The 288,358-nt window shown below is 37.8% G+C and overlaps 2 protein-coding genes across 2 annotated transcripts; one reads left to right on the top strand and one right to left on the bottom strand.

Annotated features, from left to right (window-relative positions):
- The first annotated feature begins 109,806 nt into the window (after positions 1–109,806).
- IMPG1 (interphotoreceptor matrix proteoglycan 1) lies at positions 109,807–166,459 on the top strand. Its single transcript, XM_050709503.1, has 16 exons — positions 109,807–109,873; positions 121,943–122,176; positions 127,522–127,688; positions 127,899–127,927; positions 130,484–130,551; positions 131,364–131,455; positions 134,988–135,134; positions 137,553–137,611; positions 139,374–139,394; positions 140,746–140,999; positions 142,396–142,472; positions 143,668–144,208; positions 158,077–158,648; positions 159,598–159,817; positions 163,934–164,144; positions 166,420–166,459. The coding sequence occupies exons 1-16, from the start codon at positions 109,807–109,809 to the stop codon at positions 166,457–166,459; spliced, it is 2,799 nt and encodes a 932-aa protein (XP_050565460.1).
- A 6,325-nt stretch (positions 166,460–172,784) lies between these two features.
- On the bottom strand, positions 172,785–279,360 carry MYO6 (myosin VI). The gene is given in 35 exon segments (XM_035543169.2): positions 172,785–176,244; positions 178,286–178,504; positions 183,097–183,228; positions 183,728–183,831; positions 186,647–186,685; positions 187,130–187,159; positions 189,712–189,872; positions 192,443–192,521; positions 192,911–193,119; positions 194,479–194,629; positions 196,068–196,158; positions 197,004–197,133; positions 198,054–198,131; positions 198,216–198,346; positions 200,880–200,973; positions 202,536–202,574; positions 206,217–206,390; positions 208,595–208,690; positions 209,735–209,763; positions 209,766–209,861; positions 211,584–211,656; positions 212,110–212,201; positions 212,531–212,688; positions 219,646–219,790; positions 222,476–222,656; positions 225,214–225,294; positions 231,025–231,189; positions 232,003–232,100; positions 234,198–234,253; positions 236,236–236,341; positions 237,358–237,487; positions 239,470–239,543; positions 243,614–243,683; positions 249,877–250,015; positions 279,278–279,360. Coding segments are annotated over 34 exon segments (3,828 nt in total). The 5' UTR covers positions 249,994–250,015; positions 279,278–279,360; the 3' UTR covers positions 172,785–176,044.
- Between the last annotated feature and the right edge of the window lie 8,998 nt (positions 279,361–288,358).

The raw sequence follows: 288,358 nt of genomic DNA, 5'->3' as shown, positions 1-288,358 counted from the left end.
TCTTACTTGGAGTGTAATTTTTATTTTACTTTTTTGCCAAGTGCAAGAACAAAAACCAAGGCAACTGGGAAAACATTTTCAAGTAGAAAGTGTCATTAACATGAATGTGCTGTTTAAAAACTCTTTTTTTTTCCCCAAATAAAACAGTTCAAGATAAAGCATCATGGCTATTCTAGCTTGACCACTGTTCCAAAGGTTTGTAAATGCACCTGTCCTGGACTGTACCAAACTCTTGTAATGCTGCTGGACTGCACAAAACTGGCAACAATAGGTCAGCATTTTTTAAAAATTCATTTATATAATGGTTTTGCCACCACGTATATTTTTGCATGCAAATAAGCAGAACAAATACACTAATGAGATCCAGTTCTGGATTATATGCTCAAAATATATCAAGCCCCATGCACAAATTTTCCAGCCTGTATTTTCTTTATATAAACATTCAAATTATGTGTGCACAGTTCACAATTACTTAATTGCTCATAACAAAATTTAAGTGTATATTTTGCAATTAGCCCTATATAGTAAGAATATAATTAAAGGCATAGTTTATAGTGAGTCGAAACTTTGAGAGAGGGAAAAATTGATGGCATGGTGTTTGTATCACCATTTTATTTGATTTTGGAAACACTGTAAAGTGTTATTCTAAAAAACAGAAGACATTTAAAATATTGTTAAGTATAAGTTGCATGCACTTACCAATGGCCACTGCTCTTTGTAAAACTGTTGTTTTACGGATGGTTGCTTCATTTCCTCAAGTACCCAAACTGGTAGTGTTACATACCATATTAAGTTAAATACTTTATCAGACTTTACTTTTTAAATTAATAAAGTCTTATTTTCAAATATTATCCACTCTCCATTGATATAAACTGTCTTAGTACTTCTTCTTTGGTACTTGCTCTTCATCAGCATTGCCAAAATACCTAGGTATTTTTAAGTGGTTTGGAGTCTTTAGTGCTTTGGAGGACGCTACTTTTCTTCTGCATTTTTCTGGATGAATAAGAAATAGACCTGACCTTTAGTAGTTGTGAAACTCAGTATTCCAAACCATGCTCCTGGTTAGGAATACAGGGTCTGTAAATTTAGAAGTTTAGAAAAAAAAATACTGTATCTGGCCACATCATTTTCATACAAGGTACAATTTGGTGAACAACGTTGATTAAAAAATATTGCATTTGGAATGCAAAGGGTTAGATTTGTAGGTTTTGACAAAAATTCAAGGTGTTTCACCAGGATTTCATGTTGGTGTCTCTTAGCAATTTGGCATTTTAGCATAGTCATGCAACTGCAGTTTGGCTTCAGATGGGGAGGAGTGTCCATCACTCAATTTTCAAAGAAGGAAACCCAGATCTCCAGAGTTTCAAAAAAAAACAGGTTTCATTTGTTTTAGCACAGCAGTCCCTTGTGGACTTTTGGCTTGCATGCTTCTAATGCAAAATCTGCATTGTCTGCTTCCTCCAAGTGGACACCAGCCTATTTGGGGATGGTTACTGACCATTTGATCACTTCATGAAGCACTCAGCTCATATAGCATGTTTGAGACTGAAATGTAATGTGAGATAAAAAATATTTCATACGGTTTTGAGCCTAGTTGCAAGTATTCCCCAAATACTATATGGAATCAGAGAAAACTGCTGGTTTAAAATTACCCTAAACTAAGGCTGGTGGAAGGGAGAAGGGGGAAAGAACAGGTTTTTTGTGACATTTGTATCATAGCCAGAATTAAGAACATCACAAGGTGTTCCAATATGCTGGGTGTTACACAATTTAGTCACATTTGTTTTAATTTTGATTTTCATGTTTATAACTGTTATTCTCTTCAATGAATTTTCAGGCAGTTGATTTTTACTGTTACGAATATTTCTCATAAGGTAGCATAGCAATATTTCACACAGTTCTAGGGATGTACTTGTTAGTCTGTTAGTTATGAAAAGTGAAATAATAATTCCACCTTTTCTGTAAAATATAAAATTCAATGCAAGCTTAAGCACAGAAAAAAAAAAAAAAAAAAAAAAAAACAGATTTCAAGTGAGAATAAAGATACCTAACAAGTTTATAAGTTCTTTTGTGCAATGATCAAAAGTGAAGTGATTGAAGTGTTTCAATCCATTCAAAATCCATTTGTAGACATAAGTAAGGAAAATTCAAATGTGTTCTTCAATGGAAATAATTTCTGAGTTCTCATGGTAACCACTGTAACATATAAAAGTCAACCACAATTTTAACATCAGTTTTTCTCATAAGCTAATTTGTTGATTTTGATTCTATCGTGCTAAGAATGGTGAGCATAAAGTTACAACACTCTTTTCATATGTCCTACGAATGGAAGTTCACCTCATTTGCATAAATAGGATGAATTCTGTATATTCTGACAAAAGCAATGGATTTTGCCTTTTTTTTGTTGATGTTGTTGTTTTTCTTGTTTGTTTTGTTCTCAAACAATGTCCTCCTTCAAAAACAATCCTAGGAACTGCAGTAGGAATATACAAAAAGTAAGGTAATATTCACTGTGGTTAATGATATTACAACCCACTCCCAAATGCAAGTTATGATAAAAAAAAAATACATATAGGACAAGTTAAATTTTAACAAATTCTGCTGAGTTAGTTGAATTACAGAGAGTAAAAGGTTTTAGATATGAAACGAAGTTCAATTTTATCCCTAGAAAATATTACGAATGCAACACTGGGGAATCTGCTGGACACATCACTAATAAATATGGAGGTATGGCTTGAATGAATATAGAAAAGTTGGTGTTTTTTTCAAATCCATTTCAGCCTCTTCAGTCAAAATATGGTTATCGCGCAAGAACATTATTTTCTTATTTGCACAATTTTTGCTTTATGTTTTGACTGTCCCTCCAAAGCCAAAATACACTGACAAAGGTAAAAGTTTTCAAATTAAACCTTGAATTTATCTATCTATTTATTTATTTATTTATTTATAAGCATAAAAAGCAAGTCAGATTTATCTAAGTGTTTGGAAAGCTCATAGGTCATATCTTACCAGAACAACTGTTCCTCTCTATGGAGAAATTTTGAAAATACTACAAATAGCTTCTGCACACTCAGGATTCATCTGGCCTTTAATTCATTTTTATATGTTTGGTGTTCATATCTGTAAAATATCAGAAAGATTCTGAGATTTTACATTTAATGAAAGATTAGAAGACTTTTTCTTCTGTTTTTAGATTAAAGTTTCTCAACATGCAAACAAAATCAAATTATTTTACGGAATTGTTCTGATAGTTGTTGAATTTTATATATGTTAGGAATTGTTCAGTAAACACCTTAAAGACTGTGAAACACATTTATGTCGAAGGTTGGAAAGATAATTACACACTTTAAACACAAGCTGTGAACACAGTGGTAATTGCATGCCTTCACAGGTCTCCAGTCAGTGATGGTGAGAGTATACATTTACTTAATAATGGTATGTTATCTGGAGTTTTTATCTGCTAATGCAAGGCATGGGGACATTGCTGGGAGCTTTCGTGTCCCTAGTGCATATCCTAAAATTCTTAATAATAGCCTGTGGCAATTCTTTCAAAATATGTATATGCATTTGTGGACTGGGGAAGGGGAGGCTCTATGCTAAAGGACAGAGGGTTCTTCTTGGCTTTTGTGTTAAAAATGAGGTTCATAGTATCTTCTAATTATATAGTTTATCCAAAGCTCTAGTTCCAGTTGTTAAAACCCAGCCTCATTTTCACAATGTCCCTCATCTACATTGCTGAATACAGCTTTCTTTCTTCTTTCACAAATGTAAATTCCAAAATAGGGTGTATGTTCTTAGCTACACATGGGAAATTAGCATTTAGCACAGTTTTCCACTTTTTTTGGAAGCTAGCAAGTTCCCTACTGAGTTATGTGGGCTAAAGTGGTATATTTAGCCAAGCAAAGGGAAATGTAAAAGGCCGAACACACCAACACACTCTGATTCTTTCTGGCACAAGAGTTGAATATTATATGCAACACTTGTTTGTGCGTGTCCAAAACATATTGAGAAGAAAAACTTTTTCCTGTTATGTTTTAAAAGCAGAGTTGAATTTCCTGTCCTTATAAGTATACCCAGACTGCTTTTGTCTGGTGTTTTTCTGAGAACACAACAAGCTCATGCATGAGTAGAGGATGTGAAGGACATGGTTCAGCTGTGTATAATGTTATTCAATGACCTTTTATTTAGGATACCATAGAGTTTCTAACACACGCAGATAGCAAGTACAAAAAAGGACTTGGGGACATTTGCATCTTTCTGGAGTTGCAGCTACAAAGGTCTGGACAGATATATTCAGGCAATGGATTTCAACCCAAGGTGTCCCAAGAGCTTAAACTATGGTGTACAAAGAGATCAGTTTTGAAGACAAGAGCTGAGAGACCTTCATGTGACAAGAGCCACATTAAATAGTTGTGGTCATGTATTTATTGTCGTGTTAGCCTCGATCCAAGTTCACAATGTCTAGCTGTTGTTTCTTGCTCAGAATTGCCCCTGGCACAAACTGACAGACTCCACAGAAATCTTCCCTTCCTCCATCAACAGTTTACGTTTGTTTCTGTTTCATGTTTGTCCCATATACAACCAGTAAATTGGATACTTCCTCCAAACCATTCTTCAACAATGAGGTTAGGAAACAGTCAGGGTCCTAAAGCCAGGTGGTCTATGTCCATACAATTAAATGTTATCACCCTCCAGATGCATGAATGGATCCAAACTACCAAATAGCAATGGTTCTTCACCCATGCTTACAGATTATGCCAAAAATTTGTGGGGAGTCCCTAGCTAGTGGGGCCAAAAGTATGCTAAGGGACTGTTTAATGCCTTTTGCAGCATGTGCAATCACACCCTAATGCCCAGGACATTCTGGCCCATGTACCATTCAATTTACTGGTACACAGAGTCAGTTTCTGCAGGAATTAAATTAGATTTTCAACCCATCTACAAAAGGGCAGTTCAGCTGGATCTAACCAAGCATATTATCTGTTCTGTAGGAAAGAAAACCATTTTGTTCTGGTCTCTTTGACATAATACTTCAGACTTCACTGTCTCTAAATCCTAATCTGAGAACCCTCAGCCAGCAGCAAAGTAGCAATAGAGGGGAGGGAAGGGGAGAGGAGAGACTTTTTAAAATAACATATAGTTCACAAAAAATGTTCAGTATTAAAAGCTCCACTGCAGTGGAGCAGAGTAATTAATACTTAAGAAATCCTCCTATAAACCTGTGGTATAGGAGGGTACTTAATGAGTTAAAAACAAGTAAAGTATATCACTTTATTCTTCAATTAAAAGCTGAATTATATTCCAAATTCTTAAATCACTGAGTAACTCAGGGAGCACTGGTGTGTATGCATAAGAGTTGTGTTCTCATTTCTTTACGAGACATTTTTAGTCAGTTTAAGGTAAACAACTCACTATTTGTGTAAAAAGAATAGCATCTGCATCTGCATCTCCCCATAAGTCTACAGAAAAAATATATATATCCATAAAAACAAAAAGTGTTAAAATGAAACCAAACTCTCAGTGAACTCACAGTGTCAAATTCACTGTCATGATTGGTTTAGTAGTTACTGACTCATAGGTCAGACAAAAAGACATCCTGATGATTTCAAAGCCCACCACTATGTACTTTAAATAACTATTCAAACATAGTGTCTCCATCTGAAACGAGTACAGAAAAGTAATATTCTCTAGCAAAGGAGGCATGATGCACTGCAATTGGAACAATCCCCAAAGAGCAAACAGTTCCAAACAAAAGAGGAAATATTCTGTGACAACCTTTCAGAAGTGGCGTTAAATCAATTTTACCCACATGAAGGTAACCACAAGTAGTGATGTTGCTACTTGTGGACCTTGTTTGATACTGAAGCAAAAGAACATAAGTTTTTCTCCCTGATAGAGCAATGGTGTCAAATTTGAAATGTTTTATGAGCAGATAGCTCAAACCTTTACTATGTTTTGTTAAATATAAGGCAGTTTAGAAACCTTGTATCCCTGATGCTACCTTACTCACTAATTAATCATCTTTATTTGTAAGAACATACAGACTTGTATCTCATAGTGAGGACTAGATGACCCAGGCCTGGAGGATGTGTCAGAAGATTTGGTGAGGAACTCATGGTATGCATATGTCCTTGGATGTGCAAATTACTTAGATTAGTATACATGCTTAAATTGAAACAATAAGATAAGAAGGAGATGACCTGAGCATTCACAAGAACTGGGTTCAACCACCAAACACTGTGAAGAAGATTATTGATGACCACCAGAAGACTCCGAAAGACCACCAGTAGAAACAATTACGCATGTGTCAGGTATATTTACATATTTTAATGAGTTCTTGTAAATAGTATGAATATGTTAATTGTTTCTTGTGAATTTAATGAATATGTATATTCTGATTGCATATAACTCTGTAGCTTGAACAATTCATCATGCATACTAGGTGGAGCAATTCCCTGTGCATCTGGCAGTGCAATTAGAGAATGCCTGCTTTCTAAAACTCCTAATTGAGTCTTAGAGAGTTTCTTTGACTTTTACAGTAACAGTTTTCCCAGCATAATGCAGTTAAACATAAAAAGATCCTACAGCAGGCACCTATGCAGCCTTGATATGCAGACAAGTATTTCACAAAATAGGCATATTTAGGTACAGTAGGAAGTTCTAGAACTCCCAAAATGCTTTGGAGATAGGAAATTTATTCTCTGACGATAGTTTAATAGTATAGGAAAATGTATAGCAAGCTGGAACTGTGTTTAAACTAAAGTGAGTAGATGGGTAGAGTCCTACTATATTTGCAGTTCATTTTTAAGGCAGGGAAATTGAACTCAATTACCACTTTATATTTTTCATGACAGTTTTCAAACAGGGAAAAATACACGTTCACCTCAAACTGCAACACAGTTCCCACTGATGTAGCAGGAGGAAGTAATATCAGTTCAGAGGTAACAAACCTACACTTTTTCTTTTAAATTATGGTGCGATATTTATTCAGAAACTTGTAGTACTATTTGTTGGGGAAAATGTGGTGTTTTAGAATCACTGTGTAGCATCCTTAGCTCCTTCTCTCTCCTTCCTTTTTCCTTTTTTTTTCTTTCTTTCCTTTCTTTCTAATTCCTTATGCCCTTCTACCTAACATCATTGCAGTCTTCATTCCATGCTCCATCAAAGTGATCTGACATTAACATAGTTAATGTTTGCAGCAGTGCCAGTTGTAATGCTTTTAATCTTCAGATTAAAAACAGAATGCTCAAAAGAATATTTCTTAATAAATCATGGCAGGGCATAGGGGTCTGTGTGCCTGCACCCATGACACAACATCGATTTAATAGAATTATATTATACAAAAGAAGACCATAACAGCTTATTCGTAACCAAAGTCATATTATCAAGCCAACAACATCAGAGAAAACATAAACATTGACCATTACTATATAAAGGACCTTGTAACTATCTCTTGTGTGTGCCTTCTGCATTCCGCCCAAGCTAACATATGCTCACCTCCCTGAGTTTGGGAAGACCAGCAAGATTGCAACTGACAGTTACCATGCAAACACAAATGTGCAAGAACTAGGTAGCACATTTAAGTGCTATTAAAAATATACAAATCTACTGAGACATATTACATAATATAAGAACTCTGTACAGTATTTTAGTAACTCCTATCGCATTATGCTGCTATTGCATGATACTACAGAGAGAGAAAGACAAAGAAAGAGCTGGTTGGAGATGGTTAGGATGGACCCCACTATCCATCTGCAAGAAACCCTAGTTTCTACTTTGATTCTTTTATAGTGACCCAATGAGATGATGCACACATAGTAAATTTCCACCCTCAAATCACTGCTTCATGTGATTACAGACTTAAGGAGACTACACTGTATCAGTTACACTTAGGTCACTTTGGTTTTTCTTCCTAACCCTGAACAGAAACTTTTATATCTGCACAATCTGAGGATGGCATGTGGATGACAAAAAATAAATAAAAAAGTAATAATAATTAAAAACAACAACAAAAACTCAAGCAGGAGATGTTATCTGGCACCACCTAACAGAAAGACTTAATGCAAATGTCAGCTTCCAGTGGAACAGATTCCTTGGAAGGTAATCTTTTCATGGGACTGCAAAGAGAACAAGGAACCACTTCTCTCCAGCTAATCACATTGTAACAACAGAGATGGGGACAGCTAATCTTCACAGCTTTCTAAATGTCCTCTGGACTGTTGAAATGAGTTGGCAGCTTCTTTGCAGTTCATCACGTCCAAGTTATGAATATCTATAATATGCTCAATGGGCCTTTATTGAAGGACAGTTTTGCAGATGCATGTTCTTTCTGTTTCATAGAGATAATCTGTAAATAACTATGTAATGTGTACTGGAAGTACATTGGCCCTATTGACATGATTCTTCATTATGGCCAGTCATTCTCTCAGTGACCTGCCAGTCACCTGACCATTCACTGAAATGGCAAAAGCAGTAGGGTTTCCTTTGCTTAAGGAGATCCTCTTGTTCCTTTGGCTAGCCTAAAAGGCTGATGGGTCTGTTTCAGCCAAAAAGACTAGCTGAATTTGTTGATATTGTAAGATGTAGATGATGTACAGCAGTGAAAGATAACAGAGTAACATGGTAACAGAAAGAGAGTTAGGTAAGGGTTATAAAGACAAATCCATGACAGGGAAAATAATAATAATAATAATCTTAATGAACTGAATACTTCATGCAGAAAACTACTCTATAAACCTTTGGCACAGTTTTTCAAACTCTTCACATTTAAATAATGGCTGACCTTTAACCAAATCTAGCCAAAATCAATCTGTCTGCTATGCAGACGAAAATCAGACCTTTGTCATGATAGAACTGGAATCTTCCTTTTTTTTTTTTTTTTTCAGCCTGTGGTTTGCTTCCTTCAAATAACTTTTGGAGCCAATGGGCCAATTGTGAATCTGTAAGGGAGGTAGAGCTCTTTGTTGAGCTCCCACAGGTTTCATCAAGACAGATAGCTGCAAAAAAGAAAGATTGTATTATTGCTTGCATAATTGTCATTGCAGTTGTGTCACTGTAGAAAATGTAGTAGCATTAGACCACTTCTTATTAGAGGTTCATGAATTCATACACAAGAGAGACAGTATAAACTTCTCAACCACAGTAAAACATTCAATGCTTACATCTTACTAGACACTCTTGTCTCAATATCTTGTCATATTCCTGGTGGACAAAGAGAACAACATATTCCTTTTCTCTCTCCAGCACCTTTTGTTCACATATTTGAATATTAGTTACATGTCCTCAGATTTCTTTTCTCTAAATGAAACTGCTCTCTAGTATTATTACATAGTCAAGGACAACAAATGGTTTTAATTTTATGTTGAAAAGTTCATCTAAGAGTCAACAAACTAACTCATTTCTTGTTACGGAAGCAGGTGATGGCCAGACAGGAAAAAGACAAGTGGAATATGAGGTACATCTGTACCCATGGCTTCTGTAATTTTTAATTGTGTTCTTCTCCACGAGAAATATAGATATGTGATAACCAGACAGAAGAGTCTCCTACACCTTATCTACTGATCTGAAGTAATTGTAAGTACTGAACAGTAAGTCACTGTTCCTGGTTGAAGTTTTATTAATTCTAGCATATGGTAGAAGAAGTAGAAGCAGTGTATGGAAGATGTGTGACATACAGTACAAAAATTTTCAGCTGCATATTACTCACAGAATTCATGTGGAGGTAGAAGAGTGGAGCTCATAGTTAGCAAGCACAGTTCTTGGGTTTATACACAGAAGTAATGAAACAGAAACAGAAATTATAAAATAGTAGAAACAGGCAACCAGAATCACCAACGAGTAACATATTAGGAGTCACAGGAAGAGAAAAAATGTAAGAGAAAAAGCACAGGGCTGGGTAGCTGCTGGAAATAGTCACCTCTAAACAAATACAGATGCTAAAGGTCATTGAGTATGACATTTGGCTAAACTCAAAACAAAGGGCTACTTGTGCAGCTGTAGTCATCACAGAACTTTTAGTCTATAAAAGGCTTTCAAAATTTGATTCAATTGTTTAAATAGGTTCTTGTGTCAGCTTTGATCTTTCTAACACATCAATAAAGCTTTGAAGCCAGTTGTTATTTAAGAGACAACATCAGGGTCATATAAAGACCTCTACTATAATTGAGTTTACATATGAACAAATGTAGTAAACTTGTCAAATTTGAGAGCTGCAGGTGAAGGCTAGTATACTATTGTGAATATTTTCCTTGAGGAAAACTTGGGATTTTGATAGACGACTAATTGTTGATATGAGATTATTTGAAAGCATATTACACAAATAAAGCCAATATCAGGAGGAAGTAAAAATATTATCCCATTTATCTGAACTTGGACATTGCCTGGGTTCTCATGTGTGATGTTAATGACAGAAGACAGCAAAACTATTTGGAAAGCTCTGGCATAGCTGGGTGTGACTAGTATAAAGAAGTAGTTCTTGTGTCATGGGTCTAGGGCCATTTAAGACTCCTCAGGGTCTACCTGGATGCAACCTATTATACAAGAAAGACATGGACCTTCCGCAGGGTTGGTAGCTTATCAGTTCCAGATAGATCTCTCAGTTACATCTTCTAAAATGGTATTGGGAGCTTATTTTTAGGCATTCAAATTTCTTGCTCACGCTCAGGTCTTTTCACATCAATTCTTCACTTTCTAAACTCTGTTTAAAAGCAACAACACTTTTGTTTTAATACTAGGGTTTTCTCCACATTAGCAGGGTTTTCCAACATACTGTAGAACAAAAGACACACAAAGTAACACAAAAATGAAAGCTACCATGATCCCAGAAACTGGCCTCTCACTGATAATACTCAAAAAATGCTCAGCTTACCCTGAATGATTCTGACCTGAAGAAGCACAGATATCATTTGGACAAATGCAGTGCTGTCCATAGTTTTAAAAATTGTACTCAATAGAAATCAACCATTAAACTTTGGAAGTAAAGAAATTTTTTGAAGTGGGATAGACAGAAGGAATTTAGTTATCTATTTGTAGCAGTGACACAGAAGACCAAAGAATCTCAGCTGATCATTTCTACGATAAGGTAAAGCTACAGTGTGAACAGGTAACAAAAAACATGCAATATATTCAAGACGTGACAACTCAAGGTCCCAGTTCAATGAAGCCCGTAATCATCTATTTAATTAAAGTCCCATTGATTTCAAGATCTTTTATGTTAAGAAGGTGGTCTAGTGCTTTGCTGATTCTTTAGCTGATAAAGTAGCTTTGGTCAATAAGAATGTTTTAGGGAAGCAATTACACCTGTTTAGGCAGACAGGAGCAAAAGAAAAAATACAACTCAAACTTAAGGTATTAAATAAAGCTAGACACATTAAATGAGAAATGGAATGCACATTTTTAAAATTGGGGGTCCTTATGCACAGACTCCGGAATATGTGGATTCTCTGTTTTTAAAGTCTTCATGTCAAGACAGGCTAAGATTAAATTCTATTTAGTTTTATTTCCTTTCTAATGATCATCACAGTGCCATAGCTCTTCCTGGTGTTAAAACTGATACATCCCCTGACACATTATAAGCCTATAAATTAAAACCTATACATTATACCCTAACTTCAAAGTTCAAGGTTTAGTTCTGAGATTTTTGAAATGTAGCCTCTTTTCTGAATACCACATTTCATTACACTATCATAAATACTCTATATTTCTCTTTTAAAAATTATATTGTTATATTGTGATCAATTTCATAATCTGCATTCATGAAAGAAAGAATGAAATATTCTTCCTACTCTATTGAGTGCATGGACTCAAAAGAACTCCATGCATTTGCAAATGGAAACCATGCACTTCTGCCTGTAAATGGTAAAATGGTGAACCTACAGGGCAGATACACTGCCTACTCCTTAGCCTGGAGAAAACCATCATTGTTTGCAAAAGCATTTTTCTTTGAAATTATTAGTACAATCTACATAACAAAAAACAATATTGTAGCTATGCCTGTGAGTAAGACCAATATTAAATTGCTTTTCACTTAAATATCTTCAGCTCGAATTCTCCATATCAGTTGAAATAACCTCTTGGAAAGTCTCTATAGCATTTTAGATTTCAAGTGCATTTTGTGACTGGAAGTCCTCATTCTTCTTTCTTTGGGTTTTGTATTATCTCTAGTGACTGTATAGTTTAGCATGAGATTATTCGATCATGCTTTCTCTCATACTGTTCCCAAATCTTATTTTGATGTAACAACTATAGAAGCATATGGATGGAAAGGAAGGTGTACCAGTAACTACACCTATAAACTGCACATGTAAAAGAACAATATTATTTTAGTATTTGCTTAATACTTTGCATTGCACCTACCCCACAATAATGACTGGTTGTTTGGTTTTGTTTTTATTTTTGACAATTCAATATGCAAATTAACTACCTTAATACCCACAAATAGATGTAAGTTCAGATGACGAGAGAGTGTGAGGATCTAAGATGTTGCCACTCTCTCATCAGTGTTTTTTATCACTGGTAAAATATGCTCAACTTTGCATAAAAAGATAATGCCTCTAGGACAACAGCATGCATGAATGCACCACAACAGAAAAAAATGATGGAACACTGGGAAGAAGAAACAACTTTTCAGAGAAGGACATTGACAAACAAGCAATTAAATCAGCAAAAGTGAAAAAAAATGAAATTAAATATAAAATGCTATGATATAATTCAAAATTTTTAAAGTTAAATACATATCCAAATCAGGACACTTACAAGTTAAACTTTATCTCAACAATAGTCATCTTTAGTTTCAGAAGATATATTAGATTATATTATAAAAAAACATACTGTTTTATACTTGTATTTTAATGATCTCTGTCACAGTTTTATTATGTGCTCAGTAATTGTTCTGGGTCTAAGATGCTTGGAAGATTTCTTTACTCAGTGATGTATTTTCAACAGTCTGATTAATAGAGCATGTACTCTACATTGCCCTTTCCCAAGGGTTCCTGAGTCTGGGAAACAGCAGCTTAAGAGGTGCAGAACTTTAAACTTCTCAGAGCTGCTTTTTCCATCACAGATCAATTTGTATTTTTTAACTGTTGATACTTCCCTAAGTAGAGAAAAAGAAAACTTTCATCTTTTCCAACAGGAAATGCTCAAATGCTAATAATAAAAAGAACATTCCTTCCTATTATATCTTTTTTGTGTTGTTTTTTTGTTTGTTTGATTGATATTTTTTTTCATCACTGTTAATGTTGAGCATTTCAGATATATTTATGTCAAACAAGGAATTCTAGTTCTTGCAGATCAGGACAGCAACAGTGACTGGACAGAAAATCAACAGGGGAAAAAGAGCAATAATTTCGCAAAGGGAAGAAGAGAATGCTAAATATTTTTGCTATCACTTGCTTTGCTTGTCACCTTCCTACGTCTCAAGATAAAACCTGAAAGTGAAATTTTGGGCATCATCTCCCATCTTCTTTTCTTAAAAATGATTTGACATATTTATCATCTAGGAAATAATAGGAAACAAAAATAGGTAAAAAACTTCTCTCTCCTATTTTTTCCCCTTTGGAATTCAGGAAGAATACTACACAAAATGTTGAACAGCTCTGGCAACTGTACTTCACAAAAATATGACATGTTTAGGCACCAATGTTGGAAAATTGCAGTTAGCATAACTTTAAATACAACCCTTAAAATTGTCAGCAATTCTCTTCTCCCCCTTTCAGAACAGTTTAAACAAATGCATAGCAAATTCCTTGCAAACTTTTTTGACGTATATGCACATCTTTATTGCAGCAGTCTGAATGAATTTCTTCTGGAGAGACATTTAAAGCTGTCATAATAAGATGGTCTGCCCTAGACAGATACAAAGCGTGTGTGTCTGCCTCTACCAGCAGACAGCCCAGAGAAAGCTTTTCTCCTGTGATCTGGGCACCAGCTTTGCTCTGCCTCACCCACCTTCCCCTTCAACCTTCCTTAACTCATGCCATTAACAACAACAACAAAAATTCATTTTGCTGCCACTAGTGATGAGGGCAAATAAAATCTCTCTTTATCATCCGTGGGGTGAAAAAAAAAAATCAATTTCTCTCACACTTCTGAGAACCTTTGGATCAGCTCTGTCTTACAGTGCCTGCTTACCAACAGGAGCAAATAAGCTCCCAACATACATTTACTATTGCAAATACTCGTTGTAGATTCATTCTGATTCCAATTATCAGTCTGGTGTGAAGTTCAATAATTACAGGATTTGAGAGCTCTTTCACACAGCTTTCTCTACAGAGAAAGCTAGACACTGTGCTGAACAACAGTACAGAATAATTATCGACTCAACATAGAGCACAAGAGAGATTACACCCTATATTTACATGTCAACTGACTTTTGAAGACAAAAATAGGGGATAAAATCTCCAGAGATTCAGATCCAGATCAAAATCTCAGAGTTCTTTTTATAAACATTGTGCTAATATTAAGATTTTATTTTTTACTATTTTTTTGCAATTCAAATCTACATACAAATATCCTTAATTGTATGTTACTAAATAGTATTTTCCCTAGGTAATATTCATGCTATATTTATGCTTGTGAAGGTATTTTATTTTACAACATCATTATATTTTGCTAAATTTGATCATTTTCAGAATATTCAAGATTAATATAATTGTAACACTTTTCAAGAGATTTATTATTTCTGATTCTTGAGCATCTGGCAATAAAACAACTAGAAGCAAACAAGATTTTGTAGTTAGACTTCTCAGACATTAGCATTCAAATAGCAGTGAAAACCAATAAATGCAAATTTAAAAGACTGCTGGCTCTTTGAAACCAAAATGATCTTTTAACAGTAAACTACTTTTTTTTTCTGAGTTCTAAGCTTTGCAGACATTAAGAATTACATGTTTTAAAATTCTATCTTTGTTGCAACATGAAAAATCTATGGAAGTGACAAATGAAAAAGCTCTCTATCTATACAAGGAAACAGATTAGATTGATTAGTATTGTGTTGATTCCAACTATAGTTTAAAAATCAGGAAAAATATTTTCACTTAAATAATTATTTTAAATCTTATTTTCACTTTTCACTGCAAGTATGCCAATATAATTATGAGATTGCGTAACATAGATTCATTTAAATTCTTAGATTTTGTAGAGCCCCATGTTTAAAAATTTTCAACAACTTTATTTTAGACAACTGTTCAATTTATGATTTATAATGAGTTTCATTTTAGGCTGAAACTGGAGTTAAATTTTTACCCATAAAAGTGTTTTTTCATTGATCAGAACAAATTTAGGAACAAAAGCTTGTTTGTTAACAAGGGGTGTATTTTCCATAATTAAGAAATGTAGCATTGCTTCTGGTTTACACGCACTTCAAGACTGTAAAGCTAATAGAACCTACCTCTCTTACTTCATTTCCTTCATATGTTTGAAATTTCTACCTTTCCAAGTTAGTTTTACAACTTTAAGAGACCAGCTAACTAAACTGAGGAAGAACAATGGCTGAAAATAAATAAATAAATAAATAATCATTTTTATCGGCACCAAACATTATATTTCATCAAAAAATATATATATATTTTAACTCTTTGCTGGCTGTCACAATGACAAATCCAGACTTAAAAACAGCTTAACATTTACAGATAATTCTGAAATGTTAAAGTTTGCATTACCTTGATATTTATACTCAACTTTGCCAACTTCTATTGTTCAAACTAGTTGGGATCGTAATGTCTACAGTCTCCACAATTTGATGTGAAGCAGGCCATTTGCATGCTCCAAGCCTGAAGATGAAGTCAGATGGATCTAGGCTTGAACCAGAGGATTAATTAGCCAATGTGTGGACAGTGTAGATGAGTAGGGAGCTTGGGTTTGAGCCTGGGCTCCAACTGTCACAAACACAAAATCAATAGCTGAGGCATGCAGTCACCTAAGTATCATGGGCAGTTCATCTGCAACACAGATCCATCATGCCAAGAAAACAATGATACACAGCTTGGCTCTCTACAGACTCCATCTCTGCACTGAAAACATCTTGCTTTCTTGGCCAATTGTGGTTAATGAGGAGTATCTCCATGTCTGTCCAGAACAAAGTCAATGCTAATAAACGTCAAAGACCAACACTGGCTCTGTGCAGTGTCATGGGATGACACATGATTTGTCTTCATGCTGTTCCCAGAATTAACAGAGAGAACAGTATGTAGGCAAGCCTATAAGCATCTCTCCAGAGAGCCAGATACCATTTTGCAAGGCTGGCACTGGACTGGAGCTGGAACAACCTGCTACATCCAAGCTGCTCTGGGCAGAGCTGAATACCCACTACACTCCAGCTTCCAGTGGGGTGTATTTGCTCAAATGCAAGAACAAGCAGGTGATGGGTCCTTGCATCTGCCTGGAGCAAGACACAGAGACTCCTGAGTGACTTTGCAGGGGCACTTGCAGGGCAGCAGAGTAACACAGCCCACATTGTAGCTTCGCATTGCAGCCCACTATCTACTTCTTCCCGTTACCCAGGGAATCCTAGCACCCACAGAAGTGCAGAGCTGACAACCACAGAGGCAACAAATGTTTTTAATAAGTGATTCATGCTTTAACTATCATAACTTGCTATTTATTTCACCAAATTGTATAGGCTGGGAGGGATCTCTGGATGGAGATCACTCAGCCCAACTCCCTGCTCAAAACAGGGTCAATCCCAAACTGAACCATGGGCAAGCTGATCTAACATTCTAGTTGGGTCTGCTTCCAAGTCACTCAATGCACTTCCATTTCAGTTATCTTCTGTCAAATATGTAGAAACAGATTGTTTTTCATTTCAGAATCAAGCCTTCTTTGCAATTCAAAGCCATCCCATTCTACATAAATCTAAGCAGAAAATTCTCACCCAAAATTCACTGACTCATCTCTGTACTACCATCAAGTTCTGTTAGAACCCTTAATGTGAAATATATTTACAGAGCAATATGTATTCTTTATAAGAAGAGGACTTCAAATTATTGCAGAGACACACAGTTGTTGAGGTCTCCATGTGCAGGCAGACACTGCTTTACATAGTTTTAAATGCACTGCTGTACATGAGAGTTAATGTACAACATGCAATTGGCAGTAACCATGAGATATTAAGAGTATATTTTAGAGGAGGGAAGAAATGTGGTACTGTTTAAACACATCACATGAAGCAGTTAATCTGCAATAGTTAATCCAATAGTTAATCCAATAGTTAATCCAATCCACAGTTAATCCAATAGCAGTTAATCTGAAATAACAACACAGAACAAGCCATTAAATTGAAACAAATAAATAAATAAATCTATTAACAGTGATTTAACATTTGTTTTGTTAAAAGTATCATTTCCTGTTAATACTGAAACCGTTAATGCAAGAGCTTTTAAAATGCGTGTGTTCCTAAATTTCTGGACATCACAATCACATATGCAAACAAAATACATTTTATGAACTCCATTTTGCATGAAACTATACTATTTCAGTTACTCATGCTATCCGCAATATGTTTTAGAAATCTTAATGCATTTTGTAAGAACCACAGATTTAGGCCAAACACCTTTTGGGTGAGCTTTTGAAGACTGTGGCATTCTGTACATATTTATCAGTCAGTATAAGGAATTTGCTGCTCAGCACAAAGAAAAAAGAAAAAAAAAACTACTTCTTCTGCTTCTTCAAGAAATTAAGTGTCTGTGAACTAGAAAAAAATGACACTACATCCACTCAGATCTATTTGTAAAGGACTGTGATTTCATTTGTTCACTTCCTCAATTAAAACTGCTTATGTTTTTGAAAATCTTAGTTAGCTGACACCATTAGTGCTGAAAATTCTGCATTCATCTCCTCAGAGTTAACCTGTCAGTAGAACATAGACTAGTTTCATTTCTAGGCCCAACTAATCCAAAGAAATTAAGAATAATTTTCTCAGATATCCTGTCTCTGAAGAACTATTCTCTTATCTGAGCAGATGTACTTCCACTGTGTGAAATTATTGCTGAGGCCTCTCTTTGCTTTATTAAGATTCTTCCATAAATGAAGTATTTTCAGGGAGTGGGAAGAAATATCACTTATTCTGGACTGCCCTCTGCGATGCTCAAGAACAAATTGATCAACCATGGTATAGCCACCCGTGGAAGCATTCGTCCTGCCATGGCCTGAGGCTGCCTGCCCTTCAGCTCACTATGGGTGTTACATGCCCCAGCAGACTGGTGGCTGCATTAGGCAACCTCAAAGCCATCTGCAGGCACTTCTGCATTTCTCTTGAGACCACCTTTTAAGAGCAGTTTAGGCATACCCAGTGAGTCATTCGAAAATGTTGTACATTAATCTCCCACCTTCATAATGTACTTGTAAGATAGGGGTTTTAAACCTTATTTCTCGTTCCTCTTTTCTGAGTAGTCCATGCACAGAATAGCAGCTTATTCTAACTGCCATCTGGTGTAGTTGCATGTTTAGCTTAAATTTGAGAGTTTTGTGTGGGGGCTTGAAGGTTCCTGGGTTCAGACTCTGAAATGCTTTTAATAGAGAAATTTTAGTTCAGCTTTAATTTGAGCCTGCTCAAGGACAAAAAAAAAAAAAAACAAAAAACAAAAAAAAAACCCTTTTTTTTTCATTTTTGAATTATGAAATGGAAGGCATCAATGATTTGCAAACTAATGAAAGAAAAAGAATGTCACTGAGCAATTAATTTAAACCAAGCCCTTCCACTGAGAAGGCTGTAGGTTAATTACTTGAAATTTTCAACAGAAAGGCTTCACCAAAAAGATGTCTCAGTGACTATACATGGCACCTTATTTCAGCTTTTCATGCTTGCCAATAAAACACTGCCAACCCACTAATCAATAATGAAGTCTAAAAGAAAAAAATCCTATAAATTATGGGTTGATATACATCATAGGCTATTAGTATGCATATTTAGACATTGTTTAGTTTTAGTTGTAAACATATTAACATATATTTAAAAAAAATAATGTATTAATTACTTACATGCAGTATTTTAGTGAGGACTATCTTATATTACTCAGAGAACTAGTGCGTGCACACATGCTGTTACCATAGTGGAAGTAACAGGCTCTAAATTCACTACTACACTGTAACCTGTTGAGCATTTCACATTCTTAGACAGCTATGCCAGTCTTTTAAATCATATTTCTGTTCTTGAGTCATCAGAAACAACACATAAACCCCTTTGGAGAACTAAAAACATTCTTCTTCTTGTGAACTGATGCTTCATGCCAGTACTGGGTGCACTGTGCACTGAGACAAGCTCTTAATGTGTTTCCATTACTGCTGGGCTGGTTGTAGCAACAGGTGAGCACTGAGCAATTGTGCAAGTGCATTTTATATCCAAAAATATTACTATAGCAGTGACGGAGAAGACAATATGTGAGCACTTCAGGGCAAATGCTGCAATTTTGCAAATATTTTTAAGCCCAGCTTCTTGGCAAGGGTCATTAATTATTTTTATTGCAAGAGCATCTAGAGGCCCAGACTCTAAATACAGTTCCAGCTCGCTGGGCTACAGTGTTGCAGTCACAAACACATAGCATAAAACAATCCAGGCCATGAAGTAATGGAAGCCTTAACAAGAGGGTAGAGTGAGCTAGAGGTAGTGCTATACATGCTTCTTGTGTAGGCAAGGAACTAATGCATGGAGAGATTAAAGCCATTGTTTAGCAAAACCCTTAAGCACATGTACGAGTAACCCCACTCCTGTTCAGGAAGGCATTACTGCCAAAATGAAGGTCTATAGCCCTTTGTGTTAAATCAGGGCCTTGGTGACCTGTTCAAGGTCACCCAGTAAATCTGAGATAATGCTGGGATTTGGACTCAAGCCTTCTGCTTTTCACTAAGATGCTTTAAACAGAAACCCAGTCTCCACTTTTTGTTTTGGCTTTATCACTGTTTTGTTTTACTCCACTGTTTACAATTTTTAAATACTTACACAGAATCTCAAACAAGTAGTTAACACTATGAGTCTCAATTGCAATGTGTCTGAAATCTAACTGACATGAAATATATATGACAAAGATGGGACAAATATAACAGGAAAATAATATAAGCATAGACATGATGAGACTTTTGCTGAAAAACAGGTATGCACACAATTTTTCATAAAAGAAACTTACCATGATTCACTCTGTAAAAATTGACAACTAACTAAGTCTTCATTAGAATGGAAAAAAAAAAAACAAAACAAAACAAAAAAAAAAAACAGTAAAATAAGGTTTTGCTGAGCAAATTTGGAAAGATGCTTTCAGGAAAAGAGAAAATCAGAATATCTTACAAATACAGGTATCATCAGAGAATAGTCAGGCAATAGAGTTTTTTTACAGAAAACAAAAATATCTTTCACTCAAAACCATTCCTGGTTATTACAAAATTGATTTTATTATTAAAAAGCGGCCACTTAAAATTTACACTGAGAACAAAATATAGTAGAATTTACACCGGGCTTAATTAATTCAAGATATCTTACCTGAATTCACTGTTTTCCAATGAAGATACACTGTAATGCCTTTGACTTAGTTATATGAAATCATTTTCCACTAAAAAGCCCAGAGGCAGTTAGGAGAAAAGGCTATTACTGTACTCAGCATTTCTAAACAGCTTTTAAGCCAGTGTTGTGGATGAAATTACATACTTTACTCATAAGAGAGAAGCAATATATTTATTGATATAATGTATTGATCTAACAAAGCTTAATAGTAAATAAGACAGAGACTTAAAAAGATTCAAGATAGCAAGATACACTTGATTATTTACTGCATAGAGGACAGAGTAAGTGTCAGGGATACCCTCCCATTGAGTCACAAGGTTCAGAGTTCCCTTGCTTTGTAAACTCCTTGAACCAAAGGGGTAAGGAACCTAGGTACAATCTAAGACGTAATCTTAGTGAAGCTTTCAAAGTTTAGCAAACTATAAATTTCTTACTGAGGATCTGTTGGGGCAAGGAATCTCTCACAAGGAGTAAGGGGTCTCAGCAGCAGGTGTGACCTTGGGAGGCATCCCTGCTCAAAGGGAGATTAGAACAGAACAGAACAGAACAGAATAGAATAGAATCAATTAGGTTGGAAAAGACCTCCGAGATCATCTGGTCCAACCATACACCTACCACCAATATCACCCACTAGACCATGCTACTAGGCACCACATCCAATCTTTCCTAAAACACCCCCAGGGACGGTGATTCCACCACCTCCCTAGGCAATCCATTCCAATGCCTGACCATTCTTTCTGAGAAGAAATTACTCCTGATTTCCAACCTAAGCCTTCCCTTGAACAACTTGAGGCCATTGCCTCTAGTGCTATTGCTAGTTGTCTGCAAGAAGAGGCCTACCCCAGCTCCCCACACTTTCCTTTCAGGTAGCTGTAGAGAGCAATAAGGTCTCCACTGAGCCTCCTCTTCTGCAGACTAAACAGCCCCAGCTCCCTCAGCCACTCCTCACAGGACTTGTGTTCCAGGCCCTTCACCAGCTTTGTAGCCCTTCTCTGGACACACTCCAGGGCTTCAATGTCTTTCTTGAAGTGAGGGACATAAAGATGAACACGGTACTCAAGATGCAGCCTCACCAGAGCAGAGTACAGGGGGACGATCACCTCCCTAGTCCTGCTGGCTACACTATTCCTGATACAAGCCAGGATGCTGTTGGCCTTCTTGGCCACCTGGGCACACTGCCGGCTCATGTTCAGGCGAGCATCAACCAACACCCCCAGATCCTTTTCCTCTGCACACCTTTCCAGCCACTCTGTCCCAAGCCTGTATCATTGCATGGGGTTATTGTGGTGAGACAGGTTAGTTTTACCCTACTGATGATGTGTTGTTGCACTAGTAATCCTGCTCAGTACAAGAGGAACCACAGATTCAGACATTTGGTGTATGTGCTTGGCTGAGGAGCCACTGGAGCGAGGCTACCATCTGTGGGATTACAACTGAACGCCTCTAAATTGGAATACCCCCTAAACATAACAATACTGCAGCGCCGAGGAGCCTCGGTGGGCTTGCAATAGTCAGCCTCTCTGGCAGCTGGTGTGGAGTGCCACACGTGGTCAGGACTGGAGCGCAGATGGATGTGGCAGCACTTCTCCCCCACCATATACCGCATGTTCGTGGGGAACCCAATGCTAAATCATTCATAGACAACCTGATTCTGGGTCAGGGTTTTGTACGTAGCAGAGCAACTCCCTCGCTGTGATCTATTGAGAGTCAGCCCTCAACAATAATTTTTACTACCTGAAAGGAAGTTTTGTGGAGCTGGGGATCAGCCTCTTCTCGCAGATAACCAGTGATAGGACTAGAGGGAATGGCCTCAAGCTGTGCCAGGGGAGGCTTAGGTTGGAAATTAGGAGACATTTCTTCTCAGAAAGAGCAGTCAGGCATTGGAATGGGTTGCCCAGGGAAGTGGTGGCATCACCATCCCTAGGGGGGTTTCGAGGAAAGGTTGGACCTGGCACTTAGGGACATGGTTTAGTGGGTGACATCGGTAGTAGGGTGATGGTTGGACCAGATGATCTTGGAGGTCTTTTCCAACCTTAATGATTCTATGATTTAAAGTGCAGTACCCGGCACTCAGCCATGTTGATCCTGTCATGCAGCCAGCTGCCATGCAGAAGGGCTCTTGGGCTGTTCTCTGTTTATGGGGTAAGATGATGACTAACAGGAATATTGTTTTGTTGTTGTTGTTAGACATCTGTCTGTCAGTTTCTCCAGCACTCAGCTTGAGACAATATTGCAGTCACTATCTGCCTTGGGTTCAACAGCTACTGTTTGAGCAAGGAAACGCCAAACTGAAGGGGGAGGAAGGGGGATGGAGGGGCAGGAAATGACACCATCACAGCCAGAATAGGGAAAAAAAGTTACCCCAGTTAATGGGGTCCCTGGTACTGCAAGACCATTTAATCAAAACAGCTACAGGACAACTATCACTTCATTTCTCTGAAGTTGTTTAAGAGGATTCTTATATTTTCACTCCCCTCCCTTCCCTTTTTCTTTCAATAAATTAAATTAAAAAAAAAATCAGCTGTACAGAAAGCTAATTTAATCACCCTTTGTCACAATTGCTGAAGCAAAGTTCAGATTCAACTGAACTGACTAAAAAAAATGACTCCTTTATAGCTAGACATTTGGTTATGAAGTGTAACATGTTCAACTTTGCTGCCAGGGTGACAGTGAAGGAGACAAGTTTGTGACAGAACAGCAGAAATGAGAACCACTGCACAGACTGTGCTACCAAAGAACCAAGAACCACATGAAGAGCAGGTTTCCACAGGTTGCAGTAGCATTACTTAGCATGTTTTTATGTCTCCAAGGGAAGTAACACTAACAGAAAAATCCTCCTTTACGACATGAAGCCTGATGTCTTCTTAACTACACTGAGTGAGCCATTTCACAGAATCGTCTAGGTTGGAAGAGACCTCCAAGATCATCTAGTCCAACCTCTGTCCTAACACTAACAAGACCTCCACTAAACCATATCACTAAGGACTACATCTAAACGTCTTTTAAAGACCTCCAGGGATGGCGACTCAACCACTTCCCTGGGCAGTCCATTCCAATGCCTAACAACCCTTTCAGTAAAGAAGTTCTTCCTAATATCCAACCTAAAACTCCCCTGGCACAACTTTAGCCCATTTCCCCTCGTCCTGTCACCAGGCACGTGGGAGAATAGACCAACCCCCACCTCACTACAGCCTCCTTTAAGGTACCTATAGAGAGCGATGAGGTCTCCCCTGAGCCTCCTCTTCTCCAGGCTGAACAACCCCAGCTCCCTCAGCCGCTCCTCGTAAGACTTGTTCTCCAGACCCCTCACCAGCTTCGTTGCCCTTCTCTGGACTCTCTCGAGCACCTCCATGTCCTTCTTGTAGCGAGGGGCCCAAAACTGAACACAGTACTCAAGGTGCAGCCTCACCAGAGCCGAGTACAGGGGGACAATCACCTCCCTAGACCTGCTGGCCACACTGTTTCTTATACAAGCCAGGATGCTGTTGGCCTTCTTGGCCACCTGAGCACACTTCTGGCTCATATTCAGCCGACTATCAACCAGTACTCCCAGGTCCTTCTCGGCCAGGCAGCTTTCCAGCCACTCATCTCCCAGCCTGTAGCGCTGCTTGGGGTTGTTGCGCCCCAGGTGCGGGACCCGGCACTTGGCCTTGTTGAACTTCATACAGTTGACCTCAGCCCATCGGTCCAGCCTATCCAGATCCTCCTGCAGAGCCTTCCTACCCTCGAGCAGATCGACACACGCACCTAACTTGGTGTCGTCTGCAAACTTACTGAGGGTGCACTCGATCCCCTCATCCAGGTCATCGATAAAGATATTAAAGAGGACTGGCCCAGCACTGAGCCCTGGGGGACTCCACTAGTAACCGGCCTCCAACTGGATGTGGCTCCATTCACCACAACTCTTTGGGCCCGGCCATCCAGACAGTTTTTAACCCAACAAAGCGTACGCCAGTCCAAGCCACGAGCAGCCAGTTTCTTGAGGAGAATGTTGTGGGAAACGGTGTCAAAAGCCTTACTGAAGTCAAGGTAGATCACATCCACAGCCTTCCCCTCATCCACCAAGCGCGTCACTTGGTCATAGAAGGAGATCAGGTTCGTCAAGCAGGACCTGCCTTTCATAAACCCATGCTGACTGGGCCTGATCGCCTGCTTGCCCTTCAAGTGCTGCGTGATGACATTCAAGATAATCTGCTCCATGAGCTTCCCTGGCACTGATGTCAAAGTAACAGGCCTATAGTTCCCCGGGTCTACCCTCCAGCCCTTCTTGTAGATGGGCGTCACATTTGCTAGCCGCCAGTCGACTGGGACCTGTCCTGATAGCCAGGACTGCCAATAAATGATGGAAAGCGGCTTGGCCAGCTCCTCCGCCAGTTCGCTCAGTACCCTCGGGTGCATCCCATCCGGCCCCATCGACTTGCGTACATCCAAGTGTTGTAGCAGGTCGCCAACCATTTCCTCGTGGATTATGAGGGCCACATCCTGTTCCCCATCCCCTTCCACCAGCTCAGGGTACTGGGTATCCAGAGAACAACTGGTCTTGCCGCTAAAGACTGAGGCAAAGAAGGCATTGAGTACCTCAGCCTTTTCCTCATCTTTTGTAACTAAGTTTCCCCCCACATCCAGTAAAGGATGGAGATTCTCCTTAGTCCTCCTTTTTGTGTTGATGTATTTGTAAAAACTTTTTTTGTTATCTTTAACGGCAGTAGCCAGATTGAGCTCCAGATGAGCTTTGGCCTTTCTAAGTTTGTCCCTGCACAGCCTCGCAACATCCTTATAGTCCTCCTGAGTAGCCCGCCCTCTTTTCCAAAGATTATAAACCCTCCTTTTTCTCCTAAGCTCGAGCCACAACTCTCTGTTCAGCCAGGCCGGTCTAGCTCCGCGCCAGCTCGTCTTTGGGCACGTGGGGGCAGACTGCTGCTGAGCCATTAAGATTTCCTTCTTGAAGAGTGCCCAGCCTTCCTGGACTCCTCTGCCCTTCAGAACCTCCTCCCAAGGGACTCTGCCAACCAGTGTCCTGAACAGCTCAAAGTCAGCCCTCCGGAAGTCCAAGACAGCGGTTTTACTGGTCCCCTTCCTGACTTCGCCAAGAATAGAGAACTGAACCATTTCGTGGTCACTCTGCCCAAGACAGCTCTCGACCACCACATCTCCCACCAGTCCGTCACTGTTTGTGAACAGAAGGTCTAGCGGGGCACCTCCCCTGGTAGGCTCACTAACCAGCTGCGTCAGGAAGCTATCTTCCACGCTCTCCAGAAACCTCCTAGACTGCTTTCTCTGGGCTGTGTTGTGCTTCCAGGATATGTCTGGGAAGTTGAAGTCCCCCACGAGAACAAGCGCTGACGATTTCGTGGCTTCTGCCAGCTGCCTGTAGAACTCCTCATCTATCTCCTCATCCTGGTTCGGTGGTCTATAACAGACCCCCAAAGGGGGTCTGTTTAGAAAGGTTTAGAAAGAAATTTAGAAGAAAATTAGAAGAAATTAAATTAGAAGAAATTTAGAAGAAAATTTAGAAAGAAATTTAGAAAGGTTTGTTAGCACAGTGCCCTCAGCAGCCTGCTGAAAAACCCTGCACCAACAGGCATCGCACACAGTGGTAAAAACTCTCACTTAGACTAATTCAAAGAGCAAGGTTCCCCATTAGGCTTGCCCATAAGTGCCTACAAACCAGGTGATTAGTCCATTTCAGAATCTGCCACTGATTTTCATTTGTATATGCATACATTAAAGAAATTTTAGTGACCCTTATGCATGTCGGTTGGCACCATCCATTAGTAATGTTGTCAGACACTTCCCATTTGCAACACCTTGCTTGCTTTTTTTCTTAACCTTGCCAAGCTAAATGGGCAGAAATTTTCTAGGCCAGACGTCTGCCTGAGATCACACTTTAATGGACAAATTCTAGGAGAATAGTTCAGCTGGGAACCAAGCCAGAATAAAATATTTTTTGTTTAAATATTGAAAGCATTTATCTTTTCTTGTAGAAGTTCTACTGGCCCCTGACTCTGCAAAAGACCCATGGAATTTGGCAGGGATGAGATTTTTCATCAAGAATGTGCCTTTTGCACCCCATGTGAAAATCACCCCCTCTGGTTTCAAAGACTTTGCAAAGTCAGGGTTTGCTTGGATAGGCCCAACAGAAACTTGCCACAGGTTTTAAACTTAAAACTTGCCTGAGGTTTTAAAGCTAAAGTTCCTGAAGGCTTATCTTCACTGCACCTGTGTCTGACAGAAGTGGCAGAAAGCACAGACAAAGTTAAAAAAAAAAAAAAAAAAAAAGGTGGGGGGGGGGGGTTGGGGAGCAGCAAAGCAGAGGAAAGGGCAAAACTGTGAAAAAGAAACAGAAACAGAGATCTTGGTCAGAAAGCTATCTGAAGATACTAGGAGCAGTAAGAAAATGAGATCCGCTGTGTTCAGAGAAAGGATACATCATGCTTTATTTATAAATAAACAAATCCACATCAAAGAGAGGTGAGCCTTCTCATCAGTTCTTCCTCCTAACAGAAACAATCCCTGAATTTTAGCTGAAAAGGAATAAAAAGTGAAGGAAGGGAAAAAAGTGAAGAAAAAAAAAAGTGAAGAAAAGGAATAAACAGCTTTTTTGCAGAATTACTTCCCTGCTTTCTAGGAGTTTGATTTTCTTCAGGATACTTTGAATTTTTAATTCAGCTGGAAGGACATGGTTTGATATTGATCACCAGATTAATGAATTCACACCATCTGAACATCAGACTTTGCAGTATTGTCAGAATTAAGTGAAGCTCCATGTAATTAATAATACGATTATTTAGAAAATATGTATATTACAGAGGCAACTGTCAGTATTTATGGTTCTTCTCAACATCCTGTTTTTGTTTTTCTACATGGAACTACTTTTGTTTATCGACGTATATTTCTAGGGTATCATAAATAACCATATTTATGGTTAACACCATGTGAGTAGCAGCTTGTCCTTAAAAGCCATGGGCTGTGGGATTTGAGGGCAAATCCAATTTCATTCAGTCTCCAGTGGCCACTGCTCATAAAACTGAACATAATTTGTCACAATTGGCAACTTCAGTTGAAAAGAAACTTCAAAGTTCCCCAGTACAACAAAGGATAGAGCTGCTGTCAAACTCCACTTTCTTTCAGCTGCAGGGGTTTTGGAATGGAAAGAATCACAGCCTAATTTAGTTTTCCAAATCCTTTTCCAGGATCTAGGTATACATATATTATCCTTATTAAAGTTTACTACAAAACACAGGGAACAGGAAAACCCCACTAGTTTCAATGCAATCTGACGCCATTATATTTAGGGTTTGCTTGAGTGTCCATGGAAACTTTAAAATAAACATTTGATTGTATTACTGAAAATCTTAGGAAGGATTACTAAGTTTGGAAGAATCCTTGTGGAACAAATGGGAATACAAATCCAATGTTAAGAAGCAAAAATAAGAGATTTTTTTTTCCACATGGGAGACTAATTGTATAAAACAGTCGTACTCCAAAGATGACTGTTGCCTAACTCATCTATAGGCAATGCTAGAACTGTTGCATAAAACTGACATACATGGTAGTAAATAAAATGAACCTGTAACCACTTTCTTGTGCTGAGGCCAATTGCCTTGGCACAACTTCTACCCCTGCAGCTAAACTTTTTCCCATCTTGAAATGACGGTTTCATTAGAAACACCCCCTGCTCTACAATACACTCCAAGCAATGCCTGGACATTCACTGTGAACATATGAGTTGTCACAGGCTGCAGTTATGCCAAGGAGCGTACTAACAATTCGTCTTGTGTGGAGAGTCATAGAACGGCACTACAATATCTCCTTTGTCCTCTTATTTAATATAAATGCAAGCAAAGGTCTCCAAACATGTTTTGATGTGCTGCATGGACTAAATTGCTAATATTGTGACCTCTTTTCTGATGAAAGAGCCAGCCACCCTCCATCAGGCACCAGCAGAGGTGAAGTTCTCACTGGGTAATCCCCCAAAAGACATGCATTTTAAAAAGCAAGAGTGACCAGGGTTATCAACACTGGTCTTGATGCTCCAAGACATGGCACATGGTCCACAACTACTTTTAGAAAGACAGCCTTGATGTCAGGAAGCCTTTCAAAACATATTATGTTCAAAGGAATTCTCAGGATCAATTTCCAAATAGAGGAATAAACCAGTAAGCAAATTCTCTGCTTTCTGACAAAGCTCTTTGCCAAGGAGCATAATAGAACTAACTATAACAGCATATATTGTTTAGGATTTGTTAGCTCAGATGTGTCATTGTCGGACCTGAGCCCTCCGCACACAGATGTGAATAGGCAATTCATGATAGGCAATAGGCAATTCACAGATGTGAATAGGCACAGCAAAGATCTCTGCTAGCTCGAGGTCTTTGTACCATTCTCTATTTTGTGTTGTAGATTTTCCCTGGAGGTGGCAGCATTGATAGCAACTGCTTTCTCAAGGGAACTGGCAGGAGTACAGGGAAAGATTTTCTCTTAAGACATTGAGGTTTACTGTATTTTTCCACCCATGCAGCAGGCAATTTCAGCAATTGCTGACTGATTTTCAGGCAATTGTAGCAAGTAGATTTGATCACTGAAATCAGAAGGGCAAAGACAGTAGAGTAAGCACATGCATTGCAGAGAAAGTGGAAGAGTTTGTATGAAAGTGATAACAGAGTTCCCTGCTGGGTAAGCTTCTTTATTATCTTATCTAAGCTCAACTGCAATGCAACTGAAAGCAGGCCTGTTCACTGCAGGCAAGGCTTTAGCTCCAGCCTGTCTCTTCCATGGCCTGCCCTTTATCTGAGACTGCTTGACTCCAGCATTATCCACACCTACCCATTTGCCATAGGTGCCACCTTTAAAAATTTTGCAGGTAGCCCTTCTGTCTATGAAAAAGGACTAAGAGGTATTTTTGTCATTCATTAGCTTTAAAGAATGGGTAAAGTACATTGTTTATAGACTGTTTTCTTATGAAAGCTTTTACACACATGAACAAACAACTTCCAGTCTTGCATCTTGACATTTCAGTTACACAGAGGAATGTGAGCTAATTGTTACTTGCTAACACAAGATGCACAAGGATATCTTTTTTTTTTTTCACAAGTTCTTCCTGCCTACTAGGAAAGAAAACACAAAAATGGGCTAATTAATTTACAATTTCATTATCTGTCTCCAAGCATCACACATTTGTTGGTGAGAAATTTTATCTTTGCAATTCACACAAGTATCACCTAAAAAAGCTTTGTTCTGTTTCTCCAGTACAGTCCTTCAGCAACCCATTCACAGAATGAAATGAAATCTTACTCCCAGTGAAATCAATGGGCAGGTTGATTTCCTCCAGGATTTTCCCCAGTCTTCTCCACAAACACTTTGAACCTGTCATGTTATTCCAATCAATTTATACACTTGTTGCTCTACAATTTTTGCAGCCTCTTGGCATAAATTGAACATAATAAGGTTTTTTTTTTTTTTCTTATTTTACTTTTACCAGAACTAAAGCATGTCATAACACATTCTTACCTTGCCTTCACTGTAAAGCATTTAGATGACCAAGTGCAAATCACCTCTTGTTTCCCTTCAGGTAGTAAATTCTGTGAGATACCTTTTTTCTGCTCAGAAACATGCTGCCTTCTCACTTAACTCACTTGTTGATGACATATGCTGACACCATATTCGAAATCTACTGTGATTCTTGATCCAGTATTCTTTCAAATTAATTTTGGAGGTGCTTTTCTTTATTTTCTGAAGTCTATAATGACCATTACAATCTTTTCTAATGATTTCTTTCTAACCATAGAATCATAGAACCACAGATTTGATGATTTGGGTATGGGTTGGAAGGGACCTTAAAGATCATCTATTTCCAACCCCCCTGACATGGGCAGGGACACCTCCCACTAGACCAGGTTGCTCAAAGCCCCATCCAGCCTGGCCTTAAACTCTTCCGTGGATGGGGTATCCACAGCTACTCTGGGCAACCTGTTTCAGTGCCTCTCCACCCTCTGAGTAAAGAATTTCCTCCTAATCTCTAATCTAAATCTCACCTCTTTTAGTTTAAAACCATTCTCCCTTGTCCTGTCAATCTATACTTGGCTCCTCAGCTCTTCTCACAGAGACCAGTCCCGCAGTCAGCTTTCTGCCCCCCACCTCACCCCTAATACAGTTTCTTCTTATTACTTTTTTATATAACTTATGAACAGCTAGAACCCAGAGGAAGACTTCAGGGAAGCAAAAGTAGTACCAGCCTTCAAGGGGGAATGACGATAAAGCATCTTATAATAAACATTTTTTCTTTGACTAATGAAAAAGTGGATAAGATATTCAGATAAACCATCAGTAAGTAAACAAATGCTAACTGAACCATGTTTTGTAAATTGTACAAATTGATGAATAAATCTTGCCAAGCAAATATGGTTGGTTCTTTTGATAAAATTTAATTGCCATTTAGTACTACATAGAGTATTTGTCTACTAATCAAAGTAGGACCAGGGTATTAATGAGCAATTATTACTAGAGTAGATAAAAAGATTTGACTGTAAGTAATAAATTGATGCTAGATTGAAATACTTATTCACAATACTAATTCATCTTAGCTGAAATTTTCTTTATAGCAATAAAAACTAGACTTCAAACTTGCAAAATGCAAAGGATTATTGAAAAAATAATTGTGGACCAGAACAATCAGAATGTCCACATAAATATGCCATAATCAATGTTAAAGCCATCTTATTTCTGATTTTTAGTAATGATATGGCAGATGACGAAGCCATGTCATTTGTTTATGAAAGCAAATATAGAGTAACATAAATTGTACATAGAGGGGAAATTACTCTGGCAGAAAATGCCCTCAAAAATGGTTCAGCAAGTAATGTCTTTCCCATTTTTCTGTTTAAATTCTTTTCACAAACAATTTGACTAATTGTTTTCTGTTCTGTAAAGACTGACCTTTAAAACTTCAAGCATGAATATTGCTTGTTCTTAATTTCTTTTCTTTCCAAAAATATAATTGTCTTGATCATTTGCACTTAAATAATCATTTATTGTTAGTTTTGTGTTAAAAAATATTTTCATCACAGTAAGGATTGTGGGCAAAGTTCTTGCCTTAAATATCTCATTTATAATATTTTTTAAATTTTACAACATTCTAAATACTGTCAGTATAAACCTTCCTGAATATGTTGGTCAGATTAATGTCCTAACTAATAACAGGTATTTTTTCCTACTTCTTGTAGATGGCTGCTTAATGATTGATTTTTCTGTTTTCCAGTCTGTGATTTATCTATTAACACATCGATCTATGCAATTCTGAGATTATTCACTTCAGAGTTAGCTGCAATTCTGAAACAAAAGATGCTGTTATGACACTGTGCCACTACCATTTTCTGTATTGATTCTTTGTCTAAGTCCTTCCCATAAAAATTTTATAAACTTAGACTAATATTCCAGTGATGTTCAAGTGTTTAGTGGCATTCAATAAGATACATTTTATGCATTTATGTAATGATCATATTTGTAATGTTAATAAGCAAGCAATTTTTTTTTTAAGTGTTCATTTTAGAACCATCAAAACCTTGGCTCTCTGGTGATATCTTGATTTTATTGTCTTTCTCTTATAGGCCATATATGACATAGATGATAATTCCATAAAATTATAAACTTCATATCATGTTAAGATATTCAGTTGCAGATTCTTCTTCAATTCACCTGCTCCTAATGCAATGCAACTAAAGCAAAGGTGTTTAGTTCTGTGCTAAAGAATTATTATAACTTCTTATCTATAGGCCTTATCTATAGGCCTCTTCATAAACTAGTTATATTCCAGTGAATGAACAAGTGTTAAACAAGGAATTAAGAATGAAGCCATTTACTTGATCCTAACTGAAGAAAGAATTGTACGCATATTCTAGGCACAGACAAAAACTAAATTTGGTTAGAAAAAAATTACTTTGCATTTCAGTCTACCTTAGGTTGGGTCTAAGCAGTTACATTTCACAAAACAAGAGTATAATGAAAATAACCATATTCATATTTCTTCTTTGCAATAGTGTCTGTTGAGAAGTGTTGTGAGGTTATGGTCTCTGAGATGAACCTCAGTGCAGCTGCAGAATCATCTTACAGGCAGCTTATAAAGCAGCAGTATTAATCACTGGTGTGTTAAATAGACTATTGCTTTACAGTAATAGAAAGGGGCTTGAACTGAAATAGAACAATGGTACATAGAGGAAGAAGGACACTTAAAATGGATCCACTGAACATGCAGTGGTTATAGCCATCTGATAAATTGTAAAGCACAAATAAAAACAGAAACTTGCAACAGCAAGATAGAAACTGGTGTTTGGTGTTAGAACTCTGAACAGTAGAGGAGATAAATCCTATAATTACAACAACACATTTCCTAACACTGCATTTCATATTAAATTAAAGCTTGTACTGACTTCAGCTCATCACTTAGGAAATCTTTCCTGGCAGAAAGTCCTTCTTGTTCTCAGAAAGGCATGTTCATATCTTTCCTGACACTGCAATGAGCACAGGCTGGAACTGATAACAGTTATTTTTCACCATAAAACTTACCCTTCTGTGAGACATAATTGCCATTTACATTTCAGTTTTGCCCTGGGGTTCTAAGATTGTTCAAGTAATGTACGAACACACAGGAACAATTTCTGAATCCAGACATTTACAACATAAACATCCCGAAAGTGCTGTTTTTCTCCGGCCTTTGCAACAGTGCTCCAGTTCAGGCTCACATTCAGCACGCTCCCTGGCTTCAGCTGGCTGTATCTACTATGCCCTGCACCCATAGGGTGAGGCTGGAGTTCAGCTCAGTGTTCCACCTGTGATGATTCCCACTGTTTTTTTCTTTTGCCTAGTACACATTTACAGGTGGTAAACCATTTGGCTTGCTCTAGATTTGAATCAGTCTGAAAACCAATACATGACTAGAGATCCCAAGCTTGCACTTGACCTTAAGCCACAAGCTAAGATGACGACAGAAGGATAAACCTAGGAGACGGCAAGTAGCTGCCCCAATTGTCATTTGCTTTGTGCACCACTGGTGTTAGGAAGTGAAAATCACCCTGCTGATGAATGCCCCTCAAAGCAAGAGGAATTTGCCCCTCAAAGCAAGAGGAATCTTCCTGCAAGAGAAACCTGTTCCAACTTATTCAAGGTGCACTCAAAGATAGACCTAAGGTATAGCGACCCTATCTGCACCACTGACTGCAGCCCAGCTGGACCAGAAAGTCTGGTTCAATTGGTAAACCACCAGCTTTTCAGAAGAGACAGCATTTTATGGCTTATCTGCACCTTTCTATAAACAAGGAAGGCATTAATAACATTAGCAAGCTTCCTGAGAACAGTAAAATTGAACCAAAGGGAAGGAAATTTAAAAAAAAAAAAAAGATATATGATAATATTGGGCAGGTAATAGGGAGGGAATTCTCAAAGGAACATGATGTATTAACATGGAAAATATGAGCGGTTTTGTTGCTGTTGTTTTTAAAGGTTGAACTATCATAGGAAAGTAATGCACAACTGTCATGGACTGAAGGAACAAGATAGGTAGTTATAATAAAACGCTATTTTTAAGATTATCTGTGAGATGGAAGACAAAATGAGAGCAGAGAAAATCACCATTATGGGTCAATCTGTTTCCTTGACTAAGGATTTTATGTCAGAAAAAGAATCATTGGATTCATTCATTTCATTAATCAGATTAATTGCATTTCAAATATCAAATCTTTTTAATAACCATGAACATGTAAAAACTTTTTCCCCTTTCTCTGATGAGTTTTGCTGCTCCTGAATACTTCTGGACATGTCCTTGCCTCTCAGACATCCGATTTGCTTCTAATTTGCCAGTTCGTGCTTTCAATTAATAATGCATGTTTGTTATGTGTAAGCAAACAAAGAAACTGAAAATGAAGGCTCTTGTAGCATCAGGGATTATACGCTAATTGGTTTGTCTCTTAGTATCCTATTAGTTAATCAGAATGTTTACACTCACTGTGCTCACGTTATATGTGTGTGTGTTGCTTTTTAAATAAAGTTTCTACTAACCAGGGAAAAAAACAAAAATTCTCTCTTTAAAAAGGTCTCACTACTATTCTAGAGAGGCTGAACTGAATTCTAAGTTGCAAGATCTACAGCACAAGGAATAATCCTCATTATAAAGTAATAACATTGTGCTAGAAAATTGTTAAATTCAGCAAGTAATGGCAAACAAATGGCACATACTATATTCTTAAGTAAAATACAGTATTTTTAAGAAAATACATAGATATTTATTATAAGCATAAAAAGTGGGATTGAAACATATATTATGTATAGGAGAAGTATCCAAGTTCATGATTTAAAAAAAAATCAGTGTAGAATTTTATTTATATTTATTTAATTTTGGAAACTGAACTGTATGTTGCTTTCGTTTTTCAATTAATATGGTAATAGATTATTTTTTTTTACTAGGCTTGATGAACAACTGCAGTAACTGCCTGAGATAACTGTAACATGCATTTGACATATAATGTGGCAAACATAGTATCATATGCAGTGGACAAAACCTCAATTTTTGCCTTCAGTTAAATTTTTTTTTTGAGGGCAGAAACATCTGAAGACATGATTTGGCCATTCTAAGAGTGGAGTAGGACTGCACGTCAATTTTGAAGGGTAATGATAACAGCTAAGTTATTAGTTAAACATTTAAGAAAATATCAGCAAAATGATATAGCAGTGTAGCTACTCACTTCCTACAACGCCTGCAATTAGACTGTCCCTGCTCCCTTTCAGTTGCTTAGTTTCTTGACACTGCAAGATACCATGGTCCAGCATGTGAAATGTCTTTTAGTTACGAATAGAATTTTTAGTTACAATCAGATAAAGCAGTTTTCATAAATAAATAAATAAATAAATAGAAATCTAAGCTTACCTCAGTACCTTTACTGCTGTTTGAAATGCAGAATTGCTCTTTATAACTGCTAGCAATTATTTCAGATAATTCAATTTGTGAAAATGAATATAATTTTCTCTCTAGCTTTGCAGTTCTCTCTCTCTGGTCTCTTTCTTACAAGGCTGTTCATTTCTGTATCTGAGGGACTTCACAAACTGTTGTCACAGACATAATTTTAATTACTTTAACAACATAAGAACAAGATCAATACAGCACAGCAGGCAGAAATGCCATCTAACCTTTGAGTTCATCTTGACAACAGTCAAGGTCAGCATGCAGCAGGAGAACCAAGCTTTGATGCTTTTATTCACACTTAGCAAACACTGGGAGAGTCCTAATGAGAGTGGATGATGTATGCCCTCTCACTTGGAGCTGAATGCCCTCCATGTTGCCTTACCTTCATGAGCAAACCATGATGGCTTGCCACATACTTAATGGTGATATTTCCTAGAAATTCACAGTTCAGAGAATCACAGTCATCAGCAACAACAGCATGCCAGACTGTATACACCACCACCCTGCTGGAAAGGTTAATCCCACGATATTTAACTTTTGTGAATCTAAAAGTCACTTCCAAGCCCTCCAGTTCAGGTGCACATGCCACCGTTATCACCTGAGGGTAGTCGGTCCCTGCCTGGGAAGAAAATCCAAGTGAGAAGGCTTGAAGGGAGCCACAAGTTATAGCACACTCCCTTCTCCATGGATTGAAGATTGGGTACCACAGTACAAAACCACTGAAAAGTTTCCATGCACTCAGTCTCACAGTTAAGCTGAGAGCTGGGAAGTAGGGAAAGGATATAGGAATAGGCAACACTTTGACAACAAAGCATTAGCCTTCTGAACTGAGGCAAAGTGCAAAGAAAAACTAGCATGCCTTTTTCTCTATGAACCACACTATGATTCCATTTCTATGAGGAAATATGTTTTGCAATTTCATAGGTCTCCATGTCCTAAGAGTTATAAACTATATCACTTATAAAAATGATGTGTCTAATTATCTATCACCTTCAGCATCTGCCTGTAATGGGGATCATATACTTTACTGAGGGATATCTAAGTACCGTTAGTTTCCTGATCAACATGACTTACCTTCTCCTTTACTCAAAAATTAATTTAATGATTCAAATAAACAATACAAAATCCATTCAAAGAGGTACTTAGGTTTGCTGCCCCATCTTAAACCAGCATTTACATTCTTTGTTAGACTGGAGTCTCAGTGCACAATTTGGCAGATTCACCCCCACTGCACCTAGCTGTACAAGCCCTAGGTTAATCATTAAATAGCCAATGTAAATGCAAAGAAGCATATGCCCAGTGGCTTCATGACAGCAACTGGGACAGACATAACCAACTTTAAAAACACCCACTGAAACAAGAGCTATTTGTCTTCAGCATTTCATCTATTTTTTCAGGCAATTTTTGAAAAGAGGCTCTAAGCTCAAGTGACCTATTGAAAAGTTCTAAATTGCCGTAAGGAGGAAGATTCATCAGTCTCATGAGTGACAGATAGTAACAAAGGATTTATTCAGCATGAGACTTTGGTCTCCAAGAGCTAGTTATATCATACCTAATGTGTCAAGGCTACAGACTACAAAGCAGGAAAATCTTTGAAGATTTTAATAAAAAATAATAATTTATTTTTTTTAAAAAAAAAAAAGGGTCCTGAATTGGAGCACTGAATGAGACTGGGCAACAATGCAAAACAATGGTGGAAGAAGGGTACAGCCCACAAAAAGAACTTCTGCAAGTTGTACAGTGCTCATTGCTGCAGTGTCCAGACTACAGACACTTGGTCTTTGTAGATGAATCTGTAGATAACCTGTAGGTGATGAAGAGCCCTCTAAAAATTATCACAGGAGGGGAGCCACAAAAACTACCTAATTTTAAGTATAAGAGAAGAAGGTGTGTCCCTTTGGCTCTCTGCAGGCCTAGAGGTATCTGAGGATTCACAGATCTGAACTCCCTCCCAAATCAGGACAAAAGAGTCATTTCACTAAAAAACAAGACAGGTCTTTCATTCAAAGCAGTGTTCCCCTTTACTCAATTGCTTGTGAGAGCATCCATTTTCTACTGATCTCATGCAGATTTGGTCAAATATTTCCAGTTGCTAAGCAGTGTACACTAATTTCAAGGTATGAGAAAACCCTGTTTTTTGACACATTGAAACTATTTCCTCCCTCATGGTAAAGAAAAAATTGGCTGCTGCTCCACCACAATACATGCAGAAAGCCCTCGTCAATAGGCTAATGAATGGAAGGGGATGTAAGTATTACTGAGAGAAATCTAATAAATTGTGGGTGGACCTCTCACCTACCTTCAGCTTTGTAAAAGTGATGGTGCTATTTTAAAAGAAAAGATTATTAATATGACAGATTACACTTTAACTTAAATAGAGTGTTCTTCAAGCCTCACTAAATCCTGTCAGCGTAAAAGATTTTTTCTTTCCTTTAGACTTCTGTCAGCAACTGGATATCTCTGGCAATGGACAAAATCATATGAATCATTTTTCCTCTCTCTTCCTCTACCCTATCATCCTATCTTTAGGATTTTGATGCAGTCCTACTTTGCAAATTTCCATAGGCCACAGACTAGAGGTGGAAGGTGGCTATCAACTGCCTGCATCTGCAGCAAATGAATCTCAGCCAATATCCCAGTACAAAACCCATTAACTCTCAGCAAGGAGTAAATTCTAAGTTGTCTAGAGAAGTACAAAGGAAAATTACACTATCACTATGTATTTTCAGGGATCAACTGTGTTCTGAAAACTCAAGAGGCAAAATGCAATCTTGAAATCTAATTAATTATATTAAATACTTTATCCCAATGTAGTCTCAAAAACACATTCACTTGAAGACAAAGTCAATTATAATGTGACTTTCTTTCCTTATATATTATCATATCATACTTCCATCATTTACAGCTTAAATTCAGCATACTGTATGAAAATCAAACATTACAGAACCAGCACCCAGCACCCAGTACAAAGGGTGCCACTGTTTTCCTTCTTTTTCCTAGCTCTCTCTAGCTGAATAGCAGAGAAATTTTGTCGATTGATGAAAATATATAAACTGAAAACAGAGCTTTTTTTTTTTTAATGAAAGAGATAAAATTCCTGCAGATTTTAATTTTTGCTCTTTGTGCTGCTATCAAAGCATAAATATACAGGCAGAAAATCTTAATTATGTATGACTGTTTCAATTCTTTTTAAGGTCTTTGTTGCTTACAAGGCAGTGATTTCTGTTGAAAAGCCAGTGACGGAACAAGAAGCTGCAGGCCATGTAAATTGCTTATCTATTGATTACTCAGTAGAAAGTGCACAATCACAAAGAATGAATCAGTTTTGTATGGAGGCACCTTGAGTTTAACAATAAATGTCAAGTGTAATTTGGGATTAAAAACAGAGAAGTGAGCGACTGCCTTTAGACACAATCTGACAGCACAAATATGTTTATCAAACTGGAGGGAGCCTAACAATATCCTATTCAGGCAAATGTGACATTATCAGAATGACAGAAACATGCTGGAAATGGTTCTTCTTCTTTCTACAAAAAAATATTTCACCGAGAGTCAATGGCAAATAATGTTGCAAACTATTTCTTTCTTCAGATTCTTTCATTTATTCTTTTATGTATAAAATTTTGTTCCATGCATGATATGATGAAATGGTTCTTATTTCAATTGAAATGTCTGTAATATTACAAAGCTTTTTTTTTTTTTTTTTTTTTTTTTTTTTTTTGAGATACACGAGATACACAGTTATTCTGTGAAACTACTACAGTCAAAAGTTTAGGCACCCATATATATTCATGTCAGATCATCATCTTTCTCACACAGACTTCTCTTATGCTATAAATATTTCCAGTTTAATTGTTGATCATAGCAATGGTGCTGTTAATTGATTTCACGCTTTATCTACTCTTTACCTCTTGTAACATAGTATTAATTCCTGGGCCTTTCCTGCCTCCTCTGTAATAATATATAAATGTTACATTTTATTGATAAGTACTATGCCACCACACATGGTATCCCTATGCTGACTCTGTTCCACAAATCATGCAGAGCTGTAAAATGCGCCTTATCAGTTCTTGGAAAACTGTGTTTAAAACACAACAGAAATATTTTTAGCTTGGGGGGCTGAAAATAGTTGTGACAGCTAGAAGAGACAGCTAGAAGAGAAATACCACAAGTAACTCAATAAAGTAGAGTGTTACATGTTTAGGTATGTCACTGTGTACCATTCCATTAAAAAGAATTACTGAAAATCTAGATGAGCATCTTTTGTTTAACCTTAGGCAAACCTCACACGCTTTGATTTCCTCCAATAAAAGTAAAACAACAACAAAAGCCATTGCTTATGGCAGTTATTTGGCTGAAAATAATGGTTGTTACATGGTTGCACTAATAATGTTAGCAACAAATGCTTGGGTTGCTGAAATATACTATACAAATATAAAACTTCATTGACAATTTTTGAAATTTTCATGACACTATTACATTCACTAGTAACAAATTATTATTTTCATCTCTGTCCAGTCAGGACATAACTCCCTCCACTATGAACTGTGGGATAACAAATTAAAAAATCCTAATTTTCAGCTTGATATGAATCAAGACAGCTCTTGCTTCCACAAGAGTGATTCTTGCCACAAGTCATTTTCAGGTCCCATGTAAGTCTTTGCTATTTGCCCTAGCAACAAATCACTTCCCCCTCTCCTTTAGCAGTCCCAGCTGCTGCTGGGACTGCCCATTCTCTTGCTACAAGGAATGGCCTTGCTTCTCTTGGTGGAAATGGTACCAAACACCAGCAACTTCTGTGGGACTTCTGCTATATTACTTCATAAACACAGGAGCAATGGGGAGAAACTGGAACTAAGGTCTCATCCTGCTCTGTGGTCCCCACCACTACAAGTGCCTTATGGCGCCAGGCCCTTGCTTAGCTGGTACTCAGAGACCTCTGATTCCAGCATCTGTGAATTCAGTTTGGTAAATGTTAAGGAATACACTCAAAGTCAACAAGAGCTGTTACCAATATTCTACCACTACACGACTGGCCTTATTAATACAGACAGGTGAAGTATAGTTTGCCTTTAAGAGTACACACTTAAGAGCAAGCGTGTTATGGAGCACAGTTCAGAGTTCAAGGACTCCCCATCTCACACCTTCCTTGCATGATCATGCTCTCTTACTTATTCTGTTCTTGAGGTGGAAGGCAGAGACTACATTACCCACAGTAGAAGAAAATGAACCCATGGAGGAGTCTTGCAACTAGATCTGTTCAGGTTCAAATCACTGACTACCAGCAGGCATGTGACAAATAAGAATCAACGTGAATTTAGCTTTAGTAGAAAGGCAATACAACAGCAAAGACAGGTGTAATAAAAGAAATTTTTGAGGCTGTTATTGATCCCCAACATCATTCTTCCTTGTTTTTGTTTTAATCCAAATTAATTTTAGTAATTTCAAGCATACTGACTTGATTGATTCTGTATTTTATTTTCTCTCATTTTATTCAGATGGGTTTATTATGTAATAACTCCACAATGATTGCTAGGAAATAATGATTCATTTAATTATTTGTTTGCTTTTGATATAATAGCATTCCAGAATTTGTTTTGGAACACCACAATTCTCAATAGTCCTAGAAGTAATTTAAATTTGTAAGCCAGCATGTGCCCAATGGGCTGGACTAATAAAACCTGAACAAAAGCTTGTAAATAATGAATAAACATTTACGTTGAATAAATGTGAAACAAAATAGCCACCTCTTTCTGTTCGTTTTTCCCATTTGAAAAAGGACAAAGACCATTATTTTTCTAAATGAAAGGCAAAAAGAGTCCCAAATACCTGAATCAATAGAGAAAATTTGCCTCTTAAAATGAAGTAGCATGCTGTTCATGATGTCAGCTGGTGACTTCGGTGTTATGGCTGATACAATGGCATTCTTCCCAGAGCAGCCACAGAGAAGCAGCGTGTCATCCTGGGCAATCCAGGGCAGCAACCTCCAGCAGCCTCCTGGCAAAGCTCACAGAAAGATGGCAAAGCCCGCTGTGTTTAGGTCATGACTGAATTGAAGGGGTGAAATAAAGGCCTGTGTTGATAACCAAAGACATAGCTGACTAATAAAACATGGAAAAACATGTTGTTTATGGGAGGACTAGAGGGACCCTTTGGGTGGCTCACCAATAAGAGACCCAATAATGAAAACTAATTCAAAGCATAAATCTATAGTAGTATTAAGGGACCATAAAATATGGAGCAACCAAAAAACAGTCTGTCATCACCAAAAGAAAAACAAGAAAGGCAGCAAGGGCTGGGTGCTGAGCATCCCTTGCCCCCATATTACAGTGATCTCAGCCAGACCACTGTCTGGAAAATGCCCTTAAACCTTTTCACTGTACAGATAGTGCTTAATATTTCATTTGATCTGGAAGAGTGGGAATGCCTTCCAACCTCATCTATCCATTTTAAAAGATCCTTACTCTCTCTCTCTGCTGAAGAGAGAAAGGAGAAAGGATTTTGATCATATAGAGAAAACATTATTCAAAATCCAACTGACAAGATACATCTGTATTTTTACAGCCAAATAAAACATATATTTCCTTATAAAATATCATAGATTATGGCAACTATAACAATTTGAAAGTGGATAAAAATCAGGGGATTTACAAAATTATGTCAGAGAGGGGGTAGTGAAAAAAGTAATTTTGCTTAGAAAATCTGGGCATAAATTTTTGGTCAGGTGCTAACAATGTTTTTTAGATACATAAGTAGTTCTGAGATAACTCGAAGTAGCTACTTAATTATGAGTAAGTCAGAACAATGTTCATAACATTTTTTTTTCAGTACAAGAGATCATTATTTTAAAAGACTGCAATTATTTTTCATTACCCAAAGATAATGGTCTTTAGTACATGAAAAAGCTCGCATACAACTTGTAAAATTCACATCAGAAAATGTTTCACATAATTGGTAAATAAAAGTAATAGAATAAGAGGATGAAACATAAGACGGTGAAATCATTCTCCTCTAATCTAAGGAGGAATATAAATATGTATGGAAGAAACACATCACTGTGGACAAGCTACCATATCAGTCTAGGAGTTGATTCTGACAAGACTTTGTATCGGTTAGTATTTTTGAGAAAATGAAATTTATTTTGCTATTCCTACTTGAAAATCAGTGTGGATATTTAGTGGTTAAAGTGCACTTCCTGAAGTACTAGAAAAAAAGGTCATATCCTTCATGTTGTAAACCTTCATGATGTAAAGTTTTTGGTTTTACCTTTGGTTCCAGTAGGAGCTGAGATCTCCACAATTTTTTTTTATTTTCTTCAGTTAGCATTATCCCCTTTGTAAGTAAATATATCTTGGCACCTAGTATTTTGGGAAGAATTTGCTTAGATCTATGACAGTCTAAATTGATATTAAAACAAGGTTTTGAGGGGGAAGTAATATCTTTTAGCTTTATACTTTATACCAATTAGTATATTTCTAAAAATAAGGGTCTTACAGGGTCTCAAGCCATCCTTAAGGTCTTCATAACAATAAAATTGAGGCTGGAGTATGTATTTATTAATAAACTGATAGTGGCCTTTTTAATGTCTTCAAATTTCACTAATAAGAAATAGAATACAAAAGTTGTATAAGCAGTATCATCAATATATCACTTTTTAAAAGGTACTTGTCCCAAAGGATAATCCATTGAAGTGATTTGTTGTTGTTGTTGTTTTGTTTTTTGTTTGTTTGTTTGTTTGTTTTTAAAGCAAAACAGCTAAATTTAAAACTTCATAGCCCTTCTGCAGCAGGCATGACTGACAGGAACTAAGCTGGAAACTCTCCACAACACTGGATTACCACAAAACAACTCTACAAGGAAAACTGAAGTAGCTTCCCTCTCTTTAAATTACATTAAAAATTGGAACTCTAAATATTTAATTTGATTTTATTAAAACCTCCTATCAAAAAGAAAGATTATTTTAAGTTATTTTAATTAAATATTTATTTTCCGGAAAAAAATATAGAATAAAAAATAAACCAAGTTTTCACCTAAGCCTAGGCACTTTCAGCAAGAAATAAACTTATATTTGATTATAAATTTTTAACAAAGATAAAATACTTGCACAATGAAACAAGTTACAAATTCCTATCCATCTGCACTCATCTGTTTAAATCAGTGTCAGCTAGGGATAAATTCAGTGGGCACTATGGCTCACAAAGGCAATAATAGAGTGTTAAATGAGACTTACAGCCTTCACATAAATGAAACAGATATTGTTGAAGACAAACTGCTATTGGTTTGCCTAAAGCTATTTACAAATTCTTTTAGACCTCTTTTTTAATACTAGTAACCAACCCCAGCCACAATGAGATCACTGTCCACATAGATCTCGGGGGCGGGGGGGCGGGGGCGGGTTGCACAGAAGGTCACTGAAAGCCTTGTACAGTCTCAGCCTAGAAACTATGTCCGCTTCACACAGACTGGTGTAATAAATAGCATACATATGTGCCAGGGAACTTCTCCCTGCAGCACCACACACTGTAGCCTGCATGACTGCGTCTTGAGATGTTACCTACATTGTTTCTTTTCATTAGGCATGAATATTAATTTGTACTCTGACAACAGCTCTGCAAAACACACATCAATTCCCTCCTGAATAAAATAAATAAATAAATAAATAAATAAGAAGCATTTAAATACATGCTTGTTCATCCCTAGTTTAGGAAGGTATTTTAACAAAACTTGAACGTGCTCAAGATACACATACATGGAGAACTAAAGATTTCCATATTTTAAATAGAACAAAGACTTGTAGTTCTAGTCAAATCTAATCTGAGGAAGTCAGAGGTTCTTCTAGTTACTCCTGGATAACATGATATAAGAATGATTTGACTTTGACATTCTTTGACATTGAAGATAACTTATTGTTCATTAGACAGAAAGGAAAGGACCCTGTTATGTTTCATTTTCTTAGGACTGAAAAGTATTATGACTTATGAGAATTAGTCAAGTAAGTTGATTTGATACTTTAAAATGATAGTTATGAGACAAGTTGTTTTGACTTTATTCATTTGTAAGAATAAGGTTAACTTCCTTTTTTTGTTGTTGTTGTTTTTGTTTTTCCATAAATATAAATGAGTACATGCTTAAATCAATAATATAATGTCCTACTTTCATTATGGAGTCATAATGACCACTTGCTATAACTTAACAAGTATATAGATTTGTTGGTGTTAAAATAAAAAGCTGTTAAGAATGATTGGAGATATTCCTCAAAGTGACAATTTGATTAACTTCATTCAACTTTTTTTTTTCCAATATGTGGAGAGTTTGAACAAATTTACTGCTAGGATTAACTTTGGCTTAGCAATAATGGAAATACCCCAAATTTTATTTGGGGTTGTTGTTGTTTTGCTTTGCTTTGGTTTCTTCTTCTGTGCAAACACGAGTCCTTACAACACATCTCAGCCAAGCAACACATCTACTACTATTCCAAGCTGCAGAATTGCTGAATTACCTTGGTTTGCTTGCTGCTAATCTAGGACAAACAGATGACAGCCTCTAAGAGGCAAAGCCAGGGGAGTTTCTGTTCAAAGTCATAAAGCAGGACTGTCTGGGACAGAGGACAGAGGAGCCTTGGAACCTTCAGAGATATCAGTGTTTGATACAACTCTTGTCAGAGGACTTTCAGAACTGTGGATAAGATGGGGTCAGGCAGTCAGTTACACACTCCAGCTTGGAGACTTACTCAGAAATATACTGCAAGTTTTTTCTATCTCAGATGAAGCAACTTGAAAGGCAGGAGTTGGAAAATGGTGTCTAAAGTGCCTGCCCTCTAAACTACCATGTATTTGACACTATCAAAATGTCAGCCCCTAGGTTTTCATTCTGTCACTGACCAGAATGGAAAAAATCCTTTTGTGAAATACTTAATAATAATAACTTAGCTTGAAATCCCCCACTTTGTTTCTCCTATGGAGAGGTGAATGGTAACCATTCTTGTGTGCTAGTGTTAGAGTTTCTTTGGTATGAATCAAATGATGGGAATGATGAGTCATACAAAGCTTTCAAAAAAGACACAAATAATGATATATTTGCACTGCTTTCAAAAGCACTCATTATTGCTCCTGTAACTTATTGCGATTCAAAGAAATACTTGCAATTAATTTACAGTGAGACTTTCTTCTGCTCTCTCTTCTCAGAAAAATATTTATTTTCTTGTTCTCATAACTTCCAAGGGCAGTATAACAAGATGTATACCCCAACTGGGACTCTTCTGCTAGTCATTAAAGATCCAGTGATTAAAAGGATATTAAATTAAAAATCCTTGTTACAGAAGAATCAACCACTTGGTTTCTTTTTGAAGGTAGCTTTCTATTCTTTCTCGGTAATAATGAGAAGACAGATTTCCTACTCGCAATTTTTCAAGTAGAGGATGATTTTATCAGTTCGGTGTGCAACAAGGGAAGTAATACTGTGTGGCACAACAGCAGAAAGAAAGAACACAATAGAGTGCAAGAGAAACTTCTTTAGATAAAAGAATTACATTTTAAGAACATCTAGGAAATCATATTCGAGTATTCTAATAATGTTTTCCCAAAACATGAATTCCATTGAAAGACATACCTCCATTACAAAGAGTGTCCCTCTTTCCTGTTTATAGAGATGAACGTTGTTTCCTTCGAAGAACAAGAGAGCTTTGCTAAATTTTCGTTTCAGAATTATATGAAGACTGAAAGAGCTGTTTAACCACAATAAAAATATGTTCTTTTTCTCTGCTGGACAACCCAAATTCATAAGACCACAATCCAAGAAAAGCTAAAAAATAATAATAATTAAAAAAAAAAAAAAGTAAGGAACTGTCAGCACTCAGAACTGAATTATTTGAATTTCAAAGCACACAATAGTCATTTTGTCCTGAATAGAAAAAGGGTTATGATTTAGATAATATTTTCTATGAGGTCTTAAAATTACATGCTGCTTAACCTTTGTTAAAGGACCAGGACCATAAAGAATATTACTGCAACTGTTGTCATCACTGAAATACACATTTTCAGCCTAATAATATAATGACATAGTAGTTTTTTGAGGGAGGTTTGTAGACAGCAGTGATTTCATAGATGCTGAAACTGTTGTGTTGGGGTGGACCAACAAGTGTAGGCTTCAAAAAAAGCTGAGAGTCACTCCTGAATGCCTCGATTAATCAACAGAGACAGATTGCTATGACTCTCCAACTGAGGTGAAAAAGTGATGGGGCAAACTGTCATATCTTATTATCTTGACAAAAGGAGGTGCCTTGCCAAGTAGGTAGACAACATACTTAGCTTTTAGATGGTTAAGCTAGGTGAAATAATTTTTTTCCTAAACAATGTGAAGCACATACTTTCTAGTTCCAAGTTTATCTGTAAAACTATGAGAAGTTACAGTAACCAATAAAAACCAAACAATAATTCATTATAAACTATAATTTTGTAGCAGTGAAGGAGTAAGTGTACAAAAGGCTTTAAAACTCTAATTAATCTTAAGAAATAATTATAAAAAAAAGGACAAGTGACTAAATGTGCATTGTAATACACACAGGAGAAATTATGCTGTAGTGGTAGCTCAGAAAAATGATTCATTTTTCTGTTAAAAAAAAAAAAAAAGTGATTTCACGTTTAGACTGAACTCACTTTTTTGAATACTAGGTTTGTAAAGGGAAATTAGTATAGGGTGTCTAAGCTGGCAATGAAATGCCCAGAAATTTTATGTTGTTTTCTCTAGTCCAGCACCTTCAAAATATTGTGACTCCTCAGTCTGGCAAAAGTTTGTTCACCTCTTTTTATCAGCAGAGGAAAGATGCTTAGGAGAATGCTTCAAGGTTCTCAACTGCAGTAGAAGAGCTTACTCTTATTCTCTATCTACACTCCTCCCTATGTCTGACCCCAGAATAGGCACCTCCAGCTGCACTAGAATTTTGTTCTATTTTCCTTACTTCCTTAGAGGAAGTGATCTGAACTCCATCTCAAAAAACTTCACTTTACAATGTCTTTCCCACTGTGTATCATCTGTTACTTTCCTATCTCCTGTGTATCTAGGAGCACCGGGTTAGTTAACGAGGTACAGCTTCTTCCTCAGCATTTCTACCTCATTACTTCGACCTAATGGACAGTGTCCATGGAAGGAAGTAAAATAACCTACACAATTTTGAAAATTTTTCCAACTGAAATTGATCCTAAGCCCCGATTTTTCAAAATTCTAATGATTCACAGCAGCACCTGAATTCAGTGTGAAGAAATTTCATGTAAGATATCAAAATTCAGATCCTAGAAACCACAAACCAGTAGATGAATACACAGAATACATAGTCTTCTGGACTAAGTCACCTGCCTATAACATGAATATGAATGCTTTGTGACACACAAATTTTATACGGTAAATCATAAAGCTAATGAGAAAATATTCAATTCTTATTCCGGAAGAGAGTTTGATTAGCATGTAGAAGATAATTTATTATATATAAATGCATTATAAAAAAGCAAAATTGAGCATATAGAAATATGCTTCCATCCTTAATTCAGGCCTGTTTAGATATGTATATATGTTACAATACAAATATCTAATTTCAAGGTACATATAGTCTCAATGTAAAAAAAATAATAATTGTTTGGTTTGATTAAATATCTCATCACCATAATTTTTGAGAGGTTCCCTACCTACTTGGAAATTATGCTAAGATGATTAAAAAGACTTCTAATACACTTTTCCATTTATATTTTTAATACAGCAAGTCTCAGAAAATTTAAAAGAAAATTTAAAGAAAATGGTTTAAGAAAATGGTTTATGAAAATCATTAGGCTTTCCTAACAGAAAAAAGCTTTGAGAGTGAAAAATGTACAAAAGATGTATTTAAGATGTTTCTTTTTTAAAATAAACACTTATATTTTCCTATTAGAAACAAACAACCCATACGCTTATTGTCCCATCTTCCAGATTTAGAGAGTCAGAAGCTGGAAGCTGTATGGCCCTACTGGATATCTGGGAAATTCTGCTCTCCAGACATATAAAATTCACATTTTTCTCTCTGAAGGGCTGACAGATACAGGACTGTAAGTGGTCACTTCTGCATGATTGAATAATACCCTCCTGTACTCAGACCAGCTTGTTTTTGAGGTAAAATTACTTAGCTGGACAATTGAGTTTGATTTTTAAAAGATTGGCTAACTATTTAAAGCTACTTAGAGACTTAAAGCATCTGAATTTTCCTAGCCAAGATGGAACAGTAGAGAGAAGCAGATAAAATATTAAAGGCATAACCAATGTGGTTAATGACTGAACCCTGCTATTTATCTCATATTTACTACTCTTGCCAACAGCCATGCAACTATTTCTGTAATAGAAATAAGTAGTTAATCAGGGCAAAATCATATCAGCTCATTAATCTGCATTCAGGGATTCTTTTTTATTAAATCAATAGTTGTAAGATAAGGAAAAAAAAAAGTGAATGGAACACAATGTAAAAAATATATTTGTGACAAGACTAAAAAGAGAACAGATCACAGTGTATTCAGTCTCTGCTTTCAATCCAGGGGCAAAAGCAGGGGTAAGGCTCTTACACTCTCCTATCAAATATAATCAGTTTATGTTATTTAGTTGCTAGAAGCTGTAGTCATAGAACAAGATCTCTGCTGGAATCTGTGTAACAGATAATGATGATAAACTTTTATTACAGCAGTGCTTAAGAGTGCAAATCAAACTGCTTTCTATGTGGTACAAATGGAAAAAAGACAACACCACTGATGCCAACTATACGCCTAACTAAAAAGTACAGTGATTAATACTTTCACAGAAGACAATAACCAAGATCTCTAGATTTTGAAACACTGGGAGCACTGACATGAAAGCTTCTCTCTGTACAGAGTCATCAGGTGTAATGAAGTCAGGGAAACCAGGAAACAGAAAAGACAAAAAAAGGAAAGAGAGTGAACACAGTATTTGAAAGAGAAGGTAAAATAGGAAACAAAAAAAAAAAAAAAAAAAAAAAAGAGAGAGAGAGATAAACTGAACTAAAACAGAAAGGGAAAAAAAGCAAAACCATTTGACAGGCTCTCTAAAACTGCCTTCAAACCTTCCTCCATCTTGTTTTATATTATTGATTTAAAAGCAGAAAATATGTCAGCTCCATAATCAGAGTAGCTGCCATCTATAAACAAGGAAAATCAGCACTCTGTTGGTAAGAAGTGAGCCTGAATTCCAGGTTCTCACTAAAAGCTCCATATTCCTTCTCTGATCCCTGTTGTGGGACCTCAGGAGCTCTATAAAAAAGGCAATGTCCTCTGAGAGCCATGGAAAAATTCAAGCTTAAGTCTGTTCAGAGGATTTTAATTCTCTTTTGCTGTTCTGTTATGCACAGTTCCTGCTGCTGAAGAATATCAGTTGATAGTTGCCATGCATATCTGTAAGCAGATTTATATTTAATACTTCTAATTTAACAGAAGAAAACACAGCCACTAACACACTAACACAGTTCACTTGAAATATGCTCCTGCTACAAAAATGACATGTTCTTTATTTACCAACATCTTTAGCTTGTGATGTTTTTCTACACGAGGCAACCATCACTGTAATTCATGCTGGAGTGCTTTAGTCCACAGACTGAAACATGAGCTGTTAGCATCCTAACAGCAAAATACACAGGGCTGTCATGTCTTTTTAAAAGACATTCATCTGGTTGAACAGCCATCACCAAATTTCCAGAAAGACCTTAAAACTAAGTATTATCATGTTAAAAACCACAACCTTAAAAAAAAAAAAAAAGAGATGATAGAACAAAATGCAGTGTATATGTATCTTTTACCTCCTTCAGTTTTACCAGATTTTATAACACTTACCAGCATTGCAAACAGCATTAGGTTCATGTAAAAGAGCATTAAAAACTTCCCATTTCCCTCCTCTATAGACAGTTTTCATTAGATTTCTTAACCTCCAAACTCACTCGACATTAGAGTTTGAAAGTATGCCACTGTTTATTACTTGCCCTCTCATATATTGTTGCTCTTCTTCTCTCTACAGTTATGCTCTCATTAGGACAGATTACCTAATTTCATAAAAGGAAACGTCACAACCAAGTTCTATAATGTTGCTTCACAGCCCATCCCATACAAAGTATTTGTAAAGTTACTACATATCTGCATTGTAATATGTTGCCAGTTCATATCTTCATTTTGTGCTTCTCTCCCTTTGCAAAGCATAGCCAACTTTCATATGTAAAGAGGATGGCAGATCAATACCTTATACCCCTTTGGCATGAAAAATAATTGTCACCATCATTCCTTTTTAGACTCTCCAAACTGCACTGCTACTAAACAAAGGGTACCACAAGACAAACACCTTCTTCAGAGGATAAATTCTTGTCCCTACTGCTTCTAGAACTGAGCCACTGAAGAAAGAATTTTATATATGCATGCAACCATCAGCATGAAAATATCTGGCAAATGGGACTGTAGATAGGAGAATAAAGTTCTAGATGAGAAAGTACAAAATGAATTAATCACTGAAAACTCAAGTGTGTTATTACAGGAAGAATATTGTTTTCAGCTTAGTCCAAGATAGGTCATTTACAGGTTGAATATGTTTTAAAACATCTTCCTTTGGCAAGCCTGTGTATACACTATCATTCTACAAGATCTTTTCTAATAGTAATGAAGAAGGGGCATATCTGTGGTAAGGCAAGTAGATTATATACCAGATATGTATATCAGTTAATGCAATACATCTGTAAGAGAGACTACCAACAGTCCATACACTGCTAGAATGCCTCATAAAGGGGGGAGAGCCACATTTCTCTAGCTTATTTTTAGCATCATATTATATTAGTTATATCTAATAAAAATAATAACAAAAACTTTATCTTTTCATTTCTACACAGGTGTAATAGCTATTTAACACTTTTTCCTGTACATCTAAAAATCTAAGATATAAAAATATGCTTATATTTAAGTTCTTATAGTTCTGAAAGGTCCTTTCCTTAATTGAGAGAAATTAGAAAGTTGCAAGGAGGACAGATTCTATAAAAAGAAGAACTGGCTACAGCCCCTAACCTAACTCACATCTCCAATTAATACTTGCTAATTATGATAAAAAAAATCAGACATGAAAACCTGAAAGCTCTGATGATTTATTTTTGCATACTGATTATCAAATCAACTATTCTGTCTCTCATTTCTTCAATCTGTAAAACAGCAATAATATACTTCCTTACCCATGTCTCTCTTATCTACTTGGATTGCAGAGCCTTTGAGACCACCTCCATGCTTTGCACAGTGGGCCCCAGAACATTGCTAACTGTCCCATAACATCTGTGATAAGTCATGTCACAGATGGCAGCAGTCACAGACTAGTCTGAGTTGCTGTCAGGTTTAGGTAATTCAGGCTTAGAGTAAGAGGATGAATATAGCAAATATTACCATGTTGAACTGACCTCCCAGGTGGTATAGCCACAAATCAGAGTAACACATCCTGCAAAGATTTGAGTTTGGGTGCTAGTTATAATTAATAGTTATTAACTATATAATAGTTATAATATATATGTATTGCTATATAATATATATATATATTGCTATATAATATATATATATTGCTATATAATATATATATAATTCCAGTTATATTAATGCAGCTGCATGTTCAACCTAAGTAACTCTACCTGGCATCTAACCAGTCAAAACACATACTACCAGTTAGGTACTGCTTTGCGCGAGACCTGTTGAGTAATTTAGTCATATCAAGGGTCAAACCTTACGTGGTTCTTGGTATACTTTGTGGACGCTTAGTCAGACCACAGTAGGAATACAGCCATAGTATCATACAGAAATGGACTTAAATGATTAACCCTGGTCAACATATAGCTCTCTTCCTAATGATAACTGCAACTTTCATGAATACCTTGATTATTTTTTTCATTTTTTTTACCAAAGGCCAAATGTGATTTAAAAAAATTACATATTAAATACAAATACTAGAAGTGTCAGCCTGTTTATCAAGAATCCCCAGAAAAGATGGTGATAATTTAGTGACCAGTGCAAAGAAATATATTTTCAATCTTCTAAAAATAGTTGCAAAGAAACTACTACATCAGTGTTACATCAGCTATTTGGGGGCTAAAAAGAACATTTAAAATGGCTTGCAAATTAAATTATGTCCACTAATTGAAAATAATGTCAGGCATTACTTGGTCATTGTTTTCTAAAGAGATCTTTATCATGTCATGAAAGTATATATATGAATAATTTAATGTGTGGTGAATTCATTTAATTTTATATAGTACATTTATTCTAAACTGAATCTAATACGTCTCTATATATCTGCAACCAATTATCACTGCTGTTGGTCATCAGGGTTCTAATTTAGGCTCTATCTAGCTGCACTTTTCCAAAATACTATTTGTGAGTTGAAATTTGAATCTCATTTTAATGTTCACTATTTAATATTCTAAACACTGTAGCACAGAGCATCAAACAGTACAGCCTCCCTGTCACATAGACTGTGTGAAACATTTGTATCCAGACACATGGAAATACATAGCTTTTCTGGCCATCCTTCTGAAGTAATGATTTTCATAAGCACTTTCATGTGCTTAATCTTTAATCCTAGCACTTAAACCATCTTTAATTAAGAAAACCTTGGAGCCCCCTTCATTATTACTTGAATGACTTAACAGCTTTGACCAGTGAAATCATAGTTTTGCACCTGGCAGATACTGCATTATTTTTCAGGTATGTACTCTCTGTGTTTCAAATGAAATGGAAAAAAAAGTATTTTGTATGCAAGCAGAGAGCATTTGAGGCCAGGTGCATTTTCAACACCTTATTTTTATTCACAGAGTGCAAGTATAATCCCATGCCCTTAGCACATATTCTACCACTGTACATCAGCTACCTCCTCACAAAAACCATTTTCACCCTGCATCACAACTCAATGGCAAGATCCAGAACAAAAGCAAATGAAATGCTGTTATCCTGCAAAGTTTCTGGATAGAAAGAGCACTTACAGCAAACAATGTAGCTTGCATTACTATTCCTAAAACATTACAACTACATATTTTGCTGTTTGTACTAGTGAACATCAGTGGATTCAACTCAGTGGCTAGAGATGCTGTTGCCGCAAGATATGCACTCTTGCCTGGACCTTGATTGCTGTTGTTAGACAGGAAGGTGGAATAGCCCCTAACCAAGTGCAGTTTACAATCCAGCATAGTTATGTAAACTGATAATAATTTTCAGTTACCTTAGCATGTTTGACTGTAAATGCTTTAGCTTCAGTTCATGTATTCATGACTCTAGTTCATGATTCTACTTCAGCAGGGGAAACAACAGGAAGCACTAGCTGCCTCAAACACACAGCTTTAATCCACCTGTTTTCTTCTGCACTTCATTAATATGTCACTAATGGATATAAATTTTCCCTTACTGCTGCAAGCAGCAGTGAAGATGTGTAATATATAAACAAATTCTCTATTCTACACATATGTAGTCTGAAAATAACATGAAAATTAGCAGTGACAACTGTATAGAGCTGATATGCACATTAATCTGATTGTTTCAGACTATGCAATCTGCAGAGAGAGAAGCAAAATTTAAATGAAAAATGGGAGACTATTCTGAAACACATTTATACTGAGAAAGATTCGGGGTCATAGTAGATGAGCTAATTAAGTGTGAACATCCAGCACAGTGCTATAGATAAGAAAATAACTGATTCCTGGATGCTTAAGCCAGCAAATACTAAGATTAATGAACAGCTGGCATTTATCTCTGTAAAGAGTATAGAGAGATCATTACTGGAATATTATGTCATGCTGCGTAGTGCACAATTTAAAATAACTTGGTAAAAAAAAAAAAGAGATTCAAAAAAGGTCCTGAAGAGTAACTTGTAATATGGAAAATTAATCTAACTGTGAAAGTGTCAACAAACTCTCACAGTTTATCAATTAGGAAGTAAAAATATGACTTGACCGATGTCTACAAATATCTGTATGACAAAGATTCCTGGTTTATAGCTCCTTACAATAACAATATAGAAAGGCATAGTGAGATCGAGCAACTGGAAAACAATGAATGATGAGGTTCAGGCTAAGATTTACATATCAGCTGTGAGCCTAAATAATCATTGGAAAAATATTAGAATGGAAATGGATTATCAAGAATTTTTGCCTTTTTGAAATCATACCTTTTTCAGAACATGCTGTATTTTACACAGAAATGATAGGTTTAAAGTGCTTCATACAACCTAGGGAGTGTCACTAAATGAACAAAATGGTCCCCTCTGTTCTTAAAATTCCTAAAGCGCTAGGTATTTCTCAAATTGCAGTGTAAAAAAATAATAATCATAATAAAATAAAGTAAGGGAGTCCCCAAGAAAAATATGTTTATTGACCTATATGTTCCTAAGTCTGTATCATCTAGAACAGCATCTGATTGCATTTCAAACTTTTTCACAGTCTATTCAGAAACTGTTTGTCATATTCAGATCTGAAAGGTTAGTTCCTAAAGTCTTTTCAAGAAGCATATAAACTGAGCATCAGTAATCACCAAAGGCAATCATGAACAACAGCAAAGACCTAGAGGACATCGTTAAGACACACACAGGCAGACTGAGTTCTAACAGACTGATAACTAAGCTCTAGCTTATTATTTGATTCTTAAGAAATCTAAACAGTGCCTCAGCTATGACCATCCTGGAATAACATCTTCTACTACTGTTTATAATTTGATTTTCAAATCTTTACAGTTGTTCTTATGATGTTTGCCCTGTACAGGGTAGGAGCTATTAAGTACTGGACAGCCACCCTGCTGCCTTCTTTTGAGTTGTGCCTGCATGTCTGGGATGCTTATGAAAAGCTTGAGAACATTCAGGTTGCTAACACTCTGAAAAAAATAAATAAATAAAATAAAATAAAATAAAAAATAAAAAATAAAATAAAATAAAATAAAAAAATAAAATAAATCCTTCCTAAGTGAGTACTTTTGTCTTAATGTACTATACTCCCCATTTACCATACCCCCATCTTTGCCAGGTGGTTAAACCCTATACTTTTGGGGACAAGAATTCCCTTTTTCCTTTACTTGGCCTGGTCCAACAGGGTCCTAAGCTATGCCTATGACCAGCTGGCAATAAGAATTAAACAGAGTTAACTAACAAAATTTACAATCTTGCAATATCTTTGAAAACAGTGAAATGTGGATAGAAAGTATAATTCACTAGTTTATATTTACCATTCTTGATGTCGCCAGCTAGACAGTTTCTTTTCACTCATAGTCTAGATATGACGGCTTCAGGATTGAAAAATCCTACTTCAGTTCCTGAAAGTGAGTTCAGCTAATGTTTCTGAAATCATCAAGATATATACCATAGGTAAATAACAATATATTTTTCTCTTGACTCTCTTTATTTTGCACCTCATATTAATTGTTATTCTAACTTCTTGTAGGATGTCAAAATTACACAGGAAGTCTTTGTGTATATCTCTATTCACTCTGTAATATACTCTGCTCGCTTTTGGCTTCTGCACAGATAATGTAAGCAATGGAAGTTCTGTATGAATAATATGAAAAGAGTTTTTCTAATATAAGGAGCACTTTAAGAAAGCATAAATCTCAGAGGAAAAAATAAATCTGAATAGTTCACTGCATCAGGAGAGCACTATGAGCTAGTAACAAAGAGACAGATGGTTAATAGGAAAAGCCTATTAGCCACTGGTGATATTAAATGCTACTTTGGTAATGTTCTCGTGCACATGTGCATCCTTATTTTAAGTGAGTGATCTATCAGAGAGATACACAGCTGCATTGTTAGCAAAAGGCAGCTATTATGCTCAACAATCAGGCCAAAGTTGAAGTGGAATCTGACCCATCAAGTGAAAATATAATCAAACTAAAGTTGGGTAAAAAAATCACAATCTGCCCTATTTGCTGAAGTAAGAGGTATTACATTCAGTATTATGTGTTTAAAAAGACACTGCCAAAATTAATTAAATTTATGACAGAGCATCTTAAGTTATTCAGTATGTAAGAGGACATATTTTGATACCCATACCTTACTACTCACAATTTCAAAAACTTAAATGCTTTCAAGAAGAAGTGTGAATCCATATCATGCTACTGCACATATAATTACACTTGAGAAGATAACATGGAAAGCTTACATGCATATACTGGGCCTCATTCATTAGTTATCCACATTTTATCCTTGAATTCCATTTGTTTTTCATGAAGTGTGTTATCAATACCATTTACCTTTTGTGGTTATAAGCTTTCAGCTTTGATAGATAATAATTGGAGTGAGCTCTTCACACTATCTCCCTCATTTTCTTCCATTTATTGGCCATTTCCTAACTCATTCTATAAATTTAGTAACAAATGCAAAAACAAGCATTGGCATACCTGCTAGCACATATACTAAAATATCTCTGTCTTAACATATGGTTTAACCAGAACTAATCTCAAAAACCACACTTAAAGCTACAGGCTGCATAGGAGAGGTGCATTGATTAAGCATAGTAGAAAAGAAGTGTCATGCCATGCAAAATTAGGAGGCTCTATACCTGTCTATACCTGGTAAGCAGGAGGCCCTGCTTACCTGTCATGTGGAGCATTCAGCAAGATGGGGCAAGATTAAATGAAGTGAGATTAAGTGAACGAAGGTTATTTTCAGTTGACCTGAAAAGAAGAAGCTTCCAAGGAAAACAACATTTTGCTCTTCACGTCACCTCACCTCACCTCACCTCTCCTCACCTCACTTCACTTCACTTCACTTCACCTCTGTGCAAATCCAGTTCGATTAACTTGTCAGGACTACAAGAGTACTAATAAAAGAGGAACTTACTCATTCATGCCAACCTTGGGAGAGTAGGCAAAAAGCAATGTTCCCAAGTTCAATTAAAATAAATGCAGACAAAATTATTCTTATATTAGTGTGAGTTTCAAATAAGTGCTGAATTTATAAATTTCATTAGGTTTTATAAATTTACTTCTAATAAGAGATAAATTTTAAGAACCAACACCATTCAGACCTTAAGTTCATATCCAGGAGGACAATTTCTGGCATCAACTGTATCTGTCATCCCATGTGTCTTATCCCACCACATTAAAAGTTAAAATCCCATTATTTCTACCAACATCAATTACGTTGATCAGTGGATAGTGGCACAAAGTTAACAACTGTTTTTAAAACTTGTTCTAGGACTATGTTACATAAACTGTTCTATGAGAAGAGAAAAAAAAAAGGGGAAATGAACAAACAAACAAACAAACAAAATGATACAGTTCTGTCATTTAGCATTGTCAAGATGTTTATATATACATATATATATATAATTCAGTAAAGTTCCAGTTTGAAACATTTTCCCATATTAGTTATTTTCTGGTTTCAGTGCTATGAATCCTTCAGAATGGTAAATAAAAAATAATAATAATCTTATGTTATTTGTAACTGTGTATTTGTACGTGTTTTTGTTAATGCAGTTATAAAGGAACTTTTCTAAACTGCAAATCTACTTTATTAAACTACAAATTATTGCTGTGGATGGACTTGTTGGGAAACACCTGCTTTACCCAGCTCATACCAATGACAATATAAATTAGAATAAATGAAAAAACTTGTCTCTTTTCAAGCTACATCTCCATCTCTCTCATCTTGCTAATTGTGAGATCAAGAACATTCTAGACTATCTGTTGTACTACGTGTTCTTCATTTCACATCCATGCTTGTAAATTTATGATTCTGGCTCTACAAAAAATGATTTTTTATTTAAATAATTGGATTAAAAATTCAGGCAGGGAAGAAAAAAAAAAGATGCATTTGGATTAAATATGTAAATGTTTTCTTTAACAAAGCAAATAAAGCAATTTTTTTTTTTCATCATTTCAAGATAAATCATGTTTCTCCTACCCTAAACCAAGAAGGTGTTTTTTTTCTCTTTTTTTTTCTTCTTCTTTTTGAATACCTGTATCTTAGCAATTAATGGGATAGACCTAAAAGGCATTCACAGAATTGATGGGGAAGATGTGACATCTTTCTCTCCAAGGAGCCAAAAGCAGAACTTTCACCTAAATGTGAGACTCATGTTCAAATACATTCTTGTTCTTTTTGATGGGATTTGAACCTTCTTATCCCAGTAGAGTGTTTTTCCCACCAGCTTTATGTATATTTCTCAGTAAATTGTTCTCAATCTCTCTTCTTGACACCAATACATTTTGCAGAAAAGTATGATATACATTGCATTAGAAACAGGGTAAGAGCTATTTTATAGCCTGTAGATAGCTTACTTGCAAAATGCCATTCCTAGTCAGTGCTCCAACAACCAAGGTGCATTTTTTGCAAGTGGAATAACATGCAGGAGAGACAATGAGAGAATGTGCTTTGAATTTTCTCATGGAAAATTGGGTTAAAAAGCTACAGGAGGATCTTTGGCTAAAAGTGCTGAAAAGAAGTGCCTGCCTCTCATTTTAATGAAATATTTCTTCTTAAAAACTTGGATCAAAAATCACAGTTTTGCATTAAAGTATTTTTTAAAATATCTTAAATATATAAAATCAACTTAAACTGTCTGTATCCTGGTTGCAATGTCAATCCAGATATTTCTGAAATAGCATATTTATTTTGTCAGTTGGAGCAAATACACCTGCAAAGCTGAATCTTAAGACACACCTATTTCACTATCTTCAAATAATAAGTTGGCTCAGTACTGGATAGGATTATCTGAAAATATTACTGTTGTTAGTTCAACTTTGCACTTGAAATAACTTACGAAGGTTTGCAGATGTCTATCTTATGTTCAGCCATTCTTTTTTTCCCTCTTCTGTCATGTTTTTGCTAGCAGACCCATATTAAACCAAAACAAAACAACAAGAAGCATTCCCACACATAGGTCAATACACCAGACTATCAAATGATTGCAGTGCAGCTCCAAATCAATTGTATGATCCACAGAGGCTACAGAAAGATAATCACTCCTATTCTTTCTGTTGAAGTGTTGAAGGACACGAAATATTGACCAGCATGAATTAATAGACAATATTTTAACTATTGAACTGAAGCCTACCACAAACCCTATCACATGATAAACTTCAGATGATAAAGTACAGGAGACTGCCAAAGCAGATCTGTGAATGCACAATAACACAAGGCAGTGCAATCCCTGAAATATCCCCAAACTCCCATTTTGGCAAAATGGCCCATACAGACACAGTGAAATGATTTTAGCTACCGGTCTCAAAGGAGTATCCCATTGACACTTGAATAAATAAATAAACTGTGCTTCATAAACAACTCAGCTATGCTTATCTTAAGTATTCCACTGCTGTGAGATGGTTGTATGTCCTCCAGCTTCCTTTGGTGGGAAGGAGCCAGGCTGGTGAGTATTTGTGAAAGGGTGGACTCTACTGGAATCCACTGTGTGGCATGGGCATGCTCTGAGGAGCTTAGGAACACAGCTCCCATTGACTTTCAATGGAGTTGCCATGCCCCATCGTAGTTTTCTAGGTGGGTGTGACTTAGTGACAAGGTCATGTTGGATGGGACTTTGAGCAACCTGAACTAGTGAGAGATGTCCCTGCCCATGGCAAGGGGGTTTGAACAGATGACCTTCAAAGGTCCCTTCCAACCCAAACAATTCTATTTATTTTATGAAAATCCCAGTGCTCAGAAGCAACAAATTAAACATGTTACTTAAAGTTTGTTTAAAAACAATTCAGCAGATGTGCACATAGCCTCACAAGTACTTGAATGTGCAGCATAGGACAGCATACAATACTCTTCAGCACAGTGATCCAAAAAGTATGAAAAATACAAAATAATAACTCTAATTGAAACAAGGGGTGATTAGAATTACCTTGAATAGCAGATGTCCCTGACAATACTGGCTTAGTTAGGCCCTAAGTAAGGTCAGTCATGGACCACTACTAAAACATGTCCTTCCCAAATTTCAGTATTCCCTTTAGCTCTGGACCTCCCCTCTCCAATGCTGCATGCAATCTGTAAATCACACCAACTACTGTGGTCATTGTTTCATGATATAAATGAACAGGAACCGGATTTTCAAGGTATTATTTTTGTAGATAGGTGACAACATCCCACTTGTATTTCATTTCATTTCATTTCATTTCATTTCATTTCATTGATCTTAATTTAACCCCCAATTTTTGCCCTTCCAGTTCTCTGCTCCCCATAGGGGTGAGCAAGCAGCTGTGTGGTGCTTTGCTGCTTACAGGGGTTAAACCACAACTTCTCACTGAATGAAGAAGACAAGAGACACCAGATTAGTCATAAGTAAGCTCCTATCTTCTTGGAGCAAATTAAACAAATGCATTGTCTCAGACTACAACCAGAATGCAAAATTACAAATTAATGGTACACAAAAGAATCTGTGTTAAAAGAGCATTATTAAAGTTGCCATTCAAATGTTAGAATTCAGACACAGGAAATGATAGAACTGTCTGTACAAATATACCCTCTTCCGCTCCAGGAATGTATCATCTACAACAACATTTTGTTTCATCATCATTCTCTGAGTGCAGGCTTACCAAATCTCACAGACTCGCGCAACTGGCTCATATCACATTCTCTCCCACTGCAAGCCCTGTACCTTTCAGAGCAACATGAGACGTTCCTATTGTCCTGTGACTTCGTATCAGGTTTTCCAAACTGCATGAACCTGAAGCAGTCAGTGTGCAGCTTTCAGCTGAAGCACTGGAAGAGCTGTGCATGGTGGAGAATGTGCCACCTAGTGCTTCAGCACCATGGTGTAGTGGGTTTACATGGTAAGGTTTTGGTAGCAGGGGTGGCTTCTGTGAGAAGAATCTAGAAGCTGCCCCATGTTAGATAAGAGCCCCGCTGCTGACCAGAGCCGGGCCAATAAGCGGTATTGTTTGTGCCTCTATGAGAGCATATTTAAGAGAAGAAAAAAAAAAAAAACTGCTACACAGCAGCTGGGAGAGTGAAAGGAGTGAGGAATAGCCTTGCAGGCGGCAAAGTCTGTGCAGAAGGAGGGGGAGAGGTGCTCCAGGGACCAGAGCAGAAGTCCCCTGCGGTCTGTGGTGAGGACCATGGTGAAGCAGGCCGTCCCCCTGCAGCCCATGGAGTACCGCAGTGGAGCACGGTTCCACGCTGCAGCCCATGAAGGAGACCACGGTGGAGCAGGTGGACCTGCATCGACAGAGGCTGTGGCCTGTGGAGGACCCCAACTGGAGCAGGCCCCGGTACCGGAGCTGTAGCCCATGGAGAGGAGCCCACGCAGGAGCAGGGGGTCTGGCAGGAGCTGCTGCCCGTGGGGGACCCAGGTTAGAGCAGTTTGCTCCTGATAGATGGACCCCATGGTACGGACCCATATCTGGAGCAGTTCTTGAAGAGCTGCTGCCTGTGGGAAGCCTACAGAGGATCAGTTCAGGAAGGACGGCATCCCATGGGAGGGACCCTACGGTGCAGAGGAAGAGAGTGACCGAGAAAGAGCGGTGGAGACGAAGTGCTATAGACTGACCACAGCCCCCATTCCCTCGTTCCCCTGCGCCATTCGGGGGGAGGAGGTGGAAGAGGGCGGATTGGGGGAAGGCATTTTTGGTTTATTTCCTTTGTTCCTCACTTCTCTAGCTTGTTAGTAATAGGCAATAAACCTTACTATCTCCCTACTCTGAGTCTGTTTTGCCTGTCACGATAATTGTTGAGTGATCTCCCCATCCCTATCTCAACCCTTGAGCCCTTTTGCATTGTATTTTCTCCCCCTTTCCCTTTGAGGAGGGGGAGTGAGAGAGCAGATGAGGTGGAGCTCGGCCGTCCACCCAAGTAAAACCGCCACACATGGTCAACTACCTGTCATAGGGTCCAGATGTACAGGATGGAGTGCATTGTGAGGGAAATAACTGAGGCACGCACAATTTTTTTTTACTGCAAAACCTGTCTAATTTCATGTGCAGGATGAACTGTGCTGTACTAACAGGGTTGCCTATTTCCTGCACAGTCTTCAAACCTCATTATAAAAGCAGAAAATAAACTTACTCACAGTTTTTCATAAAGTGGTCTTTAATATGATTTCTGAAGACTTCATGGGCATTCAACCATCTTCCCAAAACACATCCATGAAAGGGGCTGGTGGCATTAACTTTGAATGACAGAATCTGAAAAAGATGACAAAGTCATAGTTTTTCTCATACCATTCTCAGGCTCCTTCCAGGTGTATTTCCCAGTCTGTCTCACTAAAGTGATCCCTAACCAGTTTGTTTTACTTCTTATTTACCCTGCTGTACAAATCTGTTCCTGATGTACTTAGTCAGCTCAGCTCATTCTTCAACTCTTCCACTCCAATTCCTGTTTTTATCATTCTGCATTTGAACACCCGACTCCCAGCTTCCCATTTCTTCCTCCTTTTTCAATTCCAACTGCAGGATCTGCTCTGTAATTCCTCACCCACCATGCACAGCGAAACTCATTATCTTGTTTCCTTGTTTTCCTAATTCGTTACCAACTGCTTTCTCCTGTTCCTTCTCCAGTTTTCTCTTCTGATTCTTCTCCAGTTTCTGCCTCACCACACTTTGAATTTATTCCATTTCCCTTTTCTTGTCTTACCCTATTCCCTACAGTAAGAACAGATTATGTGCTCTCTTTTAGGAAGCTAGGCTCACCAGAAACCAATTAAGAGGAAAGGCTTCTGAAACTTCTGTATCTCTGACCTGAAGCATACTCAAATATTTTGTAGGAGCAACAATTATTCAGCACAGTCATTTCTGAGCTATATGAACCACATTGAGTTATTCCATAGGGAGGGTACAGGGATGAGCATCATTTAGGACTTGGCCTGAAGAGAACCAGTGTGAACACAAATAAGGATTTTATTTTTTTTTTGACCATTTTAACTGTGGAAATTCAAAAAGTCTCTACTGAGTATTTGCCAATTTAAGTTCTTACAGAGATAGTGAAAACATTCTCCCTGACAAAAAGAGAACCTGTCCTCCAAATGTCTGAGAAGGTGAGAGAATTTTAAAGATATAACTTCAGAATATTATAGCATGGACAAAATAAAATATATTTCCTATGATATTTTAGTAGTGTGTGAGGAGTGAAAGAGAGAGAGAGAGATAAAAGGAAGTGGTTGAAATAATGGCTGCATTATTTTTGGCTGAAATCTCCACCCCCCACCCCCACCCCCCAAAAAAAAAAAAATCAAACATGCAATATTTCATTTCAGATAGTGGATAGTGCAAGGTTGTAAAACTAGATTCCCTTTAAGGTATCCTGCTCAGACTTGTTTCAAATTGCCCCCTATTGTAAGGAAATGCTGTGAATGGTTTTATACAACTAAGCTTATGTATCTTTTAACTTCTACATATCTGTAGAAAATAAATTATTCATTAGGAAAAAAATACAACATTCTGTATACTGCATTTATAACAAAATATAAAGCTTGAAACTCAATGTCTTTCTAGGTTCAGCAAATATTGGTCAAGAATGGTTTGCATGCGGTCATTCTTCACTTGGGAGAGAAGGATGAATTCATGGTTTCATAAAGTTTCTTTCAAATTTATTTCCTCTGATTAACATAATCCTACAAATTTTGTCATTAACATCATCAGTAGCCTAAAAGAATCTCTTTTGCATCAGCAATTTATAAAGACAGGCAGTGACTGCTCATGTTAACTGCAGCTAAATCTATCAAGATCTGAGTATTTTGCCTCTAGCCATTTAAGTTGCTACAAGTCATGCAAAGATACCACAGAAATTAAAAGATCTGAAACACTGTTGAGCCTACATTTCCACTAGCAAGAGGCAGAACACCCAAGTTGCCAGGGGAAGGGAACCTCGATCTGCCCAATTCCTATCAGTTTGATGCCAGCACCTGCAATAGATGCCCAGAGCCAGTAAAGGAATCAGAGGTCAGCGGGAGAACACCTGAAGAGCAGCACAAAGTAATTCAAAGTAATTCCAGACACTTCATCTGATAAAACTGTCTCGGGGGGGGGGGGGGGGGGGTGTGCACCTTAAGTGCCTCTGCACGAACTCACACTGCATGGGAAATAAATAAAGGGAACTGGAAGTTTTAATTAAGTTCCAGGGCTATGATATCACTGGCTTCAGTGAGACATGGTGGGACAACTTGCCTGTCCAAATTGTTGGGATAGATGGTTACAGGCTCTTCAGGAGAGATTGGCAGGGAGGGAGAGGAGGTAGGGTAGCACTGTGCATTAGGGAACACTATGACTGTGTGGAGCTGGATGATGGTGCTGAAAGGGTTGAGTGTCTCTGGGTAAAGAGGCAGGGGAAAGGCTAGTAAGGCTGATGTTATGGTGGGAATCTGCTAGAGACCACCTAAACAGGATGAAGAGGTAGAAATATTCTATAATGATCAAGGAGAAATGTCATCATCACTAGCCATTGTTCTCATGGGGGACTTCATCTTCCCAGATGTCTGCTGGAAATACAACACAGTAGAGGAGAAACAGTCTGGGAGATTCCTGGAGTATGTGGAGTATAACTTCCAGTTACAGGTGATGAGGGCCCCGCTTGACATGTTGTTTGCAAACAGGGAAGGACCTTTGGGTGTATCCTGGTTTCAGTTAGGACAGAGTTAATTTTCCTCCTAGTAGCTGGCAGGGTGCTACGTTTTGGATTAGAATGAGAAGAGCGCTGATAACATGCTGATGTTTTAATTGTTGTAGAGCAGTGCTTACACCAAGCCAAGGACGTTTCAGCTTCTCGCTCTGTCCTGCTAGCGAGCAGGCTAGGGATGCAGCAGGAGCTGGGAGGGGACAGACCCAGGACAGCTGACCCAAACTGGCCAAAGGGGTATTCCATACCATCTGACGTCATGCTAAACAATATATAGGGGTGGCTAGCCGGGGTGGAGGGGGGCCGGCTGCTCGGGGATAGGCTGGGCATCGGTCAACGGGTGGTGAGCAATTGCATTGTGCATCACTTATTTCGTACACATTATTACTATTAATACTATTATTATTATTATTATTATTATTGTTATTCTTTTCCCTGTCTTAATAAACTGTCTTTATCTCGACTCACAGACTTAACTTTCCCATTTCTCTCCCCCATCCCGGAGAGGGAGGGGGGAGGGTGAGCAAACGGCTGTGTGGTGTTTGGCTGCCAGCCGGGCTAAACCACAACAGTCCATTTGGCGCCCAACGTGGGGCACGAAGGGTTGAGATATCGACAGATTTGACCAGAGTGTGTTAAACTAAAATTGGTATAAGTATTCGGCCTGCTTAATAGTTGCTAGTCACAATGTTGATTGCTTTCATCTCAAGTCTGCTGTACCTGTTTCCCAAATTGAGTTTTATAGCAAGTTACTTTCTGTATGTGCTCCCTGTCATGCTGTTTATCCTTTCCGGGCCCTGGTTCAAGATTGTTATGGTACTGTGTGGTGTAACGATGGCTTATGAAATGATGAGATATCTGGTCATGACTCTAACGTGGTATTTGTACTCAGCACTGTCGTCGACTCTATACTTCGGAAACCATATCTCAGAAACTATTAGCAATTACACCTATTGCCTTTTTTCATCAGGGAGTCAATCTGTGGAGGGGACAGGGGAAGATATTTTTTCCTACCTGTTCACTCTCACTTCCTCCTTCACCACCCTCTTATCCCCCGAGCTAGTTACGGTAGCTCTCCAAGATGTTGAATATCCTTGGGATACTCAGACCAGCATGTTCTTGTTGTTATGTCTCCTGAATGCGCTTCAGGTTTTGTTTAAGGTTAAACAACTACTTAGGAATCTCATCCGGAGATCTGTCTTGAGGCGGGATATTTGCGAGTGGCAGGGAGTGTGGGAGGATATGGGCAGGTTTCTAGAGCAGTGGGCACCTCCAGTGTTTTGGACATTCACCCCTGAACAACTGCAAAATCCTAAAAAACTGGTAGAATGCTTGAAAAAAAGGTGTCATGACTCTGGCAGTTCCAAAGTGACACAAATCACTGTGGCGTGCTGGGGTCTGGCCTGTGCCTATCGAGCTGCAATTGATGCTACTATCAACCTAGTGACAGACCCTGCGGCCGTTCCAGTCCCGGCTCCTGCAGACATTCCAGCTCCAGCTCCCGCAGCCGTTCCATCTCCAGCTCCCGCAGCCGTTCCAGCCCTGCAGCTGTTCCAGCTACTGCAGCCGTTCCCACTCCTGTGGCTGGGTCAGAGAAACGAACTGTAGCAGTGCAAGTTGCCCCTGCAGAGGGTATTCCAACCCCTGTGGCAGACCCTGTGGCTGGGTCGGAGAAACGAACTGTAGCAGTGCAAGTTGCCCCTGCAGAGGGTATTCCAACCCCTGTGGCAGACCCTGTAGCTGGGTCAGAGAAGCGAGCTGTAGCAGTGCAAGTTGCCCCTGTAGAAAAGGTGAAAAAATGGTATAGAAACTCAGGTCGTTTAGAACGCAGACAGTCTTCTGCTAAGTCTGGGTATGGAGAAGACGGGGCTGGGCCATCAAGTGTGCAGGAGGATGAAGATGAGGATGAGGATGTCGAAAAATCAACAGTAACTACCCGAACCCTATACCAGCGTGAGCTACGAGATGTGCGAAAAGATTTTGGTCGCTGTATAGGTGAACAGCTTGTCACCTGGCTGCTCCGGTGCTGGGACACTGGAGCCAATGGTGTGGAATTAGAGGGCAGGGAAGCCAGGCGGTTGGCATCCCTTGCTAGAGATGCAAGCATTGACAAAGCAATTGGAGATGGAGCACGATCTCACAGCCTCTGGAGGCGTCTCCTGTTAGCTGTGAAGGAAAGGTATCCCTTCAAGGAAGAACTTGTATGTCTACCAGTCAAGTGGACCACCATGGAGAAGGGAATTCAGTACCTGAGGGAATTAGCCGTATGGGAAGTAATTTATAAGGACCTAGACGACGCACAAATATCCACAGATCCAGATGAAGTCCAGTGTACTCGACCCATGTGGCGGAAGTTTGTACGGAATGCACCATCATCATGGGCCAGCTCATTGACAATAATAACCTGGAAAGACGGTGAAGACCCCACAGTGGGTGAAATGGCTAAACAACTCCGGGAGTACGAAGGAAATCTCTCCTCTTCCCTACAGGCCTGCGTCTCGGCTGTGGAGAAACTCTCTGAAGAGTTCCACCAACTTAAAGAGAATTTATCTTCCCCCCCACCTGAACAAACCAGTGACCACCAACTAAAAGAGAATACTTTGGAGAAACTTTTTGAAGAGGTCCATCAACTTAAAGAGAATTTATCTTCCCCCCCCACCTGAACGAACCAGTGTCTCGGCTATTAGGGGTAAACGTGCATCCGTGCAAAGAAGACAATATGGTGGGTACACACCCCGCGCCACCCTGTGGTTTTACCTACGTGACCATGGAGAGGACATGAGAAAATGGGATGGAAAATCTACTGAGACCCTAGAGGCACAGGTACGTGAGTTGCAAAAGAAAACAATCGGGAGAAAGGGGTTCTCTGAAAAGTTTGCTGCTCCAACTTCTAGCAGGCAGTCTTTTAAACACAGAAACGAAGATTCTGACCAGGACTAGAGGGGCCCTGCCTCCAGCCAGGGGGAGGAAAGGGACAATCGAGTTTATTGGACTGTGTGGATTCGATGGCCTGGCACGTCTGACGCACAGAAGTATAAGGCTCTAGTAGACACCGGTGCACAATGTACTCTAATGCCATCAAGCTGTAAAGGGCCAGAGCCCATCTGTATTTATGGTGTGACAGGGGGATCCCAGCAGTTAACTGTATTGGAAGCTGAAGTGAGCCTAACTGGAAATGAGTGGCAAAAGCACCGTATTGTGACTGGCCCGGATGCTCCGTGCATCCTTGGCATAGACTATCTTAGAAGAGGATATTTCAAGGACCCAAAAGGGTTCCGCTGGGCTTTTGGCATAACTGCCTTAGAGACAGAGGACATTAAACAGTTGTCTACCTTGCCCGGTCTCTCAGAGGACCCTTCTGTTGTGGGGTTGCTGAGGGTTGAAGAACAGCAAGTGCCAATCGCTACCACAACTGTGCACCGGCGGCAATATCGCACCAACCGAGACTCCCTGATTCCCATCCACGAGCTAATTCGTCAACTGGAGAGCCAAGGAGTGATCAGCAAGACCCATTCACCTTTTAATAGTCCCATATGGCCAGTGCGAAAGTCTAATGGTGAGTGGAGACTAACAGTGGACTATCGTGGCCTGAACGAAGTCACGCCACCACTGAGTGCTGCAGTGCCAGACATGCTAGAACTCCAGTACGAACTGGAATCAAAGGCAGCCAGGTGGTATGCCACAATTGATATTGCTAATGCATTTTTCTCCATCCCTCTAGCAGCAGAGTGCAGGCCACAGTTTGCTTTCACTTGGAGGGGAGTCCAATATACTTGGAATCAGCTGCCCCAGGGGTGGAAACATAGCCCTACCATTTGCCATGGACTGATCCAGTCTGCGCTGGAGCAGGGGGAGGCTCCTGAATACCTGCAGTACATCAATGACATCATTGTGTGGGGTGACACTGCAGAGGAAGTTTTCGAGAAAGGGAAGAAAATAGTCCAAATCCTTCTGAAGGCCGGTTTTGCCATAAAACAAAATAAAGTTAAAGGACCTGCATGAGAGATCCAGTTTTTAGGAATAAAATGGCAAGATGGACGTCGTCAAATCCCAATGGATGTGATCAACAAAATAACAGCTATGTCTCCACCAACTAGCAAAAAGGAAACACAAACTTTCCTAGGTGTCGTGGGGTTTTGGAGAATGCATATTCCAAATTACAGTCTGATTGTAAACCCGCTCTACCAAGTAACTTGTAAGAAGAATGCTTTTGAATGGGGCCCTGAGCAACAACAAGCCTTTGAACAAATTAAGCAGGAAATAGTTCATGCAGTAGCTCTTGGGCCAGTCCGAACAGGACCAGATGTAAAGAATGTGCTCTACACCGCAGCCGGGGAGAATGGTCCCACCTGGAGCCTCTGGCAGAAAGAACCTGGGGAAACTCGAGGTCGACCCCTGGGGTTTTGGAGTCGGGGATACAGAGGATCTGAGGCCCGCTATACTCCAACCGAAAAGGAGATATTGGCAGCGTATGAGGGAGTTCGATCTGCTTCGGAAGTGGTCGGTACTGAAGCGCAGCTCCTCCTGGCACCCCGACTGCCGGTACTGGGTTAGATGTTCAAAGGAAGGGTCCCCTCTACACATCATGCAACTGATGCTACATGGAGCAAGTGGGTTGCACTGATTACTCAGCGGGCTCGAATAGGAAACCCCAGTCGCCCAGGAATCCTGGAAGTGATTATGGACTGGCCAGAAGGCAAGTACTTTGGGATATCATCAGAGGAGGAGGTGGTCCGTGCTGAAGAAGCCCCACTGTACAACAAGCTACCAGAGAATGAGAAGAAATATGCCCTGTTCACTGATGGGTCCTGTCGTATGGCGGGAAAGCATCGGAGATGGAAAGCTGCTGTATGGAGTCCTACACGACGAGTTGCAGAAGCTGCTGAGGGAGAAGGTGAATCGAGTCAGTTTGCAGAAGTGAAAGCCGTGCAGCTGGCCTTAGATATTGCTGAACGAGAAAAGTGGCCAGTTCTCTATCTCTATACTGATTCATGGATGGTAGCAAATGCCCTGTGGGGGCGGCTACAGCAATGGAAGCAGAACAACTGGGAACGCCGGGGCAAACCCATCTGGGCTGCTGCATTGTGGCAAGATATTGCTGCCCGGGTAGAGAACCTGGTTGTAAAGGTACGCCATGTAGATGCTCATGTGCCCAAGAATCAGGCTACTGAAGAACATCAAAACAACCAGCAGGTGGATCAGGCTGCTAAGATTGAAGTGGCTCAGGTAGACCTGGACTGGCAACATAAAGGTGAATTATTTATAGCCCGATGGGCCCATGACACCTCAGGCCATCAAGGTAGAGATGCAACATACAGATGGGCTCGTGACCGAGGGGTGGACCTGACCATGGACACTATAGCACAGGTTATTCATGATTGTGAAACATGTGCTGCAATTAAACAAGCCAAACGGTCAAAGCCTCTCTGGTATGGAGGACGATGGCTGAAATACAAATATGGAGAGGCCTGGCAGATTGATTACATCACACTCCCCCAAACCCGCAACGGCAAGCGCCACGTACTTACAATGGTGGAAGCAACCACCGGATGGCTAGAAACATATCCTGTGCCCCATGCCACCGCCCGGAACACTATCCTGGGCCTTGAAAAGCAAGTCCTATGGCGACATGGCACCCCAGAAAGAATTGAGTCAGACAATGGGACTCATTTCCGAAACAACCTTATAGACACTTGGGCCAAAGAACATGGTATTGAGTGGGTGTATCACATCCCTTATCATGCACCAGCCTCCGGGAAAGTTGGACGGTACAATGGACTGTTAAAGACTACACTGAAAGCAATGGGTGCTGGGACATTCAAAAATTGGGAAACACATTTGGCAAAGGCCACCTGGTTAGTCAATACTAGAGGATCTGCCAACCGAGCTGGACCTGCCCAATCAAACCTGTTACGCACGGTAGAAGGGGATAAAGTTCCTGTAGTGCACGTAAGAAACATGCTGGGTAAGACAGTCTGGGCTACTCCTGCCTCAGGAAAAGGCAAGCCCATTCGTGGGATTGCTTTTGCTCAGGGACCTGGATGCACTTGGTGGGTAATGCAAAAGAATGGGGAGGTTCGGTGTGTACCTCAAGGGGACCTAATACTGGGTGAGAATAGCCCATGAGTTGAATTGTAGTATGTTAATTATCATATAACACTGTATGTCATCACTACCATGGTTGCTATATATCATAGATGAAAATGGTGATTAATTAGAACGTATTGGAAAGAATGTAACCTGAGCATGACATAAATGGTATGGAATAAGGGGTGGATATCTGTCCTGGTTTCAGGTAGGACAGAGTTAATTTTCCTCCTAGTAGCTGGCAGGGTGCTACGTTTTGGATTAGAATGAGAAGAGCGCTGATAACATGCTGATGTTTTAATTGTTGTAGAGCAGTGCTTACACCAAGCCAAGGACGTTTCAGCTTCTCGCTCTGTCCTGCTAGCGAGCAGGCTAGGGATGCAGCAGGAGCTGGGAGGGGACAGACCCAGGACAGCTGACCCAAACTGGCCAAAGGGGTATTCCATACCATCTGACGTCATGCTAAACAATATATAGGGGTGGCTAGCCGGGGTGGAGGGGGGCCGGCTGCTCGGGGATAGGCTGGGCATCGGTCAACGGGTGGTGAGCAATTGCATTGTGCATCACTTATTTCGTACACATTATTAATACTATTATTATTATTATTATTGTTATTGTTATTGTTATTGTTATTGTTATTCTTTTCCCTGTCTTAATAAACTGTCTTTATCTCAACTCACAGACTTCACTTTCCCGTTTCTCTCCCCCATCCCGGAGAGGGAGGGGGGAGGGTGAGCAAACGGCTGTGTGGTGTTTGGCTGCCAGCCAGGCTAAACCACAACAATATTCCAAATTACAGTCTGATTGTAAACCCGCTCTACCAAGTAACCCGTAAGAAGAATGCTTTTGAATGGGGCCCTGAGCAACGAAAAAATAGTTCATTAACTGTGGAAGTAGATGCAGACAACTCAGGAGGACTATAGATCTGTTGTCAAGCTGTGCAGGGAGAAAATTAGAAGGGCCAAAAGCCAACTGGAACTCAATTTGACTAGAGCAGAAAAAGACAGTTAAAAATGTTTTTATAGATACATCATCAACAAAAGGAGGATTAAGGAAAATCTCCATACTTTATGGAATGTGAGGGGAAACATAATGATGAAAGATGAGGATAAGGATACTTAATTCCCTTTTTTCTCAGTCTTTATTAGTAAGGCCAGTTGTTGTCAGGGGACCCAGCCTCCTGAGTTGGAAGATGGTAACAGGGAAAGAGATGAGGTTCCTATAATCCAGTGCGAAACTATAAGCAACCTACTATATTATTTGAATGTTCATAAGTATATGGGGCTGGACAGGATTCATCCAAGGGTACTGAAGGAGCTGGTGGAAATGCTCACCAAGACTATCAATATTTTACCAGTGGTCCCGGCTAACCAGAGAAGTCCCAGTCGACTGAATGTTAGTGAATGTGACTCCAACCTACCAGAAGGGCAGGAAGGAGGATCCAGGGAATTACAGGCCTGTCAGTTTGACCTCAGTACCAGGGAAGGTTATGGAGTAGATCATCTTGACAGACATCACATGGCACATAGCAGGACAGTCAAGTGATCAGATGCAGTCAGCATGGGTTTATGAAAGGCAGATCCTGCCTGACTAACCCGATTCCCTTCTATGACAAGATGACCCACTTAGTAGATGAGGGAAAAAATGCATATGGTATTTACCTGGATTTTAGTAGGGCTTTTGACACTGTTTCCCACCATATTCTCCTGGAGAAACTGGCTGCTCATGGCTTGGACTGGTGCGAAGCTCTCTGGGTGATGAACTCTCTGGATGGCGTGGGTCAAAGTGAATGCAGTTCAGTCCAGTTGGCAGCTGGTCATCAGTTGCATTCTCTGGGGCTAAGTACTGGTGCCAGATTTGTTTAAGATTTTTATCAATAATCTTGATAAGGAGTTTGAGTGCACCCTCAGTAAGTTTGCAGATCATATCAAGTTAGGTGGAAGTGTCAATGTGCTTGAGGATAGAAAGGTTTTGCAGAGGAATCTGGATAGGCTAGATTTATGGGCTGCATCCAATCGCATGACATTCAACGAGAATAAGTGCTGGGTCCTGTACTTGGATCGTAACATACAGTGGTATAGGCTTGTGGAAGGCTGGCTAGAAAGTTGCCCAGCAGAAAAAGACCTGGGGGTGCTGGTGAACAGCCAGCTAAACATAAGCCATCAGTGTGTCCAGGTGGCTAAGACCAAGAAGGCCAATGCCATTCTGGCCTGCATCAGAAATAGTCTGACCAGCACGACTAGGGAAGTGAAGTGATTTTCCCCTTGAACACAGCACTGGTGAGACTGGACCTCAAATATTATGTTCAGTTTTTGGCCTCTCACTACAACAATGATATTAAGTAGCTTGGGCATGTGCAGAGAAGAGTAATGAAGCTGGTGAAGGGACTAGAAAAAGAGGCTTATGAGGAACGTCTTAAGAAATTGTGAGTTTAGTCTGAAAAAGAGGCTGAGGGGAGACCTAATCACTCTCTTCAACTGTCTGAAGGAAGGCTGCAGCATGAATGTTTGTATTTTTTCTCAGGTTACAAGTGATAGGACAGAAGGAAATGGTCTCAAGTTGCACAAGAAGAGGTTTGGATTGTATCTTAGGAACAATTTCTTCATGGAGAGGGTGGTCAAACATTGGAATGGGCTGCCCAGAGAAGTGGTGGAGTCATCTTCCTTGGAGATATTTAAGAGATATGTGGTTGTGGCACTAAGGGAGATGGTTTAGTGATGGGACTCAGTAGGTGATGTAGACAGTTGGATTTGGTGATCTTGAAGGTCTTTTCCAACCTAGATAATTATATGATTCTATAATGTTACTAATGTTACATAAAGCTTTATATTTGCCTACTAGGGAAAGGAACCAGACAGCTTGAGGTCTGCGCAGGTAAGTTAGAGATGATGTTCAACTTAGTTAAACTCTCCAGATATGCTGAAGGTCATGCAAGGCTAGATGCAGAGAATCTGGGTGGACTGTGTGACAAGAGGAATTTACAGATTTTTACAGGATTGCCTGAAGCTACCAATTTCTAGATTCCCGTGAGTCCCTATTATAACTGAATTCTAACAATCTAAGAGAAAGCTGTGATGTAAATATATATATTGTTCTAGTTATAATGCCTGCAGCCCAAGTAACTCTTATCTTAAAAGAGACATACAAATTAATTCTTCTGATAAATGAGGAAAATTCTGTTTATTTATCCAATGAGTGTGAAGGGACCTGTGATTGTGTGGAAGGATGTGGGGGCTGTTTGTTTGATTTAATGTGTATAATTTGTGCACTGAATTTTCAAGCATTCATGAAATTTCAAGCACATCATTATGTCTGTGTAGAGTTTCATGGAAGTATACTTTTGCAGACCTTAACAAAGAAAAGCACAAGAGATTTTTTGAGATATTTTTCCCTCTACATTTGCATAGAATTAAATTAAAATAAAGTCTGTAGCAAAACCTGTAACTTAAAAAAAAAAAAACACTATTCAGCAAATATGAAAAAAATACAATGAAAATTCAAGCTCTTACTCCATGACCAGCTCTCTACCTTCCTGATTCAGCCAGCTGAATATTCTCCAGATTTTTAATTCATTTTTGTGTGAGATCCAAAGCTAGATTTTAAACCAGAAGTTTAAAGCATACATTTCATAAATGCTGAGTATAGGCAAAATGTTGTTATGTAAAAGATAATATTCTAAGCTGCCAACTAGAGAAGAAAATCTGTCACCACTAAAGTGAACCTGCTTATCAAAGTCAGCCAAAACCCAGGTTAAGCAGAATGGTATAAACTGTATGGTTTAAAAGCACTTTGACAAAGGGGTCTCAGGTCTGTGTCAGGTCTGCATGATTGTTGTAGGTCATCACAACTCTGGGATGAAGGATTTTAATAGAAAAAGAAGTTTAGCATTGAAGCAACTTACAGATATGTTGCCTGTACATTGATGGTAGGTTGAGGTTGCTTATTTCTTATGAAACTAGTTATAAGGCACTCCTATTCCACACCTGGAACTGTTTCGGTGAGCCTTATCATCATGATTATCCTACCCATCAAATCCTGAAACCACTCAGCAAACCATGCTTTTATAGATCTGGCCTTTCAGAGGCATCAAGAGTAGATCAGGTTAGACTGAGGGAAATATAACCAAGGCTTGTGACAAAGTTGTGATTGCTGTGCAGACTTGATGGACCTGCCCATTCTTTTTATATCCCCTTTTTAATTCTTTCTTTTCTTTAGCATACTTCTGTCTTCATTCAATAATGTCTTGGTTTAGCATAACATGAATATCTCTCAAACTATGCTATGAAATCATGATTAATGAAACAACAAAAAATAATATTGAACAAAACATGTGACTGACATGTTCAGCTTTGGAGTGCACTATTGCTGCAGTCTTCCAGCAATGAAGTTGAGTCATTATTATCTGCAAAACTACCTGAACCAAGTCAGACAGGTGGGTTTTTCTTCTAGAATTACTCACTGGCTGAAGGAATAAAGGATTTTATCTAAACAAGAGTAGTATTTCAAAGCTGTTGTTGAGGTTGGCATACACTCAAGAACTTTAACATCCATCCTAGCCATGGTGTGATAGCTATCTGCTATAAGCTCCAAACAAAGGCACTGTTTTCAAAGAGAACCCCCCCCCCAACCAATGTATGTGCATTTACCACTTCACCAGCAGTAACTAATCACTTTCTGACTCTCCTGATCAAAAGGACAGGGAGAAAATTGTCTTCATACAACAATGAAGAGAGGGAGGAGTGCAGAGTTGCACACATTTCACAGAAGAGAAACACTGAGAACAGAGGTGAGATAAGTTTAACTACAACCACATTGGAAAAGCCCAATACAACTCCACTGGTTCTTGCACTGGGCCTGTGCTTTCTAGAATTAAAATGAAAATGTGTTTTTTTTTTTCTGTCTCTTTATTATTAGAATTGTTACATTTTTCTAAAAGCTACACATTTCCACATAAACTAATAGAAATAAAAATGACAAGCAAGCATGATCAGGAAAGAGTATATTGAGTTTTCGTGATAATTATCCATAAAAGTTTCCAATTTCTCTCTCTTTTTTTTTTTCTTGGTTAAAAGCCCAAACTGTAAGAATCAGCAAAATATTCTTTCTCTACTCATTCTCATTTTAATCAAAAGTATTTTCTTTTGTCTTTGGAGTAACGTCTCCATCAAAAAGCTACACAAAATCAATTGGATTTTTTTCTCAGTAGGGCACCATTTCATATTTCACTTATAAACCTTAATAACTTTAAATCAAGTCATCTGTCCCAAGGGAGCAGAACTTGTCAGCAGCTTAAATGTCCTGTGTGGACACTGCACTGTATGTACTAGACAAGAAAGCTGTTATATAATGTGATGTAGTATACATCTGCATTATACGAACTTTATTTAAGCAAAATTCTGACAGGTTACTCCTTATGTCACATGCAGAGAAAGTCAGGGAGACCCCACATAATACAGGAAAAAGATGAATGGATAACAGCATTGTCCAGCTGAAGGTTTCTATCTGGGAACCTATGCAATAAACATAAATGTGTTAGTTATTCTTGTTAAATTAGTCTGTGGGATTTCAGCCCTACTCCAAAGGGAAATCCAGTGGCTCATTTTTTATTCATTTTGCTGTCACCTTCATAAACCCCACCTCATTCCAAAACCCATTTTCTCCTAACCCTGTGTGCTGACCTACAGCCCACCTCCACTTCTTCTCCATTCCACAGCACAACTTGTTCACGGTCAGGTAGGGGTCTACAGTGACTGCACAGCTCACAGTCACAGTTCATTTGAATTGCTTATGTCTTCTGCTTCTTCTGCAAGAGAGGTCACCCACATGCTACAAGCCCTCAGCAGGACCATTGGATCAACTATTTCCAGTCTGCAGAGAGTGCTACTGGAGTGCTTCAAACCATACCAGCAACTGCTAAAGGCTTGCACTCTATGGCATGAAGGGGAACAAAAACCCTATTTTAGAAGATTTCTTTACCCCAGACTATTACAGCAGAGTTGTACTGGCATACCAAAGGGGTTTGAGAGTTGTCTTGGGGGCTGCCAGTTCCTGTCACTCTGTAGCCACCCTTTTTACATATACAAAAGGAAAATCCTGTTAAAAAAGAGTAGTTCTCACAGAAGTTGTTCTGTGGAGAAGAACATGGAAGCACCATTTCAAGCTCTCTTCCTTCTTTTATCTTTGTCTCAGCTATTCTGACAAGAAATTCATATAATCTCAAAGTTTAAGGGACTTAATTCCACATTCTTTTGTGACTGTTAAAAGAAAGAAGCAGAGGCAAACTTAACTAAAATGTGATGTTCAATTATTTCAATTACCACCTCCTGCCTAAATGAAGTCTGTTCCTTCAAAGACATCTGCAATTTTGCACTCATTTGCTCTTAAAATAACATTAATTATAATGGTTTCCCTGGAAATAATAAAGGAATACATGTACAATTTATATAATTACTTACATACGTTAAAAAGTTACATACATGTTTAATTTATAAATTAGTTATTTACCTTACCTAATTAATCATGCATCCAAGAACAAGTCTAAACAAATATCTCATGAATGTAAAATGAGATTTTGTTCCCATTAAAAATATCCTTTTCACACATGTTTTAAGAATATTAATATGGGAGCCAATTCTGGATGCCATTTCACAAAACAGAAAAGACAGATCTTAAGTAATTGATACTTACAAAAATCACAGTGAAGTGGTATAGCTTACAATGAAAATGTATCATGTTATCGCTTTGGTACTTTTTCTGGGTTGGGGATGATAGGTGTTGGTGGGATTATTTTCTTTGTGTGAGATTTTGCTAGTGTGGATAAATGAAATGACAGAACAAAAAAAAAACAAGAAAAGAAAAAGAGACTTGAGGAGACAGAAAAACAAGACAGAGAAGTAGAGAAGAGAATGAAAGAATGGGGCGTAGTCAGAAAAGGAGGGAAGTGACTGTGAAGCTGGCTATGGGGTTCTGTGCAGGGTCCCAGGACATCCACTGCAAAAAGCCTGCTAGGAAAAACACAGATAAAGGCTGTTATAGGAAGGCAGGCAGATCTTTGCTACTTACTCTGTATGGAAAAGGTATTTCTTCGTCTCTGTATAAGGATTTTATTTCAGTTATGCAAGATGGAAGTGAATAAAGGCCTTACAGTGGAGAATATAATTCAGTGTAGGAGGTATACAGGAGGGAAGTGAGTTTTAATTAAAGACAAAGCTGTTGTATGGTCGTTGTTACTGAATTTTGTTGGAACAGAAAATGAACTGACACAAAGTGTTACATTTCTGAAAGATCCAATTTTAATCATAATTGCACTTCTTGTATGATCCTAGGAAAACATTTCTGCATCAAAAAAAAGGCAGGTGCAGCAATTTTGAGGTGAATAAGCAATAAAGTCACTGAATTTCTGCTTAGACTGCCAGATTCCATTCAATCTTACCTATGCCAATCACCCTTTATGTATCCAGGGAGAAACAGAATAAAAGACATATAATTCCAGCATTAAAAATCTACCTATAAAAATTTCATTCCTAGAATTCAGCCAGATGAACGATGGACATTGGTAATGATATATTGCAAGAAATCTTTCCTTTCTTTGCTCTTTATATTGTGCTCCACAGCATAGATTGATGGTTTTCTGGGATAAATGCCAAAGACAGCTCTACTTATCTTCTGAATACTTCTATGCACCATACTGACTGGGTTCCCAAGATATACATTGCTAGGTACAGACTGATTCTGCATTACTATCTTGTAGGACTGACTCAGGATGACAGAGAAGAATAGCTTCATTTTCTGCAAACCCATACCGTTTGCACAAACTCCTAAGGATGGAGTTTGTCATGATTCTGCAGTGGGTGTTGGTGACTGGGTTTAACAGGATCAACATTAATGGCACCAGACATTGAAATTCTCTGCACTGCATTAGAGAACTTCATGTGTTAGCACTGTACTAAACACAGTGACATTCAGCAAATAGTGAATCAATGCCCTGAGTATATGGAAGCTGGAAAGTTAGTCTAACTTCTCATGAGAGCACTGGCTCACATTAGAAAAGCAGCTGCAGAGTTAGAGTTATGAACCTAAGAAAACATGGCAGAAATCTAAAACATTTCTGTGGAACACATCTTTTTAGTTCTGTACTCCTCGTTAAATCCAACTTTCTTTTGCCTGGTTGTTCCTCCCCACAAAACCCACAGGTCTAATGAAGCTTGATGGTTTCAGAATGCCTGTTTTCAAATTCATTTTATTCCAGAGTTGCACAAAATCTATCAGATCCCAAGCGACTGCTTATCTCCAAATCAAAATGCATACATTGACTTCATCTTTTGAAAAAATTGCAAGAATTTTATTCTGGAACCACAGTCCATATATCCAGTTACAACTCAGTGAATCTCTGGAGGACATGTGGAAGTGGTGACTGGACCTTTAAGGTATTGTCAGTGATATCATGGACAATGAAATTCTACACATAAAATAAACCTGACTTAAAACAGCTAGTATCTCTTCCTTATTTATTTCAAATAGTTAACTAGTAAAGGGGGCAGAAAATCTTAGCCTTGGGAAGACAATAAAAGCTTATTTTCCTATTAGGATCATGCTGAAGGAGGAGATGTAGGGCACCAAAGTCAGGAGATTACCCTTGCTGAATAATGAGTGATATAAAAAGTGGGTGGAAGTACTGTTGAAACTTGTACTCCTCAGAGATGTTCTATCTGAATAGTGAGATCGCTAGATAATAAGAGGTGCTGGCTTCTTGTTCCTCTCCTTCTCAGATAATTCTAAAAGGAAATCATATACACAACACCCACTCTGACCTCCGATCTCTCAATCCTTCTTTCTCTATATATATCTTATATCTTTGTCATTCTACAGTGCTTCTCCTCAGCTAACAGCTGAGAAAATTCTGCAAGTTTGGCATGGTAAAAACACCTAGACAAATAGCTAGAGTACATGTTTAAACCTCAAGCATTGCTACATTAAAAATATAATTATTTTGTTCATTGGAAATTATTTCCCTCTGCTTAATCAAGCATTGACAGAAACAGACAATGATTCCTGGAAATGTGAAAGAGGCTGAAACAGCACAAGCAATGTTATGTGCCTTCCTCTCCACTGTATTAACCAGGGTAACTCATGATGTTCTCAAGAGTGGTGAAAGGGTTAGATAGTCTAGACAAACAGAAAACAGGGGCCATGACCTGTCTCTCTGACATTTCCACTATTGTCTAAACAAAAAAATGGGTGGCTACGGGCCACTTGATCAGGAGGACCAAGCAGATGAGGCCCTATATAGACAGATAGAAGCAGCCTCATGTTCATAATCCTTGGTCCTCATGGGGGACTTCAACCACCCTGATATCTGTTGGAGGGACAGCATAGCCAGGCATAGGCAATCCAGGAGGTTCCTGGAATGCATTGATGATAACTTCCTTCTCCAAGTGATAGAGGAGCCAATGAGGAGAGGTGCTATTCTGGACCTGATTCTCACCAACAAGGAGGGGCTGTTGGGGAATGTGAAACTCAAGGACAGCCTTGCCTGCAGTGACCATGAAATGGTGGAGTTCAAGATCCTTAGGGCAGTGAGGAGGGCACACAGCAAGCTTGCCACTCTGGTCTTGCTGATACAATAGAAGAAAGAAGGGGATTCCATCCAAAGGGACCTGGACAAGCTTAAGAAGTGGGCCCACATGAACCTAATGAGGTTCAACAAGTCCAAGTGCAAGGTAGGTGCTGCACCTGGGTCAGGGCAATCCCGGACATGAGGACAGACTGGGTGAGGAACTCAAGGAGAGCAGCCCTGCAGAGAAGGACGTGGGGATTCTGATGGATGAAGAGCTTGACATGAGCTGGCAGTGCACACTTGCAGCCCAGAAGACCAACTGCATCCAGGGCTGCACCAACAGAGGGGTGACCAGTAGGTCAATGGAGGTGATTGTCCTCCTCTGCTCTGCCCATGTAGGGCCCCACTTGGAGTACTGCATCCAGGTCTGGGGCCCCCAGCACAAGAAGGATGTGGGGCAGTTAGAGCAGGTCCAGAGGAGGGCCACAAAGATAATCAAGGGGCTGGAGCACCTCTCCAGTGAAGAAAGGCTGAGAGCTGGGGGTGTTCAGCCTACAGAAGAGAAGGCTCTGGGGTGACCTCATTGCAACCTGTCAGTACTTGAAGGGGGCTTATAAAAAAGATGGAAAGCAATTCTTTGCACAATCAGACATTGACAGGATGAGGGAGAATGGTTTTAAAGTAAAAGAGGGGAGATTTAGATTAGAGGTTAGGAGGAGCACCTCTCTGATGAACGCGGGCTGAGGGAGTTGGGGTTGTTCAGTCTGGAGAAGGGGAGGGTCCGGGGAGACCTTATAGTGGCCTTCCAGTACCTAAAGGTGGCCTACAGGAAAGTTGGGAAGGGACTCTTTGTCAGGGAATATAGGGATAAGACAAGGAGAAAAGTTTTTAAACTAAAAAGGATAGATTTAGATTAGATATTAAGAAGAAATTCTTTACGCAAAGGGTGGAGAGGCACTGAAACGGGTTGCCCAGAGAAGCTGTGGATGCCCCATCCCCGGAGGTGTTCAAGGCCAGGCTGGATGGGGCTTTGAGCCACTTAGTTTAGTGGGAGGTGTCCCTTCCAATGGCAGAGTGACTGGATCTAGATGATCTTTAAGGTGTTTAAGGTGTCCAATTTTAAGGGGTTTAAGGGGTTTAAGGTGTCCAATTCAAACCATTCTATAATTTTATGATTATTCTATGATTATTTTTTCCATTGTTACTGAGCTCTTTCTTCAACCTGAGGCAGCAGATGCTTCAGGAATGGCCCATCATGGCATGATGCTACAGGGAAGGGAGTTAATTAAATCAAAAAGGTTCTCAGCTGCTTTAATACTTACATTTTTTTAGCAGACAAAAAAAAAACCCTCCTTGAGAATGGAAATGGAAATATAAATAATACATGTACATGAAGAAATGTAGGCAGCAAATGTATGTGTATTATTTGCATTTACATAATAGTACACATACATAATGCACAAGTATGTTGACACTGCATGATGCCTCCTTCTATGGCCCAAAACAGGAGAACGGGGAGTAAGAAAAGCTAAGAGAAGTCATATAGTCAGAAACCTCTTTTGAAGACATCACAGAAAGAAGACTTTCTGTGTGTTATAGCACGTGTAAAATATTGCATGTAAAATATTTAAAAGTGGAAGCTAAACAAAAATTTTCTGACAATTTTCCTTTCTGTTACAATTAGCTTTCTATGCATTTCTCTGAGTAGGAAAAGCCCTATAATGTTTTTCACTGGCCTCTTTTATATAACTAGTTTCATCTGTTTATAACAATTTCTTTTTGCTATTGCAAGCTTTCAGCATTTCCTCCAAGGCCAAGTAAAACTAGACTAAACTATAATTAAAGGACAATTCGTAGGCAGATGAGAAAAAGATGAAGAAACCAGGAATATATCAAAAATATTCTGCAAATACAGACTATAAGAAAACAACATTATTATGCTATACTATTGTTATTTTATGTATTATGTATTTCTACCAATATTTCACTTCAGTCTTTCTGTGTGATTACGGTGGTGACATTTCTGAAAGAAGCAGCTACAAGGACAGATTTATGCAAAAGAGATCTTTCTATCAGCCAAAAAAGTCACAGGCGTTGCTAGCTAGGTAAAAGACTAGCTCTGTGTTTTGATTACAAAGTCAAATAAAAAGCTGTTTAGCCCAACATCCTCTCCCTGTCTAGAGTCCAGTGCTTAGGGAAAGAGTACAAGAAACAACGTAACAAAAAGCTGAGCCTTTCCCTAGTGGATTCCACCAACTTCCTGAAAAGAGCAGATGAGGCACTTCTTCAGTCAGAAGCTGAATACAGACCATCATGTTTAATAGCTGCTTCATAAACACATCCATTGTTTTCGTTTGTTTTGAACATGATGTCTGGTGGTTTCACTTGACACATTTGTGCCAAATAGGAAGTAGAGCATTCCCAGGCATCTTTTTCACAAGCTGTGGTACTGTAATGTTTAGTGTGTTCTTGTCTGGAAATGATCCTGTACCTCTGACCATCTTTGTTTTCCTTTATTGTTCCTTTTCTTCCAAGTCTGGCATAAACAGATCTTCAATCAGCACATGCAGATGTAGTATAACTTGTTACAACAGGCCCAAGACAGAAAAAAATGTGGTTTCAGTCACTCCACTAACCAGCAATTTTCATAATTCTATAATTTTCATAATTCTAGCCTTCACCACAACTGAGCTGAAGTACAAATTTCATGTTTAAATAACCAGGTTTTAAGGTAGAGAAATTTAGTTACTTCCTTAACTCTAATTCTGGTAAATCCAAATTCATCTGAGAAATTACAGTCTGTCATAATATTAGACTCTAAGGTCAGAAACAGAAGAATATGCTTTTCAAACATGAGAAAAAGGAGAAGTTGTATATATACAACTTAATAACAAGTATATGGGAATGATTTGCCATTCAAATATACATTTCTTTAACAAACACAAGTGTAACACACCACAACCAATTGTCAATTCTTTCTTCTTGTAGTAAAAATCCTTCTAGTGCATTAAATTCATAAAAGAATTGGGGTTTAATCCTAAGTAGTATGCAAAGCATTTGACCCTCAATACAAATACATAAATTACCTGTCCATGTCTGTACCAGATATTCTAAATAATAACTTCACTGATATCAACTTTAACAAAGCTTCAATAACAAGTCATCTCATCTAAACAAAGTCATCACTCATCTAAACAAAGTAAGAGCTGTCTGATCTGTTAGGAGATGGGAGTGCTATATGCCTCTGTGTTTTCTGAACTAAGTTACACATCTTCAGGAGCATACTCTCAAAGAGTACGGTATTAACTACTATGTTAAACGCCTATTCTTTTCAGGAAGATGCGTTTGAGTTCAGAATGCACTCATAACTAGGAGATACTAACATCATTGCTTGTACTGTAAACCCTGTGTTCCCAGAGCGATTTACACATGAAAGGCAAAAAACTCTCCAGGTTGATCCTTTTTATCTAGAGTTCACAATTTGTAAGCTATTCTGAATGTAAGGAATTAAAAATCAAAATATAACACAATGCCAGCTTCAGAAACCACTGAGAACCTCCTTCCCTCTTAACACTTTTCAATATCTTTGGATACAAATAACTTTTGTAGAGAAATAAACTTATCCTTTTATCATCTTGAGAGGATAACAATGGGATTCTCTCAATTCTCAGGGTGTAATTAAAAGACTGAGATCGATACATTTATTCTCTTTTCCAATAAGTTTTCATAATTATACAAGTGCCCGAAGTGTGGTGTCAGACATCATCCTACACAGAATTTCAACATGAACGTCTTCTAAGATGTTCCATGATTATTGCAAAGTCAAAAGTATTTTATAGCTGTCATTTATTAACCATTTTAAAACCATTCTTTTACATCTAATACAGAATATTTATTGCCAAGTAATAAAACATGAATCCTAACAAAAAAAAAAAAAACTCTAATATTTTCTTGTAACTTGCAAATTTACAGGATAGACCATCTAATTTCTTTCAGAATTAGCTATATCCCAGAAATAACTACTCGATGCATAGCTTCTCTGAAGATTTTGCAAAGATGGTCACAGAAATGATAAATCAAAAGACAAACAATGACAAAAAGAACATCTCTGAGAGAAATGTTGGCTAGTTCTAACTTCAGAAAGCTGGTGGTCAGTCATGCTAAGCAAGAATGTGACAAAAAATAAATAAATAAAGTTTATTCTAGGTATAGGAAGCCATAAAATGAATGTTTCCATAAAAATGAAAACATCTTTACTAAGAAAAGCAATTACTCTGAATCCATAAAAGAAAATTAAACTGTTCCTTTGTATTTTTTTCAGATTTCTTTGAAGCTAGTCCAATTGTCTCCCTTACAGAAGTGGTTAGGTGCAGGCCACAGTAAAGCGAGGAACACTTTGCCACCGTCATTGTGTGGCACTAAAAAGCCTTGCACTAGAGAGTGATTTGGCTTCTTTTTGTGCAAGCAAAGGGCAAGAGAAAAATAATTATTACATTTACAAATATTTTCCAAAACTTACAGGCATTGATGTAACTTACTGATGTAGTGTGAATGTTGATTAAGTATTCCAGCTTCATAGGGTGAAAAGTGTGAATTGCAAGGCTTGTTCACCTCCAGGTTTATGAACTTACCTGCGTATGCAAAGATATGTTCCTTCTGCCTCTAAATGCAGCAGAAGTCCTGTTTGCATTCAGTAATTGTGTGATCACACTAAGAGTACTGTAACTGGTTCTGGGCTCACAGTGTGTACGAAAAACACACTGGAGTGAGTCCAATGAAAGCAGCCAGGATGGTCGGGGTAGAGCACAAGACGTATAACAAAAGGTTGAGAGAAATGGGCTTGTACAGCCTTAGGAAGAGAAGGCTCAGATGAGATTTTATGTAGTGTTAGCTATGTAATGGGAGGACATACAGACCACAGCCAGACAGACCCTTCCCAAAATGTGCTCTGTTCTTGCATTGTGTCTATACCTATATATTGTGGCTACATCCTAGATGTGGCTTACATCTACAGCTGCACTGGCAAGATAGTACAGGCCTGCATAGAGTCCCATGGTGATGACCCTTGGGATGAAATGACTCCATAGTATAAAATCAATTCCCAGGTATTATGAGTGGGAGGAAAATAAAATAAAAATATAAATATAATAAAATATAAAAAAATTTCTGTTCTCCCACGCGCCTGGTGACAGGACGAGGGGGAATGGGCGAAAGTTGCGACAGGGGAGTTTTAGGTTGGATGTTAGGAAGTACTTCTTTACCGAAAGGGTTATTAAGTATTGGAACGGGCTGCCCAGGGAGGTGGTGGAGTCACCATCCCTGGAGGTCTTTAAAAGACGTTTAGATGTAGAGCTTAGCGATATGGTTTAGTGGAGTACTTAGTGTTAGGTCGGAGGTTGGACTCGATGATCTTGAGGTCTCTTCCAACCTAGAAATCTGTGTCTGTGTCTGTGTCTACAGCTCAGAGGCATTATGCAGAATTTTCCTATATATTATTAGCAATAAAACACAGAAGGCTTACTTTCAACTTCATTGTTCTACTTCACAGATTAAGTATATCTTGTTGTTGAGGTGCCAAAGTCGTCAATCCTTTGTTTGCAGCTTATATCAACCTGCCAAAACTTTATTGATTCAGCAAGAGTGCTTAAACTGTTATTCCGGTGTTATGAATACAGCATGCATATTAAAGGAGATTTCTGAATGGTGGTTATATATCTGGCTTGCTTATAAAATATCTAAATTTTTCTTCTTTCTTAAGAAAAAAAAATATTGGTTTTGTAGTACGAATTACATTATCGTCAAATATCATCTGACAGGGCTACAGAAACTGGTGTAGATTGCTGCTGTCATTTTGGTTTAGCTAAGTGGAGGGAGCAAGCTTTTCAAACAGCTATTAACATTTCAAGCAACTCCAATCCCTTCCTGGCATTTCAATTAGTGGCAGACGCCAATGCAGCTGAAATCCTGCCGGCCTTACTGGACCTTTCAGTTGGTCTCACAGAGCTCTGCAGCCCATGATTTGAGGCAGTCAGCTTTTCTCCAAGCCTAGTCTGACACTCTGGTTCATGCTTGCTATCTAAAAGGAAAAGTAAGGGAAGTTTTGTAACACCAAATAGCTGTGCTTTGTCATTAGATGCTCTCATCAGTAACAATATAATATTCGATAATTCCCCGGCACCTCCCTCAACGTTAACATAGCTAGGCTCAGCTTAGAGGAACAAGGAACTGTAACTCTTCTGATATATACACATAGATACAAATTTCCCATTAATCACAGTGCTGCAGATCTGATTTACCATATTTTAAGAACATATTGGTTCGATCTTCACAGCAGTTGATAGTATATGAAAAATCATACTTCAGAAATGTTCTTAGAGGTACCTTGGTGAATACAAAAACCATTTGATTGTCATTCTGTACTAGTTTATTTTCATGCAGGAAGATGTAATAGATCAGGCAAGTTTCTCTGATGTTCACTTAGTTCTCTAAATTTAGGGGTATATAATTATGAACAGATCATGACATTGCATTTAAAAATGTATACCTTTAAATTTGACTTCAGGTATTTGCATGGAAATCAAGGTAAAAGGGCTCTTTGCATACTTTGACATCTTTAAAATAAAGAATTTATAGCATGGTAGAGACAAGTTATCATATCTCCCTTCTGAAAATACTGCAACTGTGTGTTGTACAGTCTTCAAACTAGTTTGCACTTTATATGTGGGAGAACATAGTTAAATTTGTATTTCACATTCCAAAAAAAAAACAACAAACTTTTGAAAAGCATAAGAATAACTTCAGCATTTATCTAAATGTTGTTTGAGCTCACTATAAAGCATAACAAAGTACTTTTCCCCTCCTGTCAATTGAGATTATGATCTAATTTTGCAGTTCAACTGCTGAAACTTTTAATATATACGAATCATGAAACAAATGTGTACCTCTTTTCTACAATGTTTAAGGCAAATGATTCTGATTCTGCACTCACTAGAACACTAGTTTTTGCCAAGTTGATTTTAACAAGTTTAAGAATCTATTTAAGCAATGTAACTAATATAAGGTCTGATACAAGGAGTAAAGCATTATGTATAAATTAACTGTAGTGATATAAAATAAATTGCCTAATAGAAATCCTCAGAAAAGCAGAATTACTACATAGGTTCTGCAGGCATTCTTCAGCATTCAATACCCTAGCATTGTAACAGAATGGCTTGGGATGGATGGGTTTCTGCCATAAGTACCCCAAAAGTCAAGATCAAAATAAAAGCCATTTTGGTGCAAGAATACTCAAAGCAGAAATCCAGTGAATATACATATATAATATACATATATATATTTATATATATTTATCCTAAGGGAAAGGGCTTCATGATTTTGAAGCCCTTTATCTTAAGGGAAAGGGCTTCATGCCATTGGCAGTATATTATACATATTATGTCTTTTAGTGTAGTAAAGTATACAGTATATATATTATATAAAGTATATAGTATATGTATTATGTCTTTTGTAGTGTCTGTGAGTCACAATTGCATTCCCATGCAAAATTTAGTACGTAGTCAGGACTCAATAATTGACATTAATGATAGAAAAAAATATTAAAACAGTAATTCGAATAATCAGTAAATTAAAGCCTGGGAAAGATAGCTAATATTTTAAATGTCAGATTTAAATGAACAATAATAATTAAACTAACAAACAAAAACAGCTTAATCTGAAGAATTTGGAATTAAGAATAAGAATATAGCAGAACTGGCCTGATGCTGGTATTAATAAAATTCCAGCAAACCAATTACACAGTGTTTGAGATTCAGCTGACATCTGCCTATTATATTCCTTCTTTCAAACTCTTCTGAAAAAAAAAAAAAAGATTTTTCCTCACATTTTTAAATCTTTACTGAAGAGTAACAAGTTATTTAAAGTGAGACAGCCTTCAGAAAACAAATCCCATAACTCCGAGAAGCTGGACAGTAGATTTCAGTTCTATAACCTTTTTATTCATTTTCCCAGCTTATCTCTTACGTGTGACAGGCATGTCTCTATGTGTTTGAAAATAATTTGTACTTCACCCCAAACCACATACTTGCAATCAATTTAGAACATAGTTCAAAACAAGTAGCAATAAAGTTGAATGGTTTATTCTTCTGAGGTAATTGCACGCTGCTAAAATTTTGTTACACTTAGAGATTTAGACATTTGTCTCTGTGTCTCTATCATCTGCTTCATGAACTCAACTTCAGAAAAAGTGCAATAATTTCTAAATCATCTCCTAAAATAATCTGGAATCTTGTAAAGATAGTCCATGCCACACCCCAGAGAGATGTCTTATCACCTCGATCTTCCACAACATCAGAACATAGGAAATGCTAAACAGCAGGTGTATTTGAGTGCTCACTTATGCAGGTGAGGATTTAAAAGTATCACCCCTGAACAGAAAATGCAAAAAACGGAAAACAAGAACAAAACATGGACTAAACTTGAAAAATTCCTTCTTCCATGAAACAGATATCACTCAAAACATAATGTTATTTTTCAAATTAAATGTATGGGTCTAGTAAATTTTTTCTTTTTTGCCATCATAGAAAGTTAGAATTTATTTCCTTGGTTAAACAAAATGATTTCATTAACCAAAACTTCACTTTTCATAAAGAATTGTATAAACAAACATGCAATTACTTATAGAACATTTGCTGAAAATTGATCAAAAATATCTTTTTAAAATGCAATTTAGAATCCACAAAATATGAGTAAGTACCTCATCAAACTCAGTTGTCCTAGATGTGAAGATATCTCCACTTACCTTTAATAACCAGAAAATGTACAATACAAGAAAATAAATAAAACCTGAAGCCAATAGTTTTGCAAGGGACTGGAAACAATCTCAAGAAATTATTAAAATCACATCTACTAGAATAGAAATATTTGCATAATGAATTTTCCATCAATGGCATGAAAATAGTGGGTAATATATGTATAATCTGAGTATATACTATAAAGAAACTTTAATTACAAGAAAAATATGCATACTCTTTATAGTTCTAGCAGATAAGAGGTTTACTACAGCATACTCAGATAAATTGTTTCCAAGTCAAATTGTTGTTTAATTAATCCAGAAGTGCAGTCTAAATCCTTCTTGAACAGGTAGCAAGCATCCCATCTGAAACCGGTGTCCAAGCACCTCTTCAAAGCCTTAGTGGTTTCTATAATTGTTTTTCTGCTACAGTGGACTGTACAACCCGTAATTTCTGAAAGGGATATCCATGACTCAGAAGAAATGTAGCTCCAGTGTGCTACATCTCTGTGACAAATTCAAGTGAAGCCAGAGTGCAACAGAGGTTTAGCTCACCTCAGGGTGTGGCCTATGAAATCTTAGAAATGCAAACAGATTTAATTAAATCAAAAGTAATCCCCATCAAAAACAGTCAGAGCTGTGGCATTTATTTCTCAGATATTTTCAAGAGAGGTAATGAATCCACCATATCAATTTGTAAAACGAAGAGTGGGAGGTGGCACTGTCTTACTGCTCCCTTTAAATAAGGCAACATGTTAGATCCTGGCTAAGACTGTGAAGATCTGCATTCTGACTGGATCTGTTTCAATGGGAAGGCTGGATTAGGTAACCTCCAGAGACCTCTTATAACTCATGCCACTCTGTGATTATGTTCAAGCATGCACCAGAGTTACAGTGCTAAAGAGTTTCAAATACCACATTAGAGAACAGAAAGAATATTAAAGGACCCTTCCACATAGTAGCCATCACTGCATGTACTGTATGCAAAGGTTTGTAAAACCATGTCTGATACTGCTAATTCATTAAACCTGTAATGCAGTGAGGGGAAAAAAAGACTTTTCTTAAGTATTGTGTAAAGTATATACACAAAGTAAAATTTATACTTACAGCTACAGTTATATAAGTACAGCTATATAATATTTTAAGTATATTAAATATACTTATGAATATATAAGAAGGTAGTAACATATTCCTAAAGGGCTAAAAACATATAAAACATCTTTTTTTTTTCATGATAAGTGTTGGGGATCATTGTGGTCTCTGAAAAGACAGATGAAATTTACTGTTAAAATTGTCATCTGAAACAGACCTAAGCATCTCAGCAATGGAGTCTCCAGGTTGCCTGTGTCACTGCATGGTTTGAAGTCTCAGGCCTGAAATGACCCAGAGTTACTTGTCTGGCCTCCAGCTGCTGACCCAGGAGGTCACAGGTCTAGCAGAGGCAGTGGGTCAGATCTGTCAGCAATATACAGATTGCTTGGTTCCCTTTGGGCACCTCAGATGACACAAGACACATATGGGGTAACTCAGTCTGGCCCCTAGTGATCTTTTTTCATCATCAGCTTAATTCTTCTGACCGTAGTTACTAGATCCACCAACACTGTCTTAGAAATTCAACTCCTGTGTAGATCTCTACATTGAGAAATCTGAATTTGTATTTCTTATTCTCAGTCTGGATCCTTTACTGAAACATGAAGGTGGATTTGTCTATTTGTTTAGGGGGAAAAAAAAGGGAAAAAAAGAAAGAAAAAAAAAAGAGTGAAAGGCTACAAGCATAATTTATGAGAGGTTCAGAAACTTCTCTGGAGAATTACTTTTACTACTCTTACTACTACTACTGCTACAAGTAATATTACTCAGTGTACTTTTATAGTTCTCCCCAAAATAATTGCCATTTTTTACAGTGATGAGAGAAAGTAGAACAAGTATTTGGTCCCATCTTTTATGTCTGTTTATATTTTTGTCTTTTTATGAAGAAAATACAGAAAAAAATAAAAATATACAAATAATGTGTCCTCTATTTTGAAAATGATAGTTTTATACTATAATTTAATTACTATAAATTTAACTATATTATAATTAAATGTATTCTTTTAAACCGGAATCTTGTATATAAGCAGATTCCTCTATTTAGGCAACACAATCTCATATCTGTACCAGGGGCAAATCAGTCACATAAAAATAGGTTTGAAAATGATAGATACAAGTACTTTCCCAAATTTTACTTTCAGCGGGTGCCTCATCAGAAATGCTAGGATTTTATAAATCATTTATCTCATTTAGGAGGTACAATAGATGCAGCATGAGCAGCAAATGGGTTTCATAAGAATATTGGACTGTAGATTAACATTTTGAATCAATCAATATTCATGGTGTCTCTTTAAGCATTAAAAAACTTTGCTCTCTTAAATGCTAATAGGATGTAATGTTCTGCACCTGTTATATCACCTTCTAAGTAGGGGTCTCAAGGTAATTATCAGGCATCCATAAATTAAGCCTCAGAAAATCAATGTTATATCAGATTATTCTCTTGGAAGTGAAACAGGAAAAGAATGGTTCCATGTCTTCCTGGACGTTATGCAAGAAATGTTGTAGAGCAAAGTTAACAAAACCAAAGACAATATTCCATGAAGTACATCCCACTAAGTTACGTGAAAACTCCACAGAAAGTTCAGGATCATTTCTCTCCTATTTGGGGTATTCTCTAACCTTTATTAAGGGCTCTTTATTAAGGCCTGAGTGAAAGATATGATTAGTTTCAATCATTCCTTCTAACACTCATTACATTGCATATATCAACCGTGAATTACCTTTACCATCCTACCACTCAGTTTCCTAATTCCTTCTGGAGTTCCCCTGAAGGTTATGTATAGAATCATATACAAATGTAATAGATATGAGTAATCATAATGTTTTCCAGTGGCCTATATATCTGCAGGCATATAAATACATCAGGACAAATTCTGTTCCAATGATTGTACGGTTCCTTTGAAGCTGAACATATTTCTGATTGTGCAGACCTAAACCTTTAAAAATTGTAATCAGGAAAGGGGTACACCATTGTTGTCATTGCTTTAACTGCTCTCAGTAGAAAAGAATTACTGTTAACAACCATATTGGATATTTTCCTTTTCTTTTTACATTCATTCTTGTCTCTTAATAATCAAAGTTGTAAACAAACTGAGCCAGAGCACAAAGGCATTTTCACAACATTTTTGTTTTCTGTGTCTACAACTCTATGACTCCAGAACTTCTGATAATTTTAGAAGGAGGAGTCTGAAAAAAATGCACAAATTGGAGCAGCACAAGTAAATTCAAACAATCTCTCTGATTCCAAAAGTAAAGCTGCTATTCTAGTCTTATGTAAAGAAACTTACAGCAGCCCTTATCTTCTCTACAAATAAGCGATCACTCATGCTTCAGTAACTGCTGAAAAGATGATAAAGAAGATTCCTGAAAATCCATCTTATGAGAGTGACACAAACAGAGAGAATGTTCAAAGACAGGATTTTGGTTTCATTCCCCAGGAGAGAGATTTTCAAATGGATTTTTATAAGGAAAGTGAGATCGTATGGAGAAACATTATATCAATGATTTAAAGGCAACAGGGAAGCCTATAAAGAATGAGAAGAGGTCCCCAGAGTCCACTGGCATTTCCAACATAGAGAAAACCTGTCAGGGATATTTTATTTTATTTTTGGGGGGGTGGGAGGGTAGCCAATGGGAGTTATAGAAATCCTCGAAAGGTTTTAAAGTTAAGCAGGCAATGACAGGCAGTCTATCTTTTTGTTTTAATAATATCAGAGTTCAATGATTTTTTTTTTAATAATTCCCACTGAAGACACCTCTCTTGATGGAAACAGAATTAACCAGCTAAAAACTTCTTTGTCAGTGCTTTTATTCAGATCATCAACCTTGTCTTGATATTGCTTTGTCTGGTATCTTGAAAAACTCAAGAAAATTTTATCCTATGCAAGAAAGGAAATGTTTATTATTATGATTCAAACAAGTCATTAAAATAGCATCAACTTCATTAAAAATAAACAGAAAGCAAAAAACTTTTGCAGCAGCTGCTGTTAATTATGTTTCAAATACAGTATTTTAATATAGCAATAATGTAGATACATGTTACAATTACTAGAGTAGCAAAAAGCCAAGAATGAGGGCAAAATACATACAAATTAGTAATCCCATCTAAACTCACAGATGTTGCTATGATACCACACACAAGATATCTGTATGCATAAATGACTCCTTGTGAATAATAAATGTGAACAAATACTCTGTAGACACCTTTTGAAGGTATAGGTAAGAATAGCACCTACACAAATCATCCTTCCAATTTTCAAATGCCCTCACTATCAAAAAAAGCACTTTTTAACATGTTCATCCTCCCAGAGATAGGCAAGACTTATGGAAATGAGTTAGACCGATCAACAAGGCTCCAAATCATCAAAGCCTGGCAAATCTCTGACTCCCCCAGACTGCAGCCTTGGGGATCTGGCTCAAGGGCTTTTCTGAAGGTCACACAGGATATCTGTGGATGAACAGAGAATTCATTCCAAATTTCTAAAATCCGAGAACATTATTCTAATTACACTTCCTTCAATTCCTATGCCTTATGAAGACTGCTAAGATAATTTTCCTGTATGAGCAGTACTCTGATTTTTTACATATAGGTATCTCCTGTCACTTTAAAGCTACGCCCTGCTCGGTGGCAAAATATAGGTGGGGGGTAGGGGGTTGATGGTGCTAGGTTATTTCAATTAGTTTTAATATTGCATAGGTCAGGATTATCTCAGTTACTTATTCTGTTGACAGTTTTCTTCAGGTTCTTATTCAAACAATACTCAATTTTATTTGGTTTTCGTAAGGGAATATTTGTGTAGAGGTGAGGTAATTTTCTGAACACCTGCCTTGCCTGCACCACCCCAGCCTCTCCTTGAGGAGTGTACACTTCTTATCTATGGCATGAGGAATATGTTTAACTGCACTCTCTGATTCAGTCATTAGATGTCCCTGTGCACTGTGAGGGACTGTACGGTGCATAGTGCCTGGTAAGCAAGGCAGAGTTGAACTACACTGGTTCTGGGAAGTCTGCTTGATGCATTTACACTTGTTACTATCCTATTAAATACATTTATCCTCTTTAAGGTCTGTTATTTACCATTTGGCAGAATCTAAGTGATTTCATATCCAGAAACATCAATTGGCTAATCCTAGTTAAGTAGCATTGTTCCTTTTACTCACTAGGACAAGATGTTGTCAACTGGCCTTTAAGTCAACCCTTTTGGTTTGCCCAGTTTAGATTAATCAGCTTCACCAATGAGAACTAAAGGTCAGACTGAGTTGCTCATGTGCCATGAGCATCTCTGCATCTTCCTTTCCCTCTCTGCTTGCACCTGTGCCTTTTTCCAGCTGTCTGGCATTTGCTCTCTACCCATCCTCCTTGTGCAATATAAAATCTCCTGAATAACAGAGCAGATTCTGTGGGGTTGAAAATTTGTTGATTTTCTCAGAGGTTTACAGTTTTTCATTAGACTGGAATTCCAGACTTACTAGTTTTATAGTCATGTCCCCTCGTATTTGCCACAAGTTAGTTAAGAAGCACTAAAAAATGTGAACAATGAATCATAAAACACAAACATGGGTATAAAATACTATACAGTTATTCCCTCAAGACCATAATCAACTTCAACAAGAGCACTGACTGCACAATTAAAGCAAAGCAGAGCAGTTTGTGTTATATTGAAAAGATAATTGTTTTCTGCCTTATCAGGTAGAGGAATGCATGTCCACAGTGCACTCAACAAGTGCTGGAAGTTTCAGCACCAACCATAAATACCAAAGTATCTATCCTGCATTTGTGGACATGAAATAAGCCTTGCAAATAAGCCTTGCATAAACTGAGGAGAGAAAAGGTGTTTTTCTGCCCTCTGACTTGGCAAGCTGAACTCATGCTTTACAATATGTTCATATTCTCTAATGCTTCAGCAGCTGTCAAGTGAATTTCACAAAGCCCTTTTATATTATGAAGTGGAAAATATATTCAGAAGCATCAGAATTCACTGATATTGAATGTTTTTTCTCTGTAATGAAGTCTGTGCAAATGTAACAAAAGCAACTACTGTAGCAGTGATTCTAATTACCTTTCTAAAGCACTGAAAGAAATGTTGGCATTTTAATGGCAATTTATCCTCTGCAGTTTAACAAAGATGTATGTTCCTATTATTTGCCTTATATTGCTTCAAGTATTATGAACATGTGTAGGACTGTGTAAGTTTCTCCACCCTCAAGATATGTTTCAGCAAAAATATTTTTAGTGAACCTCTTACTTTTCATTATTTTTTATATTCTGTAGAAAATACCATAAATGACCTATACATTTTTTAAAGAGTTTCTGACAAAACGTCATGATACATTCACATTTGAACCAATCTTTGTGGAGTCCAGATGCATTTAAATTCTTGTATTAAAAATAAATAAATAAGGTCTCTATGAAACTGCAGCCAACTTTTATAATCCAGTCACAATCCAAAAAAAAAAAAACAAAATCTAAAATTCAAAGCAGAGAGCTAGTTTGGCTTGGTGTTTTATTTATATCATGTCTTTGCCATTTATTTATATCATTCTAAGATTTCTGTCTCTGTAAATTGTAGCTGATAATCTGAGAAGGAGAAAAATACATTTATTACATTGAATTAGAAAACTATTAACTTAACTGAAGAAAAGCTTGTATACAGGGTTTCAGTCATACAAACACATGCAAATGTGCTACACATTGTTCACAAGCAGAAAGAGTAGTTTTGATTAGACTAATCACGTACTTTAATTATACATTAATTTGTAGAACTCAAGCCAAATATGTGATGCATTCAAGTCCTTTATTAAGAGTACACTTGGGACACTTTGTTACAGGACCCTTCAGATTATAGCTCTCCATCTGTTGTGTGTTAAGGGAATTAGAATAAAGCTAATTTAAGGGCTGAAAGGCAATGCACTTTCACTAAAAAAGCGCAAATCCAGTCTACTAAGAGGGTTACAAGAAGAAGAATCAGTAATGCAAATATAAGATACTTATCTGATGTTACTGGCTCTGTGCAATTTTCTGGAAGGAGAAGCTGTCTTCCCGTTCAGCAGATGTCCTCCCTTCAGTCTCTGCAAGTTTGCAGTAGACCCATCTGCTGCAATCCTTATCTGAATTCTATAGAAGAAAATGATTAAGTCCCATGTGGGACTTTTCAGTTACTTTCATAAAACTTTTCATAAAACACTTAAACTGACAACTATTCTACAGCATGAAATTCTTTGAGGAAAGTAATAAAACTTAACCAATGCAATAAAATTAAGCCTGTAACATATATAGCAACCCAAATTTATGTCACATTAACTGCTTTTCTGAATTAAAGTCAACTATAATATGAAAACATTTCTCCTTCTTTGTGAATACAGATGTGATTTTGAAGAAATTATGATGTATTACAGAAACCTTCCTGTATCTTTTAGTGGGCTCTGTAATGTTGAATGAAGAGCTATGTGTCTTTGTTTTATGTTTCTCAGCCAACCTAGTGGTTGTATTCAATAGAGAAATGTTATTTCTGCCAGGAGAACCACTTGTACCTCTAGATCTGGGTATATAGAATCAGAATTCTTCATCACCATGAATGACATTTTTATCCAGCCTTGTTCCCATGAGACATGCAACATGCATGGGTTCAAAACAGCTCCTATAAATTCAGATGTTTTTATTTACCAGTTTTGCTTATTTGTTTATTTTGTTGTGATATTTGCTGGGTAAACAATGTTTCCAAAGTGCTACAGGAAATCAATGTCAAAAGTCTTGCTGGTGGAATTCTAATGAATTGGAAAAAATTTACCATGTTACTTAATCTCTGTTGCCTTTGTTATTGGGAATATTTTTTGTCACATGTGATAAGACTTATTGTTAATGCATTAGGAATAAAATGAATACTGATAAGAGGCTATTACAAATTATGAAAATTTGATCAGCCTGTCATATTGTGGCAGAACAGAAGTCTGTTTCTGTATTCAAAAAAAATTACATTATGAAAGAACATGGAGTACTCTAGCTCACTTTCATAGCCGATGTAGGAATATTGACAGTGGTACTACACACAGATTTGTAAAATCTTTCTAAGATTAGACCTCAGTCCATGTCTCCCAACCTTTTATCTGACTTATCAAAATTCTAGGAGATTTAGGCAAATGTCACCTTTTTTTCTTGGGTGCTTAATGAATATGCATAACACCATATTTCATTGATTTCCATCATTATTACTCCTCACATTCTTATCATTAGGTGTTTGCTGCTATTGGACCTTCTGTTTCTCTCTCTGTTTCTTCCTTATGACCCACTTTATTTCATTCTAACATCTGCATTCCATTCTCTTTTGATTGTGTAGGTTTGTTGGGGTTTTTACACTTGGTTTCACATTATGCTTCTGGATGAAATCCTGGTCACTCTGAGGGATTTTTGCTAAACAGCTCCATAACAACAACTCATCCTTTTAATCTACACAAATCAACTTCTCTTTTCTGACCATCATGTGTCATAGTGCCTAAAGCATGTCTGGAGTTTTTATTGACTTAGACAAGTTATGTTTTTTAGCACAGAGCTTAAAAACATGTAACATTTCCCAGAGTGGCCACTGATCACTGCATATCCTACCACAGTGTTAGACTTCCTGTGAAAAGAATGTCTCACACGGTGTCCCACATACATGTTGCAGGAGTAGATTTGGCAGATTTCTGACCACAAATCCAGACAGCACTAATCCTGAAACCTGGAGTCCTGAAGATATCACTTTGAGAAACTCTCCCATTTGATTGTCAGAAGGCCTGTCTATCAACAATTTGTACAGCACCCTGCCTGATATAACTGACCCAAAACCCTGACCCGAAGCTCAGATCAGCCACAGACATCCCACAAGCTTATTCATGAAAGCCCTAAGCACACAGCAAAGTAGCTTATTAATAAGTATTTTTTTCTTTTTTTCTTTTTTTCTTTTTTTTTTTGAAATCAGCTGCCCAGATTGCATTGCTACTAACAAGGTGCAGCAATGCTATTTCAGGGATTCCCACTTAGTGAGACATTCCCTTGCATTGTTCTCAGAAAACTATTTTATTTCTCAGAACAATCAATGCTTTCCAGCTTCCAGTTTCTACACTAAGTTATGGAGACATGCCTGCCTTGGATGAAAATGAGATCCAGGGAAAAAAAATATGGAAAGAAAAATGGGGATAAGTAACCATTTGATGTTATCTTCAATATGAAGAATGGACAGAATGCTGCTTTCACCTTGTCCTTGTAGTAGCATGGACAATCATTTGCTTATTCGTTTCCTAGGGTAAAGCAAACACCCTGTGACAGAATTCCTATGAAGCAGGGCCATTTGACTGATGAAAGGTATTTGAGCAAGTAGCCTATATAGAAAGCCCACCTCTCTATATTCAGAGAAAACTTAGGTCCCAAGAAAGCAGGACATACGATGGACACATTTACCCATGTGGAGACAGTAGGGCGAGACAATATATTCAAACCCTGTATGGGCTTCCCATGACAGGAGCTACCACATAACCTAGCCCAGGATTCCACTTGGTTCTGTGCTTCAAATAAGGATGACCATGGCTAATAATTCAGTTACTGCTAAAAAAAAAAAAAGAAAAAAATAAAAGAAAAAAAAGTAACATGGATCTTTGCACTGCCTGACTGCTTCCATTCTTTTTTTCTTGTCTCACTTTCACAGGCAATGCTGAGCATGTGCTGCTGGGGCCCCACCATTAGCTGCACATAAACACAAATTGACTTCAGGTATTGCTACACAAGTTACAGAAGGTCTCAACAAGGGTCATTCAAGCTGAAACCGTAGGCATCCATAATAAACAAGGCAGTGGTAACCTTCCAAAGACACTGTTTCTTTTCATCTTATGCTATTCAAGCTTCTTGAGGAAGTAAGTTGAAGATGCAACCCAGTGCCACGTGTACCCATGTCCTCATGTCCCTATGCATGTAAAGAAATGTCAATGAGACTTGTATGTTTTAAGGGTTATGTTATTAAAGTGTTCTATAAAAAAATGAACATTTTTCATGGTAGCTAGTGCCCAGGAAACCATCTGATCCCCCAAAAAGCCTCCAGTCTAACGTGATGGTGGTGCCAGCGAAGGTGTTGAGTTCCATAAGCAGGACCTGTTTACAGAAGCAGATCTCCAACAGGCAGCAGTAAAATAGCTGCCACTAGCACCACCAAGACATGGCAACAGCTGCCTCTAATGACCTTCAAGCACTGTGTGATATTAGCACTTATTATGTTTGTTACCATAGTGCTCAGGAAAGTGGAGCTTGCACAATATATACACAGCATCCCTGCTCCACAACAGCTTCTTATCTAAATAGACAAGCTGATAAAAGCTAGCGCAAAGGATTAAATATACAAACAGAGCAAAAGGAACAACTGCCTGCAAATTTCATGTCAGCTACTCTTGTTTACTTGTCCTTTGGGCAGAGTTTAATTAGTAAGGGATTAGCTGACAGATAGTCAGAAGACGGGATGGTAAAGAGAGGCAAGGAGAGGGAGGGAGGCTGAGATGGGCGTCTGTGAGAGAGGAGGCTCAGGGGTTGCAGAAGGTGGCTGCACGGTACAAGCGAGAAGTATTCATAAGCCAGACTGTAAGAAGGCAGACTGATGGCTGCAGTGTTAACTGTAAAGGGACAGAGGCACAATCCTGTCTTGCCATGAATGGGCTTATAGCAAGGAGGCAGTCCTGAATGGTTATTGCTGTTAGAATACTCAGCCTGCCTACAGTGTGTTTCACTCAGGGGCTCATCGTTACCGGGGCATAGCTGTTATACAGAATGCTGTTTGTTTTAACATCCTCAGAACCAAAATCAGCCTTGAGCTGGTTCCTCCAAAAGCTTTTGTCTGGCTGAGTGCTGATGTGGTGCAAAAAGCTGGTGCATCCTGGCGGGTACCTATGCTCTGCTGTTCCAGATCAGATAGCTGAGGAGCCCCAGGGACCCCATCTCTTTAAATCCCCACTTATTTCAGAGCTGAGGTGGCAGGAATCCATGTAAAATGTCCTTTTCCATTTGCATTGAGCAGAGCACCAAGTCTAGCTAAAAACAAGGACTGGTTTCTGGAGTATGCTTTGTATTGTGTCATGCGGAAGCTGGGGACCAGCCATCAAAGTAGCCATCAAGAAATGGGAGTCAGAATTAAAAAGATGTCAGAAAAAAATGAGTGAAATAAATGGTCATGATAACAGAATCCAATGCAGGGGGTGAGAAGGAAGGTACAGTGGCATTGTTTCTTTTTCCTAATAAAAATGTAAGATATGCAGCCTTTCTAAATGATAATTCTCTTGTGAATTCTGAAGGCAGGGGATATGTATGTGTTGCTGTAGGCTCCAGTGAAATGTAGAGGGAAGGAGAACCTGCCAGTGGAGGGTGGCATTGTACAACATATAAGCAGCTTCTCTTACTTTGGATTTACCAACCAGGAGTAGCAGTTAAACCCCACAGCAATCCTCCATTCTTAGTTTCCAAAATAACACACAGTGGTGGGCTGGAAAGCACCTTCAGGTCAAGGACATGGAGAAGATGAGAAAACTGCAGAAAGAAGTAGAATGAAATTAGGAGATGGGATGAAATGGTCAGAAAAGAGAAGGTAGAAACTGAGAGGGTGCAAACCCGATGAAAGAAGACCAGACAGGACAAATTGTCACTAGGGCGGAGGATCAAAATGGGATGTTTGAGTAAATACTACCTTGGTGGAGAATGTAAATTAATATGTGTATATATATATATATATGGAAAAATAGATCAGAGAAAAATTGAAGGGTTAATTTAGGGTTAATTCTGGACTGAAGGGGGAGGAACAGGACCTCACCCAGGAACAACAGATTTCCTGATGCAGATTCTCCCTTCCTGCCATCCATATGCAACATCAATGCTATGTAGAGGGTAACAGCACCCTAACTGAAGGATGCAGTTTATAAGCTGGAAGTAACAACCACAATTGATCCTGCTTATACTGTGAAAACATTTTTGAACTCCTGTCCTACTTTGGCCAATCCTGTATGCTCTTTTATGAGAATGGGTCATCTTTAACTGAACATTTTTACAGTGTACCTTGGATCATTGAAGCCTAGTTTAGCAATCACTGATAAGAAGTATGATTTCAAAATACAAACCTGAACATGTGATTGACACCATTTCTAACAATGCACACAAAGGAACTTTTGCCAGACCCCAAAATTCTGTTTCAGAAATGAACAAATTCTAGAATTTATTGTTTTTCTTAATCTAAAATTTTCTTTCTTTAAAATATAATTTCAGCTTTCTATACATAATATACTCCTAACTGTACATTGAGTAAATTCTTGTTCTGTGTAGGTTAGACTTTAAAATATTTGTGTGTAAATATATTGGCCACATCAAAGAATCGCATTGAAAATACTGTTTGTTAAAGTGGTGTTGAAACAAATTTGAAAAGTTACTTGCCCATTTACAGTTGTTTCTGTTCACTCACTGTGAGAGACTTATAAAACCACAAAATGGATACAGTAGGAAGGGACGTTGGATGTCATCTAGTCTAACCACATATTAAGACCCAGGTCAGTCAGAACAGGTAGCTGAGGACCACATCCAGTTGGATTTTGAATATTTTCAAGAACAGAGACTTTACAACCTCTCTAGAGAGCACTGTTCCAGTGTTCGATCACCCTTATATACAAAAATGTATGCTTAAATGTTTAAACAAAATTTCTTGCCTTTTAGTGTGTGCTCATTGCCTTCTATCCTTTCAAGAGACACCACAGAGAAGAGGTTTGTTCTGTTTCTTTTACCCCTTCCCATCACTTACTTTAAAAAAATGTTAAGATCCCCCTGAGTCTTCTCTTCTCAAAGTTAAACATCCCAGAACTACTCAGCATGCACAGTAGTGCATGTATAATACATTTCACCCTATAAACTAGTACACTGAAACTGAAAACACTTCCAGAAATAAAAATCTGTAAGAAAGAAAAATTAATGGCAATCAGCAACTTCATAGAAAAACAAGGTCACAACCTGATTAAATAATATATGACAAATTCTCAAGCTGCTTAATGAAAATGAAAAAGCAATATTTAAACATGAGAATGACTTCAAAATTACAACTTTCAGAAACAATAAAAATATACCTTATTTTTCACAGAAAATAGTCAAAACATTTTTTTTCCCTTTAGAATGTACAATGAATAAGAGCTTATCTATTGTTTATTCTCCTTAAAGTTTATCAATAACAAAATATCAAAATGATGGGTACCCATCTCCTGAAAAAGAAGAGTAAGAAATTTTTAGCAAAGCAGTTAAGCTTAGCATAGTATAGCTTCCACCAAAAAAAAAAAAAATTGCATACATATTGTGCATATTTTTTTATTTTTCTGGTTAGGTTTTAAATTTTTCTTCTCTCAACAGTTTAAGTGCCACACAACACTGGTGCACATACTAGCTTTTTTGTAAGACCATTTCTTCAGCCAAAAATTCTTGTCTGCTAGATCAGTCTTGTGCACAGGAAATATGGTCCTTTCATATCTCACTCTCATCTGGTAAATTTAAAAAGTAAAATACTGATGAACCGGTGCAGCTGTTGTGCATGATGAGGAATAGTTGGGAAAAAAACTGTGAAAGAAAAAAAAAAAAAAGAACAGTGTTAGACTCAGCAGTAAAGGGCCAAATTTCTCACAGAGGAAATGCCAAATTTCTCACAGAGGAAAAACTAAGCTAGTATGGGGATACGAGCGCACCAAACACTTCATACTTTCCCTTCTTGCCTGCTTACTCACTTTTTTAAATATCTTCTTCCAGTTGCCATAAAATGAAGTGGAGCTACCAGCTAATCACGTCTTTCCTGCTTCTGTTTAGACAATATATATTTTAAAAGACCGCATCTCTGCATGTCTTGCTTCACATAGAGAAACACATTTGGTAATTTTAGTTTTTTATAACTGGTAACTGCAGTATTCAATTTAATTTGCTACACTGCCCAGGACTGTTTTGTGAGCAGTGAGTCCATCAACTAACTTTAGATTTAGCTAGTAGCTAAAACAAAGATTCTTTCTAAGCAGCAAGAGGAAAGCAATTTGGAAGAAACACGTTTCAGCCCAATACAACCCCCCATGATATAAACTTAAGCAGTTCCAGGAATAACAGAAAGTTGTGTATGGGTATGCAAGTAACTACGTGTTAATCTGTCTGAGCGGATGTACTGTAGTCTTTATCTCCACTGACTGGAAGCTAATGGTCAGCTTGCTGTGTCACTGCCAACTATAAATAATAATAATAATAATAATAATAATAATAATAAATAATCCCTTTTAGATGTTTAATGATACCAAAGAAAGATCATGTAACTAATAACATAAGCATAATTTATCAGAGATCATCCTGAAACAGCAGACTGTAGTATTTTTCTCATAATTGTGTTGAATTACTCAGTTAATACCATGCTTTTTCCATACCCTTATCTCCCTCATCACACGAAACAGAATCTAAATTCATTAACCATTTTAACAGTGTACAGCATAAAAAGCTTTATAAGAAAACACTGATGATGGTGTCAAGCAGGAGTTGTCAGCGATGTACCTGTAACTCCTCATGAGAATGTATGCCCACAGCATTTGTTCCCATTCTAAATAGTAAGAGGTGCTAGCACTACTTAACTGTGTCAGCAACGTCAAAACAGCAAAGCCTTTTAAAGACCCTAGAGAATGTTAGGGATATCTTTTGATTACAGAAGAGGTATAATATTATGTTCCTGAAAGGAGACAGAGAACTGCATTAATCCATCACCTGCTTCAGCTTTGTGTTCAGAATGGGTTTCCACAGAGTTTGCTGAGACTGCAGAGCGAAGTATCAGGCTCCTCACCTTGCAGGAAAAAGGTGTTTATCATAGGAAAGAGACCAGGTTGCTACACCATTCAGTATGAGCAGGAGTTGTTATAACTCCTTGATGTTAATCTTGATGTTAATGGCAGAGCAGTCTGGGTTAGGGACTATAGCTCAGAGTCTATCAGTAGCCATGTTGGACCAGATGAAAGGCCCAGTTCCATTTATGGCCAATAGCAGATGGATAGGGAAAGAATATAAGGAACAGGCAAGCATAAAATTATCCAGTTCCTAGCTTGCCCTCTCAGTGTTTGACGGTGATTAATGGACTTTGTGCAAGAGACTGAAATGGGAACAGCATATGTATCCCATTTTATGATGACCATTCACAAATTTCTTGAATTCCTTCTTATTTTTATATAAAGGAAGTAAATTTTTCAAAAAACAAATAACTACATTGGAAAATGTATTGTCCCAACAAGCTGCTGAGTCCAACACGAAAGGCTCAGGAATAAGGTAGAAATATATACCAGAAAATTAAATTGGGGAATTTCCTGTTCTCATATTATGAGAAAAACTAAACAATGTAATAATCTCCTCTACCGCTCTGTCATCTCTCTTTCAGGCCAAAGACTCCCAGCCTATGTAACATTCCCTTACCTGGAAACCATTCTGCAGCTTAGTTATTCACATTCAGCATCAGGACACAGATCTGTATCCTTTCACTGTTACTGAAATCAAAATTTTAATGATTCTGAACTATTTTGTACCACCAGCAAATTTTGTCATCATATCACTTGCCCGCCCCCCCCCCCCCCCCGCCCCTTCCAGTTTGAAACCTAATGGTAACACCTAGCTATTGAAATGGTTGCTTCTTTCCCTTAGTTCTCATTTTAAAACAAGCTGTTAATAGAGAATTTTTTTTTTATTATTCCATGACAGTTTAGTTTTTTAAGGGTGGACAGCTTAAAAATTGTTGGATATCCAAGAACATTGTATCAGCCAAATTATTCTTGCTATCATACTTATTTATTTTGTTATGAATTATATCAATTTGCCTAGTACTGAAGTTAGAATTGCTGAGATGTTGTTCTCCAGGTTAGTACCAAAATCTTTCCAAAAACTCTTTCCTTTGGTATACAGGCTGTGTTAAAGAGTGAGTTGCACAACCCAGAAGCCCAGAACTTTAACCTCTGATTTTCTTATTATTTCCTTGGATCACCGATATTTTTCTTGGCTATTTCTCTCAATATAATTCACTGCTTTAATCAAAACTAAATTATTACTCCAATTTGGCATTTACTCAAACTAACAACTAACTTAATTTCCACAGCATTTGCTGCATTACTGTTATTTTAATGACACCCCAATAGAAATGTAGGTAGGAATTTCAATGTATTATCCCAGTGTTATCACTGTGTATGGCCACCAGCAAAGGGAGTTGTGTGACCCTCTTCCAGGATACACTGGCCAAGTTCAGTCTTGAGGGGACAGTGAGGGAATTTCCAGATGAAATAGGTTTTAAAGAACCATTGATTTGAAAAGCAAGAGGACATTTGCAAGAAAAATATCTGGACACTCGTCGGTTCTTTCAGACAGAAAATATCATTTCTTAGTGTCAAACTATCTTTCCTTTATGTGATCGTATTTGGTCTCTGCTACTAAGGAGAGACATGAGGAAGAGGAATTGTCTAAGAAATATAAAGAAAAACATGAAACAAAACATAAGATTTTTTTGACCTTCCTGAGAGATATAGGTTTGTGCTGTTGTTTTGTTGTTATTGTATTTTTGTTTAGTTTTGTTTTGTTTACTTACTAAATATAAGTTTCACATTAGTTCAGGAAGAAAAAGAATGCACAATGGCTGGACAGCAGTCGTGGGCAAAATACAAATACTACCCAACTGGAAAAGCTTAACAAAAAGACAACTTGTTTTCTTCGCAACAAACTCATTAATACAGGAGTAGTGCTGATGCCTAACTTTCATATGGAAACTAGAATATCTGAAGAATAAAATAATAATTCAATTCATTTTTTTTTAATTTAAAAATTTTTTTGTGAAATAAAAATGTGAAATATTTTTGTGAAATATTTCATCAACATTTTAATTGCATGAGAAAGGGGAAAAAAATCTTTCTTACATCTAGTTTCTTGTTTGTTCCTACAGATGCATTTCTAGCTCTCCAATTTCATCCCTTCCATTTGCAGATACAGTTTGAGAGACAAGGCTTAGTTTGGCCAAATTCAGTAGCAAAGAAGGGAGTAGAAGAATCCAGGTTTCCTCAGTTTTAATCAAAAGCCTACATCTGTGTCTATTGCATAGCAGTTGCAGGATACCAGTCTGGCTCCTGCAGAGGCAGAGAAAGACTTGGGATTATTTAAAAAATACTTCATGAGTACAGATCTACCCTTCCTTGTGGTGAGGCAAGTTTCTCAGGGAAATGCAGCGCGGAAATTATAAGTAAAACAGTTTGCTTGACCAGAAGGAGAAATGACTCAGAACATCTAAAACTAGAATACAAACTTAGATGATTTAGACTGCTGTTTGGAAGAGAAAATCTGTCTTGTTTGCATTAGGAACTTGAGTTAGCTGGCACCCTGATTTCCATACCTAAGTAGGGTACCTAAAATTTAGCACTATACATAACTACTTTTAGATCGTCTTTATGTGGCAATGTCTTGAACCTCAGTCTTGCCCACCATTTACATAAAACATCTTCAAAACAGGATTCTCAATGGCCTAAATTGTTATTTTTCTGCAAACAAAGGAAACAGCTTTTGTTGTATTTAAACAACATGTCAGCATATCATTTTAGATATGTGCAGTGATTCATTGAGCTGACCATTAACAGGTCTGATTTAAAACATTTACGAGCACTTATCTTGGATGAATGGATCTTTTAGTACACAGTTTTGCCCTTCCCATGTCTTGGTAATGTATTTGTAGTGCACTATTGAATTGCAGTTGAATTTTTTTAATTGCCTCTTTAAGAATATATAATTATTGTTGACAGCAAACCAACTAGAAGAAATGCTTCTAGATTAATTAACAGTGACCTATAATTAAACACTACAGTACTTAGAGATGGAGTGGTCCCTAGATAATATTGCTTTAGCTTTAATGAGTGTTTATCATTCTTGTTTGCTTCCACTGTGCCAGTTATCAAGGTTAGTTTAAAAAAAAAAATCTTAATTAAATGGAAATACATAGAAGGCACTGCCTTAACAGAAAACAGCTTGAAATATTCATCATTTAAGCAGCATCCCAATGTATGCAGACTCGCACCCTACACCTTTTAGTCAAAGTTTACCCATGGAGCTCAATATTTTCCGAAAGTCATACCTTGACACTAAACAACACTGTGGTACCTTCTAGGATTGTTTCTGCACAGGTTTATTTTAAATTCTCTGAAAGATACAAACATGTTTTGTTAAATGTGTCTTTTCCTATATGAGAAGGGATCACCCAACATTTTTAAAAGAAAGGATTTCTGATTCTTGCTTCAGACTCCACTAACAACTCTGCATAGTAATTAAGTAAATCTCTTTATTGCACTTTTTAAAATTCAGTCCAATGCTTAAATTAGATTCCTAATGGAATTAAAGGATCACATTCCTACTAAATTCCATACGGAGTATTGTACCTAGGGTTCTCTGAAGAAATGGCCTGTGATTTCCAGAAATGCCGACCCTGCACTTTCAGAAGATGATGCTAGAAACAGTGAATTCCACTACCACAAGAAAAATTCCCTGTGCTTCCAAAAGTTGCAGATCCAGACTTGAAGCAATCAACAATGAGATAACATATTAGGGGAACTTCCATCTTTCAACTGTAACATGCTTATGAGCACTAAAGATTATGTGGATCATAGAGGTAGTCCATATATGACTATACCACATACCATATGATTATGATATATAAAATATGTAAAGTTGAATACTGGTACTGCTAAATAATGATCCTTCTTTAATACTCAAATTTTCTCTGGTATATATCCTGATCATCTCCACTGCTGGCTTTCATTGTGCTACTGACAAGGTCTTCCTAATTTGTTTTGTTAGAACAGTAAAACAATGTAAATGAAACAATATATATAAAGCATTACAAGGAGCACTGAAAATCAGAAAAAGATTGGGAAAATAAGATAAAGCAGACCTTGTTGGTCTCAGCTCAGTCTCTTTACTAGCTGGTCCAAGTAGTTAAAATTAGGCTATCTCAGGAAGGGAGGGAGGTTGTCATTGTTTAAATCCTAAGTAAAAATAGAATACTGATTGGGTTCAAATGAAGGTTGTTCTTAAAGCAACTTGAACTTACAGAGCTAGAAAACAGAGTTGCTGCCAGTCTAGATATTTCCTAATCTAAAATCCAGTTGCACAGAAATCTCTAAGTGAGACAGACATTTACAAATACCGTCCAGGTAGATTTTTAGGTTTATTGGAACACTATAAAACATTCTTGAAAACAAAAAGTATGGCACTTTTACACATTCCAAATATGTAACAGGAATAGTTATTTGGGAAACTGGAACAGAGCTGTTTGAAAACTGTATTCACTCACTGCCAGTTCTTGGCCCAGTTATAGCTGTGTGCTTGAAATATCATTTCCTACTTTTTTTTTTTTTTTTTTTTATTATTATTCTCCTTCCATGCACCACCTTCCATCCCCCACAACCAATTTGGAATCAGCTTGTGCCAGCCCTGAACATTGCTGCAATTTACTGCTGAGTCACATCATTTCCCTGCTGTCATAGAACATCATCATCAATTCTATGATAGAAATATCACAACAGCAACTTTTTGGTATGAGGACGGAGAGGGGCTTCCAAGTCAAATGTAGTGGGAAAGCAGAATATAGTATGTTCTTTCAGAGAAAGCTCTCTTCCTTTTCAAAGGAAGTTCCCTGTTTTTTGTGATCACAGGTTTGGAAATAGCACAATCATCTTTCCCCATGATTTCACCTCTGCTCGCTTGCCATACCTCTGGAATGCCCAAATGATCACTGTTTGAAGGCAATGGGCACTAGAAGAGACTTCCGTTGTTTATCGTGGTGGTGCTGAAGTCTACTGGGGTTGACAGATGCTGCTCCAGAAGGTTAATAAGATGAAGAAAGCTCTTCCAGCTGGACCATAAGAGGGATTATGTCTGAGCAGCAGATAAAAAGATTATTCCCGAAACAGACACTGCTTTTTTTTAAAACGTCATCACTCCTGTCTTACCACTCCAGTCCCCCAGGCTAGAAGTGTTTGCGTTGGAGGCATTTGTCCAGCTCTTGAATTCTGGCACCTATTCCAATCTTCACCTACTTGCAATTCAAAGCAGCCCACATCTGAGGACAGCTGAAGAAATAACAAAGAAAAAAAAAAAAAAAAGAGGGAATATATTTGGAGACTTTAATTGTTAAAAAAAAAAAAGAAAAAGAAAAAATCTTCTACTTGACCTCAACATTCTTATATCCTGCATGATTATTCTTGAAAACTGTGAATGATCAATAGACAGCATGCATTTGAAAACTGGAGTAATATTTTTGGTCATTTGCCTTGCTCTCCAAGTTCAGGAAAGCAGAGGTAAGTTCATATATAAAAGGATTATACTAATTAACTTTAATAGGTTAAAAAAAAAAGTGGAAAGATCAGGTCATTTTGTTATTATCGAATTATTTGTTTGGAATTTGGTGTCTTGACAATTCAGATAGGGACAGCACAGCTGGTGAGACAGCTATGAAGTTGGAAATGGAAATGTTGACAATATTTCTCATGTGTGTTCCCTTGGCTTTACATTTTCTATAAGAGATGCATTTTAGTTTCTATTCACCTGCATATGCTCTATTATGAAAATATATATATATATATATATATATAACTTCAAAAACAATTATATGAAAGGAACAAAACATCTGAAAGAACGTCTAAGGAAGTGTTGACATTGTTAAAGATTATCTGCTATCTTTGAAATGAAGAGAAAGTAAAATATATTTTTGTATTTACCAGCTATTATCAGAAAAAACTTCAAAAACTTTTAGAAATACAGATTTTGGAGGAATAGAACATACTGCCAAATAAACAAGAAACAGCAATGCTAAGAAGGATTATACACAGAACAGAACGAGCAGGAAAATATAAATATTACAATAGGAAAATGAAAAGGAAATATCTGCTAACATAAGTACATATTTGGAAAAGCTAAAATAGAAAGAAACCGCCCTATAATTAAAATAACATGACAAAATATATTCCTTTTGTGATGCATAGTATGATTTTTAAATGCATTCCAATAAACAGGTCTCAATGAAAATAAAATGAAGTAGTAATATGTGAAATTATTTGCAAGTAAACAGAAATACTGACAACTTTGGTGTACTTAGTACGACAGCTAGCTACTGCTCCCTTTAAAAACATCACAAAGTTCACAGCAATTTTAAAGCTTCTTCAACAACAGAAAACAAAAAATGGTGGTGTGATTTTTTCCCTGTTTGGTTCCATATGCAATTTAGATGCTTGGGGAAGGTGTTTAATTTGTGGGGAGTTTTCTTATTAACTTTTCTGTCTATGCTTTGATATTTAAAAAATTAAACTAGCAGCCAACATCACAACTGCTTTATGCTTTGCCCACGTGAATGACCTCCTAGTTTCTGTCAACTGCAAGCATATTAATTAAATGCAAAGAATATAAAATAATAAAAGAGGAGTATTCCCAACGGTATTGAAATAGAGATGGCATGAAACATAGTCTACTGTCAATAAGAATTGGAAAGTTTTATTTCCACATCACTTGTTTTTGAGTCTTGTTCTTCTGTGTACAGATTTTCTTTAAAAATAATTCAGTTCATGTATCTCATTGATATTATGTAAATCTTGTCTTGTGGACAATTACAGTACTGAAAACATGCTTGGGAAAAACTAATGCATTAGTTAACACTAGATTTATATTCTGTTGTTCTTTGATTTTACCTTTTAATTTCATGCAAATAGTTTTATTTAATCATTAATGATAGTTTGGAACTATGGCAAAAATGAGAGAATGAATGATAGTTCATCTCTGACAAGGAAAATAAGGTTTATCAAAATACACTGGTTTTGCACTTTAAATTGCATATTCTCTGATGGAAAAAGATAAATTCCATGTAATTCATGCATGGCTGATGATATCATTACAGTCTATATTTATAGTTATGCAATGAGAAAGTAATAATGTGAAAAGTGGAGTCACAGTTTCACCCATCATAAATTGTGCTTGTATGTTACAATGCATTTCCCATAAAAGATTGTCACAAAATTATAGGAGAGCATCTTGACAGAGGGGAATACAGAACTGTATATTATCCCCCTCAGAGAAGCAGTAGAAGACTCAGTACTTGGAAAATCTACCAACATTCAGAAAGCAATGCTGGATAATACACTACATATAGCATCTTGAAATAGGGAGAAAATGATTTAACCGTGAGCTAAAAGTCTTTTTTATATCTTGTATTTTTCTCCTTTCAAATATAACAAGCAACTCAGCTCCCATTGTAATATATATCAAAGCTTTTATAGTAGTCTTTTAATTTTCTAATTTTTGATGGCTTTCAAGGGAAAAATTATTTTTTCTATATATGTATGTGATAATTGGAAAAATTTCTTCCCAGCAGTTTTTTAAAATACATTTGGCATGCACAAATACATAACTGCTTTTAATATCAATACATAACAATAATATCAATAACAAATAATATCAATACATAACAATAAATGTTATATAATTATGTTATATATAGTATTTTTAAACTGTGTTGTTATCTCAAATACACATACAAATCTCAAAGGACTTAATGCTTGTCTTAAAAAATTTCTTCACCAGAGCAGGAATGCATTCAGAACTGCTATTTTATGACTGAGAATTAGGGTAGAAAAAATATTTTGAAAAGTACACATGCTCTCCCAGTAGTCTGAATACTTATATTAATCACTTATTAAAGATCCTAACATAGATGATTCGAGGCTTTTAGGACTATTCTAGTCTAAAGTACATTTCAGCTATGACAAACTAGGAAATAAAAGATTAAGAAATAAAATACTCCAATCTTAAAATAAGAATAAAAAGAATAAAAATATCCAAATCATTTTCTATTTTATTTTTCATTATGAACAAAACTATCTGAAACTCAAATTCTTGTTTTACTCACATCTGTGTTTTAGGGTGAACAAAAATGGGGCTTATTCAGAAACGTCCTTCCTAAACCTTATTTTAGGACTAAGACCCATCTCTCAGGCATTTGGAGGCTGTCCAGGAACACCTCCAATCCCACAGATAACAAACAAGAAACTGTAGGGTGCAACATAAAGACTTCAGAGATGGAGTGTTTATCTTTGACCATGGCTAGTGCCAAACTCCAGGAAATGACCTCAGGACTTGAACTCAGATCTTTGCCACTGTCCTGACACAAACTGTCTCTAATAATGGGCAGAGAAAGCGAGGGGGACAAAATCTGTGTGATGGCAAAATATATATATATACAATTAAAATATGACAGTAATTTTTAACTGCTGAATTGTAAAACATTGAACATTCACACTAACCAGCAAAATACAGACAAGCTTTGAACTCCCCAAACTATACACTGATGCTGAGTACATTCTAGCACTTGATACTAAGAATGTAAAGGAGAAAGAGAACATTCAAGAGTGCTTAGTGTTAGTTTTTAATCAGCAAGCAAATAAACTCTATTTACTCAGTCATTCTTTAGGACACAAAGGCTTTCTGTGTGCTCTACGAAATCATTTTAATTCATTCTGACTTACCACTTCCCTCTCGACTGTTCTAATTCAACAATAACTGTTGCAGACCTTCATTACTATAATTGTCCTCAAAAAAAGGGTTAAACAAATCTGTGCCAAACAGAGAACAAAGTCAAAGAATATATATCTTCAAAGAAAGAAAAAAAACAGAAAGCATTAGCTTTGTGCATTAAGATTATTCTCTACTTTCACCCATAAAACAAGGATTACCAAATTAAAGCTAACCGTCCTGGTTGTGCGTATAAACAAAAGAAAAGTAAAATATTGTTTGTTTGTTTAAACAAATGCAAAATTGTTAGCTATTTCCTGACTAAGAGACAAACTTGGATAAAAATACTAAAGTATCAACATGGAATCTTAAAGGTTAATTACAGTTCTCATCACATCCATTCCACAGTAATTAGTGAAAAATATGTGACACTATATGTGACTGAACAATTAGCTGGGAGGAGGTGGGGTGGGATCTCGGAAAACAACTGTGGACAAGACAAACATTCTTAATAATAAAATATTTTCGCTCTTTACAAACTTTTTGAAAATATATTATTAAAATATATTTTAATGTTATTTTAATTGTTTAATTATTTTAATTAATCAACTTAATTTATTTTTAATTATTTAATTATTTTTAATTATTTATAGAATTAATTATTTAATATAATATATTTAATATAATATATTTTAATAATACAAACTTTTAAATATATTTTTAATATAGGTTACAACAAAGTAACTTTACTTGGGGTCTTAACCTGCTAGAAATACAGATTATTGTTTTTGGGATTCTCCATTTCTCAGCTGACTGGGGTGTCCTAGTAGCTTTAGCAGTGCACTAGGTGATATGGCCTGGGTTCATCAGATGTAGCAAACCCCTTTTTCTTCCCAGAGGGAAAAATTTGTTTTTCCCTTTACTTTTGTACTTCTGTCCTATTCACAGTCCCTTTGGGTCTGAAATGAGAGACATTTACTCCTTCCCTATCATTCTTCCATTTTTATCAGAAATTAGGTGCATTATCCTGCATATTTTATGCATTTTGCTCTTAGCAAGCACAACTGCATTTCAAACAATTCCTTCCCTGTCGGAACGTGTGATATTAAACAACACATATCCTAAAAAGAAATATCTATCTATCTGTCTGTCCATCTGCTTGTATGTCCATATAGATGTAGGCTATAAAAGTGTGGAGAAGGGCCTTGGTACTATACTGGCATTTAGTCACTATCAGCTTCTATTTACTGGACAGACACTTCAGAATAGTAGCATATCCGGGAATCACAGAATTAACAATCACCTGGAAGTACCCCAGCACCTGCTACAGAGTATGTGTTTATATACCCTTACGTAATTGTAGCATGCCTTATCATGGTATGCAAGAATACCACCTGTTTTAACCTTGTTACCTGACAGAGCAACATCATCGTTCTCACATGACAAAGCATGAGGACCTGAGGTGTAACATAGAAACTGAAGTCGTGACCTGTATGAGGCACTAGTCATAAAACAAAACAACTGCAGTTTAGCAAGCTGAGTCTTAAAGCAACTGTCTAATCACACAGGCATCTGCAAGTCAGTAGGACCAAGATTCTTTCTAAAAATTAGAAAAATTAGGAGCTTACATAGCTAATCGCACTTAGGCCACTATGTTTATCTTTTCTGTAGTGAGGTTCTACTTTCCCTAAAATATCTCGTTTGGTGCAGAGCCAAGATCACCTGCTTATTTACCACTCTGAACCTTTACTAGCTTTCTCAGATTTTATTCAATCACGTATTAACAGTCTAAGTGACCCTGAACTTAAGTTACCTAAAGTGCCAGTTTCAGTAATTATGCTCCAAGTATATCTTTCATACATATAAATCAACACAGAAAATCCAGCAATTTCAGGCAGGAGGTAGTAGCATATTCACATTTTACTTTATGATTTTGTGGTTATGGCACTACCGGAGACAGTTCTAATGTCCTTTTCCCTCTCTTCTTCCCCATCAAAAGTGGATCAGTTGAATCTAGATCAGAAGATGGCCATGCTTAGAGCTAGGAATAGTATTAGTTGATCTCCAGATATCCTTCCAACATAAATTGATCTGTGCAGCTTGACACTTAGGCTTCTCTACTATTCAATTTGGAAGATAACTAAATTCAGTATGGTTAAGACCAAGTCATTCTCTGTCAAAATAAGAAGGAATCAATTAACTAGAGACTGTAGATTGTATTGCAAGATGAGTGCCCCTAAACTGTGAGAAAAATTGACCAGGTCCTTTTACAAAAGTCCAGGCAAAGAGATGGCACAGTGGCTTCTGGATCCTGGATGCTGGATCCTGGATGGCAACTGTCCTAATACAGCTACCTCGAAAATTCCGGTCTGCACTGTGATTCTTTGACTCATGCCATTGTGATTGTTGATATGTTGATAAATATGGCTATATATCACTGCAACTTGAACTTATGCTTTCTCACTGACTTTCTCAGAGCGTGGCTGTACATCTTGAGTAAGACTGGTTAGAAAATGAATAGCAGAGGTGCTCAAGTGAGTGTTTCATCACTGCAGATTGGATGCATTCCTCCTAGAACTACTCAAACATTTAAAGCATTTTCTTTAATTTTTTGATGCAAACAGTATCAGATCATAGAATAGGATTTCAGGCCAAATGCTTTTAAGATGTGCAATGTAATAGATACATGTTTCATACATCCGCTTTAAAAGCAATCATTCTTCAATGTTGTTTCTAGTCTGAATGTTGGACAGTTACAGGATTCAGATGTTGGCAATGAAACGGTAGATGGCATGGTATCTTCTCTATGAATTCCAGCAGCAGTGGCTAGTAGAGCTGAAGAATAATCATAGAACCATAGAATCATAGTGCAGTTTGAGTTGGAAGGGACCATAAGGATCATCTAGTTCCAACCACCGTGCCATGGGCAGGGACACCTCCCACCAGACCAGGTTGCCCCGGGCCTCATACAATCTGGCCTTGAACACCTCTAGGGATGGGGCATTCACAGCTTCTGTGGGCAACCTGTGCCAGTGCCTCACCACACTTTGAGTGAAGAATTTCCTCCTAACCTCTAATATAAATCTCCTCTCTTTTAGTTTAAAATCATTCCCTCTTTTCCTATCATTATCTGACTGAGCAAAAAGTTGCTCTCCATTTTTCTATAACCCCCTTTAAGAATTGAAAAGCTGCAATAAGGTCACCCTGGACAGTGAGAATTCTTCACCAGAATTTGCACTTGTCTGAAAGAGAAGGGATATATTTCTACTCTAAATGTGACATAAGGTGTCAAGGAAAACATAAGTTTTGTATGGTGCTCTTTCAGTTAGGAAAGAAATGTGTCAGAATCATGTGTTGACTACAGATTTTTTGTATGTTCAATATTTGTGGTTGGTACTGGCTGCAGTTATGGTGAATGCAAAGTCAGAGCTGCTCAGTATATGACAACTGTATTCACAAAAGCAGAAGAATCTTCCTGGGGCATACTGTATTTTCTATTTTCAACTGTAATAGGTAAATAATTCACCACAGTTCATTTATCATAAATTGTATAGTTAGCATAATTCAATTATGTTATTAAATTGTCTGTTTAGAATGGGAGAAAATATTATGTTGGTCTGTAATAAGGCCTAAGTTTGCATTTCATAAAAACAGTGTTTCAAACAACCATGTTCTTAGCCTACTTTCTGAAGTCAGTTGATTTAACAATTGTATTTCTCCACTTGGCATAGAAAACCACACAGATTTCTGTGAGTAGTTAGGAGGAATGGAACAGCTGTGAGGCTGTGATGTCTAGTTTAGTTTTCCAATGTTAACTACTTGCAGATACGAATTTTTTCACACTTACTGACATTCCAAAGCACCTTGGTTGATTAAAACTGGTCTTTGGTACCAAAATGTAAATCTAGGTTAAAGGGTTTTGAACAAGAAGAATAAACTTCTATTACCTAATTCTATCTGCTGGCTTTGAATGTATCACCTTTTATCACCACTAAAAAAAATAAATAAATAAAATAAAAATAAATAAATAAAATTAAACTTTTACTATTGTCATTACTATAACCATATATTTCAAAATAATTTATCACATTCTTCTCCAGATTTACTGCATACTGTTTCACTATAACCAAATATTTAATATTTTTCACAGAAGAAAAACAACATGAATATATCACATAAGGATTCGTGGAAGTCTCATCTTGTTTGAATATGATGTTAATACAGATACAATCTTTGTCTTCTGTAAAAGTTTAAAGGAGCATTGTCATGCATTCCTACCAAGAAAGAGGATTTATGAAATCCCACCATCTTCCTGAATTCTCAGGAAGGAAAATCCCTTGTTACCGAACCAGATCAAAACAAAAACATAAGCTTTAAAAGGCTGAAAATTACAGAACCTATCTTTTAAGTACCTTGATATTTGAGCTCCAAACAAGGAGCCTGGCACTCCTCTCCTGTGTCTTAGTGGGCTTGAGCACAGTTTTTGAACATGTGCAGGTAATGTTTTGTCGTGCTGAATGCAAGTGAGAGATACAGGTATCAGATTTATTGTATCTTTAGTACAGAGTCCCCACTGCACAGGCAGGGCCTAGCACCTCCTTGATATGTAAGGTAACACTGAATCTGGTATAACACAAGGTACTGGTAGGTACAGTAGAGGTTCTGTAGTGCTGGATATGTAGACATCAACTTCATGATACTTGTACAGAAAGTTTTCTAGTGGAAATTTTGAGCAACCTGATCTAGTGGGATGTGTCCCTGCCCATGGCAGGGGGGTTGGAATTAGATGGTCTTTGTGGTCCCTTCCAATGCAAACCATTCTATGATTCTATGACATAGGTCAACTGAACACAGGGTCTTCCAAGCTGGAGGCCTGGCCCTGGCCCCGGCCCTCATAGATCTTTGCCACAGTTGGATACCCAAGCCTCATTCCATAGGTGATGTTACTATTCAGTGACATTTAACACAAGCCAAGATGTCAAATAGGAATCACCTAGCTTATTGTTGCCAATATCAATTTTGAGGAAATAAAATTCAATTTATTTTTAGGATAAATTCCTTAGCCCACTTCCTCTCTTTTAGGAATACACAGGCATTCTCCTCTGGCCAGTATTCAGCTTCTTCTGAGGCTAGGCACCTATGTCAGCTCATTTTCTTTCAGCAGTTCAGTGACTGAGTACAGTAAGCCTGAAGAAGTGAGATGCAAATTGAACTCCCTCCAGTGCCTCAGCTACCCCAGGTAGACCCTAGATAAGACTCACTACCCTCCAGGATGCAATGAATGCTGCCATCAGTTCTTTCACTGTGTGCCTTAACAATAGTTAAAGAATGTATAGGACCCAAAGACAAGTACAAGCAAGACATATAATCTTGTACCCATATGCAGGACCTAGGCTGCATAAAGCGATGCCATACGTTAATCTTTCCCTGCTCATCTAAGCCCCTTCAATCTGTTCAGACCTTTCCCATGCGAATAGGATTGAGGCGATGTGGCATAAAAAGAACATTAAAAAGTATATAAGGAGAGAACACTGTCTGTCACTGTCAAGTGCCATTTGAATTTGGGGTGCTCACTACTCCCATGACAGGAGGAGACTGACTCTGAGAGAAGAGACCAGGACATTACCACTGTTTGTGCTTTCTGCACTCCATCTGGTGTTTACACTAATCAGCCCTTTCAGAGATCTCGAGATCAACTTCCATGACTAATCATCCTTGCTTTTGTTACTGGTTGAATTATCAATATGGGGGTTGTTGGACCTGCTGGCCCTGCTATATATTTAATTGGACCACATAAGCACATTTATGGCATCTTTCTTTAATTCATCCTCTTTGATAAGCTTTTCTCTTGTTCTATTTCAGTAGTTCCACTTAAATAAGCCCTGTCTTTTAATTAATAATTATTTCACTCCGAAGGCAGTATGTCTCATTTATCAATCAAGCATTCCTTGGTTTCCTAAGAATATCCTAACTTATTTTTCAGATTTATCAGTTTTATCATACATGTCAGACCTTGTGATGATTTTAATGATGAATTATTCAGACTTTAACAGATTTGTCCTCATATCACCCTGAATTCTGCTGCTAAAAGCTTTAGTTACCACATTTTAATTTCTTCTCTTTGGATAGAATGATATCTTAATTTTCAAAGGTCAAGTGAAACTACCCTGCGTAGGCAAGCAGAACAGTGATAACTGGAAACAGATAAATATGTGGTCACTTTCTTAGAAAGAAAAGCCAAAATAATAACCCTAATTCAAGAATAGGGAGAGAATTCAAGGTCGTTACAACAATCATTTGTGAAGAATCTCCTCTCTCAGTCTTATGAATAGTATAATTCTTAATTCAAGTTAATGACTTAGGGGCAAATCCTGGGGAAGAAGCAAATCCTTCAAGAAAGGCCTCTGCTCCATGCAAAAGCTATCAAAGAGCTTAATGACAAAATCCTCTGCCCCAGTTGGTCAGAATCCCTGGGCAGCTGGGCTATAGCAGTTAATAGAGCTCGTAACAGGTAATAGACTTACAACCGGCTTCTTTCCATGTAGATTATTGGTATTTTATTTTAGAAGATTTCAGGGGACTACTCTGAGATTTTACTGGCAGTGGATCTTCCTTGGTGGTAAATCTATTACTCTCTCCCCACATATCATTCAAATCATTCAATGTCCTGAATAATCTAGTGTTTGTCCCCTTGTGATTTCTGCTGGACACAAGACCACATTTTCACAGCGCAAGTTCCTTTTATGCAGTGTTACCTTTATGGTCCATGATCTGATATTACTGTGGAAAACTAGTTACTGCTAATGCATTCTATAACAAACATTATACAAGTACATCATCATTTTCATTTACTTTACAACAGTTAGATAGTTCTACTCATGCCAGCTGCTGCCTCTAGCATGTTCTGCAAAACCATAAAAATTGCCTGTTGCTTTCATTGTGTAAGCTCCTATATTTGTAAAATATTCTTCATAATCAAGCACTCAACTTCTTTCCATATCAGAATACCAAATACTTCTTAATATAAATGTCATTATTATGACTTTTACACAGAAAAAATTGAATGTTAATTCTGAAGTTAAATAAGAACTGAGACATATATATATATACACTGACATATATGCTAGAATTTCTTCCATTCTTTACTTGAAGTACTGTTCTTATATGCTTTTCCTTTATTTTTCTCTTATTGATCAGCTGCTAACTTATCTTTAAACATTTAATTAACAGAGTTTCCAATTATCAAGATAATGTGTTTTTACCTTCCTTATTTTTTCTTGATTAGTATAAGTACACGATAATTAACGTGTATTAAATGCAGCATGCTATTTCTTCTTTATCCTGCAAACTCACAGTGTTTTACTCTTAATTTTTTTTTAATATTACTCTCACTAAATGTATTTCTTTTGAACCATATTATTTCATTTTATTATCCTTTTACGATTTTTTTAAACCATTCATTAAAACAACAACTCAGGCACACATATACCATGCCTTTCTTATGTTTTCTTCCTTCAAGTTTTCCAGTTATCTACAAAATTTACCCTTTCTTTTCTAAAAAGTTCTTCCAACAAACCTCATATTCTCATTACGTTTTACTTTATTTTTCATTGTAGCATATGAAAATGCATAACATCAAATGTATGAAAATGAAACAAAATAGATATTTTCATATGAATTTTAATATCTTTATTAAAATGTATGCAAAATTTTGGGAGATAATCTAAAATACAGTAATGGCTCCTGTTGCATGATCCTGTAAAATGCTGCACTTCAGCTTGCTTAAATGTATACCTGTTTTTACTGTTAACATTTTAACATGAAATTTAGCTGCTATGTCACATAATAGAGAATCTCATATATTTAGGAAGTGTGACCAAATGAGTCTTGAGTTTTTGTGTGCAATCTAATATGGGGGTTTCTGTGCTCGATTCTATTTGGAGAACATTTTTCATAAATGAATAGCTGCATAAGTAAAACTTGAGCCTAGCTCTTCAATTTCCACTTAGTGATCTCACTTTTTTCTACTGTAGCTGTTCCACTTGTCTGGGAATAATTAAAGATCTATTGAGATACAAAGAGCCAGAGCATTCCTGACACTATCATCCAGTGTCAAAGAAGCATAATTGCAGTCTGTTCTGATTAATACATCTGTTTTGGTGAGGGATGGAAAGAGGAGTGCAGTGTGGAGTAAAAGAGGAAGACTGGAAACAGCTACTTCTTTCCCCAAAGACAATTAAACTCCTGTTCAGCTTTTGAAAGGATGTGTTTCAGTGTCTAGTTCCCAGGGCGGGTTCAAGACTATGTACCCAATGTGAAGGGAGATGTGACCTGAAGCCCAGAGCAAAGACAAGAACATCTGAAAGGGTACCCATTTAATGTACTACTATTTCTCACATTACAGATTTGTTAGTATAGACATCTTTTTATACTGCAAGCTAAATACAGACATGTTTCACATTCCACAATCTCCATAGTTACTTAACAGAGTGCTGTAAACTTCCCTATAGGGTTATAGTCTCACAAATGAGATGCTGTAGCACAAACTTCAAACACCTAAGTATCCTTTGTGGATCTAACCCAAAGACACTACTGAAAACAAGACTTAGGGCTTCTGAAGCCTTTACCCTGTGTGAACTGACAGTCACATGATGAGTTATAAGGAAATTAGTTACCAGTTTTTTGAGTCCTGGTTGCCCAGCATGATCAAAGGACATTTCTCCTCAAGACATTAATTCATTCTGTACATTGAAAACACCATTACAGTTAAACACAAAGAGCTCTCAGATTCACAAGTATTTTCCAGTCATGATCTTGCATACTGCCTATGCAATGTATCTTTATGTATGTTTACCTTTTATCTTTTCCAGAAAGCCCTAGTAAAATAAATCGTGGTGAAGCCAAACATCTAGCAGATGCCTCAGGGTCAGACAAAACAGAAAGAACAACAAAGAGGTCCAGAGTGTCAACCATAAGACGGATATTTGATATGGCAAAACACCGAACAAAGAGGTCATCCTTTTTGTCAACTGGTGTGAAAGTTTGCCCACAAGAATCAGTGAAGCAGATTTTAGCCAGTCACCAAGCTTATTATAGATTAAGAGGTAAGATAATGATTGTAGCCTCTGATTCTTCCCTGAAAGTATTGACAAAACCTAGTAATTTTTCAGAATCTTGTTTGTTAGCTCTAGAAAATGTATCTGATATTTACTTTATGATTAAATATTACATGCAAATCAGCACAGCTCAAGACAGGCAATTACCAGAACAGAATAAAACAATGCACTCAAAAGACTAATGATATCAATGTAATTGTATATTTTTCTAGCATGGCAGAACTTGACGACCAAATTATGCTTGCACTACTGTGTAAAGATGTACTGCTTTTCTTGAAAGTGTAGTAGTTACTATCTTTGCTACTCAGAATTAATCCCACCCATTCAAGACATTTAAAGAAACTATTCATCTGCCATTTCATGAATACATTGGTGTATCTGTAGTTGTATTAAGTCTATGGCAGTGTTGGTACAACACAAGTACTAATATAATTGCAGCAGCACCTGCCAAGACCTTATTTTTTAAAATCTAGAATGTTTTTTTTCTGCTCTTTCCCAAATCCCTCTCTCCCTCCCTCCCTCCCTTTCTTTTCCTCCCTTGACTGTAGAGAGCTTATAGAGTTACCACTCTAATTTTAGGTCCCTATAGAGAATAGTGCAAACAGGTTTTGATATTTCCTATCTTCCTCTCTCTCTCTTTTCCCCATTCAGTGACTGTTCCAATTTGTATTTAAAAAAAAAAAAATCATATTTTGGAGATGCAACTAGATAGACCAAATATAACTCTAAAACATAGTCAGCACTTCAGGGATGCAAGTATTTAAGGCAACTTCTACTCTCTTAAATCATCTTCATTTATGTATCTGTTCCTCTGTATAGGTCTCCAACCATTCACATACATGTTTTCTAACTTGGTTGCTCACCAACTCCCTTTCAGTGAACCAGCCTGTTCCCTCTGAAATGAAATCTGGATGTACAGCTGCAAAAATTTTACTCCAGTAGCCACTTCCCACAGGCAGAATGGACAAGCCACATCAATATCTATAGTCATTCCTATGGATACAAACATGTTTGGAATCTATTGTACGACTGAATTCTGCGCCAGTGGGCATTGGAGAAAACTCTGAAACCTATGTCAAAGAGGCTGATCCAAAAAGCCTTTCTTAAACATGAATTAATCCTGAAAATCCTCAGAACTCACTGGCTATGTCCCTGATTGGTCTTAAAACAAGGTCTCCTAGGACAGGCAGCTACCATTAACCTGAATTTAAGGAATGGCAACTGTGACATTTTCCTTTAAAACTGATGAGCATGCTACTAACATCTTTTTGGAGAGCAGCACATCACTTCAGAGTGGGAGATTGGGCTTTGTAAGCCTTGTAGTGCAAGCATGCTTAAACTTACACCTCCTCTTTCCTAGCAGAACATTATACACTCACAAACTCTTCTGAGTAGGTGTCACACAGCTCTTCTGGAGTACAGCTGAATCTGAAGTTCTTCCCCAAAAGTACACAAGAGAGCAAATGACTGCAGCTAAATAATTGGTACACTCATTCAAAAAAATTGTTTCTGTTCTCTTGAATAGTTGCACATTTTGCATTACAATGTTCCTGGCTAAAACCTCAAAAAACTTTCCTTCAAGGAAAAGATCAAAACTCATTGACTTCTGTCCTCCCAGCTGAGCATGCAAATGTACCTGATAAAAGTGATAAATGAAAAAGAAAAAAAAAAATCAGAAGTGAAAACTTTGTGATTCTAGCATTACTCCTGAAGCTACACCTAGTAACCACAGTACAAACCTTCATGGAAAGGTCATTTGGTAGCCATGCTGGAGTCTTTCAGCCTTCAATAGACAGCCTAAGAGTGGGACAATCTTATCTTCATTTTGTTTTGTAGACATACCTTCAGGTCCATTGTTTTTCTCATCTAAAGTTTAGAAGACCACTTCCACCCCTCTAAGTCCCATGAAATATTTAGAAGTGTGAAAGCACTGCGGATCATATCTGTCCTCTAGAGAATTTTACCGCTTCCTTAGGAAAATTACTTTTTTTTTTTTTGAATATTCTAATTAATTCACACTAAAACACCATCAGGAATGAACACATAACACAAAACTGCTCAGATATATGTGCTCAGAGAGTTACTAATGAAAAACCTTCATCAGGTTGAAGACAGTCCTTCATGTGGGGCAAACTGAGAACGTGCATAGAATCAGTTATGATGCCTGGCCACATGTCATGTTTATTTAAACTGTGAAAACTGGATTTTCATCAGATATTATATCTTTATTCAGCATTTGCTACACAGAAAAACAAGATGCCAGAGAGATGTGAGGAAAAAAAAAAAAGAAAGAATCTCTAACTGCTAGCTCATAATGAAAATCTTTTCAAAAGACAGCCTGTTGCTTTTTAATAATCTGGCCACCTCTGCTCCACATACAGCTGCTCTACAGGGAGGGCAGGTGGTTGCTGAGTTATTATTGGAGTGCCATAACACAGCTATGTGAGTACATCCCTACAGCAAGTTTTGAGAATACCCATTTCTAGGACTGATTACACTAATTGCAGAGACACTGGTATTTCAGATAATGCAGATAATTATCTCACCGTAAGTCAAAGCATGTATCAAGTATTGAAAATAAATGTCCCATCTCACAGTAATGAACTCTGCAAAGTAAAGTGCTAAAGGCAATCGTTTTTAAATTGCCACCAAGGCTTTATTAAAATGCTTTTTCTACTTTGCTTGAAATTCTCCTTCTCTAAAAGCATTTAACTTTAAACATTTTGAAGAAGCCTGTTCCTTCATCTCGAGTGAGTGAACATTATCCTTTTATAAAGCTGAAAATACAGCTGGCTTTGATGACGAAGAATACCAGAGGAATCACCAAGTAGCAACAGAGGCAGTCACCCACTAATGGGGCATAGAGCAATAGCTCCAATAAACTGGGCTGATGCTGCTCAAAGCACATTGGTTCTAGCTGCCATCAAGCCATGTTGGTTATCTTCTACAACCGCATTCACAGGCCCCGCAGGGGTCAACCTGCAGAAGTGGTCATTTCTGCAAGTGAGCAAGGATGTCCACACAGAACAGCACATCTTGGCCAGGTCTGTGCTAGCCTGAGCTAATCTAGCTATCTCTTTGCACCACTCAGTGGTTTTAAACATGACCCAGGTACAGACAGGAGACATTCAAGGCTTAGTTGGAGGCTGTGCAAAGTTAGTGAAGTAAAATCCAAGCATTCTGGGTGTATGGATTGTCTGGTGTCTGAACAGAGATACAAAGACTTGCGTAGTTATTGAGGTAGGCAGTAGCTGCCTGGAGGAGGGATCAGTTTACCTTCCAGAATTGTCTGAAATTAGAAATGGTTTCAACTTAAAACAAAGAGGAGACGTCAACAAGATGCTAGTAAAAGTGCACTCAAAAGTGTAGGCCCTGATTGCCAGAAAATAGTTCAAAAAAACAAGGCCAAGCCCTAATATGCATTCTGGGTTTCTATCATGCTACAGCTCAACTTTACAGCTTTCTTGCATAAGCAGTGAGCCAATGGAATTACATACAAGTACTAATCTCCACTATTACATATGTTATATACTGTCATGTACTTAAATCAGTTAGCATCCAGTAAATGAATGTCCTTTACAGCCATTCCTGAATACCATCTCTTCGAATTCTCCACCGCTGCCATATTTTCATTGTGTTCACTTTCATTTCCCTAAATAATACAGAACACTACTGTTCTCTCCGCAGCCACAGTCCTGTTAATCTTGTCTGATGTAACTTGGCATTTAACTGGGTGATTCATCTCCACGGAGGAGATTTTTAATATTGAATACATGAGTGTGTACAGTTGTCTAGAAAGGAAGAAAATGGTGTTCTTTCCAAAGGAATTTTACCCATACTAAGTCATTCAATTTTTCCAGAGGTGCTTAAAGAAACATAAAAGCCTGTATATGCTACAGGAAGTCCTTAAGACTTTGAGAAGTCTAAAAGCATTGCAAATTTAGAATGTAAGAAAATCAATTTAGCCTGCTGCATTTAAAAAATATATTTTCCATTGAAGATGGGCCAGAAGGAGGACCCAGGGAACTACAGGACTGTCAGTCTGACCTCAGTGCCAGGGAAGGTTATAGAGTATATCATCTTGAATGCCGTTACGTGGCACATGCAGGACAACCCAGTCAGCATGGGTTTATGAAAGGCAGGTCCTGCTTGATGAACCTGATCTCCTTCCATGACAAGGTGCCCTACTTAGTGGAAGAGGGAAAGGCTGTGAATGTTACCTACCTAGACTTTAGTAAAGCTTTTGACACCATTTCCCACAGCATTCTCGTAGAGAAACTGGCTGCCTACGGCTTGGATGGGCATACACTTTGCTGGGTAAAAAACTGGCTGGGTGGCTAGGCCCAAAGTGTTGTGGTGAACAGAGTTAAATCCAGCTGGAGGCTGGTAACAAGTTGTATCCCCCAGGGCTCGGTATTGGTTATTTAGCCAGGATGTGGTGGTTTCACCTTGCTAGGAAGCTGAACTCCACCACAACAGCTCTCTCACTCCCCCTATTCAGAAAAAAAAGGAGGCTCAGGGGAGACCTTATCACTCTCTACAACTATGAGGCCGTAGCAGGGTAGGGGGGCAGTCTCTTCTCCCGAGGAACGAGCAATAGGACAAGAGGAAATGGCCCCAGGTTGCACCGGGGAAGGTTTAGATCTGGTATTAGGAAAAATTTCTTCACTGAAGGGGTTGTAAGGCACAGGAAAAGGCTGCCCATGGAAGTTGTTGAGTCACCATCCCTGGAGGTATTCAAAAAACATGTAGATGTGGTGCTTCAGGACATGGTTTAGTGGTAGACTTGGCAGTGCTAGGTTAACAGTTGGACTTGATGATCTTAGAGGTCTTTTCCAACCTAAATGATTATATGAATATTGAAATCTTACATATGTTCTACTTAGCTTATTCTATGCCCAGTTAACCACTCTGATGTACAAAACTTGTATATACAGTTAAAATTTTGATTATTCAATTATGAAGACTGCTAGATTTTTTTTTTAATCTACCTCCTTGTTTGCTGTCACTGGAACATCCACTGTATGTATTTTTGAAGTGAACAAAGTGTGCTTTGTGTTTGCCCTTTCTTCATGCTGATGATGTTAGACCAAGTTAATCTGTTTTTTAAAATGAGGGAAATTACGGTCCTTAACTCAGAAAAAAAATAATCCTTTGGCATTAAGGCAAATGACTGTCAACTCAAAAATACTTAAAAGACCTAGAAATACCCAGAAGATGGATTTATTTACTAAGTACAGTTAAATGTGTAAATCCCAAATCTCTTTAAAAAGGCTTTCAACTTTACTTTTTGGTACAAAGCATCCATCCCTAGCCCCTTTCTTCTTACTCAGTCTGCCAGGAAGCTGTGTGGGAAGCCTTTCGTATTTTTCTGGATCGGATTCCTGATACTTCTGAATATCAGAACTGGGTTACTGCCTGCCAGAGGGAAACCTTCTGCATATTTGACATTGGCAAAAACTTCAGCAATTCCCAAGAGCACCTGGAAATAATCCAACGGGTAAGGATTACTGACGTTTATTTAGAAACTGAGGGAGACTTCCAAGTCGCTTCCCCATCTGCTTATATAAGGGCAAAATATTGCTCAGGAAGAGGAGGGGGCATGTGCTAGAAGAAAAATGTAAAAAAGTAAACAAAAGAGCTACAGGCTTCTGCTCAATGGTTGGACACATCCACTAGTAAAATGCTGTTTTTCTTAATCTTTTCGCAGCGAGTAAAACATAGAACCTTCCAGGAAAGGTAAGTAGCACAAGTAGAACCTCATCACTTGATGTTACTGACTTTTATGAAAAAGATATGTGTAGATGTGTGTGGATGTGAGCATATATATGGATAGCACTGTGGTGTATTTGGTGTGTGCTGTGAGAGATGTGTATGCTGTATGTGTTATAGATCACAGTAATTGAATCACAAATAATTAAGGCAGGCAAATATCTGAGTTGCCTGTTCACTTGGAGACAACACAGGATGTCTTCTTAGACTAAGCACGAATCCCTGGCAGAGCTATGGCCTTACATTAGACTAACGTAAATGGAGAAAGTGACAAAAGATTACATGCAATTCCTATAATTTTCAAAAGGAAAATCAGAGAGCTGAAAAAAGTTTATCTGAGAGGCTACTTGAGAAATAATATGAAAATGCTATGCCTTCACTTTAGCTTTCCCCTGTATTTTTACGTCATGCTCTCGTAAACTAATGTGATGCTTTATTCTGAAAAAACTCTTGGAAATGAATTATGCTTCTGATAGCACTCAGAAGTCTGAGGATGGCAGGATTAAAGTTACAATATTGAACTCTCTACATATAAATACTATAGCACATCCAAACAAATCATTGTCGACAGTTTATCTGATTTATGCATTATTTTCCTTTCAAATATTCTTAGATTTTCAGATGTAGCAAATAATCTTCTCTATTCATATGTTATAGTGTCTCATGATCACAGAGGTCTTCTATACCTTTCTTGATTATGACATGGGAGCTTTGAGTATTCTTCTTTCTAATAAATGTATTTTTAATAATGTAGGGCCCAATTAAACTCCCCTGAAAGTCCAAAGGGAGGTCTTCTCACTCAATCTAGTGCAAACAGCAGCAGCAAGGCAATAAGTGAAATGACTGATTTCAGAGTCCTTATGCTCTATGTAAACAGTGTGGTTTTCTCTAGGCACGATTCAGGAGATGAGGTAAATTCTATGAAATTAATAATATTTTAGTTGGAAATACAGGCAGTTGTGTTTATGAATTGTTGGATTTCCATCTTTACTACTACGTGGTTTGGGGAAATGTTCTGTATCTTCTGTAAGTTATCATGTAGAGATATTATTTGACTTTGTGAAAACATTCCAAATAGAAATTTAGTTCTCGCTGAATAAGATATCTAAGTAATGTGTAAGTCAGGAGTTGCCATACTCTTTATTTATGCTACTAAACAGCCAGTCTGGTCCTGTGTAGGAATGCAGCCCAGCCATCTTTTCTGTTCACACTACAAGTTTTAAATTGTCTCAGTTAACATGAGACACACATTTGTAGTGCCCTTAGGTCTTTCACTCATACCAGTTTTCACAAACACCCCACCTGCATGCACTGTCTTAATAATAGATATTTCTATAAAAATGTGCCTCATTAATTTCCATGATGGGGCTTCTTTTTTTCTCCCCACTCTACTTACAACCCAAAACAACTGAAATTATTCATGTCAACTTTTAGTAAAGAAAAATCTCAATATATGACATAAAAGATTCTTATCTAAGAACCTAAATGTTTCCAAAAGCTACAATTAATATTTTTTTAAAGTAGAAATTATTCTATAGCCTTAACCGCAGGAATCCTTAACATATCTACTATATAGTGTACTTTTTGTACATGTGTGTATACACAACATTTCTGCTTACCAGGCAAGCTAACAGACTCAGTTCCAAAACTTTTTCATCAGCATATAACTGTAAAATGACAGAAACAATAAATAATAACACTAACATTACAAAAATGAGTCCTGTCACACTTGTTATCCTGTTACCTGCCATATACTTGAAGTTTCAGCTATCTGCCTGGGGACCATGGGAGGCATTAACCCATGAATATTACATCCAGATCAAAATCTAAAGGTTCCTACTATCATCATAATATTGTCCCAGGAATCTGATTTGAAACTGTCTTTAGACTGATGATATTCTAGTGCAGGCTGACAACTGAACAAAAAGTCCTCCCATCCTCTCCTCATACCAAAGCATGAAATGCCCTTGAAACCATGAAATGTCCATTGACTATAAAATTAGAAGCCCAAAACACTCATCAAACTATCCCAACAGGATGGGATATAGCAAAGGAGATAATCAGTTGGTTTAAACAATTTATAAGGTCTTGTTCTCATTACTGCCAGTGGTCAACTATTTATAGACTTTGAAAAGAGAAAAAGAAGATTCTGTGCACTGCATTTGTCTCTGTGACTCCATCCTTCTGACTGTTCAAAGAAAATCACTCATGAAACCCCATGAGCAGAATTCCAACAGGACTGTGTGGAGGAATATATCTGATCAGTATTTTTGTTCATTTTAAGAACAAATACCGTATTGAAGAAGAGTGCAGGAAGCACGTATTTCCATAAACTGCTGAATATAAAACAGAATCTAATGGTCCATTGCCCTGTCTAATCAGCTTATAAAATATTTCACTACAAATAATTTCTTTCATTTAACTATATTTAATGTAGGTGCCATTTCTACATTTTGTTACACCTTCATCATTGTCAGTACAGCATGCTGATCACTAAATCACTCATTTCTATTTGATTGATAGGAAAGATGAAATATCCACAGAAAAAACAGGTGGCAAAAAGCTGGAAGACATTCCTTCTGTTTCTACAGGTAAAGTCAAATCTGCTTGCTGTGTAGCTGCCCATTAAGTAGAATTGCTAACATCAGTAACTCGGATCTTAGAAGTCTGTAATAGGATGAATGCAGTAGAAGCATGACAAGTTCAGTCAAGCACAATAAAAATGGTCTAGCAAAATATTCTATAAGAAGCATTTTTTGATTTCTCTACAGCATTTCTTCTATGATTCTATTCTATGATTCTATTCAAGTGTAGCATTTCAGGTTTTTTTCAGTCTTCAATGCATCTTATAAACTATGTTTTCACAGTTTCACGCGTAGTGAGTAGAGCTAATTTTGCTTCAGTTATGAAATAACATTTATAGATGCTGCATTTTGTTAACCAAAATAAGCAAATGGATGAAAATAAGCAATTACTTTAGACAGAAATTCACAGTGATGCAAAGACATTAATTTGAGTAATTGATCCATTTAGACCTACTAACACTGTTTATGTCAGAGTTCTTTAAAAAAAAAAAAAAGATAGAAATTTATTCCATGATAATAATCTGTAAATATGAGCAGTTTGATTCAACGATGAAACGTCCTGCATACATATTTTTAAGAGGGCCAAATATGGCAGAATCTTACTGATAGCAACTACTAGTGTGGTAGCTTTGCCTCCAGCTGGAAAACTTTGTCAAAGACTTTTGTTACTTTAAATTGAGACCTAAGAAAAAGTGGCCATCACAGAGACAAAGATCTCTCAGGGAACTGACAATTGACCAACACAGAAAAGGGAAGATTTTTGTCCATCTTTGATGTGCAAACCTGTTCTCACGTGATTTTATTTGAATCCCTGCCAGGTCCCCCTGGCTCATCCCTCCCTCCATATGCACCAATACCTAACGGCACGCTGCTCAATGAAATTGTCAATGACACGAAGACTCCTGTGAAGGTGAGGATGGCCTGTTTTTCTATCCCTCCGTTTGACTCACCTCTTGTTTTTGAACTCAGCTAGCAGAAAAAAGGAGGGGCAGAAACACAGGGGAAAACTTTTAAATGTTTAATGTTTATAAACCATTAATGCTCCCCTTTGTTACTGCTAGCAGGGCTGAAGGGTTTTATCAGCATCTGTTCTATAGCATGAATGATGGTTCTTTCATACACAGTAGAAAGTATAAAAATATTGCAATCACTTTTTAAATAGTCTTTTTTTTTCTTTTTTTTTTTTCTGTTAATCGGGAGCCTGTTGCATTTTTTACGCCATTTTGCAAATTGCTTTTCATTAAAAACCTTCCAGAAGCCCTCTGGAGGCAGACTGAGACCTGTCCAGGGCCCTGGGTGGGTCACACCTCTGCGGAGCTCCAGGCAGGAACCCTTGTCTTGAATTTCTCTTCTGCTTTGCTCTAAGGTTTCTTTCTCTTTCTAAAGAGTTTACCCTTCTGGAGTAGCTCTTTGGAAAGACTCTCTGGGTTTTTTGTTGTCTGTGTGCCCTCGGCATAAACAGAGGCTCATGACACCTCCTCCCCACTTGTGTGAACTCAGGGTCTCAGCGTCACCACCAAGAATTTTAGAGTGGTAATGCTGGCCAAAACCTCACCCACTGCACCACAGGAAAATGCTGCCTTTCACCATCCCACCTCAGCAAGCTTCTCAGCTCTGGAACAGGAATTGCACCAGGATAATCCTAGATAAACAGTATTTTTACTGTCTGAAACTATTACATCCTCAGGATCCAGAGAAACAAAATCATCTTAAAAGTCTCAACTACCTACCTGTATCTCAAGCCATCTAGAAAGCACATATGCCTTGATCTTGTATTTATATTGTATAATGTTACAGAACAGCCATAGAACCATTAAGGTTGGAAAAGACCTCCAAGATCATCTGATCCAACCATCCCCCTACCACCAATAACACCCACTAAACCATACTTTTATATACAGCGCAAAATATATTTTCTTTCGAAACAGAGGCATCACATGTCATGACTTAGCAGATCTGAGTTATGCAGAGCTGAGTTATGCAGAACTAATGGGGGCAGAATACATTCTTTCCTCTTTCACTTATTCTTTATTATATAAATGTCTTATTTTCTCTCTTATCCCCTGAAACATTGTAACTGCATATTTCTTCTGCTTATTCTTGGAAGCTATCAAAACCCAGGTGTTACATATGGGACAGATGTCTCCAGCAGCATTATGCCAACCCACCCAACAGCAGAAATGGAAACCCCACCTCCCTGTGGGATTCAGTCTGATGTTTGCTGCTCTGTTGGGCCAGCTTCTTCTCATAGAATCATTAAGGCTGGAAAAGCCTTTTTGACCTCCAAAACCATCTGGTTCAACCATCACCCTACCACCATTACCCACTAAACCATGTCCCTAAGCTCCACGTCCAGTCTTTCCTAAAACACCCCCAGGGATGGTGACTCCACTACTTCCGTGGGCAACCTGTTCCATTGCCTGACTGCTCTTTCTGAGAAGAAATGTCTCCTCATTTCCAATCTGAACCTACCCTGGTGCAACTTGAGGCCAGTCCCTCTAGTCCCACTAGTTACCTGTGAGAAAAGGCCGACACCCAGCTACCCACACCTTCCTTTCAGGTAATTGTAGAGAGCAATACGATCTCTCCCGAGCTTCCTCTTCCCCAGACTAAACAACCCCAGTTCCCTCAGCCACTCCTCACAGGACTTGTGTTCCAGGCCCTTCACCAGCTTCATACCCTTTCTCTGGACACCCTCCAGTGTCTCGATGTCCTTCTTGTAGTGAGGGGCCCAAAACTGAACACAGTACTCAAGGTGTGGCCTCACCAGAGCAGAGTACAGGGGGACGATCACCTCCCTGGTCCTGCTGGCTACACTATTCCTGATACAAACCAGAATGCTGTTGGCCTTCTTGGCCACCTGGGCACACTGCCGGCTCATGTTCAGGTGAGCATTGATCAGCACCCCCAGATCCTTTTCCTCTGCACAGCTTTCCAGCCACTCTGCCCCAAGCCTGTAGCACTGCATGGGGTTGTTGTGGCCAAAGTTCAGGATGCAGCACTTAGCCATGTTGAACCTCATCCCCTTGGCCTCTGCCAATCAACCCAACCTGTCCAGGTCCCTCTGCAGGGCCTTCCTACTCTCCAGCAGATTGACACTTCCCCCCAACCTGGTGTCATCTGCAAACTTACTGAAGGTGCACTCTATTCCTTCATCCAAATTGTCAATATGGACATTAAAGATGATGGGCCCCAACATTAGGGGCCCCAATCATACTCAATCATCCTGTTCTTGTTGTGCTTTCTAACTAAGGTATAAAAAGTATGGTTAAGAGTAGAATTGTCCATGAGCAAATACAAATGCAAAGAAGTGTTAAAAGAATACAGAGTATCTAACTATTACTAATAGGTATAAATAAGCAATGTCTATGCAATCATTGTAGTAAACAAAATCTTGTTCTGTGTTAAAGACTTCCATACTTTTGACAGCCAAACATGATAGAAACCTGAAAGGTTTTATTCAAAAAGTGAAAGACTTCTTCTGTAGTAAAACATACTCACAGTGGAACACAGGCATGGTATGTGTTAACATTAATGACCACAGTTGTGAAGGGACAGAAATACTGACAGAAGGCAGAGTTTCCTGGCTGGCCTCCCTGAATCACTTCCCTTAGGTGCTTGTGTTCCAAGCTATGAAATCTGAAGCTGAGCAATGTTTGTGAACAAGAATTCCCTCCTGACCCCATAATCAACAAAAATATAACGTTACATCTGGGATGATCTAGGAAATCTTTCTGAATGCACCCATAGTGACGTTCCTTCCTGTGGTCAGGGCATGGTAGCCTGCAAAGTAATTGGCTTTTGGAGATTAACATTACTAAAGCAAAAAAATTACTAATGTAGGCCAAAATTGCAAACTGTTTTGGGAATCAATAAACAGAATAACAGTACTTTTAATAGCAGTAAAGTCAACTGCACAGGAAAGGTGTAACAACAGGTAGGGCCAATTCTACTTTACTATGAGGAAAAAAAAATACAAATGTCTGAACATGAAACTGTAACAGACAGTCTGGCAGTCTTGCTTGTTGACCAAAGGTATTGTAAGGGTAGCATACCAACCAGTTTTCAACATTTGCTTGTCCCTCTCCTTGAGGTCACAAACTTTCCTCCAAAATGTCAAGCCATAACACTTTAATGACAGTGGAAACAAGAAGAGTTGGTAACTCTGCAAGAAATGGCTTGATTCTCTTCATCATCTTCATTATTGCGTATAAAAGGCAACACTCCAGTCACAGTAATAGAAACTTGTTTGCAAAGGCAGAAGAAACAAGCCAACAGATGTGTCTGGGAATCCTTGCCATTTGTAGGATATGGTTCAGAAAGCTATTTTGGGGAGGGTCTTAAAAAGGAATACTTCTACCTATTAAATACTGAAATGTAGGGAGAAAAAAATCACTTACCTTTATTTCTCCTATTTTTTTTCTCTTCTCTTTTTTTTCCAGGAACTAGGAACAAATACAGTCCCAGAACTGCCTGCAGAGCAAATGGTAGAATTCAGTGTCACTCTCACTGATCAGGAGTACACAGCTGAACTTAATGACCCCAACTCCCCACAGTACCAACAACTAGCTGCCAAATTTCAGCTACAGGTAAGGAGGTTTAGTGAATGCTGAAACGCTGGCTTTATACCTTGTTTGAGATTCATAACATGAAACTACCTTCATGGTGAGAAAAAACTAGAATCAACCATCCTCACTTAAAGTAGATAATTTCTATTGTCTCAAGACCTTCAGTTTTCCTTCATGTACAGACATCTTTTGCCCTTGTTTAGGCCATCTGTCCAGCTACCAAGCCAGCATCTTGGTCAGCAGTAGAGCCTCAAATAACTGATGAGGAGAATATTGGTCCAACTGTAACTTTAGGCATATAATTTGGGCTTAATCAGGAATTCATGGACACTACTTTGTCATAATTTAATTTCTGTAATAAAACTAATGAGAAATGTAATATAAATGTTAAAAACAATTAGCTACTGTTGTCTGAACTACTCTTCAAAGGACTTCCCATCATTCTGTTGTGCATTACCATAGTTTCCATAAGAAATGGAACATCTGTTGTGTCTTTGTATAATTAATAATGATAACTGAATGTTCAGCTATCATTTATATAGATAACAATTAATGACAAGATTCCCAAAACGCTCACTTAGTAAATTTAACAAGTTGCTCATCAGTTTCATGAGTGTTCCTCAGTGCAAGCTATTTCACTCTCCTGGTTCATTTTCAGAAAAACAGTGAAGAAAGTTTTTGCAGAACAGATAAAAAGTGGCTTCTCTGGAGATTTCCAGTATTATCCTCAAAAAGAACTGCCTGCTGACTTTGGTTGTCACATATTTAATGATGCAATTCAGCAATCTGACTTTTGAGTTATTTTATTAATTTTAAAATGTTGCTGTAGCATGCAAGTAGAATATAAGGAAGTGCATATAGGAGGAGGGAAAATGTAAAGTTTCTTGATTGTTAGGTTATTTTCCACTGTCATGAAAATTTATCTGTCCACATTAAAGAATCCAAAGCTGTTCTTGACATGAAATATTGACTAGATAATGATTAACAGTCCAGTACCATGAAATACAGCTGATGCACTTTCCTCCAAACAATTCCACAGAGGATGCATTATTACTTGCATAATTACATAAATATTACCTCTGCACCACTTTCTAGAGTCAGACCAAGCTCAAAATGAAGTAGTTACCTCAGTTCCTTTCTTACTGTCCTGTAGTGAGAGATGGGCAAAGGAATTATAGATGATAGCCCATTTTCTGCACTAGACATTAGCTTCTCTTCTGTTTGCTGGGGGGAAAAAAAAAAAAAAGACATCTAGGTTGATACCATGTGGCTGATATTGTGATAAAATTAGTGATAATATTATTGTGATAATATCCTGATTTTCTTCTACTTCTTCACTTAACTTACCTTAGAGATACAGAGAAAGCTGTAGGTCTGACTGCACACTCCTTACCAGTTCTGACAAATGCTCACTCATGAATAAATGAACTTTAAATTTATATGGGGTTTGAATGGAAATATAAAGCTAAGGAAGAAAAAAGACCTCCGCTTTTTACCTCATGTACATATAAATGATATGCTGAATTAAAAGGACCTTATCCCTCAAAAAGTTTTTTCATTTCTTTTTAAGTGCTGAACTCCCTCAGCTCCACAGGTTTTGCTAGAAGATGAAATGCCTAGATGATATGTTGTCTGATACTTAACAGGACCAGAAAATGAATCAGAAAAGAACAGTGGAACTGTGCCTTTAAAAAAATCCATCTTCTGACACAAAAGGTGTACATCAAATACTCATTTTTGTTTAGCTACAACAGAAAAAGACCAATTTGTGCTTACCAAGTCAGTTGGAGTTCAAAACATTATTAGTTATTGAGGTGCTGATAGAAACATGTTATTCTAGTCTGAAAAATGTATACAGAATTCATATTCTCTGCTCATTATTTATTCTTCATATTGACTCTTCTATTCAAAAACATGTAATTGTACAATTGTTTGCATTTGAATTGAAAATATATGAAGTGATTCTATTTGTATGAGACAGTTAAAACTTCCATTTATAAAGAAGTTCACGGATATTCTAAATACATCTACATGTGGTTAGTATTTCAAAATAATTAACAGTTTACAGTTAAAGTGATTTGAATGACAAAATAATTTATGAACCAAAACAACTGAAAATAAGAAAAACATTTTATTCAATGCATGTTGCTTGACTCCCTCTGTTATGTAAATAGGTGATAATCCAGTTAATAACTACATTATTTAAAAAAAGGCATATTTTGTACTTTATTTTGTCTATTAACAGGTAATACAGGCAGCATGTACAAACCAAATATTCTGTTTAAGTTGAGCAAAGCTGATACCACAAAAAGAGCACTTAAAATTGTTTCCTAAAGCTATTTCCAAAATATGAAAAATATAATCTAGTTATTTAATATTTGGTTTTGCTTTTTAGTAGTAGAAATTATACTGGATTAATGAGTTTATGTTTTTCTGTAGATGCAAAAAATATTTGAGAAGCTTCCAGGATTTAAAGAAATCCACGTATTAGGATTTAAGTAAGTAAGAAAATGGGACTTATATTTCTATTGGAAGAGACCTATTAATAGTGGAGTATGTATTACTACAAACAGAAAATAGTTCTCTGGGAACAATACAGTGACAATATGGAGAGAAGCACAAACACATTCAAAGTGAGACTATGAGCATTTGAATTATTAAGAAGTAGCTTTGATTCTCTGTGGGAACTAGAAATCCTACTGCAGGTGAAGTAATAAATGTTTTGAAATTGTTTGCTAGCAACATTGTATTAAGGAATTTCTTAAATGACAAGGCAAAGAGAGTTAAGAGCATGATGATTTAGGTGGCTACTTTTTTGTGTGTGGATCCTGTGCTCTTCATAGATCAAAGTGAAGGTGCCTTGGAAAGAGAAGATTGTAGGAGGATACATGTTCACACTTATAAAAGTTTTCCAATAGGTTGCTCCCAGGTATGTCAAACAATTAAAATGCTTTATTTTTTAATAGATTCCTGTTCTGTCTTGCCATTTCTGTTAGTGTTAGCTTCCTTGTATGTTTACCGCTGATAAAAGCTACTGTATAATTTTTCAATAGAGAATCTACGATTTCTTTCAAAAACTGAATATTTCATTAGTTAATGTTTCCACAGATAACACATAAGGTAAAGAGTCAAGGGAAAACCAAATTACTAACAATAATAAACAAAAAAAATGAAAGCAAAGAAAGAGAAGGAAGAGGCACAAATATGTGGGCTTATGGCACAGTACCAGGAACATTCAGCCCTTCTAGTAATATTTAATACATGTTGAAGAACATTAATATCACAATGCAATTTTAGACAAAACATATTTCTTCCCAGCTTTTCCCTCTGCAAAATTGCTGGGAAATAGGAGAGAGAAGAGCAAAACAGAGTGAAAATTATTGCTTAACATTTTGATAATGAATGTAAGAAAATAGAAGGCTGGCTACTGCATGACCAGCTGAGGAAATCTGTAGTAGCACCTCATGGTTACAACTTACATTAATGTGTTTCAGTTGTGACTCAGAGAGATCTGTGATCTGTTTAGTAAATTGGTCTTAGATCTCAGGAGCTGATAAATACATTCATCAACAAGGATGACAAGGATTGCTGCCCATCATCTATTTAGTTAGCTCCTGAGAGCTACAGATCGGCAAAGACAGGCCTTAGATATGTTGCTGTTCATTTTCCTTTGACCGTATTTCCTCATTTATTAGCAGCATATCCCAAAAAGCAATATGGACTGACAACATTAGAGATGTGCCAGACAATTCATCAAGGAAAATAACAAAATAACAGGGCATTATATTACAGAAGGTCAATATAGGCTTGTCCTCCAGAGGTGATTAATAGGTCATTACCCCTGTGACTAGGATCTGAGTAGGCACCATGAATGGTTAAGAGTAATAGTTGCTACTACTATTGTCAAAAGTGTTTACTATCACCACAAAGATATAAAATAACAATGACAGTGCTCAAATTGTGTCATTTGTAGTGGGAAATAGGAAACCTATTTCAAATATTTCAGACTATCAAGGTAAAGTAAAATTCTTGCTTTTTCACTCAAAACATGATGTTTTCCATTGTTTGGAAGGGAAAAAGTGTAATGATGGAGAGTAGGCTGTCATTTTCACACAGAGATAAAAATTATAGATGACACACAGCAGATAAATTGTCAAGAGCTGTTTTTGATGTGCAAGTGATTTACCAGTATACATGAATCTTTGTTTTTCTTTCTTTTGCAATCCTTTATCACACCTTTTTTTCTGTGATGAAATGAAGACAGAAGAAGGAGAAAGACGGGTAATTTATCTTTAATTCATAATGAAGATAGATCATTTTATAGAGTAATAAAGGCAGATAAATAATAGGTCTTTATCTTGATGTGACAAAATGAATTGATCTGTGTTCTGCTCAGGTACAAAATCTGTGATATAAAAGAGCAGGGCCAGCTTTTACTATAACCTGAAAGGTTCATGCAAACAAATTTCATTAGGACCTCTCTAAAGGGAAGGAAACTGACCTAAGAAAATTCATATTCAGATGACAAAAGATCTCTATCAGTCATAAACTTACAGTAAAAACAATAAGGAAAGTTCATATTTAAATCTTTATTTTTGATCATCTGTTTCCTAGCTGTGCTTCCATATATACATTATCTTCAATAAGTATGTAGGATCTGATTTGTTAACTCTGTTACCACGCCAGATAGAATGGCAAAGATATCAGATACAAGCTTGATAAAATGCAGGAAGTTGCTGACTCCTACTACAAAAAACTACAGCCTTTTGTTGATGCTTAGGAGTGTTCCTGAGGAATAATTTGTCTGGAACTTCCCAGAATTTCTCTTTTATACATAGTTTTAAAGGAAGGAATCTCTACTTCTTTTTCTGGATTCTTGCAATGTCATGTAAATGTATAGCACATACTAGGTAACGTGAAATTCCTCTCTCCAGCTACTAGATGTTGTAGAAAGCAACTAATGTTTTGTTATTTTTCATGTTAATTATGTAAATTTAGCATATGAAAAGTGTCGCATTAATAATAGGGAAGACTCAAGTCTTCTGCTGAACAAGTACATCTAGGGAGAAGCTATATACACTCATTTGAACTTTGAAAAACTGACTCCCATTGTGAAATGTGATTTGCTTGCCACATGAGCTGAATTTCCTGGCTGTTAAAATTAAAAAAAGTTGTCCCTGATATGATAGGATTTTTGATAATCTGTAGTTTTATGAACTTGCTAATCCCTTTTTATAGGTTCTTGTATAATTAATAGGTGATTTTAACTCCTAGTAACTGCCAGCAGGTACTTATGATTGTTTAAACCAATAATCAATGAGTTCAAATCATATTACCTGCTCCACAGGTCTCTGAGTAGTCAGCTTAGACTGAATTATGTTAGAACATTTTTATAATCTTTCAATATTGGAATTTTAATTAAAAAGAATGCATAAAAGGAAAAAAAAAAAGCTAAGGTATAGCAAAAGTAACTTTAAGGTGACGGGTTCATTAGAAGGCAGTGTATCTATGTAATTCTTACAGGAGAAAATATGTTGTGGTTGCATGAATGTTTCTGTTCGTTTGTAAAAAACAGGCCTCACCCATTAACTGTTTTTGCTGCACTGAACATTTTTGCATCTTCCCCTGGCAGATCAAGCAGCACTATAGCACGATATGTGGTAAACTTTGAGAGAGATGGCTCAGAAATCAAGAGCACTGTAGATGACATCTCAACTATTGGATCAAATAAGGTTGAAAATGAAAAGACTCTGCTTTCTCCAAAGGAAGAGAGGGAGATATCAGCAAATAAACTCACAGTAACAGACCTTCAGCAACTGGTTGCCACAGCACTCCATGAAGACAGGTCCCTGCCAGTGGACCTTGGGACACTTCGATTTACTGACGGTCAGTAGGCAGTCCAGTAGTAGGCACAAGTCTGAAATTTGCTCTTGCAAATTTATTCAGCTTCAATACCTTCTCCTTTGCTTTGCTCACAGATCATTTTCATCTGATGTATCCCAGTCTCTTAAGTGCTGCACAGCATTCAAAGGATGCAGATAACAAAGTTAAATTTTATAGCAAAATATGATTTTATATAATTATATAGCCTAACTTCCAATCACATTGAAGAATCTGTTTTTCTTGTTTGTTTAGAAAGTCTGGGTATTTTGCACACTAGGACAAACAAGAAGAGAAGCAAACAGAAAGATATCATGAATATTCACTAAATCATTCTGATTTCCCAGTATGGACAGTCTCCTTTCTTTAATAAGAGAAAAAAAAATTCCTCTAAACAAAACCTAGATTTTGAAAAGCTAAGCCTCTATTGTGAGCAAGTCATCTAACCTCCCATTGGAGAAACAAAGGTACACCTTAAAGAGCATTTGATCTCAATCTAAAATCAGTGGCATGAATCATTTTTCTCTCTGAAACAGAGAGGAAGTGTAGAAGACAAGTTTAGGATAGCACTAAAGCTTGTTCAGAAGAGCTCCAGCAGGAGGTTGAAGGGCTACATCTAGTCCAGTAATCCAGTTAATAAGCATCCCCTTTATAGCCCAACAATAATTTTTTCAAAGCTAGCGTAAACCTAGTTTTGGGGAGATGGATTAAAAATGGAGAAATTTTTCTAAATATTTCTCATATGTATATTTGTCAAAATGATGTTAAAACACATACCAGATCTTAGCCAGAAAGTTTCATCTAGAAACAGAAGCGTTTTCTTCCTTCTAAAAATGTTTAGATGAACTAATATGGTCAGTATTATTAAAATATCGTATTTGAAGATAGATTGAAGGTGCCAATTTCAGAAAAGCTACTTGCATGCATATGCGTTTAAAGAAGTCCTTTGAGAGGGTTAAAGAAGCAACTGGGCACAAAAGCCAAAGCAGTAGGAGTAATAATAGCATAGACTTTGGGTAAAACTGAAAAAAAATTAGTCTTAATGAACAGCACGATATAATGAGTCATCATAACCCATATGGATTTAACTGAGTGGTTCATACTTTAACTGATTTTAATCATTCATCCAGCTATGCCTGGTTCAGCCCTCTGCAGACCTATCCCATTTATACTAAATAAAGAATACAAAGAACACTGCATATGAAACGCCTGCTTTCTTAATAATTGCCAGTTTAAATTGAAATTTATGCCTCTCTGTTCTTAACATGTTTTTTTTTTAAAGTCATCTTTAATGGAGAATAGTTTTAACATTGTTTTTACTGAATTTACATGTTTGAAGACTATTCAGTGTGCCATTCCTGAAATATGGCTCACTCTCTCTCCCTCTTTTTTATTTTTTCAGACTCTATTAAACCACCTAGTGATTTTGATAATGATATCCAGGCCATGGTCACTATTCCTCTGGCAGGCCCTGATTTGGTGAGTTAATTCCAGTTGATTTAGCTATTTATTTCACCATGAGAAATGAACTTAAACACTGTGAAGAAGTTTGTAAATATACAGAATAATGCTCTTATGCAAAAATACATATCAAGGAAACAGTGGCTCACTAATTCAGTAGCGCATCTCAATGAGAGAAGAGCAATTGACAGGGTTAGCAAAGGTCATCTTTCTTTGATCATTTTTAAAATAAAAGGCAATGTGATTAGGATCACATGCATGTACCAAATGTTTTATATATCCCACAACATCATGCTGAATTATAGTTTGCAGGTTCCTGTTACTAAAGATTACAGTCCTTTTTAGCAATGAAAGTTAAAAATAATAATGAACCATAGTGCAGCTTGGGTTGGAAGGGACCTTAAAAATCATCTAGTTCCAACCCGTCATGCCACCCACTAGATCTTGTTGCCCAGGACCCCGCTGAACCTGACATTGAACATTTACAGGGATGGGGCATCCACAACCTCTCTGGGCAACCTGTTCCAGTGCTTCACCACCCTCTGAGTGAAGAATTTCCTCCTAAGCTCTAATTTCTATCTCCCATCCTTTAGTTTAAAATCATTCTCCTCTGTCCTGTCATCGTCTGCCCAAGCAAAAAGTTGCTCTCCATCTTTTTTATAATCCCCCTTTAAGTATTGGAAGGCTGCTATAAGGTCTTCCCAGAGCCTTCAGCCTGAAGAAGAGAACAGCCCCAGCTCTCTCAGCCTTTCTTCACAGGAGAGGTGCTCCAGCCCCTTGATTATCTTTGTGGCCCTCCTCTGGACCTGCTCTAACTGCCCACATCCTTCTTGTGTTGGGGGCCCCAGACCTGGATGCAGTACTCCAAGTGGGGCCTCACAAGGGCAGAGCAGAGGGGGGACAATCTTCTCCCTTGACCTGCTGGCCACTCCTTTGTTGATGCAGCCTAGGATGTGGTTGGTCTTCTGGGCTGCAAGAGTACACTGCCAGCTCATGTCAAGCTCTTCATCCATCAGAACCCCCACGTCCTTCTATGCAGGGCTATTCTCAATGAGTTCTTCTCCCAGTCTGGGATTGCCCCAGCCCAGGTGCAGCACCTTGCACTTGGCCTTGTTGAACCTCATTAGGCTCACATGGTCCCACTTCTCAAGCTTGTCCAGGTAATGAAAACTACTCTTTAAAACCTTTTTCCCTTTGAATTCCTTTTTTTCAGGAGGGTGCCATGGGTGCAGAACTCCCCCTGGGTTATCCTAGCCCAGCAACAGTGGGCCAAACAGAAGACATCTTGGTCAATGAATTTACAACTGAAATACCTGTGTTAAGTGGAGAGATCAGTGCGCCTGAAGACTTTGATAATAATTTTGTCTCATCTGAACCTGTGTACCCTACCAAACCGCCCAGAGAAGTATCTCAGGACAAATCTTCTCCAGCCACAGAAGATACCACTACTGGTTACCAAAGTTTCACAGTGCCTTTCAATGTTCTGGTTAGTACTGACAGTTCTCCAAAACCAGAAAATTCCTATTTGCCTCCTCCAGCAGATGAGTGGGCTAGCAATGACTTAGTCACAGGTGACTATGAGTCTCCAATGGAGCAGGCTATCACTCTGGCAGTTTATACCACTGGTAGCTTTACCCCACCTAATCTCCTGCAAGCCACAGATGAGAATACTGAAGCTCAGAGGAAGAAGGAACTGGCTGGAATAACAGAACTACCTTTGGAAGAAGCTGACCAAGATAGTCTGTTTGGCCAAGGTAAGGTGCTAAAGACTTTTACATAAGAAAGAATAGTAGAGATCCAGTTGTTATTACACATATAGTCATATGTAAGTACACTAAACATTTTTCTAACTTTTCATTTTCATTTGTTAGAAAAATATTTCTGGACCATCAAAGGTGAAAAATATAATTTGCATTTCTGATGCCCACTTCAAGAAAATCTTAATGTATTTGACTTTGAGGTTAACAACATAAAAACAACAACAAAAATAAAACAACAAAACACAAATGTAAAGGTATAAGACAGGATTTGTACAGGGTATTATGGTAGAACTTCAAAATTTCAAAAAGCCAGAGCAAAAAGACATACCAGAAAAACAAACAAATAAATGAAATCCCAGCTAACACAAATGAGAACAATTCCAGCATTTAAAACATGGAAGGTAAATTACTATGTGTTCTACAGACAGGTTTGGATGATAGCCACAAATGCATCATGAAATAATTTATTCCAAGCAAGGTGTACTCTGGCTCAGAAAAGTTTACATTTCTGCAGATCTGATGAATGTAAATACTTTTTTAAAAAATTACTATTTTTCATGTTTGTTTATTCAATTTTATTCATACAATAGGAATTTAATGGTACTCAGAGATACGAGAAAAAGATAATAATTAAAAAAAATACATGCATATGTTTGAGTGGAGAGAAGTCCGCATGATCTTACCCTAAAAATGTACGTGATAGCCGTGCTTTACACTGCTATAAGGAAAATGTTTACCATGCAAATTAAAAATGTTAGGACAAAGACTTTAGGGTCAGCTTTACGGCACAGGCATATTAGGCTTTTCCCTAGAGCAGCAAAATCTCGGTAAGGCTGATGCCTCCCTCAAATCTATCAGTGGCCTGGAAAGCCAACCTGGCCTCACCAACTCAGCATTACATCAGCAAACTTTAATTTTATTTACATTTCTAAGAAGCCTGTGCTTTGTAAGATGCAAGAGGTCACTACAAACATGTGAGTAGAATTAATTCTTGGGTGAATAATCAGATGTGTTTTGGCTCAGATTTTTGGCTGACTGTCTGAACAGAAAAGCAGAAGGCAGGCAAGAACTTCACGTGGTACTTCTAGGTCCCCAGAAATGTCATGCTCAGAGTTTCTAAGTTTGCTCCCTGCTGCAGGGAATGCCCCTGCTCCCACAGGAAGCTCTGATCTACCCCTGCTCTCTCAGCTCCTTTCTTGCTTAATCCTTGGCCTTTCACGTCCCAACCTGCGCTCCAGAAGCCTCTTGGAGAGAGCACAATGAACACTCCCCCTTCTTTCACGTTCCTCCTGACGCAGCATGCACAGAATTTGTGAAAATTCCTCCCTCCTGCCTAGCATCAACCTGTAAGCCAAGCGGGAAATGCCTGTGTAGCGTTGTATCAGTGGCACTGCTCTTTCTGGATCCAGTAAATACCATGATGTTCATTTTAAGGAATAAAGAATATAAAAGCTGCCACTTGAGATCACACACCACCGAAACCCCAAGCAGGGAAGAGCACAGAATACTCCATGGTCATGTTATTGCACATGGCAGTTTCTCTGGTAGTTGGAGTTAACTGCCTAAATGCAGTTAAATGCCTAAAATGCAAGGGTTTACCTTCTACTGAAGTAGCAGATTCTCACACATGGAAAACTCTGGAAGCATTCTGTTGTGTTTTTCAGTGGCAAGAATATCACATGTCATGACTTAGCACGAGCCATCCTCATTGTGTGTGCAGGTTTATCACATGTACTAAGTAAGAAATTTCCATTCTGTACTCTTGCTTTTATACACATAGTTTTGAAGTGAAAGAAAAGCAAATACTTTATAATTAACGGAGTGACATAAAATTTAGAAAAACACTTCTTACAAGAATTAACTGTGAGATGGTCCTGAAAGTTAAGTTTGTGATAAAAAGTGTTAAACACAACTATTTTAAAAAGCTTACTGAGAAGTCTTACAATGCTACTGATAAAAGTACAGCATACCTTTAAACAACATTTATTATTACTGTTGAAAAGTGTTACATTTGCAGGGGGGAAAAAGTCATGCATTTTTCATTCTATTCACTCATTGGGTTAGGGACTCATCATAAAACAACATAAAACTACATACCTGTTTCACGTTTTGCTACGTAGCTGAAAAACCTTGTAGCCTAACAGCTCACAGTGACAAGAGAAGTTGGGACTTACCAAAAATACAGAGCAATGTATGCAGAGAATACTAGATCCATTAGTTTTCTTCAGATCAAAAGTTGTAAAGAATTTGTTGACTGCAATATTTTACAGTTACTGCCTGAGTGCTTCTCACTGCATGGGAGGAGGGACACAGGAGATGGGCCTCTCTGGCCCCAAGGTTCAAGCTTGCTTGATTATTCCCCACTGTCAGGGTATGACCACAGTTCCTTTGGCCCTCACACAGGCTCTGTTACCTCAGGTCCAAATTAGCTGCTGTGTTTCTAAATGATCCTCAGAGACAATACACTGCAGAGGTTAAAGACTTTCAATGTCATCAGGCAAATGTCAGGACCAAGGGAAATGTTAGGAAGGGTAATACAAATGGAAAGTTCACTGGTAGAAGAAACTCAGATTTTGTCTACAAATTTTTCTCATATAATTAGAAAGTCAGAAAAAAAGAAAAAAAAAACAAACTTTTGCTTCTTCCTAAAGCCATTATTACCTGTGCCATACAGCATGTAATTTTTCACTTAAAAAGAATTGGATCTTCTGTATGTGTAGGTGTACATGAGTACGTGAGTGTAGGTTTGATCTTGTAAACATCTTTTGGGACTAACCCTTTGAACACTACTTTCAGAAATTATTTTGTTTCACCTTTGGCTTAGAACCTATCAGTCTGCAAAACAAAATGAACTGCCTAAAACTGTTTAAAAAAAAAAAAAAAAAAAAACTTCCTGAAAATAACACCCACTATCTTGCTTGTCCTTCTTGAACATGAGTTATGTCTAAAACAAGCATTAGCATATAAGAGTTCTGTCATCACCTCTGCAAATGAGCAGAAGGAGAAAAATAAGCGTTCCTTCTCTAAAAAGGTGGGATGCCATGTTAGCAATGACACATAGCAGTGTGTATTATTTTTGCTTAAAATCTTCTAGTACACAAAACATACTACATACTTAACCTAAGAGAGATGTTGTACATTATTTACTGAGTTCTTGAAAGACTAAATTGTGTATACCCTTTAAAACCTTTTCTCTTTTTATAGCTTTTTCTATTTTGGCAGTATTGTGTACAGTATCCCCTGTATTCTTTTCTTTTTCTAGATGTTGCATATTTTATAGGAAGTGGCAGAATTAGGTCTGGAAATTCAGGACTTACTTAACATTTATGATAGAGGTTTTATTAAAGTCAGCAGTACTGGTGATATTAACTGTAATATTGCAAACAAAATTCATGACTAGCAGGTAGAGATTTTTCTCACTTTGTGCTTGGCTTCATTTGGTAGCTACTAAGAAATAGTAATCTCTTAACTGTTGCTGGTGTGAAACAGCAGGAACTACTTAAATGGTGTTGTATAAGGTTGGACAGAGGATTAGGGTTTAAAGAGTTGCCTGCAATTGTACTACATTTATTCCCAGCCAATTTCCCACCCTACAATCCAAAAGATAGAGTAAATTTTCCTCATTGCATGCTTAGAACTCTATAAAACTAAATTTACGCATCTTCAGCATGAAAGGAAGAGAAGGGGAGCATAAATAGCTTAGTCTGATGTTCTTTTATTTGTCCCCATCAGCTTTACATTTCACAGATGGAGTTAATTGCATTGGTTGCGATATAACTAGACTTGCACATAACTAGAGGCTAAACATTACTACAGATTCCTGAACACTGAATAGCTAAAATCCATTCCAGCTACTTCAGTTGCACCTACCTGAAGTCTTTGAGCAAAGCAATGTTACAAAATAAATAAGTAAAAATCTGTTACAGCTCCTGGAAAGGTAGTAAGATCTGCAAACTTAAACAAAGTGCACATAAATTTCTGCGTACAAGATCTAGGGAAAAGAGAGTAAAAATCAGATGAGGAGTAAAATTAATGAGAGGTGTCCTTTTAAGTCATGCAGGGGGGATTTAGTAGGCTTGGGCAGGCAGTGGAAGAAATGAGCCAGGAGTAGGTGTATGCTCATTCTGGATGGTGATGGTGTCCGTGGGCAGTAATGGGGGGACCGGTGAGAATTAAAGAGCTGTGCTGGCCAAACGGTGATGGTTATTACTCCAGACCTTGAAGCAGACCAGAACTACCAGAAAGATACTAAGCTATCTTTAAGTAAGCCTCAAATTTGAGTTTCAAATTATGTTTTGAGATTTCTCAAAAGAACTAAGAGAAAAGACCTCATACATATTTCCAGACCTCTTATTGGAAAGTTATGAAATGCCTGGATTAGATATCAGGGTTTAAACTTTTGACTAGTTATAAAAAGGTTTTTCTTTGCTGTAGTACCTTCCAAATTTGGTCTGTCGTTTTCCATTTACAAACAGTGCAAGCAAAACTCGTCTTTTCTACTGAGATACCTTTTTGGTGTTTTCTAGCATTCTTCTTTCTTCTTTTTTCCCTCTGGTGTTGACTCATCACTTTCTCTTCTGTATGATTAAATTTCTTCTCCCTTTCTTTGCAGTCTTCCCGTGACTCTACCATAAACAGTATGACCATTCAGAATGGAAGCCCCTCATGTTACATTAGACAGCCTGTTATTTCAAAATCCAATAAAATTTCAGCATAAAAAAAAAAAAGGCAAACAAATGTAAACACAGATAAAAGTGTTCATGAAGTCTGCAACAATAATGAAATACTTTGACTTCCTAAACAGGAAGAAGAATTTTAAATTGTATTTGTTTTAACTGTAGCTACTTACAGATCATATAATGTGGGTAAAGGGTTATCCCCAAATACTGACCATCACAGAGGAAACAATATTTCTGGATATGTTATTCCAGAAATATAGGACAAAATAAAGCTAGCACTAAATTACTTCAGCTATTCTATTATACTTAATGTCTTTGTCTTACCAACTTCAAGAAACACTTGAGAGAAGAAGACTGCAGAACATATCACAATGTTTTTCCTATGATGAAAAAAAAACACAGCTGAGTATGTGGTGGTCACATCTGTATATGTGTAACTGATAAGAGACTTATTCATTTTAGTAATTGCTCTTGTGTTTGTGCACCTTTGTTGTGAGTGGCATCCTTTGATTTCTTCCTCCTGCCCAGCAATTAATTCAGTTGCATATTCCTCCTCCCTCCCTACTATTTCCTGGTAATATCTAGGAAAAAAAAATTTTTTTTGGATGTTTGGGGATTCTTTCTGCCTCTGGTTCATTCCCAACTACCTGAGGGCCGTCTGTGGTTACAATAGCTTTCTATTTGGCATAACCAGCATTGTCATGGAAATGAAAACCCCATTACTTCTAGCAAGAATGGCTCCAGATGTTCTCAGGATTGGAATTCACACGTTCTTTGTGCCAGGAATGCTGACCAGTTTATTCACATCACTGGTTATACAGGGTAAGAACTCCTATGTTTTCCTTGCCTGTTTTTCTGTTTTTCTTTGACATTAAAATGACTGACTTTTCTCAACATTCTCCATCAGATTCTCTTGGTGCCCTTTCACTGGTTGCTTGCTGATTCAGATGTGCAAAGAATGTTTTTCACGAAGGTGCTGCTTTAGTCTGATGGTTGGAAGAGTGAGCAGGTAGGTGTAGTTGTGTGATTTTTTCTCAAGCATTATAGAAAATATCGATAAAGCTATCTCTAAATTGAAGATGAGGCTGAATGCAAAAGTTTCAGCAGGCCTATATTAAGATAAAACAGGATTAAGAAAAAGTTCATTGTATGTGCATGATCAGGTTAGAATTACATATTCAGAGTACTACAGGTATCCTGAAAAGTCCTAAAGGTTTTATAGTATGTGATGAGCGTGTGGCCAAAATGTGATGAGAGCTTGCTGCTCACATGCAGTAAAAAGCCATATGGATCCCTTTGAGTGTACTCTGTAGTTATTATTGTTTTTTAAGTGTTTAAACTGCCTGCTCCCTCACAATAGTGCTCAATATTTTGAGCTGTTCAAATTCAAAATTCAACCACAATTACAGTTTAACAGGCTAAGTCAGCCCTAAGGCATCTGGTCCAAAATCACTACCAATATAACTAAAATTGAAAGGCATACTTACAATACAACATAATGTAAAACTAGCAGGATCTTCCTAGTTAGATACTTTCCATCTCTCTCTTACTCGTTGCATTTTAAAACTACTAAAAGAAAAACAGATTACCTACATCCAAGGTGCACTAGTTTAGAAAAATAAAATGGTCTTCATTCTGTGACATTCATTCCATTAGTTCCATGTTTTTCAAATATAAGTAATGGTATAGTATGGAATAATAAAAAAAAAAAGTATTCAGTGGTTTCATGTATCTTTGCATATCTAAAAGTACTCATCTGATGACAAGATTTTATGATAGCCACAGATTTTAACTTTCTAATTTCATGTTTGTCTTTTCTGGTTTTAGGTCCTTGGGTCAATATTCTACTTGAATGTATATCACGTGACTTATATTCTGTTTTTACCATTTCACAAACTAATAAACTTTTCTGATTGTCCCATGACCTACAAAAATTTGCTCTTATTTTTTCTGTCACACAGTAGAGAAAAACAGAGGAAGTGGAGAGGGATTTGGAGGATATTTTCAGTTCTGAAGGACAGGTAGTGTAACTTGTCAGAATTTGTTTCTAATCCTTCGAAAGTAAAATATATCAAAAATAGTATTCATGGTTCTAGGTTCTCCATCTAGGCAGCTCCAAAACTGTATCAGTGGCATGTAAGAATTTTTGTGACATTTGGATGGCTACTGCTTCATGTTTCCAGGCATTTGTAAAGCTCTAGGTCGTTTTCACACATTCTTTCATATTTAAAACTCATGAAAGACAATTTTCAAATTTAACTGTATACCACTGCAATTGGGACAATTGGAAAAAGAACCAGTAATCCTCCTGAAGCTATGGTTTTAAGCAAAGTATTTTATTCAAATTTGACTCTATTCCTTTGTAAAAGCATATTCATATTTGCAAATTCACTGCTTCTCAGTTTTGTTTCTCCATTTAATTCATTGATGTGAATACCAGTCAAGTTTAGACTTCTCAGTTCAGTATGGTATCTTACATGTTTACGATATATTTTAATACAATTTTAAAATGATAGCAAATAGTGCAGAACTTTAACACGAAATAGCCTTCCAGAAATGGTAGTCACAGCAGCCTCAGGCAGTTTTGATCTTTTCATTGTAAATGAAAGTGGATTTCACTGAAGTCAGTGGAGAAGGAGTTCTGTTGGTTTCACTCAACACTATAACTAGCTTCTGGAGAGTTCATATAGGCAGACAAATGACAGCCCTAGGTCATTCTGGCTCTCGTGTTCTGGTCTTACAGATAGAAAGACAAAATCAGTAATTATGTGTGTTGAGGCATTTGTTGTGACATGTTAAGTTAATGATCCTTTTCCCCAGTAGTTTTCTTAATCCTCATCTTACTTGTTCCCTAGTTAAAAATGAAAGACCTCAAACACAAAATCAGTATTTTACCTATTATATATGTATATACATGTATATGTGTATATATATACATATGTGTGTAGATATATATATATATATATATATATATATATATATATATATATATAAAAACAGTCCTGATTCAGGGATTTTGTGGCATTTCAGTCACCAACAAAATATGTAAATTTGAATTCAGCTACTTACTGTACCATTCCATCTGGTATTTATGTCAGCAGAGCTGCCCATATGGAGATTCTTACTCTGCACTGTGGACCAGTCTTTTAATTGCATACTTTTTCCTTTGTTAGTTATTTTCTTCAGTCAGCTTGTATACAAGTATATCCACGTACAGTGTAATAGTGTAATTTTCATATACAGAACAATATGTCAGTGGACTTGCGAAATTTGTCCATTGCCATTATGAAATGTCAGTGCTTATTAAGATCATGAATGAAATGAAATGCCAGGCTCTCTTAATGTACAGCCTTCTGGGCATGCTTATTAATGTAAAACCATTAGAAAATATTTTCATGACAATTTGACCTTTCACAAATAGTAACTCTTTATTCATGGTCAGTTTGAAGGGTTTTCCTCACTTAAAAAAATATAAGAGGACAAACTAATTAGATAAAGTTGTTGAAATGGCAGCCAGTTTTTCAAACAAATGTATTTTACTCCCTCAACTGGGAAAAAAATGTCTGCATATAGCACTGTTTTTACAAGGATTTAATATAACAGTGCACCCAGGAAATTGCCTCTTAATTTAGTGTTTACACATCTTTGCCAACAGCAGTTTAATTTTAGACATAAAACTATCTTCAGTACAAAATTGTCCTGCCTTGTCCATGTAATACAAAAAAAAAAAAAAACATCTGGAGATTTCAGTGAACATCTTTGTAGTTGAGAGTTAGGATTGTTGTTTTTTTTTATCACTGACAGTAGTGTTTAATTTCATGTCATTGTTTAACCTTCAATATGGTTACTCTGGGGAATACATTTGAATTCAGCATCTTACTCCATGCTCTCTGTGGGTTTCCTACACCAAATTGTAGACCAAATGGTGTGCTGAAATGAAATATGCTGAGACTAAGAATGTCTAAATCTTCAGAGTTCATGCTTTTAAACTTCTCATAAAATAATTGCTTGTGTTTTTTCTATCCTCCTGTTGTAATAATCTCATCTAAAAGGCAAACTGGGTATTACAACTAATTGCTATATGAAGAATTAATTCAAGTGTATTTTGTGTTCTATTTCAAAATAATAGATACATATATGCACATATATAAAACCATAATTCTAACTGAAAATGCAAAGGGGTCTTTTAGAGTCCAAATGCTTGGGTCTTCTTCACGTTTCACCCACATTTTTTAACTCCCGAAGATTGATTTCATCACACACTCTTATGCAGACAGTGGAAAAGCATGGCAAAGCATTTCAAATCATTTTACTCTGACACACAGAGCACAATGAAAAGAAGGGTCAGTAACCCCTTGTCTTTTGACTGATGCTGCATTGCACTAAGCGCTCAGCAGGATTTTAGGCAAGCCCATTTCCTTGCACATTGCAAGGGACTACCACCACCTCTGTGCTCAGTCACTCTCTCAGCTGGAAAGACAATGACTGATTAGTTAGAATTGGCAGCTTATGAAAACAGGTTAAATGTGCACCAGAGATCCTGTTGGTGTGCCCTCAAGGCCTTTTAAGTTTCTCTGCTTCTAATAGGATGATGCTTTACAGCCTATGTATAGTTTATATACATATATATATGAATACACAACTGCATGTATACATCTATATTCTAAACCTGTAGTATATGTTTGGTTATTCTGCTTCATACCTGCTGCAATTTCAAAGATATTTCAACGTTTCTTTCTCCTGCAGTTACCTCTTTCTAAAATACAATCTAGAAAATACCATCACAATTGTATGCTTGGGTGTGCATTGTCATGCTGTCATTGCTCCATGGAGTTGCACGTTCATCCCATCAGTAGATCATCCTGCATTAATACCTCGAGCACTAATGCTAAGAAATCTTTTCTGTATTCCCTTAACTAGTAAGGCACTCTCACTCCTTATCAGCATAACGTGTAACACCAAGAGCTTTGTAAACAGAGAACATTGCTAGGCTCGGTTTGGATTTATTGTTCTAATCTGTCTGTGTCCTTGATTACACAAGAAACATGAGGACGTGACAAGAGAAAAGCATCTCAAGTTCTTGATAAAGCATTAGGACCTCAAGCTGTGGTGCAGCATTTGGTGTTACATGCTGCATGCACAACCATGGCTCTGTACAGCACTATGCTATTCTCTTTGGGTTGCTCTCTACAGTTGTGAGGACAGGGGCTGTAGCTCTTGCATTATACCATCAGCAATGCAAATAACATATCACAACAAATAAAAGAAGACTGTGCAATTGTGCTAGTTTAAATGGGTTTTGCTGCACCCAATTCATGGTCCTGTTGTACTTCCAGATCTCCACAGTTAGGTCTCACTGTAAATGAGAATGCAGCACATGGTCTTTTTCTCCATCCCATCCAGCAAAGATGTTTCCTATTAGCAGTGTACTTCAGTGGCTTTTTCTGAATCACCAGTACTCTAAGCTCACTTGTAAAGTGTACATGTGTCAGTCATGATGCATGAGAGAGGAGATCATCACATGAAAGGTAAGCAACATTTTGATAATCTGGCAGAACACATTTCTTCTGAGGGCCACAGAACTGGGCACTCCTGATCCTCAGAGCAAATGCAAATATCCTTATCCCACTTACTTTGGTTTTAGGCTACCGCAGTTCATCGATTTCAGTGAATTCACTGTGGATACAGATGTGATTAGAATTCAACCCTAAATATAAAACCAAAAATAGGTGAAATAGTCTCAAGTGGTAAATTTTGTCACTTTTAAATCATTCAGGTTTCCAAATATACTGCCAATAAAACTGAGGCACCTGGGGGAACATGTCTTCATGCACGCAGATGAAGGCAACAAAACTGACTATAAAATTTTCCCTTATCTAATACGGGAAAGGGATACTAAATATTGACAGGGATGCATTATCTTCAATAACCTCTACTCATTCTAAGCACACAAGTCACAGAGAATTCACCTTTAGGTCGACAGCTACAACAGAAACTCTGAAAATTTAAGTGTCAAGTTACGTTAAGTTTATCATTTACCCGAAGAACTGGGCATGGCAGAGGAAACTTTGGGAGCCTCTTCCCTGGCTGAATTCAGAAACAGATTAATGGAGAAGGGGAAAAAAGAGAACAAATGGTAATACTGAATCTAAAACCCAGCAACTATGTAAGAAAATATAGTCCTCAAATTCTGTTCCCTGAAAGTGGTCAGAAAACCATTGTGGGCAGCATGCTTTGGAAACGGATCCTCAGCAAAGGGTACAAACTGTTATCTGCTGATACCTAAAAGGCAGGGAACACTTTAGACTAACTTACCATCAACCAGTTAGTGTTAAGAGCAAAATAGGCATCTTCTGTGGCATGGCACTGCTTTGCAGTTGCCTCCCCTAAAACCCAGTTTCGGGAGAACCTTGGCAGAACCCATCTCCTATTGGTTTGCTCTAATGCACCAAAGAATAACAAAATGTTTGTCCATCAGCAACAGCCATACAGGTCAGTTTGTGAACAGTTTGGAAGTGTCTTTGGTGACTGCACTACAGTCAGCTGCACGATAGCAGCAGAATCGTGAAAGAGCACGTAACAGTAGCTACTAACCTTGTCTTCAAAAGATAGAGAACATCTTGGAAGCCAATGCCTTATAAACTTGCAATATTTTGTGCATCTGGAAAGCAGTAAATGTGAAAGGAGTCCATTTCTTGGTTATTCTATCCAGGGTAGTCTACATATTTTTGTATCTAGAATGCTTGTTCATGTATACCTATGAAAACATGTGCTGCTGCTGTGATAAACTCTGTTCTAACTAAAATTTGTCCAATATTCCTCAACAATTTGCTGGAATACAATGTTAGCATCTATTGCTCAATACTTGTTAAAAGCAGTCTTAAAATACATTGTGCTTTCAGACTGATATTTTTGTAATGGAATAACATTTGCACAAGTTACTGATGTGTTGACTGCACAAATAGAAACAGATGCTGTAATGATCTTTCCAGAATGCTTTATCTGAGAAGTTCTGCTTCAGAGTATCCAGAGAAAGTGCTCTGCACTTTTCTGCAGAGCAAAGCAGAGAAAGAAAGGAAAAAAAAAAAAAAAAAAAAAAAACCTAGATCTTCCCTTGTTGAAGGCTTGTAAAACACTTATTGTAATGGACATAAAAACTTAGTAAAACCTTAGAACTGAACTGAGACTGGGAGGAGGAACACTTGACATTTGAGGTTGTTTCTAGTACTCTAGAGTAAAATTCACCAAAACTTCACCAGTGTCAGAATTACATTTCCCTGCTTAGAGTCAAACTGTAAGTCAGTGTAAAGTGTTTCCCTTTTTCAAAAAACATTCATAGTTCATATTACTCTAGTACTTAAGCACCTCAAAGAAGCCAGTGAACCTCAAAAATACTACGGGGAGCTAAAGAAATTGATTTAGATAACAGAAACTATGTAAGAGAAAAATCGGGCATCTTACATAAATTAGTTGTATATGTTTGGAAGTCTACAAAGATACAGGCACTTCAAAAGATCCAACATATTTTGGATGGTTATCTTCATCTGAGATAAATGTCTCTCTGTTGACAAAGATGTAAAAGATGACTGGCTTAGCAGGCATTTAAAAGTTAGATGCATCATCTAGAAGTGAGATCAATACCACACAACAGTGTATTCTCAAGACTCCCAAAGAGTCTAAAGCAGAAGCAAAAAGTAATTCTGGCTTTCTCACAACCTCCTCCAACAGTTTAAACATATGTCTCAGCTAAACACACTATTACCAATGAATCACCATATATGTATAATAGATAAACAGATAAAATAAACAGTAAAGGAAAAATGAAGCAGCTCTGAACAAAGAGCTAATTCTAGTGAAAAACATATCATGACTTAGAATAATTCTTTCCTACTTTGAGAGGTGTGGTCAATTTAGCAGAATGGGGCTATGCATTCCTACTAAAGCACACTAGCTTCACCTAGTGTACAAAAATATATATTAGTAAAGAAAAGAACAATATCAGGAAAGCAATGCTTTAATAGTGGTTCTATAGAAAATAATCCACTTTAGGCAGATTAATGCTTCAGCCAAGACATTGTACCTGCAGGGAGGAAGCAAAGAGCATGTTAAATTAACAGTGTCAAGAAAATAGTGATCTTGTATTAAGGTTTTCTTTGTTGAAAATATACTTTTTTTTTTTTTCCTAAAAACAGCAATACAGCAGAAGATTGGTCCTAATTCATGTAGAAGCAAGGAAAAAGAGACACAAAGACCATTTATGGGCAACTCCTATGCCATTTAGCTGCCATCTCTTTCAGTGGGACTTATTGCTCTTTCATCGTCCACTAAGAGGAAATTGATGCTTAGAGAAAGGAACAATTCATTGGAGAAAAATTTCTATCAGTTGATATGTGATTCTGCTTGCAGGGGGCTGTTAAAAGTCCAGCATGAGGAACACGCATAACTATATTGTTGGAGAAGGACAAAGTTATCAGATTGAGTAGACGTCTGCTGTTGAGACATCATAGCAAGTAGCTGCAAGCCAAATTCAGAGTCTCATCACACTTCAGATTTGGATTTAGTCTACATCTATCACAAAACTTAGGCCCATGCCAAGCCCGGTGGGGACCTCATAAAATTTTAGCATCAGGGTCAAATGGCTGCTTCAAGTGCAGCAGATGATTTCTTAGGGTTTGAATTTGATTTCGCTGCTGCTGCCGTCTTCTAGGTAAATCAGAAAAGATTATTGTACCATTTTCCTTAACCACAGTTTATGATTACTGGCAGGTAATAGCCTTAACCTCTAATGGAGGGGGAAGCAACAGAATGACTCTGGCATAGAACTGATCCAAGCAGACAACTCAAAGCTACAATCTACTCTTTCAGTCAATATAAACTGACAGTGCAATTATGTACCTTCAAAACAAGACTGTGCTTTAGGAATTGCTCAGGAAATACTTACCAAGTGTAATTATTATTTAAACACATCACCTACAGAAATCTCATCACTCAAACATGTGGATGAGGTGTTTTATTCCTGTAGTTCTTTGCTGATGGAAATTACATTTTCATGTTTAGATAGCGCTAAAGCTTGTTTTTAAAAATGCTTCAGTGGAAATACAAGATGTATGTTGTTTCCATGTTTGAGGTTTGTTATGCTTGTTTTTCAAATTAGGCATTTGTTTTTCCCCTGTTTTTCTGCAGCAGTGAAGATCATGGATGAACTAGAATCGTCGGGTGATGACCTTTTATTTACAACCAGCACTTATAAAACATTGCCTTTCTTTATTGGTGCAAGTGATCTCTCTGTCACGCAGCCTGGAGATGTTATTGTAGACGTGCTGCCATCAGAGCAAACAACACTGCTGCCTGCAGTGACCAACCCAACCTACAGCCAGTCCGTCATCATCGACCAGTCCCCCGAAGCATCAGATTCCTTGGTGCCAGCAGCTGACACCATTCCCCCTGACAGTGCCGGGACAGGAGTGCAGGATATCGCTGCTGAGTTGGATGGCATCGGTGTGGTGAGCACAGCAGCGCTGGATGAAGCAGAGCATGGCAGTGGTTACATCTCAGTGCTGACAAGTGAGCCGGCAGAAGCCACCCCAGCTCCTACTCTGAAGTATGTAACCACCAGCTCCATGACGACTGCAGCCAAAGGCAAAGAGCTTGTGGTTTTCTTCAGCCTGAGGGTGACCAACATGCACTTTTCTGATGACCTCTTCAATAGGAGCTCGACAGAATACAAAGCGCTGGAACAACAGTTCATGCAGCTGGTGGGTGAAGCAACATAGTTGGTGGGCTTGAACAATGTTGGCAATAGTGAGGCATTGCTTAAAAACATACACACACCCCATCTCTAAATTACATTAATTATTGCTCCATAAATCAGGAACAAACAGCAACAAACTTCTGTGAGAGCTGTACCTAGAGGTTTTGGCTAGGAAATTCTGATTCATGCCAGTTGGCTCCCTCAGCGCTGGAGAGCAGAGTATTTTGGCAATATCAGACCCTACTGCGATTCAGCCTGATAAGATGCATTTTTAAAGGACCCATAAGCCTGGAATGCTCTCTCTCAGGGTGCAAAGAAACACTTCATGAAGTCAGTGATCAAAGTGTTTACTTGTTCAAGAGACTCTCTCTCTCTCTCTATATATATATATGTATATGTATGCCTGGCATGTAATTTTATTTGGATTTATCTTAGATTCACATCAACAATACTGAATACATTTAAGACTTGTGTCTTTATACTGAATTTAAGAATAGGCCTTATAAAATATATCATAGTCTAGCAAAGGGAATATGATTAGATATGGATTTTCTTTATGGGTACAATAGGGCTACAGGTCAGTTCAGTGGCATGCCTGTCATGCTATGCCTTAACCTGCCTGGACTGAACATTTGAAAATAATTATGGTTGGCTTTGGAGCGTGGTGATTTTTTCTTCTAGATGAATAAGCTCCCCAACTGCTGTGCATTTTATTACAGGGAAGATTGCTGCCCGTCCATCTCAATACATTACTGAGAAAGATGCCAGAGTCCAGAAGAATATAGCAAAAAAACAGAAAAGTGAATTTGGTGGTGGAGTTTAACAGCCGTATTAAATTCAGAGAAATAAGTGTGTAATGTGTGTGCTTGATAACTAAAAGCAACTATAAGAAAAACTAATAGGGGCTAGGCATTGACAGTAAGTCAAAATAAAAGCAACTTTCTGTTTTGCAGCTACTTCCATACCTGCAGTCCAACCTTACAGGCTTTAAGCAACTGGAAATACTTAACTTCAGGAACGGAAGTGTGATTGTCAACAGCAAAATGAAATTTGCCAGAACAGTGCCATATAATATCACGGAAGCTGTACACTGTGTCTTGGAAGATTTCTGTGATGCTGCTGCCCAACGCCTCAATTTGGAGATTGACAGCTATTCCCTTGATATTGAGCCAGGTAAGATTGTGTTATCAATATATACACAAAATCAAAAGTTTCCAACTTGCTACAGCTTCAGAAAGATTACCATTTTGGAAATAATTGTATAATGAATAGCCTCCAAGTGAACGTTAGTAATATATAAAAATAAATAAATAAATAAAAGATTTTGCAGACTCAGACTCAGCTATCTGCAGACATATTTCCATACAATAGTGGGGTAGAAAGGTTGGTCTGTCCATGTACACCAACTGCTTTTCAGATCAAAAGCCAAGTACAGGGAAGCAAAAATACTCTACAATAATGGCTGGGTGAAGACAGGGATAAAAAATGCTCACATATAATTTACAGGACTGACTCGTCCATAGGAATGATGTTTTTACCTACACATCTGAGTAGGTAAAACATCATTTCTGATGACTTTTACAATGTTGTAAACAAATAATTGCTCAGGACACCATAAAGACTATCTTTCAAGGGCTATAGAGTTCAGGACAGAAGGAGTAAATTTCTAGGAATGCTAGGATTCTACAGATACTCACTGACCAAAGCATTAGCATATATAGCACCCCGTGGCTTTGTAATTCCAGAATCTCTGCTGTTTTAGTATCTTTCTCAGAGTCATAGAATCATCTAGGTTGGAAAAGACCTTCAAGATCACCAAGTCCAACCATCTACCTGACCTACTGAGTCCCTTCACGTGACCCTTCGTGCCAAGTCCAAACCTCTCTTAAATACCTCCAGGGATGGGAACTCCACCTCTTCTCTGGGCAGCCTATTCCAATGCCACCATCCTCTCCATGAGGAAATTATTCCTCAGATACAATCTAAATGTCTCCTTGTGCAACTTGAGACCATTTACTCTAGCCCTATCATGTCTGAGTTGCATCTTTTTCTTATATTGCTTTATAAAATTGAAGCCTGGATTAATTTTCAGGTTTTGTTAATTATTTCAGAGTTGAATTTTCATTGGTATGGAGAAGGAAGATGCCAATACATTAGCATGCCTTTAGCAGTTTTGATTAAGCTGGGTACAGCTGTACAGATCTCTGACAACTGAAGAACAAAATGTCCGTTTACATTTCATGCAGGCAGTTTCTAAACCACCTTCATTTTAGGTATCTCCTTGTGACCAGTAAGAGAATTGGCAAAGAAAGTAAACAAAACTGCAGCATTCGAACTCTCAAATACTGCCATGTTAACCTGATGTTCTGTTGAGTAAAGAATAAAGGATTCCTACAAACACTGAACTTTGTGCTACCACAGATTCTCTGCTTTGGTAGTAAATTTTCATTAAATACAAATTAAATTGAAAAAGTTGCTAAAATACAAAAAAAAAAAGGAAAAAAAATCTTTCATCTTCATCTATATCTTCTCTTCTGACATGGTATTTCAACTTAATTCAAGAAAACCATATCACAATAAATTTGCATGTTCTTAGAACAAAACTTTCGTGGCTCATGCGTAGTAGTAAGATATAAAAGTGGATTAAATCATGTTTAGAAATCCAGCATATCCATACAGCCCCACTTTCTTTTCATTTCAGGGGAGGGAAAAAAAAAAAAGAAGAAAAAAAAAAGTTTAGTAAATTAAGGTAATGCAAGCAAATTCCTATTTAGCGTGAAAATAAGAGCCATCTAGTGGTAACAGTGTTATCCCACAATGAAACACTGATGGGAACTGACAGCCCAAAATCTGTTGCAAGACTCATCAACTTTTATAAAAAACAGCTGTAAAGGGCTAACTACACTAGTATATACATAAATACACATAATATACATATATAAATAATACTATAAATAAAGATGTAGAAGGATTTTTAAATTACCTGTGAGCATTTTTTATTTATTTATTTATTTTTTTATCTAAACAAGTGAAAATGCAGAGAAGGTGACAAATCATGGCAGATGCATAGCCCAAAACTTCTTTTTAAGGAAAATGAAACACCGTCACAAAAAAAAAATGACCCTCTAACACAGTGGATTGCTCATGCCTAGCTCTACTCGTCACACAGAAACACACCGATACCTTTCAGCTTTTCAACACTGCAGGGCCGTAATGTACAACCATAGATAATGCTCAGATAGAGAATGTTTTTCCTTAGTAACACAGTCAATCTTTATTTCCACTAGTGTGAAGGTAAACTGTGATCATCAAATCTGGGGAGAGAGTAGATGAGACATGCAGTTAATACTTAATCAGTTATTCAGTCATCCTAACTCCTCTGTTTAGTTTTTTTTGTTTGTTTGCTTCCTGTGGGACTGTTCTGGTTTTGTTTGTCATGCAATTTTCTGCATGGGATAAGAAAAGAATCTGTAGGAACTACTGTCCCCTTTTGTGTGCCACCTGTTTTTGTCCAAATAGGGACTAAACTTTGTAATTTCCAATAACACAACTGACCAGATCAAAGTACTTGAAATAAATGTTTTGCTTTGTTGTTTTGTTCGGTTTTTATATATAGGTAAAGGTTTGACTGCCAGTAAAGTTACCTTGTGATTTATTGTACATCTTTGGTGCCCAGTTGTTAGACTTTATGTGTACATACATTTACAGTCCAGGAGCAAAGCAGTTCACAAATCAACATGCGCATTTTATATAGCAAAAGGAAATCAAGCAAGCAGAAACTGCTTTTGTTGATCTTAAATTCAGAAATAATTATTACAATAAAAAAAATAGCTACAGAACTGTAGAGGGGTTAGAAATGAACGGCTCTGCTGGATTAATTTCCAGCAGTTAAGCACATCCTGGTGTGTGTCTGAGATTTCCAGTAGTATTATAAAGAAAGTGATGCTTATTTTTCATTGAAATTAATATTATTGAGTATCTAGGGCCATGAATTGGCTCTGGAAGAAAATTTTCAGCCCAGATAGTAATTATAGTACTAGCTGAAATACCCAGTACCAATTTTTTAAAATTGCAGATTTTTCTTCTTAAGAAATTTGAAGCCCACATAACTAGGAGTGGACATTTTTCTTCTGTCCTGATGTTTTAAGTGATTTTGATTTCTCTAGACCAGACTTGAAACCAAGTTCCTCTCTAGGGCTAAGACTCTGTGTGCAAACTTCCTTTGGAGAGTTCAGGTCACTCAGGACCTGCTGCCCGGTGTAGCCCAGCTCCTATCCGTACATCTGCTCTCGTTTCCTTCTCTCCTCCCTCTTCTTTACACACACATTATTTTTTGCCTTTCTGGATTCACACATCTTATTGAGACTGTGTGCTGATAAAAACAGAATTTGTATCCCCTGTCCTGCGTCTCGTCCTTTGCCTTCTATATATATAGGCTTTAATTTATGATACACAAGAAAATGATTCCAGGAGACAAGTGGTGGTTGCAGCCTTTCCCCTTATTACTCCATCAGCATACACTTGGGCATTAATATGACTCTTTCTGATTCTTTTAGTCATATCTAGGTAGAAGCAGGGAATGGGAAAGGAGAACTAGACTTGTGTGACAGGCAAAGTCAGGGCTTTACGCTGTCTCTGACTTGGGCCATGCTATGAACATCAACAGACTCATTTTCCCTTCATCTCACAGAGGCATCCCTTACTAATACTTAAAAACAAAGAAACAAACAAAAGCACAGCAGTTTTTCCCAAAGCTAATACATCTCATCTGACAAAGCCCCGCAAACATGTATTTTCCATTGACAGTGCCATTATTCCTGTGTTGCAGTCCTCATAGTGTTGCGCAACACTCACTAAACTAATTCCCTCCCCTGGTCATGGCCTAAAGCATGCGTTTAAGGTGATTACAGCAAAAACTGCTTCTTGCACATAGGCAAGACTATAGCATGGCATGACTATATCCCTGAGTACAAAACCAGCATTTTATAGTAAAAAAAGATCAACAATATTCAAGTGTGAAAATCCCTGTCAGTAAGATAAAAATAAAATCACAGCTTAATAAGGATGGGGTAAACAAACATACAAGTAAATATAAGCTTGCATGCTTGCTGTGTCACGTAGAGAGAGAAAAATGCGTGTCCTTTTATGCCAGACTATATCCTCCCATTAACATGCACAAGTAGCAGACCAGTAAATGTGTACTGTTTTCTCTAGCTGCTGCAGAGCTTGCCAAATACTTTGGGGGTAATGCCTAAATGCGTCAATTAATGATTTACCCATCCTTTACAGCTGATCAGGCAGACCCATGCAAATTCATGGCATGTGATGAGTTTTCTGAATGCGTAATGAACGAGTGGACAAAAGAGGCTGACTGCCTTTGTAAACCTGGTTACACAAGCCAAGACGGATTACCCTGCCAGAGCCTGTGTGAGATGGAACCGCATCTTTGTGTCAATGGTGGGAACTGTGAGTTAGTTCCAGGAAGAGGAGCTGTCTGCAGGTAAATAAATGATTCTTGACATGAAGTCTGGTCACAGACCCCTAGTTCTAGTCCATGAACAAACAGGGCCAAGTACGTACTTTTCAACAGCATAAACTATGCTAATAAGTCAAGAACTCAATATTCTGATACTTTAAACTACGTTGCATTACCCTTCTTTAATACAAATAGTTTCACTGTGGATAAATCCTGTTTGACCTATTAGGTAGAACACACAGAACACCATGATCTAGCTGTTTGTCAGAGATGCATTTGAAAGTTATTAGAAATTCAGCATCATTGGCAGAGATGACAAGCACACAACCATGCATTCTTTTCAGACTTCTAGATACATCATGAAAAAATAACACATTCACATTTTTTGCTATTGATTACCTAGTAGTAGTTTAAGAAATTAAGTTTTCTAAGTAAGTCGTATTAAAAATGAAATTTATTTTCTTACAAGCACACCTATGAACACTAATCTGATTCATTCTCTCTTAATACTGACTTTAGAATTAGGTTAATGACACGTCTTTTCGAATACTTAGGATTAATGTCAAAAACAAGACTAGCAAGCAAATTATTCATATGATACTTTCACCGCAAGAACACAACTGCCACAATTCATTTTCTGCAGTGGGCATCACAGAAAAGATAGCAGAAAATTATTTTGAATTCACCACAATGACTTGCGAGAGTCAGAACAGTGTAGTGGCAGTATTTTAACTAGTAATCAGCCTGCAATTTAAATGGGTCCTCCTAAAAACATTACTGAACCAGCCTACTGCTCCAAAACCAACCCACTATGAAAAATAACCGCTTTCCATTTCAGAAAAGCCTGGATTAATGTACAGAAATTACAAAAACATCATTTAGTATGATAAAAATATTAAAAATAATACACGAAACTTCCGTGAATTACAACAAATTACATACAAACTTAATACTAGTCTCAGACTTGAGCAAACTTGCATGGTCTCTATACTAAATTATGGCCTATGAAGGGAGCATTTGCTTTAGTCAAGCACTTGTTTTGCTTGTGAATTTCCTCAGAACCATACTAGTTTTTCCATCAACTGGAAACCCTGTGATTCTCATACAATATGAGAACCTTCTCCCTCGCCTTAAAGTAGAACTCCCATTTCAGACCTCGCTAGTCAGATTAAAGTCACCAACAAACACAATATAGGCTTCAGAGACGTGTTTAGGAATTACTCCAAAACACACCTGAACTTTTAAGGTGCTAAAACACAATTATTATTTCAACTTTGTTAATTAGGCAAAGAATGTATCACTGTTTTTTTTTGCTTAACACTCATTTTCATTAATCTAAATATATTCCTTCTTCTGTTATGAATCACATTATTCCTTACAGATACATAACAATTAATTGTACTGTGAATACTGTGCTTATAATTTAACTGCATATTTTGTTTTGTTTTCATTTGAGGTACTCTGTATTTTCTGCCCTCAAGTTCCATATATTTTTCTCTTCCTCTCCCCATTTTAGATGCCCCGTACGCAGACACACGTTCCACCAAGGACAGCGTTGTGCAAAATTTGCACCAGAACCCACACATCCCTTCACTTTTAAACCTGTCATTTTTGGCTTACTAAGCCTTGTTTTTCTTTTCATCATTTTAATTATTAAGTTGAGAAGAAAAAGACAAAGAAACTTTAATTTGGAGTAAGCGGCTCATTCTTCACATTTCAAAAAAAAAATCCTCTTTTTTATTTTGTAATATAAAGTCTTACCTAAACAAAAATGTTCTGCATTGTAGAAGTCCTACTCTCAACAGCCTCACTTCAGAAAATGCTGTAAGGATTAATCCCGCTTTTGAACATGATGAACCCATAACTAGCTTTTGCCATATGGCTTGTAGCGTAAGTGCTTGTTCCAGTTCTTCAGAGATCACTGATCAAGAAGCATTACACAATCTTGAAAACACAATTCAGTATGGAGGTAAAATGCATGGAAATTCTTCCCTGTTATTCAACACACAGTCCCTCCTCAAATAACAGGTCCATCTTCGTGTTGTAGCTCTACAGCTAAACTGAATTTGATTCTAAGCTCTTCCTCATCAATTTCATGACTAAAAATACTAATTCATATATTTACTTTCCATACTTACTGCTATCTTGGTTTCATAACAGAGTTATGAACTGCTTTTCATAACTGGTTTTCTTACAGCTCTTTTGCATGGCTTTGGTGCTCCATTCTGTCCAAGTGCCTTTTGTGATTTAGTGAAATAACTAATCTGATGGTGGGTTTTTTTGTTTTAAACTGCTGCAGGTCACCAGACCAGTTTACAGAGCCAGGACTGACGAGTTAATCTCTGAAATTCTGCATTTCCAGCATCAGCCAGACAAAAACAAGGTTTGTGACTATTTTCAAGAGCTTTAAAATTCCATCTAGTTTCCTCTTTGTAAATGTTACCAGGAAGCCTCTCTGTACTAGCTCCATCCAAAGAAAAACTCATTTTCTTTGGATGTTTGATATGACAGCCACAATCCACTCTGAAGTGCTTTTATGCAACAGGGTTCAATTCTATGTATATATTTGCTAATGCAGCAGTCACTTAAACAAACAAAGAAAGAAGGAAAATCTGAAATGAAAGTTCAGCACAGAATGCAAACCAAAGGGGAGGCTTGCATAGGGATGGCTGATCCTTTAAAAATACATAGTGCCTGTTTCAACTATGTGGAGTTAAAACAAACAGGAATTTCAGCTTGAGCTGATTACCACTCATATCTCAGACATTATTTCAAATACAGGATAACTCTCGTATCTTTAGGAGGAAAAAAAAAAAAAAAGGACAGAAAGGAGAAAAGCTGAGTCAAGACTTTCTCTAAAATCATCAAATTCTCTTAATTCTGATGTAACTGATTGTGATCTCTTGAAAAGTAGACAAGAAGCTTTTACTTTTGTTTCATTTTTCTGAATCACAGCCCAACTTAAAACTAAAGAATACTGAAGAATTTCGGCTATAGCTGCTAGCAGTTATCACTGAGGGCAATATCAGTGCCCTATCACTAGATATACACTACTGGAGACAGGATACTGGGCTACGAGAATCTTTGGTTTGAGCCCACACAGCTGGTTTTATGTAAATAAAGGAAGAAGTGCTGATACCAGAGAGAACGATTTATTTTTGCCTATCTTCATCACACATAGGATTCCTGCCCAGGTCTGATGTCTTCAAGTACTTAAGATGACAGGTACAGACTGAGCTGACAAGTGAGGAGACAGGAACACAATGATAGAGATCTACAAAACAGCAGGGAGGAGCTGTTCAGAAAAGCTCAAGAACAAATTGGCTTCGCTGCTGATAAAAACAAGAACACAGACACTGGCAATTGTGTTCAAGTCCTAGAAGGAAGCATTTTGGTACACCCATCTTCAAAGAAATGTGTCTGTGGGTAGAACAATAAATGTTACTTTTATATTGGCTGAACTACTTAAAATTACTATTTGCAAAAGGGTTAAATATTTTATGAAAGGTATAAAATGGCACAACATCTGTAGGAAAAAGCTGGGCCTGTGTCATCTGGACTGTATTTGAATTGGCAAAAGTATACTGACAAAGCTCTTCTCAAGATCTAGTTAAGAAAATGAATTTAGGTGAGAAGTGAGGCAATTACAAAGTAGAAATTGGATAAAAAAAAGTAGTTGACATTTTCACCCTAAGTACAGCTCAAAATGAGCGTTCACTTCAGAGGCTTTATGTTGAATGTACTTTTAGTAACTTGGAAAAAGATGATAAAGAAGGAGGGAACATGTACATAGAACACAGCTTTCATTAACTTCCCTGTCACAATCGGGACAACTCCTTTGGGGCCAGGATTTTAAAACAGAATATGGCATTTCAGTTGAATTTTCAGAAGGAGTTGACTATCTAGAATTTTTAAGCCAAATTGAAACTTCCAATTTGAAATTTTTGTTCTGCTTTGTTTTGCCACGTGTAATGACAGCAGTGACAACTTTTTAGGACACACTACTTACAATAAGTATACCTCTGTATTTATAAAGGAGTTTAGGAAAATGGACATGAAATTCTAGCTGAAACCAATAATTTTTCAGTTCTTTCCTAAGCATGAAAAATGGTTTCAGTTTACGTTATAGGGTCCCTACATGGAAAATGCAAATCCCTACATGGATTGCAAAACTTAGTTCTCAGAGGCTGTTTTTTTATCTGCTATATCATACAGGAATTAAAGCATGTTTTGTGTCTAGATGAAGAACTTGCTCTTCTTTCTCTCTGAGCTCAGCAGAAAACTTAAGTTCTTGCAAGCTGCTGACTACCACAGTCCGGGCTCTACATAGTTAGGTCTGTGGGAACAGTACGTCTTGCTCAGCAAGTAGTAATATAGGAAATAAAATGGTTGTGAAAGTCATCTTTCTTTGGGCCAAAGCAGAACGTGACCGAGCCAGAATGTACATATGCAAGTGGACAGGCCCCTTCAGACTGAGACACGAGGCCAACAAGCCCACGTCTAGGTGGCCTGCTACGGTTGAGTCAAACATGCTGAAGTTCTTTAAAAACGATCCTGCTGATCTGATTCTCTGCTGCCTACCTCATCCTGACACGTTTTCTCCTCCTTAGAGATGGAAGTTGAAAACACAAGCTCATTCAAAATGCATCATTTCTCTTGTAATACACCCTGTCCCTATCAGTGACTCAGCTGGATGTTCTCTACTCTACTGAAAAGGGTACTGAAAAATAAGAGATTGCTTTCAAATGCTAGGGTATTACATCAAGCTGTCTGTAAAGTCTATTATTTTGCAGTTGATCTAACAGATGTTATTCTATAAAATTGTCATTTGTGCTCGTACATGGCATTTAGTGAGTGGGCTTCATTTTCAAAATGTTATCTGGCAAAATTCAATAATGGATCTAACTCTTGAAGAGAAAAAGGATCTCATCTAAAGGGTCTTCACAAACTCTTCTAAGCTTGCAAAAGACATGTACTGACACAGAAAATTGCTTGTAACAAATTTAAACAAAACCTTGGAAAACCCAGACGTATTTGACATAAAATAACCCAGAAGCACAGGCAATAAACCACTGGATAAGAGAATGGTAGAATAAGTCATTTCATGATGCTAAATCTAATTGGCATGGACACAAATCATTTATTTTCATGTAATGCAGATGGAGCCTAAAAGATTATCCCTCAGAAATACCTAAAATGTCATTCATCAAAGTTAGTGACTGCCATTTAGCATCACCTTCTGAAAAAGTGACTTTCAGTCACCAAGATGACTGAAATTATATTTGAGGAAAAAAAGAAGACTGCAATTTGTTTCATCCTTATGTCAGTCACTTGGATTATCAAGCAAACAGTATTTTGGTTTAAAATAATACAAAAACAATGCAAGCTAGCCTGTTAGAGCTCCCCCACCAATATCAGAGATTTAGTGTTTCATTACCACAATCACAAGGGAAAGATGACCTAAAATACCATCTAGATGGAAGGGCTGTGCTCTTAGTTCAAAATTTATGGCATTAGGCTTTACAGATTTTAAATTTGCTTGGCACTGTTGCTGCTCTTACACCAAAACAATGCTGAAGAACCAAACATCCCAAAGTCTAATTTATCCCTGGTGTGCTGGTAATTATGACTCCTGTAGATATTTTAGCTATGGCTTCTTTTGCAGCAAATTGCATTATTATTATTTTACAGTCAAAAATACGCTCTTCAAATTATGAAGGTATAGATAGCACTTGTTTGTCATACAGAAACACAACATTGTTACACCAGGGAGAGAAATAATAATTCTTCTCTAAACTTCATGATTTAATATGTAAAATAGCTTCAGGAGCAGGATTATCTCAATTCTCCTTAGAATGAACTGGAGACTATCTCAAAAGATTTTAGTGAGCTCTTGACTATTAGCAGTAGATAAATAATACATTTTCAAAATGAAAAATGCTTTTTAAACGTCTTACGAGAATTTCTCTTACAGGTATTCAGAATATCAAAGTCTGCATTATTCAAGACAGCAGTTCAGGTTGACAATGCATATGAAAAAAAAAAAAAACGAGGATTCCTAAAGACATATCACTTTATCTTCAAAAATCAGTACACATTTAACACATCATATTATTAAAGAAAAACAACACTATCAAGTTTATCAACTATCTGACCATGTCCAAAATTTGTCTGGTAAGAGGTCATCAGTGTTAAGATGCCTGCACTAAGCATACAGTGTGTATATATCTTAATCATATTTTTATTTCACATTCTTGTGCTAGAAATGGATTTTGCTCAAAAGTGGCATTTTTTGCTATACTGTATTAACTAATACTGTACAACCACTCTTGTAAAAATGCAGATGAAACTTTCAAGCAGACCTACACCATTTTATTAACTTTTCTTACCTACACTAGAGCAGAGTAAGCAGCAAACATGGAATTTTACGAGCTGTCATTAGTAAGGGTCTTACCTCTTCCCACAGGCTACATTTAAAGTGTTTGGGAACTTCTCCATTCTCTCCTTACTATGCTCACACTGCAAATCACATAGAAGTTGAAATTATTTTTTAATGGCTTCCCTGAAAATCAGATTCCTGTTTTTCTGTTAATAAAAGCATGATGTATATACATATGTACATACACACTTCACTGCTTAATTCCTGGTGATAGAATCACAATGGTTTGAGTTGGCAGGGCCCTCCGGAGGCCATCTGCTCCAACCCCTGCTCAAGCAGGGCCACCCGGAGCAGGTTTCTCAGGACCACGTCCAAGTGGTTGCTGAACACCTCCGACAGAGTTAAACTGTCTTCTCCTCAAACTTCTCCTCAAACTGTCTTCTCCTTCAAAATTTTTGAAGAGAAAGAATATTTGCAGTTTTCTTCATCCTTTAAGAACATGAGATTTACATTCACAACTACCTTCCTAGGAGCAAGTAGATTACTAAGCCATGCACAAACATACTTTAAATTCAGTGTATAATTTTGAAAGGTTACTATTAGTTTTTCTAGAAGAAATCCGGGCAGACAATGGGTGGTCATTAATTACTTTTAGGCTTGGCAATTTATGCCCTATGGATCCACAATCCTGATTCAAATATGAGCATTACTTTACCTTGAACATCTTTTTCTTGAATACATATATATATATATATGTTTATATATATATGTTTATATACGCACCATGCCAGTGTTGTATAACATTTAGGCACTGTTTGCTGCTTGGCACATACCAGAAGTTGTATTTACAGCTCAAAGTGAGCTTCTACAAAGTTCATGACTATACTGGATGACAGCTCCTCATTCAGATGTGAAACTTTCACATATTCAGGATAGTGGCTGATTGTAGTTATAACTCTTTTTAACTGTTAGTACCACATGATTACCACAGCAAAGACTGAACTTTAGTTTACATTATTATATACCCCTCAACAGTAGCCATTTATAAACTCAGTTACTCTAAACAATTAACTGCACAAACAGGTCTCCTTGAAAAAAAAAACAACAAAACTGATGATTGTGTACAAATGAAGGCGATGTACCAAGGACACAAGTTTAAGTTTCTACAGCTGAAACCATATTTTTAATTAGTCTATTTAACTAGAAAGTACTTTAAAACAAAACACTAAGATACTGTTTTATACAGTAAGACTTCAGAATAAAACTTCACTTTAAAAATAGTGCTTGCAGGGCACTGGATATCATCCCTGTCAACAGCATTAGCTTTTTACAATTGCTCATGTAAGTTAAGATGAATTAAGAATGCTGAAAGCATTCTTTTTTTTTTTCCATTACAAATGTATTTTTGTATGTGTTTAGTGTATTTGCATTTGTATCCATTATCATTAGGTTAAAAAATAAGTAATTTTAAATTGTGTACTTTAAAAATGATTATTCATGACTGTATTTATTTCTCCCAATTATTAATTACCAAATATATTTGCTGGATGTAAGCCTTTTGTATTTCAATAAAATATAATAAAACTATTACTTGAAAATTTCACAGGGAATTGAATTATTATTTAATCTCACACTACAATGTAGCACATTATCTTAAAGGTGATGTTTAACTGCAGTTCCAACAGTAGCTGAAAATGAAAACCACACAGAAATTGAGACAAAATTATACCTAACAAAGTCTGAATTACTTCAATTGTCTTAAATTGAAAAATAGTACTCTAATTTGGCCCTTGAAACAGTTTGATAACTTTTTCTTTTTAACCCCCAAAGCAACAACCTGTTCAAACAAAGCTTTTCTTGCAGCATATAAACTCAAAATATTAAGTGGTTTCATTAGTCACTGATTGTTATGATCTACAATGAAGGAGATGCAAACAGTAAACAGCACAGCAAACAATAAATGCATTGGTTACAGTAAAACTCTCACGGTAAAGTGATAGTAACAAAGGTTTAAATAAATAGCAATACAAGGAAGAAAATATGTTTTAAAAAATCATCAGAATTGAGACAATGGTAACAACATCAGAAGTTCTTAATATCAGAATGTTATTTTAGAGGAACACTCAAAGAGTAAAGACAAAACCTTTTCTAGAGTAGCTTTAAGCACCACATACATCTGATAAAAAGGCAGCAGGCAGTTCTAGCACTGAATCCTTCTCATACCTTAACTTACCCTTACCTTATACTTTAAATTTTTAAAGACAAAACAGTATGAGAGATGCAACTGAGATTTCAACATGGAATGTATTTATTTATTTAAATTTTCAGTACAGTATTAGAAGGTCATTTAAATACTTTAAAAATATTTTTGGGAAAAAAACAAACAAACAAAAACAGGCTTCTAATACAAAAAGGAAACAGGTCTCATCAGTGGGTGAAAGACCTTATGAACCTTGAGTAGCATTCTCTAGAAAATTCCTATTACTGGTCAGCTAGTCGGGAATGTAGCCTAGCATAGTGATTCTCTTTCTCTCTTTTTATTTCTGGAGTGTTTCATGGAGAAGATCTCTACAATGGACAACTACACTGAGAGGCAGTAAGAAATGTTTACAAAAAACAAACACACAGAACTAAGACAAAGAGTTTAGCTCACCATTTTGCTTCAAAAACAATTTTTTTCTGTGTAATTGTAGATCAGAAGGGCATTAAGATAATACCACAATCCCTGAGATCAGAGATTGATTCCAAATCAACCAGCAGTATCACTGACACAGTAGACAAGACAATGGAGAAAATCTGTAAAAGCAGATGAATATTGCCTCACGTAAAAAAAAATTAGTTCTGAAGTGAACCAAAAAAATTACTTTTGTTGCACAAAAAGATCAGCAAAACTAAAATCAGATGGTTTTGATATAGAAGAAAAAAGGTATGCTACTGTGCAAACTAAAATACCCTGATTTTTGGAATGTATCTTCTGGTTGCCTCAGGCATACTGCTGGAGCAATGCAGAGAAGTGGGAACATGTCAATTGAAAACATCCAGCCACCAGTTCCTCTTCCACTATTTCACATTTTAATTTCCCTCCCAGCTAATACTTGTTATTTAGCTAACAAGAATTCCCACAGAACCCAATCAGAAAAATAAAGTTTCCTTCTGATACCACTCTGTAGCTAACTTACTGTCTCAAAACAGCCTGCATCAAGGAAACACTGGCATAATGAAAGGAACAAACTGGAAAAATTACATTATTGATTTTATTTATTTTAAGTTCCCCACAGTTATGTTTACATACATATATACACACATACATACTTAAGTATATATATATGTATATACATACACATGTACACAAACACACTAAAGTATGAGGTTCTTTGCTTAGTGTTCAGTCTCATAAGATCTGCTTTATATATATAAACTGAGACCGAACACGGTAAGTCAAGAATTTAAATCCAGGCAGTAATAAATATAGAGTAGGGCTTCTCACCATCAGTTCAGTGATTTTCTTTTCCTTGTATCACATAAATGGCCAAAGCTTTTTGCAGTGCTAAATTTCCAGAGACCGGGATTTCTGAAACCTTCATTCCAATCCATTGACACATTAAACCAGTAACCTAAATTTCATAACAGAACCTTTACACTTGTGGAACATTGTATAGGTCTGCACACAGCTTGCTAGCCAGCAGTATAATGCATTTCTTTCATCTTCCAGGCAAAAATTACTGTCTGGTGAAGAGGGTTTTTTTGGGTAAAATGAAAATCTGTTTTCCAGTTTGCAATCACAAGACCAAAAAGCAGAGTGGGTATGCAGGGGAAGCTCAGATTCCCTGATGTAGCTAATTAATACAGAGTTAACGTACTACTCAAATATCTTTACATGTATTCCAGTAAGGAGTGCATTTAGACAAAGGCATGTAAGCACATTCTATGGTCAGAAAGGATGTACGCATCGTGAGTTCTCTGTGTACAAACTGTACCTCTTAGAAATTATTAAATATATTTATGTATTTAAAAACTAAAATGTTTAACTTTTCCAAAAAGTTTCAAACATAGTAAAATGAAAGGAAATAATTTTACAGTGTGAGCAATCTTTGCCAATTTATACATCAAGCCCTCATTTTTAAACCAGGTTGAATAAGTAATTGGACAACAAGTTACTTGCATTTCCAATTCCTAACAGAGAGATAAAATACATAATCAAGTTTAATTTGTTGAAATAATGGCCAGCATGCTGAAACAATCACGTAAGTGAATAAGACGCACCTTAAAACTGTAGGAAATTAATAATTCCTATCCACAAAATCTCTCATTGCTTGATTAAGGAACTGTTGTTACAAGCTAGGACACTTGACAGAGGAGATTAAGATAAGATTAGTGCCTGAATCACTACAATATTCCAGAATACTAAAAATTGTAGCTAAATTCAGCAGCACATGGCATTTAAATGATGCATTATGTTATTGGACCAAATTTTTATACAGTCTAACAAAAGGTACAGACCTTGTGCATCTCATTACAGTTAAAATATACAGGACATCTGAGGATCAGGTCTCAATGTTTAATTAAGTTATATCACCACCCAAAAGCTGAACATATTTCCCTTATGCTATCCTTAATCTTATATGCCTCCAGATATAAATCTTGGACAATTTTGCATACGATATTTAAATTACACTACATGGCTAAGTGAATTGTCCAATGGACAAATTTCCTAATACAAATTTGGTCAGAAAAATAAAAATCTAAAGGAGACTTGTACTTTAAAAAAAAGAAAGTAAGAAAGAAAGAAAGGGAAAAGAAACAGAGAAGTGGTATAAGCCCTATGGAGCAGCACATTCTTTGTGTACAATATTACAGAATATTGACATATACGAATGCTCTTCTCAGAACATACAAAAAAAATTTCTCTTAAACCAAGACAGAGAGTGCATTAAGTAGGAATTTATGAGTCTCAAGTGTAGGAGGATTTCCCATCAGTTTCAGCAGAAGTCAGTAAATACAGACACTAACCAGTTTTCAAATCAGGACATAAAATGTCTCAGATTATATAAAAGAATACTCCAACTTCTCCGGAACAGAAGTCAAAGCTAAGGCCTCACAATTCCAGTTATGAGATACAGCATATCCTCTTTAGTAACCCACCACTTAAAACCAACTATTTAGTGTTTTGAAGAAGAGATTTTATCAAAAGGTGGTTGCAATGCAGTTCTTTGTACTATGTACTCAAGTACAGATAGATTACTTAAAAGTGTTAAGAGTAGTAACAGAAACTGTTAAAGAAAATGCAATGTATAAACAAAATGCAACAAACTACACTGACTGAAAATTCTTCAGGGTCCTCATACCTAGTAAGGCTCTCTACCCAAATTAAACATCATACATTACAAATTAACAAACCACATGATTAATAAAATCTGTTCACTTTATATTAAACATCTCTAATATGATTATAGAATGTTTACGTCCTCTGCTGCATAGAGGAACTCTTCCCTTTGTATCACGGGCAAGGGTTCTCATCTCAAATACCACTGTGCAAAATGACCACTTATTTCAATAGGTTCTGCAGCATAGCTGTAGCATACGTAGGACGAGCTTGTCTGCTTGCAATTGCATTTTGAAGATACTGGATACCTCCACAGCGCTCCCAAATTTCTTCAAACTGTCTCGGCAAAATTTCAGCACCTCGCTTTCGAGTTAAGCCAGTCTCTTCAAGATTAAGCTCGCACATATCCATATCATCCTTACCTGAAATCATACAGGGAAAAAGAAAAACCTTTGTAAAGCTTTTACATCATTCAAAGGTTCCATTAGCAAAGATTAGATCTTTGTTAATTAGATTTCCTCTCTCAAGCTCTGGCTTGTTGATAGACTTCAGAGCTTATGAGGGAAGAAGTCTTCAGAAGGATTTCTATGCACAGGGTAGAAAAGCAGTATCAGAATAAACTAGTATCAGATGCTGAAACAGACAAAAAATTAAAAAGTGTTACAAAGCAAGCAAGAAGGAACAAAAGGGAAGGTGCCAGAAAGATCAGCATCTCAATATATTCTCCTGAAATCCACCACTGAATCTATTTTAGACATATATACGGTTTTACAGTCAACCACTGTTATATTTTTTCAGACGTAGCAACGTGACTAAGAACTTGAGACTTTTGATCAAATCACCAGTACACCTAATCTGTCAGCCTCCCATGCTAAACAAACTGATGTTTACCAAACTGTATTGCCCACATGGAATCCAGTGAAACGAAGAGCGCAGTTCTCTCACTGTATTTCAATCTTAACTTTTAACAGGTGATCTATTGAATGCGTTATTCACAACAACTATGCTACTTTTAGCTAGGGGCTTAGACACTGAACAAACAGAAGCTAGTATAATTAATTCTATTAAAAGTAATTAGAAAACTAAGGAACTTTGGTTGCTAGTAAAGCATCACTCTGTGAAGCTATACAAATGTATTACAGCCTTCTCATCAGTTCTCAAATTAAAGACAAAAACTCAAAACACTGAACTATAAACAGTGCATTTCCCCAGTACTTCTTCCCCTTTTCATTATCCACCAGAAAAGGAGGATACTAGAACGCCAACCATATCCTGAGCTGCATCAACAGAAGTGAGACCAGCAGGCCGAAGGAGGTGGTTCTCCCCCTCTACTCTGCTCTCAGGAGACCTCACCTGGAGTGCTCCATTCAGCCCTGGGGCCATAAGAAAGACATGGATGTACTGGAGCGAGCCCTCAGAAGGGCCACAAGGATGATCAGAGGGCTGGAACACCTCTCCTATGAAGACAGGCTGAGAAAGTTGGGGTTGTTCAGTCTGAAGAAGAGAAGGCTCTAGGGAGACCTTAAGAGAAGGCTCTAGGGAGGCCTTCCAATACTTAGGGGGCCTACAGGAAAGATGGGGAGGGACTCTTTGTCAGGGAGTGTAGGGATAGGACAAGGGGGAATGGGCTTAAACTAAAAGAGGGCAGATTTAAATTAGATATTCAGAAGAAATGCTTCAATATGAGAGCGGTGAGGCACTGGCACAGGTTGCCCAGAGAAGCTGTGGATGCCCCATCCCTGGAGGTGTTCAAGGCCAGGCTGGATGGGGCTTTGAGCAGCCTGGTCTGGTGGGAGGTAACCCTGCCCATGGCAGGGGGGCTGGAACTGGATGGTCATAAGATCCCTTCCAACCCCAACCATTCTATGATACATTTCATTAGCAGATAAATCTTTACCTATTCCTTGCCACAAGTAGTTTTTATTTAAAACATTTAAGATTTAAAAGTCATTCTTCCATATTAGGCAGCATAAATATTGTAAAAGCACCAGTTAGCTACTGGCACTGTACTACAGAAAGGCAGATCATCACATGCACAAATTGTTTTGATACTAACTGCTGTAATTTTTCAAAGTTAACTAAAAACCAGTCCAATGGTGAGTTTAAGTTTCTCAGTTAAGATCTGACCATGTTTTGATGCTGTCTCCAGTTCTGCTAATAATCTGAAAATAGTTAATAATAAAACCGTATTTACACGTGGATTCCCAAATAAGAATCTCTGTCCATGACTTCCTAGACTAAATGCAAAAGTAAAACATGTGACCAGTTGCACCTCCAAATGACGTTTCATGACATTTGGACAGCATCAACAGCAGCTCCAAATCCTCACATTCTGCCTAGACGTGAACTGCCGATGAAAGAAGAGGATACAAATTGCACAATTTGCATCATCAGCTTCCTTTCTAAAGGGAATTCATGGGCTCTGAACCCTCCTAACATCCGAATTCTGCTTTCAATACCAACCAGCTACAAGGAGAATGGGTGCCTTGTCAGGATGAAGTTCCATTTGTCGAGCAATCCATGGCCCATCAAAATGTGCATACCACCAACCCTTCTTCTTGTTCTGGGGGTCTTTGTATTGGTCCATGGGACGAATGAAGGGAATGCGGAAGTAACGCTGTTGTCTGTTTATTTGTATCTCCTGCTGCCTGGCTTGTAGCTGAGTTGTCAGGTTCTGTTGAGCTATTATACAGCAAAACAAACAAACAAACAAAAAATGCATATTATAATTTGCTTGATTGATCACCAAACTAAAAACAACAACAAAAAAACACAACTGGGAGACTCTAAATACAAGGCTCATCAAGCCCGAATCTATTGCCATCTCATATAATGTGTGTTCTTCTAATTAGTACAGCTACAACACTGGTGAGAAAAGTTTCACGTTAACTATTGTGCATATATATAATTCATCAATTGTCAATGGCCTTCCTAAAGTAAGTTTAGACAGAAGCAAGTAAAATATCACAATTTGCTTTAAATTAGTATTTTAAGTATAACTTTCTATATAAAATTTCTTACCAACCAGAAATATTAATCAGTAACTGTTCCAGTTTAGTCTCTTTGTAAAACAAGGTCACTGTGCAAAGCAGCATTTTCAGTTACAGTAATACAAAGCACCACACAGAGATTTTTCTTTTGACAAACAAGGATATGCAATACTGTTAGAAATCACTAATGTGTTAATAAAAATGTTGACAAAGAACTGCTTACCACAAAACAGCCTTCAAAAATAACTGTCTGCCTAAATAGTTGCGCACTAAACTCCAGCATTAGAACTACTTTCTGTATACTTTCTTTTTCAAAGTATTTATATCGGACCATTGAAGTCAATAGACCAAACTTCTCCAGGAGACAGAGTTATATGAAACCTCTTAAAAGTTTCATATAAATATTTTTGATGATCACTTCTCACATGCATATTTTGACTCCCTTGGAGTCCCACACGTTTATTTCAGACTTTGGAGAAGCACCTTCTTTTGAATAAAGACAAATACTCTCATCAACTCATCAACTTTCTTACTGTTATATATACAGTATTATAATCAGTTTTAAATAGTAAATGCTCTTACAAACAAGATCCCTTCTTTTAATAACTGTCTCCTACTAAAAGTTATTGATCTTGTTTTAGTGTTTTATAATGAGTAAGCTGTTTAAGAAATTCTGAATGTCAACCTATACCATCTCTAAAAAAGAACATCAGTATTACGAGTTTGGTGCTTTAGCATAAAGGGAATAATTAAAAGTGAGTTCCTTTTTTGTGCATTGTCCATAAAGAAACAAACCTAATTGTTGAGCTAAGATTTAATAGATGAAAAATGACAATCACTTCTAATAATTTATTTTTACAGTTATGAACAAGACTAATGGACTACAAATGTACCCTGAAACTAGTTCTACTCATATTCAAGCAAAAATAGTATTTTAAATGTGAAGAGTGGGATCTTGAAAAAAAATGTATTTTATAGATCATGTCTCCAACTTTTTTGTCCCATGTCCACATTCACAAAAACAACAAAAACATAACAGGTTTTAATAGACGAACACTACATTTATACATCAGATCTGATAAAGCATGTGTTTCATACTAAAATATAGCCTAGAGTTCACAGGACATTACTTCTGTGATCTGCAAATTGTCTGAGCATCTGTCAGAGCCAATCAATGCTTTAGTATTGTCAAACACTTTTTGTACTGGAATGGCAGCTGCTAAGACTTATTTCTAAGCCTATGCATACCTAAATCCAAGAGGAAATCTAGAGGATGGGAATGCTAAGCAGCCAATACAGCATCTGATTTTCAACACTACTGAAAGTTGCTGTTTACTCAAAAGAAACCACCACCTGAATGTTAGTTTGTGTGCTAGGAAAAGAGCTGTTAATTTAAGTTGATTCCACAGTTTTGCTACAACAACAACAAAAAAAAACACATACTGACATTAAAGCACGGTATTTAGAAGAAATACAATTTTGGAGGGGGAGGGAGATTACCCCTTCAAATAATCTACATCAAAAAATTATTTTATTCACCCTTCCCATGATGGCTCAAAGGGGAAGGAGCTCATGAAAATAAACAGTAATGTACATTAATAAATTAGCAGAGTGACATATAATAACCTTTGCTTGAATATAATTGCAAAATAGTAAAATAGTATTTTATTTGAACATTAAATTCTATGTACATGTGTAGCAAAACAGTGGATTAAATAAAATTAGTACAGAGCTCCTGAGTGTTCCTAATCTTCAAAGTTAGCTTAAATAACCGTCTCCCCACTTACTTGAGTTGTTCAAAAATGGTGCAAAATCTGTAAACAAATATTACATATTGAACAAAGAATAAAAGTGCTGATCTTTTTTTAAGTTACAATTTCTTTACCTTGTTTTTCACCAATGCTGATGACAGACATAGAAATTCTAGTTAGAAAGAGAGACATAGGTGTTGAGCTAATTATTTCTATTCATTTCCTGCTCACTGACATAAATAAAATGTCTCCTTTCCTCAACTTTTACAGATTCCCAATTGCTTCTAGTTTTCTCTGGATTTGATTTTGAAACTGATTACTTTGCAATACCTGTTTCGAAACCTCAATTGTACACATGCTAAGTACAGACTGAAACAAGTGTCTTCATAATTATTGTGGTACTTTTAATTTTTCGTATTTGTTATCACAAAAATCTTTAATTCCCAGACCTCTGTTAATATCAAAACTGCCTAGTCTAATAATAGCACACAAACCTGTTTAAATCCTGTACTGCATGTATGACTTTAATCAAAGGATAACTCTAAAATTATATGACATAAGTGAAAAGATGGAAAGAGAAAACATCATCATTTGAAGCACATATCCACTGACACCTAGAAGACTTTTAGCTTACGTATCTAAGAGATCAGAGTTCCTTCCCACTACCTTCTTGGATAATTACAGTACATAGATGTGAAATGCTCATATAGCATAATTATTTGCAATAAAAAGAATTAGTTCTGACATTATCAAGAATATCTGAAGTTTCAGTGACTTTCTTATGAACTATATTCTAAATTCTCTTCAGAAATATGAAGCCATATTTCAAGTTAAAAGAAAAAAAAGCACTCAAAAATACTGAAGAGAATGCTGCAAATTTCTCATTTTAGCTAAATGTGATGAGAATATGAATATTCTAAGCTTTACTTGCAGAAATCCAAAGATTTTCTGCTCTTTAGTATTTCCCATCAACAATAAAATACATGAATATTTATTTTAGCTATTTAGCTCCAAACAAAATTTGCGAGCTCTAATTCAAAACAACTTACTACTTTGCAGAAATGCTTGAAATGCCTTTTCACGCTGTTTTATTCATAAGCTTTCGTAAGCACCGAAAGCAACATCACAAGACATGGCCACAAGACCCCAGTCTTTTATGAGTTTTTTTCCAGGAGTCCAGATCTCCCCCGCCCATATATCTGAATGAAAGATTCCTGAAAAGCTCAAATTCTCAGGTAATGCTCAAGCAACGCCTAACTCAGTAAATGAATCAACAGAAAGAAGACACCTTTGTATAACAACTGACACTGAGAAAAAGTAGGGCACTTGGGATCTACTTTTCTAATGTCCAAGGACTGTGCCCTAAACCCAAGCTAATGGGACGTTGGTGGAAACATTCTGTCCCCATCTGCCCTTTCCTCTGCCTCTTCCCATTGCAGCCAGGACCAGAGGACAGGAAGAGAAGTCTGATTTATTGTATCAGTTTGCTGTGATTCTGTTCATCTCGTAGACTCTTGTTATAGCAGATGTACACTGGACTTAAAAACAAAACAAACAAAACCACCACTACCACCAAATCTACATACCTCCAGAAACTGGGCACCTCATTTTCAGGTTTGGCAGTGGTAACACGGTAACTCCTACACCTTCTCATTGAATTTAAATGCCAGTCACTGATTTTCATTAGTGCACTGCTTTGGCAATAAGCACCCATCTGTGAAATCAGCTGAATAACAATCTAATATGAAAGCAGACACTGCAAAATTTGTAATCCCATAATCAAAAATTGCAGTATCATCACTCATAGAATTCAGAAAAGGAAAAAGTAACCTGAAATATATAAGGCAACTTAAATGAGGAAATGATTAACTCTCTTTAAAAGCATCTGCATCTACATATCTGTATCTTAAGAAAGGGTAAAGGCAAGAGAAACCACCTAAGGCTTTTTGTTTTGTCTGGACCCCAGATGTTTTTCCTAGCACCAAAAAAAGCATACCCAGTTCTCTGGACTATTTGTGAGAACTGTTTAGAACCTCTATTCCACTCTTAGTGATAGTTCGGTGTGGAGAATTACACCTAACAGTACTCTTGCAATATTTTAACTACAGAGGTCAGAACTAGTATGAACAATCTTAAAAAGAAAGTCTCAGAAGTCTCAAAACGCAAAACCAAGGCTTTATAAATAGAAAACAAACTTCCTTAGTCTTAACCAGCACAGCACTGAACATGTAATAAAAATGCCTGTAAATGCACTACCAAATCAAGAACCATTTTATCTTTCTAACAAATGTGAGTTGGTATGAAAGAAAAAAGCTTCAGGAAGAACTATTTGGCATATCTATTGTGAACATATTCTACTTTCTGCAAAGTATTTGCCAGTTCCAATCTTTCCAAAATATTTACCTTAATTCAATATGAAAATTCTCTTGAAAAAACAATTTCCTTCAACATAACAACAAATTTTGTTCTAGAAATGTTTTCTCTGGAATACTTTCATCAAAATTATTATAAACATGAAATTCTCTCTCCTCACCATAGTCTGTGACTGATTTGGGAGCACGTTGTTCTGTTTCTGCATTGCGTTTCTTGTTCTTGGATTTCCAAGCATGATACACCTTTAGCCTTCTATGAAACTCTTCTCTGCAAGCTGCTAGTAGTTCGATATCTGTCTCAAAAATAAGAAAAGAAGGGAGGAGTGAGAAAATCAGACGGATGATTTATGATGTGTCATTTATATTTATGTTTTTCTGTATTGATACATACATACATCAGGTTGTAACATTAGTATGTTAAATCAGCAGGAAATTGAAATTTTGTAACTGAGCAGAAGTTCTTTGAAGAAGGAGTTAAAATAATAAAGTACTTTCAAAGACAACTAAAAGCTTGTATATGTTCTGTTGATTTGGTATTTTGATTTGTTCTTTAACAGTTGCATGAACCTCCATTGTAATTCAACAGAACTACACAAAAATGCTTTTGGGGACTGTGTGCTTGTTTTTAAGGTGCAAACAAAAATCTTTCCCAATGTAATAATGCAAAATCTTTCCCAATGTCTTCCTCAGGAGGGGAGTGAAGGAGCAGGTGCTGATCTCTTCTCTCTGTAACACTTTTCATATAACTAGAGCTTGACTTCTTTCTCTTTGAAATAAGAAAACAAAACTTACCACAGGATGTATTGATGGTGTCACGAAGTTCTGCATATTTCCATTTACTGAGATCATGCTTCTTAGTACCAGCAGCAGCTTTTGTAGCTTGAACCTGAGGACCTCTACAATTGTTTAAAAAATAATATGTATTAAAATATATATGTATTTCTTAAGGGACAGGTAAGGAATAGGGATTTTTACAACAGGAGGAACAGATCTTCCAATCAACACTGCAGCACACTTAACAAAACGAAAATGAAGAGCAGAAGGACTGAATTCAAAGGCAAAATAACAAATTACTTCAAGATGCTCCCATGATTAAGAAAAAAAGGAAAGTATCTTTTAAGTCCAAAATCTTTCTAAATGAATAATCTGATGGGCTGCTTAGAGATAAAAGGAATTGCCATGAATATTGAGTGCTTATGTGTAAGAAGACACATACTCGACTTATCTGTGTGTACCTCACCCCAGTTTTTTCTTGGTACTAGTCCATACGTAGAACACAGACAGAGTGGCCATACGCATTTTCAGTTCCATTAGAAAAACAGACAAGAAGGGAAAAATATTTCTGAAGGGAGAAAAGGTGTTTCTTCTCCTATTTAAAAGCTGAACAAAATCTTTTTCTTCAACACTAGAGAAAATATTCCATGCTTCTGACAAAAGTCTAATTTGAGAGAAGAAATCAATCTAACTCTATATTAATTTTATAGTGGCTATCTGAGAACAGCAATAGCTAGTCTGGAGAGGGGAAAAAAAGTCATCATTATGGAAGATAACAAGGAACAAAAATCACACTGACCAGTACTAAAAGACCCAACCAGAAACAGTTCTTTTCAAAGGCAAAAGGCTTTTATCATGTAAGTAGTGTGCAATAAAGTCAACAGCATATGAGAAACTATTACTAAAATCTCCAACTTCTTTAACAGTATGAATAAGTTGTTATATTGTATATTTTCCTTTTTAGTTAAGAGAATATAAATATATTTTCTATGACAGTTTTCTCTGGATAGATACAGCATTTCTGAAAGCAGCGATAAAAATAAATTGCATTTGTTAAATTTGATAGAATAAAAACAATCTGCTTAGCCAAATGTTCTTAATAGCAACTGCACCATCTCTTCCAGTGTAATTAAAACTACAGAATCTTACTGTTTATTGCAGCCTCAGTTTAATTACTCTTCCTCATGTTACTAATCTGAGTCAACACACAGCTTCCAGTTATGGTACATGAGAAGTCTGCTAAAAAATTACCTCTGCCTTTTGACCAGTACTAAGTACTAAGGGAAAGTAACTCTTCATCACCCTTAGCACTATTCATGACAAGTAAAAAAAATAATCATTAAACAGAGAATTCAATTCAAAATACTAATTTTAACATTTTGTTATCAATAGAACGCCGGTAGGACATTAAAGGATTGCTACTAAATGTAATTTCCGCTATCTGGTGTCTAACCTTGCTGAACTTTAATTTGACAAATCCGGAGGATTTTCCTTATTTAGCAACGTCACCTACCACTCTAAGAGTTTGCTACAAAATTTAGAGCAGCAAAACGAGGCCGTAAGACCTCTGGTTAAAGTAGTAATCTTTAAGAATGCTAATCCAATTGAACGGCTTAGCTTTTCCATTACAGTGCTACTCTGAAGAGTATCATCCTTGACAGTCACTCTTCACCACTCAATTTGACAATGTTATGCATCATAAACGGTATTTTCAGACTTAAAACACAAACTAACAAAAAAGGTCTCAAGTCAAAAGTTTCAAGTATATGAATAGTGAAAAAAAAATTGTCAAACAAGCATACAGAAAGAAGTACTGCGTTTCTAGTTCAACCATAACAAACAGCTTCTGATTTTAGTCAAAGTTTTGTGGGTTTTGCATATTAAGACTTGGCCATTGTCATTGGAACTATGTCAATATATGTAGTACAATCTGGCCGTCTAGATTCACAGACATTTATAATTATAAATTATAAACAATTATAAACAGCATTGTTTACTTCTGTTTTTAAAATACCTCTGCAAGTAGCAAGTTTAGGCAACATCTGTGTTCACAATTATCAACACTATGACTAGACATTAATCACGTAACACCAACCATATTCAGACCATACAGCATAGTGCCGTATTTTACAAGATTCATTTTTAAAAACTTCAAACAGTTTAAATTCTGATGTAAAACTTCAGACAATGAATGTCAAAAGGTTGTCTTTGCCCTCAGGTGGCACCCACACACCTAATTACTCACTGGTATGGAGGGCACTATAACCATTTCTTTCAACAGAAAATATATTCTAACATAAACAACTATGAGACTGTTACAGTAGAATTGTATTCAGATCTAACCCTGCTTCTCCCTTACTGAGTCCTTCTGCACTGTACACAAAATCTTTCATTATTTCACACAAGCAATCTCAGAAGAGGATTTTGTTTACATGCCTTGAGAGGGTTTTTAATACGCTTTTAAACAAGGCAATTTTCAAAACTTTTCATCCACTATTTCCATTCAAATAAAAAGTGAAATATTTTCTTATTAAACAAACAGTTACATTAACATTAAATAATTTAATTAACCCTCTTGAATTTGTAGAAATTCTTCTTCCAAAGATGTGGAGCCCAGTTTTCTATTATCATATCGTGAAAAGAGGAGAAACCTAGATGAATGTTATCTATCAAAATTACACAAAATACCAAGGTAGAGAAACTGTTCTTACTGTTTTTTATGTAATCAATTAAACTAGCAAAAAATATTTACTGTAAAATCAGATGATGACTGGTAATAAAAAAGGTGTTGAAAAAGGAAATTTATCTGAAATAGATCATTTACTTATCTGCTTAGCACTTAAAAAACAGAGCCCCCCTTTTTTTTTTCCAACCCATTTCATGTGTGATTTCTTTACAGGAAAGGACTGATTCCTTCAATATTGTTGTCTCACCTACCTAGACAATATTTCTGACATTTCGTTGGCCATTTGTTCCCTATAAAAAAATTGATACGTAAGCATAAAACAAATATATTAAAATAAAAACAGCCTTTATAACTGTGATAGTCTCTTGCCAATCGAGTACAAATTCAAGTACAGAAAATAAACAGCTATTGATTTTTTAAAAGTATCCATCCCAATATGTACATCGACATGATTCTTTGTTAAGATCAAATTAATCATATAAGGCAGTGAAAAACTGATGGTATGTGAAAAATTTTACACTAATTATAACCATCTTTAAATAGATATTATTAGATATATTAGGATATTAATTTATTAGACATAAGCACAGTAGGGTATATATAGAGTATTATAAATTGATTTAAAGTTTACAGATGGGGTATTAGTAAATAAGAGGACAGAATAAATTTTCTTTGAATTAATTAATATTACATTTTTTCTATTAGAGTATTCAAACGGAAAAAAAGTGCCATACGCAGTCATTTGAGGCTTTGTTCCATTGGCTCTGCAAACAGAAAATATTTATGTTAGGTAGACTATTTCCTTAGTTATCTTTCTAATAATCTGAAGCAGGAAAAGGTGGGTCATATTAACTTTTCTTCCTCTCTAAAAATTTATTATCTCTTTTTAAAAAACTATTGTTTTAAGAAGTTAATTTGGAAAAAAAAATACAAGTGAAAATCTGAAAACATTCCAATTTCTCCTTTAAAAAAATCTTTCCAAATCAAAGGTTTAGAGACATATTGTTGATATGTTTTATGCCTGGATAAGCACATCACAAGAAGTAACAACAGTCCTCATTCATTTAGCTGCTCTAGGAACAGGACAGATAGCTTCTTCATGCAAGCTGTGAAAAGGCATTGCATCTAAATGCCATAGTGAAGACACACACACACACAAACACCTACAAAAGTGCCAGTATCAAATATGCTACAAAGTAGAACTTGGATTATTCTTACACAGCTAAGAATAAATCTCATTTGGGCAGAAAAGTCTCTACTACTTTCTTCTAGATTTAAATCTTAGCTTATTTAAGAAAGGATTTACATCGCTATGTTAATTTGTTCAGACCATTCACTTTCTAATCATTCAGAAAAGCCTTCATTCTCTGACCACTACACAGCAGAGAGAAACTTGCTGTTATAGCTATCAGGATGGTTACCTTATCATCCATTTCTGGATTTCACAAGACAAATACCAGGACCAACTGTGAGCGGCAGGAAACACTGAGCTTCACTAACCTAGAGAAGTTATTGAGTTCTCTGACCCCTTCTTGTCTATATCCTCCCTTCTTCCATCTTTGAGAGAAATTTGTCAGGTGGTAACACTACATGACTTTGGGTTTACCTTCAAAGTACTATATTGCACCAAAATCCAAACAGGGAAAGCAAAAGATATCCAGAATGCTGCCTGTGAAGCAATTAATTTGGACATTCAACTGAGCATATTAAAATCATATCTGAGCCAATACGATAGCGACTGTATAAAAACTGAGGGCAAAAACACAGTAATCTGAGTTGAAGTGTCTACAAATTAATATTGCACATGACAGAAAAATTACCTACCTATGGCACGCAGGCACTAAGCTACTAAAAGTATACACCAAAACTAAATTTGAGTAGCAAAGAGAACACTTCTGGGATCTAGAAATTCCACAAAAACACTTGAGATTTTCTTATACAATCTTCTTTCAACAACAAACTAATGAAAACTCACATCACTAGGCCAGTGACATGATCATGTCCTACATACTATTTGACCAGTAAGTACTATTTTCATTGGACATTTATGCCAAATTCTCACCATAACTTATCCCAATACTGCTGTGTTCTTGATAAAGAAAAAGAAAGCCAACCCTAGCTAATGTGCAGACCCTTTAGAAAGTACCCTGGCTGGGTAGCAAAGCTTTGCTAAATATTGTCTCTGTCTTGTTCTTATCTGAACTGGGTAATCTGAAATTAGAACTATTCCTAGCAAAAGGAAGAAAAAAACACCTATTTTTAATGAACTGGTAATTGCTGAGATGTCACTCAAATATATCTTCTTATGTTAGCTCTTTCGGAGAACTACATAGAGAGCACATCTTAAAGATACTTTCTGGGGAAGAAACAAATCCACACAGTTAGAAAATACACCAACTACATGTACATTTGCTGGCTATAAAACTTCTTTAGAGGAGAAGAGAGCTACTGCTTTGCAGGCAGTGTGGATCTGTACAGCAAAAGCAGGCACTTCTACAGCACACCAAAAAATTCAAATAAAACAAAAGTTTAAGACATTTAATTTTCAAACCCATCCATGTTAAATACATTAATTCTGCGGCAATGAACGCACGGACTCTGATGCAAGTTGCAATCAAAGCAAAAAACCTTTTCTTGTCTCTACTTCTGCTCTTTTATACCCGTCCCGAGATAGCACAATACCATGGCAACTTCCTAGCGACAGAATACAGCCTACCTGCACTTTGGTACTCCCTCCCTACCCAAGGTTAAGCACAGTAGCACTTATATTACAAAAACAACATCTCGGTGCTTTCCCAAGTTCTTCCTAAGGTTCTTTCCCAAGTTCTTCCTTCTGCCGACCAAAGCAATAAGCCTTTTGGTGGCTATCCAAGTTCATGTATACTTCTGGCCCCACATGATTCATTCTAAAAAAAACCTTACCAGTCAGAACACAGAAATAATTTATTTCTGCCTTCAAAGAGGTCTTCTTGTTCAAACAAAACAAAGCACAATAGAACACACAAATTCATAATACACTATTGAAACCATAAAGTATAAAAAAGGGTACATTTTATTACTACTTACCACTGAAGAAATTCCATTCCCTACTTTAAGCCAGTCATAAAAATCATAACCTAAAATGGTTGCCATCCTTGCCAGAACTCAGAAAAGAGAACTGCAGTCATATTCACAAACACCTACTAAACTACTGATGTAGCAAGACATAAAATGACGATACTATTTAATTAATAGAACAATACATAAACAAGAGTTTAGTTTTCACAAAGGGGTGAGAGAAAAAAAAAGAGAGAAATTTAAGCTGTTAACTCCATACCTGCTCAATCCTACATCAAGCTTTGTCTCTTCACTGCTGAGTTCTGCTCCAGTCTGGGCAATTCTCATTGCAAGTTCACGATCACGACGTTCCTGTTCAAGAACTGCCTGGTGCTGGGTTTCCTCTTCTCGTTCTCTAGCTAGCTGAGCCTCAATTTCAGCCTGTATCATAAAAACGTGTAAAAAAAAATGCATTTAACTTTAATCTATTAAAAAAAATAGTACATAAGCAAAAATTAGCAAAAAATACACTAGTATATTTCTAGCTTTTTAAAATATATTTTATTATAAAATATAGACTTAAAGTTTGCCTACCATCATTAAAACTCTGATGACACAGAGCAATATGATTATTCTCCACAGCACTAACACAATACTCCCTTGATATTCTGCACTTAGCATTACAAGATTTTACAAAAGGCACTGCTTTGTACTTAGGTTTGTTGTGCATTTTGAAAGGGGATGAAGATGAACACTGAAATCTTCTGTGAACCTGATCTGGGTTTGAATTGAAATGCATTTCAAAATTTCTACTTACTGCAACAGAAAAATAATCCAAATATAATGCCTCTGCAGAACAAAGCTGCAATTGCAGCTTACCATCACTATTTAACAATGGGTCTTGCAAACATAGTAAGTAAAATGTGACCATTCAGTTCAAACTTCTGAAAGTCATATATGCCAACTCTTTGCATTGCCTTTCTTTGTGTCCAAAAGCCAACACAGGAGACAAAGTCACTTCCCACTCATCATGAATTTGCACCAGTGTGCAAGACCAGAGTGCAACACCAGTGACTTTTCCCTATGCAGATTATCTGACAGTGACTACCACCAGAAAGAAAGATAACAAGTAATTAACTATGTAGAAGAAAAAAGTGCCCTACTGGACTATGTATCTTGCTTTGTATCCAAATGCAGCAAATGTTTTTAAGTAAAAGTGTAAATTATATTCTGCACTGCAGATCTTCACATCTCAGAAACACAGATAAATACTCTCCCTAGAGATGCTCCCAATCCTGGCAGACCATGTTTTAAAAGGTTCTGACAAGCGTCCAGTTTGCTTCCTGAGTGGACACCATTTAATATATTTAAACGGTCCCCAAATGGAAACTTATCCTACCAGCTTCTCCCAAAACACTAGGCACATCTGCAATGGTCTCCAAGCAATGATTCGGAGACTAGTCAAATAGCAGCTTACTCTTTTTACGTTTAACTTCTGTAAGCTAGAATTGCTTACTATTCTAGTACAGATGATAGACAACAACTCTGGAAAGATCCATTTTTCATCAGTTAGGCTCTAATCTTGGCATTAGTTCCAGGTACTTGCTTATCAGGAATAACGGTGAGATGATAAAAAAAGGCATGCAGAAACAAGGAGGAAAATCAGTGTTAGACTAACTCTAAGGATAACAAAATATAGAAAAGGAGAAAAATTCCATTTCTGATTAATCACAGAAAGGGCTTTAGAAGTCTGTAATGATCAGAGACAGACAAGCATGCTGCCTTGTGCTTATGGCAACAGCCCCTAAAGGGAAGCTTTTTGTTTCTGAAACTCCTCTTTACCCAGGTCACACAGAGAATCTCCGAGACAACATGAAAACCAGATCTGCGTCCTAACACAAATCAGAGAGCTCATGGTGGAATCAGTAAAAAGCGTCAGAAATCAAGGCAGAGGGAGAAGGAGTAGGGTTTGAACTTCATGTATTCTACACAAATGTAGTTAAGGGGGCTACTTGTAGCCTCTCAATATTACCAATATTCTGAAAATGTTTACAAGTAAGCTGATACCTGACATGGCCTGAGTCCACACACATGACTTTTCAAAAAAAAAAAAAAAAAAAAGTGCTCCAAACTTGCCACTGCTTCTTGTACTTTCTCTGGATACCACTGAGAAGAGTCTGCCTCTGTCTTGTCTGCTTTACTCTTCCCCAAGCAGGTATTTATACACACAGAAAAGTCTATAATTATTTTTTATTATTATTAAGTGCATATTTATGCCAGGGGGTACAGCCCAAATGACAGGCCTCCAGCTAGACACTGTGCTGCTAATCACAGCCCTTTTGAGCCTGGCAGTCCCCACCAGTTTTCAGGCTACCTCACTGTCCACTTATCTAGCTCATCCATCATCTGTTTGTCTAGGAAGATGCTTATGAGAACAGTGTTGAAAGCATTGCTAAAACTGTTATAATTCCTGAAGGCTAGTCTGATTAATAAAAGCAAAGAATCATTGTTACTTTTCTATTTACTTTTATTTTCTTCATTATTAAAACTGTAAGATGCTAAAAAAAAATTATGGCATCTCATTCTGCTCTCTATTCCCATTCAGTTACGTCAACAAACACTATCAGAAGTATTTTTAGAAATATTTAAATATTACCTTTTTGGTCCTGTCTTATGTCTCAGATAAAATATACATTCTTAAACCAAAAATCTCTCCAGCTTCTGCTGACAGCAGAAGCTTCTTTATGCTTCTCATTCACATGCACATTCCTTCCTACCTGAAAACTGAATTTACCTTATGCATCTTTTCCTCCTTCTGTAGTTGTAATTCAATAATAGCACTAATTCTAGACAGATTATATTAAGTGTGCCTAATGTAATACTGCTGTATAATTTTGAGACTCATTTATAAGCCATTAGACTCCGTGGAGGTCCTACCCTGTGAAAAAGATTTTAAAAACAACAAAAACAAAACGAAACAAACAACAACAGAAACACAACTAAAACATTACCTGAATACGCTTTTCTTCCTCTTCCCTCTTTTTCCTTTCTTCCTCTTCTTGTTTTCTCTTCGCTTCAATCTCAGATTTACTATTACAAAAGAGGAAGAGGAAATGAAAATTTTTGGTGACTTACTGCAAAGCAAGTAAACGAGATATGAAATCATCCTCCATAAAATTAAGTGGTAATCCAAGAGTCTGTATAGTCCTGATGACAAGATCCTGTTAGTAAAGTCAAGGGCCTTTCTAAATCCATTTTTATTCCCAGCTGCATCATAAAATATCTTTCATCTTCTATTCTGATTACACCTGAATTAGAAATTGTCATCAGGGGAAAGGAAGTATTTTAACAGTGGATAGCACACCGCAAGTTCAATCCAAGTGACTCTCTTTAAGCACAGGGTTATTAAAAGTAACCTCATTAAAGCGCCTTCCCTACTTTCTTCTCATTCTAAGACCAGCAGCTTGTTTGACACTCACAGACGCCTTTCTTCTTCTTCCTTCCTTCGGCGCTGCTCTTCTTCTTCACGTCTCTTTCGTTCTTTTTCCATTTCCTCTTGGATGCGTCGTAGTCTCTCTGCTTCCTCTTCTTGCTGTTTCTTCTTTTGCAGTGCACTCAGAAGCTGCTCTGAGCTTCTAACTAGAGCATCGTATTCTTTCATGATCTGTTCTCTAGTCATCATAGTGGTCTGCAAAATGATATAACGAGAGGGGATAATATTCCTTTACATTTGTAATTCACTTTTTTAAAATGTGTATTTGAAAAATCTATTTGAGAACTGAAAGCACTGAGCACTGTAATTAAATTATACTTATATTAAATTATACTTCAGAACTGGGGAGCTTGAACATGCCTGCCTTCCTTCCTTCCTAAAATCCTCTGGATCCATTATTCTCCTCCCTCTAACAAAACTGTAGGAAGTAGTCTCCATTTTATCACTGAAACTAACATGATTTTTCTTTAAAACATGCCTTCATTTCTGAAACCCCACAGTTATGCCACAGAAATGAATCCTTACCATCCTAAGATGAAAACTGAGAGCCTACTAGGTACATTTTGTGTCATGTTCTTAGCTTCTATAGGGGTTATTTACAGCTCTGCCTTTTATGTCACAGCACAGTTTTACGTCTTAACATGGAGCATATTGTGAGTAACAGATTAAAAAAAGGTATATAACTTATATAACTATATATATATATATATATAAAAAACTTATATAACTATAAACGCGCAAATAACGCGTTGAAAGAAAAAATAACGCAATTGCCTTCACTACGTGTTTTCAAATTTCATTGATAGCGACAATTTAATTAATTTGAATTTTACAATTTACAATGATGCATACCACTAAAATTGTGACACGGGGTGTCTCCTCACCTTTTATAAGGGTGTATCATGATGATAACCAAGTTGTGTAATTTTTATTAGAAAAAAAGAAGTATAGGTTGACAGGCTAACTCTATTACTGCTCCAACTGTGATTTTAAACAACAAAATCTTAATACAGGACACTTAGAAGGCTATTAACATGGTATGAAACACAGAACTCAACATTTCTTTTCCTAACATTGATAAATTCCAGTGTGCTTTCATTTTGTCTGTGTGCTTTTCTTGTAAGAGACTAAGAACTACAGGCCTTGATACAAATTCAATAACTGATTTCCCTTCATGATCAGGTCTGAAAAAAAACTTCATAACTGGAATATCAATCTCCTCACTCTGTGATAAATGCTTGTAAGTTTCAGCCCTGATTAATAATAAAGGCAACAAGCAACTGACTAGCAACACCCATCTCACAAGATCAAGACACATTTTTGCTTTAAACTCTCTAGTGCCAATTTTGGAACACAGATAACAATTCCAAAATCCAGATTTACTTCAGCTACATTCACAAATAATTTTGAACCGGATGTAGTAGTGTCCACTGCCTCTGAAAAATGAGACTTCTATATTTAAATGTTTTCCTATAAAAAAGAAAATACTTTGATCTTGTACTTTAGATTAACACTTTAAAAGATTCCAGTAGAAAGAAACTATTTCTCTCATACCTTAATTTTGTTCATTGAAGCATCAATAGAATATTCCAGCTCCTTGATCTGCTTGCTTGTTTCTGCTTTTCCCTCCTTCAGAGCACTTACTACTTCATTGAACTTATCAAGTCTCTTTTTCAGTGTACGCACCTTTATCAGACCATCAATGCTGTGAATTTAAGACATTTTATTTGAGATGTTTTCAAAAGGTGACATATTTAAAACTATAGCTACCATTCACATTAAAGAGGTAGACAGGGGAGATAAACCATGCCTTCAGATAAATCTCACCATCTTTCTGAAATTCAAAAATTATCAACATGAACTAATTGAACAGCCTTTTACTAACAACCACTGTTAATATCAATCATCAGTGACCAGGTCTTTGAGCAAATGGTGACTTAAAATGGAAAAATGGATTTTTATTTTTATAGTCAATGCTTTTGTCTCGGTAACAAATCATTAGAATCACCACCAATTGAAGATTTTGACTGGAGTGATAAATTTGAGATGTGACATTGAAAGATCAATAACAGGACTGAATCAGGTAAAACTTAACTGTACAACATGGAATCAGATCATTAGACCCCACAAGAAAAAAAATATCTGGGGGAAAAAAAAAAGGAGTCCAGGAAAACTTGCAGCTTCTTAAAGAAGCAATTCTGAAGGCCATACACACAAATTACATCACTGCAGACACAGTCTTCCTAAAAAGAAATCATTGAAATCAAAAATGCCAAGGACCAAAATGAAACATAACTATCAAAAGGATGTAAAATAAATATATGTATAGTCTTATATATATGAATAAGAATCCCAGAATTAAAGACCAGACAGCTGGATCTCTATGAAAGAAAGAAAAAAAAAAGTGTCAGCAATGCTTAATGACCAATGGCTTTTCCATCAGTATTCCATGCAGTCAGATTAAAGCTAGTGGAATTACTTGATTTCAAGAGGAGGCAAGACAGACAGAACAAATAATTATAAAGCTAAAGAAGAAAGAGGGCCTATAATGGAAGGTCTGAATGAGTAAAGGACAAAAATTATTGAGCTTAAATTGCAGTTAGAGACATAACTAAGAATGCCTAATACCTAAGCTATCACTGAAGGATTTTATGAACAAGGAGCTTAACGAACATCTCTTTGGAAATGCTCAGATTTATAGAATCGCAGAACAGTTTGAGTTGGAAGGGACCTGCAAAGCCCACCTAGTTCCACCCCCCCCCGCCATGGGCAGGGGCACCTCCCACTAGATCAGATTGCTCAAAGCCCCATCCAGCCTGGCCTTGAACGCTTCCAGGGATGGGGCATCCACAGCTTCTCTGGGCAACCTGAGCCAGTGCCTCACCACCCTCATCATTAAAAAGGAAAAAAAATATATATATATATTTCTTATATGTAATTTAGGCTATAGTGTTATTTAGGCTATTCATTCTTGGGAAAGAGAGGTAAAATATGGTACCTCTCAAATCATACCTTTCAATCATATTTAGCATACTTCTATGACTGCAGATACATTTAATTCAGCATAGTACATCTCTTCTTTACATTCACAAGAAAGTATTATAGAAATATCCATTTTCTTCAAGAAAGGCATATCCTCTTACCGTGGTTTGTGTTTTCTCTTGCAAAGCCACATACGAATAGTCTTTTGTATTTTGATGCAGGCACTGGCTCGATATTTTATCTTATTTTTCACTGTAAACACACAAAAGATACTGAGTCTCAATGGTTTAAACAATTTAATACGACTTTTATATTCCTCACACGCCTGATGGCTACTGTATGTAAATAGCATGCATTGAGAGCTAGATCCACACTAGAAACCAAACACATAAGATATAAATGAGAATTGACAATCCTGTGCTAGGCTTAAAGGCTACCCCACAAAACAAGCAGGCAGAATTCAGCACCCAGCACACACACACCACAAAGAAAGAAAAATGCAATCAAAACCCCTATCACCACCAATCTCTATTTCACGCTGCTTTGTTTCTACTGCAAGCTGGGTAGGCCAAACACTTAGAAACTATATTTTGATAGTGATAGGCACTTATCTGCTTATCAGCAGTAATAACTGGAGTGGAGATGTCTGCTCTGTTACTCATGTCAATGCTTCCAAACATGCAGATTTCATCTGGAGATAACTTCTGTGCAGGCACTTCCCAGGCCTAAATAACTCCATGGTGTCAGCTGAGAGTTGAACTACTGTCTTTTCATGCTAATGTCTCTTCCCCCACAATCCTTGAGCTTGCTAGCTATTTCTGAGCAGGTGTTTACCCAGGCACTGGTAAGCACCCAAACATACAGGAGGCGGGGAGATGCAGTCTGCCACCACTTCACCACCACAAACATCAGCTTTAAGCACTCATATGTGTCCCTAACAAAAGCCAAAGAAATCTCAGCAACCCAGAAAGTGATTACTCAGAGTTCAGTATGGAAGCATCTGCTATACATGCCCTTGGCCACATTTCAAGGTGGTAATAAGTGGTTTGCTATATTTTTTAACAAACATTTAGTTTAATAAAGCATAAAATACATACATTTGATCACTGAGAGTGAACACCATTGAACTTTTTTCCAACGACTGCAGATAAGCCAGTGATTCACTCGTTTAACTAGCTCTGCTAAGTGATCTGGATCAGACTTCATTATCTGGTCGAACTCTGCAAACTAAATGCAAAACCAGATTTACAAATGAGGAGAACAGAGTGTTAGACTATATTCCTATTTAAGAGCATGTTGAGTTAAAAACCAAAAAGTTAAATATTATTAATGTAAACTACGTCACCATTATACTGGCTTTCAATTAATTCCAGTGAGCATGTACATCTGGGAGATTTGACGATAACAAGAATGACTACAGTTTTATTTTTAAATTGATGTGCTACACTTAGCATTTTGCATAATCCAACCATTTATTGAACACTAAAAATGCGTTGCCAAAATTTTTCAAAATTATTTGTTTCTCCACTTCCTGAATACTCGCTCTGATCTACAATTTCATGACAGTTCCAATTCTGTATCTAGGGGAAAATAAAAACCTGAAAACCCTTCTCAATTTTTAATCTTCCTGTAAGAAATCCAATTAAAAGCAATCTTTTCTGAAAATCCTGCACTTCTACTTTTTGATAATTATATGTTCTTCAATGACTACAATAATTTTCCTTCCTAGTCACAACAGCTCCCTACTTCTTTCTCTGCACAGCAGCAGCAATGCTCAGAATCAGAGAAAGAGATTTCAGCTACAACTAGAGTTTAGCAGAAAATTATTTATTTGCTCTGACTTGCTCTTCTTAATATTCAACAAAATAGTCTTAAGTGACTGGTACAACATCTGGGCAATTTGTGGAACACGATCATTGCTTCAGGAATACAGCAGCATTAGCAACAATACTATGAAATCAATTTTATCAATGTCAGCATTGATTTCTTTTTTCCCCACAGATTATGAACAGTGTTTATGAAAAACTCTGGGCAACCTTATTGAAGTTGGTCACATTTTCACAGGGTGTTGAACAAAGCTCCTTCAAAGGGACCTTCCAACCCAAATTATTCTATGATTCATATTCATGTAGTTCAAGAAACATTACCTTGCCGGGTCTGAAAAACACTTTGGTTAACCCAAATTTGTAATCAACTTCATTCAGTCCCAAAGCTTTAAACAGTGCCTGAAACACAGAAAACAGTTAGGTTGGTATTTTTCCCCCTTCAAAATAAAACAACAATAATACATTTTCAGATTTCTCTCTTACCTTGCAAAAGAGTCTAGGATCCAGTCGTGCCAATTTTTCAGGCAAGTATTTCTTGTACATGTTATACAGTTCATGAAATGAAGCTCGTGAAGGGAAACCACCTTGCATCAAGTCCAGAACAGACACCATTCCTAAATTCATAGAAACACATGCACAAAAGGTGGAATCAGCAAAATGCAAATAAAGCAGTGATTTTTATGATAACTTCATGGCATACGCCTCACAGACATTGTTCAGAGGCCAAACCGCAAATTTCAGCTCGGGCTTGATTTAGCCTCTAAAATTTCTTGATCATGTGATCATTCACAAAAAGTTAATACCAAACAGATGAGAAGAACTTACACAATCTTCTCCCTATCTGAGACAAAAGTAACATCTAGTCATGCAGAGCATTTTTTTTTCCTTGTCATTCTTTCTTTTTAGAAGAGTTGACATTTTGTAATTCATTTTTAAAGAAACAAACAACGCCCAGCCAGGCTTTTATTTTAAGCATGCAAAAGATATTTGTGAGTTGTGGTACATATGCAAGGTAAAATGCAAATGCAGTGCTAGAACATTTTGTGTTCTTGCAGCACTAGGTATCAGCAGATAAGATGTAATGCTGTTACTATATTTTAGCTGTAACTAGGGCATCATTGAAGCACAGACACAAAGTCAGGAAAAGGTTCGAATTACTTCAAACATTACTTCAAGGCTCTGCCAGATTTTGCCCAGTGCTTTACATAATCCTACAACACATTTTCTATTTAAGTTTAAAAGCTTACTTAGAAGTTTACCTGTAACTTGTGGCCACTGTCTTTATAGAATGTCTTTTATAGCACTGCATCTCACTGCTACTTTCTAAACTTTACATATTATGACTTTTTTTTCTTTTTTTACTAGATTAACCTTCATTTACTGCAGCTAAAGTAAGCACATATGGAAAAGTGAGCTTGTAAGACTATTGTAAAACACTGCAATTGTTATGGTAGGAAAAAAGTTTAGTTTTTTATTTTTGCTTCTCTGAAATGCTATTAACCTGAAGAAATCCACTGCTAAATATTCTTAATGGAATTCTAACTGCTGAGAAGTTATTAAGGTTTTGCAGTGGTAACATAACATGAAACACAGGTGGGCTTGTTAAAACACCAGCTCCAGAACCTAGAAATATCCCAACTTCAAAAAGAGAAAAAAAAAAAAAAGCACAAGCTATTAAACATACAAAAATACAGAAAAGAGGAAAAATAAATATCAAAGTAGTTTTGTGAATAAACACCCTATGAAGAACAACAATAACAACACTGTAATTCCCAAGAAAGCCTTTCATTCCTCTGTTCAGCGGGGAATGAGCAAAACTGTTCATATTTGTCCTTTAAAATAAAGATGTAACTTTTGAAAGTGCCTATTTCATGAATAATGAAAATATCGCATCACAATTTGTAACATATAAAGCAACAGGAAGGACTATGCTGAAGTTGGAAGCTCAGCTCCAAATCAAATTAACAGTAGTATAAAGAAATTCTGAAAAAGTAGAACAGACAATTCACCTCTAGCATACTATCTATAAAAATCAAAGAAAACAGGCATCAATGATTAGATTTCTCAGATAATACATACTTCTCTAAGTACACAAAGGGGTTTCTCACAGAAATTCCCACAACAATTTAAGGGAATTCTGTTGCTCTGGCCTGAGCTGTTGCACTATTAATATTCTGGGCAACACAAAGAGATAGGATTCAGCTCCAGATCAGGAAATCTAAGTTTCATAGAATCACAGAACAGTTTGGGTTGAGAGGGACCTTAAAGACCATCTAGTTCCACCCCACTGTTATGGGCAGGGACACCTCCCACCAGACCAGGTTGCCCAAAGTCCCATCCGGCCTGGCCTTGAACACCTCCAGGGATGGGGCAGCCACAGCTTCTCTGGGCAACACGCGCCAGTGCCTCACCACCTTTTTAGTAAACAATTTCATCCTAATATGTAATCTAAACCTACCCTCTTTTAGTTTAAGCCCATTCCCCCTTGTCCTATCCCTACACTCCCTGACAAAGACTCCCTCCCCAGCTTTCCTGTAGGCCCTCTTTAGGTACTGGAAGGCTGCTGTAAGGTCTCCTCAGGGCCCTCTCTTCTCCAGACTGAACAACCCCAACTTTCTCAGCCCGTCTTCATAGGAGAGGTGCTCCAGCCCCTTGATCATCCTCGTGACCCTCCTCTGGACTCATTCTAATATGTCCATGTCCTTTTTGTCCTGGGCGCCCCAGAGCTGAACGCAGTACTCCAGTGGCGTCTCACGAGAGCAGTGCAGAGGGGAAGAATCACTTCTGCTTCTTTTGATGCAGTTTAAGTACCAAAACATGACTTCTTACACATGCACCAGGTGTCTGAACTCTCACTAAAAGCAAGGGAATAAACAACTGATGGAAAGTAGAATGACTCTTCTTATACAGATGAGACCATATTGCTGTTCAAATTAATCAGTTCTGTGTTTTATCGACTAAAATGAGAAGAAGTTACTGAGCACCTAAGTAACTGTTTGTAAGGCATAAATAAGCTACCTCCTAGAAAGCAAGGGTTCAAGCAGGGAAATATCAATTCCATCTCACATATTTCAAACTTGGACCAATCTACAATGGCCAAGTAAATAAAAAAATATCAGAGGGAAAAGTATCAGAGGCATACACTACCTGAACATTGAAGCTGAGAGAGGATCTGGCCCCCTTCAAAATGGTGACTTGTCATCTTTAAGTTAGGTTTGATGCAGCGAATAAAACTAGATCCCTGTTACCAAAACAAAGAGTTAGCAGAATCTGTACACTTTGAAACCTCCTGAAATATGTTAGTTATTTAAGAATTACTGGGGGCAGGGGAAAGGGAAGAAATAAAACAATACCTTTCTAAAAAGAAACTGACATTCTTTTGCTCTCATATATCAATACCAAAGCTGGACTGAAAAAAAGGATGTAACTGACCTCAATACTCAAGCCATTAATTGGAACCTTGACTTTGGGGTTTTCAGTGAACTGTTTTGCTTACCACTGGAACAATCTAACTAAGATTTAGTAGCCTGGATTCTACTACACTCATCATCTCCACAGTCACATCACCTAAATGCCTCATTTCTCCAGAGTTCACATGCTACCAGTCTCCTGACACTGGAATCATGCCAGATGAACTTGACTACCCTTTTTTCTAGCTTTCACTTCTTACAATCTCTTTTGGCTCATGTCTTCATTCTCCCTTCCCTCACATGGTTTCAGCCTGCTCTCATCCCCAAATGTATTACCTCTACAGTTTTGACCACTGCTTTCTCTGTCACTTCATAGTCATCCTCTATTTAAGGATGATTTTTTTTTTTGTGAGGCAACACTGATTATTCAAATTTTTCTGTTAACAGGTACCTAATGATAACCTCCTACCTTATAAACTACAATGAAATTGGGACTAACGAAACATATTTCTACTACTGGTTTGCGGTGTTTTTCACAGACAAAAGTGAGAGAGCCCACCAAGGAATCTGTCTAGTAACAACACGTTCTCGGTCATGGGTTAGCTGAAGTCAGAGCAGAGCACCTCCAGCCACACTTTTTTCCCTAGATTGACTCTTGGTTCCACTGTGCTGTGAATGATGGAGGTTATCTTTCTTTCAGACCATCCTCATGATTTCTGTAAAACTTTAACTACGCTCCAGCACCTGTCCCAATCATTTGCCTTGTTTTTCCCCTTCTTTTGACAGACCATAATCCCCTATTCAGAACTGGTTAGAACATGCTGTCAAGAGAAAACAAGAATGTGTTCCTACAAATGCATCTTCTAAAAAAGTCAGTACGTTGAATTACATGGAGAATTCTGCAAGCTATTGAATTACATCAGCTAAAACAGCAAATTCTCGTTAGGGGAAGCAGGTTCTTTGAGTATCTGTAGCCTACCACAAAAGTGAAATAAGACATTTTAGTTCTAACTAGCTTATGGAATCTGAAAACAGAAATTAATAATTTATTGTCTTACTTCTAAGTAACATCTCTGAATCTTTTGAAAATTAGTCACCAATGATTACCAGTGAATAGAGGGAAATGAAACTGACAAGAATGGAGATTGCAGCTCAGACAGTTTTACTATTTTTTACCTAAATTGTGTAACTTCCATTCTAAAACATTTTTTTTCCAAGTTTTGCTTTTGTTTTGTTTTGAAAAGCAAATTAATATTCATCACCTGCAGAGCAGGACATTTCAAAGGTACCATATAACTGCAAACTCTGAAGCAATTATTTATCACTAGACATGAGATAACGAATTATGATTTATTTCAGAAAATGATAACCCTGCATCTCTGTATATACTTACAGTACTGTGAAGCTTCTCAAGAAGCAAATTTAACTGAGTCTGTAAAAGAAAAGACATTTCAGTAGTCTTAACAACCACAAGTATACACACAAAATAGTGGTACAGCATTACTGCATGCACGTTTATTGTCAGTAAATCAAACAGAATTGATAAATCAAACATTCACATATTTTAACAGACAAAATCATGTAAGAGTGCATGAATGGTCCTGAAGAAATTACTTATGTTTAACCGTACAACAACACCATGTGTGACCAGTTACTTACAACAACATAGTTATCAAAAAGAAGTGCATGCACATTTGGGAAAATAAAGGAAATATGCAATAAAGTTATAAAGGAAATGAGACTGAGCAGCAATAATCCGAAAAATACACTGAAAATTTGTGGAAGTCCAGATTTAATCTTTAACAAGCCTATTTGTATGTTAAATAACACCAAAAGTATATGAGATATACTCAGCTTTTCTGGGGGGGAAGCTGTATTGGCTTGAGAGTCTACATCACGTCATTTCAGTAAATGAATCTTCATAATGTATTTTTAATTCTAAACTTCCAAATTTTTAATTCTACATTGATGACAACAGACTGTAATTTTAAACTGCATTTAACTATGGGTGTATTTAAACATACAGTGATAATACCACAAATTTGCATTTATTTGGAGAGAAAAGTACAGAATTACCAGATATGTAGGATACTGAGAAACAGCTGCTATTGGTAGGGATGTAAATTGGTAGGGACTTAAATATTCCAGGACCACATCAGAAAACCAGAATTATACTTTCGCTTTATGGATGTGTCTGTTCTACCACACAGATTACTGTTGTGCTAGCCTTTCTAGTTTACTAGCAAATGTTAGGTATGTAGACTGAAGTAAGACAAAATTCTGAATGTCCTAACATACTCCTCATTTTCTGTACTGGCACCAAAATGGAAAGGATCTCACTTTTGACTGATTTTTTTAAGCTAATTGAAAGATATGGTTAAGTACAGGCAAACAGATTTGTATCGGCAATATGCATCACCTACAGCTGTCGGTCTTCCTTCCAGTAGACGCAACTGTATTTTTTTTTAATGTTTCATGGATATAGTTAGAAAGACGGAAGGAATTCCACAGGAGGTATGACAAACGTTGATAACCTCCTGCTAAGTTCTCACATACACTTTGTATCTACTTTGAATACAACCTTTATCTTTTCTTAAGCAGGAAATGCTTTATTTTGGAGAGGAAAACCTAATTTCCATCAACAAAATATGTTTCTGCTAGAGGAAAAATGTACCTTCCTTATAATCATAACTTGACAAGAAATAAGAGACTCTCTCAGGTAAATGTCACTAATGATCATATGAATAAGGCATATTGCTAAAACTACTGCTCTTTGAATTATCACAATTTAATCCATCATTACTATATTACGGTAAAACTTCCCTAAAGATTCTTGTGTAGATCTGATGAACTAATTCATCTTCATTTCCTCAACTGGTTTATGTGAATTAATTTTAATTAGTTGTAAGGAAGGGACGTGCGAAGGGCTTTGTAAAAACAACTCCCTGCATCATCTAATAATTGATGTAATTAGAAGAATTCAAGACTGACTGACACTGACAGGTTGAGAATTCTTGTTCTTATAGAGATTAAATTTCTACTCAAATAATGAAGTATTTTGACGGAATCTAAATTGAAATTTTCAAGGCTATTAGTGCTCATCAATAGTACATGTTGTGTCTGGGAAAGTAACAGTAAATGAATTACTGAAATTAACACACACATTCAAAATGCCATGAAAGTTGAAAACACTGAAAGAACTATAGATTGATGGGCCAGATCCAAAAAGGACTTTTAGTCATATTCTAGGTGCAGAGGTGAACACCAAAGTCCAAAATACAATCCAAAATGTTCCCACTCAATTGCTGCTTAACTTATGAAATGCCTCCCTTTTTACTTAACCCTTCTTGGACAACTGTATCTTTCACATTTCCACATTTACTGCACATGGAATGCTAAATCCAAGAGGAACTAAAAACCCAAATGGAAGAAAGTGGAAATTATCTCAAAAGATCCCAGTTGCTTTCATTTTGAAAATGCAATTATAAAAAACAATGGATCTCAGCTTCACCTACAACAGATTCAAGGCTGCAGGGCTTGCCCAGGAGGTCACATATCTGCATGTAATTCCGTTTTTCATTCTGTCCTCTGTTCATACATTGTATATTAAACCAATTGCTACAGCTTAATTCTACAACTGCTATATAATAAGAAGGAGGAGGAAATAATGATCAGAGCAAAACTCAAGACAGCAGAATGGCCAATTCCCAGCTAAATTCCAGAAACACTACTTTACAAGTCAGACCATCTCTCCTATGCTTCCTGCCCAAACAAAATTTATTTTTGGCTACATAACAGCACATCTCCAAAAGGGTATGAGGAATTCCCTCTGCCAGACTGACCAATAACTTGGTGCCAAGGGTCATATGCTTAGAGTTAAAACACTGAACACAGTATAGACCAGAATCAGAATACAGTTGCTATACAAAAAGCAAGTGCTGGTACTATATCCTTCCTTTTCCTCCAGCCTTTGCATTTTTACAGAACACTAAGCCACAGAATACACTTATGCAAGAAGGAATTTATCTTGCAGTCCTGATTCAGCACATAACGTTAACATGGAATAGAAATGCAGAAACTCTTTTGCTATTGGCTAGACCCCACTCAACTTGGAGATCGTGGGATTGTCTAAGGTACTTGCTTTCACCAGGGCCTGCATAAAGGGTCTACACATGTGAATTGGGGTTTTAGGTGCCTTAGGCAAGGTAACATACCAAAAATGTCACAGCACTTAATTTGAAGGCATGTAAATCCTTCATTGGATCTGGCCCAGTTGTGTTGAGAAGAGCTCTTACTGAAATCGCAGCAGCTCTATCAACAGTAAATCCATGAGATTGAAAAAGTTACCTGCAGCCCATGGTTGTGCCTGCTTTTCCTCTCTTAATTCCCCTATAGTTCTTTTTCTAGCCATCCTGAGCTGGAATAGTCCAGCTAAAATAAAACTGCTGAATGAGAAAAGGATGCAGAAAACATTTGGAGAAGACAAGGTTTGAAGGTCAGCTTTACAACAAGCAGAAGAAAGGAGAAAATGAGAAGCATCAGATTCAGGTATTGAGAAAGGAAACATTCAGCACAATGAACATATTTCTGGGAAAGCCATGACTATTGATATTTTTAAGAGGAAAAACAGTGGTTAGGTTAACTGTGTAATTTTGAGAATGGTAAACTGCAACTAATTGATATATCTTATACAGCACAAAATTAAGATAGGATGGAAGAACACCTTTTGTCACATTTAGAACTCCTGAAAGTACACAGAATTCAAATTTAGATCAAGAGATTAAACCTTTTAAAGAAAAGACTTACATGTGGCTTTGCAAAATCCTGATTTATGAATTACTGCATAATCTCGATAAGAACTATTATCAAACATATTTTGACAGAAATGTATAGCACAAGTTGAATATACTGGTTTCTTACAATTTAGTAGAAAAAAAACATCTATTTAACAACATTTTTGCTGCATGAATGTCAAGTAACCACTAATTCTCCCATCCTTAAGTTCTGCTTATTTTAAGTAAATTAGAAATTGCATATATTACAGGAAAATAGATTATTTGCTATGTTATGTTACCTTGAATTTGTTTCCCACACTGATGAAACTAAGTTTTCCAGCTTTTTGTTTGGGATCCTTGTTGTTGTTAGTGTTAGATTCAAACAGCTGTCGAACAAACTTGTCCTTGGATTCACATATAAGAGATTCAAGGGACATGTGCAAAGCATCATTATTTTTTTCCACAAATTGTGTCTGAAAAGAAAAGCCAAGAAATAATAGCACACTTGTTTCACTGATCCAATTAAGTAAAAATTGAAGTAAAAATTAAGTTAAAAATTAAAGAAAAGCTGAATTCTACAGTTTATTCAAAGATCAGCAACAATATGTAGGATAAATATTTTCATGTTACTTCAAACTTTTCATCTGGACACACAAAACATTAATGACAGAGAGGAAAGATACTGTTAAATTTGAAGGATATTGTAGGAATTATGAAGCCCTAGGTAAGGTTTAGTGCCTGTTACGACACCTGTTGTGCTTTTGTTAATGATTACACTCAATTCCATTTCCAGTATTCAGCATATCATAGAATGGCTCAGGTTGGAACGGTCCTTAAAGATCATCTAGTTCCAAACCCCCTGCCATAGGCAGGGATGCCACCCACAAGATCAGGTTGGCCAACCCCCCATCCAGCCTGGCCTTGAACACGTCCAGGGTGGGGCATCAATTCGATAGTTCTGAGAACCTTAAATAATATTAGAAGCAGTGAAAAGTTAAGATCTGTTGTGAAATAGGAACTAGCATGCACACTTTAACTGGTGGATCTAAAGTTGGGAAAATGAAATTAAAAACAGTTATCTTAGTAGTACTGCAACCATGGAAGACTAGTTGATTTAACCAAAGATATCGTCCCTTCCCACAAGCCGTACATCTCTGTTTTATTTGCCTCACTTTTAAACGTTAAGAGCTGCTTATTAAACTGAAATTCAAAGATTAAGACACTTGTATCCAATTTCACCCTAACAAAATTCCCTATCAAGAATTTGTGATGCAACTTCAATAGTTACTTTGACATTTATGAACAGAAGAAGGCAAAATTATTTTGAATGAGAGAATATGAATTTGCCAAGACATTATATAAAAGGATTTAAAGGTGATGGGAGTCAGAGGACAAACACAGGCCTTCCAAATTCCCTTGGACTATGAGAACACAACAGGAACATAAATGTAGACAGTTGAATGCCCTCACCAGAAATTAGCTTGTGAAAGCTGCCACAAGACCAGTGAGAAAGAGAAAGAAACTATGAACAACATACAAGGCAGCTGTAATCCAGCTAAGGCCCAAACTACGTAAAACCCTCTGAAGAAGGGGATAAATGAAGTCAAGCATGTTAGCATGGCTTCTGGACCAAAGCTGCCTCATACCTGATTAGCTCAGAGAGCATAGCTTATGTGCAAATATCTGGCTCTGTTCCTGAAGAAACCGTAAGGTATTAGTAACATATCATGATGAGGTAGACAGTAAACATAGACCATGTGAACATAAATAAATGCATTCCAATGTTATGTGTTATTTTGATATTGAGTCTGTGTGTGACCTTGGTTTTTGTAGCACACAGACTTCAGCTTTCTTGTTTTTAAAATGATCTACGGAATGCACCTATTTCAAAACACTATAGCAATCGTTATTCTTGGAGTACTTTGAAGTAAGAACACGCCCTGAAAGTCTGCATTTTCAAATGACAAAAAACATCTTTGGAATTAGTTTCCTTTTTACACACTGGAGTATCAGATGAGAACAATGAAGTGTTATGGATCTTTCATTTATCCTATACCCTTACTTTTTTCTTTTTTTCTTTTTTTTTTTCAAGAATTGTGTTTTAGATGTTGGCTTAGGATGTTTCAATGTTTTTGTATGATTAATAGTCATAAAAAAAGGACAAGTATTCAGCATGTATTTGAGGGTGACAATTTCAGCTATTTCATATTCTTACATTTCTACCAACAGTAGAAATGGAAAAGTAAAAAATGTGAGTTTTAACAAATAATAAACTTACATTGCATAGAACAAGCATGCTTCTGAAAAGTTCTGCTTAAGTCTAGCAACACTTCTGTGTTATGTGGCATATTCTCCTGCTGGAGATGCAGACCTCTGCTGACATAAGATTTGTAGCAGACTGTGGCTCAATATCTGTAATGTTGACACTGTTACCTACAGATTTGACACTTACACAAAATATGTCAACAGAAGCCTGTCATCTGAGAAGTTAAAAGAAATTAAAACATCAATTCTGTCACACATTCACAAAACTAATTTCAAAGTTAAAACATATCAACTTTGCCATTTCTCTTCCAATTAACAAATTTTGTTATTGTCGTTTTTACCAATATACACTGAAAAGCGTATTATAAAGCGTAACAGAAACGGCTGACTTTTTTCACTTAAGTAATATTACCGTCTCGTAGCACACTGCTCCCGCAAAATGCCGGATAATAAAGCCTTCGTCATCTCTGATATTTCTGTGAACAGCCAATTTAGACTTTCTAGGGATCTGGAATTAAAAACTTGAATTACAAAGAAGAATTACATTGGAGAGTGAGAAAAATGTATTCCTAGGATATCACCATGATTTTGCCAGGATGTTGAAAGTGATATTGCCTGCAATACAGTTGTGAAGACCACTACTATTTCAATTCAAACCAAGATATTTCAAAAAACCTGTTTTCATTCTCATTCACACCCTTCAAAATAAAATTGTCCAGGATTGCTAAGTCTACTTAGTTGGCTTTCCTTCTGCCTTTTGTCAACAATTTCTATTCCATTTATTGCACAGCTGATGACAAGCTGACAAATAGCCTTGTCATATAAATAGGATTAGACAGAAGCTTAAAAAGTTTTCAAAAGGCAACCACCTTGTTGATCATATACATACTGACAAGAATGTTTCATTGCACAGGAACCTAATTAAGCAAGCTTAAGAGGAAACTTTAAGAAAGGTAAGCAGCTGGCAATTCAATTTTATCTGGCTCCTTTTGCTTGCATTTTTTCAGCAGGGATTTTGTTTGATTGTTTGTTTTGTATTTCAGCAGAAGTCATGTATAAAAGTTGCAATGGTTCGCATTAACCTTCCACAGAGTGCTGTATGTTAAAGAATTAACGACAAATAAATTCACCTGGTGAGTTACTTACTTTCATTGCTGAAGTGTTAGCTAGACACTTCATGCAAGTGAAATCTTCTCCAAAGCGAGCAGTTTTGGAAATTAACAACAAAATAGCTCATCTGATATGAAATAGACTAAATTAAAATGTGTTGGTATTTTTCCTTTTCATGCTTTACACACTAACAGTCTTCAAACAGAAGTGAAGAATGTGGCTATACTTTCAACAGGATATTAGAATTGCTAGAAGACTTAACAAGCCTTTAGTGAACTTTTCAAAACAAACCTAATAACTGAACTTGTTGAACAAAAGCATACAGATCATACAAACTGGTGTGGTATGAGATTTCTTAGAAAAGGTTGTCATTAAATTCAGTGTTACTATCAACAGTTCCAAGAACTGTTTTATTAAAAGAAGACAGCCAACACAAACTTACAGAGAGTCTGAAATGGTCCTTGTGTTTTGGTGCACAACTGAAGTAAAATGCTGGTCAGTTGGCTGGGGAAGACGATTTTCTTCATCCAAAATATCCAGCACACCTATTAATTTTGCTTCAATCAAATCTATTAAAAATAACAAAACACAAAAATTAAATATATAATCACATACCAGAATTGAACATTAAAAGTGCAAAGTGCTACTGATCTAGTTTTGCATAACTATCTTGGGAAAGCTGTTAACACAGAAAGACACTGTAAATTAATTCTATAAATTTTAATTGTTGATTTAATCAAGATTCTATACATATTATCAAATTCTAACTTTAACACAAGGAACATAGGGCAAAGAAATATGGCAGGGATTGTTTTATTTTTACAGTGGGTCTCAAGCTCAATTTAGTCCTCTAAGTCCCATAAGTACCTGAATGCACCTGTAGTATGAACTTTATGAGATAATTGCTTGTATCAGGTAACTGCTATCACTGGCCTGGCCCAACGCCTTAAGCAAAATTATATTTCTACAGAAACCAACATTATTTTTTTCATTCACTTCTAAAGGCAGTAGAAAATCCTTTTCTCCTGACACAAGAACAGAAAAAAGGCTTAAATAGTTTAATCAGGCCATGATTTTACTAACTTACCTAAGAATACCTTATACAATGAAGAAACGTGTAAAATCTGTGGTGGGGTGTCACATGGAATAGTAAAAGGGGTCATGTCTTAGGGACTACTACTTGTATGCTTATGTAAGCCGCTCAAGCCATTTCTATGGGTGGTAAAAGACAACTTGTCTACAGTCTTTACAACCTGACCCATTTTCCCACTATTCAGAGAGAGACCTCTTTAAATAGGCATCAGGGAACCCTTTTTGATTCTGAGATTATGCTTCAAAACAAACAGGTATGGGACGGCAGGGGGAACAACACTTTTTACAGAAACATGATGGTCTCTACATGATAACAATGTTTTTGGGAACAGGCTCACACACATGCTTTAGTAAACCACTAGAAGAGGTATGGTTTGCATTCGTAGAAATCACATTTTCTGTTGCTATGTTTTTATTCCCTCCTTCAGATACATTTCTATTGCTTTTTCACGAGATGGCTAAGACGCCTGATTGACAAGAGCTATCACCTTTTGTTAAGTCAGAGTTACCAACTGCACGGTCCTATCCAACAAGGTGAAAACTTCTTCAGCAGAGCTACAGAAACTCAGAGCAGCAGACATTTTGCAACAGATGTTGAATTCTGCCACTATGAAACCTCAATCCAGCCAGAACTAACTGACTAGTTACCATAAATAAATTGCTGTAAATGCAAAAGCAAGGTCAAATTCTGTTCATAATACACCGATCTGGAGAACACAAGTTGAACATAAAGAAAACAAGTAAGCCCTTGGCCTATCGGTCTGTGCAAACCTAACAGCAACAGGAATCTCTACAGCCTATTGCCTATAATTCATTTTGCTTCTTTGCCAATTGGCTCACACAAACAAAAAGGGTGGGTGGGTGGGTGTTTAAAATAATGGAACTTTTTCCCTCAGACACCCCCACACCCTTCTTTTTATTTATCTTGTTATATTGAGGCATTCTAATTAGTTTTCTGTGAAAATGCCAAGAAATTCACAAGTCCCACCTGCAGTTATAACACACTGCAGGACAACATGGATCCATTACCAACTGGAAATGGAATTTAGAAAAAAAAAAAAGAAATCACAAGGTTTCAACAGTCATTAAAAGCATGAAATTACTAGCACTACTTATATTTTGCCTCTAACTGCTTAAAGTAGTTTAAGCTTTTTTCTCCAAGATGCTAGTGAATAGCTTGACATTTCAAAAGTACATACCTATACAGTCCTGATTATCTACGTAGCGCACTTCATTAACCCCCAGGCCTTCTTTTTGGTAAAGTTCTTGTTCCTTTACAAAGAAAAATAAGGAATAATAGTAAAAGAAAAAATATGACTCACCACATATTTTTTACCCACTGAAACTGGGCATGAACGAACACACATTTTAGAATTCCCTTGCGCAGCTTATCATATTCCAACCTCACCTCCTTAATGATATGTCAATGCTTTTAGATACTCCCATTATCTACAAGATATTGCCCAATATTTGGATGCCCCATTTTAATGAATGGTATTTAGAGTAAGAATTCTTCATTGATTTTTTTTAAGGGAAGAAGAAAGGAAGATGCTTCTTTTTGAAAAGTCACGTTCTTTTCTAGCACAATCACGTCACACAGCAAGAAGACCACCTGTGGTTGACTCATTTTTTTTATATGAGCATAATGAGAAATCTTATGGAAAATGATATTACTTTTAATATCTTTTTACTGAAAAAAAAATCAAATTTAATAATACAACATACCTCTTTCAAAATTCTTTCATTAAAAAATTGCTGCAGTTTTTCATTACAGTAGTTGATACAGAACTGTTCAAAACTGTTGTGTTCAAAGTATTCTGAAAAATAGTAAACTTCTGTGATAAACCAGCATTCCACCAATTTACATCACAATAAATAAAAAGTTTCATAGTGCTAACATTTAAAAATGTTTTTTGATATATACGTGTTTCTTTCAATAAAATAAAAGCTGTTACAGATTTTCATGTTGCATGTAAGACAGAGAGAAAAATGCTGTGGCGGATCATATTTCTATGACAAATAACAGACAGTTATATCTGGCAGCAAACCAAAGCAAGATCCCATACAATGAAACCATACGTGTGTATTACTACAGTGGTAATAACAGATTACTAGAAAAAATATTTTACTTGTTAAGAATACTTACCAAAACCAGCTATATCTAGAACTCCAATGAAGAAAGAAGAAGTCTCAAATGGAAAACACTGGTTTACTCTGTTTACCACGTGGTCAAAGAGATGACTATACACTGTTTTAGCCAAGGCATCGCGAGCATTGTTTGCTTGTTCCACTTTCAAGGGTACCCTATTAAAAGAAATAAATAAAGGAGAGATCTTACGTTTCAGAATTTCTCACTTGAAAATACTGAGATTAGGCCCTAAACTTAAAAAGAACCTTTCCTGTCTTTGTAAGTCGGGACACAAAAAGGCTGGGCTTTAAACCTAGGTACCAAGAAACAATCTTGCCAAGTTAGACTAAATATGATATTCCCAAGTTAGACTAAATTTGTTATCTGTAAAAAGAAAGACTAATGTTTCACTATCCTCATCAGCAATAAGATGCAGATGACTTCTTTCTCATTTATTAAATAGTTAGACGCTATATTGAAAATAGCCAGAAAAAGACATTTGAAACGTATTCTTATCAACAAGAATATTTCAACTATTTATTATGAGCTGCTTATTACAATAAAAGCTATAGTTCAATTTTGCTCTGACATCTTTGACCCTATGTTTTCATAAAGGCTATAACTGAAACTATAGGACTGTAAATTAATCAGTAACAAAACAACAAAAAAAATGCACAGATAGGGCATGTGATCTCATGGTGAAACTCAGACAATCCCAAATAGGAGGATTTTTTTCAAAACACTGGAAAAACAGTGAGAATTTACCTTTTTTCCATTCCTTTTTATAAAGTTTTATTCTACATTATGACAATTTATTGTCAGTTTACATTTACACTGAAATTTAGCAGTTATCACTGTCTACAGTTTTGTCAGTTTTTGTGTTTTGTTTTTTTTAAAGTCACAAGTTTAAAGACTATTAAATGCATGACAAAGAACTGTGAGAATATCAGAAATATAAATACATACTCTAGCTATACATATATGTATTTATCTATTCCATGAAGTCAGTATGACAGTGACTTGCCTAAAATGCATACACTTAAAAGCACATTTACCTATCTTACTTCCTGAATAAATACATTCCACAAGACTTGCTTTTAAATAGGTTTCAGAATAACAGACAGGCATATCAAAAATAAAAACTGTTTTACTCTATGCAGCTCAGGAGGTACTTGTAGAAGTCTTCAGAATAAGACAGTTCATAGAAGGAAAAAGCTTTATGGAAATTTTTAAGAAATAAATGAGAGAAATATGAAAAATGAACTTTTGGCTTTATGGTATGATTGCAAATTGCACTTAGATCCTAATCATGTTAGCAAATAATTCAAAGGTAACATCCCCAACAACCTGAACAGAATCAAACCAGAACAGAATCAGACTGACAAAGATCAAAAACATTGCAAAGGATTTTTACGTGTCAATAAAAAATATAAATACAAAAAGGAAAAAAAAAATTTTGAAGTACTGACAGCTGCTTGACCTAACAGTATCAAAATTTCATGCATGGAAAAAAGGCCTAAAATTTCAAAACAGTTATGGGTACACAAAGGCTTTGCACAATGCTGTATCAATGTTAAAGTAAACCCAAAGAAGAGATTTTTAGGGAGAGCGCCTTTGATAACTGATATAATTTGCTGGAAGGAACAGAGGAAGGAATGTCAGGATTTTTATCACAGCAGTCCTCTTTGTCTTGAAGACTATGGGATGATGGCTTCAGCTGTATGCCAAGAGCTCTTCTACTTTTTCTAAATTATCAGCTGGTTTCATAAACAAAACAGTTCTCCACAGGTACCTCCCTATTTCACTTCTCCCCATAACTAGCCTCGTACCCTTGGATGACTACAGCTATAACAACAATCAGTATTAAATCGAAGGTCAGCCTGCTTAGCTAAGGTGGTGGATAACCAGCTATGGAACTTTCCAAATATGCAAAAATCTACATTTAAGAAATAACTCATCTGAACTGTTCAGCAAGCCCCATGTACGAGGTGTACGAGGCTCAAGGTGCCACAGCCGCAGAACTGCTCTGTCGCCCCCTCCAGGCAGCTTTCTTCACACAGGAGTACAAAGAACTGGCAAATCAGAAAAGGAAAACTAACACTGCGCAGCTTACCCGTGTTGCATCATTTCCTCGACTTCCCAGGATACCCAAGCTCTAAGCTACCTCATGATTACTATTTCGGTATTTTTCAAAGATGATACGCCAGATGCAGAAATGTGAGACTGATGGAGATCACTTTCTATTGTGACTGATAAGTCAGGGAACCAGAGACTCTGTTCACTAAGGACACCTGCAGCTAGATTACATTAGATACTAATTAGCTTTAACACACAATCTTGTCTTCCACTAAGGATCTCCTGACTTATCTTAGGGTAACAAGTACTGACAGAAATCTTATCTTATAAATAGCAGGAAGATACCTTTACATTCCATTCTGATACGTTTAAGAGATCAGAATGCTAATACCCACGTGTCAGCCACAGGCCTATTGCATAATAGAATATACTAAAATCATTTATGCTTTCATTTCTTTAAAGTACATTAAACAACATGACAAATGGAACAATACTCCTAGAGCATGTACTTACTAAAATGACCCTATTCTTTAAAACTATCAAATTCTACCATCACTAAGAAGAATTCCAGAGACTGCACAAAGCCCTATTTTAAATTATCACAGGATGCAGCAGAAACTTGTGGGAAGAAAATGTAACCCAGCAATGCTTTTTGCACAGCTGAAAAAGCACAGAACCACAAAATAATGCTGCAGTTTCACTGACTCAGCAGATACAGAAGAGCGCTGCTACAGAACTGCCTCTCAGAACAAGTGACTTCCTTCTCATGGGCTTTTCTTCCTGTGATCTTCCTTTCCCCTCCTCTGCTCACCGGGTCTCTCTTCTCCTGTTTCTTGTCTGAAGAGAAAAAAAAAAATTTCCTTCCTCCATTTCACCTTCTCCCCCTCTCCTCTATCCATCAGCTATTCGTAAAGAAGAGGGAAGAAATTATTTCAATTTTCTAGCCATTGGTAAGGCAGTAACAAAGAAAGCCTTGCTTGGTCTTCATACTAATTTCTTCAGTGCAGTTCCCAGTGATTCACAGAGTCTGAGGCCTACGGGAAAGCTCTCTCGTGGGCTGGGAAAATTCCACATAATCCTCAAACATTTTCCAATATTTAACATCATTCAGTTTACTTACCCAGACCACATAAATTACAATTAAATATCTGTAATTTGCCCATAGTTGTCAACAGTTAGGGGAGAGAGAGCAGGTGAAATGATATCCAAAGGCCACTTCCCTTCAGTCTGATTACTGCTTCACAGCTAAAATGGCCTGGATGAAATAACCCTACCTAATGAAAGGTTTACTTAACTAAAAAAATACTTCGGTACTATCACTAAAAATGCATTTTGGTAGAAAATGTGCTACTTCAAAAGTAGGAAGAAGACTTGAGATGATGTCGGTTAAATGTTTCACAATGTAAAATGATCCACTTCGTGATGATGGAGATCTGTTGGAAAGCCTCCATGTTTCAAAAGGGTGAAGCTAGCACAGTGCATTTACAGTTTAAGAGGTGTACTGGACTTTGAATACAAACACATTATTTCTCTCTGTAAATACACTTTACATCATGGCAAAGGCATCAGCCAACAAGGTGATTATTATGGTTTTTGAGGGAGACTAAAAAGGACACAGAAATGTAGCGCAGCTGTCAAGTCTCCCTGGCAGGCCACTGCACATTAGTATTTAATAAAATCCCCAGAGATAGCATTTAGCATCCCTCTCCTACTGTTCCTTGTTGGCTCCACTGTCCCCAGCTGAACAAAGCCTTTGTTATACTCTTGAGCACAGCGATTTCAGCTGAGCTATTTATTCATTGTGACCTACTAGAACTCACATGATCTGCTTCCACACAAAAAGTCCCTAAGAAAGAAAGAAAGAAAGGAGTAGCTCTCTGGGGTGACGGAACAAAACAAAACAATGTACTTGTCAAAACTCTAATACTAATAGCAATCAGATTGTTTCTAAACCACACTGCCATAGCAAAACCTGGTGGCTATTTAATAAATAACTAACAGTCCAATCCACTTTCCTCGTGCATGCAGTAAGCCACATGGGAAGAAGACGGCGATTGTGCATTTATTAGCATATGTTTGCTTTTAGCTGCACAAGTTCAGAAAAGGCTAGAGAAAGAAGCTTAATGCATTTATCCTTTGAGATGGTGTAGGGAGTCCTCTGAATCCTTTACTGCCACCCACAAAATAAAACACTGGGGAAAAGTAAGATCCGCTGACACAAAAACACAGCTACTTTGGTTTGCAGACTATCAAGATAAATACGCTGAAGAGAAAATCTTTACAGTCATATTCCAAGGTGAACTTGAAGCTGTAGCAAAAATTATATATATGAATATGTAACAGAGCAAGTCAGAACCATGTGTAATCATCTCAGATGCAACCAGATAATAAAAAGCCAAGAATCAGTTTCAGATGACTTGTTGAGAAACCTTGCTTGACAGGGTCACTTGAGAAGTGGTGAAAGGGAAGCACCATGTGCCTTTGTTTTAGGACTTGATACGTCTCACCAAACATTCTCAAAAGAAAACTATACAGACACAGTTTATCTCCATGTTACGCATACAAAAGCCAAAACCAATCTATTCTCAGAGACTGAGTCAATAGTTCACAGAGAGCACTTCCAGCTGGGTGCCAGCTGAATCTGACACGGACATGTTTTGTTCAAAACCCTTCTGCTTCTAGTTAACACTTTCACTAATCCGGACGGAGAAATCATGAGTATGTTCATAAAAACAGTCTGACAATACTGAACTAAGAACAAAAGCAGGAAATCTCAGAAACACGATTAACATAAACTGTTTTTACAAACTGAAGACATGATCTAAAAATCCACAAGGCAGATTTTGGTTAAAAAAAAAAAAAAAGTGCAGTAATATACGTAGGAGAATTCAAAAATGTAAATGCATCAGCAGTTACAGTGGATCACAAGCTGAATTAAGTAAAAAAAAAAAAGTTACAAACTTTCAAAACCTGTAAATCTCATTCCACCATGTGTTAATGTGAGTTCCATCTGTCCTGTAGGATATATAGTTGTCTGCTGTAACTTTATCTGTCATACTGACATACTGACAAAGTTTCTGCTGGATTAACGTATCAAAGACCTTGCTGTTTTACTTATCATTTGCAACTTCAACTTTTTCAGTGGTAATCACTGTTAAGTTTTAACTCTTGCACGTCTCTTCTTTCCAAGTATAGAAAAAGGCAAACCACCAAAAAAAATCTGTTTTTCCTCTATCTAGAAATAAACCTCATGATCAGCTATTCAGTAATGTATTTACCAGAACAGCCTGTACCCATGCTAAACTTAAGACTCCTCCTGAATACGAATTACTTCAGAAGAGCTGTTGTGTTCCCCTAGAAGACATGACATCCAAACAGTGCAGGTTGTCACCAATGGTTTACTATGCCCAAACGCAGCCAGGAAGATCAGTTGCACCCTGGAGATCAGGCAGTGGGCACTGAACAGTATTCCCACCACCCCTGCTTTCTTATAATTTATGATGAAGATTACTTCTCTTGCACAGCTTTTGACCACTGGAAACCTTCATTACTCCAAATCTATTCTACCCTTTGAGGACTGAAACAACCAACGCTCTCAAGTGCTCAAAGACCTATTTTCCCCCACATAAATTTGACATAACCTAGGTGTATTAACTTACACTCGTCACTTTTACTGGACCCACTGACGGTATATACCAAGGTTACATCAGTCAGCTGTAACTGATGTAACCAGTTTACAAGTCCACAAGCTTATGAACTGTTAACAACTATTTCCATTTTATAGCATGAAGTATCTGTTTAAATAATAGGAGGAAATTTCAAGAGATAAAATATGCAAGGAACTTACATAAGCCACATTAATACAGTTAATTAACGATGGCTTTCATATATTAAACTTTGCAGTAAAACACGCACAAAGCTACATTTCTGATTCAGTAAACCCAAAACAATCTGATTGTTTCCCTACAATCAATATGAAGCTCCTGTGCATTCTTCCAGTGAGTGGATGGTAATTAGTTTCCTAATTAAAAAATCAATGCATTCAACTAAACACAGAGCTTTTAATTTGCTCAAAACTGTTTAGCCCAAATTTAGTTTGGTAAGTTTTCCTCAACTGCAGAAAAAAATACAACATATATCAAGTAGACAGTGTTAGAAAACCAAACTTTAAAACATACAATTCAGTTGTGTGCAGTTTAGCTAGCATCCAGCATCCCTATCAAGATGGATTAGACTAACAGAAAATCTGTGGTGCAAGCAGAGTTTTTCATAAGCAAATGGAAACTGTAGTGAAATTGACAGTTTTCATGAAGATCAGTTTCAGAAAAGTCCTAATCGTCATGGTATTGAAACGTTATCATCACTACCCATGTCTAAACACATTCTTTGTGATTATTTGTTCTCCATGTGCAGATAGAAAAAAATCACCTAGGAAGTTACATTGATAATAGCTTCTTGTTGAAATGTAAGCTACTTTAAGAAAGGGACAATTACTTTTTTTTTTTTAAGGCTGCTATTTACTTCAATAGCGGTTCATTCTGTCTAGCTATAAAAAAAAACCAACCACGTCTTATCTTGTTTCATTATTTTATATGTTTCTATGAAACTACATTAACTTCGCAGTTAAGGTTAAACACTTGTTCACCGACAGCAAGCAGCAGCACATTTCTGGATTGTTGTTCTTTCTTTTTTTTTAAGCTGGAACTCGATTTCAGCAGGCTTCGATGTGACACACAGGGAAAACAATCGCCCTGACACTTAAGAAGGGTGGACACAGGTAGGTGCATGATGGGGGCTCTCTCCTACCCCCAATTAGAGCATCTCAGACCTAAATACCACAGGAGCACACCACACTCATGGGACTGCTGTGAAGCCCCCATTACAAGAGATGCGCCCAAGTATCTTCAGAAATGCTTTTGTAATTAACAGCATTAACATCTCTCAAAACGGTGTGTTTGTTAAGTCTGGTAATGTAGCTAGTTTTCCGTGTAGATTAGGTATTTAACAGGCTGACTGACTTTTACTGTGGCGCTGAGGCGCGGCGGGGACTCACTCACTTGATGACCGTGCCTTTGGCGCCCCCCGCCGTGGTGAGCATGACGCGCGTGGTCAGGCTGCCGCGCAGGTCGTCCTCGTCCAGCCCCAGCAGCGCCGCGCAGCACTCCAGCGCCGTCTGGCTCCGCGCCTTCAGCGTGCAGCCCCCTGCCGAGCAACCGCCACAGCCGTTACCGCGCCGCCCAACCGCCGTAACCGCCGCCCTTCAGCCCCCTCAGCCCCTGCCCCTCCGCCCCCCTCGCCGTGTCACACGCGTTTTTAAAGCGTTTTTAGTGTTTGGTCAGAAGCGTGAGGTGACTGAAGGATGTTACCCGATTTTCTATTTTTTTGACGATGTTGAAATACACAGCACCACAAGCAAGGTTTTGCCGCTCTGCGGTGTATTCCTAACCACTTTTAAATCCTTTCCTTTTTTTTTTTTTAATATAGATCTTGAAATTCTGACTCCATATCACTCAAAAGTTCCCACATTTCCACAAAGAATGCCAACTAACCTATAATTGATAGGTTTTGCCTTTAAATGGTCCCATTTCATAGGCATACCAAAACTATCTGCTTTAAGGCGTACTTCCTAACGTTAATGAAACAGCTGCGGGTTTGCAATTTTTATGTAAAATCCTAGGAAATAATGAACTGCAATAATCTTGGAACAGCAGCTTCAGAAGAATGGAAGTTAGCATCTAGAAATGTATTCACAGATTAAAGATGTGACTAATGAAATGACTAAATATGACTACAGATGTGATAAAGACTTAATTCTCAAAAAAAAAAAAAAAACTATGCCTCAAAAAAATCTGTATTTTTAGAACATTGTTCTACACATACATTGTTCACAAGCTAACCTGCTTTTGAATGGAAGAACCATCCCAAAATACAGAAGTAGCAAAAAGCATTGCTAACACCTAGTAACTAACTGCAGCGATGCAAGCTGCTGAATGCCGATGTTCCTGTAATCCTCCTGACTTCCCTGCTATGCACAGAAGCGCCTGGCACAGCTGCCTCCCAATTGTCACACATACGAGATGAACAATTTCCTAGATAAAGAGGTGGAAGGTGCACTTGGTCCTGCTAGTCAAACATTGCTTGAGTTCCTTAACTCTGCACTGATGCCAAATCAAAGAAGTGAGGATGGAGTGCTCAGAAGATTAAGACTTACGTGGATTGATTTTGGAAGCTCTGAAACACCAAACGTACTGCAGTCTGCTCTTGTTTGGTGTTTCCTGGATATTTGAAGCAGCAACAAAACTTTAAAGGGTGTCTGGTACAGAAGTGTACTTCCTGGAGCAGTTTGAATGAACACCCTGTGTGCACACTTACAAGGTGAGAGCAGAATAATGCATGAATTTGCAATGACCATTTAAAAAATGTAAGACTTGACTCCAGGAAATATGGGTTGGAATTTCAGCAATGTAAATAACTGTTCTGGTGTTAAAAAGGGTGTCTGCTTCCCTTCTCTAACCTCTGACTTTCCATACCACTTGTAGTTCCCCTTCTCCTTGTTTGCTGGCCTCCTAAAATTCCTTCTCCACTCACATTTACATCTTTTTCACTATGTCCACCTTGTCTTATCTTTGTCAACCCCAAACTCTCACCTCACAGAAGGCCTAAGTACAGAAGCTCTCTGCCAGCTTACTACCAAGCCATGAAGCCACTAACCTTCTCTACCCTCATTGTCCTCTTATTTTCAGTCATCTTCATGAAGATGGCAAGATCAAAAATTGAAACTGGGGAGGTTCTGATATGACAGCTTCACTGTGACAATAATTAGGCAGTGGAACAAGTTTCCCAGAGAAGTTGTAGAATCTTCTCTTTGAAGTTTTTCCCATCCCTATGAACAACCCTGAACTATTTGGTTTGAATTCAGTGTTGGCCCTGCCTTGACCAGGAAATGTTGGACGAGAGACCTCCTGACAACCCTTGCCACCTGAAGGTTTCTGCAATTCTGTGGTGATTCTGTGCTTGGATCAGGAGCCACTGAATTTAAGAGGCTAATATTCCTTTAATTCTTCATTCAAAACACCTTTTAAAATGTTCTTTGATATGCCCTTTTAAAAAATTTTACCAGGCTTGGCAACAGCTATATGTGCATGAAGTAAGACTACGAGGAACTGATCTCATTTTATCTTGCAATGACAGATGAAGATCTGAATGACTATTTTTTCTCCTATAGTCATCTTTGTAGTAAGTCCAGACCAGGAGTTTCTTAATTCTTTAGGAATCTACGGACAACAGTCCTCAACTTACAAAGGCTGATTTTAGTAGTAAGGCAAAAACAACTATTCCCAAAATGCTGATTCCCCCTTCACGAGCCTTCCTGTGCATTCTGCTAGTAAGTACCAGCTACACTCGTACCAACTCCTCTTGTGAGCTAACATCTTAAAATCATTAAGTTTATATTTACCAAAAAACTTATTGCAATTTTTCTTCATCTCTTGAAAATACTTAATGTGACATTTTGGGAAGCCAAAGAACATACCGCCTTTCACTACAGATGCAGTTTCTAATTTCAAGACGTTTTCATGACATTAGCAAGAAGTTCGATTTTTTTGTTGTTACTAAAATTCAAGTAGTTTTGAGACACAAGATGTCTCTTTATATCAAAATTCACATTAACAATTTCTTGAACAATTTCAGTGAGAGTCTTTTTGCTTTCAGAGCATATAAATTACAACTTTAAAACAAGTAAGTAAACTTGACTGCAAAATGGGGCGATTAAAGGCTGAATTACCCTTCAATATAAGGGAGTGTTCTAAAGCAGTAATTCACGTGAAAAATAATAATCAAGAGACATTTTCAGTATTTTTTTACAGAAATCAATTTGTTTTTTCTAACCTGAAGTGCTCCCAGCTTCCTCAAAATCAATATTTCCAAGGTGAAGGACACCAGCCACTACTCTAAAAAGATCAAGTTTTTCTGCATCATCCAGTCCAATCTTCTTCATTGCTGTGCACATTCTGTTGAAATCTCCATGATCATCTAAGAGTGGGTCCTTCAAGGAACCTGCCTTAAGATACTATAAAACAACAAGATGAAAAAACAACAACAAAAAGATCAGTGAGTTATTTTAAAAATAAATGTAAACAATTATTTCCAGGCAAGAATACCATAACAAAAAGTATAAAAAGCATGCAAAACTCAAACTAAGTAGAAAGAGATTAGAGCTTTTCATATAATACAGGCTTTGGAAGAATCCTGATTTGTTTTGTTTATACTTCAGAGCATGACCCTTAAAACTGCAACCTACTTTCAGAAAGCAGAACTTGGAGAGTTTGACAGCTTAGGACAGGAGAGCACAGGATGGTCAGCAATGGAAAGGGAAAAGTTTGTACCTCTAAAGTACATATACCAAGGAGTATTTCTAACCTCCAGCAATTGAAAGACCACTGGGGTCCTTGTAATAGGATTACAGAATGGCTTTGACAGGCCATGGGAAAGGAGTACAGGACAAATTAGAATTGGAAGCATATTCCCTATGAGTATCCACACAGACTTACATAAAGGAATATGCTTGTTAAGATTTGCTGGTGACAAAGAAACAGTAAAATTGTTTGCCAATATTCTATTGGCAAAAAGAATAGCAGCTAGATTACAATATATCAATTTAACATTTTGCTGACAGAATTTCCTATTTTAAATACATCAAAAGTCATTTTAATAACTGTTATAAATAGTAGTGAAACATCTGCATGCAATCAAAGACTAACTGAACATGCATAGATTGATTCAGGCTTTTACAATTACTTTAAAATGTTTTCAACTAAGAATTACTCATTTAAGTAGAAGCCTCATTAACGTCAAATAAGCTAACAATTCTATCAAAACAAAACACCACATGCATCTGAAAAATTCACTTCACACAACATTTAAACACATCAATAAAATTAAACTACGTGTTTTAATTATGTAAAATGATCACCTCATCTTCCTGATAAGGAAAACACAAAAATAATTTAAGTATTAATTGACTGTTCCAGCTATTTTTCTTAAAATAAACAATCAATATTTTCATTATAATGACAGAGCAAATATTCATACCTGATTTTAAAAAATGAACAATGTATTTGAACTGAACAATGTATTCCCTGTTTAAGTGACTAGATTAGATTTTTACTTCATTGAAATTTGAACCTCTATTGCTCCTTCAAATTGACATGGCTGCAATATAAATGTATTATGGCATATGTTCCACTATTTAATGTCCAACACATTTTCAGAATTACTCTTTCAGCATGCTGTAGTTTTAGAGAAACATTTCTGCCAAATTAAGTCCTTTAGAGACATGACAGAACACCAGATTGTAAATCGCATCAGTGACCACATCTTTGAGTAGCAAGAATAAGTGAATGCTGATACTGTATGCCTACATAAATGGCCAACTTCACTACACATCTTCATTTAAGGCAAATTAGGCAAACTGAGGCAAAATCTCCCAAATATCTCAGCCTATACACTTGAAGAGTTAAGTATCTAACAGCCTTCTGCCTTACAGTATTATCATATCAATACTTCCGTATCTTGCTCTCCATCATCCCTGATTACAGAAAAGAACTTACATTCAAGACAAGGAAACTGGCATTATGTGCTCCATATTACAACATTATAAACATCAGAAACCTGGGAGTGGACTTTCCAATGCTGACCTGAGCACAGGAAGCATCTCTACTGTCCTTCATAACTACGCACAAGCTACGTACAATCCCAAACCCAAGTTCTCAAAAGTAAAAGATCATCATTGGGGGAGAGAAGCTCTTGAGTCAACTTGTCTTAATATTATTCCTCATGTAACTTGCCCTGCTATTGAATCATAAGTATGGGTTTCTTTAAGCAAAGAGAGATCTTCCAGCTATACAAATGAAAAATTCTTCCTTTAGGTATGAATAGATGAAAATTCTATTAGAGATTAGAGTGGAATTACAATGAAGTGTTTAAACAACTTCCAATACAGATATACTACCAATTCATATTAATTTCTTGAAGTGTCCTCAGGCAAACAAGCTCAAAGGCTTAAGGATATAAATTCTGATAACGCTTTTTTAAAAAATGTAACAGGAGATGGAACAAGAGGAAAAAAATGTTCTGAAGTTCCACTTGCCTCCAGGAAACGCCACTTTCTGGTGTAAGTCAGAGGAAGGGAGATTTACTTGTTTTACAAGTAAAGTTGTGCTAATATTTTAGAAAACAGTTTGGAACATCACTTCAAAAATCCAGACAGTCAAAACGGCTTTGGAAGAAAACTACTGCTTCTGACGTATTCCTAACACTATTAAAATTTAAAAAGAAAATGATAAAAAGTCTTGATAGTTTTTTGTTTTCCACAGAAGACATTCTGAATCATTAAGTGTTATATTATAAGAATGAAAAGGAAACAATTTTATATAGTGTTACACTTGGAATTTTAAGATGCACATCAAAATATATTTTTAGGACTGAATTCCAAAACCCTTACCAGTAACTATTTAGACCTATAAAGATGTGTAAAATGAACATTTCATTCCACATTGCAAAACTGTAATCATTTTCAATGCTCTCTGCATTAGTTAATACAAACTAACTGAAGATACAAAACATACCTCAGGACTCTTGCGATTTTGCAAAATCTGCTTGTCTGTTTCTTTGTTAGCAAAGTACCTGGTACAGCCCCGATTTAAATACTGCAACAATAAAAACAGAAAAAATGCACACTTAAAGGCAGAAGTGAAAGAAACTTATGCTATTATTTAATGCTCACTTTACATGGCTTGTTTCTATAACATAATAACAATACTACAGGTATTCAGAATTCATTCCTTGAAAAAGTTTTTATATTTTTTCATAATATCTAAAAAAAAAAAAAGAGAGAAGTGCAACTGTAACAAAGTTCTATTGAAAGGTTTTCAATTTTGACAACTGAAGTAGTTTTTGACAAAATGGGACATTCATTTTGTTAAGTCCCACCATCTTTTCTTTGTTTAACTCTACTAAACTTACTACATTACATAAAAGACAACTAAAATCAGGAATCAAGAAAATAAATTTTATGGCCAATTTGCAATACCAAATTTTATCCCACCAAGTTGTAAATAACATCAGATAAAATTCAGAATAACATTTATGTTCTCTGCAATATAGAAGCTTTAGATGGTGTTGTGAGGTGGTGAGAGAGAGAGGATCAAAGAAATTGTGGTACTATCTATAATGTACTTGTATGGTTGTTTTTTTCCTCACCAGTGATATATTTCTATATGCAATCAGAGACATAGCATAATAAAAACCTTGAACAGTCTTAAAAGTTTATAACCTGGTACAAGCAGAAGCCTAATTCAGAATCTGGCTTTTGATATTCATCTCAAATTGTATAGTAAAGGAGACAGATCAAGCATTCAGATGATGACTTACACCTCCAGTAAAATAGGATCATCACATCAAATTCTCTTTTCTGTTTTGTTCAGCTGAAAATAAGAACTCTGTCCAAAATCGTGGTAAGAGCTCTTTGTCTAAAGAAACTGAACTGATTTCTTGGTCTGCCCATATACAAAGAATTTTGCAACTAGACACATGCAGTTAATTCTACACTTTGATTAAAATTTATATACACAATTTAAAAAAATATATCAAAACATAAGGCAACCTGAATTCTCTTTTGGAAATCAAGATGTGAAAAAATTCAGCTTCTCATATCCATCAGCTATAGTCCAGGTGCAGATTTACTGTGCAAGTTTACCTTCAAAGCCATGTGGTGCAGTCAAAGCCACCTGGACCAACAAGGCTCAGCAGAGGATTACCTAATGACTTTGAATCTCTGAAAAGTCCTGCAGGGGAACCCAAAATATGAGCAACCAGGGCTGCATGTTCTTGTGTGGCTGTGTTCAGAGAAGAGTCGAGAAGAGGAACCTGTAACTCCTCATAGCCTTTTTGCCTTGTAAATTCACACTTCCCTAGGGGAATTGAAGGGGAAGAGTGAACTAAGGGAGAGGTAGCCCCATCAGCACTGCTGAAATTCAGACAGTTCAGGCAGGTGAAGCCAACGCAGTTGTCTTGGTTCACGTGCCCAGAGCAAGCACGGCCAATGCAGAGACAGCCAAACGCACAGGGAGGAGATTACAAGGGATCGCTTAAATCAAGGGCAGGCAGGGAAACTGGGAAAAGAAAAGAGCTTTGTTATCCCTTGTCTTTTAATGTCATTTCGCTTCTGTGAAAAATGAGAACCGCCTTAGATCTGAGATGGTCCTATTTTCAAGTCAATACAGTTAAGAGAAACCAGGCATTGAGCAAAACACACGAGTCTTAAGGCCCACACTGTCTCTAACTTGGACTTTGACTTGACAATCTAAAAGCCACAAGGAAAGTGGCAAAACAGAGCAAATGTAAAACTGCACCCCTAGGGATGGATTTTTCTAAACAACTTATTTGAGAATAAAATCTTTTCCTGATAGTTTTTCTTGACAGGCCTCCAAAAGATTAACATTGATATCTAAACACTGATCAAACACCAAATGCTAGTTAGCACAATATCTCCATCTATGGTTAGAAGCCTGATAGATTGTATTTCCTCAGTAATTAACACAAGACAGATACATAGTCAAGAAATAATGTGGTAAAAAAGTGAAACAAGCGTTATTACTTACAGCCATATTTTATGACAAAAACCTGAAGCAGCAAATGAGTGAAGAGCACAGAAAAAATAATCCTTACAGCAGAAGTCCAAAAAATGATATGATAGCATGACAAGGCAGGTGTCACTGTAAGCTCTTTGTAAATGCAACAGGCACAGTGAGTGCCTTCTGTGCAGGCGCTCGTGTTGTTCAGTACTGCACTGCACCAGCCTGATTTTAAACAGGTTATAATTTTGACATCCGCAATTGTATGTACCCTCATGAGCAGAGCTTTGATGAAAAAATTCCCGAGAGTGAGCACATGATGTATCCAGTTATAGAATTAACAATCTAGGAGCTGCAAGAAATAATTTTCAATGGAGCAGTGACTATGCAATAAAAATACATCTTTGAAAATCTGCTCGAGATTTTAGATTTAAAACATACAAAAGAATACTGCGTGTAACAGTTGGACAGTAAAGAAGAAAGCTTTGGCTTTTAGGGAGCAAGACATCTGGATACCACAAGAGAATTGCACGATGTGTATTGTACAGAACTGCAGCTCTGCACCCGGGCTCATCAGCATGCAGGCACAGACCTGGCCGGCTGAAAAGGCAGCAGCAACCTGTTTAGTGACTGGTGTGCAGCTGCCATGCCCACAGCTAACATAGGTGTCACCTTGATAACTACTGCTTTGTACAAAAGTAGTAGGAATGCTGTATCTTTAAGGCTTCTAAGCCTGTACTAAATTCTGATGAAAGTGAGTGTAAAAGATATAGGGTAAAGTAACAGATAAGCACAGTGCAACAAGTTTTATTGAGAAAATGAAGTAGTGGAAAAACACCAACAAAAACACTTAACACGGTAGCATAATGCTTTGTTAGCAGTGCTCCTCGCCTCACTTAAGAAAAAGGAAGTCTACACAGATGACAGTTAATTTATGTCTATAATTCCACATGCTCTCCAGGTTGGCGTTACAAAACCCTTACAAGCCCTAGGCAGCAATTTGCTCTGTGTGCTTTAGAAATGCCCAGAGTTCTGCATCACCGAGATTCCAAGCCAAGCATAAAGCAAGAGACAATGGAGAGATGGAGACAAATGACAGAACTCCAGCAAACAGCTCACAAAGTATCTACCAGTAGGATCTGATTTGCCAATGTTTTTCGTATTGACACAAGTCAACAAAGCACAAAATGATGTTTGTAGATACTTACAGTTCAAGTGTGTTTCTCAAAAGGATATATATATCCTTTTGATATACATAGATATATAAATCATGTATGAATAAGAAAAGTGCAGGAATGAGTGACTGCAGTCTTCACCTTACTAGTAAAATTGGTGATGACAGTCTAAAATGAGAGAAGGCTTAGAAGGACCCCAAGTGGGAAAACAGAAGCCTGCTTTAATAGGAAAGGAAAAAAACAATCAGGAAAACAATGAGAAAAAAGTTGTACAACAGTATTAGTTCAGCAAGTACAACCGTATTAGTTCAGCAAGAAAAAAAAAATGACTGCATGCCATGGTTTTGGCTGGGATAGAGATAATTTTCTTTGTAGATGTTTGTATGATGCTATGTTTTGGACTTGTGATGAAAATAGTGGTGATAACACACTGATGTTTTAGTTGTTGCAGAGCAGTGCCTACAAAGAGCCAAGGACTTTCCTCTCCTTGTGCTGCCCTGCCAGCGAGGAGCTGGGGGTGCACCAGGAGCTGGGAGGGGACACAGCCAGGGCAGCTGGCCAAAGGGATGGCCCACACCAGGTGGCATCGTGCTCAGCAATAAAACTGGGGTAAAGAAGGAGGAAGGGGGGACCACTGGGAGTGATGGCATTTGTCTTCCCAAGGAACCACTACCCGTGATGAGCCCTGATGTGCTGGAAGTGGCTGAACTCCTGCCTGCCGATGGGAGGTAGCAAATGGTTTCCTTACTTTGCTTGTACATGCAGCTTTTGCTTTGCCTAGTAAACTCTATCTCAGCCCATGAGTTCTTGCACTTTTACCTCCCCAGTTCTTTCCCCCATCTCTGGGGAGAGAGAGCAAGCAGCTGTGTGGTGCTGAGCTGCCTGCCGATTTAAATCACAACACTGCAATAAGAGAGGTGTGGAACACTGAGAATTAAATGACAATTTAAAAATAAGGGAAATAGGGTTGGAGTAACTCACACAAATATAGAAAACAAAGTAAAGATTTTGACTGGCAAGAAGGACAAGAAAGCGATAGGAAATTGCATCATTTGTCAATTGTTTTTGAAAACCATTCAGTGAAATCTGAAGCAAGGGAAATGGAGGAGAAAGAAGGAAAGCAGCAAAAAAAAGTTAAAAGTTAAATTGCAGTAGTAAAACTGTTTAGTGGAAAGATGGGAGGAAGAGAATGCAAAAGCTTAATGGTAGCACAGAAAGCCAGCCTGCTTGTGGGATTTCTACTGGAAACATAACACACAATCAGGGTTATCAGGCAAAACCACATGATCTCACAAAAGGGAAAAAATGTCAAAAATAAAGCATGAGGAGAAGAAGGGAAGGCAGTAAACAAATCAGAAGTCGTAAGAAGAGCCACACTGGACTGAATTAAAAGGTCCATACTATCCAATGCTTTATCTTTAGCCGTGACCTGCATTTCACGCCAGGATTTTACTATTCCTTTTTGAGCTGAGATGATAAAACTCTGCACCCTATTTACAAGTATAATGGTATAACACACCATTTCACTCTCATTTACTTTCCTAGTAACTCCTAAAATCCCACTCTGCTTTTTCCCTGCCACTAAACATTAAGCTCACATTTCTAAAGATGTACAATAATTCACGTCTTATTTCCTCCCAGTTTATTTTGAGTTCATTTTCATTTAGGTATGGTCAAAAGTATCACATTCAACACTGTATTTATATTTTATTGGCTACTCCATGGCTTGAGTGACTGGACCAGTAACAGGTTGTTGAAAGATAGCCAAAACTCAGGAAAAAAATAAGTAGTTCTAGGGAAAGAATAAATTAGCAGATATAAAACTTAAGAAACGGAAGCATGCTTAATGAACAGAAGTAATAATCCTGGCAGGAAACATTGAGCATGGGCTTCAGGTCAAATGGAGATAAAAGTGTAAGCTTTCAGCCTAAGGGAGTGTCAAGTCTCATCATGTAACCTGGAGTGACCAAGAACGACAGAGACTCCTGTCAGATGAAGAGAGGAATGAGAGAAACTCAAAATTGGAGAAGTACTAATGACAAATCTAGATAGTAGAGAAAGACAGAAACAAGATGTAACAGCGTAGGAAAGAGAAGTGATGTGAAAGCATATAGACTGAGAAAAGAAAAGCACAACCACCCTGTCACTGCAGTTTGATCCCTGGTACGAAGTGTGAGGTAAAAATAAAGGACAGAATTGCAGGACAAAATTCCCAGGTCCTCCTAAATGCACAGTTGGAAAAGGAAGAAATAAATGCAGTTTTTCAGATTTGATAATGGGTTACCCACAGAACAGTTGGATCACAGTCAAAGAATTTACACTTCACGCCACAAGAAGAGACCATAAAGAAATTACTAGCAGCTGGGTATGCAACAGTATATTTTTGGAAAAAGCAAAGATTCTTCAATTTTAAAAACACAGAGGGCAAGTACAGGAAATCTTCCAATAAAGATAATATGGCAGAGAGCCTTATGTCTAGATCAAATGGATTTAACAAAATAAGTTATTTTCTGAATTTTGTAACACAAAAGAGTTTGTCAAAGGTAACAGGTATTTTAATAAGATCTACGAGAGAAATCCACGTATGGCAATAATGAAAAGCTTTACAAACACTGACTCCAATACTCACCCTAAAGCTGTCAGGAGAACTTAGATACAGTTTTTCCCTAATGTCTTCTGGAGCACCAGCACAAAGCCTGTAAAAGATATGATAATTCCTCTCTTCTTTGCCTTGCACACAGATCCTAGATTTCTCCAGAAGATAATGTGATACAAATCCACCAACCACGGAGTTCTAGGAAGAAGAAATATTTTTCTGATTATCTGAATGTTTTTAGTTTACTAGAGATTCAGAGTTTTTCAATTTACAATTGTCTGACCTGGTTCTTTCAACAGATGCTGCTCCAAAGATTAAAATATGTCTATATCTAATATATATAAATCTTAAAAAAGAAACTGTTACCTTCACTATAACTTTCCCCAAGCTCATGCATTGCACCTACAAGGGCCTACTTCACACCCACAAGCAGCAATTCTATATGCAAATATATAAGCTATGGAAGCTAAAATATACCCAAAGAAAAATTTCAAAGGCTACACAGTGAGTAGTATTTTTGACAGAAAAAAAAAAAGTGTTCTATGACTTCTGTTACATACATAATATAGATGCAAGGTCCCAAAACTTCATATCAACAAATAAAAACATCAGTAATTCATACAAAGTATTAAAGCATTAAAATAGATTTATATCTGTTGATACATTATATGCAACTCATGCTTATTTGTGCACTAAAGAAATGCATAAATACTTAAGAGCAATTAAGTTATTCTTTAGATGTGCCTTTTCCCTCTTCTTGTGATGAGGAGAACAATTTTTATTCTTTAGTTATGGATGGAAGCAATTTTCCCATTGACTTGACCCACCATTTTCCAGTAATGACACAGTACTGTGTCTTTAGCTTTACTTTCAAGGTGATAATCAAATGTGGAAATCAAGGACAATAGGTATTTGATGCAAGATAGGTAAGTCTATTTAGCCTTCTTCCAATCTAGCATTTCCATTTCATGGTGAAAATCAACACTCGTATCAGTATCAAAATTCCAGTACCTTTTCGTTGAAGTGAATTTCCACAAATTTCCCAAAACGACTACTATTATTGTTGCGAATAGTTTTTGCATTTCCAAAGGCTTCCAATAGTGGATTTGCTGTTTAAAAAAAAAAAAATTAAAGAAGTGTTAAAATTTGATCAATAAACTACCAAAATGAAAGAGAGAATAAATACATATCAATGATCCACTGACCTTGTTGGGAATAACGTTTGAAAATTGAAGGAAAAGTATTAACTGTCAGGAATAACTAATTTTGCAAATTGTACTGGATATGCTGTGGTGGAATTCACAATGAAGTGCTTAAATAAATAAGACTGCAAGTTATTTGAATCAATACTGTAAGAAATTCAGAGACAATCACCAGAAATGATTCAGTGATGTTCTTCTATAGCAAGCAGGTAAATAACCAATACATAAACTCTATGATACAATACACAATTTGACATTTCCCAATGAGTTGTTATTCATAAAATCTAAACTACCCACTTATCCCACAGACAAAAATGCCACTTAAATGTCATGCATGCTGCATGTTAGATTGATTAGGGAATAAAAATACGTATTAGAAAAGGGTGTTGATTTCAAAAACAACTTTAAAATGCCCTTTCATATTAGCTCAGTTAAGTGAATGAGTTATTTTTTTTTTACTGGCTGCAGTTCTCAAGCACCTTAAAGGAAAACCCATACAGAACGAGTGGCAGCAATCTAATGTATGTTTTATATTTATATAAATCATGCATAGCTTAGGCAGTTTGAAAATGTTTAGTAGTTATGAAACACAAGGCTTCCGAAAGAATGCATTTTACTACCTCCGAAGACCAAAGAAAAACAATTTTCTGAATTGTACTAACAATAAACCAAGGAAAATATCTGCAATGTATTTTGACGCTTTTAACTAAAAAATATTAATTGGAAACTAAGTGAGCAGAAACTCAGATTTAAACCTCCACTGATGACCATCTACAAATTTGCTCCTATAAAAATTAAAATTTTATATGAAGGAATAACTACAATGGTTGGATAAATTAGGGATGATAATGCATTATTTAGCGGGGCATCAGCATTAACTTTTTTGTTTTGGCTAGGTTTTCATTTTTTCATATTTAAAGCTTATGAAAATGCAAGTATGACTTTATAACTGTCTTATTAAGACACCTTTGATAACTGTTCAGGTATCCAGATACTTTATGTAATGTTAATAGTTTTGAAGAATTGATTATGAATAAAGAGGAATTGCAAGAGGCCCTTCAGATAGGTTAAAGGCTCCTCTATTAATACAGATGCTGTAAGCATGCTCATTAAAATTGTGCTTAAAAAACTTTAAAATTCATGCATTGGATGCCATTTTAAATTTAAAAACAAAACAAAAACACTTTAATCATAATACCTGGAAGTACCAATTAATTTTATGGCATACTGCATCAGGCATTATCCAGTTCCTGGCCACTTTCTGTGTTCATTTAGCACGCAGTAGATTTCACTGAGAAATTGGTTTAAGCAAGCCTTCAGCACCAAGAGATTAAAGCCTGCAGTACTGCTCTTGAATAATCAATGGCTCAAATATGTAAACAGAAATATTTAAAGCAAAAGTAAAGATTTTTGGTTTAGGAAAAAATAAAAGTAATAAAATCCTGAAATAAATCTACTAGAAGCTATAGACTGACAGATCAGGCATTTTTAGAGTGGTTGTTTGGGTTTTGAGATATTTATGCTTTCTCAAAAAGTTATTTTCTGGTTAATTAGGAATTCCATGCAACATTAAAGATGCTCAACCGATTGACCAAAAACAAACAAAACACTCTCTTCTGACCTTGTCTGGGAATCTATTATAAAGATAGACACAATGAAAAAGAGAGAAACATTCTGGTGAGAAGGAGGAATTACGTCTTCCTGGTAGTAACAGGTATGAATGACAATATTATATTCTCCTTGCAGATTCATACAACATAAAATCCAATGTTGGGTACACGTGTGAAATTCAACTCAAAGTCAAGATCAAGTATCATATGACACCTTATTAAATAAAAGTAAAGCAAATCATAAATAAAAAATATATATATTTTAAGATCAAGGTACGTTCTGTCCTAGGAAGTCTGATAGTATTTTCATCATAGCTGATATTTTTTGACATTTCAAATTTGAAAAAAATAAAATAAGTTGGAACCTTAAATTGAATTAAACAAAATACATTACCTTCTACAATTCTATCATCAATGTCTTGGCCAGTACCATAGGACTCTGTCAAATACCTGTAAAAAAGATAAAAATAATAAAAATAAAAGTATCTTTCATGTGTCAGGTTACCTCAGTTCAACAGGGCTAGGCACCATACTTACTGACCACTTACTAAAGGGAGGGCATACTGATTATAAGTTCCACATTCCCGCATCCTTTTAAAATAAATACAATTTGACCTTTCTTTTTTTATAACAGAAATATTCTTGTAGACTTCAGATTCTTTTTCCAATACTTCAGGATATGTTGGAAATTTCTTTTAGATGAGCATATGGGAATTACACTTTTATACAAATACAGTAAATCTATTACTGTATTATCTGTATTTATTAGTAATCTCAATAGACTCATGAATTTTCACATGTATTTCCTGAATTAAAGTTCCATGCATACAGCTTCTGCATTCTCAACCATCAACGTTAATAAAAAGCCCGCATGTAGATTGTGAGATAGGAAATTGCAATACATATTTAAGGTATAGTTCAATTTAACAATTGAAGAAGGAATTTGAAAACAAATTCAAAAGTTTCTTTGAAGGTGCAGCTTTTTTTTCTTTTTGTTTTGTTTTTTTGTGGTTTTGTTTTTTGTTTGTTTGTTTGTTTTTTAAACACCACCACCACCTCCCCTGAGTACAGGGCATACCTTGTGGAAATGTATAACTAAATCTGGGACACATTAAAAACAGCTCTTGAAATAGAACCTTCCAAAAAAAGTTTAGAAACATTAACAGAGCTGTATTAGTAGTACCTTTTGCCTTCTGATTACACAAGGAAAAAGCCTTCCTGTTTTTAAAACTCAATGACATTTTGTACACAGACTCTGTGGGGGTGTGTGGCGGGGAGCAGCAGCAGTGGTGCTATTTGCCTGCCATGTAATCAAAACTTCCTTTGCTGAGAAGCAGAAGAATAACAGCCTTTGAGGACATTCCTCAGGGGATGCTCTCCCAGTGCCTGCGGTCTTTTTTTATTCTTGGCAGGATCAAAGTTGTGAGCTGTCTTCAGTTGGGACGTCCCCTATAAATATCATTACCATCACCTTGCCGCAACTCCTACAGCTCTCTGCTAAAGGTTACACAGGGGAAAAGAACAGTAGAAAGGACAGACAACCAACCAAGACAATTCTTCCTGGATGTGGGAGATAACACGACTGCTGAACATACATATGTGATGCAAGAGAAAAGGGAGTTCAAGATTTACACAGGGAAACAAGGATAAGGGGGGAAGGGAAAGCATTCACACTGCCTGCACTGTGCTTCCCTAGATAATCAGGCCACCTGTACTGTAGGTGAATTTAATGCAGCAGTGCGCTCCAGTTACAGTGCTTCAGAGTGATATAAAGCAGTTAAAGTATGACACAAATATGGTCAAAATCATTAAAAATATGTAAGGAAGAAAGGCTAGTATATATCAGCAATATGGCCTCCATATAGTTTATTATGTTTGATTTAGTATCTGTCATACCTGAACATCAATAAATAGATAAATCTCATTATTCAGTACTTATTCAGCAAATTAGGGTAGAAGTATATTATGGAATCCCTGCAGCTGTCTCAAAAATCAATAGTAAAAAAGCATGAATACTCAAGCAAACTGAAGAAACAAAGACAGGAAAAACAGACACATGCACAGTTATGGCAAAAACAAGTATGTCTTGCAAGGCACAATTAAAGTGCCTAATTTAAATTTTATCAACCACAGCACCAGATGCACGATACCAAAATGACTGCATCGTAAACCATAATAACTATATGATGTCACTGCAACCGATTTATGGTTTCTGTGAATATGCAGCCATTGCCATATGTTACCATGTCAGCATTTATGTTTAACCCTGTGAATTTCTTGTATTAAAGTGTATGTAGAAGGATACAGATAACTTACTGAATTGGGTCTTAATGCTACGTTACTGATTGATTACCTTAGAATTAACTCTGTATGTCAGACAAACACATCAACAAAAGAGATTCACTGAATAACTTTGCTCCAAAAGTACACACCTCAAAACAAATTTAGTGTTTTCTGTCTTGCCAGCTCCTGATTCTCCAGAAACTATGATGGACTGACTCATCTTGAGTACTTTCATATCACGGTATGCTTTATCAGCTTAAATAAAAGAATATATGAAACATGACAAAAATTATGTTTGCAACTCTCCTGAATATTAAAATAAAAATTAATCACAATACAAACAGGCAAATTTAACATTTTCAAGAATAAAAAGCAAATATTTTAAGTTACAATAGACTCAGTTGTAAAGTTTCTCTTTAAACTATATTATAGCTGCCCACCCTCCAACACTGACACGTTAGAGCTTAAAGTCCTTGGAAACAGAAACCTAATCAACTTTTCAGGACAAAATAAAACAAAGCAACCACGTAAAAATAAATCTCTTCTGTTAAATGCATCCACAAAACAGCTGAAAATCAATCTCACTTTAATAGTTCTTTTAAAGGGAAACTTTCAGTTGCATTTTGTAACAAGCAAAATCTGAGCCAAGGACACTTGGAAACACATTTGTGTATTTTAATTATTTTTTTGTTATGCAGCACGTACTGAAAAAAACAGCTGTTTAGACTTCAACAATTGTTTGATTACAAAACAAAGTTTAACACTCTCAGAAGGCTGTATTCCAATCAAATGCTGTATTCATAGTTTCCAGACTTTTTCTTAAACATGATTACTTTACAAGTGACTTAAAATAAGGTTTATCCCAGTAATAATATTTAAAAACATTTTCTGCCTGTAACATAATCATCTAAAAAGAAACAGCGCACGTGTGATTTGGTTATATAATGTAAGACCAATTAAAATCATTATATTTTACCAGTTTTAATTGTCATTCTTCACTTCTAAAATCTGAATTTTTTTTATTTTATGATTGTAAATTACATTAAAACTGCTTAGACATAAAACACTGGAGGTACAGAACAATCATAATTAGTTGCCAGATTCTTCAAGCTGCATCTCAAGGATGAGAAAATTTGCAATTTTAGCAATCACTTTTTATTTGCTAATAGCTTAAAGTAAACGAATTACAGTTACAGAGCCGCAGTTTGCATATAGCTGCAAAGTACTTAATGCTTGTTCTGTAAACGACAAAACCCAGACTCAATACATACCAATAGCAAAAACATGTGGTGGCAACGTCCCAAGTGATCTACCCTGGTACTTTTTAATAGTATCTGAAGAATAAAACTTGGGTATATCAAAATACGGATTCACTGCAATGAGAATGTTGGCTACGTATGTCTGTGAAGAAAACAATTAACAGCAAACAATTAGCTAGTATCCAACCAAGTGGTTAAGAGCAATTTTCTATTATTACTGAAGGGTACAGCTGAAGTATAACAATTACAATTCTCTCTAGCTAATAGGTACAAGAAGGGATATGTTTTCAGAGCTCCTCTAATTATCTTCTCAGGACTTCTGTGAAAAAGCACTTCTCAGGAGAATTTCCTAACCACTGAGCTGTGGAGTATGTCCTGAATTTGACCTTTCTCCCTCTTCTTTTAAATGATTTCCTATTGTATGAGTTGCTGGATCACGGATAAAACATCACTACTTCCTCCTCTAAACTAAACTCTTGGCTAGCACAATGCAGTCTCCTCCAATGACATTAATTTTTCACTATCAATGGAAGCAACTCAGCAGGAAGGACTGACTGGGAACACGCTCGAGCCAGGCAATAAAATCATTCAGCTGCAAGAAATTAGCTATGGCTGTTTCCACAGTGAGAAATACAGAATACAAATGCTCTGTAATAGAGAAGGAATTTGAGAAAAATCTCAAACCAGGTCTGCCTTTTAGTTTTTGACAATAAGGAAAACTAAAAAGTTTCGTACAATAAGGAAGGTCAAAGGTATCTTGTACTTAACATTTCTGAAAAACCTTTCATACTTTAGTTTTAATGGCCAGATTACATACAAGGATGAACAGATGTCTGCAGCACAGAAAAAAGCAGATTTGCAAGAAAAGATCTGGAGAAAATCAGATAAATCCTCAGCCTGAATAACTTATTTGCTTTGTTGTTACTAAGCATATCCCAAGACTGAATTTTGGACGCTATCATGACATGCTGACAGAAGATTGGACGCACAATATATTAATTTTCTTAGATGCTTCTATTTTCATCACTTATTTCTCTGATGGAAAATTCATGCACAGAGTTCCTCGTGAGCTGCAAGTTCTAATATTAGTTTTCCTCTTAGTAAGAATACAAATGTTGTTAACCAGCTCTAAAAATTAATAATAAAATAAAGAAAGAAAATATACCCACTCAGGGCAACCGGACAACATATTAGTAGCAGTGGTTTAAAATGAAGAAAAGGTTTGTGAAACTAAATACTGTCCTCCCTCATGATCAGTTCACTTTCAGAATTTATTTATTGCATTGGGGTTTTTGTGTGCGTGTGTGTTTTATTATTATTTTTCCAGGACATCATTCGAATCACTATTTATATTTACTTATTTTAAAGCTGGTGCTTGATCTTGAGCCTATAAAGAATTTATAGCTGTGTAAAGTTAACTGCAACAAAGGAAAATAACTATACTTTTTTATGTTAATATAAAAGGGTATAACTCTAAATCAATTCATTTTAGAACCGTAGGTTAACACAAAAGTTGATTATTTGAACACTGACACTTAGAAATTGTGTAGAATTATTTTTTATTATCACTAGCCAACTTTCTATAAAAAAGAAATAAGAAAGAAAATTCTTATCTTTCTTCTATTTCACAGCTGTCAGTGTCAGGGCAGATGGCAAGGACAAAATGTAATTTAGTCAGAATTCATTAAGTACAATTAGGCAATTTGATAGCAATATAAAAGATTAAGATGGACATCTGAGCTAGGAGGTGTCAGAGATGGCACCTGTTTGCTTCGTTCAAAAATAATGAAGAAAGAACCACTTTGTTAAAAGCTACTCCACTGGTGAGGTAAGTTCCCTACAGGAACAGACCTTTGTGATAGAAATGCTGTGCTGTAGTTGCAACTGAGCAGTCAAGTAGAGAAAAATCTATTGCTCTGCCTGATAAAAAAATTAGCAAGCATCAATTTGATTCAAGTCTCAAGCAAGGTAGCAAAAAATGCCTAAAACCTCCTAACTTTCTGATGGTACCATTCCTGCTAATTTTCTGTGATAGTGGAAAAATAATATTGTTTTTGTTGTTGTTTTGTGTGTTTTGAAAGGATATTTATTGTCAGATCAGTTGACATGACAGATAATACTTACATAAATTCTGTCCTTACTGTACCGAACTTTGATATTGTGAAGGAGAGTGGCTTCATTTAAATACATCAGGGAACCTGCGAATAAAAAAAACAATCATATACCATTAAGAGCACAGAACTACCTTAATGTACAGCCAAGCAACTAAGTCTTAGGACTTACTTCCTAAGTCCTGACTAAGTCCTTAAAATGACTAAAAAGTCATTTTACTTCCCCTCTCTTTGATTATAGTTTAATCCTATCATTCCTTTGCACTGTGTTGAGGCAGAAGAACTGCTGACTCAATACATGCTTTAAAAATTGTACACCTACTCCTTATCGTACAACCTAAGTTAAAGAAAGTTGCTGAACAAAGAATTAGATGACGGGAGCCTCAACACATTGTGCTCGGTATAAATCGTCAGTTTTAAGGTCCTTTTTAATGTCCTTCCAGACAAACACAGTGTGTTTCCCTCCATGCTGTCCCACGAGTGTGGAAACCAGTGCCTATCAAAATCCATAAAACCAACGATTTTCCCTTCCAGCTCCTCTCTACAACATCCACAGGGTAACACCATCTTGTTGCTACTAGGCCTCCTCAAACAAACTATTGGGGCGGGGAAGGGATGTTAACAAGACCAAGCTATTTTCTTACCCTGTTAACGTGAAATAGCTAAACTAACTTTGCCAACACGTTAGCAAAAGGCAACCCAAGGCAGAGAGCAGGCACACACACAGCATTTCAACGTGCTGGCAAATCTAGGCCTTGTTTTCAGAAACAAGATGTTTAAGACACCAGAGGTGTTGGCAGCCTTAATTAGAGAGAAGTGAAGGCGCTACTTATTACACAGCCTCGATATTCAAATATGCTGAATCCTTTATCTGCCTAAAATTTAAGTGCACAACACTATTTTGTCTTGTTACAACTGACTGACTGCCATACTGGTAAACCTTACAGATTAGTGACACTTAGGAAGTTGTAGATGGAATAAGCACTTAATGATACCCCCTACCTCACATGAGGGCAATATATGAATGGTCAGTGTACAATGACCAGTGAAGTGTAGAAAGCTGGTATCATTTCTGAATTTGGGCCAAATGGGACCACCAATGCCCTTCCTCAGGGGCCCCAGCAGAGGAAAATGTTCTAGCTCATTGCCACAGATGTGCAAGAGAGGCTGACAACTCTTATTACACGAAGTACATCTTCCCAGACACCTCACCCAGCAAGGAAGCCTGAAGCCCAGCAAGGAGTTTAACTTCTCTCTCCACCCTCCTCCTGCTGACCCGAAAGGTACTGGCAAAAGATAATGGGAGCTTCTCAAGAGCACGTGTGTTGTCTTCTTCCATCCTATAGCCTTCCTTTGGCAGTAGGACAAAGAATGGCTGTGCCTCACACCACGTGCACCAGACCAGCCTGAAGCAAAGGCAGCTTCAGCAGTGTTTTGCAGCCTCCCTCTGGCTTGTGTAGCTCCACTGAATAGCAGTACTTCCTTCCCTAGGTGACTAAATGTGTATCATTTGAATTCTCACTGTTGAGTTGAGAAGCTAATAATTGTCTTCATACCCTTAAAATTCAAAAGAAACAATCGTCTCCCTTGATTGCATCTTCATAAGAACCTCTGGGGGTGTGAAGTATATTTTAAAGGAAATAGGCATTCTAATAAAAACCTGATAATTATCCAGTCAACATAGGACCCCGAATTTTAACATGCCCCCAGTATTCTCTTAGCACAAGGTTTCCAGCCCTGTTAAAGGCATTGTGCCTGCAGACTCAGTGCAGAACAGGAGCCTGCTCCAGGGGAAACATTGCTGCCTCAATACAAGACTAAGGCTTAAGTCTGCAATTTCAAAATCTATCTTCTTTAGAATAAATCCCTTAAAAGTGGCATTCATATCCAGAGCCACAGGAAGTAACCAGAGGGAGAATTCTGCATATTCATACGGCTTATTAATAAATATAACCAGGGTATGTGCATTTAATAGTCCACATATTTATTTGCATACACACACACAAAGTTCATGGACATCATCAAGTCAAGCACTTAAAGTCAGGAAAAACCAATGCCAAATTTACACACACCGGCTCTCCTGAGTCTGCAGGATTTTATTTTATTTTTTACAATTCTTATCTGATAACCTGCCCCCCTTCTTTTCTTTTTAAAACTTGTTTCACCTCAAAATCAAGAAGTTCTGGTTTCTTTTTTTGTCCCCTTATGGTGACAGACCTCCAAACCTAAGTGTGAGGGAGTGGAAGAGGAGTGTGAATCACAAGGAAAGGTAAATCCTTTGTCTCTGTACCATTTGCAATATTTACTAAAAATTCATGTTTGAGGAAGGGCTAGATTCTCAAAAAGTCTTTCTTGCAGCTAGTGCATTTGGGATATAGAAGACCAAGAGTAGGGGCAAAAAAAAAAAAAAAAAAAATTAATACTTAGCAAATTACACCCTAGGAAGGAGTTAATCACTAAGCATAGGTTGGAATGGTAAGTGTATTATTAACTAGACCTTCAGGATTTCTCAAAACTGTATTATAAGGAGAGACGGAAACCACCCAGTAGTTTGTAAAGTGAATTATATTTATATAATAATTATTCTTAAAGATCTGTGATGATCAGCACAAATCCTCTCTGTGAGAGAAGGGAACTGAACTTGGTTTCACACATGCTAGAGATGAACATCAAGTGCTGAGCAAAAAGTGGAAATATATTGGAAAAGTCTCAATATTTGAAACAGAAGGGATTGCTGGACAAAATATTTTTAAGTTTTATATTTTAGCCAGTAATCCAAAGAAGACATTCTCTCCCATAGGATGACTGTTTTAACTTAACTGAATAGCACTTCGCTAAAATCTCGAATGACTTCCAATATCTCATTCCAAATTTCAGTTCCCTGACTAGGACGCTGAGGTGTCAGGACATCTCAGTAACGCTGCTGTGACAGACGCACACATTGAATGCATTTCCCTAACAATCATCATGTGCAGAGAAGACAGGTACAAACATCAGCAACTGGAAACAAAGCTGCCAGCTTGGTTCCACCTCTGACAACACTGCACCATCTAAGTACAATCAGAAGCCTCAAGCCTTGCCACAAGCTTTTTCTTGTTCCTTAGAGAGCAGTTTTAACAGCTGTACTTCCTGCCATGGGATACAAATACCATCCCCCTGTTCCACGATATAAATCTTGGCTCTTAAATCATCAACAACTTTCAAAGTCCTACCTGCTATTTATTTTAGAGGAAAAACAACAGAAGCTACTTTTGCCCACCATTTACAAAGTTACTAGTATTTTGGCCAAGCAGCAATCCCCATCGGAAATATTTAAAAGAATTTCCTTCACCAGATCTTCAAGATAGGATAGTCTCTGTGAATAGATTTGCTCCCGAACAACAACAGCAGCAAAATATTTAACAGTTCTATAAAAGCTGGTCCTTTCTCACTCATCTTGGTACTCTCTCCCCTCACCCTAGATTTGCATACTCGATTTGTTTCCACAGATCTAACTATAAACAAACATTATTTAACAATAAAACCTCACAACACAACATATATTACACTTCATTTTTTTTACAAGTTCACTTTATTACAAGTTCACTTCAAAGGTCCTTCTCCAGCAGCCCTCTTGTCTAATTCGCTATAACCTATTTCCCTTTCCAATGGCCTTAGGGGGTCCATATTCCTGTTTCCAGTTTTAGAAATGTTATCTTAAAATTTATTTTCAACTACCTATACTTCCACAGGAACGCTATCTGAGAAGTGGGTCGCATGCAGGAAAACGCAGTACAATAGAGCTGCTGATAAGGCAACTCATTCTTTTGCTGAGAGATTCAGTTAGCGTCAAAATGCTCAATTCAGTTGATCAAAATGCAGGTAAGTAGCACCTTATATATATATATGAAGTTAGTCAAGTAACAGCTGTACGTGGGAATAACTCATGTAAATGAATTCCTCTAAAGTGTTCAGCTGAAAATTAAAAAACACAATAAATGATATTTAAAACAGGCTTACTTTAATAAGTTTCAAGGACTAGTAAATTTCATACACAAACTCAAGCAAAGAAAACGAAAGGACTATAAGAAAAAAAACAGGGAGCTTGTAAAGAAACAATATTCTTTCCCATACAATTTTTTTCAAATGCATAATTTATTTTAAAATTCATAACTTACAGTTATCTTCCACATCCTTTTTGCTGTCCTCTTCAGCAGGAAACACTTGATTGATAGCAGCCTGGAAAGTCTGTTAGATGAAAAATACTAAAATTGTTGTCATTCCATAAAAATAGAGAGTTCAAAGATGTCTTATGTCATGTTGCAACTAAATGCACCATCATCATGCATAGTGAAAAATGAAGTTTCTAGTTTTATATCTCGGCACCGGAAATGTTACTGAGCTACCAAGTGCAGATAGGAACAGCAGCATTTGCACTACATTACAAAAACCAATTACTATAATATATATTCTTACTGTAAAAATATTTGATGCATTTTGAAAATTGCATATAGCCATTGGCATGTAACAACAGACAACACCAAAAATGAAGATTAGAAAAACAAGAATACTGCAAAGGGAACAGAACTATGAAGGACACACAATTTCCTCAGCTTTGCAAAGAAGCAAAGATAACAAAAAACAAATTATTAGTTCAGTGAAAGGACTGTATTGTCATCATCATATATTGTTTTAAAACATTCTCACTTAAAACATAAATATTCAATATATAATATTCTCTATATCTCCAAATTCTGTAGCTTTGGGTGTTGGTTTTTGTTGTGTTTTTTTTTTTTTTTTTGCCTTCAACAAACCAGTACTAAAGTAAAACAAGACTTTCCTTCAACCCTTGTACTCCAGCAACACAAAACAGCCATTTAGCAACTGCTCATATCCAACTGGAAAAATTAATAACAAACCCAACTTTGTTTATCCTCTGTTCTTTAGAAATCGTAATTTATATTGTGAAGATGAAGAAATATCCTATACCTTTTTTTTTAAAAAAAAAAAAAAGCTTGCAGAACTGTATTACAGCATCTGCACAAAGCTACTGAATATTGTAAGAACTAGGCTTTTAATTATACTTTTTATTTACAGTAGTAATAGCTTGTCTGAGCTACCTAGGAATGAACAAAAACCTTGTTGTACCAATTAAACGTGACAGAGCTGCCATGCTGCTACAGGCCTTTTCCCCATGGAAATGAAGACAAGAAGCCTACTTAATTCTTTCCCTACTAGTTTAAAAGACAACCAGCTACATCTAAAAGAATGACCCTAATAAATAAGCAAGTTTGCTTGCTTTATTAACATCGTACCCAGCAAGACAGTACCATGAGAAGCATCTCACATGAACGTTTAGAAGAAATACAGTAACTTTTTTCATCTTTGCTTCCGTACAAAAGACACAATAAATGTGACTTTGCAACTTAGACCACTGTGAACAGCCACAAATTCCAACTCCCTTTAAAGTGTCAAGGATTAAAAACATCCCTGAGCCAAAATAATTGTTGCTGGTTGGAAAACATTAAGTCTGTAATATCCCTTCCCTACAAAGCTACCATGCTATATGCTAATTATAGTCATAAATTATACTTTGCCATCTCCTTATCAAGATTCAATACAGGCAAAAAAAAAAGTGCATAAAAAGCTTTTGTAAGGGAAAAGCATCTGCATGGCGACTTTGGAACTACTAAACATCTGTCAGACCAACCTCCTCCACAATATTCTTCATCAGAGCACGCTGGAGCCGCAGGGGATCTGAACATTACCTACCTCCAAGTTTAGCAGGGTAGAGAGCCCCCTCTTTCCCTCCCTCTCAAAACATTGCAGTTGGAACATCTTACCATAATTTCCTCCCCAAGTTTGTCAACAATAAAGGTGGTTTGCATTGCATAAAGTCATATTTGAACAACAATTTCCCCATGTACTCAGTTCATTCTGCATGCAGAAGTGGAAAAGGTGAAAAAAAAAAGCTTGACTTACTTCACAAAAATCTGACTTCAGTTTTTCTTGCTTGCTGACGTGTAACTCAAGTTTAACCACTAACAAATACATATTTACTTATTTTTTTTTCTAAAAGAGTGAACATGATGTACAGCTGTTCTGTAACACTCTTCACAAAGTTTTGACAACAACATTTCATGGATCTAAACCCAGCTATACCTCAGAAGAGGAAGGAAGAGCCTTTTCACTGTCCTCACCACTCAGCCTTCTGATCAAAGATAAAGCTCACTGAAAAATTAAGGAAAACTGATACTGGTTATGTCTTCCTTCATTTTTTCACACGATGGGAATTGTGAAATGATTGCTAGGAATTGCAATGTTAGATATGCTGCAGGGACAGTCAGCTTGTGACAAATCAGATGTCCTTCTTCTAGTCCTTCCTACCTTCTGTAATTTAGTACAGTATCACATCTAACTATTTCATGAGTCGTAAAACAAATAGGCAATGTAAAAACAACTTAGCAACTGTTTTTCTGATGGACTTTTTTAGATCAGACGTGAACATGAAGCCTCGTTTAAACTATATCAACCAAGAATTTTACTCCTGTCCCGGTTACTCTACTGCTTTATGTTTAAGGTGATTACTTATCATATAGATGAGTACATTACTTAGATGTGTAGGGCTTTGAATATTGCCAAATACTACTAAAATTTAATATATTAAACAGAAAAATGGGCAAGCTATTTCATATCCGCCATTTAAGAATTATCCAAAGCGATTATTTACTCGCCCCATATTTTGAAACACATTGACTGTAAGAAGAAAACACTTCAGGCATATTTGGTCAAAGACATTTACATTAAGACATATCATCATTAGGATGATCTCATTCTAAAAAACGGACAGGATACTGATCTTATGAACCACTTACGAAAGTGGTCTCAGGAGGCAAAACAGAGGGTTTGTGGGTTTGTGGTTTTTTTCTTTTTTCCTTTTTGTAATGAAGCAGCCCTTGAAATCCAATGGCAATCTTAACTATTCTCCCAGAAACAAGATGAGTGAAAAAAGATATCTTTCCGTTCAAGCAGGATCTTCTTTCTACCATGTAATCGAATATGTGTAACCGTGCCTTCCTTTATATCTTCTAGATACAGACACAGAGACATCCCTACTCTCAGCTGCATTCTACAGAACAGCCTAAAGCAACACAAACTGTTCTTATGATGGACAAGAACCTGTCTCTTTTGCTCAAGCAAGCAGCACTCACTGCTAAAATACTGCCTTTGCTTGGAAACACTGAACTTTGGACATTCTGATCCTTACTTTCAGAATACATTTATTTATTTATACTTAACCTGGGGAAATGCCATGCTGGTTATTCAGAACATACTGGAACAGCTTTCTGGGACCCCTCAGAGTCTTTCTCAGAGCCATAAAGTGCTTCTCAGGTGACTGCAGCAGGAGTACGGACTGGTGTCTGCAGCAATATTTGCCTCCCCAGTACTGCTAGGAACTGATCACTAGAGAAACTCATTAGCCGCCCCCCGTGCCTCCGTACCACAAGGGTCCCAGAAAGGCATCTCAGGGTGTATCTCTCCCTAGTCACTAGATTCAGATTTGCTACCTCCAGGAAAAGAATAAATTCCCCATTTGACAATTTCACTGGGATCTGCCTTCTCCCTGTTGTAGCATCAAGCAATATAACATAAAAGCTATTTTCTCGAGGCTGGGATTACTGATAAGTTCCAAAAAGTACATTCTGAGTAAAAGATGTGTGAATGCAACTCTAGCTGAGTCTAACAACGGGCTGTCTTTCTATCTGCCTCCTTCCTGGCACACCATCGTGGGACTGCTGGCAGGACATAGCTGCAGGGCTGAGCCCCCTTCCCTCTGCTCAAATTCAGAGCTCATCCTCAGGGCAGTGCTCCGTCCCTAAGAGGGACAAGGCTCATTAGCAAACCACTCTCCAGTTTCCCCGTTTTCTTCATAGTTGTAGCATTTCAACCTTGCAAGCCCATGCTTTTGGGAGCAACTCTGTCACATAACACATCCCCTGTTCTGATAACCTCTCAGCGCTTGCATTACTCCTTCCTGTACAACGCAGTCTCAGTGACTCAGATCCCCACCTCTCTTCAGACATCCAGCTTTGGCACAGACATATAAATGCTCTTGTTAACTCTGGATGGGCTGTGGTACCCAAGAATGCTATTGCTGCTTTGTAAGTAAATCGGTATGTTGGCCAACTACCTTCACCCAGTCTGGACTGGGTAACTTGGTTTCACAACACGAAGAAATCTTTGACCACGCTTGCCCTAGGTCTTCCTTCCTCTTGCTGCTGCTTGCTGCCATCCTTAAAATTTTCCATGTCTTCACTGTTAAGGTGGATCCATTCTCTGACCTAGTTTGCTGTGCCACATCAGCTTGCCAGCACAGCTGAGAGGGTGCTGCGCTGCCACGCCACAGCTAGCTACGGGCAGGGAAGGGAAGGAAGACTTTGAGACAGCGTGAAACTGCTGCCTTGCAGCATTTACTGCAGTTATTAACAACTTATTTTAATTAACCATTAAGTGGTATAAAAGGCAACAATCAAGAAATGCACACACACACATTTCCTTTTCAGTCTGTGATCTCCAGTAAGGTACCAGCCTCTACAGGGTGTACATATGACATGTTAATGATCCAGATTAAAAAATAATAATAAGTTACACTGCCCGGGTATGTTTACAAGATCGAATTACTCATCTCCTCCCTGTAATTATCATGGGCAACTCTGGAGCTGCTAGATCACTCCTTCTTACTGAAGAGCACTTTTGAACTGTCATTTGGAGTAAACAAAGTTGATAATAATGGGTATAAATGCTGAGCGCTTCAAATTAATGGTCTAAATGCACAAAAAGTCAAGAAGCAATGAGAAACATTTCACTACAAAAGGAAATCAATGACACCTTGAAAAGACTGAGAAGGTAATCAGCAAAATGTTTTACTCCACTCTGTTAATATAAGGAAGTTTGATAGTTAGAAATAGAGGACCATAATCTCTGGTGGATTTAAACACCTAACTGTGAAGTGTTCAGTCCCTTACAGAAATGAGCTGTAAGCCCTTAACTGATTTGCTTAATTCAAGACAGCCATAAACAGAGTAACAAACTTTCTAGATGACACAGATTGTTCACTCAAACACCAACCAAAAATATCAGTATTTTAGGGTAATTTTTTTTGGTTTTATTAAAAAAAAAAAAAAAAAGGAGGTTAGAGGAAGGCACATATATTAGAAATAAATAGTGATTCAAGAATATCCTTATCATCTGTTTCTGTTTCTAATATATGAACTTTTGCTCTTATCACATCAGAACCACTTGGGGATATAAACAGAAATAGCACTGGGGGTCAACATCAGTTAAGTCAGTAAAAGATCACTTAAACATGGGTTTAGAATTTTTAATATATTTTTGTCTGAATAATTTTGTTCTTTCACAGACTGAAGAATGCATACTATTACTAAACCCAAAGACCTTATCTCACAGACACAGATATCAGATCTTTTTATTTCTAACGAAAGAAAAATCAACTTCCTCTACAAGACTTAAAAAAAAAAAAGTCTATAAACATTCCTCCCAAAGGAAGAACTGCTGCATAACCTTTTGATCTGTGACAAAGCATTCTCTACTATTGTAGACATGAAGAAAAAAAAAGTTTTACTAAAATAAATTTGCCTTTCCATATCTGAAGTTACAAAAGTACAAAATTGTTAGAACCAGCATACCACATATTCACAAAGACCAAATCACAACTTTTAAACGGTGTATAATCTTATTCCAGTGAGTAAAACCCAGAATGCTGACCATCTGAATTAGGATAATTAATAGTTACAAGGCACTTCCTGTAAAAACTGACATTTAATTAAGATGTGCTAAATCCAAAAGATGTCATGATAAACGAAGCAGTTTGAACACACTAATTATGACTTCACTTTAAAAGCTGCCTTTATTTTGCCTTTAATTTGCTGTAGCAATTCCATGGGACCTTTGTTTGACATTCTTGTTTCAAAGTACTTGAAGTAAGAGGATTCACCACTCAATCAGTAGTCTAACAGAAATGTGTCTAATCTAAGATAGAGCCTAGGACACTACTATAGGAGTCTCTGTGCATCTAAGGGAGAAGAGAGAAGCTAATCTCAACAACAGACTCTCAACAGTTTCAAATTTAGAAAAATAAAGTACACAGTATTGAAGCAAATGGCTATGGAGATTCAGTTGTCTTCTCTTTCATGAGCACGTACCCACATGCAGATAATTGACAGAAAGCATCCCACTTCTTTCCAGTGGGATATTTCATTTGCAAGGCAAGTTAAAGCTAAACAAAGTTCCTTAGCCAAACAACAGAGCAGAATTTTTTTCCCCCACTCATTCAGCCTGCATGTAATCGTGGGTATCTGCAAAAATTTGGCCTACAGGTAAAATATTTTTGTAAGGTTTTTCTCACTTGTCAGACACTTACCTTGCCTTTCTGATTCAGAGGCTCAATAGTTAAGTTGTCAGTACCAATGTCCGCAATCATGCCCATCTGAAACCCATCAGTTGGGTGTGGAGCCCAAACGGGCTTCCCGTCCTCCATTGTGGGATCTATCCAGTATTTCCTGTAACAAAAAATATATATATAAAATTTAAGAAAAACATTTAGTATACAAATGTAGTAAGCTATCAGGATTTACTACACAGACTTTAGCTTATGTTTATTTACTTCTGTTATTCAGGGTGCAAGTAGCCAGAGCACAGACTGGAGCCAGCCTGTCAGGAGAAATTCTTCCAGCCTTCTTCCATCCTGTGACACTTCACTTACAGAGGACTCCTCCCTTGGACTGGGGTATGAAGAAGATTCAAGGACAGATAATTTCTGGGTGGTCCACAGACTACTCTCTACAGCTCTTTGATCCCCCTTTTGGTTCACAAGTTGGGGAAATTGGGCAATCTCATGATCAAAACAGAAGTACAGGACAGAGTCAAAGCTAAGTCTGTGTACAAGCACTCTTAGTGCTTACATGCACCCATATGGACACATACATACTCATGGGACTAACAAATGCCTGTACCTGATTCAGTGTGCAAACACCTGAATTTCTGTAATGGGCATATGTCCAGGCAGGTGAGCAGCAATGTAGTCTCCTGTTATTTGAGACAAGTGAATGTGCACTCACTTTTCACGTGGCTGGGCACGTGGCTTTTAAATAACACTTACTACATATTCCCAATAGATAAATATATTAATTTATCACATTATTAGCTTTTGAGACACTGGCCTCCAATAAAGCAACATTAAAACCCTGCCTCTTGACCTTTTTTTCTGTTAAAATATGACATGAAATTAGTTTTAGATTAAATGGAATCTACACCACACAAGTGAAACAGATGCGAAGGCCAAGTCATTCAAACCTTAGGCTCCTCAAGCTATGCAGCTAAGTAAGTTCCCAACTAAAAAGAGTATTCGATTGCGTGCAAAGCTCATTGAACCAACCAGGAAAGCTGCCAGGACTGGCACATTGTGAATGGCCAACAGTGCCATTTTAAATATGCTGAATTCGTCCTTTTTTTGAAACCTGCTTTAGAGTCCTTACCCTAATGAGAATAGGGAGTCCAAGCAGCTTGAAAGGCTCACTTTTGGCCATTTCTCATTCCCCTCCACAACTGATTCACGTACCTGTGACATGTTTTAGTGATCCCTAAATTTGTAAAAAGTTCCTCACATCACTAAGGTGTAACTTGCCCCTCCCAGCATGAATCAAATGAGCCTGCCAAGCAGGAATGAAAACACCAGCAGCAAAACCCTAAGATGGGAAACATTCCCCATTTTCCTATTCCTTGCATCTGAAGGAGAAAGGAGCTGCACAATTTCTCACAACCAGTGAAGAGGTTGCAGATCCCTTTGTCACAAACAGTAGCAAGGAAAGGAAAACATCGTCCCACCAGGAAGTTGTACAGCTGCAAGCAGAAAAGGACACTCTCGTCTCACAGAGGACTTGTCAGGACATGCTTCCCATGACCTGGTTTTTGCTGCCTCCAAGGAATTCAGAAAGGTCTGAAGAGAAAGCAAAGCCTTGCTGTGATTGCCTGGGGAATGCTGCTGGTCTCAACACCAGTTAAGTTGTCAAAGCACACAGCGATCTGCTATTAACTTCAGTCTTAAATGGCAGAGGATTGAAAGTAATTCTAGAGCAAAGACCTCGGAGTGCAAAGTCAAACTTTCTTTAAATGAAGAGACTTTGAAAAAAATTGTTACCGAGTACTTCATTCAGCATTGATCTGTTCAAATGTACTCAGTTACTCAGTTAACTTTCCCTCCCCACATGCAGTTCAAGATGTATGAAGGTAACAGAGATTTAAACATACGTTTCTAGTGTATTCTATTCATGCAATTCATGCTAGTTAAAAAGCAATTATTTAATACGGGAAACTTTGCATTTTACTTTTTTGGAGCACATTAACTTCTTTTAGCTGCCCACAGAAAGTTGCTGTGCTAACCCTCAAGCATCCCATTCGCTTCTATTGCCTCCAAACCTCCTGCCGCATCCACAACCGCTGCAAGCCCTGATCATCCTTAGCACGTGCTGCCAGCAGCACAGGACACATCCTGTAAAATAACATCTGCAGTCACTGGCAGCTGGCTCTTAGCCATTCTTCTTCACTTTCGGATACTGTAAATCAGGCCCCAGATACACCACAGCTCTGGGGTTACCTTTTTCCAGCGGGGTCTGGCCTCTGAGTACCAGTGCCATGATGGGTGTAGCTGCTAAACGTTGGAGTTTATTTCTGAATACAGCCAGGCCTTCATTTCTTCGCAAGCCTATCATTTTCTTTTAAAATGCTACTTCAAATTGGAACTTGAGAAATATGCCGCACAACCACTAAAAACAAGGCAGCATGGCCAGCTCTCTGGACACAACCGTGCTGCACAAGGAAAAAACCCGGACATCGCTGCCAACATTCTGCTGCGATGTGAATCCAATCCCTCCAGCTGGTATCTGGAGGCTTCTCCTTTGTTCACTGGCATGGGCTTTTGCATTCTTGCATGTTCTTAAGCCTACTTCATGCTTTATTAACAAGTAATGATAGGGGAATGTCGTGAGCTAAAAAGTCCTCTTGACAGACAGAGCAATGAGTGAATTCCACCACAGCCAGCAAAATTTAAGAAAAATACTTGAGGCTTTGCGAGCATGTCAGAACCCAATGGCTGAATGCATCTAAATGAAAATGTAGTAGTTATTCATGACATAATTACTTTTAAGAAATAAAATCTTCTGCCTGCGAAGCAGCCCAAAACCAGTGGCTGTAACATTCCCTTTTCAGCACCACTCTATGTCTCTATTAGTTAGGGCTCTGACAGGCTTCTGGCAGCACATTATAATTGGAAGCTGAAACCTATCAGGCCATACCTGATCTACTATCTACCTTCCCATCTGATGTAGATGCCCCTGCCCTTGAGACTGCTGCATGAAGTCTGTTCCTGAACCAGCTCTTGCATAGCCAGTTTGCAGCTCAGCGGTTTGAGATGAGCATAAACAAAGCAGTACGAGTTCAACTCCCTGAGACAAGTCCTTTAGAAAAAGGCAACAACACTTTATTGAAACATGAAAGAATGTCTTAGTGATTGAAACATATGTATCACAGAATACAAAGTGGGAAAAGTACAGATTTGAATGGAAATGAATGACAAATCCTATTTTGCCCATAAAGTATACACATTTGCTCACTACAGACCATTTGTTATTAGTGTGCTCCATGTGCTCTCCATGTGCTTCTATCTAAATCCAACTTACATTCAACAAATTTCACTACACTGTTGACAGAGGACACTGTTCCTGAATACCAGAAAGGAAAACTATTCATATCCAGGCAACACATCTGAGAGCAGCACCACCAAATACGACAAGTCTCAAACTCACCTGAAACATGCTTCCAAACAAAGGAGGCCAAGATTAGCAATCTTCCACATCTGAATTTATACATATGTATTGAACACACATTAAAGATTAAGGCAGTTGATTATAAGTTGCTAGCTCATTTTGGACTCAACAACTAAGGCTTCTTCCAATGTGAAGCAGAAAACTCACAGAGGTTTCACCAACAGCCAGGAGTCAGCCTGGTCTGAAGCTGGTAACCCCAAGAGCCATTCCTTCAAACGTCAGATTTTATATTTCCACGAGTGGCCAAGCAGTAACATCACTTCTGCTAACCCCAGCCTTCCAGAAATTATGCTGAACACTTTGGAAATGCAGAGTCATTTTTTCAAATCCACTGACAGCTGCTTGCAGCTTCCCACAAGCAAGTGCCTTCACCTGCTCTGTTATACAAAAGGGGCTACGTTTTATACACACACACACAATTAAAAAAATGGAAAAAAAAAAAGCCTTGCTTTTCATCTGATTACTTGTAACTGCAGAAAAGAAGACTAAACTCCAAAGACAAGACAGCTGCAAGCCATAGGAAAAAGCCTTAATTATTAGTAATCATATTCAACTTGTTCAACATTAGTAGCCAGCAGTTCAAAAAACTTGCAAGGCAAAATTATCCTGCACTCACCAGACTACAAAAACCAACACCCATCAGTCTTTCCCTAACTTCTTCCACACTATTATTCCCTCCTTTAGAGAATATTTAATATTATTTCTCAAAATTAATAAATAAAATCTACATAATACATTGAGTATGACTAAGGATTCTTCAGTTGAAAGTTGGTATGTTATCATCCCACTTATTTTACTTAAATATTATTGATTTTAAAAGAAGGCAACACAACTACATTTTGGTTTTGTAGAGTACTCAAAAGGAAATCAAAGGCTATCATCAGGTGAATGAACTCCAGAAAGGCAAAGTGCAGTAATGTATTTATCAAACTTGTCACCAGAAGTAGGCATTTGCATGATGTGATCCTGTTTACTATCCTATGAACAGTTTATCATACCAGGGCACTCTACTAATTGCTGAATTAACTAATTAAGACAGGTGAAAAATAAAACTTCATATACTACAGACAGTAGTATATCGTCAGGTTGGCTAATAAAGAAAATAAACTGGTAGCAAATTATCACTGTAAAAGCAAAATTACTATGTTATTTTACATTTCGTATATTGTGTGTTTCAGAGTTGCTCAGAATTCTGCAGGTTACACAAGGCTCACGAGAAAGGTCCTACCCAGGATTTGCCTCATGGACCAACAAAGAAAGGACCACCCAGGACAGAACAAAGGGAGGAAAAATGCTGCCAGTCAAGCTCTTTTTTGGACACCAGCTCATTGTTTAAGTGAAACTTCAACAAATCAAAACTTATGCAGGATTCAGCACTCTACTGCCAACAGCATAACTCAAAGGAACAATAGATATAGTACAGAGATTTTCTTTTAGCTACATGCAATACAATCATAACAGCATTGTTTAGCTGAGTATTAAACCTATTTGCTCTTTATTTCTTATTTACTTTTTCAACTTACTGTAAAATTTTTCTGCACTAAACCACTTAGCTTAGCTATTCCAAACTACATTTTTCTTTCATTCCTACTTATGCAGCAAGGTAACTGTATCAAGCAAAGACTTCTGCCAATCCAGAAAAGAAGAAAACAGACAAGAATACAGCATGATATGAAGCCATCTTCTACAAAAAACTTGCCTTGAAGCTGTTAATGGTGGTGGGTTAACTGCTAATAGGTTTCATAGATGTATGCAAATAAAACAAAGAACAATAGTTCACACACCTCAGAATTACTGGACAAAAACTTGCAAAGCTACATGCTCTGACTTACAGAGACATTCTGAAAAAAAGCAGCTAAAGAAATTGTTCTAAAAGCATGCTCCTTTTCTTGTATATTTATACGTATCACCAGGTTTTGAATATTGGTTCAGTTTCAATTAGAAACTGATTTTTGTAGTTCTTCCATAACAATCACTCTTTTATATTTGCACTCACGTTGTATTTAGCATTCACATAATACCTACTCTGCTGTTACCTTCACAACTCAAAACATTTTTTTGAAAAGACAAGCCAATCCCTCATTCCTAAAGCAGAAGAGAAATCTGCTTTTACTTTCTCCACAGTAAACGTGACAGTTCACAATTACACACACACGCACAAAAAGCCCTGGCTCTCAGTAAAGAAAGCACACAATGCTGTGTATCATTTCTCAAAGAGTTTATTTACCCTTGAACATTCATGCTCTCTTTCCACTTTCTTATGAGAAATGTTCATAAAGAAGTTCTGAAATCAGAAGGTACAATAGCAAGTGATCCCAGAAATATATCCTGGAAGAACAAATGTTACAGAGCAGAAGAGGCAGTGTGTTAGACAGGACTGGTGCGAGACCTGTGCAGCCGACCCTAAGCCATCTCACCTTCCCGTGTCTTAATGCCTGCTCTGGTCAGGTCGGCCCAGCTGCGCTCCTCGCTTTGCTCCCTGGCCGTGCCTCTTCCCTTCCTGCCCACCTCGAGGAACGCAGCTCTGAGAAGCGCAAGAGGGTCTGAGTACGAACCAGCGCCTTGAAAAAACACACACCCACTTCATCCGCAAACACAGAAAGTGCTGCTGCATCAAGACAAGGTCTTAGGAAGCAGATTTGCTAATTTAAATAATGGTAAGAAATTTCCTTCATGGGAACAGAAGTTGTTTCATACTTATCACCTCTGAAAACAAGCCATTACTTGCATTGTGCTGCACACAAGAAACCCATTTTCAAACAAATATGCTCAAAGCTTGTTCAAATGTGTCCCATTTAATCAATTCCCATTTTTGTATGTGTGCACCTTCCACAGAACAAAAATGTAACCCATTACAATAGGATGAGACCACTGAAAGAGCCCTTATCACAGTGAGCATATCTAACATAATCCATACTTTAACAGATTTCCAAAAGGCTGAACGTCGTTCAGCTGCCGTACTAAGTGCCAAGAGCCTCAGTACTGCAGAACAAACAAAACCAAATCCTGTACAACACAAGGAAATCTGCCACCGAAAGTCACAACAAACGTTATGGTACCTGGCATACTGATCCTGGCTCACACTAAACCCTGGGGTAATCCAGACAACATCTGCACTTGACAATGTACTTCCATGAGAAAGGACCAAGGGAGGTCCTTTTCCACTTCCAAGGGAAGGGGAAAAAACAGATAAATAAATTTCTGAAGTTTTGTTTGGTGAGCCCAGAAAAATCTAAGGGTCACTCTAGCATCAAGAATTCCCAATCTAACAGCCACCCCTTGCTTTTACAGAGCCCACCCGCAGGAGAAGACCTCCTGTCGGGCAGGCAGGACGGCACTGGGGGCACGGCTTCACTGCAGGCGCTGCCCCGTGAGGGCTTCGGCTTTTTGGAAACACGCTCCTCGCCAGCCAACATCAGCACCAGAGATCTTTGTGGGACCAATCTGCAAGACCCAGAGTGAATTCTGTGAGACTCGGAGCTTGTCAGACTCTGACTTTGTGGTATTTTGACTGTGATATGGAGAAGTTAAATTTGATTCGTGTTAAGATAATGTTTGCGGATTTCCTTTGTGATTCTTGCGCTTCTGCCAGCTTTCTAAAGCAACCCTTCTGTCAAGTACATTGCTCCTATTTCAGTTTTTCTAACAACATATAGACAGGTTTCTGTCCCACTTATTGTTAATTAAAATAACCCACGTGGAACTGCCTGGCGGACCAACAAAGAAGTACCCGGTGTGGATCTGCACCAGCGTTTTCAACCAGCAGCAAGTAACAGCAACATGCCGGAAGAGGAGAAGCAGCAAAACCCCCAACACAACGTCAAATTCCAGCAACACAACAAAGGCAGTCAAAAATAAAGCTGAAGTTTAAATTAAAGGAAAAGCTCCTCGGTTATGGTCTGGACACCACTTCAGAAGCAGAAGTGAACAGCCAGAGCACCAGAAGCGAGCCACGGCGGCCAAGGGAGCCTGAAAGGGGCCAATCGGCCCAGTCACAAGGGTCAATGCGGGTTAAACAGGGAGGAAGAGCATGGAGAGGGCAGTGGGGGGACACAGAGAAGTCCAAGACAGAACTCAACAAGTGGATGAAGAGCTCAAAGCAAGATGAATGGCAGCACAAGCCACCCAATGACAAAGTGTATGGAGCACGAGGGCAGGCAGAGGTGCACTCGCCGGTGGATCAAGCCGGAGCAGTGCATGGGGTTATCACAGGTGGGACCCACAGAGCTCACCATCCCCACAGGTGGGACACCCACCGGTGGGACCATTCCCCAACCAGCAGCCAAGGGCATGGGACTTCGACCGCCCCAGACAACACTGGAGCAGGGTGTTTGTTCACACCCTCCTCCAACAGCGCTCCTAAGTGCGAACACAGGAAAGGGCAGATGTTTTCTGAAGATGGCGGCTGTCTCCATCAGCTGTCGAGGCTTAAATTCTCTCCTGGATCTGCCACTTCCCAGCCTTCCCCACCCATCCACCTGCTTCATCGTGTGCTCTCCGATGGTCAGCGGGAGCTCCCAGCCCCCCACCCCGCACCTCATGCAGCCGAGCTGCTGCTCGTCTTCAGGTGACCTCCTACGAGAAGTGATTTGTTTATGCTCCTTTGAGAGCACTTCAACCTCCCCTTGAGCTCTGCATAGGAGATGAAACAAAAGTTACCGATCTCAAGTCTGCCAAACCAGACCTCGGCTCCAGCGCAGGAAAAAGAAAATCCGATTATGCTTACGAAATCACACTGAGGTAAGAAAATCCTTCCTTTGATTACCAAACGCTTCAACGAAATGCTGCTGTGCAACTACCAGAAGCACTAGTTAGGTATGTAAACGTCCGGTCATTAGCTACCACAGCCTGAACTGCAGAAGCTGCACGTTACGGTAGGTAACTGGGACCCCAGAGTTTTCATCCCCTTGATAAAATACTTTTGAGTGCTTTTGAATTCTTGGTAATTCGCCAGTTCATACAAAAAATAAAAAATTAATAATAATAATAATAATAATCTCTCCATGATTTAATTACTTTCTTACAAAAATACATTTGAAGAAGAAAACCTGCACCCAACTAGTGACAATATCACACGTTTTATCCTGTCAGATGAGTCACCCTCAATCCTTGAAGTCCAGGCAACCCTTTGATGTCAACAGAGAAAGTCGAGTGCCCAACTGTAACCTTAACCCCATTAATAACACAGCCCATGGAGTGAGCGGTCACACACTGCAGCAAGACGCAGCTCGGACTGCTTCCCTTGCTTCCCTCGACCCATTCGTCTTGTCGCGTTTTGAACTTTAGCTGTGTCGCCCTCTCTCCGCAGTGCAGAACGGCAAATAAGTCCCTACAGAGATAAGCAAGAAGGCAACCTGCAGGGAGTTTTATTGGTTTGATAAATACGTATGCACATGTATGTAAATAACAGGACTAAACCAGAAACATATTTGCATTATAATTTGTTTTAAAGTCCAGCAATAGGAAAACATTGCCAAACACTACCAAAAAAAACCAGAGTCAAAATGGAGTTGCGTAGAAGTCTTAATGCTTTCACAGGCAGTATTAACTCCTAAAAACACTCACAGGGACAGCTTTAACCTCCTTTTCCATTTTTCCATATCAGCTTGTACACCCTACAAAAAGCCTGGCTGTATTTTATAGGTGATAGGCAGAAACAACTATCTTCTGCAGATCACAGTGAACTCAGGAGAAATCCCCCTTCAGAAACAGTTAAGTGAAAAAAAAAAAAAAAGATTCTTGTTCAATTCTACTCAATCTCTCGACCTTGACAGAAAAATCTACTGCCAAGCTCAACAATGTCATTGATAAAGTAGTTCTGAGGGATGAGACTGAAAGCTTTCTCTTTACATAAAAGAGCATCAGAACAATTTAATAGTCTTACCAACAGCAAAGCTACACGGAGAAAGCGAAACAGAACAGAACATTTTGTCAGTAAACCTATCAGTTTTCTTAGGAATATTATTAGTTTCAGATCCCTTCTTATGAGGCATGAGCATACAAACAGTAATTTCAGTGCAAGACAATAATGGCACAATTATTTACCTCAATCTCAAAAAAAGATGTGCAATGTATGTTTTAAGAATAAAACCTATCTGAAATAACCTTTAATTACCTGTTGTACTATCTAGAAGAGTTCATATTTTCAGAGAAGCCACAGTGCTGCAAAGACTGTGGGCATCCGAATAGCAACAAATCAGACAAAATCTCCTACTGGTACCAGCAGGATCTTGGCAGCAGGGAGAACTGCAGACCATAACAATTTCCGCATTAGCCACATCCTGACCACAGCTGAATTCTCTCGTTTGCTCCTTTCCCTTCTTTTGCACACACCACAGCTCTCTGACTTCTGGTGGAACGCTAATTTTCTGCAGGGGTTGAGGAAGTCCTGGGCTCCCCCAGACTTTGGTAAAGCGCCACGCAGATTACAGTCCCGCAGCTGATTTTGGCTCCAGGTTTGCCACAGGGTGAGACAAACATACTCCTACTGGCCAGACTGCTCTTCTTACCGCCGGCTCAGTGTCTCTGGGGCTCCGATGCAGCTCCACAGCTCTGTACTGTTACAGGCCACAGGTCACAAGAAACCCAGCTCCAGGACGTTGTGCTCACTTCTTGTTCACAGAGTGGTTGGGCGGCGTAAGGTAGAAGACCGAGGTCAAAGTCCAGGTGTATTTTACTGACTGATTTTAAAACCTCAAATACATCATCAGAGCTCCAGTCCCCGCCCCTGCCACGTATAAAATGCTATTTATTAATTTAACATGAACGCTGCAAGAAATTGCATCTCTGCGCCAAAGATTCTGCTCAAGTCAACAGTGATCAAAAATTAACAACCAGTTTTATCACAAAAACCATGATTCCTTGTCCGTTTGTGTCACAAAATCTATAGAGGAGACCGGGCTTTGAAAACACTCATCTTTCAGAAGCAATCTGCAGTAGCTTTAAGGCTTCCCAAAGTACAGCCCGTGGCTGTAGGCAATGCAAGTGCTGCCTCTTGATGTCCAAGAGAGTCATCCTTAAGGCCAGGAGATGTACTAAAGCAAGCAAAGGCACACGTGATCTCAGGAAATCTAATATTAAAGTAAACTGAAAATAATACATGCAGAATCATGGCTCCCAGGACCAATCCTCAAGTGTAATTACAAATTCTGTGCACAAGCTTCTGCAGAGGACAAACCACTATGGCCACACGCTGAGATCGGCCTATTTATTTTGGCAAGAAGGCGAAAAGTGGAATGAAGGAAAGCCTTTAGACAGACTGTAAATTTGGCCACAAAACACGCTTAAGGTGCTTTCAAATTCAAAATTTCCTGAGCAATTATAGCTGGAAAAAAATCTAGAAGAATAATCACTGTAATGCTGCCAGTGCTACTTCTATATTTGACTTTGCAGATCCAAGATTAGAGCATTTATCTATGACACCTGAGCCGACATTTCAGGCTATGAAACATATTTTATGCAAAGAGCACACACCTCCAGAGCTTGGGAAACTCCCTAGGAAATGAGACACCAGGTCACCAAGCCCTGCTCCAACGCAATCTTCATTGAGATTAAGTGGGGCAGCATTGATCCAGACGTCTAAAACATCCACCCTGTGATAATGTGATGGTTTGAGACTTTTAAGGGGGTAGTAAATCTAACTACAGAATGAAATCAGGCTTCTGCTAAATAAAAAGTATTCCTCACGACCACCTTCCCTTTTCTTCCTTCAACTATGTGAGTGGTTATAGTCTTCATTTCACTTTCCTTTCTTTAACAAATAGCCAGGAATTTAACCCTGAGGTGGGGGTAGGATGATATGACATTAATTTTCATCTCAGGAACAAAATGAAAAATCAAAACAGAGGTATTATTCTTAACTCTGAGTGACATCTTTCTTCCATTTTGCTGCTTTATAGCCCTTGCACTATTTTGAATTAAATGACACGCATTTCACAGCAGTACAAATTAAAGACTTATGCTTTCAAGCTCAAGATCTGTAGAAGCCCTATATTGTCAATGTTATATACACACACACATGTATAGAAAATACATATTATCATTATAGATATTTACATTTTCTTAAAAAATGCATATTTGAATATCTACTGTCTCAATAAAAGGACATATTTCAAGAATGTAGGGCATATTATTTAGAGAATTCTTTCAAATCTTTATTTGTCCTGACATAAATCCAAAAGATAAATTTAAATTCATTGCATACCTCTGTGCTAGCAAATAGCGCAGTACAACAGGAACAGATCTGTACAGTGAAACAGCAGAGCTGAGGGTATAGGATCTACACTGCACGAATTTTGAGGGGTTTACTAACTCTGCTCAGCTTTACTAGCTCCCGTCTCGTCCCCTGGAGTGAACACAAATTCAGAGCTGGGGAATATCATGTGCTTTTCTAAGGAGCATTTCCCGCTTTAGTTTCATCCAAGGGGAATCCCGTTTGTGTGCCTGGAGCCGGAGTGCCGTGGGTGCTGGCAAGCAGGAGGTTGACCTCAAGAGCAAGCTCCTGAGATGAACTAGAACACGAATGCAGACACACCTCTGATCAGCCTTCATCCAGGTGCTAATGGTTCCTGGCACAGGAAAAGACAGAAAGAGCAGATGGTTGCTCTGCCATAGTGACGGGCTGGGTTGGGGCTTTTTTTCCCCTTCATTTATCTGCATTTTATCTTCAACTTTATCATAATTTGAATCTAAGCTTTATTTCTGAATACAGTGCATTAGTGAACAAACAACATACAGCTACCAGTCACACAGCATTACTTCAACACCATGAAAGGCTTCAAATAGTGGAAAGATGGCATTTCTGAGCTTCTTTTTTTCTTTTTAAATGTAAGCCGAGTTCTTCTTCCTTGCTCCCTCCCTGAGGAGGCACTATTCCTACTACAACACAAATATTTTACTTTAGAGCTCTGAAGTTCAGGATTTGAAATGCACACTTCTGCTACAAGCCAGAGCTCAAGCACCAGCCAAAATGGATTTCCCCCCTTCAGACCATGTGTAACTGTCAGGATCTTGCTCTCCAAACACAAAGCATGATTAAAATCATCTTCAGTTCTCTCTCCACTGCCACAAGATGATCCAGCAGCTCTCAACCTGCTCAGTTTTAGGCTGCGAGCAGCCACCCGTCAGCTCTCACAAGCCTGTCCCATGGGCATCGTGCCCCCCTGACCACCACGGTGGTGGGACAGTGCCCTGCAGCCTAGAAAGTACGGCTGTCGAGGGACTCTGACAGCAGGCCTCGAAGCAAAACATCGCCTACCTGTAGCTCAGCTGGTAACTTGCAGCTCAGCTCGCTCCCCAGGGATGAAGCCTGGCGGCGGCAGCAGGAATGCAAGGCAGTCCTGTTCCTTCATGTTCGGACATAACACCGCTCAGCTTCTCCAAACAAAGGCTTGAGCTTATTCAGCCTGCGCAGAGCTTTAATCTCCGTGTTTTGTCTAAAACTGGGGTACAGATTCCTCTCTCCTGAGGAGATTAATCTTCCCTCTGCTTGTCAGACAGGCAAGATTTGCAATGGGGCTGTGAGAGCAAAAGCACAGCTAGCATTGCAGCTGTGCGCTTAGAAGCAGGTATCAGGATTTCCACTCGTGTTCTTCAACCACATTATAGAAAGTAAATTTTTATTTCACTCATGGGCAAAATATAATAAAATGTAAATCCAAATTGTTTTTGAAATGCATTGGAAGACATGACTATTAAAAATTATTAAAAATTACCCTCAAGGAGAGCATATAAGGCTCACATTTGAAAATTTAAAATTCTCATTTCCAAGATCAGTGAGTTGTTGTCAGTCCTCTCCACAAACTACAGATACCTACACACACAAGAAAAGAAAAAACCAAACCACCCCTGGGAGGATTCAGACTCCTTACTCACTACGTAATGCTTCCTCACCATCAACGAGGAAAATGCCAAGACTTACCCAGGACATTTTGTGACTTGGGAAAGAGCTTCAAAGAACCGGTGAGGTAATTCGAAAGCTCATCGCCCCAGGGACAAACTCACTTCAGTCCCCTTCTCTCCACCTACCCAGCATCAGCCCCAGAGTCTGCTGGAGCTCCTGCGACCTCGCCCACAGTGCACCAAGGCAGCAGAAACGTACCTCCACCAAAGCAAATGGTGTAATCCATTTTAATAATTCCTCCCAGCTCAGAAAGAAGATGGATGAGCTCCGCTGCCAGCGCAAGATAAAAGTAGCAAATATAACCACAACAAGGCAAAGACCAGAGCAGAAACTCCTCCTTTAGGCAACAGCAAATTGCTTTGGTTCTCCACATTTTGAAAATCCCATGCAGATAGGTGTGGAGGACACAGGTAAACAGAATGAATGCAGACTAAGTATCTCTTTTTCAAGATACAGAAATAAGTCCACTTCCACTTCAAAGTTCAAGCAGGCTTACTTTGTTCATTTTTAGCACACAATCCTTTCTTAGATGTGACATTTCCTTCACTAAAAAAAAATAGTTGATGCAGGAGCATGATGAATATCTGACACCTTAAATAGGAGCATTTTTATAACGATTCTGGTTAAAAACAAACCTTTCTAAAACTAATGTTTTTTCATCATTTTGAAGATTTCATTCAATACTTCTGAAAAGTCGGTAAGTTTTCTTACCTCCCCCAAGTGATGTTATCTGTAGCATTTTGCAAAATTCTCCATATATGTACAAGTATGGCCCGAGTGACCTGGCTTTAGCTGGAGTTCAGATGTTCACAGAAAATTCTGATGAATTGAATGAATTTTGATGAAAAAATGAATTTTAGCTTCAGAGAATAAAGACGCCTTTTCTAATATTTCAAAGAGAAGCACATGCACGTAGTATTTACCAACTATTTCTGGTTCTCATACTTTTGCAACACAAAGGGAAGAACGAACAAGGTAAAAGAAACTCCATTTGCAGAGCTTTCTGAACTGAATACTGGTATTTCTCTCAGCTATCTGAGGTCAAGGATGGTTGACACTGTATTCCTCAAATATAAAAGTAGCATGTTTAATGTGGATCACAGAGAGATTTGGTCAATATGACCTTTAGGATTTAAATAACACTCTCCTAGACCAGTTATTTTTAACTGCTGGTTTTGCAGTCCCTAAAAAGGCATTAAGAAAAAAGGTACTCCAAAGAACCCACGGGTGTGAAATTTCTGACAGAATTCAGCTACCCAGCAGACACATCGGGGAGCCCGGAAATCTAGACTTAAAAAAACTGAATCATTATTATCAGGGTTAAGAGAAAAACTCAGCAGCTACTGAACTTGACAGGTTCAAACCATGTCTACAAATACAAAACAAAGTTGTTAAAATTGGCGCTGAGGCTATCAAGAAAGGCAATCAAATTGCCTAAAGGCACGAGAAGGACCAGGTGCAAGCGGAGCAGTAATGCGCCAGCCATTCCCACCTAGTACGTTCATTTAATTAACTTTCTTGACGAAATTGCTGATTTTCTCAACACCTTTCCCAAGGAACAGGCACAACTCAATTTAATTCAACCTGCTATACAACATTAGGATTCACACAGGTGACACAAGAGGAAAAAACAAACTTAATTAGATCAATTTAGATCAGTTGCTCTAAAATCCATGGGTTTTGTCATTTGGGACATTTAAACCTATTATCCAGTTAATCAATTAGAGAAGAGGATAACGTGAAATAATTCTTAAGCATGCTTCGAAGAAACTTAAATCTTCCCATACTTTTTTCTTTTAATTCAAACAACTTTTGTGATCAAGAACAATGCCTTTAAAGCCTTCCTCCCATTCTAGCCCTGTCTATTAACTGATTAGTTTCATAATCCTTCCATTTAAATCCTTCCCAGTCCTTCCCATTTAAAAATATATTATTGGTAATTTTTAAGTTTGAAGACACATCCCTATGGGTCTTCCAAGGCAAAAGCTACACATTTTCTTTTTGCACATCTTCACAACTTTCCTGTGTGTCTCCAGTACCAGCTAAGTAGAAATTCCACAAAGTTTTAAACAAACCCATTGCCTAACAAAAAAGGATAAGGATCACGTCATCACATAGTAAATATGTGCAGCATGGAAAACAGACTGCAGAATTCTTCAATCTAGCAGAAAAAGCTGTAATCACTGGAAAGGCAATCACTGGAAAACAAGGCCACACAGGCTAGAAACAGACACTATTTTAAACACAATGGCTATGAATCACTTGGAAAAATCTCTTCTAGAATTACTTGCAACAATAATGCAGTTTTTAAATTAGGACTAGGTTTTTTCTTCTTCCTAGTTCAACATATCTCAGTTGGTGATTCACAAGACTTCACACCCAGTCTGCAAAGTTATTTTTTATTTATTTTAAGCACACATACAGACACAGCCAACAGATAAATGCTGGTGCCTTTTGCCAGAATCACTTGAGAGATGATTTCTGACTGGTTTAGGAATTTGCAGATACTGCAAGTACTCAGGAACACCAACAATGTCGATCGAAACATCTAGGCTACAGTTAGAAGTGACACGTGAAGTTCTGATGACAGAAGCACTCAAGTGATGCAATTCTAATTACAAGCAAGACCCTCACTGCTGAGTGACGAACAGTAAAACACAAAAGAGTCCCTGATATTTTTCCCCAAAAATGAAGATACTGCTAGTTTGTAAAGGATGAGAAACGTAAGCCTAAATCAAACAAATTGATCAGAGAGGAGACTGCGCTGCTCCTGAAGGAGACTGTGATCTTCTGGAACTTATCTCAGTGAACCCACAACAAAAAATCCTGACAATTGTCTTGCACAGGGCTTTACACAGCATCCTCTTCAGCTTTATGGACTTCTGTCCTACAGCGCTCCAACTTAAGGTCACCTAAGCATTCTTTTGGAACTCTGGTCTGGATGTTTCAAGCCCTTCCTACATTACACCAAATATACTCTCTGTTACAGAGGCACATAGTCAATCTATCTTCTTTGTACAGTGACCCAGAACTTGAGTACTGTGGGAGCTTAACCTACAGCCATCAGGGAATTCTACGCTAAAGTCAAATATGACAAATTCAAAATCCTTCTTGTGAACAGAAATATTCCAAATGACCTTTCATGACGGATATTTTTTCGCACTGTTCTAGGATCTGAGCACACTTTTGGAGGAGTGGAGAGGGCGGGTTAATACCAAATTCCTAACAGATTTCCTGAAGCCACTGGAGCTATTTCCTCTTTGGAGCAGAAGTCTTTGTCAGTGTAGAGGCTTTGGTTTTGAATTATTCATGGGAACTAGGAAACTAAAAGCTTTTAAGTATAGTTGTCTTACAGCATTATATGATTAGAGATCTTCTAAGGTCATTTTAGAAAAGATTCAAAGCACAGTGCAAAAGAAAAAGTCATGTATGGAATAGGGATGTAGTACCACGGAAACTCAGAGGGTTAAAGAAAGCCAGACACTTCCTGAGGAACTCAGAACAGCCAATCTCCGAGATCGACAATACGATGAAAATGCAGGGTTCGTTCAGGCTCCAGAGGCCTATACAAAGCCTCAGAGCAATCTGAGGCAAGAACCCAGGAACAGCAGAATCCAAAAAGAGGAAAATGATAGTACAAATCTGGCCAAATGACAAAATCCTCAGTTCAAAGGACAAAAAAAAAAATTACAACACGCACACTCATCCCACAGGCCCATTTTGGAAAACACATCAACAAATAACGAATGAATCAGTATCCCCATCACACCACGTTACTGGAGACTCCACCTCTCTTTGCAAAGACTTATGTTCCACCCTTCACCATAGCATACCTGTCTTCAATTATAGAGACATACATGTTTCCTTCTACTGACTGAAGGACACAAGGTCTGAAGATATATCTTATTATTTCTATTAAAAAAATAGAGGATATTTAAAGGAAGTACGAGACTACAGAAGACTATATTTAAACCTGGAGTACGTTTTTGCTACAGTATCCTCCAAAAAACAAAAGCAGCTGATACCCGCTCTTACTACAGAGAAAGAAAATTAATAATATTAACCATCAACCTGCCATTGCATTTCAGTGTCGATGCTCTGTTAAAAGGAAATTCATTCTTCCTGAGTTTCTGCTTTATTTGAGTAACTAATAAACAGAACTCACTGAAGTATCATGGTTTACACTGACAGACTTATAAAAAAAAAAGTTTCTTAATCAACTCCAATAACTTGGAAACAACGAGGAAAACAAGAAATTGATCAAATCCCTTCTCAATTGCCTGCACAACCAGCAACAGTCTTTTCCTATACTCCTTTCACAGACAAGGGTGAAAACGGTGAGTCATGCTGGCTAACCACTCAGTCTCATGACCTGTGAAGGATACAAAACTAATCTTGCTAGAAGAGAAATACCACTGCATCTGGTCTGTTAACAGATTATATTTTATTATTATTAGGAAGTGAAGAGTTAGCAAAATTTGCTCAAGTTAAAATTCAAACATACAACGGAGACACAAAAGTATATTTCAAAGGCTGTGCAAAAATAATGTGGGTTTTTTTTCAGCTTCTGCTCCATAAAAGTCATTCAACTTTCACTAGATGCTGTAGTAATTGATTTCTTCAGACATCCGGCAAGCTGTGCTGCGTCGTGATCCTCTTCTGATATGGAAGCTTTTAGCATTTTGACAGTATTCTGGAAATGCATTCAGAAATTGTCCTGTAATACCATCACAGCAAACCACAATAAACCAGGTGCGGCTTCAAGCAGGAATACTGAACCACCCAGCAAGTGATCTAACAGCTCTGAAAGTCTTCCCATATAAGCCTCTTGAACTAAGTTTTTACTGAAAAACATACTAGAAGAGAAGCACGGGGCAGAGGACTAATGCTTCACCCAATCTGCCCCCTTGTATAAGAATACAGAATATAGTTTAAATGCCAGCTATAATTAAGTCAACAAATATGTAAATGGCAGGATGCCTGAAGATAATTAAGAGAAAACATGACAGCAGAATGGGCCACATCCTAGAAAATCGAGTGACACTTTTCCCAGTAAGAAATTCTGCTTGAAATGCTCTGGACTGCTCTTGGTTTTGGGGAACGCCACGAAGCCAGGAGCTCTCTGTTTTGCCAGAGGTATCTCCACTGGTCCTGCACCCTTCCATGCCTCTGAGCCCACCTGGAAGATGAACCACATCTTCCCAGCCTCCTTCACTGAGCACGTCTGCAACCCAGTGAAGCCACTGCGCCAAGCCACGTTTTCCCTGCGTGACTGCTTCTGCCTACATCACCCCACTCAGCATTAGTACCTCTAGTTCTTACTCCTCTTCTCAAGCCCTTCTCCTCTACACTGCCCCCCACTTACGCGTTAAGCTGCAGCTAAAATCAGCTTACAAAGTAGATCTTCAGCTCAACACAACAGTATTGCCCCACCCGAGTCCCTTCCATTTTTCCCCAAACCAGAAAACATCAGTGCTTCAGGAATCTAGTGAATCCACACACATTTCAGGCAGCAAAAGGCATAGGGGTTTCTTTGCTAGGATGTCTTGGTATGGTGAAGGTGCTTCTGCTAACCCAGAACAAGATCGGTGTGTTATTATACAGTGCAAGGACCACTGTGAGTAGGCAAAGGAGTCTCCAGTAGACCGTAATCCTCAGTGGCTTGCGAGAACAACAAAAAAATACTCCATCCTGTAGATTGAAACTGGGGCAAGGACTTTCCATTGCCAGGCTTCCCAGGCTGTGCCTGGCCTGCACGAGCAAAGCCTGCTGTGACAGGAGCGTTCCATGCAGTAAATGTCACCTCCACATCACTCTCCCAACCTCAGGATGATGAACAGGGGAAATTGTAGGTTGACAGCTTCCAAGTAATTACACCCATTGCCACTTCAGTGCTTACTAGTGTTTCCACATGGGTCATCCTCAACAAGGGAAGGCAGAGTAGAGAAAGAGATGGATTTTGATGAAAACTCTCCTTCCAATTCTTAAATTCTCCCTCCACCATCTGTCCTGACCTGCGTCTCTCCACTACACTTCTCACTAGTCATCAAGCCTGGTTGCAAAGGAAAACAGAACCCAGCATCTGTTTTATTCTTTGAAAATTGTAATGATGCGGCCAGTTTTACTTGCTGTATCGGACAAACTCCATTTGCAATCTATCCTGGTATCTGTAGTTCACGATGAGCAGGGAGATTGTGAAGCTGCATTCTCATTTGTAGGACTGACGCCATGCAAATCCTCCTCGTTTCCAGGAGGCTGTGAAACACAAAAGGCAGGATATCCTGGAAGCAGCAAGGTAAAGAAAAACAGAAAGAAAAAAAAAAGCAGGTGTCCTGGGAATAGCATTTACACAGGTCCTCTTTAAGGGCAGCAGCTGTCCCTGAAAACAGAAGTCTGATTCACAGGGAACCACCTTGGGAAGCCACCCACAAATACCTGCGCTGGAAATACCAAGGATTCAGACCACACCTCCACTGCAGCCTGAATGCCAGAGAGATCCGGGTAGACAATGGCTAAGACAATGCAACCCAATCCAGGTGACACGTTAACAGCATATCCTGGAGTTCTCATTATGTTTTACGCTCTGGTGAACTCCAAGTAAATGCCATCACATGCATCTGGGTCAAAATTTGACTGCCATTACAGCCAGCAGTGCAAAGATGTAGTATCAGCTATCACAGAACCAAGGTCTGCATCCCACGTATGACTCACTACAGCCTGGAGCAGCAGAGCTTCGCACCAAGCCACTGCCATTCCAGTTGGGTGGGTGCCCTTTGGGGAGACACCTGGGACCTCCCTCAGCTGGAGGAAGATCTTGAAAAACCCCTTCCATCTTCTCACGTCCCTTCTTCCTGTAAGTATTGAATGACACCTGAAGACCTCAGCAGAGTGCAATGATATAGAAGGTTGTGTGTTTCTCTAAATCACCTAGGCACCGGTACAAGCTTTCAGAAGTTCAGCATTATACAAACCTTTACAGGAGATGTTTAAGAGAAGTGGTGTGGCAGTAAAAGGGGTAGGAAAAAACAAAAAACAAAACAAAAAAAACAACTTTTTTCAACAGTAGTAACTTGAAGATTGCTAAGACTGGAGCTTCAAAAATGAAGCCCCAACCACAGAACTTCATTTATATGTTTACTAATATCATTAGGCTAACTCCTCACAACACAAAACTGCTTTTCCTCCAAGTGTGGCTACTATTTCATATCCAGCTCAGTTCTCCTGTATCTTCAGGTGCCTTGTAGTTAGACAGCTTATCCCTAAGCAAAGGCCTGAAAAAAAGTAAAACTAAGTTCTTGAAAAAATCCTGTTTTTATCCCATAGATGTGCTTCCCTCACTGACAGATCTGCCACTACTAGGCTTCTGTGGGTTTGCCTGAACATGAGGATTTTCTCATGACAAAGGTAGGATATGAATTTTAAATGGAGCAGCTAAGCAAACTAAATAAAACAAAGCCACACTATACCTCATCGTTCAAATTTCTCCTTAAAATACGTACATTGGATGAAGTGGCAGGTCCTTTGCCGAAGACTCCTGTCTTACCTGGCTCCTCCCAAACCTTTTTGGCCGCTACCAAAAAGATGACTGATGGAGAGAAGAGAGGCTGCTAGGAAAAGACGAGCTGGTTGGCTTTCAGGGATGACAACTAACCACATCTCAGCACACCTTCAGATGTGACCGCAGAATCGCCGCTGCCGCGGGGTGCCGCACTCGGACCGAGCTGTGAGGTGTGGGCCGCGGGGCTCCCCGCAGCAGGCCGCGGGCCGGCACGCCTCAGGGTCAGGCTGTCCTTCAGCCGGGGCTAAAAACACAAATTTGAAGTCTGGGCGTGGTGAGGAGGGCTGCCCCTCATGCCTTCAAAGAGGCAAACCGGCAATTTTGTCTCAACGTGATCAAGTGTTTGCTTCTGAGTCTGCCAGGGTCCCTCCGACTCCCTCAGGTGCCAGGCCTCTCCTGCCTTGGCATCATCCCTCGGCTTTCAAAAGCTTGTCCAGAGGTAGCTGATCCCAAATGACTCCTTCCTTCTCTTCCTGCTAGTTCCCCTCTACCCCGCTTCTACCTCCTGACTAGAACTAACCCAGCCCAGCCACCCAGCAGACAGGCCAGTAACATAAAGTATGCTTTGTTCACCCTCTTCCCTCCCACTGGGATTCATAAAGAAACCAAGATTAATACCGAAAACAACTAATCTGTAATAGCTGGTTTTGTTCGAAATTAAACACATTTCCACGGCCATCTGATGCACTCCAAGCCTGTACTTACTTCTCACGTGAATTCCCAATCTTTTTTTTTTTACTTAAAAAGAAAAAATTAAAAGTCAGGAAACAATAGAACTGCATTCTTTGAAGGCATAAATTAATTTTCCTTTTAAAGAGCTCAGGAATTGATCCAGGACTGTAACAGAAGGGCTTGCAACAGAAGCTGCATTTAAAAAAAAAAAAAGTGTATGAATCAGTTTAATATCTTAAAACCCCTGATAATCTGATGCCTACATGAACAGACACACAACTCTGTATCAACACAAATAAAGAAGTTGATTTCCCAGGCTTGTAAAACATTATTTTTTTTGTTACAATTTACAAGAAATCTGATACAATACTTAGTAAATAAGTATATGCATGAAAAAAAAAAAAGGGTGGAAAGCTGTAAGGATTTAAATTGAAAGAGCACCTGGCCAAAATACTGTTTTAATTTATCATTATTGCTTTGGTGTTGAACATACCTACATGTAACTTAGCATGTAATACACAAATCTCCATAGCATCAGATGCCACATTGAAAGCCTGTATCTTCATTTATAATAGAAAAAGACCACTGCAGCCCCAAGAAAAGCAGCTGTTTAGTCCATGGCACTGCAAAAAACATGTTCTGTGGGTGTTGACCTTTCAAGCAAGACATGACTTGTACAGCACGATAGCAGACTAAGAAACTTCATGTTTAAGATTCCTCTCCCTAAGTTGGTAGAAATAATCTTTTTCCTTGGAAAGATGTGGAACTTCAAAGCCAAACACAAAACAGCAAGCAAAATTTGTTTTGTACCATCAGAACATGATAGAAAACATATTTGAAAGGGCGTCCTTCCCCTAATCAAAGCTTAAAATTTGTTCTTGTATAAATGACCTAGAAAATACTGAGATGTTACACTACTTTCAAAAGCTGGGAACACATCTCCAAACAGCTGAAAAAAAATATTTTTAATTTATGACACTCTTGCAGCGAACCAGACCCGAGCTCAAGGTCCATATAATCTGAAATTGTGCGTCTGACCGTGACTAATTTCAGATGCTTGTGAAGATGCAAGAGTGCTCTAGTTGGATCGCCGTTAAAGACAAATATCACTTCACCACCTCTGAAACTTCCAATTCTCCTGTACGCTTTGTTCTTAGCAATTCTGATTTAATACAACTCTGACAAATGAGCCCATTTCTCTTCTGTCTCCTGGGAGCTGAGAAATTTGAAACAGCGTTCTTCCCATGGCCAGGAGAAGATCAGTTCCTGAAGTCTGTAAAAGCATTAAAGTCTCAACGAAAGTAGCTTATTTGCAACAAAAAGCAAATAAGGACAATCAAGCGATGACGAAACACGCACATGTATGCCCACAAATGAATCCACAGCTGGCAGGTCTATTTTTAGAAGAAAAAAATAAAAGAGGAGGAGAAAATGGGCCTGGCAGACTGCTCATCAAAAGGCAAACCAACGAGGAAGAGACGGAAACACAGCGTCATCCCTGCAGCACCCACATAAATAACGCTCTTTGCACCACGGCACGAACATACAACATGCTGCCATTCGTGGATCTGAACACCTGCTAAAAGGGCGAGCTGCACGAGCACAGGAAAGGCTTTCAATGATCGGAAAACACTGCAGAAATAACAAAAACTAGACAAAGATTTATCTCCTCTGTTTCCCTACCTTTGTAAAAGATCCAAAATAAGGAAAAAAGAAACAGTAAGAATAAAATTCCTCTCCTCCACCCTCAAAATCACCACATCTACTAAAAATAAGTACTGATAACTTTATACAGTAATAAAGCTCCATGTTATTTTAGGACCCTCTGAAGTTCACGATCTTGTAAAATCCCCTCCAGTCCTGTTGTTCCAACTCTGCAAATCCCTGCGTATGCTCTTTATTTCTGCTTTCCTCTCTGCAACAGGGGTAGTGAAGGCAACAAAGGGCTATACAGGTTTAAAAGACTGCAAATATGCAGTGGTTTCATGAGATGGCGTAAGCTGAACCAGTAACAATAACGTAGTATAACAGGTAAACCCCTCATCTTCCGCCCCGTGTTTCTGTTCCTCGCTACATATTCCTGCTGCCCAGCTGTATAAGGTCCAAACCTCATTATATCCCTCTGCAGCGGGGAGATGGAGAAGAGAGATTGTTTTTGTTGCCTTCTGCAGAGTCAGCAGTTTGCACAGACCGGTGGAGGAGCCCACTGAACACCAGAGCTGCTGGTCAGGGAGGGGACGGCAGCGGGAAGATTTCCTGCTTTTGGGGGGCTGGCAAGCAATTGCATCGGCCCAGCTATTCACAAAATTACAACCCTAGAGAATCATTAGAATTGAAGTTATTAAAATATTTGTTAGTATTTTCATTCCCTAATGCTTTGATCCTCGTCCTGGAAACTTTGCAGCACGGAAGCAGAACCTGCCTACACCAGAGGAGGTTAATGCATACATTAAACTTTGCCCTAACAGACCAGCTACAGAACGTGCCCCTCTCAAAACACTTCAGTGCCTCTTCTTAAACGCGCAGAGGGCTACAGGGGGCAGCTTCAGCGTGCCCACAAACAGCCACCCAGCTGAGAAAACGAAGATGCAGCAAAGCGGCCAGACTTTGCCCCCAAAAGATTTTTCTTGCTACCATGTCTGCTGCTGGAGAGTGGGTGTGATGAACAGAGGGGGTGCGCTTGAATGAATTTGACACAACAAAGCTCGGATGGCAACTCAAAAGCACCGTGTCCCCTGCGTCCTCACCCAGACTCGGGCACAGTAAGCGACCGGCTGCCCAGCGCAGCTGCCTCCTGCATCGCTTCTGCTCGGGGTCACACCAGAGAGGGACACTGCCCCCCTGTAAGAGATTTCTCCTGAAACACGGTTATAATATCATCTTCTGGTCAGGTTTCGGAGCAACTGGGAAGGAACCTGAGATAACCAAAACTTTCTCACAAATGATAATGGGAATTCTCAGAGCTATTTTTGTGGATTCTTCAGATTTAATCCAGGAAGCTGTTGCTACCAATACAGCCGCAAATCTAGCTGATATGAGAGAGATTTTTGTGAAGCACTGACTTCGTTACAGTCCCTGTTTCTCTTTTTTTCACCCACAGGTCAAATCAGTCTGCTAAATGATGTTAGTTACAGAGAAAGCAAATTCCTTCAGGAAACTAAATATTTATCCACCATGTAAATAATATCACGAATTTGTCCATCTGTCTTTGCAAAATTAATTCAGCAAGCTCACTGCACGAACTGCAACGTTGCTTCGAAAAGCAAATAGAAGTTTTGCTTTATTTGATGTTAAAAAGGCCTTTTGTTGATAACTTAATGAGTTCAGGGTTCACCCAGACTTCCAGCTGAAGACTTGAGGACTCTGAAGACTCACTCACCTAAACCCTGGATGATACCTGCGGACACCAGCCCATACGACCACCGTGCTACCAACAGCAGCTGCAACGCCTGCAGGAGCTGCGCTCTGTGCTGGGACTGCGGGGTAAACACAGCCAGGCTGCAACTCATTCCCTTGTCCCTCACTCACTAGGAAAAACTGAGCATGCTGCAGGGGCTCCCACACCACACCGCCTTCCACGAGGCCACATACAGTGGTCCACAGGTGGCAGCGGGCTTTGTCTTCAACCTGTGACACACACCGCAGCGGCACAGCTGGCCCAAACCAGCTGCATCATGGTCTGCTCTGTTTTTGCATGTTGCAAGAGAAAAGCCAGATCTCACTTTGGCTAAACCAGTTTGGTTTTTTTTTAGTGTTCCAAGAAAGTAACTTGTCAAAAGACAGAATTAGTATGCTCTTTTTGATAAAATACATCCTAATAAGTATGCATGGTCATTACTTACATAAATCATTCTACCAGAGATTAAAGAGATCACAGATTTATGTGCCTTTTTCATGCCATCAAGACCTTAGAAAAAACTGTGAAGACTTCTCATTTAACTTTGCAAAGCTGATTGTTCCGAGGGGGAAAAAGCAACAACACAACACTTCATTTACAGTCATCAATTCAAAACCAGCATTTTTCCACTTGTTCTTTCTATTATTAGTGCCCATCGATACTGCAGAAATACATCTTTAAGTCTCAGCCACTGCTATTCCAAACAGCATCAGAGCACAAACCTACGTATGCGATATGCTGTGTTACAATGGTACATCACTGATCGATTTTTATCTGTCCGTGCATAGTTTAAAAAGCAGAACCAAAATGAGGGTACCTAAACAAATGTACTCTGTTTTTAAAAGAAAATTAAATTGGGCTTGTAGACTGGCAATTCTTTAAAAGTGTTTCAGAACAAAAGACACTGCAAATTTTGGACACAGATTATGAAGCAGCACACAGTATATACTACAGTAGATGACGAATGGCTCTGTTTCTATCCCTCTGACTTTTGTGGTTTAAATCACAGTCTGATCCTAAACCTACATTTCCTACAGGATTACAGGCTGCACTCTTAAACCACAGCATTTTGTTGTTGAACACCGCAATATGCGTTCTGCCTCGACGCTGCTTTAAACAAAATGCATTAAGCTGCAACATCAGATCACCAGAAATAACTGAAAGAATCTAGCTCGATAACACAGAAATTGCATTTCTCTTGAGCACTGACATGACTTTTTCCATAAGCTCAGGACAGAATACAGACAGCACCCGAAGAACTCAAGTCCAAACCTCTGCACAAGAACGAGTTGTGAGGAAAGTCTTTAATACATCCTTAATACAAGTCCTATTCTACTTTCAAAAACCTTCCCAAAAGGGAGGTTCCACAACCTCAGTTTGTCCCAGATTTTCCTGAAGCACAACCGCTGTAACTATCTAAATCAAATCCTCGGTACAGACTAGTTCCGTCTTTTTTCATACAATCACTGACACACGGACAAAAACTCACTAACTTTAAGGTTGTAGCATCTTCTTATCCCTGATCTCGACCTCTTTCTGCTGGAACTGAGCTTGCTTGGCCTTTGTAGGCTATGCTTTCCAAACATGCATGGCCTCTGCAGATCATGCTTTCCAAACCCTTCCTAAACCTTGATGACAATTTCTTCCAGACCCTAGTTTGCACTTATCTTTCCTAAAGGACAGCAGCCAAAACTAAACACATTATTCTGTTAACTCAGACATCACTAGAACCAAAAGGTAGACGATAAGCTTTCACGTTACTGCACCCCACTGCTTGCTGCCATCCCCCCGAGCCCTCAGACCCATCTCCACGGTGCTGCTGCCAGGTGGGCTTTACCCGCCTGCACTACGGGATCTCCTTCCCAAACACAATATTTTGTACTTGAATACAGACATTGAAATTATCAAAAACCTCTGGTCCTCCAAAACAGCATCAAGAATAAGGCTCCAACCCCCTCTTCTGTCCCCTTCAAACCCCGTGCTGATTCAGAGCACAAGGACGTCGATAACAACGGCGGACCCATCGGTGCCAGAACTGCCCCGTGGCACTGCCTGAGCTGTCTTTCCCGTTTGATGATGACGACATGTAACCACTCCTCAACAGCAATCCCCTACCCCAAAGCTGAATCTAGGCCCGGTCCCTTCAGCTCAGCTGTTCCCAAATACTTCAGATGAACAAATAATTTCCCTAAAAGCAGACGTTCAGGATCAGACAGCAGGTCTGCTGCTTCCAGTGTGCTGCCTGCAGTACTGAATGCCTAGAATATAAAAAATTGGTAAATACCTGAGGGTATTTTGCCAGGGTACTCTCCCTGGCTCCATCCTCAACTCAGCAAACCCCAGAGCTACAGCAGATAAGATGGGAGGCTTAGGAGATTTTTCCGCCATGAATTTGTCCGGCTGCTTTTTATGTCCCTTTGAACTTTCAGCATCCACATTCTTCAGAAAGGATTTCCAAAGCTTAAGTAGCTACACATTGGGTAAGTAAAAAACACCCCTTTTGTTTGTTTTGAACCTGCCAGCTTAATCTCATGCTTCAACATTTTGTACTGAAAGCATCAATAAAAAAAATATTCTCTTCTCACCTCTGCCACATCGCTTGCACCGTCATCTATCACATTTCCCCATCAAAATCCCTAAAACCCCAAAGTTTTCCTCGGACCAGCATCATTAAACACCAAGAGAGTATGAAGGTTAGACGAAGTCACGAGACCTTCTTTGCCTTCGCAGACCAGGCACAGGGAGACAGGACTAAACCTTGGTTCTGAGAACAGCATGGTTAATGTGTCCAAAATCTGACCCAACATCACACACCAGCGTGTGGCGACCCCAGATTCTGAGGGCCACAGTTCTTAGGACAGATTATGCACGAACACCCCCTCGGGCTGGAAATATGGGGGTGGGGGAATTAATTCAACTTCTGAGCTAATACTGAGGTGCTTTTTACTTCAGGAAGCTAACAGGCATTGCAGCAAACTTTACTGCCTTTATAGTTTCACAAAGGCATAACTGTACTTCCACTAAATAGTTTATTAACTTACACGCACTAAAAACAGATCTGCTAAAAATACAGTCTAAGCCCTAATTTCTATTTTTGAAGCCTCTGCAGTGTTGTTTTTACTAACTTTTACTGTGACAATTCTGATATTTACTCCTCCACCTCAGCAACAAACTTGTGTCTTTTTTTCCTTTGCAGTTATTTTATAAAATGTGCACTCCTTATCTAACTTGTACATGAGCACAGCTTTATGGCACTTAAGAAAACACTGCAAGACAACATTTGTTTATACTTTTAGAATTAGCACAAGGAAAATTGCGATCATTTCTATAGTTCTCAGGCTTTTTTCCCTAGTACTCTTCTCTCTCCTGAAAACAAAAACTGTGGGTTAATCTTAAATGAGGAGGCCATCTCTACCCCTGTTAATATGCCACTTTTGTAAGAGAAGGAATGCTGAAGGCCGTGGCCAACCTTTGCCCTCCGATGACTGCTAACCCAGTCCAGAGGCCACTCGGCCGCCTCCTCATGCCAACCGAACTGCGAGAAATGGGATGGCTCCAAAGAGTTCCTCTTCCTTCCAGGAACCAGGCTGAAGTCCTGACGTGCTACTTCCCTCCACCTCTACAGAAAAGGGCTGACGATCAGCAATATTTAAATGAAATAACAGGTAACAACCAGGCAACCTGTAATCTCCTCATTTAGCTATTTCGTTTTTACAGCTGGCAATGGGGCTTGCTGGTTAGGAATCCGGCTGCCGCGTACCAGGCAAGCAGCAACAACACAAACAACGCATTGCAAGCCGCATTTGAGTCTTCCTGTTTAGCAAGGAAAGCGAATGGCAGGAATTAGACATCGGGTTTTGGTAGGGGGTGAGCCCTGAGGTCCTCACGCTGCTTCCGCAAAGCACAGCCTGCTGAAGGACCTCGACCAGACGACGTGCTCCGGGGGATGATGTGGTTCGGGTCTGGCTGTGAAGAAGTTGATTTCCCTGGCAAGGTCAGCCCTACCGGCACCGAAATGTTTTCAAATGGGGAGTTTGGATGAAGCTCGGTGTAACTTAGCACGCAGCGCATTTTAAAGAAGACGATACTTAGAAGAAAAAAAAAAAAACAAATCCAATGACATTTCAAATGACACTTCGGCGTGCAATGCCATGCCGGCGTGCCCTGCTTTCGGCTAGGACAGAGGGAAGGGAGCCCACGAGAAGCCCTTTGATCCGCGGCAGCACCTGGCGAGGAAGGCCCGGCTGCACCCAGCTCCCCATAGCCAGGGCTCAGGGGGGAGGCTCCGGGAGGTCTCCCCGCTCCCCTCTCCCCCTGCCGAGCCACCAAACCCCCCCGGGGCCGCCACCCCCTCAGGATCCCTCTCCGTGCCCTGCCGCCCGCTGCCTCCTTTTCCCTTCCCTCGGTACTTGCCGCGGCCGCCCCGCTCCGCGCCCGGCCGCCGCCGCGCTGCTCTGCGCCGCCCCCACCGCCGCCTGGCCCGGCCCGGCGCGGCCCGGCCGGCAGCACGGCACGTCAGCGGCACGGGGCCGGCCCTGGGCGGGGGGAGGACGGCAGCAGGAGGAGGAGGAGGAGGAGGAGGAGGAAGAGGAGGAGGAGGAGGAAGGGTAGCCCGGGCCTGCCGCCCTTCCCCCGAGCTGCCCCGCAGCGGGGGGGCTGAGGCGGCCCCTGCGGCCTGCTGCAAAACGCCGCGCAGGGGCTGGCTCGGGGCTTCGCCGACTTTTGCTAGGGGCGTCTTGTTCTTTTTTTTTTTTCCCTTTTCTTTTTTATTCTTTCTTTTTTGGAGCATTGTAGTTATGTAGAGTGTTGGGCTTGTGTTAATTAACCATTACCTTGTAAAGAAGGGTTTGTGGTATTTGGTGGCTCTCTTGCTGCAGAAAACGTGAAAGCTAGAGATTAATGAAAACCGCCCTGAGTCGTTCATGCTGGAAAAGTCCTCTAAGATCATCAGGTCCAACCTTTAACCTAGTATTGACAAGTCCACCACAAAACCATGTCCCTAAGCACCACATCTACGTTTTTGGGAGACCTCCAGGGATGGTGACTCAACCACTTCCCTGGGCAGCTGGTTCACAACTGTTTCAGTGAAGAAATTTCTCCTAATATCACAGAATCATTAAGGTTGGAAAAGCCTTTTTGACCTCCAAAATCATCTGGTCCAACCATCACCGTACCACCAATGTCACCCACTAAACCATGTCCCTAAGCACCAAGTCCAACCTTTCCTTGAACACCCCCAGGGACAGTGACTCCACCACCTCCCTGGGCAACCCGTCCCAATGCCTGACTGCTCTTTCTGAGAAGAAATGTCTCCTCATTTCCAACCTGAACCTCCCCTGGCACAACTTGAGGCCATTCCCTCTTTTCTTATCACTTGGTGCTTAGGAAAAGAGCCCGATCTCCACCTCACTGGTGCTTCCCCCTCCTGCTGTTCTCACTGCGGTGACCACCCTTATTTCTGGGGATCCACAGATACATCATGAGCCCTGTGTCACACAACGTGGACAGGCCAGGATGGTGCCTGTTGTGCAGTGCACATGCCTGTGGGTTTTCTCGCCCGCACCCAGCTGTTTACCCCAGGGGCTGCCAGCAGCAAGCTGGCATGATGCAAGAGCGTGACCTGGCCAGGCAGCGTTGCATCATACCTGAGCTGCGCGTCACTCTGCCGAGGACACGTGCAGCCACCCCTTCTTACGCATCCTTGTGTGTCTTGTATCACCTCCCCAGCCCTTGGGTTCAGCGGCATTCCTCGCATCACCCACTGGTTTGTCAGTTTGCCCATAAACACTTGGCTTCTTTTCATGCGGTACTTGGCGAGCGGCACAATTATCCTGATTGTGTGTGCAACGCCTCTGTGCTGTCCACCTGGGCACCATAAAATTCTTGTATTTGTTGGTACAAACTAACCAGTTTGTACTTCAAAATCTCTCCTGGTCTCCTTAATCTCGTAGCCCTCACTATACTCATTTAGGCAAGGTGTGCTTCGCTTTGTGCCCTTTGGAACCTTTGGAAAACTCCAGGATGCTCGGAGTACAGCTACTGCTAAAAAATTTAATCAAAATATTTTCTTCCAGCCCTTATCTTCCCCTGTAGATATGACAGTCATAACTATGTCTTGGCCTCTTTTAGAGGCAAAGAGAAATCCCGGGGAGTTTTCTAGGGAAAGGGTTCTGTCACAAAATGACGTGGATGTGCACGTGGAAATGGAGTTGGAGAGCACAAAGCGTGCAAGTAATCCTGCAGCTCAGGCAAAGCACAGGTGGGAGTAAATCCTGTGTTCAGATTAACATTCCTGCGCCTCATAAAACATGCTATCAGCTTGTTTTATTCTGTTTTAAACAGTACACACACCTGCAAGGTGGCAAGTTGAATTTGACAGTGGCATACTCATTTGACATAATTTAAGAATGTTTAACAACTTTGACAAAATATTTTAAAACTTGTAGAGAATGGGAGTTTATCTGTGTCATAACCATTAGGGCAGTACTTTGCATGGTCAGTCTTTTATCTGTAGAAGACAGATAAGAATAATTATTATCTGGGTAAAGTATATGGCTGGAAAACTAAATGAAAATGTAAATTTGATGACTGGATTAAAAAAAAAAAAATGTTAGCAAAACAGGATACAATGTCAGGAAATGGTCAACAAAATATTTTCTAGTGTAAACAAGGCAGCCAATCCTACTGGAAGTGCTGCGGAGCCGGGGACTATCTCACGATCTGAGCTGCCCCTCCCTGCCGAGGAGGAGCGAGTTGCTGCTCTCTCCCTTTCTTCTCCCTGGGAATTCTAAAAATAACTCAAGACACAGCAGTGTTTGTTCTTTAAATCTTCTGGGGAGATAGAGGAAAATTCACACAAGTAAAATATGAGTGCAAGAACTTCAACCTAAGCAAAGGGACAAAAGGATGAAAGAGAAATCATGGAAAATGTATTTTAGTGTTACCATTTTCTCTAGGTAAGGAGGCAGGCAGGAAGCATTTCAGATGCCATTCCTAGGAAAGTTCGGCTGAAACTAGAGAGGCTGGTCAGACTGAACACCAGGAACAGCATGGCTAGCTTGGAGACTTGAACCAGTTTTTGCTAAAAAGCTCTTTTAGACTACTGATATTTATAAGGGACAGACACAGCTCAATGTCCGTGGGGAAGCCCAGGGTGCCGGTACCATGACTCAGTTCTTCCTGTGCCTCCGTTTGTCACATGGCGGAACCACACCAGCATACCCATTCAAAGGTCACAAGGCACAGGTGACGTTTGTAGGAATAGCTGTCCTCCAGTGGCAGGTTCACGTTACCTATTGCTCTACAAGGGTCTGTTGGGATGAACAAGAAATATATCAACACATCTTCAGCAAGTTTGTGGATGACACCAAGCTGAGGGGTGCAGTTAATAGGCTGGAGGGAAGGGCTGCCATCCAGAGGGACCTGGACATTCTTGAGAGGGGGGCCTGTGAGAACCTCATGAGGTTCAACAAGGCTGAGGGCAAGGTCCTGCACCTGGGTCATGGCAATCCCTAATGATTCTCGGCTGGGTGAGGAACGGATGGAGAGTGGCTCTGCAGAGAAGGACTTAGGTATGCTGGTGGTAAATTGGATATGAGCCAGCAGTGCATGCTTGCAGCCAACCGTATCCTGGGTTGCATCAAAAGCAGTGTGGCCAGCAGGGCAAGGGAGGTGATTGCACCGCTCTGCTCTTGTGAGATCCCACCCAGAGAGCTGCATTCAGTTCTGGGGCCCCCAACGCAAGACAGACATGGACTTGCTAGAGCAGGTCCTGAGAAGGGCCTTTTCTATGAGGAAGAATTGGGAGAACTGGAGTTGTTCAGCCCGGAAATGGCTCTCGGGAGACCTCATGGTGGCCTTTCAATGTATAAAGGAGGGTTACAAGAAGCATCATACATGGGGAAAAATTTTTTACCAGGTCCTGTAGTGACAGGACAAGGGGCAAGTGTTTTAAACTGAGAGGGTAGATTTAGATTAGATAAAAGGAGGACATTTTTTTATGATGAGGTTGTCACAGGCACAGGTTGCCCAGAGAAGCTGTGGATGCCCCATCCCTGGAGGTGTTCAAGGCCAGGCTGGATGGGGCTTTGGGCAACCCGGTCTGGTGGGAGGTGTCCCTGCCCCTGGCAGGGGGGTTGGAACTAGATGGTCTTTAAAGGCCCTTCCAACCCAAACCAGTCTGTGATCCTATGATCCTAAATGTGCAAAAGCGATACATGCACTAGAGAGCCTACCAGGAATCCCATGAGCATACTAAAGGCAGAAAGATTACTAAGATAAGGCAGTGCAATATTTTAACAGAACTATCAAAGTGCACCTGTTCCTCCTTGCTGAACTGACAAAGAACTGACAACATTCCAGATGTCCAGGGTGTCTTAACTCACCCAGATATTAAAACTATTTAAATTTGAATTCAGGAGTTGCAGATTATAGTAAACATTTGCTGTTTTCAAAGTTGCCACATTAAAAAAAAAAGAAAAAAGTATGGTAATTGTATGGGCCACTCTGTTGTGTCAGATTTGGTGAATGACAGAGTTTTGAAAGGATAAGCAGATAAAGGATCCCACGTGACTTCTTAAAAAACCCTGGGAGGATATTATGCATGTTTGCATTTCAAAGAAGATCAAGCAGCGTCCTGGCTATTTAAATTTCTATGAAAGCGAATTCTTATTTATAACTCAGTTGGTAAGATTTAGACCAACTAAACACCAAAAGGTAAAGGCTCTCACTCTAATGTTGCTGGCGATTTCCCTGCTGAAATGGTTGTTCTCAAGTTGTTTGTATTGTGATTGTTAAGATTCTCTCTGCAGACTTTATTATGGAAAATTAAATGCAAAAATCAGGTTTGACATCAACTACAAGCCTTTAGACAGAAAGCTTGTGTTTAAATTGTGTTGTAATTATCTAGGTTTCGCTGTGGGTTACACGTAGCTTCAACTGTGTAACACAACGCACGTAATGAGTAAAGTTCTGCCTGTAGAAACATCCATGGGCAGTGACTTCAGTCACAGCCAACAACTTAACGAGGCCAGAAGTTCATTTACTTTACACTGCTTTGTTGGCATATGCCAAATATATATAAATGTAATGTTACTACACTGTATCTGTATAACGTGGGCATGTTATAATACCTCAAGCCTGTTAACATCAACTATTGGAGTTTCCTGCCTGTTGAGTGTAATGTTGACTGTAAACTACAGTGCAATGCCTTGATACTCCCTAAAATTATAATTTTGCAACTAATTTCTAAAGAAAAAAAATGCTGAAGTTATCATCCCACTGGTTTTCAGTGTTTTGGGTTACCCATGAGGTGTTTCTAGATGTAGCTATCCCAGCTGCCAACTTAGTCCTGCCAGCACAACTTATCAGTTATTTATCTAGATAAGGAATAGCTTGCTCAGATGCTTGCAAAAAATAAAAATAAAAATTCTAACTGGCTCAAGGTTTAGCAGTTTATGTTCAGAGACAGAGTTCAAGAAAGAACAAGAAATTTTCCTGGGATTTCAGCAATAGTATACTTACCGATTCCCGGATGACGTTCCTTTCAGAATCAAACTTTGCTTTCTTTCCAAGGAAGCTTTCTCTAGATAAGAGCCATTCAATTCCATATCATGTAAATTACTTACTGGAAATGGGTGCGTAAGTCATTTTTATCTGGTCCCTTTCACTTACTGTTATATGTGTGTACATACTTCTCTGATTTTGACAGCTGTGCAAAGACATTTTCCCTCTTTCTTCCCTGTAGACTTTGCACGAACTCCTCTTTTGACCACAGCTATTTTTTTTTCAGTACTGTGGCTTTTCCACGGGCCTTCCATAATCCAGCTGCTTCATTCAAGATGCAAATAAATTAGATATTACGGCTTAAGGCAACAGCTCCTATTTGAAGTCTTCCTATTGCATTTCAATTCATAAGTTTCTTCCTTTGTGTTATCAGACAACACGTTACTTAAAGGTTGATTGTTTTGCATTTCCACCCCTAGCAATGTGCAATCAGTTTCTGAAGCTCTTTTTTGAGTGGGAGTAAGTCTCCCAGACCAGCCCCATTTTTCTATTTCCATACCTTAAAGGATAATTAAATTAAGCAAAGAGATTATTTTCAGTTGTGGGTAAAAAGGAACACAAGACAGGCCTGCATAAATAAATGAATAATAGCACGGGATGAGGTAAGAGGGGTCCCAAACGCGTCAAGTCGTAACATTTCATGAGTCCATGGATTTTCATTTTACTTGCGTGAGCAAATTCATTGCAGGAATCCAAACAGTGGGATGTAGTCTCTCCCAAGAGAGACTGGGGAAAAAAAAACAAAGCAGTGCAGAAAGGCACTCATCTGGGGTTTGGAAGGAAGGAAAACAGCAAGTGGACAAACTCTGTAGCCACCAAAACTTAGCTCTCCCTAAGCCTGATGTGCACCTTTGTTCCTCTGCTTTTGGCAACCAACCGGAAAAATCACTGGGATTTACGCATCATGACTTCATCTAGGTGAGCAAGAAAATGACAGCGTACTACAACTGCTTACAGAGTACCAGAAATGAGTATTGTAGAATTAGTCCTACCAGTGGCCATCACAGACCGACGATGAAAGTCAGAAAACCTCACATGCAAAACACATGTTAAGAGAGTGTTACAAACAAGCATTCAAAAGGTGGGTAACATCAACAAACTAAATTGTCCGAGGAACCCTAATTTAGTCCACTTGTGATGACAGAAATTTGTACGTTTTCCTCCAGATATGGCTTCTCTCAGTGCATGCCAAGTCCAGTGTTTAGGGAACTGAAAATTTCACAGTGAAGGCAACTATGAGCTGTGTGATTCTGTTGTTCCATTACAAGGTATGATAAGGAAAAAATAAATAAAATCTCATTGAAATAACTAAATGCTCTCTTTCAGACATGAACGCATGACCCGTTGCTATAGGAAAATTACCTGATACTTGGCAAGTTACTTAAGAGCATTTTCCAGTGGTCATCAGCTATGTTCTTATTTTCAGGTGCCCAACTGGAGACGCTTATTGGCAGAGTTGCGAGAGTATCTGCAAAAATAATGCAAGCAACTGACAGCTCAGTAAAAGCACCGTAGAAAGAACTCACCTGTGTAAAGATCAGAGCAAATATTGGAAAGCAGAGTTAAACGCTCACTTCAGTGCTGACTGCTGATAATTTCAGGTCAAGAAAACTTAAATCTAGGCAAACAGTCTTCCTCCCCACAAACTTAGTTTCTCTCTTCAAACGGCTAAATAAACAGTAAACATTGTTTTAAGCCTACTTTTCAACACCCACAAGTGAGAGTAGCTGGAGTGTGAATCTCAGCAGTTCAGTGCAAGAAGCTTAGCTTGGTTAAACTAAAATGCTTTTCACCTCTTTCCCTGAACTTCAGCACTCAATTTGCAAAGTGGAAATAATGGCGTCTAGCAACTGTGGTCAAGATAAAGATTCAGCCTTTATCTTGAGCAAGTAAAAAACATTACTCATTTATTTTGTGTGATAAAATGAATGTCAAACTAGATGTAATTTTACATTCAGGGTTTTTAGGATTAATTTATTTTAATTTATATTAACCAACTCCTAACTGGCCTGAAAAAAAATGTATCTAAATAAAATCATTTGACTGAGACAATGTCTTTATATAAAAGGGTACCTCCTTGGAATCAGAGAACTAACTTGCTTGCTTTAGACAGACAACTCAGACACAGGGCTGCAAGTTAGATCAGGCTGTTAGATCAGTACAAATCAGGCTGACTAGATCGCATCCAAATTCCTTAACTGTGTAAGAAGTATTAGAATAATTGGCAGAAGCATGAAAAGCTCACAAAATGACTGTACAATAAGGTGTAGCACAACCTTTAAAAAATATAAAGAATTAATAAGTTAATTCAAGGAATTTGCAGGACAAAAGCCTAGCTAAAAAAAAAAAAAGTATCACTCTCTGATCAAACATCATCATCACAAACTATACAAACACATGCAACACATTAATCCAGACATTTGTGCAATATGTATTCTTGATTCTGGAACCTGAATATTTATCTGAAGTGGAAGGAGTTGATGCAAATTTTGTTTGAAGTCTAGAAATTTCAGTAGTCTTGTAGGATGGGACAGAGCTGTACAATTTCTCACGGCCTTTTATTGCCCTTGTGTAACACTGACAGATATTATTACAATACTGTTTACGAAGCAGTTTAACCAAGTAACATTTAAATAAGAAACATACTCCATTTGGTTGTATTCCAGCACAACTTATGTTAAAACACATTGTGTTTTTAGCAGTGTTTTTTCTGGGGCTAGTCTATCTAAATTTCCTGTGTTGCAGAACCCACGCACTATCTGGCTTATTATCGTTGTATAGCATGAAACAAATTTCCAGGACTGAAGTGATAAAATATGAAGTTCTCTAGAGATAAAATAAGTATTCTGCTCTTTTTCAGCCTGTTGCATAAATAGCAAACATCCTAGAGCTTAAATTCCCAATTATTTCCTGAGAGAATATTCCTACAATGAATATTGTGGTTTTGGTCCAAAACTTGCTGACGTCTCTATCCAGGCTACCACTGCACTAATTCTTACATACGTGCGAAAAATGAGGGAAGCACAATGTTCATTCTCCCAAAACATGAGTTAGGAAGAACAAACCTGATACTAAACAGGCACTGTCACAGAGCTTGATTTAAAGGTGTTTTAATTGGAGGACAATGGGGATAGAGGTTTGTGTAACAGTCTGCTAGCTACTGTTGTGAGTTGTCATCAGTACATTTAGTGGTATTTAGTTATATTTTGTGTATATATTTAGCTGACGTCAGTATATGTGCGTAAGTAAACCAAGTTTCCAAAGTTAGAAATACAGTTAAAGAGAGGTGGTATTAGTGAAATTTATCAATTTTTATACAAGTTAAACCACTGGGGAAATCTAATGTGTTATAATCTCTGCATGGAAGTCCTGATTCTAAATGTAGAATGACCCGAAACTGACTCTGAACACAGTTAAGCTCAAATTGGCCTAAGCAGGATGGTTTTCCCTCAGGCACAGGGGAATCCACAGATTGCATGGGAACAGATACTCAGCTGCAACAAACTGGTCTGGCTCCCCTTAACCTTCAAGGTATTCAGTCAGCTTATCATAAAAGAGAATCTGTCCACAAGTTGGAATTTGCAAATGTCATCTATATCTGAGCACATATAGTATGTGGATTTGATTATTCCATTAAAATAAACCATTTACTTGGAAAAGCATATCCATTTTTTTTTGTCCTGATATTCATAAATCTTGTTTTTAAAAATAGTAATCATTGTCTCTCTTCCCACTCCTGAATCATTTAACATTATATGCTGATTTTGGTTTATTGTAGTATTTTGGTATATACTGGTTTCGCGTAAAGTCATACCCCAAATAATTGAGAACAGAATTTAATCACAAAGCCCAACAAAATAAGGAGGGATGAAGAAAATATAAGATGCAAGCAAGGTAAGTCTCTACTTACCATGTAAACATGGTAAATCC

The sequence above is a fragment of the Cygnus atratus genome, chromosome 3 (genome assembly GCF_013377495.2).
Source record: "Cygnus atratus isolate AKBS03 ecotype Queensland, Australia chromosome 3, CAtr_DNAZoo_HiC_assembly, whole genome shotgun sequence".
NCBI lineage: Eukaryota > Metazoa > Chordata > Aves > Anseriformes > Anatidae > Cygnus > Cygnus atratus.
Note: the sequence above shows the minus strand (reverse complement) of the source record. Positions and strands in the feature narration are given on the sequence as shown.

Coding starts and splice junctions, on each gene's coding strand:
- IMPG1 (XM_050709503.1), top strand. CDS start 109,807: ATGCATTTGAAAACTGGAGTAATATTTTTGGTCATTTGCCTTGCTCTC. Junction 158,649..159,597: donor AACAACAGTTCATGCAGCTG/GTGGGTGAAGCA, acceptor TCTGTTTTGCAG/CTACTTCCATACCTGCAGTC. Junction 159,818..163,933: donor TTCCCTTGATATTGAGCCAG/GTAAGATTGTGT, acceptor CATCCTTTACAG/CTGATCAGGCAGACCCATGC.